Here is a 288,358-nt window from a genome sequence, read left to right as displayed (position 1 = left end):
CTGGCGCGTTTGCGGTCCGGCTCTATCGAAACGCTGCCTCAGCCGGCTGGATTGATCGCGTGTACTCTGGCGCAGCAGTCGAGTGCCCTTATCACAGAAGGGCCGAAGCTTCCTGTACTTTGTGTACTGCGAAATTCTTCGTCACCATCGCCTCATATTCACATTGTAAAAAAAATTGTAGGATGCTTAAGCTTCGCCTTTAAGAGTTGAATGCGACAGCGTGTTGCAGCCCTGCCAGGGAGTCCACGGAACGCCATCGTTCGTTCGGCGCGACGGCTGGCCCGTCAGACAAATCGCTCTGCTACGTACGGTGAAACGGACGCGCGGAGCGGCAAACCACGTAAATACGATGCCAGGGGCCTACTGAAACGTGCGGGACTCAAGTCGCAGTTTTAGTTCGTCGGCACATCGTTCTCGACAAACCCGATGTCACGAATGCCAGCTTAGCTTCCGCGCTGAACGAACGTTCACCAAGCCGCAAGCTTCGTGGTGAACGCGCCTCGGATGTGCGCTGCGTTTTTAGCCGCTTACCGCGTGATTCCTGCGTGCCCGCAGGGACCCACTGCGCCCAATTAGAGATATGTCATAAGCGTCACTTCCTTTCCTTAAAAATCAATTTACATTTCATTTTTCATTCCTTACGGCGAGGTTCGGGTGTCCACAGAGATATGTGATACAGGGCCTACTTCGTTTCATTATAACCAACTTTCATTTCATTTTTCTTCCCTTTCGGCGCAGTCCGGGTTGTCGACTGAAATATGTAAGAGGCGTCCCTTCCTTTCTGTGCGCTACCGTCGCTCTATCTGTTGGGGCAATGGCGTGCGAGGAGGAGGAGGAGAAGGAGGAATCTTTCGCTCACGGCAGACGCCGATGACACCGGCTTTTAAGTGGCGCGAACTCGTTAAGGCTGTCGCGTTGACTGTGTCTGCCCCTGACATCGTCACATTAACTTTCTGATCGTTAGACATGTGGATTGCTGCTTAATACCAGTTGAATTAAGGAGCAATAAACCTACAGCGAAAGACATCAACCGCTACGTGGGAGAAATAGCCCTAAGCTAATCGTGAGAATGTTGTATTCATTCCTTGAAAACTGCATTCTTGCAAATCCGTGAACCTGAACGTCCACAAAGCATGTAGCAAATCTAGGTGGTTCGCCACGAATGAAAGTAAAATTTCTTTATTTGCTAATTTTGATGCCGAGCACAAGACGCGAGATGCCATCTGCCCCTGCGTGACTTGTGTTCATCCAACAAAAATGGCTCGAAACTTAATTTCTTTAAAGGGAAGCTCTAACGGTTTCCAAATCGCATGAAACGCTGTGGTTGGGAAGAAATAACCTTGAAAATCATGTGTGTAAATTTTTCCCTGACTGTCCGCAAACAGAGCAGCAATCGCTTCTTAAAAACCCGCCACCGGCAAGCCCTCGTCGCTTCCGGAAGCGCCGGGTGGGGGGACGGCAGAGAGGGAGAACTGGCGGAATTGACGCCATTCACGGAGAGTCGGCCGGCCGTCCGGCTGCGCTTGCTTCGCTGCGGCCCGCGCTTTGGCGAACCACAGATCAACATAATCTTCTGCCAGTGCCGTTTGCTTTCTCTCGTTCGGGCGTTCCGTGTAATGCTTGAAGCCTGTATTTAAACCAGTTTAAGCATGGCACTTCTTTCCAACAGTGAGTTGAGTTGAGGTGTTCAATGCTGCAGGTGGGGTTAGCCTTGCTTTATCTGCCGGCAATTGCTCCACCGTAGCGTCCCTTCTATATTTATAATGTCCTAAAGCCTATCGCATCTACCCCGCTATGCGCACAGTCTCTTATAATAGCACACAATATATTATTATAATATATTATATTATTATATTATTATAATAGCACAGTCTCTTATATTAACACACATAATAATATTATTATTATATTTATTATAATAGCACGTATGTGTGCTGAGCGCATAATAGCGCTCAGCACACAGCTTGGTAGAATCCGTCGGTTTTTCTCCCCAGCCTCTTCCACGTTATCCAAGGCAATATTGTGGTATGCAGCATGCCGAAATTGCGTGCACAAATTATGTGCAGCAATATTTCTCTTTTCGTTATATTACTTTCTTACGTGTCTGTAAACTCTTTGCCTTTTCCAGCTGGTCCCCATCCATGCTGAGCTAAGGCCACTTTAAGCACTGTCTTTAAGGCACACAGTCTTGAACTCATTTGAGCTCGTTATGCACTGTGTGCCTTTTTGCTTTTTCCTGATTGCTTGCACCTCATGGCAGCACAAGCAATCCTCTTAATCTTTCATCAGCGCACAGCAAACGCAGCTGCACCTAACTGAACAAAAAAGCGATTATATAAGCCTAGTATACTTGATCAAAGCAAACATTTGCATTCATGAGCGCTTGGTCGTGGCTGGCGATCGACAATGGCACCAGAATTCACGCAAATTTGTCCTTGAGTCAGAACGGCAAAGTTGTCGAGCTGCGTTACGCATACATGTATGTCACCCACAAGTAATTCTGGTTATCTCGATACGCAACAGCAGGCACTATATCTCACAGCACACAGCACACTCTATTTGATGAACAGCACTGTGAGCTCCGAAACGCCGCCATATTTATTCTTCAAAAGCGTATTCAGCATGCAAAAAAAAAAACAATGTACGGGGGTAAGTGCAGAAGTTTCATGTTTGAACTGTAGCCCGAACACGCGAAAGAATGAAAGCGCAGACAGGAGCTTCCTCCCGGTGGCCTCGTCTCTTCGCGCTCCATTACAGCAGTGCACCCACTCCAACTCATCCAGTTTGGCATTCTTTTGTAGTTCTAAAAGGCACTCGGGAGTAATTAGGCGAGTAATTCAAAATAAATGAACAAACAAATGCTTTACCTCGCGCGACTGGTTTAAGCGTGGCGATGATCTGAATCAGACCATGTTTACAGGCGTTACAAGAAGTTCGTAAAGAGAAAAAAAAACAGCGAAAAAAAGACGCAGGAGCAGAAGATACACAAACTGTCGCCGGAAAGAAGTTGGTGGCCAGGCTTTTATGCAGCAGCGGTACACAACAACGTTTTGGTGCAATCTCCTTTCTTTTAATTGGCACTTGCACATCCACCCACACAAATGATATGCACCTACGTAAAACATATGTATCATAATTAATAATTGGTTTTTTTGGGGAAAGGAAATGGCGCAGTATCTGTCTCATATATCGTTGGACACCTGAACCCCGCCGTAAGGGAAGGGATAAAGGAGGGAGTCAAAGAAGAAAGGAAGAATAGGTGCCGTAGTGGAGGGCTCCGGAATAATTTCGACCACCTGGGGATTTTTAACGTGCACTGACATCGCACAGCACACGGGCGCCTTAGCGTTTTTCCTCCAAAAAAACGCAGCCGCCGCGGTCGGGTTAGAAACCGGGAACTCCGGATCAGTAGTCGAGCGCTGATCCGGAGTTCCCGGGTTCGAACCCGACCGCGGCGGCTGCGTCGAGATTTCGTTTTCATGTTACCCTGGTAGGGCGTGAAAGACCCATACTGGGTTAACGAAATTTCCGGCTTGCAGGCGCCGCCATGCCGTCGCTTCTCTATTACTTAGCTTCTTATCCGGCGGTGGCACCAGTTGTTTGTTTAGTCTGTAGTTCTCGACGATTTCGGAATAGGTTTGCGCGCGCTCGTCCAGTTTCCAACAGTCCGGCGGATCCACGGTTAGGCGGAAGCAAAGAATATGGGAATGCGCTGACTACCTTGGTGTCGACGAAGATATTGGTAGCAGAGAAAGCTGGGGACCGCTGCTGCGCAGCGAAGAACCCGCTCGGCAGAAACAAGCCAATTCGCCTGGCGGCTGAGGCCGCGAAGAGATAAAATCTTTGTTAGGCTTTAGACACAGAGGCTCCGGCCCCCGCCCTTCAGGCCTGCCAGCCGGGGTCGGTGAGTAGTAAGGGGTCTCCATTTCCGGTACAAATAAAAGCTGTCATCCATCCATCCATCCAGTCGAGATTTCCAACACGGGAAAATGTCGCGAATTGACTTTCGCTGCCGGCGTACTTCGCGGTGTCGTTTGTACCGCCGTTTTGTGAAGCTGCTGATGGCTCGAATATGCATGGTGAAAGTCCAAACTGTTCAACACTGTTTGAATTATCCATTATTTCCAAAACGTAGTCTTCAAAAGCCAGCTGAAGCAACGCGCTACGCAGCAACGCCGTCGGTGCCGGCTGGAGATCCCCGTGGATGACGTCACGACGGTCCCGGCCAATCGCGGGCAAGAGCAGGGTTGGCTCGGCGCCCAGGGCCGATGCGGCGCGTTTTCTTACAAAAAACGGCTTTTTTTGCGTTTATTTCCGCTGTTCTTGAATGAGATATTCTTTTTCAGCTGAATGAAAGCTAAAAAATGACGTAGAGAACAATTTTTTTTTTTCGAAAAGTGCTTCAGCTTCCCTTTAAGCATGAGAATATCAATGGTTTAGAGTCTGATTTCAGCTCTTTGGAGTGTTACTCCCCTGAGGCTGGCATTTAGGCGATTCTAGAAATTACAGCTAAGACAATGCACCTTATTCACTCTTCAGGCTTCATAAATCAGTCTGATCTCGCCACAATAGGAATGCGATAAGAAAAAAATGCGCATTTGCTGCCGGACTTTCAGACGAGAAGAAGCATTGAACAAAGTGCAAACAAAGGAAATAAAGATGCACATTCCGATCGATAACTTCACATGGACGTCCGGCGTGAGTGGCGCAGGCAGCTTTCGAGGAGCTGCCGAAGGTGTCCCATCATTACCCGAGCGTTTAAGTACAGGAAAATGTTGGAGTTATTCCACATGTGAATCAAATCATTCTTTAACCGGGTTCTTTAACTGAACTGAAGGAGTAAATCACGCCGAATCGTAAAACCATCGAACACCATTCCGTCCGTAATAATGCTGTGGGTTTTGGCGCTGGCAGTCATCAGCATCAGCTTTTCTTTGTTAAAAAATTCACTGCAACGCCTCCCGTGCATTAAGCACTGCGAAATTAGCGCTGAGTGCAAAAAAACTCTGCCGGCAATACAGGAGTTCAAGTTGGATTTCCTATACCACAGACAGCGGGATAAGTTGAGCAAAAGAATTTCTCGATACCAGAGCAGCAAAGCTTGCATCAGCGAAAATACCATGATAATGCAAAGTGTTCCCTAAGGTAACTGTTGAAAAGTTTCAGGAATCTTAGAATTTCGTTGACAAACGAAGGTGGCTGGCATTCCTAACGGCGAGTGGCTGTGGCCCATATTTACATCTTGAACCAGTTAATAAAGGTATACGCAGAATATAAGCAACCCCGACATTGTCCTGCATGTAGTAGGAGAAAACGTTTCACTTATATGGATCCGCAGCAGTTCATTGGGCATCGCCTTTCCAGTGTTTAGACGATGAATGTGCAAAGTTGCTGATAAATACAACTATAGCAGCCTTATAGGCACAATATACATCCGTAAGGAAAGTGATAATATCCAAGATGGAAAGGATGTCAGTCTAGGATGACAATATCTAATCAGTACTATTCCCCCCGCGTTAAATTTATGCATTCAGGACTGTGGACTCAGAAGAGTTAGCGGTAAAAGCTGATCGGGAAAAGCCTGGAAATTCGCGATTCGCTGATCACACTGCCTTGATAAGAACCTTAGGAGACTAATAGCAAAGCAAAATCGAGTACCCAGACAGGCAATTTATAAAGATGGCCCTTCAAAATATCTCAAATATGTATAAAGATTTAAGAGCGTTAGCTCTTATTCATGACGTTTATCGATTTCGTGTGGTCTGCTACCAACTCCATTCAGCGTGAAACCAAGGTATTGAAGATGGCGGCCACCCGGAGAACGCGGACACCAGGGGAGCCCATAAACCTTGCGTGGGCTTTTCACTCAGCTCGCTGGTGGGGCGCCAAAGTAAATATAGCCACGCGCGGCGTTGATTTCGCGAGAATGTCGGAGCAGTTTCTGCTCGTTGTCTACGGAGAGGGCGTGACCTTGGCCGCACTAAAGTGGTACCCTCTCCCCTTCGCTCTCGCGCCGGCGTCTTCGCTTGCGAGATAGAACCAGAAATTTCTGGAAGGCGGTTTCTGCGCTCGACCAATGGGGTCGCGCGCCCGACGCGAGAAGGAGAAGGAGGTTGTGCAGTTGATACTGCGTGCATGTGCGCGCCTGCCTTAGCGCGAAGAGCAAACAGACGCGGGCTGCGCCTAGAAATGAGGGGCTGCAACCGCTGTCTGTTAGCCCGAGCCGCCGTTTAAGCTTCCGAGAAGAGCACCCGCTCGACTCCCGGGAGAACACCATTCGCCCAGCCCGGACCAGCGAGGCAACGTGCGCCAGCCTGCGGATCGGCCCCGTCGTGCTCCTCAGGTCGTCGGACTGTCGCAGTGCCGGATGAACAAATTGTGTTTGTCTCTCTCTGCGTTAGCGCGCTTTAGGTGCAAAGGTTCTGTTAAATTGTAATCTCTCTCTACTGTTACTTTCCACGAGTGCATTGTATTTGTAAATTACTTTGTGTGTGCAAGTGCGAGTGATTGTAATATCCTCTGTATCGTCTCTTAGCTGGATAAACTATTTTGTTTTGTGAACCTTTGACTCCGACCCATTTTCTGGCTTGCGACCGGCGAAAGCCGGGCACCAAACGACCGACCCTCTTGTCACTTGGTAGCTGCTCTCTGGCTGAGCTTGCCACGCTGAGTCGAGGGCATCTCCTCTGTGACCGAGACAGCTACCCCCACACGCTCTAAGGGTGTCTGGGAGCGCACGCAAAAGTGCGCGAAGTGGTGACACAGAGACGTGCCGCTCTTCTGTGCGAGGTAGCAGCGGACCCTCGAATCCTCCTCGCCCATTCCCACGAGTGCTTCGGCGTGCTATGTGCTGTGTAATTCTATCGATCAGTGCCACGTGTTGAATTGGCCGCCGACTTGTGGAGGGGCGGAGCCTTGGGATATTTAACAGGCGACCTGAGTGCGAACGATTGCTCTGGGCCCTGACGACAAGGCTTGTCCAGTCGCTCGACGCTATGGACTTTTAACATTTGACTGCTTGCTCTTTAATAAATTATGTAAATTATGTAATTATCTAAAAGTTTCTTCCAAGTGCCAGTAAACCCGCTTCTTTTTCGTTTTCCCAAACTTCAAGTTCCATATTGTCGCCGACAAACGTAGGGCGGCACGAAAAAAAGGGCTTTTGTTAATCCGAAGGCCAGAAAACCCAGCCGCGCGCGTTCGAACGGGAACGTCCTCTTCTTCGCTCCCACACGAGCCCAGTCATGCCGCTCGGCCGCATGGCGGCGCTCACAGTGTGGCATTGCCCCCCTCCTTTCAAGAGGCATCGCCTCGATGCCTCCGGCAAGGGGGATAAAGAGTGTGGAGACACCGAAAGTGCGATGGCGTGTGGCGGCAGCACTGAATGTGAACTCCGGGAGGGGCTAACGGGCGTAATACGGTTTCATGCGGGACACGTGGACGACTTCAGACTTGGGCGGGCGAGAAGACCGGACAACTCCTTGCGGGTACACTTCATAGTTCACATCGCTGAGTTGACGTAGCACCTCGTAGGGACCAAAGTAGCGCCGCAGAAGCTTTTCAGAGCGACCGCGCACACGTATAGGGCTCCATACCCAGACGTGCTCGCCGGGTTGGTAAATCACCTCCCTGTGGCGGAGGTTGTAACGCCGGGCGTCAGTTGTCTGCTGGTGGCGAATGCGTTGTCGAGCAAGGTGGCGAGCGGCTTCTGCATCGCGAACGAATTGGTCAGCGCCTGGGGCAGACGAGGGGGTACAATCCGGGAGCAGCATGGCGTCAAGCATGGTCAGGGCATCTCGGCCATACACCAAACGGAAGGGGGTGAAGCGCGTCGTTTCTTGGAGGGCGGTGTTGTACGCAAACGTGATGTAGGGAAGTATTTCGTCCCAGTTGCGATGGTCAGCGTCGACATACATAGACATCATATCTTTGATGGTCTTGTTCAGCCTCTCAGTAAGTCCATTCGTTTGAGGATGGTAAGCAGTAGTTTTTCTATGACTGGTGCCACTAAGACGGAGGACCTCGTGTGTAAGAGCCGACGTAAACGCGGTTCCCCGGTCAGTTAATACAACCACGGGGGCGCCGTGGCGAAGCACGATGTGGTGAACAAAGAACTGTGCAATTTCAGCCGCGGTGCCACGGGGAAGAGCCTTGGTTTCACAATAGCGGCTTAGGTAGTCCGTGGCAACAACAATATACCGGTTTCCCATGGAGGACACCGGGAATGGGCCCAGTAAGTCCATGCCGACTTGTTGGAATGGGATTTGCGGTGGATCAATTGGCTTCAGAAGGCCGGCCGGTTTTGTCGGTGGTACCTTCCGTCGTTGACACTGACGGCAGGTTCGAACGTAGCGTTGGACGACCGCAGCAAGCCGTGGCCAGTAGTACTTGTGGCGGAGGCGTCCCAATGTTCTGGAAAAACCGAGGTGGCCAGAAGTAATGTCGTCGTGGCATGCAGCGAGAACTTCCTGACGAAGTGCGGTTGGGACACCGAGGAGATACGCAGTTTCGGTCGGGCCGTAGTTTTTCTTGTAGAGGACTCCATCTATTAGGCAATACGACGAAAGTCCGCGAGAGAAGAGTCTGGGCGGAGACGGAGCGGTTCCTTCGAGGTACTCGATTAGAGGCAGCAGTTCGCAGTCGGCCCTCTGGTGGTGGGCAAGGTCGGATGTGGTGACAGCGCCGAGGAAAGCAGAATCGTCGTCGGACTCATCTGGTGGGCACGAAAGAGGAGCTCGGGAGAGACAGTCTGCATCGCTATGTTGCCGACCCGACTTATACACGATGGTGACGTCGAACTCTTGCAACCGAAGGCTCCACCGTGCAAGTCGCCCCGATGGATCTTTGAGGTTCGCAAGCCAGCACAAGGAGTGATGATCGCTGACGACTCGAAACGGGCGGCCGTACAGGTATGGGCGAAATTTTGTGATTGCCCACACAACAGCGAGACACTCCTTTTCCGTTGTGGAATAATTCACTTCGGAACGGGACAAAGTGCGACTTGCGTATGCGATCACGCGTTCCACACCGTCTTGCCACTGCACAATCACCGCACCGAGGCCCACATTGCTGGCATCTGTGTGCAGTTCCGTGTCGGCCTGCTCGTCGAAGTGGGCAAAGATAGGCGTAGATTGGAGGTGGGCCTTAAGCTCTATGAAAGCTTTTTCCTGATCTTGGCCCCAGAAAAAGGGTTCAGAGTCTTTTGTCAGGCGAGTCAGCGGCTCTGCGAGCTTGGAGAAGTTTTGAACGAACCTCCGATAATAGGCGCAAAGCCCCAGGAAACGCCGCAAGCTTCGTTTATCTGTTGGCTGGGGAAATGCAGCAACGGCGGCGGTCTTTTCTGGATCGGGGCTAACGCCCTGAGCGCTCACAATGTGGCCAAGAAACTTGAGCTCCCGAAATGCGAAGTGGCACTTTTCAGGCTTGAGAGACAGACCCGCAGAACGAATTGCTTCGAAGACGGCACGCAAACGTTTCAGGTGCTCCTCGAACGTGTCGGAGAAAATCACGACGTCGTCGAGATAGACAAGGCAGGACTGCCACTTCAGGTCAGTTAATACAGTGTCCATCATACGTTGGAACGTCGCAGGGGCTGAACACAAGCCGAAAGGAAGCACCTTAAATTCGTACAGTCCGTCAGGAGTAACGAAGGCGGTCTTTTCTCGGTCACGTTCGTCGACCTCGATTTGCCAATAACCGCTACGAAGGTCGAGTGACGAAAAGTAGGTAGCATGGCGGAGGCGGTCTAATGAGTCATCAATGCGCGGCAGTGGATAGACATCTTTTTTGGTAACGTTATTGAGGCGTCTATAATCTACACAGAACCGTAGGCTGCCGTCCTTCTTTGCGACGAGGACAACAGGTGACGCCCAGGGGCTCGTCGATGGTTGTATGACGTCATCGTGGAGCATTTCGGCAACTTGGCGGCAGATAGCATCGCTCTCCTTCGACGAAACACGATAACGACGCTGACAGAGCGGTCTCTGGTCACTGTCGACGATAATACGGTGCTTAGTTATTGGCGTCTGGCGAACCTTGGATGTTGATGCAAAACAGTCGCGGAAAGAGTCAATAAGGCTTTCCACGCGGCGTTTCTGATTGGTCAGAAGGTCAGGGTTCACGTCGGTCCTAATGGCTGTTGCAGTGTCCTGTTCGGCTATTTCGGGAGCCGTTGTTGATAAGGCACATTGGCCGGCATGTTCGCCAAGTTCTTCAAAATGGGCAATCACCGTGTTTTTCGTCAAATCTTGGGGTTCACAACTAAAGTTGGTCACTAAGAGCGTGGTACGCGCGTGAACAAGGTCGACAAGGGCGCGAGCAACACAAACTTGCCGAGACAGTAGCAGCGACATATTCGCTTCGGCAATGCCCCGAGTACCGGAGCTGGTATCACACTGGACTGTGACAAACTTGCTTGCTCTCGGCGGTATCGTTGTGTGGTCATCAGAGATGCGTAATGGTGCTCTGTGCGGCTCGGGGTCGGTATCAACGGCTCGCTGTGTCGAAAACGATACCAATTGCTCATGCAGGTTGATGACCGCCCCATACTCTTTAAGGAAGTCCATGCCGAGAATCACTTCTTTAGAGCACTCTCGTAGCACGGCGAAGGAGCCTGTGAAAGTTGCACCGCGGATCATTATACGGCTGGTGCAGACGCCAACCGGCGTTACCACATGGCAACCAGCTGTGCGTATCTGCGGCCCATGCCAAGGTGTTAGAACCTTTCTGAGGGTTGCGGCTAGGTTACTACTCATGACAGAAAAGTCGGCTCCGGGATCGACGTGTGCAGATACGTCATAGCCATCGGCGGCAACAAGAATTTCGGCGGCGGAAACAATTGTTTGACAATTTGTCGGCGAGGTTTTTGGTGCCGTCGTCGATGGGGTCGTCGCTGAGGTTGTCGGTGAGGTCGGCGGTGGGATCGTCTTTAAGGTCGGCGGGTGGGGTCGTCGCATAAAATCGTCGGATGGAGGCTGTTCACTGTCTGCGGCAGCGGCGGTCCTACCCCCAGAGGACGCCGTCTTCAGTTTTCCCGGCGTGGGGACGTACGTCTGAACTGGCCAGAGGATGACGGGCGGCCGGGCGAAGAGAACCGCCTTGGGGATGGCGATCGGGACTGGCGTCGCTGCGAGGTCGAAGATTGCACGTTTTCAGCCAAGTACTGTTCGATATCCCGTGGTCTTTCACCGTAGCGTGGTCGAGGTGAGTCAGGTGAAAACCCCCTTAAACCCATCCTGCGGTAGGGGCAGTGGCGAAGGATATGGCCAGGCTCTCTGCAGTGGTAACAGAGCGGCCGATTGTTTGGCGTACGCCAAACGTGCGCTTTGCTCACGGGGGGCCTGAACTCCTGCCGCACGGAGGGTGCTGTTGCGATTGGCTCCTGCAGGTATTGCACAGGAGCGATGGGGGAAAAGGCTCGCATCGCTGGCCCGGGACTTCGTAGCGCCTCGCTGTACGTCATAACGGAGGGCGCCGGGTGTGGAGCTGGGGGTGGCTGCACAACTCGTCGGATTTCTTCGCGGACCACGTCCGTAATGGCAGCGACGCTGACCTGTGGAGCTTCAAAGCGAAGTTTCGCCAGTTCCTCGCGCACCAGGCTTCTTACAAGTTCCCGAAGGTCCTCGGCGGGCAGCGACGTAGGCGTGTACTGGGACTGGGAAGAGGCGGCTACAGTAGCCTGACGTCCGAAGTGGGCGCCCCGTTCCTGTAAAGAGCGCTCGATACCCATTGCCTCCTTGGTGAAGTCGGACACTGTTCGTGGCGGGTAACGGACCAGTCCGGCAAACAGCTGCTCTTTTACGCCACGCATTAAGTGTCGTACCTTCTGGGCTTCGGGCATAGCAGGGTCGGCCCGGTTGAACAGTTGCGTCATGTCCTCGATGAACATCGTGACGCCCTCGTTCGGCTGCTGTGATCTCGAGCGCAGGGCGATTTCCGTTTTCTCTTTTCTTTCGCTGCTGGTAAATGTAGCTAGCAGCTCTCGACGAAAAGCCTCCCAGGTGGTAAAGGAAGCTTCGTGGTTCTCAAACCACGTTTTGGCCGAGTCCTGCAGCGCAAAGTAGACGTTGCGCAGCTTGCGCTCGCCGTCCCACTCATTGAAACTCGCCACTCGGTCAAAGCTGGCCAACCAGTCTTCGACGTCCTCGAACCTGTCCCCGTGGAACGGTGGCGGCGATCGAGGTGCGTGAAGGACAAATGGCGGGGCACTCCCGGAGTGCTGACTTGTCTGGCTAGCCGCGGTGGATGTCATGGCCCTTACCGGCGCTGCCAGTTGGCCGAACTCGGGTTGTAGGCCTCGCAGGCGGCGGCTCGCTTTATGGACGGGTGTTGTGTCCAAGCGTCGCTGATCAGCGTCAGAGTTGCCCTCGGGGTGAGCGTTCATGGAACGATACCCAGCACCTCCACCAAAATGTCGCCGACAAACGTAGGGCAGCACGAAAAAAAGGGCTTTTGTTAATCCGAAGGCCAGAAAACCCAGCCGCGCGCGTTCGAACGGGAACGTCCTCTTCTTCGCTCCCACACGAGCCCAGTCATGCCGCTCGGCCGCATGGCGGCGCTCGCAGTGTGGCAATATTTACTCAGCCCGAAGACTCGGACACGCTGCCCGAAAGCGCCCAGGCTCGAGTGAGCTCCTGCACCACTAAAACTGGTCACCAGCCGGTAGATCGGAACATACAATCGGCAACAACGGTCAACCAACAAGAGAGCAGCTGTCTCAGGACATGATCACATGTGTGGGTGAGTGCTTGGCTTTCCTCTGATATGGACCAGATTCTAAATGATGGTTAAAATATAGAGCTGGTAGAGACCTGTGCTTAAATCATCGAGGCCTAGTATTTTTGCATAGTTGTTTTGGAAATAGCCTAGACTCAAAACTATAGTGGACCAACAGAAGCTGCCGAAGCCGGACCTGTTGCTGTTGTATGAGGAATTGGGTATCGATACAAAAGGGTTTTGCACGAAAACCCATGATTATTCAGGCAATCACTGATTTTGGGGCAGATGAAGACGAGCTCAGTGAGGCGTGGAACATCATTGAACAAAAAACGGAAGAGCAGCTCAGACAGCAGAAAAGGCGTGAGCGTGAATGAGATAATGAATCAATAAAACAGGAACGGGCAATTGAGCTCCGTAAGTCAGAAGTAGAGTTGAGCAAGAGGTCTGGCAATTGTCCCCAGCAAGCGGTACCTCTTCTCAACGAGGAGGCAGAGTTCAAGATGTCTTGGAACATGCAGCCATATGTGGTGTCAGGGGATATCTGTCTGTATCCAGCAAATTTTGGACGAACGTGCGACAAGCTGTCCTTCAGTTGATAGACTTGCTATCAAAGGCTACTCACTGTTCTGCCCTGCGAGGCATCGGAGGTGGTCGCGCGGCTCAGCAAGGAGGGCGCGGACAACTACGAGAAGGTCAAGGCTTGCCTTCTACGAAAGAAGACTTAGCGCAGAAGCTTTCACGCAGTGATTTCGGAGGGCTAAGAATTCGAGGGACAAGGGCCATCCCGATTGTTTGTACAAGCTGCAAGTTAACTTGGTCGAATGGTTTAAGGGCACCGGTTACTATAGTAACCGGGACGCTCTTGTGGAGAGAATGTTGTTGCAACAGTTTTACAACTGCCTCCCTGAAGAGGAAAGAAATTGGCTACAGGACCGCGACAATGTAACGTCTGCGACAAAAGCTGCCGAACTCATTGAGGAGTGCGCTTCGTGCCAGCTGTTTAACAGCACTAGAGTTGTTATGCCCTGTATTTTCGGGAGAAGTGCAAATTACCGTCATGAGAGGCACTTTCGGAACTCTAAAGTCGAGAAAGACGAAAGAAAAGTTTCTTCCGATAAACCTCGAAGAAAGGAAGACAATGAGAACGGTGCAAAAGTGGCCATAGCGCATAAAGAAAAAGTGACGTTTCAGGCTAGGAGGCCGCTCACTAACTACAGATGCAATGAGCTGGGTCACATAGCAGTGAAGTGTCAAAAAGAAAAGGTTGCGCTCCCGTATGTCAGTAACTGCGATGAAAACATGAAGCTGTTGCAACCTCACGCGCATAGCCTGGTAGTGAACGGGAAGCAACTCCGATGCAACGAAGGATGTTGTCCATTTGTTGCAACTCCGATGCAACGAAGGATGTTGTCCATTTGTCGCATGTGTCACCATCCGATTACACAGGCCTATGTGTATGGATCCGACAGGTAGTGAGAGAACAAAACGTGTGCTTGCCTATCGCGACAGTGGTAATTGAGGTACGCTTACAACCCAAGCCGCAGTTTCAGGAAAACTACCTAAATGCCACAAGGATATCCGTGGAGCGGAGCGCGACCAATTAGTCGTTCCCCAGAAGTACCGACAAGACTTACTACGACTTTCCCATCGCAATTCGTGGTCATGCCACCTGGAAATCAGTAAAACAAAGCAGAGGCTTTTACGAGAATATATTGGTCTGAATGTTTTAAGGACATGGAGCGTTTTGTAAGGTCGTGCAACACATGTCAGCGGGTCAGAAAGGCGCGTGATAAGTGGAAAGCGCCGATGGTTTTAGTACCGATCATTACTGAACCATTTCACCGCTGGTGATAGATATAGTTGGGCTACTTCCCTTGACAGAGTCAAGGTGTCATTATATCCTCACCATGCCAGTCACAAAGTTTCCAGAGGCTGTTGCGCTGCACGAGGTGGCATCACAGAGTGTTGTGAATTCACTGTTATCAGTCTTTGCCCGAGTTGTATTTCCTTCCGAGATCCAAAGTGATTAGGGTAGTGTGTTCACAAGAGTCATCACCACCTCATTTCTAGAGCGGTGCGGCATTAAAAAAGTGCACAGCTCAATCCATCACCCGCAGAGCATCAGCTAGAAAGGAGGCATTCTGTTTTAAAGCGCGTGCTTAGGGGATTGTGCTATGAAAAGCGCGACTGGGCGCATGCCTACATGCGGCACTTTTCGCTTTGCGGTCCGTGCCGCATGAATCCACTGGATTCAGCCCCGCCGAGTTGGTGTAAGGAAGGTCACTGCGCTCACCTCTACGAATGGTACGCAAAGCCTGGGAAGGGCGCGGAGAGGACTCAACAGTAGTGGAGTTCGTGTTGAGTCTACATAAAAGATCTCGTGGAGGACAGCATGAAGTCCGCCCAGGTTCGTTTTAAGGTCTACTATGATCGGACAGCCCGCCAGGGGACGTTTTGTGCCGGTGACAAGGTAATGTTTCTGAGAACTTCAAGGCAGTATAGGCTCGAAGTACAGTGGGAAGGGTCTGCTGAAGTAACTGCCAAGCTCTCTTACATCAACTACGTGGATAAAACCTGGGGAAAGCGTAAAGAAGTGCGCATTTACGATTGCAGCCTAATGAACACAAGTTCATTACGCACATTCTGCACGTAAGGCTAATGAAGCCTTACGTGCAGAAGACGCCGCGATAAATCTAACGATGAACCTTCTTGAGGAAATGGAAGGGAAAATTATATGTCTAAGCAAAGAGGAAAGCAGCACGCAGGAACTCCTCACGAGGACTGAGCGGAGAGGAGATCAGTTGTCTGATCTCAGCGAACTGATAGCAGTTTGATGACTGCTTCGCAGACAGGCCAGGCAGAACTGATATGATTGAGCATGATATTGAGCTAACTATCGAGGAGCCAGTCCGTTCAAGGTGCTATCGACTCTCTCCAAGGCAGAGATATATCCTTGATATGGAGGTAAAACGCATGCTGAAATTAGGATTAATCAAGCACTCTGAAAGCGAACAAACGTCGCCTATGATCTTGGCGGAAGCTCCGGGTAAAGAGCCAAGGCCTGTAGTAGATTACTGGAAGTTAAATGCTGTCACCGAGGATAAGTGTATCCTATCCTCAATATCTAGGTGGGAGTGGAACAGGTCAGTCGAGCAGCCTATGTACCTACAGTAGACCTTACTGGAGGGCACTGAGAAGTACCGTATCCTGAAAACGCCAGTAGATATGCAGCTTTTCTTACACCAACGGGAAGCTATCAACCAAGAATGGTGAGCTTCGGCTGAGAAATGCTCCATTTTCCTACTTCCTTCTTTCTACAGCGAAGGACGTTCAGGCATTCTTAGATCTTACAGGATATTACAATCACTATATTCGTGATTATTCCGCTTTGGCAAGTCCCCTGACCGATGTTCTCCGTAGGACAGAGCCAACAAATGTAGTCTGAGATGAAAAGAAGTAAGCGTCCTTCTTAAACCAGAATGCAGTACTGATTAGCCGCCCGGTTTGGCGAGCTCCAGATTACGAACAAGAATTCACGGTCCAGTGTGATGCAAGTGATCGAGGACTAGGTGCCGTTCTCTGCCAGAGGTATGACGCCGGCAAAAAACATTCCGTTCTCTGCCTGAGCCGAAAACTGAGCTCTCGAGAGATGGTGTACTGCGTGTTGGAAGAAAGAGTGCATTTGCATTGTTTGGGCTATCCAGAAACTACAATGCTATCTCGGAGGCACCACATTGGCTGTAGAAACCGACTATTCTCCCCTTTCTGGCCGCATACAGTGACATCAGCGAACAACCGCCTTCTCAGGTGGAGCTTTATTCTGCATCAGTATCATTTCGACATAAATTACAAGGGCAACTTAAATGGAAACGCGGACGCACTTAGCCATTCTTTCTAAACGCTCCGGGGTGCTCTTCATGTATATCAAATTGCACTTAAGTTTTTATTTCGTGCGTTTATGCGTGTGAATGTGTGTAGTAGCATGTTTGGTTTTCTCAACAGACGTGGGTCCTGAGAGATTTTAGTGTGGGCTTTTCTCCAACAGCTATAGTAACCACATTGTAGTAATCGTTCATTGAACTGGCTTTCTTAGAGCAGAGCTGAGTGCTGGCTTGAGCATGTGGTTGAAGTTTCAGCGAAGCCTCGAAGAATCTGTTCAACGTCTAAGAAGACAATGTTACGGGCGACGGAGAAAAGTTGGTTCTTCTGCAAGCAATTAAGTCGTCCGTTCGGGGAGCAGCAGTGACTGCTACCCGCAGATCCTCGTTTGGCGGGGGAGGAAGTTGTTACAACCCTGCTGGGGACACGTCATTTCACTTCTCGTTGACACCGTGAAAAAAAAGAATGTCTCTGGAAACCTACCTGCGGAATCTTTCCCACGCTTTTAATGAGTGGGGAGATGGCCTTCTCTTTCTCTGGTTCCCGCGATGGACAAGACAATGGAGAGAAGAGCGGATTGTGCCTTGCAGTTATTAGCTGCGACTGACAGGAGCCGACCCATGGGAAGAGGACCCACCGCAGGAGAGACTGCGGCACCTAAACAAATCACATGTTTTCGATAGAGACATGCCGTTCTACTGTTCGAAGTAGCAGTGGACCTCCGAATCCTCCTCGCCGATTCCCACGTGTGCATCCGGGTGCTATGTGCTTCATTCCTTCAATCTGTACCACGTGTTGAATTGAACACCGTCTGATGAAGGGGCGGAACTTTGGGATAATTAACAGGAAACCTGACTGAGAACGATTGCTCTGGTCCCTAATAACAAGGCACATTGAGTCGCTCAGCGCTGTTAAACTTTAATATTTGAGTGTTTGCTCTTTCCTAAATTATGCAAATAAGTTACTCCAATGTGCCAGTAAACCCGTTGGTTTTTCATTTTCCCAAAATTCAAGTTCCATATTTCCTCACCACGAAAGGCTCGGACACGATACCTGAAGAAGCCCAGGTTTTATTGAGCCTCTGCCCAACGACTGCATGTATATATGCAAAAGTATTCCTTCCCAGTTTGTAACGTAAGAGCACATCTACTGATGCACATATATTTCGTGTAAAAAGCACTGTCGATTTATTTCAACGTATTGTAGGCTATAGCCCCATACAACTCAAGGAAAAAGCCACAAATCCTCTCAAAGGGATCCATTCCCCCGCTCCCCCCCCCTCCCCGCCAGTGGCATCAACAATTTGGGCGTGCCCAAAATCGCCAGGGGAGGAACAAGATACAGTAAGTAGAGACGCCTTGGAGACCTTGCTTAATAATAATAATAGGGTTTTGGGGAAGGAAATGGCGCAGTATCTGTCTCATATATCGCTGGACACCTGAGCCGCGCCATAAGGGAAAGGCTAAATGAGGAAGTGAACGAAGAAAGGAAGGAAGAGGTGCCGTAGTGGAGGGCTGCGGAATAATTTCGACCACCTGGGGATCTTTAACGTGCACTGATATCGCACAGCACACGGGCGCCTTAGCGTTTTGCCTCCATAAAAACGCAGCCGCCGCGGTCGGGTTTGAACCCGGGAACTCCGGATCAGTAGTCGAGCGGCCTAACCACTGAGCCACCGCGGTGGGTGCATCCTCCAAAACGACGATGACGGTTTAGCAACAGGTACACCCGGTGACAAGGAGCACTCGCCAGATTAGTGAAAGCTCCTATAGATCCCTTCCCCGTAGGGCAAGGAAGACACCTCGCCTTCTGCGGTGTCTGTTGTTGCGGCTGAAGGAATAATATAAACGAAAGTTCCGGCCCTGCGTGCTCTCACTCTAGTGGTTTGGGGGTGTCTAGGCGGTGAGCTCTGGCCTTTAATCAGCAACAGCGAATTACATGTTAGTCACGTGACGCAGATTCTATGAGCGAGAGGTCTGAACCGCGGTCAGCGCAGCTGCGGAACGAGCGGTACCAGTGCGAGAAGTTTCGTTTTAGGACGTCTCAGCCACACGTGCGGCGAACCAGAGGTCAAATCCATGCGTCATTTGACCTCCAACTTTGCATTCGAAAAGTGGAGCTTTTCGCTCCGAAAAGTTAGCTGTGGTTGAACCCGGCTGAACCTAGCAAGACAGGTGAAAGCTCAGTTGAAGTAATCACACGAAGGTAAGCACACGCCACACGTTTTTATATAGCGAATGGAGCGTCACGGGATTTCCGGCAGTTGCGAGAGGGCCGTCGGCTCCGCAAAGCAGCGTCACGTGATTAGATAGTTGCGAGGGGCGCGAGTGCTGTCGGCTCAACGCGTGCAGCTGCGGCAAGGCGTGGATAGTCGCGTGGCATAACGTCCCACAGAGCATTTTAAGGCGGAAGCATTTCTTGGCTCATGAGTGGCGTGGACGAAGGTTGTAGACGGAAGTTGTCCGCACGAACTATCAATCATAAGTGTTGCGGTAATTAAAACAAAAACGTAAAAATTGATTAAGCCGCTGTTCTCCAGCAACGTGTGATTAAGTAATGAAAAATACCAGAAATTAGAAAATAAGACGAAAAGGAAAAATAAATAAAATAAAGAAACGAAAAAATGAAAAGAAAATAAAGATATGAAGCGAATAAAATTAAAACCAGGAAAAAATACAGAAAAAGCAGAAGTGAAAAATTAAGGTAGAATCAGGACAGGGAAAGGATTTCGCATTTGCGCTCTGAAGCGGGCTTATTTTTTTCTTGCGGGAGAGTCACGAGCGCCTGAACCAAGCAGCGACTGCGTCGTTTTTCCGCACCTCAGGGGAAAATAAGCATTGATCCATTCTGTTCGGGGAAGCATCCATGAGAGCAATGGCGTGCTTACTTTCGCATGTCAAGATGAAACAAGCGGTTTATGTTATTTACCCATATGTGAAACGAGGATTACCCCCGCAGATGTTAGACGCTTTTACCATAACGCGCATCGTGCTGTATACCATTAGCCGAGTATCGTGAGTCAGCGCGTCGCCAGTGCGCATGCGCAGATCGCTTATAGGGCGCCAGATGGCGCCAGGTAACATGCAGCTGCGTGCGCTCCTGCTACCGCATCGGGACCAATCGGGACGAATCAATGGTGTCCAATATTTTGCGAGTTCGACTCTTGCTGGAGCCGCTGCGGAGACGTCGAGTACCCCTATTGCGCCCATAGCGCTAGGAGGACAAAATGCCGAGGATTTGTCAGTCTGGCTTGCGCTTGCTGATGTGGTTCTTAAAAGGACTCTTTGTAGGGCAGACTTTCGGCCACAGATACCTGAACAACCAGACGGTATAGATAGCAACAGATGTGTTGGGCGGACCACGAAGGACAGGATTTCGGCTTCTCCCGACCGCGGTGACCTAAATGTTGCCAAGAAACTCCGATTGAGCCTCAAAGGTAACTGCGCAATCTCGAGCAATGAAAGTCTTTGAATGTAGCTGCAGTCATTCTAGATAAAGCTAGCCATTTCTCGCAGCAGAAAATGTCACAGCCGCGCACAGGTCGCTTTGAGCAAGAAAAAAGATTAGCAGCCTTCGCGGCATTCTCTGTACTGCCTAAGATTCGATCACATACTTATCAACGAAAAAGAGGCCGACAGAAAAATTCGCCACGGACGCCTAATTAAGACTGTTTAAGAGTATGGATTACAAAAACCTCTATAGCCCCGCGAGTGAAGCATTTGATCGTTTGAGTGCAGAGGGGCCGTGCGGGGGCCCAAGCACCTGCGTGTCCTGAACTCCCAATAAAGCTTTCACCACCACCACCTACCTGAGCCTCCTGTTCGCTCCTCTGCCGCATTTCTTCCGCTTCACGTTTCCGCAACTCGACGTTGGCCGCACGCTACTGTCGCTTCATCTCCGCTTCTCGATGGGTATTTCAACGCCTCTTCGACCGGTTGATACTAGCTTCCCGGGCTCTTACTGTAGCGGTGATCGTCGATGTTGCGGCCCGCCTCTGCAGCCGTCGTACAGGATTTATCGGCTCTCGTAATTTGGAGCCGGTAGAGTACCTTTGTGAGCGCTCTCGTCTCCCTGCTCACGTAGACGCGGTTGGCTCGCAGGCCACAGGCATTGATGTCACCGCCATACCATCACACAGCATCCAGTATTGTAGGCGTTGCGAAAAAATTACTAAATACGTTACTCTTTACGCTAAAAAATAAGGAACGCGTTACTGCCCTACCTTAGCTACAAAAATATTGTAACGCCTTATCGTTACCGTTACCCCAAAAAAGTACCACTCGATACTTTTTCATTATTGCATGGCCATAAATTTTAATCAGTGCGTCTTCGATGCAAGAAGTCACAATAACAATTTTATAAAGCTTATATTTCATATAAAACTTCTAGCCAAAACAGCGAATTCACCCGAAATCCTGACTTAACGAGAATAATTTACACAAATGTGCAGGAGCTTAGCTATGTTATAGTGGCCTCAATAGTCCTGCAGAGTTACATGTGATGGCTTCAGACACTGTGGCACATGATGAAGTCGTCTTCTGAACATTACATTACACACGAAGTGACACCTCATCATCAATCCTAACTTTCCAAAGAAAACATCGCTGAACTCTCAGGAAATTTACAGTAATTCTGAACAATGTGATGTTACAAAATGCCAGGTATGCTTCCACTCTTTAGAGATCATTGTGTGCAGTGGCTTGGGAAGAGAAGTAGGCGAAGGCAAGTGCCTGAATGTGTGTTCGTGTACGCCTTTCGAGCTTTATGGGTATTCATTCTTTTTCTTTCAGTTGGGTGCGTCGTCAATGGCAGGTGTTTCTGGCATGCACGCGAGCCGCAACAAGGTTTGTCGAGAACGCCTGTACATGTTGTTCATCTGCAATATAACTTTAGGCACTCCGCGCTTTCTTTTAAAAAAAAAAGGAGTCGGAGAGGGGAGGTCTACAACAGGAATAAAAAGCAACTAGCAACGTGACAGCTCACGTTACCGAAAAACGTTAACGTAAGTACGTTACCATTTACAGTTGCGAAATGGTAACGGATACGTTACTAAGTTACCGAAAAATAAAGCGTTACCGGTAACGCCGTTACTTGAAAAGCGTTACCGCCAACACTTACTACATTGCACACGCACCATCGACAGGGCAGTCTGACGAGACAGTGACGCGCGCAGTCGCGAAACATTTCGCAAAGACACTTATGACTCCTGCTGCGTGAGCACTGGCGCGACTAAGTCATGCAGCAAGTGGTCTGATGCTGACACCTGCTGCCTCCGACGCTCCGCCCGCTTCCGCCACCTGAAGTCTTATATTCGACGGCGACGCCCTCTCCGGTAAAGCGTCCTCGCTCCGAAGATGATCCAGCCGCTTCCCTCTCCACTTCCTGCCAGGTGTATTATATACCCCCGGTTTGCCAAACCACTACCGAAGAAGCGGCTGCCTCGCCGACACGACGCGCGCCTTTCGCAGAAAGCCCGAGAACTGGATGATTTCTATCGTGCCGACGAACACACTACACTCATGGACGCGGCAAGACAGGGTGCAACCTGAGTGGTCCGTGCAAACCACCCAGAGACCTACCCTTATCTCCGCCGCCGTGGTTTGCGCCTCCTCCCCCGCCGCAGCAGAAGAGACAGCGATAGCGCTGGCTATCGCTCACCGCCGTATGCACACAGTCCTCGGTGACCCAAAACGAGCCATCCTAAACTACTCGGCAGGCTGCATCTGCATTGCCGGCGCATGCATCCTACGAGGCTGCACTCCCGACCGCAAAATTGACCTAATCTGGGTACCCGCCCATGGGGGCAACTGTGGAAACGAAGGGACATATATCAGGTTGGGGAACCTAAAGTTATTGACAAAATAATAAGCCCCTGCCTACACCACTGACTCATAAAAGGCTCGTAAGGAAGGGGCGGCCGGCTTGCCCGAAGATTAACAATCCCGGCGGCCGCCCCAAGGACCCTGGAGCCCTCGCTGTCCTCTAAACTTGCGCCGACATCACCAATGTTCATAACAAGACGTGATGCCCTTTCCCGCCTCCAAAACCCGGCCTCGACCGAACATAGCCCACCCTGCTCCGAAGAAATAACACGCTCTTATTTCTCAGCCCCTCATCACTACCACTGATCACCACTGGGAAATACGACCCCACATGCCCAGATTGCAACCACGGATCGGCCACCACTGAGGCGCACATTCTCTAGGCCTACGAAAATAACCCTCCCCCACTGGCCCTCCTGCCAACTCCCTCTGCGGAATGCTCGGACCAACTCCTCAACTAGGCAGATGAGACCACGCAACTTTCACTCATTTCATGGGCCCAGTACGTCGCCCCCACCTGGGGGCCGCACAGGACTCACCTGCCCTAGTTCGCGGCACCAGAGGGAAATAAAGTTGTCTCTTTCTTTATCTTTCTCTACTTCTTGCCATCTCCACGGCTCTCGGATCTTTTGTGCTCCGACGCCGACAACTAGCAGCTTTAAATCAATGGAACATAGAAAGATATCGCCTTGAAATAAAGTGCATGAGCACGAATGCATGGTTATATAAGCGCTCATAAAATCGCTTTTGACCCACGACACGCACTACTTCTCCCCGGGTTCGGCGTTGCTCGGATCTTGTCAATCCATCAAGAACTGCTTCAGGGTCCCGCTGACATAGCAGGCGAATCATCATCTACGACCCGCAGTAGCGGCGAAAGCGTTTTCACTGAGTCCATCATGCCAAATTGATGTCCAAACTCAGACTCGGTCAGCTGGCTTGTATTGTGCGTGGCGCCGACGAAGATTGTAATGTCAGCGGTCGGCGCGCTACTCGTCTTGAGTGCTCAACCAGGCATGACGTCGGGGTTCTTCTGCAGATAGATAGAGGAGGAGGGAAAGGCAGGGATGTTAAGCTGAAAGGGCTTCCTGTTGGCTGCCCTGCACTGGGGAAGTGGAATTAGGGGACCAAGAGAAGGAAGAGAGAAGGAGAAAAAGGCATAACATGCACACACGCACAACGATGTCACAATTTATCACTCAGACCAGTCGCTCTCAAGTAGGCAAAGAGTGCCTTGTACGCCTTGAGGGCAGTCCACTGCTGTGGCCACGGACTTAATATCTTTTGCTCTGTTAATGGGCAAAGATCGAGGCAGTCCAGGGCACAACACAGTGTATGTCTTGCACTCGCAAATGGAGGGCACTCACAGAGAATGTGAGCGATGGTCTCCTCACAACCACAGGCGGGGCTGTCGGCCATCCCCATCAGGTAAGCGTAGTGGTTGGTAAGAGCAACACCGATCCATAAACGGCATAACAATAATGCTTTGCGACGTGCTAAGTTACGTGGATGTCGATGGCGCAGTCCAGGGTCTAGTGCCTTGAGTTGGAGGTTGTAAAACTCTCCCGTGTTACACGCTGAAAGTGGGAGCTCCAGCGCCAAAGGGCGAAGCAGACACGCAGCGTCAGGTCTTGATATTGGGATCCTCACTGGAAGCCTGTCGTTGTGAGCCGAACGCGTAGCCGCATCGGCCTGGTGATTACCGGTAATACCACAGTGTCATTGCAGCCATCGAAAAATGACGTCATGACCTTTGGATACGGTGCCGCGGTACAGTAGACGGATCTCAGCAACAAGTTTTTCCTGCGACCCGCGGCGTAACGCAGCTTGCATGGCTTGAAGGGCTGCTTTAGGGTCCGTGAAAACCGTCCAGTCATGTGGAGGTTCTTGACTGATGAACTCTACCGCAGGGCGCAAGGCTGCGAGTTCCTCACCAGTTGAAGATTTTGGAGAGGTCGTCTTCACTTTCATGAAGATGGATGTGGCCGGTATCACCACCGAATCCGCAGAACTGATCGAGTGAACTGATCCATCTGGGTTAACATGTATGCGATGACTGTGGTAAGAATGCAGGTGATTCAATGTCAGTTGTTTGAGAGCGGGCAGTGATACACCAGCTTTCTTCGTAATGCCAGGAATATAGAGGTGAACTCGAGTTTCTTGACCACTCCATAAGGGTGAGCACGGTCTTGACGCAGGGGTGAACTCCGATGGAAGATGTGCGCGATGGGCTTCAATGACTGGCAAATGCAGCCCACGGTCCTAATTATTGGGAGTGTTGCGAGGTGATGACAGGGAACCCGTGTGAGGTGCCGAATATGTGTTCTCATGGTGTCAAAAGCAATATATGTAGTGACAGGATGTTCCCGGGCAAGAAGAACATTTGCTGCGGCTGATACACATATAGGCAGTCCAAGCAGATACGGAGAGCTTGCGCTTGCACACTTTGAAGAGTCTTGATATTTGTCTTTCTAATGGAACTGAATATCGGAAGACTACCGCATCTAGCCCATAAATAGGGAACGGTAGAGTTGTAGCATCGAGCGCACTGATGCGCCCCAGGACTTCCCCCGAGGAAGGAGAGGTCGTGGACAATCGCAATTAGTCTTTCTTATGTCGTAGATATGTGGACACCACGAGAGGTTCCTGTCGTTGACAACACCAAGGAAGCTGTGGCTTCTCTCATAGGAAATGGCTTCGCCATTGATGCGAACGGTGTAACGTGCCATTATTTTGCGTGTGAACGCCACAAGTGAACACTTTTCGGTTGAAATGTTCAGGCCCTGCAAGCGAAGATAAGATGTCAATATCGATGCCGCCGTTTGAAGTCTTGCACGAACTTGAGGACGGGTCACACCAGATGCCCAAATACAGATATCATCTGCATATATAGAGATCTGAACAGATTGTGGGTATACGTCGACCAGGCCGATGAAAGCAAGGTTGAAGAGAACTGGGCTTTCGGTGTAAGGACGTTGGTCCGTCTGCAGTCAAGACAAAAAAGGACCTTTCTGATAAATAGCTGCGTATCCAGCTGAATGTCCGGCCTCCGATCTCAGCAGCATCCATTGCGTCCAAAATGGTCTGATGCGTTTCGTTGTCGTACGCGCCCTTGATATCCAAAAGACAATGCCACGGTCAATCTTTTCAAACTTTTGCTATGTTGAACCGACGTTACAAGTTCAACCACGTTGTCGATAGAAGAGCGGCCCCGTCGGAAACCAGACATGAAGGTTGGATAAATCTGATATCGCTCCAAGTACCGTTCCACGCGTGTGAGCAGCATTCTTTCCATGACTTTGCCGACGCAGCTGGCGAGTGCAATTTAACGGTATGATGAAAGGTCGAGCGGTGATTTCCCCGGTTTAAGAAGTGGAACCAGACGACTGGTCTTCCAATCATGAGGAACTATGTCAGCAGTCCATGACTTGTTATAAGTGTCCAAAAGAGCCCGTCGAGCTTCTTGGCCAAGGTTGGCAAGTGCGGAATAAATCACACCATCGGGCCCTGGTGATGATGACCTTCTTCAAAAAGCCAGCGCAGCATCAAGTTCTTCCATGGAGAATAGTACATCCATCCGAGAAACTCGTGAGGATGGAACATTGTTGCAGTGCAGCGTCGCGCCTGGATTCGGAGGGCCTGTTATTCTAGCGCATAAATCTTCGGCTACCTGAACCACACTGCGCCTTTGGTGGAGCGCTACGGATTTGAACGAGTAGCGCTGTTGAGGGGACATGCGAATACCCCGAATTAGACTCCAAACGCGTGGCAAAGGCTTCCGTGGATCAAGTGTTGGGCAAAATGTCCTCCAGCGTTGTGTTTGCAGTGCTTGAATTCTGCGCTGAATCATCTTCTGTATGCGCCTAGCATCTCTTAGGTCTAGGCGCGACATCGTGCGTCGGTATCTGCGCTCTGCCTTGCGCCGTTGTGATCGCAGTCGATGCAATTCGAAGTAAAAATCGGTGTATTTAGCGATAGGGTTAAAGGGACAGGTGGCGTGTTCCATGGCTTCATTAATTTTTTGTTCAAGACCGGTAGAGAAGCCCTCTGTGCAAGCAGCCTCCATAAGTAATTTAAAATCTGTCTAGTCAATGCGCCGCCTATACGAGGCTGGGGAAAATGTGGAATAGCCGGTAATAATCAGACAGCTTGGGATATGGTCGCTGCCATGGGTTTCTACATCCGAAAACCACCGGACGCTGTTGGTAAAGCACTGTGAAACGAAAGTCAAGTCCAAGCAGCTGTTATAAGTCAACCCTCAATTATAGGTGGGGCTTCCGTCATTAAGGCACTGGAGGTCATGGTCAGAGGCGAAGGACACAAGTTGTCTTCCCCTAACGTCGATCCTAACGCCTCCCAACATTTTTTGATGAGAATTGAAGTCACCCATAATGACCCACAGAGCAGGTGTAGCTGCCATCAAACCACTCAACCTTCTGGCGTCGAAACGACTTGATGGCGCCAAGTACACCGCCAGTGGCGTAAACGTCAGGTCTCGGCTCTTCACTGTCAGGCAAACGTACTGATTGTCTTCGTTCGGGGGAACTGAATGTTGCTCATGTGTAAGATCACGTCGAATGTAGACGCTGCCTTTGCTGGATCTGTTGAGCGTGGGTGATGGAAATGCCTCGTAACCGGATATTCGCAAAATTGCCGGGATCTTCGGTTCACAAATAACAAGAATGGGGAAGTGATTCTCGTATACGTAGTGCCGTAAATCCGAAATCCAAGACTGCAGTCCACGACTATCCAACTGGAAAATGAAAGCTTGCTTTACTTTCCTTTGAAAAGACAGGTCCGAAGGAGCCATGATGCCTTCTACTGTGAGCCGCAAGAACTGGATGTAGCGCGTCCACCACTTGAAGTTCGCTATTTGCTACTGGCGTGTTTAGGCTGGAAAGCAGAGCACGCATGGAATTCATTAGTGACGTTAGCATTCCAAACATTTGCATATCTGGGCCATGCCCTTGATCGTTCCCGTTGGCTGGATTAGTCGTAGGCGCTGTGCATTGACCTGAGTGCGCCAACATCCCTGAAACAGTAGGCGTAGAAAGCTTTGGCAGTGGTGGCCAAGTTGCATCTGAGGCAGCAGGTCCAGCCTCAACAAGCGCCGGGCTCCCTTGATTTGGTACGGTTTATGGTGGAGGCGAACAAGCTGCAGTTGCGTTTGGCGCATTCTTCTCAAATGTGACTGCTTTCTTTGACGACCTTCGGCGACGCGAACGACGTCGCCGCTCCTTTGCGGCCGGTTCTTTGTGTGTAGAATGGTGTTGCACCATTTGCTTCAGTGCCGCGCGCTTGGTCTTTAGACGGGGGCAGTCTTTCGAGGAAGAGTCATGAGGGCCGTGGCAGTTGGCGCACTTCAAGGTAGTCGCGCGGCAAACGTCACCCCTGTGTGACTGGGAGCATCGCGGGCACACGATGGAGTTGATGCAGACGCCGCTCACGTGGCCGATCCTCATGCACTCCCTGCATTAAGTGGCTTAGGCACAAAAGGTCGAACTAGACGACGCAAAGGCCCAACCTTCACGTACAATGGTATGGAGTCGCCTTTGGAGGTCAGCTTGATGCATGTAGATCTTCCTAGGGCTGAACTTGAATGATGGAAATGCCGTTGGTTGCCGGCTTGATCAACATCGGTAAGTATGCGTCACAGATGGCGATGTTGACGTTGTAGATTACGATAGCCGTAGTGCCGCTGTCCTGAAGAATTAGTTGGCGTGCACTGATGTTGCCAAATTTGGTGATTGCGGTTAAACTCTATAGTGCACTTCGCTCCACCACATCAATGGCAATGACTTTTTTGAACGGGTTTATTCTGACATCTTTAATGCCTCCCGGTACGAGGCTCTCCAGATAAATTGAGGTGGCTTGCCTGTTCAGGAAGTTCAAGTCGTCCGTTGGGTTCAACGGCACAAACAAGGCTGTATGCGCCGAAGAACTTCGCGCCGTGATGATCGTTGGCGTGCTTGATGAGAACACCATTGACGTGCTCGATGAGGACGATTCGGCTTGTCTACGCAGTCTGCACTTGGCATTTTTGCCAACAACCGGTATGAAACCGTCGTCCGCGGCTACCATCTCCGCCCTGCGACTACACAGCCAGCAACACGTAACCTTCCTGGGCTCCTCCACCACTGCGGAACTGATTGGGATCCGCCTCGGGCTGGACCTGGTGCTCAAACTCGACACTCCGCCGCCCAGGAGGGCTCTGCTGTGCGACTCCCGCGCCGCCCTCAGTGGCCTGCAATCTAACGGCCGCGGTACCCCACTAGTGCGGAAAATTCGCTCGCGCATCGAGCGCCTCGCGCAGAGAGGATGTGCCGTGCGTGCACAGTGGGTGCCCGGTCACTGCGGCAACGCCGGCTACGAAGAAGCAGACGACCTCGCGACCGCTGCACCCCAACTAACTGCCCGCGATCTGCCCCTTGCGCTGGAGGACGTGCGTGCGGTCATCCACGACCATCTCCGAAAGCAGCACCCAGACCGACGCAACGCAGGAGGTGAGCGCATCGACAGTGTCACCGGCTGTCGCGCACATACACGGTCGCAACGTGTAATGATCCTCCTCGCGCGCGTTGTCTGCATGTGGTCTGGGGAACGACGGGAACGTCACGGAATCGCGAGGAGTGATGTGTGCGACGGATGCAGTGCAGTGGAAACATTAGAACACCTGCTCCTTCACTGTGCCGCTTTCGCCGATGCTCGTCGCGATATGCTTGCGGCCTATAGGGTGCAGGGCATACTACCAGATTCCATCAAGTCGCTATTGTGGCTGCTGGGCAGTGCGCACACTCGTGAGCGAACTTTGGTGAGCCTCTGTGCATTCCTGGAACACACGGGCTTGACGTACGGTCTGTTTTCCGTCATATAGTTACAAGCAGTGACCGAACGCTCCGCGAGTCCTACCTTCAACAATTAATAACTGGACGCCCTACTCCAGTTGTTGCCAACACAGTGCAGTGCGCGTTGTTACGTCTCGCCTTCGACGCGCGGTATAGCAGGCGCGGATGCAACGGACGCCGCGGCTTCGTTCATCGCGGCCGCAACGCCTCCCGCCAAGCGCGTCCAGGCAGGTTTCAGTGCCACGTGTCGTCGTGCGTGCGTGTGTGTGTGTGTGCATGTTTTGCCCACGCTTGTCAAAGCGCGGCAGCCGGGGAGAGGAGCTCTCCAACTGGGAGGCGAGGAGGTCTGACCGGCGCCGGCCTGGCGGACGCGCCCGTCACGCCTGAACATGTTCATGCGTCGCCGTCTTGTGCGACTCATCCCAAGCCGCTCCTTCTTGCCCTCGACTCCGAGGGTATATAAAGAGAGCTGCCCCGGACGCCAACGAGAGACTTCGATTTCGCCCTTCGAGTAACGTGGTCGCCCTGACCGGCTGCTCTTTTGAGACTTCGATTTCTTCCTTCGAGTAACGTGGTCGCCCTGACCGGCTGCTCTTATGCGATGCCAGAATAAACAAGTTGTTCTGTTGCCAGTCGACTCATCCTTTGCCGGGACCTTCGGATGTTTCCAGCTTTGCCCCAGGCCGCCAGGCCAACGCTACCCTTGGGGCTTGCAACCCTTTTGCAACAACTGGTTGCCAGCGGTGAGATCCCGACAACGGAGGCCAGCAGCGAAGATATGCGGTCAACTGTATGCTGAGCAGCACAACGACCATCCGGGAGCAGTGCAACGAGCCCTGTGTGATGACTGGTTGCCTGCAGCGGAACGACTGCGCTGAATTCGTGGCTGTGAGGTTTGGTGAGTGCGGGACTTTCTTCTTCTGAGTTTTGCCAGGCTTTTGTTAGTGTCAGAAACAGAGCTGGTAATTGTGGTTGTCGTTGCTGCCGGGTTAGTTTGCGGCAAGACAATAGTAGGCAGTAGAGAAAGCAGCATTCGGAGCAGCCATGGATTTGAAGTCGTTGCGCAAACCGAAATTGCTGGAGCTTGCAAGAGAGTTGGGTCTTGATGTCTCAGACAAACTCAGAAAACCAGAACTGCTAAGGGCGATTCTTGAGTTGGAGGCTGAGGATGACGAGCTGTCGGAATGCCTTGAGACCATTGAGGAGAGGGAACAAAAAGAAAAAGAGGAGCGCGAACGTAAAGAACAAAAAGAGAAAGAGGAGCGCGAACGTAAAGAGCAAAAAGATAAAGAGAAAGAAGAGCGCGACCGTCAACACGCTTTGGAAATGAAGCGTCTCGAGGTAGAGATGGAACGCGCTCGTAATGGAAGTCAGGCACACGGTGCAGGAGAACGGGTATCGTTCAAAATGACTGACCTGATGCGGCCGTTTAAGCTTGGAGAGGACATTGGTTTGTTCCTGGTTAACTTTGAGCGAACGTGCGAGAAGCAGGGGTTCTTTCGGGAAACGTGGCCACAGCGCTTGCTCACTTTGTTACCCGGCGAGGCGGCCGACGTAGTCGCTCGCTTGAAGAGAGAGGAGGCAGAGGATTTCGACCAAGTGAAATCGAGTCTGCTAAAAAAGTACAGGCTGTCAGCGGAGGCGTTCCGTCGGAAGTTTCGGGAAAATGAAAAAGGCAGAAATGAGTCATATACAGAGTTTGCCTACAGGCTTATGTCAAACATGCAGGAGTGGCTCAAAGAAGAGAAAGCGTTTGGTGACCACGAGAAAATTCTGCAGTGTTTCGGGCTGGAACAGTTTTATAGTCGGTTACCTGAGAACGTGCGGTACTGGGTCTTGGATAGGCCAGACGTTAGTACAGTGGCTAAAGCCGCCGAGCTAGCCGAGGAGTTTGTGACGCGTCGGGCTCGCGGAGCTAAGGACGGTCAAAAGGGTGAATTTGGCTCCAAGTCTGAGAGGCCGAAGTTCACACCCATGAGAGCAAGGGGGGACACGCGTAGTGCGGATGCGAGTGAAAGCAGTCCGACCGAACGTAAGGAGACGGCGGCAGCCGAAGCCGAACGCAGAAAGCGGTTCGAGGCACGGCAAGCGCGCGTGTGTTATACGTGCCAGAAGCCGGGTCACTTTTCGGCGCAGTGTCCAGAAACAAAAAGAGAAGTCGTGTGTTTGTCATTATGTAGCACTGACGAGAACATGAAGCTTCTCGAGCCTTACATGCGAGACTTCCTCGTGAACGGGAAAGAGTGCCGAGTGCTTCGTGATTCCGCAGCTACAATGGATGTAGTTCACCCCTCTTACGTAGAACCCGATATGTTCACGGGCGTGTGCGCATGGATCAAGCAAGCCGTGGAAGCTCACAGCGTGTGTCTGCCCGTAGCAAAAGTGCTCATTGAAGGACCTTTCGGAGCAATTGAGACGGAGGCAGCAGTGTCATCTAGGCTGCCCCCCCAGTACCCGTACCTATTTTCGAACAGGTCCGATCACCTCCTGCGCGAGAAGGGGCTTTTGTTTGGTGAGGCTAGCGTTCAGGCCTTAACCAGATCGAGTGTTCGGGAGCTCGCTGAAAAGGCGGTAGTTGCGGGGCCGACGTTGTCGAACAATGAGAAAGGGTCGGAGGCGCAGCAAGCTGATATTCCGAGCACGTCAGAACTGGATAAAATTGAGCCTGTAGCGTTGAAGGCACCAGGTACTGGAGAAGAAATGCCCGACACGGGCAAGTTAGAAGAGCTTCCGGTCGAGCTTCCGGGACTAGGCTCAGTGACGAACAGGGAAGACACTGATCAGGTCATTAGTGACTTACTCAGTAAAGCACCGCTGTCGGCTGAGCAGAAAACCAAACTACACCAACTCTTGCAAGAGTTTCAAGGTCAGTTCTCTGAGAGGCCTGGTAGGACTTCTGTCCTTACTCATGATATAGAACTTACCTCCCCAGAGCCAGTACGATCCAAGGCGTACCGGGTGTCACCCCGCCAGCGCGATATTATGGAGGCTGAGGTAAAGAAAATGCTACAGCTCGGTGTTATTGAGGCGGGTGAGAGTGATTATACCTCCCCCTTGATTTTAGTTGAGGTACCGGGCAAGGAACCTCGTCCTTGCGTCGACTACCGCAGGCTTAATTCCATCACTAAGGATCAAATTTATCCGATCCCTAACATCGAGGAGCGCCTTGAGAAAGTTAGTAGCGCTCAGTTTATTTCCACCCTAGATCTTGTCAGGGGTTATTGGCAGGTTCCACTTACAGAAGAGGCTAGTAGGTATGCGGCGTTCATTTCACCAATGGGAACATTCCGTCCTAAAGTTTTGAGTTTTGGTTTGAAGAACGCGCCATACTGCTTTTCAAGCCTCATGGACAAAGTGTTGCGAGGACAGGAAGAATTCGCTTTACCGTATTTAGACGACGTAGCGATATTCTCTGCATCCTGGTCTGAGCATATGGCACACTTGCGGGCAGTGCTAACCCGCCTGCGCGAAGCGGGCTTGACAATCAAGGCTCCCAAGTGCCAATTAGCACAGGCCGAGGTTGTCTACCTCGGTCACGTGATTGGACAGGGTCGTCGCCGCCCCTCTGAAATAAAGGTGGCCGCTGTGCGAGACTTCCCGCAACCGCGCACGAAGACCGATATTCGGTCGTTCTTAGGTGTCGCCGGCTACTATCAGAGGTACATCCCCAGGTACTCCGATATCGCGGCTCCCCTGACGGATGCTCTAAGAAAAACAGAGCCCCAAACAGTCGTCTGGGGCGAGACCAAGGAAAGAGCTTTCAGCGCCCTAAAGAGCGCCCTAACAAGCCAGCCTGTGCTACGATCGCCAGACTACACAAAAGGGTTCGTTGTTCGGTGCGATGCTAGTGAGCGAGGCATGGGCGTTGTACTGTGCCAAAGGGACAATGGAGAAGTGGAACACCCCGTCCTGTATGCTAGTCGTAAGCTGACCTGTCGTGAGCAGGCGTACAGCGCCACCGAGAAAGAGTGTGCGTGTCTCGTGTGGGCCGTTCAGAAATTGTCATGCTACCTAGCCGGCTCGAGGTTTATCATTGAGACGGATCACTGCCCTCTCCAATGGCTGCAGAACATCTCTCCCAAAAATGGCCGCCTCCTGCGCTGGAGCCTCGCTTTGCAACAATATTCCTTTGAGGTGCGTTACAAAAAGGGGAGTCTCAACGGTAACGCCGATGGCTTAAGTCGAAGCCCCTAACGTAGGAATCCGCCTCAAAGTTGTTGGTTACTGATGTTTTCTTCCTGAGGCAGGATTTTTAACATATTGCTTTTGTTTAGTGTTTCAAAGTGATTATGTGCTTTCTAGTGCAATTTTCCAATTTGTGGACGCGTTCTGAGTGCTGCTTGACTACTGTAAGGAACTAGGCAGTAGTATAAAAGGGGAAAGAGCCTGGCAGAGCTTAGTGAGGGTTGTCTCGTGCTTGCTGACTGAGCGGTTGCGTTTCGGCGTAGTTCTAACGCTTGCTGGGAACGAGCACAAAAATGGCAACTCTCCTGAAGTGACTTTGCAGTGCCCTGTGTGATCCTGAACCTGAGAACGAGGCCTTCTCTGTGCGCTGCGCTCAAGCAACGTCGAGGGACGACCGGTTTCGTTTACGAGCATCATCGAGCGACATCCCTCTGGACCGCGGATGCAGTCCTCTGACCATCGGGATCTCCTTCTCCCGGCGGGGCGGTCTGTTACGTCTCGCCTTCGACGCGCGGTATAGCCGGCGCGGATGCAACGGACGCCGCGGCTTCGTTCATCGCGGCCGCAACGCCTCCCGCCAAGCGCGTCCAGGCAGGTTTCAGTGCCACGTGTCGTCGTGCGTGCGTGTGTGTGTGTGTGCATGTTTTGCCCACGCTTGTCAAAGCGCGGCAGCCGGGGAGAGGAGCTCTCCAACTGGGAGGCGAGGAGGTCTGACCGGCGCCGGCCTGGCGGACGCGCCCGTCACGCCTGAACATGTTCATGCGTCGCCGTCTTGTGCGACTCATCCCAAGCCGCTCCTTCTTGCCCTCGACTCCGAGGGTATATAAAGAGAGCTGCCCCGGACGCCAACGAGAGACTTCGATTTCGCCCTTCGAGTAACGTGGTCGCCCTGACCGGCTGCTCTTTTGAGACTTCGATTTCTTCCTTCGAGTAACGTGGTCGCCCTGACCGGCTGCTCTTATGCGATGCCAGAATAAACAAGTTGTTCTGTTGCCAGTCGACTCATCCTTTGCCGGGACCTTCGGATGTTTCCAGCTTTGCCCCAGGCCGCCAGGCCAACGCTACCCTTGGGGCTTGCAACCCAAATGCAACAGCGTGTGTTTGAATTTCTTTAAAATGAACTAATCACGCGCACATCCTGGACACACTTCTTATTGTATAAATAGTTTGTATATATTACTTCTCCCCCTATCCTCTCTTCCTGTCCCACACCTCTTTCATTTAATTTCTCCATTCTGCCTGCTATCCTTTAATTCCGCTGCCAAAGCTCAGGTGCTTCAGTATCGATAGCAGATGTTGCGGCTAGCAAAAACCTATTCCTTCCTTTTTACTATTATTTTAATAAAATCCACTACCACTACCACAACTTCGTCGTATTCGTCTTCTGCAGACTGCGTATATAAACATAAAGGTGATGAATTGAAGTCGGGTGTCCTGTAGCACACTTCCTTTATAAAAGAGATTTTTCTAGAGAGCAGCTCCGTCATCATCCTGGATAAACCCACTGCAGAGCAAAGGCCTCTGCCATGCCTCTTCAATTAACCCTCTCCTTTCCCAGCTGGGCCAACCCTATGCCTGAGAGCCTCATAATCTCCTCCTGCCACCTAACTTTCTCCTTCCCTCTGCAACGCTTTCCTTCCATTCGAATCCACTTCGTTGCCCTTATGATCCAGCGGTTATGTTGCCTTCGCATTAAATGCCCTGCACACTTCTTCCTCCTGATATCGACTAGGATGTCATTAACCCGCGTTTGTTCCCTCACCCACTCTGCCGGCTTCCGGTCTCTTTATATTACGCCTATCCTTTTTCTTTCCATGGCTCGCTGCGACGACCTTAACTAAAGCTGAACTGATTTTATTAGCCTCCACGTTTCTCCCCCTTAATAGAGTACCGGTAAGATACAGCTGTTTACACTTTCCTCTTGAGAGATATTGGTAATCTGCTATTCATGATCTGAGAGAACCTGCCATATGCGCTGCACCCCATTCTTGCCCATCTAGTTATTTCCCTTTCATGATCCGGATCAGCTGTCACTACCTGCAATTAGTAGATGTATTCCTTTACCACTTCCTCCACCACGCTGCGAATTGTGAACTGCGGTTCGCTTGCTATAATGTTGAACATTGCTTTGGTTTTCTGCATGTTTATTTTCAGACCCACCTTTCTGTCCTGCGTAGCTCATTGATCATGATTTGCAGTTCACCTGAGTGACTCAGCAAGGCAATGTCATTAGCGAATCGCAGATTATTTACGTATTCTCTATTAACTCTTATGCCGAACTGTTCCCAATTCAGGCCTCGGAGTACCAACTGTAAGCAGGCAGTGAATAGCATCGGCGAGATCGTGATTCCTTGTTGTTTGACGCCCTTCCATTTTAGAATTTAATAGCTCACTGCATGGAGGACTATGGTAGCTGTGCAGTTGCTCAATATATCTTCCAGGATTTTGACATAAGGCTTTTATACACCCTGATTACGAAATGCCTTTATGACTGCTGAGGTTTCCACTTTGTCAAACGTTTTCCCGTAGTCAGTGAAGGATATATATATATATATATATATATATATATATATATATATATATATATATATATATTTAAGGGTTGGTTATATTCTGTGCATTTCTCTATTACCTTATTTACACTGTGAATATGATCTATTGTTGAATATCCTTTATGAAAGCCTGCCTGATCATTTGGTTGATTAAAGGCTAAGGTTTTCATGACTACTGGTGATCATCTTTGCAAATACCTTTTTGGCATCGGACAATAAGCTGATCGGTCTGTAATTTTTCAAGTCCTTGGCGTCTCTTCCCTTATGAATTAAGATAATATTTGCACTCTTCAGAGCTTGTGCTATGGTCGAGGTCTTAAGGCATTGCGTCTACAGGGGGGCTAGTTTTTGCAGCATAATCTGGCGGGCAGACGCAATGGTGTGTGCTACTGTCTTTATCATTAACGTTCTGATTACATTGGCTACTGTATAGATTAGTGTAGAACTCTTCGGCTACATTAACGATCTTATCCATATTGCTAATGGCATTGCCCTCCTTGTCTCTTAACAGACACATCTGGTTTTTACCTGCGCCAAGTTTCCTAGGAAGAATACTGTCCTTCTTACTCTCATATACGCGTATTCGGGCTTAGGGTGGAGTGCAGGTATGCGGCGACGTTGAGGTGGTCCTCAAACGTCTTCACCAATGAGGATGTTTGGTCAGGAGGTGGTGGTGGTGGTAGTGGTTTTATTAAAATAATAGTAAAAGGGAAGGAAAAGATTTTTGCTAGCCCCGGCATCTGCTATCGATACCGAAGCACCTGAGCTAGGGCAGCGGAAATAAAGGACAGCAGGCAGAGTGGAGAAATGAAATGAAAGAGGTGAGGGGACAGGAATAGAGGACAGGGGGAGAAGTAATCAGGAGGATAAACAGAGGATTTGTACAAGCATGTCGCAAAGCATCGTGCGCAAATGACATTAAAGGAAAACATAGTGTTAAGGGCCACTAATTAGAGGCTCGGATTACGTGCGATGACGTGCAATACAGAAGGATGAGGTGTCACGTGAACAGCTGCCAATATCTCCGTAATGGTGCGCCAAGAAATCCCCACGAGCCCACACGGGCACTTCAAAACTGTCGCGGCATATTTGCAAGGTGAATTTAAATAAAGAATGAAGTTTATGAATACGGGCTGGCTAGCCCTAGTTACAACGGTTATCAAATACAAAAAGGGAAGTTTGACAGCCAGACCAGCAATCAATGTGTACAAACAAGGGTACTTGGAAGCACATAACATACCTGGCCGAGACAATTACTTAAAAAAACCAAGCGGTGCGGGACATCATCATGAGCAAGACCGTGTCCGGAATGACAGCGAAGGTCCACCGCAAATGGAGCCGGTGCTAACTTGATTCGGTACCGCTAGCTAATGTATTCAGCGCACAAAAATTCAGTCGTCCAGTAAGATGCTTCTGCTCAACAAATTCAAAGTATTTGTGGAACCCTTGCTTGCTTTCAACGCATATTGTGTACTGGTGGCTTTGCATTGAAGTTTTAATCAATGTGTCAAATTAGAATCTGAGGTTTAAGCGAAACGAGCAAAATATTGTTACTCTTCATTTTGCTTTGCCCTGTTGTCGACGCACAGCAGAAAAATAAACAGCCGTGTGCTGTACAATGAAAATTGGCCTTTGAAAAATTGCTTTTATGGAGGCAAAACGCCAAGGCCCCCGTGTGCTCTGCGATGTCAGTGCGCGTTAAAGATCCCCAGGTGGTCGAAATTATTCCTGAGCCCTCCACTAAGGCACCTCTAATTTTTCCTTTCTTCTTCACTACCTCCCTTAACCCTTCCATTAGGGCGCGGTTTAGGTCGCCAACGATATATGAGAGGAATAATGCGCCATTTCCTTTCCCCAAATCCAATTATTATTAATATTAATAAAAATAGATTGTTTCAGGAAATGAAACAGTGCAAAATATGTCTAATCTCGCCGGACACTGCAACCGCAATAGAGTTGCCGTAGTGGCGGGCTCCTGCATAATTTAGACCACCTGTGGATCTTTAATCGCACAGAACATGAGCGCCATGTCTTTCCTATAAACTATCATTTTCATTATACTACATGAACACGCAAAAATGAAAACAAAAATTGGTCAGTGCACGTTAAAGATCCCCAGGTGGTGGAAATTATTCCAGAGAATCTACTACGACACCTCTTTCTTCCTTTCTTCTGTCAGTTCCTCCTTTATCCCTTCCCTTACAGCAGCGTTTTAGGTGTCCGCCGAGATATACGATACCGCGCCATTTTCTTTCCCCAAAAACCAATTTACAATTTACATTTTTGAAGAAAGGAAATGACGCAGTAACTTCCTCCCATGTCTGGGTAGACACCCGAACGGCGCCGTAAGGGAAGGGATAAACGAGGAACTAAGAAAGGAACACACAGGTGCCATAGTGGAGGGCTCCAGAATAATTTCGACCATATGGGGGTCTATAATGTCCACTGACATCGCACAGCACACTGGCGCGTTTGCGCTTAGGCTCTATCGAAACACTGCCTCAGCCAACTAGATTGATCGCATTTCCTCGGGCGCAGCAGTCGAGTGCCCTTATAACTGAAGGGTCGAAGCTTCGCAGACTTGGTGTACTGCGAAATTCGTCACCGTCGCCTCATATTCACACGGCAAAAAAAAATTGTAGGACGCTTAAGCTTCGCCTTCAAGAGTGAAACGCGACAGCGTGTTCCAGCACTGCCAGGGAATCCATGATACGCAAATCGCCCGTTCGGCGCGACGCCTTGCCCGTTAGACAAACCGCTCTGCTACATACGGTGAAACAGACGCGCGGAACGGACGCGCGGAGCGGCAAACCACGTAAATACGATGCCAGAAGCCTTGCTGAAACGCGCGGGACTCAAGCTGCAGTTTTAGTTCGTCGGCACATCGTTCTCGACAAACCCGATGCCACGAACGCCAGCATAGCTTCCTCGCTGAACGAACGGGCAGCAAGCCGCAAGCCGCAAGCAGCAAGCTTCGTGGTGAACGTGCTTGGGATGTGTGTTCGTTTTTTGCCGCTCAGCGCGTGACTCCTTCGTGCCCGCGTTGACCCACTGCGCCCAAACTAGAGAAATGCCAGACGCGTCCCATTTCCCCTATCCTCTCTTCCTGTCCCCTCACCTCTTTCATTTCATTTCTCCATTCTGCCTGCTATCCTTTATTTCCGCTGCCTCATCTCAGGTGCTTCAGTATCGATGGCAGATGCCGGGGCTAGCAAAATCTTTTCCTTCCTTTTCGCTATTATTTTTTGTAAAACCACTACCACCACCACCACGCGTCCCTTCCTTTACTGAAAAATGAATTTTCATTTTTTGACCCGCCGCGGTGGCTCAGTGGTTAGGGCGCTCGACTACTGAGCCGGAGTTCCCGGGTTCGAACCCGACCGCGGCGGCTGCGTTTTTATGGAGGAAAAACGCTAAGGCGCCCGTGTGCTGTGCGATGTCAGTGCACGTTAAAGATCCCCAGGTGGTCGAAATTATTCCGGAGCCCTCCACTACGGCACCTATTTCTTCCTTGCTTCTTTCACTCCCTCCCTTATCCCTTCCCATACGGCGCGGTTCAGGTGTCCAACGATATATGAGACAGATACTGCGCCATTTCCTTTCCCCCAAAAAACGAATTATTATTATTTCATTTACCTTTCCTTACGGCGAGGTTCGGGTGTCCACAGAGATATCTGATACAGGGCGCACTTCTTTTCCATAAAACCAATTTTCATTTCATTTTGCTTCCCGTACAGCGAAGTCCGGGTTGTCGACCGAAATATGGTACAGGCGTCCCTTGCTTACCTTTCGCTGTCGTCGCGCGCTATCTGTTGGGGCAATGGCGTACATTGCGAGTGGGAGTTGGAGGAGGAAAGATTTTTCCCTCACGGCCGACGCCAATGACACCGGCTTTTCAGCGCCGCGAGCTCCTTAACGCTGTCGCGTTGACATTGTGTCCGCCTCTTACATCCTCACATTAACTTCCAGTTGTTTAGACATGTGGATTGCTGCTTAATACCAGTTGAGTAAAGGAGCAATAAACCTATAGCGAAGTCAACAACCGCTACGTGAGAGAAATAATCCCGAGCTCATCATACGAAGGTTGTATTCATTCCTTGAAAACTGCATTCTTGCAAATCCGTGAACCTGAACGTCAAATATGCATGTAGCGAAGCTAGGTGGTCCGCCACGAATGAAAATAAAATTCCTTTAATTGCAAATTTTGCTTCCGAGCACAAGACGCGAGATGCCATCTGCCCTTGCATGGCGTGTGTTCATCCAAAAAAATGTCTCTAAATTTAATTTCTTTAAGCATGGCAAATTCAACGGTTTAGTGTCTGTATTCAGCTGTTTGGAGTGTTACTCGGCCCCGGCTGGCGGTTAGGCGATTCTAGAAATTACAGTGAAGACAATGCACCTCATTCACTCTTCAGGCTTCAGAAATCAGACTGATCTGAAGAAAAAAAATGCGGTGATTCTTCGGCGGGCGCCCGAAGCGAGCGGACCTGTTTTTTAGCTCTCTCCTCCTTCGGACTCTGGGCCTACGGCTTCGCGGCGCTGCGGGGTTTCCCCATGGAGGCCACGGACTCCGTGAATGAGCGACGGCCTGTGTTCGGCGGTGACAATGAGCAATGCAGGGCAGGTTGCTCACGCTCACGATCACGGAGATGAACGCCATCCACAGCAAGGTCGTCCAGCGCCATTCGGCGAATAAAAATAATAATTGGTTTTTGGAGGAAAGGAAATGGCGCAGTATCTGTCTCATATATCGTTGGACACCTTAACCGCGCCGTAAGGGAAGGAATAAAGGAGGGAGTGAAAGAAGAAAGGAAGAAGAGGTGCCGTAGTGGAGGGCTCCGGAATAATTTCGACCACCTGGGGATCTTTAACGTGCACTGACATCGCACAGCACACGGGCGCCTTAGCGTTTTTCCTCCATAAAAACGCAGCCGCCGCGATCGGGGTCGAACCCGGGAACTCCGGATCAGTAGTCGAGCGCCCTAACCACTGAGCCACCGCTGCGGGGCATTCGGCGAATGCAGGCAGAGATCGCTGATCTGCGGGACACTGGCGCAGATTTCAAATCTCGTCCGAAGCGCGCTCCCAAGGAGCAGAGGTCAGAGCAGGGCAGCCCACACCTGATATGAAGCTGCTCAATCTGCGCGAGAAAAGAGATCGCGCAGAGCGACGGGCGCGACAGACTGACAGAGCCGCCGACTGGACTGTCTACAACCGCTTGGACGTGGCAGCGCGCCGCCACGCCAAGCTATACCGCCGGCAGTGGGCTTCACTATGCCAAATCATGGAGGAAGATGTCAGCTCGCGGAGGCTATTTGACACCCTGCGGAGCATCACCGAACCACAGGCATACCGTCAACCGCTGGCCGGCCTCCAACTCTCCAGCGGGCTCTGCTTTGAATAGTTCGGAGAGCGGTTTGCCGATCGGTTCGCGCCGCCCATCCTCGCAAACGCAGCTAACATAGCTGCGTCTGCGAGCCAGAGAAGCGACGCCAGTCCCTTGCCCGTCGCCTCGGAAAGTCCATGTGATGCGCCGTTCACCGCGGCGGAACTGAACAATGCGCTGCAGCGCTGCCGCCGCCGCTCGGCGCCCGGACCGGACGGGGTGACATACCAGATGCTGCGAAACCTGGGTGCGCAGAAACGACAGATCCTCCTGCAGCAGATCAACATGGTGTGGGATCGCGGGGAACTACCGGAGGATTGGCGAACCGCGGTCGTTTGTCCCATATCCGAAAGGCAGGGCGCCCACCTACGGAGCTGAGCTGATACCGGCCAGTGGCATTAACATCGGCGGCAGGTAAGCTAATGAAGCATATGTCGTCTGAACGAGCGGGCTGCGGAGGCTGATTTGTTTGACGAGCGGCAGACGGGTTTCCGTGGGGTGCGGTGCACGGCTGATTCTATATCGGACGTTGTTACAGTGCTGGAGCATGCCAGGGCGGCAGGCCAGGTTGCGCTGCTACTACCACTGCACGTCTGTGGTGCTTTTGACAACGTTCACCGCGCACCAATTCTCGCGGTGCTTGAGGGGGCTGGTGTGAGCGGGCGCCTTTTACGATACGTTCATGGCCTCCTGAGCGGGCGCACCATGCGCGTACGAGTAGGGGGTAAGCTCTCCAAGCCTCGCCCGGTGGAGATGGCCGTGCCGCAGAGCTCTGTCTTATCACCATTTCTGTTTAATGTGGCCTTGTCGGTGGTGCCGGCCTCCCTCTCCCCGAGTGGCCGACACCATGTGTGCATGTCCATATATAAGCAGACAACATAGCTATGTGGTGCCGGGGACCACCGGGCGAGGCGTTCCGCCTGTGGGGGTGCCTTCAGGGAGCCCTGACCGCTATAGATGCCAGCTTGCGCCGCCTTGGTCTATCGCTGAGCGCGGCAAAATCGGTGGCCATGGAATGCATTTCGCGCTCGCGCGCGCACCTTGCGCCACTGTCACTGGACGGGACTCCGATTCCTTGGCGTAAATCGGTGCGGTACCTTGACCTGGACATCGACTGGCGCCTTTTCTTCCGCCCCGAGGCGGCCAAGGCATGTCTGCCGATGAAGAGGATCACCGCCGCCATGCAGAAGCTCACCGGTCGAGGCCAGGGCATCTCCCAGCAAGACGCGCTGCGGCTATACAATGCCGCAGCTTTGGGGCGGTGCTCCATGCGCTGGCGCTCGTCACGGTGCGCAAGCCGTGCTGGAAGAAACTCGAGCTCCAGCACCGCAAGTCCCTGCGCGTGTGCCTAGGCCTGCCCAAAAACTCGCAGTGCGCCGCAACGTTGGCCGAGGCAGGAGCGTGGCCACTTGAGCTCCAAGCAGCGCGCAGGGCACTGAACCACATCGACCGGCTTCACTGCGCACCGGACAGCGGCTCGCTGCTGCAGCGTGTGCGCTCGCAACCGCGCTCACGAATGTTCGCGGTGCTGCTCGAGTATGAGCAATTGACATAATGCCCACCCACCTACGGCTCCTGCGCCCCCTGGTCAGCTGCCTCGGAGCGACAGCGAGAGATCGTCCGCATTGCGGGAAAGCGGAGCACACTCCTCTGTGCTTTGCAGATGCTGGCCAAAGCAGTCATACAAAAGGAGCTCCAGGACCATCTCCTCGTGTACACCGACGGCTCAGTGGCCCGCGACAGCTGCTCCCTTGCAGCGGCTACCATCCCCGCCCTGCGTCTCCACATCCAGCCCCACGCAACCTTCCTGGGCTCCTCCACCACGGCGGAGTTGATGGGGATCCGGCTCGGGCTGGACCTGCTGCTCACCCTCGGTCCTCCGCCGCCAGGAGTGCTCTGCTGTGCGACTCCCGCGCCGCCCTCGGCCGCCTGTAATCTAACGGCCGCGGTACGCCACCAGTGCGGGAAATTCGCTCGCGCATTGAACGCCTCGCGCAGAGAGGATGTGCCGTGCGTGCACAGTGGGTGCCCGGTCACTGCGGCATCGCCGGCAACGAAGAAGCTGACGACCTCGCGACCGTTGCACACCAACTACCGGCCAGCCATCTGCCCCTTGCGTTGGAGGACGTGCGTGCGGCCGTCCACGACCATCGACGAAAGCAGCACGACGACACAGGCATCACAGGAGGCGAGCGCATCGACAGTATCGCCGGCTGTCGCCTACTTACACGGTCACAATGTGCAATGATCCTCCGCGCGCGCAGTGGCTGCATGCGTGTGGCCCGGGGAACGACGGGTGCGTCACGGAATCGCGACAAGTGATGTGCGTGACGGATGCGGTGCAGTGGAAACACTAGAACACCTGCTCCTTCACCGTGCCGCGTTCGCCGATGCTCGTCGAGATATGTTCGCGGCCTATAGGGTGCAGGGCATACTACCAAATTCCATCAAGACGCTATTGTGGCCGCAGGGAAGTGCACGCACTCGTGAGCGAACTTTGGTGAGCCTCTGTGCATTCCTAGAACACACAGGCATGACGTCCCCTCTGTTCCTCGTCAGGAAGCCTCACGCAGCGACCGAACGCTCCGCGAGTTCTACCTTGAACGATTAATGACTGGGCTCCAGTTGTAGCCAACACAGTGTTGTGGGCGTTTGTTTTAATTCCTCTAAAGTGAACTAATCACGCGCGGAACCTGGACACATTTCATATTGTGTAAATGGTTTGTACATATTACTTCTCCCCCTATCCTCTCTTCCTGTCCTCTCACCTTTTTCATTTCAATTCTCCATTCTGCCTGCTATCCTTTATTTGCGCTGCCCCAGCTCAGGTGCTCCAGTATCGATAGCAGATGTCGAGGCTAGCAAAAATCTTTTCCTTCCTTTTTACTATTATTTTAATAAAAAAACCACTACCACCAAAAAAATGCGTATTTAATACCGGAATTTGTGCCGAGCAGAAGCACTGAACAAAGTGAAGACAAAGGAAATAAAGATGCTCATTCCGAGACTTCTCACGAACGTCCGGCGTGAGTGGCGCGGGCAGCTTTCGAGCAGCTGCCGAAGGTGTCCCATCATTATCCGAGCGTTTAAGTATAGGCAAATGTTCGATTTTTTTCCACATGTAAATCTAGCCATTTTCTAACCGGGTTGTGGTTCTACTCAACTGAAGGAGTAAACCATGCCGAATCTTAAAACAATTCCGACTAAGACGAGGGTACGAACACGATTCCGTCCGTAATCATGCTCTGTGTTTTGGCGGTGGCAGTCATCATGCTTTTTTTTGTTGAACAATTCAATACAACGCCTCCCGTAAATTAAGCACCGCCAAAATACCGCTGGGTGCTGAAAAAACTCTACCGTAAATAAAGAGTTCAAGTTGGATTTCCTACAGCACAGACAGCGGGATAAGCTGAGCAAAAGAATTTGTCAATAACAGAGTAGCACAGCTTGACACAGAAAACATACCATGATTATGCCAGGTGTTCCCTAAGGTAATCGTTGAAAATTTTGAGGAATCTTAGACTTTCGTTGATCAACAAAGGTGGCCGGTCTACCTAACGGCGAGTGGCTGTGGCCCTTATTTACACCTTGAACAAGGTGATAAAGATATACGAAGAATATAAGCAACCCCTATATTGTCCTGCGTATAGTAGGCGAAAACGTTTCACTTATTTGAATCCACAGCAGTTCAGTGGGCATTGTCTTTCCAGGGTTTAAGAGATAAATATGCAACGCTGCTGAAAAATACAACTAAAGCGGCCTTATAGGTACAATTTACATCCGTAAGGAATGTGATAATATCCAAGTCGGAAGGACGTCAGTCCAGGGCGACAACATCTATTCAGTACTATTCACCGCGAGTTAAAATTATGTATTCAGGACCGTGGACTGAGAAGATTTAGCGGTAAAAGCTGATCGGCAACAGCCTGGCAATTCGCGATTCGCTGATCACACTGCCTTGATAAGTACATTAGCAGACAAATATAGCAAACCAAATTGAGTACCCAGGCAGGCAAAGCATAAAGATGCCCCTTCAAAATATTTCAAACTTGTATAAAGTTTAAAGAGCGTTAGGTGTTATTCAGGACGTTTTTCGATTTCGTGGATCCTGCTGCCACCTCCATTAGCCGTGAAACCGAGAAATTGAAGATGGCGGCCGCCCATAGTAAATCGATATAGCAACCCAGTTGGTGATTGATTGGTGACATCGTTAGTATATCGAATAGATGAATGATTGGTGAGGTCACTGATTTTGTGACGCCAAATTATCTAGTGACGTGACTATGATTGCTCGCATATACTAAGTAATAATGAGGCCATCCTAAACAACATTAGATATTTGGACTCGACAATATCAGTAGAACACGTTAGACACCAAAATGAACTAATGAAGTTAACAATTAGTTATAGTTAAGGTTAAATTCATTGGTTTTAAATATATAACCGATGACGTCATAAGATCACTATTGGCATTTCGTAACGGGCTCGATTAGTACAACATGTAAGACACCAGTATTGCCTAATTAGGCTAATATTTATTCATGGTCAGGATTAAAATGGCGGCCGTGACGTCAGCACTCGGTAGCTCGCAACTTGGTACCTCATGGCGAATTGTGGTGACGGGCGCCTTTCGTCACATAATTTGGGAATACGCAGATTCCCCTGGCGCCGGCATAAACATCAACAGTACTGAAGCCTAACAAGTTTCGCTGTGGAGCGAGGACCCCGGCATTCAGCACCAAGCCACCCGCCTAGCGACGGAGGCCGCAAAAAAAGCAAAGCAGCTCACTTGGCCTTAGTCTGCGGAAGATTCCCTACCCGCGTCCCAGGTCTGCGTGCTTGGACCGCGGATTTGGGGGCTCCTTCTCGGTGTACAACAAACTTTTCATTCATTAATTCATTCATTCAGGGCACCTACCGCCTTGACGTAAAGAAAAATGGCCCTCCAGAGTCGAAAAACTTTTTCGGCCCAGATTGGTCAAAAAATATCGGACCTCAAGGCGGAAGGCGCCCGCTCGCCGTGATGTATAGAAAAGTAGCTTAATTACCTTGAAATACATCCCATGGACAATACATCGCGCTACCAAGCAGCTAACGCTCCTTACTCCAACGTCTTCCAGACGGTGGGGACACTTTTTTTTCACCTGTCTCGGAAGGGCAGAGTATATTACTATTGTATGCGAAACATGAATGCATCTACTAAGGGCAGATAGACGCTCATTATAACGACGCAATGAAAATAACCAGGAAAATAAAAAATTGTAATTTTGTGTCGTGTATTTAGCAGAAACTCTCAGGTCATGAATAGCTGATTTCCAGCATCCTCCACGACGAAAGCATTAAACATTTTTATCTTGCCCGCGCTTGCATATGAAGCAGAAACATTGCCTATACTTACGGAAAGCCTTGTAATTAGGTTGCGGGCAGCACAGCGGACTATAGAAATAACAGGATAGATGCACGTTACGACACAGGAAGAGAGGAGAATTGGCCAGTGAACACACTCGGCTACATCTTAGCCAATATGAAATCAAGAACAAACGGCCATTGCGAACACATGTGATGTCAAGGCAGATAACCGATCGTCATAAGTTGTAGGATCGTAGGAGGAAGCAAGGGAAGCAGGCGGCAGAATATCAGATGGGCAGATGAGATTAAGTAGTTTCCGGGGATAAGGTGGACGAACCTGTCAAAGGACACGATTTGTTTGAAGGATATGAGAGAAGCTGTTCTCCTGAACCGGGATTAGTCAGGCTGATTTACATGAGGGTGATGATTAGAGAGATAATATAGCGCACGCGGACTCATACGGGAATCAACGAGAAGCTTGTCCCATTCACGAAAACTACAAAGGTTACAAGGCCTGTTGGAATGCATTCGGCGTCATAACACACAATAATTCGACCTTTTAAAGACACAGCAGCGCCGAATTCACGTTGGCTACACTCACATGCTGTTCTCTTACAAATCTGTCTCCGGCGAACGACGAGTAATCATCTGCATATGTGAAATGAGAAGTAACGGAATAGTCTTGGAATATCTTACCGATTCGTTGTACACAACCATGAATTAAACCAAAGGTACATTAGCGTAAGCCTCTGACCCGCCGCGGTGGCTCAGTGGTTAGGGCGCTCGACTACTGATCCGGAGCTCCCGGGTTCGAACCCGACCGCGGCGGCTGCGTTTTTATGGAGGAAAAACGCTAAGGCGCCCTTGTGCTTTGCGATGTCAGTGCACGTTAAAGATCCCCAGGTGGTCGAAACTATTCCGGAGCCCTCCACTACGGACCTATTTGTTCCTCTCTTCTTTCACTCCCTCCTTTATCCCTTCCCTTACCGCGCGGTTCAGGTGTCCAACGATATATGAGACAGATACTGCGCCATTTCCTTTCCACCAAAAACCAATTATTATTATTATTAAGCCTCTGATAACTGTACGGTACAACGCTCACTGTTGCTATGCTTTTAAAAAATGACGACTTATAAATCGCCATGTTTCGGCAATATCGAATATACAGGTTGTCCCACATAACAAGAGCCAAGGTTTCTAACATGAAAGCAACTTCGGACGCGAAAGTAAACGAGTGCAGAATATTGGCACTAGCCTAGTGTCACTCAGGCTATTTTGAAGCGAGAAGCTTCACTACGCTAGTCCCCACCGCACTTCCCGCGAGCCGGCGCAAGTCGGAGCACGAGTGACGCCACGCACACCGCAGTTCTCTCTCTCGCTCCCTAGTCACTACTGCGCATGCGCCAGTAGTAGCACCGAGCCACAGGTGTTCCGCCGCAGCGCAGCGCAGCGCCTTTCCTCGCCATCCAACTTTCCAATTTCAGTTCTCTCTTTCTTCTTTCCCTCCCTCCTTTATCCCTTTTTTTACGCCGCGGTTTGGGTGTCCTCCGAGATATGTGAGACTGTTACTGTGCCATTTCCTTTCCTCAAGAACTAAACAAAACAAGCTAGCCTACGGTCATACGTTTGCAAAGGCCAATATTTTCATGAAAAGAAAAGCGCACAAATGACTACGTGGGTCAGTGGAAACCTCAATCCCGCTTTTATGTACGTGGTGTTGGTGTCCAACTGCAAAACCCTGCTTTACTGCGTTCTGCACAATGCATAGGCAGCGGGCCCTCCCTGCCACCCTGGCAGATGGAAATGCAGTTAATGGTTGATCGCTAGAGATTGAGCACCAAATGAACGGTGCGGCCTAGCTATTGCTGGAGTGCCGCATGTCAGCCACAACGCTGTCTGCGCTAATATATTCAGGCCACATCTCTCTCTCACCACCGCCACATGTATCGAAGCACGAATGAGGCCTTCTCATATCTAGGGGGCCAGTTATGCGCCCTTGCTTTGCTGAAAGCCATCGCCACCTAGAACGTCGTCAACGCCAACGCCAATGAGCACAGTGAACGCCGGTATCTTTCGCTTTGAATATCCTGGATTAGCTGAGACAATCCACATTAATTTTTTTTATTCTTCTCGTAACTAATTCATTATCTTCTTTTAATTCATTATCTTTTTAAGTATTCGTTGCAGATCCCAAGTGTGATACGCAAAGTTCTAGACCACCTTCAGAAACCTCTAAAAAATAGTTTCCTACACGATACGTCTCACGTGGTCTTTTTTTTCGCGTTCCAATGAGAAACCGCGAAATATGAAAGATACCACGTGACAGGGCGCTTGCGCTGAAGTCTGAATTGTGCACAGACGTGCGCAATTCAGACCTTTGGAGAGAGCAATGGAGGCCACAGTGGCAAGCATAACGGTCCGCCATGGTCGCCGCCTCCTGCAGGTTGGCCTCAATGTCTCCGAGGGAGCCCTGTTTGACCCACATTTTGATGTCATTAGCATACAGAGCTTGCTGCACACTGGCGACAACGCCCAGATGGGCCGGTAGGTGTAGCATAGCAAATTAGAATAACAGTTAAGAGAGCACCGCGCTCTTTGGTGTACCCCTGGCTCCTAAATGAAAAGGACCATGTTCTTTATCCTGGATTCGAATTTAAGATTGTCTGCGGGTCAGAAATAGCCGCATGTATTGAAATTGATTTTTGGGGCGAAATGAAACAGCACATATCGGCGGACACCGGAACCGCGCCGTAAGGGAAGAGATAAAGAAGGGACGGACAGAAGAAAGGAAGAAAGAGGTGCCGTAGTGGAGGGCCCCGGACTAATTTCGAGCACCTTGCACTGACATCGCACAGCCAAGGGCACCTAAGCGTTTCGCCCCAATCGAAACGCTACAGCCGCAGTCGGGTTCGAACCCGGGGAACTCCGGATCAGTAGCCGAGCACTCTATCAACTGAGTCACCGCACCGCGGTTACATTGAAAAAGGTGGGTGAGAATTATATTGTGGGTAACTTTGTCGAATGCTCTCTTTAAAGGGACACTGAGGAGAAATTGAAGTTGGCTTGTATCGATAGAATACCAGCTCTTGATCACAAAAACGCCGCTCTTACTGAAAGCAAGGCTCCTGTAAGGTATAAAATAGCAAGAACCAAAATACAGGTATCGCCGCCACAGGTCAATCTCGCAAGTACAAGGGTGGCGACGTCATAGGACAAGAGACGCCACCTCTGGGAAATTTCCTTCCTACAAGTCTCGCGAATCTCTGAGGCTGTCAAGGGAAGGTTGCGCGGTTCAATATTGAAGTAAGTTTTGTTTTAAAACCGATAGTGCACTTTTATCACACAAGGAAGGCAGACTAAAGACAACCTGAATGTTGGAAGCAAAGAAAACCGATGCTTGGCGGCGCCACAGGCGGCCAGGAGACTTTCGATTTATTATGGCGCTTGGCGTCTATGAGCTTTGCGTGCCCCGTGGTTTTGTTTTTAACGCGCCTCGATATACAAGCGCCGAACAGCAGAGAAACTCCAAGTGCCGCTTCAAGTGCTGGTTAAACTTTGAAGGAGCCTGTTAAGGCTGGTCAGATGATCGCCACGGTCGATGAAAAACTGTGATGGCACGATGGTCGGTGATCGTACAAGGCAGTTCGTATTTGTGTCTACGCACGCTCGCCCGGCGAAACATTCCCGGCTGTGTCAGTCAACTTCAAACTACTTAACGGAAATCGTTTATTAGGGACGGGAGACAAGGTACAAGGCAGTTAAGAAAAAGTGCGGATGGCCTAGCTATGATAGGCCAGCAGATATGTAGCGAAAGGGCGGCGATTACTGCATCGGAAGCGTGCATTCACTAGATGCACCTTTATTGGCAGTTACACATTGAGCCGTCGTGGCGGAGTGGCAGCGTCTCCACCTGAAACGTCGAAGACCGTGGTTCGATTCCGAGCCTCGTCACAGGATTTTATTTTTATTCAGTGAGTGGGATGGGGGTTTCAGTGGCTCTCATAGATGCCGCCACCGAATACGTTGGTTAGCGGTTAAGCGCAGGCTCTGATAAGGCGCGTTTATGCTCCGGCGTTACGCGCACGCGCTGCACGGCGACGTCACGTAGGCATAAGCGCCAACTGCGCTTTAACGCCGACGCGCTCGGTGGCCTCTGCGCACTCTGACCGCACTGGCGGGGACTTGGAGCATGTCTCTGAGTGCGCCAGCCGCCGCCGGCCCGGCCAGACTGATTCGGCTCCGCGGCGAGCTGCGCGTTGTGTCGTAATTCAATAGCTTCGGCAGTTGGGCGGAGCTGTTCTTTTCAAGCTCTCGGCTAATTCAATACTTTCACAGTAAACATCTGAAGCTACATGCAAGAGCGCGAGAGAGCCCGATCCAGTGGACCCGTTTGGATCTAGCGGAAGCCGTTGAAGCGTCGTGCGTCGGCTTTAGGTTCAAGCCGCCAACTGTAAACAAGACCGCCCTTGAGCACCCATTCGTTTTTTGTGGGAGATAAATAAATAATTTGGCCCTTGCAACCGTGAGTTACCTCGACGCCGCCTGCTGCACCGTGCAACCGCGCCGTTCCAGGAATCACAATCCGTTGGCCTCAAAGCCCCGGCCAGCCTCCAATGGGCGCAAGGCACTGACCTTGACCCGGCACCTCGCGACTCCCCGGACCGGGGTTATGTTATTTAGTTCAGAACGGCGGCCCACGGCGGAAGAGGGGAAACGACCCGCCGGCGCCTAACCTAACCTGCTCCCTCAAAAGCATCGCACGCTCTCTGAGGTCGCTGAAATGCAGGCCGGGGTTTTTGCGAGAACTTCGTCGTCGGGTTCGGAAACAGGGTCCATCGTAACGCTGGCAAGACGCCGGTGCAAACGTGAACGAAGCGACGGTAGCGACCCCCGATAGATGCCTTCAATGTGCGGAGGCGGTAGCTTTCATGTCGACAGCTGCTAGACCGCACCGCTAGCGGCCAGAAATCACGTCACGTTTTACGTCACTCCGTCCTGTGACGTCATAAGAGTTCTCCCTCACGTCATAAGAGTTCTCGAGTTTGAATCGGAGCGGCGGGAAAAACTTTTTCAACTTCGAACCCAAATTTCTTTGAAATAAATGCATCTTTCGCTCCCGGACAAGCGGCAACAAAGCCATGAATTGCCGAACTATCAGATTTTGCTAACAAAAAAAAATTGATAGCGTTCTCCTCATTGTCTCTTTAAATCCAAGGCGAGTACGACCTTGTCATTGAGGGGGCATTTCACGGGGTCGAGGACAGCCCCAATGAGTTGTAGCAGGACATCCTGTGCAGATCTGTGTGGGGAAACCCGAACATGGTGTTGGGATTGCATAAACTCGGACAACCTGTCGGATACCATCGTCTTCATGAGTTTACCCTCACAGGATGTGGGTCGGAGGTTTTCCGTGTCGATCACCTTCTGCGGCGCTGTTTCCATGCAAAGAATGTACCAACTAGCCCGGCTTACTGCTTTGTTGGATTTAAGAATTAGGGTGACCTGGGTGGTCCTCCAGTCGATGGAGAGTGGCACTTTCTTAAGCCAGACTCAGGATATGCAATCCAAAACAATAGGTATGGTCTATCCAGTGTGCGGAACGCAATTATTTCTGCAGTTGGACACAAACACAGCGTATACACATGAAAGCGAGATTGAGGTCTCCACTGACCCAGGGTGCCATTCCCCTCCAACATTGAAGCGACCAGAGGGAGCCAGTTGTGTGCTTTTCCATTGGGGAAAATGAACGGCCCCTAGAACGCAGTCAACGCCAATGAACGCCGGCGGCTTACTTGTTTTGTTTGGCCACTGAGGAAAGGAAATGGCGCAGTAACAGTCTCAAATATCTCGGTAGCCAGTCGAAACGCGCCGAAAAGGAAGGGATAGGAGAGAGGGAAAGGTTTAATAATAATAATTTGTTTTTGGGGAAAGGAAATGGCGCAATATCTGTCTCATATATCGTTGGACACCTGAACCGCGCCGTAAGGGAAAGGATAAAGGAGGGAGTGAAGGAAGAAAGGAAGAAGAGGTGCCGTAGTGGAGGGCTCCGGAATAATTTCGACCACCTGGGGATCTTTAACGTGCACTGACATCGCACAGCACACGGGCGCCTTAGCGTTTTTCCTCCATAAAAACGCAGCCGCCGCGGTCGGGTTCGAACCCGGAAACTCCGGATCAGTAGTCGAGCGCCCTAACCACTGAGCCACCGCGGCGGGTGGTTCCTCCAAAACGACGACGATGGTTTAGCAACAGATACACCCGGTGAAAAGGAGCACTCGCCCGATTGGTGAGAGCTCCAATAGATCCCTTTCCCGTAGGGCAGGGAAGCCACCTCGCCTTCTGCGGTGTCTGTTGTTGTCAGTGAAGGAATATTATAATCGAAAATGCTGGCCTTACGGACTCTCACTAATGTGGTTTAGTGCGGGGGGGGGGGGGGGGGGGTCGTCTAGGCGGTGAGCTCTGGCCTTTAATCAGCAAGAGGGAATTACGTGGTTCGTCACGTGACAAACATTTTGAGAGCGAGCGGTCTGAACCGCGGTCAGCGGTACCAGTGCGACAAGTGGCGTGTTATGACGTCTCAGCCACACGTGCGGCGAGCCAAAGGTCAAATCCATGCGTCGTTAGACCTTCATCTTTGCATTCCAGAAGTACAGCTTTACGCCCCAAAAAGTTACCTGTGGTTCCACCCGGCTGAACCTAGCAAGACAGGTAAAAGCTCAGTTGAAATAAACACACGAAGGTAAGCACACGCCACACTTTTTATATAGCGAATACAGCGTCACGCGATTTCCGCAGTTGCGAGAGGGCCGTCGGCTCCGCAACGCCACGTCACGTGATCAGATATTTGCGAGAGGAGCGGGTGGCGTCGGCTCAACGCGCGCAGCTGTGGCAAGGCATCGATACTCGCGCGGCATAATGACCCAGAGATAACTTTAAGGCGAAAGCCTTTCTTGGCTCATGAGTGGCGTGGACGAAACTTGCAGCCGAAAGTTGACCGCACGAACTATCAAACATAAGTTGTGTGGTGATTAAAACAAAAACGTGAAATTTGATTAAGCCGAAGTTCTCATGCAACGTATAAGTAATGAAAGATACCAGAAATTGAAAATTAAGACTAAAAGTGAAAATGAATAAAAATAAAAAAATGAAATAAAATAGAGATAAGAAGTGAATAAAAATAAAACCAGGAAAAAAATTACGCTGAATGCAGAAGAAAAATTAAGGTAGAAAAAAAGTTAAGGTATAATGAGGAGAGGGAAAGGCTTTCGCATTTGCGCCCTTAACAAGATTTATTTTTTTCTTGCGGGACAGTCACGAGCGCCTGAACCAACAATCGAATGCGTCCTTTTTCCGCACCTTAGGGGAAGATGAGCATTGCTCCATTTTGTTTGGAGAAGTATCCATGAGAGCAATGGCGTCCTTTCTTTCGCATGTCAGGATGAAACAAGCGGGTTACGTTATTTACCCATATCGGAAACGATGACCATCCGCGCAGATGTTAGACGCTTTTACCATAATGCGTACCGTGCTGTATAACATTACCCACGTACCACGAGTCCGCGCGTCGCCAGTGCGCATACGCAGATTGCTTTTAGGGCGTCAGATGGCGCCAGTTAACATGCAGCTGCGTGCGGACTTGCCGCCTCATCGGGACCAATCGGGACGAATCAATGTTGTCCAATAGTTTGCGAGTTGCGACTCTTGCTCGAGCCGCTGCGGAGATGTCGAGTACCCCTATTGCGCCCATAGCGCGAGGAGGACAAAATGCCTAGGATTTGTCTGCCTAGTTTGCGTTTGCAGAAGTGGTTCTTAAAAGGACTCTTTATAGGGCTCACTTTCGGCCACAGATACCTGAACAAGCTGGCGGTACAGATAGCAAGAGATCTGTTGGGCGGACCAAGAAAGACAAGATTTCCGCTTCTCTCGGAAGCAGTGAATTTAAAGTTGGCCAAGAAACTCCGATTGAGCCTCAAAGGTAACTGCGCGCTCTCGGGCAATGAAATTCTTTGAACGTGGCTGCGGTCATTCTAGATAAAACAAGCCATCTCTCGCAGCAGGAAATATTGAAGCCGCGAACCGGCGGCTTTGAGCAAAAAGCGAGATTAAGAGCCTTCGCGGCATTGTCTGTACTGGCGAAGATTCGATCACATACTTATCAACGAAAACGAGGCCGGCAGGAAAATTCGCCACGGACACTTAAGACTGGTTACGAGTATGAATTAGAAAGCTCTATAGCCCCGCGAGTGAAACGTTTGAACGTTTCAGTGAAGTGGGGCCGTGTGGATGCCCAAGCACCTGCGTGTCCTGAACTCCCCTGAGTCCATTAAAGTTTTCCACACCACCACCTACCTGAGCCTCCTATTCGCGCCTCTGCCCCAGTGCTTCCGTTTCACGTTTCCGCAACTCGACGTTGGCCGCACGCTTCTGTCGCTTCATGTCCGCTTCTCGTTGCGTACTTCAACGCCTCTTCAACCGGTTCAGACTAGCTTCCCGCGCTCTTACCGTAGCGGTGATCGTAGATGTTGCAGCCCGCATCTGCAGCCTTCGTATAGGATATATCGGCTCTCGTGCTTTGGAGCCGGTAGCGTAAATTTGTGGGCGCCCTCGTCTCCCTGTTCACGTAGACGCGGTAGCCTCGCAGGCCACAGACATTGATGTCGTCGCCGTTCCATCACACTACATCCAGTGTTGCAGGCGTTACCGAAGAAATTACTAAATACATTACTCTTTACGCTAAAAAAGGAAATTCATTACTTCCCTGCCTTAGCTACAAAATAAATTGTAACGCCTTGCCGTTACGAAAAAAATGTACCACTCGTTAATTTTCATTACTGCATGGCCATAAATTTTAATCAGTGCATGTTCGCTGCAAGAACATACGAACACAATTTTATTAAAGTTATATTTCATATAAGGCATCTAGCCAAAAGAGCAATTTTACCCGAAATTTTGAATTAAGGACAATAATGTACACAAATGTTCAGGAGCTCAGCTACGCTAGAGTGGTCTCAAGAGTCTTGCTGAGTTATACATGTTGGCTTCAGACACTGTGGCACATGGTGAAGTCATTTTCTGAACATGATATTAAGCACAAAATGACACTTCATCGTCAAATCTAACTTTCCAATGAAAACCGCTGAACTCTCAGAAAATTTACAGTAATTTTGATCAATGTGATGTTCCAAAATGCCGGGAACGCTTCCACTAGCTATTTAGAGATTTGTGTGTGCAATGGTTTGTGAAGGGTGGTGAGTGAAGGCAAGTGTGTGAATGCGTGTTCGTACACATGTTTCGTGTTTATGGGTACTGAGTCTTTTTCATTCAGTTGGGTGCGTCGTCAATGCCAGGTGTTTTGGGCACGCACGCGAGCCGCAACAAGGGTTGTCGAGAACACCAGTACATTTTGTTTATCTGCAACATCACTTTAGATACTCCGCACTTTCTTTCTTTAAAAAAAAGGAGGCGGAGGGGGTGGGGGTCTGACAAAATGAATAAAAAGTAACTAGTAACCTGACACCTCACGTTACCGAAAAATGTTAACGCAAGTACGTTGCCCTTTACAGTTTCGAAATGGTAACGGGTACATTACTAATTTACCGAAAAATAAAGCGTTACCTGTAACGCCGTTTCATGTAACGCGTTACCGACAACACTGAGTGCATTGCACACACCCCGCCGGCAGGGGACTCTGAAAAGACAGTGACGCGCCAGCCGCGAAACCCCTCGCAAAGACACTTATCACTCCTAATGTGTGAGCAGTGGCGCGACTAAGTCATGAACCAAGTGGTCCTAAGCTGGCACCTGCTGCCTCCGACACTCCGCCGCCTTCCGCCATCTGAAGTCCTATTTGGACTGCGACGCCCTCTCCAGTAATGCGTACTCGCTCCGAAGCTGCTCCAGTCGCTTCCCTCTCCACTTCTCCCCAGGTGTATTACATACCCGACTTTATGGCAAACCACTACCGAAGAAGCAGCTGCCTCGCCGACACGACGCGCGTTTAGCACAAAGCCCAAGAACTGGATGATTTCTATCGTGCCGACGAGCACACTACACACAAGGACGCGGCAAGGCAAGGTGCAATCTACGTGGTCCGTGCAACTATGCCGCGATCTAAACCTATCTCCGCCGAAGCGCTGTGCGCCCCCTCCCCCGCCGCAGCTGAAGAGACAGCCATAGCGCTGGCTATCGCTGACCGCCGTACGCGCACAGTCCTCGGTGACACAAACGAGCATTCCTAAACTACTCGGCAGGCTGCATCTGCATTGCCGCCGCACGCATCCTGCGCGGCTGCACTACCGATCGCAAAATTACCCTAGTCTGGGTACACGCCCATGAGGGCAACTGTGGTACAGAAGGAACATATATCAGGTCAGGGACCCTAAAAAGATTGAAAAATAAAAAGCCCCTGCCTGCACCACTGACGCCTAACAGGCTGGTAAGGAAGGGGCCGGCCGACTGGCACGAGGATTAACGATCCCGGCGGTCACGGCCAGGATCCTGGAGCCCTTGGTGACCTCTAGACTTGCGCAGACATCACCAATGTTGATAAAAAGACGTGACACTCTTTCGCGCCTCTACATCTGACATCGAAAGAGCATAAGCCACCCTGCTCCGATGATTGTAGACGCTCTTAATTCTCGGCCACTCAAAGTTATCACTGATCACCAACAGGGAATACGACCCCACATGCCCAAATTTTAGCCACGGATCATCCGGCACTCAGGCGCACATCCTCTGGAAATGCGAAAATAACCCTCCCCCTCGGGTCCTCCTGCCAGCTCCCACTGCGGAATGCTGGGACCAACTCCTCAACCAGCCGCATAAGACCACGCAAATTTCACTCATTTTATGGCCCAGTACGTCACCCCCCCCCCCCTCTGAGGGCCGCACTGGACCCACCTGCTCTAGTTCGCGGCACCTGGGGGAAATAAAGTTGACTCTTTCTCTATCTTTCTCTACTTCTCGCTATCTCCATGGCTCTCCGATCATTTGTGCTCCGACGTCGACAACTAGCAGCTTTGAATCAATGGAACATGTAAAGCTTACGCCTTGAAATAAAGTTCACGAGCACTAACACATCGTTATATTAGCGCTCATAAAATGGCTTTCGACCCACGACATGCACTATTTCTCCTCGGGGTCGGCGTTGCTCGGATTTTGCCAATCCATCAAGAACAACTTCAGAGTCCCGCTAACATAACAGGTGAATAATCTTCTACGGCCCGCAGCAGCAGCGAAAACGTCTCACTAGCCAAATTGCTCACCTACTCACTAGAGCTCAATAAACGTTTTCCTTCCTTCCTTCTCACTGAGTCCATCGGGACCAATGGATGTCCAAACTCAAACTCGGTCAGCTGCCTTGCATTCTGCCTGACGCCGACGAAGATTGAAACGTCAACGGCCGGCGCGCTACTCGTCTTGAGTGCGCAACCAGACATGACGTCGGGGTTCTTCTGCGGACTGCACACCATAAACATAACGGTGCTGAAATGTAGTAGGGTGTCCTCCAGTACACTCCCTTTATAAAATGAAGTGTTCTAGAGGGCAGCTTCGTCATCATCCTGACTACGCCCACTGCGGGGCAAAGGCCTCTGCCATGTCTCTCCAATAAAGCCTCTCATTTCCCAGCTGCGCCCACCCCATGCCTGCAAGCCCCATGATCTAATCCTGCAACCTGACTTTCTGCCTTCCTCTGCTACGCTTGCCTTCTCTTGGAATCCACTTCGTTGCCCTTAAGGACCAGCGGTTATATTGCCTTCGCATTAAATGCCCAGCCTTGGCATTAAATGCCAGCCCATTCCTTCCTCCTGATTTCCACTAGGATGTCATTCACCAACCTGTGTTCCCTCACCCACTCTTCCCGCTTCCGGTCTTTTAACACCTATCCTTTTTCTTTCCATGGCTCGCTGCGTCCTCCTTAACTAAAGCTGAACCATTTTCATTAGCCTCCAAGTTGCTGCCCCGTAGGAGTGTTGCGATAAGGTACAGCTGCTGTACACTTTTCTCTTGAGGGATATTGGTAAACTCGTATTCACTAACTGAGAGATCCGGCCTTATGCGCTGCACCTAATTTTTACCCTTTCAGTTATTTCCCTCTCATAATCATGATCCATTAACTCTTATCTCCAACTGTTTCCTATTCAGGCCTCGGAATACCAACTGTAAACAGGCGGTGGATTGCATCGGCGAGATCGTGTCACCTTGCCTGACGCTCTTCCTTATAGGAATCTAATTGCTCACTTTATGGAGGGCTATGGCAGCTGTGCAGTTCTTCTATATATCTTCCAGTATTCTTACATAAGACTCTTATACACGCTGATTACGCAATGCCTGTATGGCAGCTGTGGTTTCAACGTTTTCAAATGCTTTCTCGTATTCAATGACGGATATGTAGAGGTTGGTTATACTCTGTGCACTTCTCTATCGAAATATTTATAGTGTGAATATGATCTATTTTTGAATATTCTTTACGAAAGCCGGCCTTATGATTTGGTTGATTCAAGTCTAAGGTTACCCTCATTCTATTAGCGATTACCTTAAAAATACCTTGTAGGCAACGGACAATAAGGTTATCGGTCTGTAATATTTTTCAAGTCCTTGGCGTCTCCTTTCTTATGAATTAAGGTAATGTTCGCATTCTTCCAAGTTTGTGGTACAATCGAGGTCGTAAGGCATTGCGTATACAGGGTGGCTAGATTTTGTAGTAGAATTTGCCCTCCGTCTTTCAACAGACCTACTGTTACCTGATCCTAGCAAGCTGCCTTTCCCCTTTGCACTGTTGCTAATGCTTTCTTGACCTCATTTTTCTTTACTGGTCGGATGCCGCAATGGTATGCGCTACTGCCTTTATCATTAACGTTCTAATTGCACTGACTGCTGTACAGATTTGTGTAGAACTCTTCGGATACTTAAATTATCCACATTGCTAATGGCATTGCCCTCCTTGACTCTTAACGCACACATCTGGTTTTTACCTATGGCTAGTTCCCTCGGAAGCATACACCCATTCTTACTTATTTCTTTCTTACTCCCTTTCTTATTATTGGTGTATTCTTGCTTAGAAAGGAGTGCAAGTAGGCGGCGACGTTGATGTGATACTCATTGGTGACGTCCTGCAACACTGCATCGAGCGTTGTCCCGGCCTCCCTGCCATTTACGAGGTGGGGGTCCACGGGGTTGCCTCCTTAACTGTGGTTTGTAGGCGAAGGAAACTAAGAGCAAGATCGCGTCCACTGATCTGTGTTCGGAGTGAACGGAAACGGAGTGTACTTATATGAAGTTATTTCCCACTTCCCTTCTTTTACGGTGTCATTGAGATGTCTACGGCAAGCGAGAGGTACAGCCGTCTGACTCTGTTTTATAGTCAGCGTATGTTATCTGACAAAGTGGATTGCAAGCAGAGCTAGTTGTTACTGCTAGTAAGCAGCATTTAGAAAAGGAACGAAATGCATTTACGTTTGTCAACTGCCATGAATTATGACTGATATCAATCTTTCTTGATTATAGATGACATCAAGGCGCTTACTAACAACGCATTACCCCTTAAAGCAAGAGCTTTAATGGTCCCGCTCGCAGGAAAAACCCGGAATGGGCGCCACTGGGTAGTTCAAATTCGTGAAAAGGGTTTAGTGACGTAGAAAAACAGGTTCGCTGCAAAGAAAAAAATGGCTGCGGCTTAGCTCAGCTAACAATAGCTATGCAAGCGAAAGCAAGGATTACATGTGAGGTCAATTTCAAAGGTTCTTGGGGCCAAAGCACAGTCACACAGGCAGAAGGACCAAGTGTGTGATTGCGGGTTCCGCAACGCGAAAACTCGCTTCCAGAGTCTCGCCAGTCTCCACCGCGGCTGCTAACAAGGCTCGTCGCTGTCTTCATTCGGCATCTTTCGCTCGCCGTCGAGCCAGGTGAAGCTCCCGCCCTCCCATGCTTTCGGCTGGCCGTTTAGCGCGTACACGCTCTCTATCGATTGCTAAATCCCTCGACCAGCTTGCAAATTCGACCGGGAGATGAGACTCGGTCCGACGTCTACGAGTGCCCACTCTGGATGACGTCGGCTCCGGCTGACTTGCTTCGTCCATAGCGAGACGGTGGATAGGCAGCGCGCAGCCGCCCGACGACGGCGGAGCGCGCGACTGCAGCTGGTGCGAGTCACGTGGAACGTCACGTGGTTGCCTATAAAGCTCCGCTCCTCCTGTTCAAGGTCATTCGTACAGACGCTGCGCAATCACAACCCCGTGGATAGTAAAGCCACAGCTGCTCAATAGCACCAAGTACGTTGCAATTGAGCGGCCGTGGTGAAGCTTTCGCTTTAAAAGGTTGTCAAGCAGAAGTGAACCGGAGTCCCTTCGGTCGGGAGCCGGGCACAAGCTCTTCACCAAAGAGGATGTTCGTTCAGGAGGATAAACAGATGATTTGTACAAGCACGTCGCACAGCAACGTGCGCAAATGACATTAAGAGAAAAACTTAGTTTTAAGGGCCACTAATTAGCGGTTCGGAACACGTGCGATAACGTGTAATAGAATGGGATGTGATGCCATGTGAACAGCTGCCGATATCTGCGTAATGGTGCGCCAAGAAATCCCAAAGCGACCGCACGGACACTTTAAAACTATCGCGCCATATTTGCAAGGTGAATTTAAGTAAGGAATGAAGTTTATGAAGACGGGCTGGCTAGCCATAGCTACATACGCTCATTAAATACGAAAATAGGATTTTGACCGCCAGACCAGCAATCAAGGTGTACAAACAAGGGCACTTGGGAGCGCATAATATACCTGGCCGAGACATTTAGTTAGAGCCGCACATTAACATGAGCAAGCTCGTGGCTGTGAAACGAACACTGTACCGCCAATGGAGCCGGTGATTGCTTGTTTAGGTACCGCTAACTAATGCATTCAGCGCACTAAAAATCAGTGGCCCAGTAAGAGGCTTCTGCTCAACAAATTCAAAGTCTAAGAGGAATCCTTGCTTGCTTTCAACGCCGATTGTGCACTGGTGGCGTTGCATCGAAGTTTTATTCAATGTAAAATTAGAATTTGAATTTTAAGCGAAGCTGAGATATTATGGTTACTCTTCATTTTGCTTTGCCCTGTTGTCGACGCACAGCAAAAAATAAACGGCCGTGTGCTGTAGAATAAAAATTTCGCTTAGAAAAGTATGTTTTATTTGGCAAAAACGCTAAGGCACCCGTGTGCTGTGCGATATCAGTGCACGTTAAAGATCCCCAGGTGGTCGAAATTATTCCGCAGCCATCCACTACGGTACCTCTAATTCTTCCTTTCTTCTTTCACTCCCTCCTTTATCCCTTCCCTTCTGGAGCAGTTCAGGTGTCCGCAGATATATGAGATGGATACTGCGCCATTTTCTTTCCTCAAAAACCACTTATTATTATTAAAATAGGTTGCTTCAGGAAACGAAACGGTGCAAAAATTGTCTAATCTCGGCGGACACCCCAACCGCTCCATAAAAGAAAGGAGGAAAGCTGTAGTTGAAGAACACGGCAAAAATGACAACAAAAATTCGTCAGTGCGCGTTAAAGATCCCCAGATTCTAGAAATTATTCCGGAACCCTCCACCACGGCACCTCTTTCTTCCTTTCATCAGTCAGTTCCTCCTTAATACCTTCGCCTACGGCGCGGTTTAGGTGTCCGTCGAGAAACGAGATACTGCGCCGTTTCCTCTCCCCAATAATAATAATAATAATTGGTTTTGGGGGAAAGGAAATGGCACAGTATCTGTCTCATATATCGTTCGACACCTGAACCGCGCCGTAGACCCGCCGCGGTGGCTCAGTGGTTAGGGCGCTCCACTACTGAGCCGAAGTTTCCGGGTTCGAACCCAACCGCGGCGGCTGCGTTTTTATGGAGGAAACACGCTAAGGCGCCCGTGTGCTGTGCGAGGTCAGTGCACGTTAAAGATCCCCAGGCGGTCGAAATAATTCCGGAGCCCTCCACTACGGCACCTATTTCTTCCTTTCTTCTTTCGATCCCTCCCTTATCCCTTTCCATACGGCGCGGTTCAGGTGTCCAACGTTATATGACACACATACTGCGCCATTTACTTTCCCCAAAAACCGATTGTATTATATAACCGCGCCGTATGACAAGGAATAAAGGAGAAATTGAAAGAAGAAAGGAAGAAAGAGGTGCCTTAGTGGAGGGCTTCGGAATAATTTCGCCCACCTGGTGATCTTTAACGAGCACTGACATCGCACAGCACACGGGCGCCTTAGCGTTTTTCCGCAAAAAAAACAACGCTGCCGCAGAGGTCGGTTTCGAACACGGGAACTCCGGATCTGTAGCCGAGCGGAGTTGCCAAGAGCCAATTTAAAATTTACGTTTTTGAAGAAAGGAAATGACGCAGTAACTGCCTCACATGTCTGAGTAGTGCCCCGAACTGCGCCGTAAGGGAAGGGATATAGGAGGAACTAAGAAAGGAAGAAAGAGGTAGGTGCCTTAGTGCTGGGCTGAGAAATAATTTCGACCCGTGTGCATTTTAATTCCTCCAACATGAACTAATCACGCGCACAACATGGACACATTTCTTATTGTGTAAACAGTTTGTATATATTACTTCTCCCCTATCCTCTCTTCCTGTACCCTCACCTCTTTCACTTGATTTCTCCATTCTGCCGGCTATCCTTTGTTTCCGCTGCCCCACCTCAGGTGCTTCAGTATCGATGGCAGATTCCAGGGCTAGCAAAAATGTTTTCCTTTCTTCTTGCTATTATTTTGATAAAAACCACTACCACCACCACCACCACCACCATCATCTGGGGGTCTATAATGTCGACTGACAGCACAGCACACTGGCGCGTTTGCGGTTCGGCTCTATCGAAACGCTGCCTCAGCCGACTGGATTGATCGCGTGTACTGTGGCGCAGCAGCCGAGTGCCCTTATCACTGATTGGCCCAAGCTTCGTGAACTTGGTGTACAGCGAAATTCTTCGTCACCATCGCCTCATATTCACATTGTAAAAAAAATTGTAGGACGCCTAAGGTTCGCCTTTAAGAGCAGAACGCGACAGCGTGGTGCAGCATTGCCAGGGAGCCCACAGAACGCCATCGGCCGTTCGGCGCGACGCCTTCCCCGTTAGACAAATCGCTCTGCTAAGTGCGGTGAAACGGACGCGCGGAACGGACGTGCGGAGCGGCAAACCACGTAGATTCGCTGCCAGGCTCCTTGCAGAAACGCGCGGGACTCAAGTTGCAGTCTTAGTTCGTCGGGACATAGTTCTCGACAAACCCGATGTCACGAACGCCAGCATAGCTTCAGCGCAGAACAAACGGGCAGCAAGCCGCAAGCTTCGTGGTGGTGGTGGTAGTGGTCTTATTAAAAATAATTGTAAAAAGGAAGGAAAAGATTTTTGCTAGCCCCAGCATCTGCCATCGATACTGAAGCACCTGAGCTGGGGCAGCGGAAATAAAGGATAGCAGGCAGAATGGAGAAATGAAATGAAAGAGGTGAGGGGACAGGAAGAGAGGATAGGGGGAGAAGTAATATGTACAAACTATTTACACAATAAGAAATGTGTCCAGGTTGTGCGCGTGATTAGTTCATTTTAGAGGAATTAAATCACACACGCGCACAGCACTGTGTTGGTTACAACTGGAGTGGGGCGTCCAGTTATTAATCGTTCTAGGTAGAACTCGCGGAGCGTTCGGTCACTGCGTGTAACTACCTGACGGAGAAAAGACGGGACGTCAAGCTCGTGTGTTCGAGGAATGCACAGAGGCTCACCAAAGTTAGCTCATGAGTGCGCGCACTGCCCTGCGGCCACAATAGCGCCTTGATGGAGTCTGGTAGTATGCCCTGCGCTCTATAGGCCGCGAGCATATCGCGACGAGCATCGGCGAACGCGGTACAGCGAAGGAGCAGGTGTTCTAGTGTTTCCAATGCACCGCATCCGTCGCACACATCACTCGTTGCGATTCCGTGACGCACCCGTCGTTGCCCTGGCCACACGCAGCCAAAGCGCGCGCGGAGGATCATTGCACGTTGTGACCGTGTAAGTGCGCGACAGCCGGTGACACTGTCGATGCGTTCACCTCACGCGATGTGTGGGTCGGGGTGCTGCTTTCGGAGATGGTCGTGGATGGCCGCACGCACGTCCTCCAGCGCAAGGGGCAGATCGCTGGCAGGTAGTTCGTGTGCAGCGGTCGCGAGGTCGTCAGCTTCTTCGTGGAGAACGCGCTTAGGATGTGTGTTGCGTTTTTAGCCGCTCACCGCGTCATTGCTCCGTGCCCGCAGGGACACATTGCTCCCGAACTAGAGATATGTCAGACGCGTCACTTCCTTTCCTTAAAAATCAATTTACATTTCATTTTCCTTTCCTTACGGAGAGGTTCGGGTGTCCACAGATATATGTGATACAGGGCCCACTTATTTTCCTTAAAACAAATTTTCGTTTCATTTTTGCTACCCGCCGCTGTGTCTCAGTGGTTAAGGCGCTCGACTACTGATCTGGAGTTCCCGGGTTCGAACCTGATCGCGGCGGCTGCGTTTCGATGGAGGAAAATCGCCAAGGCGCCCGTGTGCTGTGCGATGTCAGAGATCCCCAGGTAGTCGAAATTATTCCGAAGCCCTCCACTACGGCACCTCTCTCTTCCTTTTTTCTTTCACTCCCTCCTTTATCTCTTCCCTTACGGCACGGTTCAGGTGTCCAAAGATATATGAGACAGATACTGCGTCATTTCCTTTCCCCAAAAGACAGATTATTATATATTATCATTATCATTTCATTTTCCTTCCCTCGCGGCGCGGTCCGGGTTGTCGACCGAAATGTGTAACAGGCGTCCTTTCCTTTCCTTGCGCTACCGTCGCGCACTATCTGTTGGGGCAATGGCGTGCATTGCGAGCCGGAGGAGGAGGAGGGATTTTTCGCTCACGGCGGACGCCAACGACACCGGCCTTTCTTCGGCACGAGCTCCTTAACGCTGTCGCGCTAACATTAGACAGTTTTAGCTGTGCGTAGGCAAGGAGTTTGCGGGGACGGTAGTGCGCATGCGCAGAACGCAAGCGCTATCCCTGCGTCTTGCGTGCGTACGATAGCCAGCGGACTTTGCGTTGCGGGGCTTGCGTGGCTTGCGTACGTTAACGTTGACAAGTTGGCGGCATGTCAGTCAGATGTCAGATGGCCGCATGTCAGTGGTATCTTAAAAACGATGCCTTCGGTACAATCAACATACTGAAGGCATCGCTTATAAGATACCACTGACATGGGGCCGTTTTTACGTCGGTCGGAGTGGGCGATGCGTGAACGACCGTATTCGAGAACAACTGTGAAACAAACTCGGGAAAAAGGCAATTCACTGCCATGAATCTGGGTATGAGGGTGGCGACCATTGTGCTCCGGACTTCCCACAATCTGCAATTATCGACCGGCATCCTTCGCAAATCACAAGGGAGATGGGTTGCGTGAGCACGCCATCAATCGGCATTGCTGCTTAATACAAGTTGAATTAAGGAGCAATAAACCTACCGCAAAAATCATCAATCACTACGTGAGTGAAATAATCCTGAGCTCATCATGCGAAGGTTCCATTCATTCCTTGAAACCTGCATTCTTGCCAATAGGTGAATATGAACGTCTACAGTGCATGTAGCGAAGCTAGGTGGTTCGCCACGAATGAAAATAAAAATTCTTTAATTGCAAATTTTGCCGCCGAGCACAAGACGCGAGATGCCATCTTCTCTGTGTGGCTTGTGTTCATCCAAGAGAAATGGCTCTCAAAATTTCTTTAAGCATAGCAAATTCAATAGTTTAGTGTCTGTATTCAGCTGTTTGGAGTGTTACTCCGCTGAGGCTGGCAGTTGGGCGATTCTAGAAATTACAGTGAAGAAAATGCACCTCATTCAGTCTTCAGGCTTCAAAAATCAGTCTGATCTTGCCACAATAGGAATGCGATAAGAAAAAAAATGCGTATTTGTTGCCGGACTATACACCGAGCAGAAGCACTGAACAAAGTGCAGACAAAGGAAATAAATAAAGATGAACACGGAACACGCTATGAGATTTTCGTGAACATTCCGAGCGATAACTTGTCATGGACGTCCGTCATGGGTGGCGCGGGCAGCTTTCGAGGGGCTGCCGAAGGTGTCCCACATTATCCGAGCGTTTAAGTATAGGCAAATGTTCGAATTATTCCACATGTGAATCAAATTATTTTTTAACCGGGTTGTGGTTCTACTCAACTGAAGGACTAAGCTATGCTTAATCGTAAAACAATTCCGACTAAGACGAGGGTACGAACACAATTCCGTTCGTAATAATGCTCTTGGTTTTGGCGCTGGCAGTCATCATCATCAGTTTTTTTTTTGTTAAAAAATTCACTGCAACGCCTGAAGTGCATTATACACCGCGAAATTAGCACTGGGTGCTGAAAATACTCTACAGGTAATAAAAGGGTTCAAGATGAAATTCTGATACCACAGACAGCGGGATAAGCGGAGCAAAAGAATTTCTCGATACCAGACGAGCACAGCTTGCATCAGCAAACACACCATGATAATTCAAAGTGTTCTCTTAGGTAATCGTTGAAAAGTTTGAGGAATCTTAGACTTTCGTTAACCAACGATGGTGGCTGGCCTTCCTAACGGCAAGTGGCTATGGCTGATATTTAAAACTTGATCAAGGTGATAAAGATTTACGCATATTTTAAGCAGCCCCGATATTGTCCTGCGTGTACTAGGAGAAAACGTTTCACTTATGTGAATCCACAGCAGTTCAGTGGGCATTGCCTTTCCAGTGTTTAGAAGATAGATATGCAAAGCTGCTGAAAAATACACCTATAGCGGCCTGATAGGTCCAATATACATCCGTAAGGAAAGTGATAATATCCAAGTCGGAAAGGACATCAGTAAAGGCCGACAAATATCAATACAGTACTATTCCGCCCGAGTTAAATTTATGTATTTTGGACCGTGTATTGAGAAGAGTTTGCCTAAAAGCTGATCGGCAATAATATGGAACATGGTACCAGGGCAAGAAACAAGGACGAAGGGAGAAGAAAGACAACGCGAACGCCGGACGCAAAACTTTTGACCGCAGCTTAACACAGCTTTCACGTTTTCAGGCACATCACCCTCACCTAAACAGGTCACTTGATTTGGCGTAGTGTGCTGACGTCGCGCATGCACTTTCTTCAAGGACCTCAAATTTCGGACACTCAAATTCCACAGAAAGTCGGCATTGTTTGCAGCCAGACGAGTAAGTGTTCGAAGAAGAGGTTCACGTTTTTATCCTGGGTATACCGAAGAGCATAGAAGCGTAGGTGGTTCTGCAGGCGTCGAATCTGTTGCCACAGCTCGGAGCGCCAGACTTTCTTCATTCTTCTGGCGTGCCGCGCAGAAGGGAAGCACGGTGAAAACAGTCCAAAAACACCAGAGAGGACAAGGCGATGATCGAGTGAAAACATGAGTTCCTTTTCCCGGCATGTGGTAACAGCTAAGAGGTTGACAAGGGTCATGGAACGTTTAACACACAAAATAAGGAATAACGGGGCCCAGTGTAGTATAAAGTATGTCACTAAGGGCAGAGAGCTGTTCTAGTTGATTTGCATTATTATGGAACATGGTACCAGTGTTCTTCTCTCTTCGTCCTTGTTTCTTGCGCCGGTACCATGTTCCATAATAATGCAGACCAACTAGCCCAGCTGTCTACCCATAGATCGGCAATAGCCTGGCAATTTGCGATTCGCTGATCACACTGCCTTGATAAGTACCTCAGGAGACTAATAGCAAAGAAAAATTGGGTACCGGGACAGGGAAAGTATAAAGATGGCAATCAGAATGTTTTGAAGATGTATAAAGTTTTAAGAGCGTGAGCTCTTGTTCTTGATGTTTCTCGATTTTGTGGGGTCTGCTACCTCCTCCATTCAGCGTGAAACCGAGGAATTGAAGATGGCGGCCACCCATAGTAAATCGATATAGCAACCCAGTTGGTGATTGATTGGTGACGTCATTAGTATACCGAATAGGTGAATGATGGGTGAGGTCACTGATTTTGTGAGGTCAAAAATAGCTAGTCATGTGGCTATGATTACTGGCTTTTACTAAGTAATAATGAGGACATCCTAAAACCAAATTATATATTTGGATTCGACTATATGAGCAGAACTCGTTAGACACCAAAATTAACTAAGGAAGTTATTATTTAGTTAAATTTAAGCTTAAATTCCTTGCTTATAATTATTCAACCGATGACATCAAAACCTCACTAATGACATTTCTTAACGGGCTCGATGACTAGGACATGTAAGACGCCAGCATCGCCTAATTAGTCTAATATTTATTTATGGTCAGGCTTAAAATGGCGGCAGTGACGTCAGCACTCGGTAGCTCGCAACTTCGTACCTCATGGCGAAGTGTGGTGACAGGGGCACCTTTCGTCGCATAATTTGGGAATGCGCCGATTCCCCGGGCGGCGGCTTAAACGTGAACAGTACAGAAGCCTGACAAGTTTCGCTGTGGAGCGAGGACCCCGGCATTCAGCAGCAAGCCACCCGCATAGCGGTTGAGGCCGCAAAAAATCAATTCATCTTCACTTGTCTGCGGAGGATTCCCTATCCGCGTCCCAGGTCTGCGTGCCGGTACCGCGGATTTGGGGGCTCCTTCTCGGTGGACAATAAAGTTTTCATTCATTCATTCATTCATTCATTCATTCGGGGCACCTACCGTCTTAAGGTACGGAAAAATAGCCCTCAAAAGAGTCGAAAAACTTTTTCGACCCAAATTGGTCAAAAAATATCCGACCTCAAGGCGGAAGGCGCCCGCTCGCCGTGATGTATGGAAAAGTAGCCTAATCACTTGGCAATACATCGCATGGACAATTGATCGCGCTACAAAGCAGCTAACGCTCCTTACTCCAACGTCTTCCAGACGGTGGGGACACATTTTTTTCACCTGTCTCGGAAGGGCAGAGTATATTACTATTCTATGCGAAACATGAATGCATCTACTAAGGGCAGATAGACGCTCATTATAACGACGCAATGAAAATAACCAAGAAAATAAAATATTTTAATTTTCTGTCGTGTATTTAGCAGCAACTCTCAGGTCATGAATAGCTTGTTTCCAGTATCCTTCGCGACGAAAGCATTAAACATTTTTATCTTGCCCGCGCTTACATATGAAGCGGAAACATTGCCTATACCAACGGAAAGCCTTGTAATTAGGTTGCGGGCAGCACAGCGGACTATAAAAATCAACATGGTAGATGCACGTTACGACACAGGAAGAGAGGAGAATTGGCCAGTGAACACACTCGGCTACATCTTAGAGTATTTGAAATCAAGAACAAACGGCCATTGCGAACACATGTGATGTGAAGGCAGGTAACCGATGGTCATAAGTGGAAGAATCGTAGGAGGAAGCAAGCGAAACAGGCGATAGAATATCAGATGGGCAGGCCAGATTAAGTACTTTCTAGGGATAAGCTGGCCGAACCTGTCAAGGGGCACGGTTAGTTTGAAGGATATGGGAGAAGCCATTCTCCTGAACTGGTATTAGTCAGGCTGATTTACATGATGGTGATGACTAGAGAGATAATATAGCGCACGCGCCCTCATAGGGGACTCAACGAGAAGCTTGTCCCAGTCGCGAACACTGCGAAGGTCAGAAGGCCTGTTGGAATCCATTCGTTGTTACAACACGCAATAATTCGACATTTTAAAGACAACAGCGTCAAAATGACGTTGGCTACTCTTCAATGCTGTTCTCTTACAAATCGGTCTCCGGCGAACGACGAGTAGTCGTCTGCATATGTGTGCTGCGAAGCAACGAAATAGTCTTGGAATATCTTACCAATTTCTTATACACAACCATGAATTAAACCAAAGGGACATTAGCGTAAGCCTCCAATAACTTTACGGAACAACGTCAACTGTTGCCATGCATTGAAAAAATGACGAATTATAAATCTCCATGTTTCGGTAATATCGAATATACAAGTTCTCCCACATAACTTGATCCAAGGTTTTGAAAATGAGAGCAACTTTGGGCGCGAATTGGACCGAGAGCATACTATTGTCACTAGCCTAGAATCACTCAGGCTATATTGAAGAGAAAAGCTTCACTACGCTAGTCCACACCGCACTTCGCGTGAGCCGGCGTACGTCGGAGCCCGAGTGACGTCACACACGGCGCATTTCTCTCTCTCGCTCCCTAGTCAATACTGCGCATGCCCCACTAGTAGTACCGAGCCACAGGAGTTCCGCCGCTGCGCAGCACCGCGCCTTTCCTCGCCATCCAACTTTCCATTTTCAGTTCTCTCTTCCTTTTTTCTCTCCCTCCTGTATCCCTTCTTTTACGCCGTGGTTTCGGTGTCCACCGAGATATGTGAGACGGTTACTGTGCCATTTGCTTTCCTCAAAAACCAAACAAAACAAATTAGCCGACGGCCTTCATAGAGTGCTTTGGCGTTGAACCCTTTGCAAAGTGAAATCTAGAAGAGTGCGGTGAGGGGCTAGTTGGTACGACATTATGGAAAATATGAATAAGTGCGCAAAAAGTACGGGACAAGAGAGAAGAAGCACAGAAACGCACGAGACAAGCGCAGACTAACAACTAGTTTATTGCACCAACGCCTCCTTCCTTCGACAACAAAGCGCATGCGCGCCAACAGCAAAGACAAAAGCCATAATCATCACCCCAAAACAAGAATCTCCAACTCCTTGCGGTACAGGTGTATGGAAGTCTCGCTAACACATTCGTCAGGCCGTAATCTCGCGATTTCCAAGGCTTCAATAACTTCTCGTTCTTTCTTATCCCTCACGCGTCCGATAATCTTAGTGCTGCCGAATCTTAGTGCTGTATCGAACGATCTGGTGCTGTGTCTTTCCAGAATGCGTGTGGTATTTCTGTGGATGGTTTCTTTAGAATTGCTTAAGGTCTATCTTTCTTCAACGATTGTGAGTTTTCAGGATAAATTTTACGTGCAGAAACGTGGCATTTGTATTGGTTTGTGTGTAGCTCCCGTTCCTGCTGAGATCTTTTTAGCTGAAATTGACCGCTCGCTATCGCGGGTACTTTCTGACGACCGCATCGTTCGGGTGTTCCGATACGTCGATGACACAGGTAGCAATGAACGTTTCAGAATCCTTTAAGTCTGATTTTGCCAGTTTTAATTTTACCATTGAACTTCCTGAAAATTCTTGTTTGCAATTCTTAGACTTGAAATTATTATTTAACAATCCTGACCATTTATGCATGGCGCACAAGTCTAGGTCAAAAAGGCACTCTTGCCCTTCAACTCGTCCCATTCGAAGCTGGTCACGAGGGGTATTTCGTCAGCTTGCCTCAGGGCTTCGTTAACCAAGTTCTGCCCTCACAAGGTTAAGGCTAGCTTTGATGTACAGGTGGATCGCCTTCGGTCCGCCGGTTTTCCGCTGGCCCTCCTTCGGGGTGTTGCCGAGTCACTGGTGAAGTCCTTCCGCCCAAACTCAAAGCCTCGTGGGGAGGATGCCCAAGATAGGCGCAAGTATGAAGTAATTCCCTATGTTCACAGAGTCTCGCACGGCCTGAAGAGGGTCGGCGCTAAATTCAGCGTAGAGGTCCTTTTATCGCCGCCTTGCAAGCTGTCGAGTTTGTGCAATTTCGTGATAACAGATAGGCAAAAGAAGATTGAGTCTAGCACCAACCACAGGAACAAGTTTGTGCAATGCAGAGCGAATGTAATCTATAAGATTCCGCTGAGCAGTGGCAAAGTGTACGTAGGGCAAACTGGCCGATGCATCAACATTAGATTATTAGAGCATGCAAATTCCATAGCTGATTCTAGAGGGCAGCATCTGCCTAGCCATTGCAAGATCTGCAAGAATGACGATAAAGATTGCACTCCACTTTTCGGCAGCACTAAGATTATCGGACGCGGGAGGGATAAGCAAGAACGTGAAGTTATTGAAGCCTTGGAAATCGCGAGATTAGGGCCTGACCAATGTGTTAGCGAGGCTTCCATACACCTGTACCGCAAGGAGTAGGAGTTTCTTGGTTTGGCGTGATGATTATGGCCTTTGTCTTTGCTGTTGGTGCGCATTCGCTTTGTTGTCGAAGGAAGGAAGGAGGTGTTTGTGCAATAAACCAGTTGTTAGTCTGCGCTTGTCTCGTGTGTTTCTGTGCTTCTTCTCTCTTGGCCTGTCCTTTTTGCGCAGTAATTCATATTTTCCTTTGCAAAGGCCGTTAATTTTCATGAAAGAAAAGGCGCACAACCGGCTACGTGGGTCAGTGGAAACCTCAATCTCGCTTTTATGGGCGTGGTGTTGGTGCCCAACTGCAAAAGCCTGCTTTGACTACGTTCCGCACACTGGATAGGCAGCGAGCCCTCCTTGCCAGCCTGGCAGATGGAATGCAGTTAATGATTGATCGCCAGAGATTGATCACCAAATGAACGCCGTGGCCTAGCCATTTATGCAGTGCAGCATGCCTGCCACAATGCTGTCAGCGCTAATTCAGTCTTGCCACATCTCTCTCTCACCACTGCCTCAAGTAACAAAGCTCGAATGAGGCCTCCGCATATCCAGGGAGCCAGTTATGCGCACTTGCTTTGCTGTAAGCCATCGCCATCTAGAACGTTGTCAACGCCAACGCCAATCAACACAGTGAACGCCCACATCTTTCGCTTTGTATATCCTGGATTAGGTTAGCCAATCCACGTTATTTTTTATTTTTCCTTAACTAATTCATTAGCTTCATTTAATTCATCAACTTTTTTAATTCCTCGCTGCAGATCCCAAGTGTGATACGCAAATTTCTAGAACACCCTAATAAACTTCTAAAAAAATTGTTTCCTGCACGATATGTCTCACGCGGTCCTTTTTCCGGCGTTCCAAAGAGAGACCGTGAAATATGAAAGATACCACGTGAAAGGGCGTTTGCGCTGAAGTCTGAATTGTGCACAGACGTGCACACTTCAGACTTTTGGAGAGAGCAATGGAGGCCACAGTGGCAAGCATAACGGTCCGCTACGGTCGCCGCCTCCTGCAGGTTAGCCTCAATGTCTTCGAGGGAGCCCTGCTTGGCCCACATTTTGATGTCATCGGCATACAGAGGATACTGCAACACTGGCGACAGCGCATAGCTGGGCAGGTAGGTGCATCATAGCCAAATAGAATAACAGGTAAGAGAGCACCGCGCCCTGTGGTGTACCCCTGGCTCCTAGTTGAAAAGGACTATGCTCGTTATCCTGGATTCGAATGTGAGATTGTCTGCGGGTCAAAAATAGTCGCATGTTTTGCTTTTTTTTTGTGGGGGGAAGGAAACGGCACATATCGGCGGACACCTGAACTGCGCCGTAAGGGAAGAGATAAAGAAGGGTGTGAGAGAAGAAAGGAAGAAAGAGGTGCCGTTGTGAAGGGCTCCGCACTAATTTCAAGCATCGTGCACTGACATCGCGCAGCACACGGGCACATAAGCGTTTCGCCCCCATCGAAACGCTTCCGCCACCGTCGGGTTTGAACCCGGGGAACTCTGGACCAGCAGCCGAGCTTCCTATCCACTGAGCCACCGCGCCACAGTTAGCTTGAAAGAGGTGGGTGAGAATGATATTGTGGGTAACGTTGTCGAATGCTCCCTTCAAATCCAAGTCGAGTACGACCTTGTCATTGAGGGAGTATCTGATTGGGTCGAGGACAGCCCGACAGAGTTGTGTAGCAGTACATCCTCTGCAGATCAGTGTGGGAAAACGCGAACATGATGTCTGCAAAAATTTGTGGAGATTGAATGAACTCGGACTACCTGTCGGATACCGTCGTCTTCATAAGTTTGCCCACACAGGAGATGGGACGGAGGCTGTCCGTGTTGATGACCGTCTGCTGCGCTCTTTTCATGCAAAGAATGCACCAACTAGCCCGGCTTACTTCTTTGTTGGATTTAACAATGAAGGTTCCGTGGGAGGTCTTCAAGTCGGTGGAGAGTGGAACTTCCTCAAGCCAGACTCAGTTTATGTAATCCATAAACATTGGATAGGCCATAGGTATAACTAAACACTGGGTAGACCATAGGCATGGTCTATCCAGTGTGCGCAACGCAATAAAAGCAGGTTTATACAGTTAGACACCAACGCCACGTATGTACATGAAAGCGAGATTGAGGTCTCCACTTACCCAGGGATCCATTCCCCTCCAACATTGAAGCGAGCAGAGGCAGCCAGTTTTGCGCCTCTCCATTGGTGAAAATGAACGGCCCCTAGAACGCTGTCAACGCCAATGAATGCTGGCGGCTAACTTGGTTTGTTTGGTTATTGAGGAAAGGAAATGGCGCAGTAACTGTCTCAAATATCTCAGTGGCTATACGAAACGCGCCGAAAAGGAAGGGATAGGAGAGAAGGAAAGGTTTAATTAGGTTTATGGGGGTTAATGTCCCAAAGCGACTGCGGCTATGAGAGATCCGTAGTGAAGGGATCCGGAAATTTAGACCACGTGGCATTCTTTAACGTGCACTGACATCGCACAGAACACAAACCACTAGAATTTCGCCTCCATGGAAATTCGACCGCCACAGCCGGGATCTAACCCGCGTCTTTCGGGCCAGCAGCCGAGCGCCATATACACTCGGCAATCGCGGCGGCTAGGAGAGCGGGGAAGAAGAAAAGAAGAAGAGGACTGAAAACTGAATTTTGAGGAAAGGCGCAGCGCGGCACCGCGGAGGGAACACTTGCGGCTCGGTGCAGCTAGTGGCGAATTCTCAGTACACTAGTGAAACTTAACTGGAATTCTCCGTTGGCCATCCTAGTGTAGCTTTCGCTACAGAAGTTTGTTTACACACTTGCAGTTCAATACAGCAACGCGATATATGAACATTCACACTATAGGACAGCGGAATAGAAAACAAATTCAGGGTGGAACGAAGAACATGATCCAGCACCGACGCCAACGACGACGAAGCGCTTGCGCCCTCTTTCACTGAGATACAAAAGAAGTCCGTCGGATGCTCGTGCTGGAACGCTGCCGCTTGTGTCCCAATGTCTCGCATCGCTAGATCCTAGATTACGTTGGCTATTTTCTTCGTCACCGCCGTTTCCAAGTGCTACAAAACTGCTCTACATTTGGTGGAGGTTATAATAAGAACAATAATTGGTTTTGGGGGAAAAGAAATGGCGCAGTATCTGTCTCATATATCGTTAAACACCTGAACCGCACCGCAAGGGAAAGGATAAAGGAGGGAGTGAAAGAAGAAAAGAAGAGAGAGGTGCCGTAGTAGAGGGTTCCGGAATAATTTTGACCACCTGGGGATCTTTAACGTGCACTGATCTCGCACAGCACACGGGCGCCTTAGCGTTTTGCCTCCATACAAACGCAGCCGCCGCGGTCGGGTTCGAACCCGGGAACTCCGGATCAGTAGCCGAGCGCCCTAATCGCTGAGCCACCGCGACGTGTGGTGGAGGTTGCTGCGTTCCTTTTTTTCCCGTCACCGTGGACCTTCGCTGCTGACAAAATCAAGCACATCTTGAAGGGTATCGACGAAGATGCTTTTCAGGTGTTGTTGGCGAAGAGTCCCACCTTCGTTGTCTCGGCGTATACCCTGTGCCAAATTTTAGGAACGACTTTTCAAAAGCCTGCGTTTCATGGTGGCTGTCAAGTAGCCCTGATAAAGAGAAACCAGTCACGACACACAACCAAGCCCCCGTAGCACATTTTCAACTATACCCTCATGATATAGCTTTAAAGTAAGTGTTAAGCAATACAAATACAAATCCCTTGATTTCCTTCATGATTTATCACTGGTGTATACATTCAAAGATAACCGTACAAGATGTGGAGTGCATGGTACAGAGAGAGTAGGCAGATGGTTTCTTGACACTAAAAAAGTGAACAAGGGAAGGAAAAATCTCAGGGTGCTTGCCGTTTCGACAAGACAACTTGTTTTCGTCTGGGGTCAACATATACAAAGGAAATTTAGAATCAAATACAGGGTTGTCCACTCTTAGTGCGAACACGTGAGCACATGGCTGTGCTCTTTGGGCCACTGTGTCTGACATTGCCACACATCGAAGTGTAACATGACGCGAAGCACCACATCCAGGTGCATCTCCTCTTGCGCCATTTTGCAGCGATGAGTGGCTGCGCCGCACACAGTGGACCTCTAAAGAGTGCGGCTATGCGCTCACATGTTTGCACTAAATGTGGCCAGCTCTGTACATTCCGGAATTGGCATAATTATTTGAAAAGGCCTTGCACATGGTCAGAGGTTTCCCAACTCACATTTTCCCCCTCCTTTCCTGCTTTCTTTAATTTATCGTTATACTTTAACCTTACGCCCTGCACCTCCTGACATCACTTCTCGGAACCTTGGCTGCCACACTCCTCCCCCTCTCTTTCTTTTTGCCTTTTCTCCGAACCTGCCCTCATTTTCTCTTTTTACTTCAAATTATTTTGCCCCCCCACCCCCCCTGGAATTTTATTCTGCCATGCTCCTTAATTCCTTTATCCTAGTTTTTCAGGAAAAGGCAGCCAGCCATACCAAGCCACCTGTTGTGGCTGGACATAAAGCCATTCAAGCCCACTATCCACACTCCATACCCCGAGATTCGTTTCTACAGAATTGGGCTTTTTTGTTTTCACAGTTTTGCACGTCAACCGGTTAATCTTCTTTAGCAGCTATCATGCCTGGTCAAGGTTCATGCTCCCCATCGTAACGCCCTTCCCATATCGCACCCTCGTCCCACACAAGAGGCCTTTCGCCTCGAAGTGAAAACCTTATTTAAACCCCACCAATGATGAACACTTTGCCAGACAAAGACAAGTCCTCTTGTCGAAACGTCGGCAAGCACCCTGAGGCTTTTCCCTTCCTTATTCAGTTTGTGAGATACCAGGGACAGGTGTTCAAGCAGCCATACCACACTAATACCCCTGTCACACGGGCACCGCAACGGCCTTTGAGAATCATATCCAAAGGTGTAAGGAGTGCAGCTACCCGGTACAAATGTTGCGCCTTTGTCGCTAAGGGCCTTGGAGGTGAAGGCGCTCAACCGAGACCTTCGGAGCCCGAAGACGCGGCATTCGAGAAGCTGTGATCGCAGTACCATCCAAAGTCAAAAAGTAAAAGCAATAAAAAAAATACATAAGCTAATAATGTTTGAAAACATTTTTTTCAAATACGAAAGGTGTGTCTGGCTTTGGTTTTTGTACGGGTGTTTATGTTTTATGTTCAAATTTCAAGACAGTGAAAGTGTTGCGGCAACACCGAGCGCCCATGGAGGCCAAGGCAATACACGTACAAAACCTGCTCCTGCTGATGAGAGTAGCTGTTGCAGTGCTTTTAAGGAAGCAATCAGAATAAAAAATTGTCAAAGCTCAACGAATGAACAGAATACACCACTTTAATTTTAGAACACTCACTTCAGCCACCTCGAGTATAGCAGCGGGTGCTAAGCCTGAACGACTTTCACCTTTGGGCTGCACCGTGTAGCTGCATCGCTGCTCCTTTAAGCTTTCGCTCCTTTGGTGAAAAATGGTGCCTTTGCTGGAAAGGCCTTCGAGGAATGCCATGTGACAGGGGTATAAAGCACATTTTTTACTGACACGAAAGACTCAGTGCCTTTAGTTCTGACAACATTCTGAATCATGCTTTGGTGGCTTAGCATATCAGAATACTGGACATGACAAAATCAGCTAATTAGTGAGGGCTATTATTTGCTATAGGTAAAATTATAACATTCTCCTAAAATAATGAAAAGAAACCACCAGCACTGACATCAATGTACAATTTGGCTGTAACAGACTGACATGACAATCTAGTTAAACGTAAATTCTCTTTTCGCAGTTCAAAACTGCATGCATTATTTCTAGAAAGCGCGAAAACAGAAGCTCATACAAAGTGCCAAAGAAAAGAGTGCATAATAGTACCACTTATGAGGTGTTTATCGGCAACTGCAATGAGCAAGGCTATGTTAATGGCAATCCAGAGTTATTATGTGTCTTACGAGCGCATGCACTTTGGAGGTGATAGCAGCTGTGGACGCTGCTGTCCATCGCAGTTTTCAGTCTGTCGAGATAACACATGGGGTAAGGTATTCCCTGTTTTGCTGCCGAAGGCAAAACCGTCAGTGAGTGGAGTTGCCTTGCTATTCACTGTCAATATCTACTGCTCAATGTAAAGGAAACTAGGGCATAAAACATGCAGCATTTCATATTATGCTTTGGCCAAATGCAGTGAGAATGAAACAGACTAGAGACTTGTCTTATGACGTTTGCACTCTTTACTTTGCACCAGAGGAAAATAAATTTATGTACAGTTGACCTACTGCTTGTCACAGTCCTAGAAGAAATGAATCCAGGTCTCAGAAATTCTACCGAGAGAATACTGATGCTGCATGTGCATTTCTCTGAACTGTTCTGAAATATGCAGAAGTTACCAATTTTTTTACTACCTGATTACATACTGTAATCTTTGCAAGGAATATGAGGTTAACGGACTGGGAAAAAATGTCAGGAATGGTACCTTTGGTACTGGGCACTTGGACAAACAAATGACCCACTGGGTGTCCCCAGGAGCTCTGCTACCAGGCACCCCTGGCAACAGTAGTCAATTTTCCAGATCCAAAGGAGCCATGCGAATGATTGCCGAAAAGTCAAGTTTAAGGACAGCAGATGCATGAACACAAAACAGTTTTCCAACTTTGTTTCAGTGTGATAAATGGTTTCAAATGTCTAGACTATATCTGGTAGTACACAAATTATCAGAACACCATCTCCCGCTCAGAATCATCTCAAAACACATTCGACACGCAGTACCAACATGGACAGTGCGTGCTTAATTGAATCCAAAAGTTTACGCTGATCGACCAATATTACTCTAAATAGAGACAGAAAGCACATGCACGTTGTACTGATGTTATCGTGAACATAACATGCGACGAGACGCAGGGTTACAATACAAACAAAAAACAGCTTTCAAAATTTGAGAACAAAAGGCTCACCTTCTCACAAGTTCGCCAAACCGGAGACGTTGCCGAGTGGCTGCCGCCAAAGTCACTCGCAATGCACAGAAACAATAAAAATGCAGTGCCGCTGACTTTCCTTGAGCAATTCCAGTCGACTGAACTTCCAACTGTTCGCACCGACTACCTCTGCAAGCATGTCTAAAAATTAGCGGCGCAGCCGCGCCATTTGCAATTTACGGAGCAACACGGGAAATTCATAGCGCCATTCGCGTATTCGCGCTCAAGCTCACGTCGCTGATGTCGCAAAGGCGCACAACGGTAAAAACATGTAAGATGTATTTAATTTTACGGTAGCTTTTTTAGCTGACAACCTGAATCGTTCGATTTATTCTTTTTTCTTTTCGTTGCATGAACGTTATTACCACCAGCGGCAGCGCAGCTTGGCCATGGCTAGCCATGGCGAAGTCGAAGCGCTAGCCGAGCCCGCAGTCGGAAACATGTGCGCAGTTAGCGCAGTGTGGAGTTGAATGAACAGGCGCTATGGAATGGGTTTTTGTTCTTCCGTGTTCGCTGCGTGCGTCCTGCGCGTTGCGTGTCTTTAGTATGTGTGTGTGTGTGTATGTGTGTGGCCGGAACGCTGCATTGGAGTGTACATACAACAGCTCGCTGTCCCGTGCGGCATCGGTGCGTAGTAAAACGATCATGCAGAATGTGCGTTACAATGCCAGTGGCCCTGCACGAAAGAGGAGACTTGAAGCCGACGGAAAAGCTGCTCTCCCTCGTGGGACTGCAAGAATCTGGCGAGTAACAGTCGACGCGCGTTTCGGTGGATGATTCCGTTTACCACGCCAAAAAATTCAGCACTGGCCAACAGCAATGATGAACTGCTGCTGCATCATCACCTGTGTGATGTTTGTGACAAGCTTGTTGGATGTGAACGTGGCCATGAATGGTATTCGCCGAGCAGTGGCCCTCAGGGCGTGGCACCAGTGGATACCTGAAGACGATTACTGTTTGCCCGCGCCCTGGCGCCTCGCATTCAACCGAATGCTTTGGCGTTAATTATCTATATCTGAATTTCACACGTAGTTGGACTCGCAAATATTACAGCGTACAAACGTACCGTCGGAAGAGCACCATTTTTCATTTGTTTAGGGAGGGGGTAGGGGAATTACCGTCTGCTCAAATTTAATGTCACTAATATTTTGAGCTTATTTTCTAAACAGGTGCCGTGGTGGCACTGTAAGCAATGCATTTACTGGGCAGAAGTTTATTTTATGATGTGTTGGCACAAGGTTAATGATTGTCATTGTACTGTGGTGCCATGTTCAAACAAAACACATAATTGTACACTCTCTTTGAAGAATGTCTAATGAGGTAATGAATTACTGAGCAGCGAGTATGCACTGTGGTAAATGCGACGAACGTTACTGAATTACTTCACACTTGTCATGTTCTGTTGTTGTTAGTGATTACGTATGCCTTGGTGTCTGCTGCTTTCCAGTGTAGGGGTCGAGAGGCATGTCGAGCTCCACTTAGCAGCTTTTTTTCCTTCCACTCTCTACTGGCCAACGTGGTAAAATGAACTCAACATAATGCGTGATTGCTCAGACCTAGATTAGACTACCATTTCACTTATTTACTCTCAGGGCCAATTGGCATCGAAGAGAGGAGAGCAACTAACATAAATAAATGTGTAGGCAGATTAATTAAAATGATTATACACAGCAGACTTGAAGACATTGGATGCAGTGGTGGACATGACGAAGGCAGAGAAGATGTGACAGCTGGAAATGTATAAGAGTGGAGATCTGCGTGAGTTTGTACGTGACTTAAGGTGAACGCTAGCAAAAAATTAAGAAGGCACAGAAGACTGAGGCCAGAGTTAAAACTGTAGTTTAACAGAGGAAAGCACCTCCCAGCAAGCCCAAATGTGCACATGCAAGCAGTTTTGTGTACACAGAACATAGAAAATGAAACTCCTTTTTGGACAGAAGGAAAGCTAAGGCACATTGCTTATTGTGATATTGCTTAAAAAGTTGGTGTCTAGTTGTTGCCCTTCATATCTGGTCCTTCCACACCCAGCAACTGAAATGCCATCAAAAAGGAGCATCTCCAATTACTCTAATTACATGGGAGGTACACATCGCCAGATGTCAGAGGCTTGGCGTCTCATCTTGCAGACTAGCTAGTTTGGCAGATTTAAACTTTACCGCATGTAAGAGGCATGCGGTAGCCTTGAAGGGGAGTATTTCATAAGTGTTACAGCATATTGTACAGTGCTGGCATGCTTCATTATTTACATCACAGTAATATGCTAGCACAGGCTGGAAAGTTTCTAAGTGAACAGAAAAAAACAATGTTCATGCCATATCTTAGCCACATTCTTAGTATTGTATAAAAAGTGCAAATAAGGACTTCCTCATTTTTTTGTCAGCTTTTTCTTTCTGTGCATTGATTTTTTGCAAGTTAGCAAGGTTCTACAGTCTTGTGTGCCTATCGGCTGGCCCCTTGTTTGTCAAAGGTACCGAGTACACAATGGGTCGTGTCAGTGCAAGCTAAGTAAACGATGGATAGAAAATTCGTGCTTTCAGAGTATTTCCAGAAAAAACTGCTATTATTTCCTACTCAGGATGGGGGAACAGCATCGATGGTGCACATCCTCCTTGTCACTGCAGCAATTATGACTGCTCGCTGTTTTTTGGTGGCGTTTCATTTATCTGCAGGAAGAGCAGGCATGAATGGGCGGCAATAGGTACCTACTAAATTAAACATTGCATTGAGCAATATGTTGTTGTGTCGGTGCTTTCGTTATCCATGAAGGAGTTGGTGTTTTTGATTAATGGTTGTGTAGCAAAGATGTAACTGCTACATTGCACTGCATTCACAGATTTGTTTGCCCATGCTTTTGGTTTACTCAGTTGTTTATTTCCTTACCAAATGGCAGATGGAAATTCGGCTTTCAAATTGTGCACTTTCATCATGTTTGCAATGTACTTTCAGCTGGTGTTCAGTTTCACTTTGGAGAAGTTGTCCAACCATTGTCGTGTCTAAATGTTTTCTAACAGTTGACCTCATTACGCAGCATTTCTCACAGGAAGCAAATGTTGCAGTAACATTTTTATTAAATGTTACTCTATCATGTGGACTTGGTGGCACCGGACGAGCAGGGATGCTCATTCATTTCTTCTTCGTTGCCCAGATCGCACTGCTGCCGGCCAGGACCATCGATGGACGCACTGCGCATGCTGGCCGAGAGGCAGGCGCGTTGAATCCCCTGGATCGCTCGTTTGATAGCCGTATCAACGACAGGACACTACCGCCATCGTTCCGGTCCCTTCCGCGCGTGGTCCGCCCACATCAGCTGACCCAGGCGATGACGTCAACAGAAGCGCGTCAACGCAGCTATATATTCAAGAGCCCCACCGACCAACACTTCAGTGGACTTGGTGGCACCGGACGAGCAGGGATGCTCATTCATTTCTTCTTCGTTGCCCAGGTTGGTGATAAATACACAGTTTATTCTATCCGGGATGATTCCCGTGCCTTGATGGTGCTACCAAGTCCACAGTTTCTTGTTTCCACATTGGTGGAATGTGTTGATGTAATTAGTCTGCTGCTACTAACATCCGGTGACGTGGAATTAAACCCGGGACCGAGCTCTGACTCGGACTCAGAGTCTAGCTCTAACAGTGAAATGTTGAAAAGAAGTCTTAAAGAACAGACGAAAACCAACAAAGTTTTGAGGCAGCTAACATCGAATCTGAAGCAAGTAGAATCAACAGTCAGTAGTATTCAAGACAGGATTACGGTAATCGAGACGGAAATGAGCCGATTGAAGCAGTGTGAAAAGAAAATAGCAGAATGCGAGGTAGTCTGTACGAATGCCAATATACAGGTGTTGGACATGGCAGCCAAGCTAGATGATCTAGAAAACAGGAGCAGACGTAATAACCTTCTCATATACGGGGTAAAAGAGGAGCCGGAGGAAGACGCAAAAGTACTCGAGGGTAAAGTCAAGCAAGGAATTTTTAAAGACATCCTTGAAGTAGAAGTATCCTCAATAGAAAGAATACATCGAATCGGAAACTCCAACAGCAAACGCTGCCGACCGATCATGTTGAGATTTTTTGACTTTTCTGAAAAAGCTAAGATTCTGTCTAGTTGTTTTAAACTGAAAGGATCAGACTTCTCTATAAGTGAGGACTTTTCGAAGAGAGTGAGAGACATACGAGCAAACCTTTGGCGTTCTGCAGCGGAAGAAAAAGCGAATGGAGCGAAAGTGTCACTGGTATTCGATAAGCTGAAAGTGGACGGAAAGGTGTACATTTGGAATTCACAACAGAATTGTAGAATGGAGGCACCTCGCTTAGGTGCTTCTGCACTTCACAAACCAAATGTCTGCAGAATGGAGGCAACTAGCTCAGACGCCTCTGCACCTGAGAAAAAGAAAGCCCGAGGCAAAAAATGACAAACAAGCCATAAAGTTCTCAGAGTCGTATCCCTCAACGCTCGAAGTATACTTAACAAACTCAGTCTTCTTGAAGGCATAATACTGTCTTATCAGCCACATATTCTGGTCATCAGCGAAACGTGGTTGCACGCTGAAGTGCGCGACTCGGACATAATCCCGCCTTCGTACAAACTTATCCGCAAAGACCGAGGCGCAAGAGGTGGAGGAGTCGCGATAGCAATTAAAAACAACATTAAATTTTCCCGCCTGTAGGACATTGATGGTCATGAAAGCATATGGTGTATTATAGAATACGCGGGCAAACGCATACTCCTCGGAGGCGTGTACCGACCACCCAATGCTCCCCCCGAGTATCTCGAAGTAATGCACGACTACCTCATGCAATGTACCAACTCACGATCCAAAATAATCATTACAGGAGACTTTAACTTGCCTGGAATCAATTGGTCAGACATGTCACACGACAACAAGGAAGTGAAAAGCGCTGAAATGTTGTTACTAAGTACCTTTAGTTTTTCATTAAAACAATTAGTAACTTCTGATACTCGTACTGTCGGGTGTTGCTCTTCTCTACTCGACCTTATGCTTGTTAGCAATTCACTTCAAGATTGTTCCGTAAATGTAGCTCATGGAATCTCAGATCATAAGATGTTAATCCTAGCATGTCCGTTGCATGTTTCAACTAAGACTGTGAAACCATCTGTCACTTTTGTTAAAGATTACGAGCGGGCAGATGACACTTCTGTTTTTGCTCGCCTGGAATCTTGTAACCCAGCATTTGAAGCACTCAATGACGTATGTGAAATGTGGTCCTATTTCAAAAAAACTGTTCACTTCTGCGAAAAGCAGTACATTCCTTTGAGGAAAAAACGTGTGAACCGAGAATATCCGTGCATAACGCGAGAAATTATCCATCTGAAAAGAAAGATTAAGCGGCGGCGCAAGCGTTGCCTATCAAACAACCTTGCATGCCTTGTCAGTACACTCAAAGGTAAAATTCGAGCTGCGAAAACACGTTTCTTCTCGGAGACGTTACCGTCATTTATGAAGCATGACCCGGCAAAGTTTTGGCGCTACTTAGCATGCGAGCAATCCACAGTTTCTGAAATAAAAACGTCCAGTGAAACTATAACCAACACTGCCGCTATTGCTACCAAATTTAACTCGTTCTTTCAGTCTGTTTTCTCACGCTCGGTTTCAGGTGCTTCCCTTGATTCTTACTCCATCACTCATCCCATGTCAGAAATAAACATTAGTGAAGACGGCATTTTCTGCCTGCTGCGCAATCTAGACGTAAAGAGATCTCCGGGGCCTGATGACATCTCAAATAATTTCCTGAACAGATACGCCTTCTGGGTTTCCAAATATTTGTTCCGAATTTTCACTCTGTCGTTGCAAACCCTAACAGTCCCGGATGACTGGCTCAGGGCTAAAGTAGTTCCAATTCATAAAGGCGGTCCCAAAAATGAACTAAACAACTACAGACTGGTCTCGCTAACAAGCTCTACTTGTAAAATACTCGAACATATTATTTACAAAGCAATTATTAACCACTTAGAGGTTAACAACCTCCTCTACAGTAGGCAACATGGCTTTAGGTCGAAATTATCAACAACCACACAGTTGGCAGAGATAACGCACGATATCGCAAGCGCCCTTAATGTAAGGAGTCAGTTAGACGCCATTTTTTTAGACTTCTCTAAGGCATTTGATTTAGTTCCTCACCTAGATTTAATAACAAAACTGCAGGCTATAGGGATCGAAAACACTATCATTTCATGGGTTGAGTGCTTTTTGAAAAATCGTAAACAGTGCGTCAAACTGAAAAGTTCCGAATCTGATAATTTGGATGTCTACTCAGGTGTACCACAGGGTTCAGTCCTCGCCCCCTTATTGTTTTTAATATATATCAATGATATTTATCTATGCGTTGACCCTGAGGTACAAATTCGGCTCTTTGCGGACGACTGCGTGGTATATAAGGAAATAGACACCATTAATGATCAAATTAAACTGAATGAATCTCTATCGTCTATTCAGTCTTGGTGCACTAGGTGGGGAATGAGACTTAATGCCACCAAAACAAAGAGCATAACTTTCAGTAAGAAAAAAAAGCCACTAGATTTTTTATACACTATAACTAATGTTCCTGTCGAGAGAACTAATAACATTAAATACCTACGAGTGACACTATCCAGCAATCTATGCTGGGAACAGCACATTAAAAACATATATCATAAGGCCCAAGGTAAGCTGTATTTCCTAAGAAGAAGATTACGCAACGCACCTCCTAACGTGAAACTTAATGCGTATAAAACACTCGTAAGACCGACCTTAGAATACGCGGATCTTATTTGGAGCCCACACCAAAAATATTTGATAGGCAAGCTGGAACGTATTCAAAACCTAGCAGTACGCTTCATATACTCAAATTTTTCTAGACATTCTAGCGTATCTAACCTACTTCACAAAGCAGATCTTCACACCTTAGCACAGCGCAGAATAACATCAAGGCTTAAATTTCTGTACTTACTTTATTACGGTTATTTGAACATCTCAAGAGAAACATACCTCCAGGAACCATTCCGTCACTCTTCAAGAAATAACCATGAAAAAGCACTTCATCAACCCATAAGCCACATTAATGCTCATAAATATTCTTTATTCCCATCGGCTATTTTTTGCTGGAATAAACTACCACCGGCTGCTGTAAACTGCAACTCAATCGAATCATTCATAGAGCATGTTAACAGAGTTGAATCACTGTCAGTACCACCGTGATGAACCTATGTCGCCCGATTTCCATTTGTATTTTCTTTGCAATTACATGTGTTTCCTTTTCAACCCGCTAGTTTCTTCTCCTGGCTTTGACGTCATTAGTACCCTGTGCCACTATAGCGATGAAATGTTATTTTTGTACCCTTGTACTTTACGTATTCCCTTTGTTTTATATTCCCTCCTTGTAACCACTCCTGCATGGGCCCGAGAAGGGCCTGCAGTATCTGTAAATAAATAAAAAAAATGTAGCGAAAAATATTTTCATCAAGTCAGCTTTTAACATTATAGCAAATTAAGGCCTTTGTTATTTAACGTTGCTCACAATTTGTACCAATCACTCAACCTTGAAGCAACGTAATGCGTTATCACCCTTCCTCGGCTCTTCATTGTGTTAATCACATTAGACATGCTCACGGTCGTTCGCCATGCTAGTTTGCGGACATTGTTGGCTAAGAGTAAACCAGACAAATAAAAAATCGGATGTCATGTGATGCCTATAGTCCGCGGGCCAGCAGTTCATCGTGTAAAAGTGGCGTCACATCATAAGCATCTTCTGTTTATGCAGCCTTTAAGCAAGTTATTAGTGCATTTGGTGTAACACATAGTCGATGGGGTCAACCGTCCTGTCGTGTTAAGTTTTGATTCCTTAAATTGAATGTTTAGTATTTTTTCCTGCAACGACTACAGAGGAACACGGACGTTTCCTTCAATACTGGACTGAATATACGGTCATTCCCTACGTTTCATTGAAAGCAGAAGTGGTTCTGTATTTAAAACGTACATAGTCTACGTTATAGGTACGGAATTTTTTTACAGTGTACATTATCGAACCAGTGACACCTTCTTCGGACGATCGTCGCCGTGGCCGCGACGTCGTTCATGTCAGCCTCTTGAAGACTTATTACAGCCCCCTCGTCGTCTCCTCGCCGTGAGTCGCCAGGATGGCTCCCTTTTTCCGCCGGTGCAGTTGGAATGAAGAACATAATACAGCACCGACGCCAACGATGAAGAAGCGCTTGCGCCCTCGTTCACTGAGATATAGAAGAAGAAGAAGCCCGTCTGATGCTCATGATGGAACTCTGCCGCTTGTGTCCCAGTCTCTCGCCTCGCTGGATCGTAGATTATGTGTGCTAAGGTCTTCGTCGCCGGCGCTTCCAACGTGAGAATAAATCGCTCTACAACGGGGCTACTTTTCTGACCTAAAGTGCGTTTAGGCGAGAGCCTTTAGCGCTTTGTTGCTGCTTCTGTCTTTGATGTGTGGTTAAGATGTTAAGTACACAGTTGTTTGGGAATCTTAAATCCTGGAGACACTTGAGGTCGTTTGGAAGGCACCCGTCTGATTCTACGCCTTCCCGCACTCTCCAGCGTCCTCGGATAGAACTACGCATGCGTTAGCAGGAAATAAATTGGAGCCGCCTGCACGCGACAGCTTCTCAATTATTTAGGCCAACATGTAGCGGGGGTTCCAGTCTACGTCCCAACTTATAATGGTCGATTGTTTCCCCTCAGTTTCTATGGCGCTCGTCTTATACCCAGTGTGTGTGTGTGTGGGAAGGGGGTGCCCGACGGCTTCCCGGAAGTTAGCTTGCGATAGCTCGTGAGCCGCCTCGTTACCAGTGAATGCAGCATGCGCCGGCGTTCAAATTAACTGAATTTTCTTATTCAGCGTTCTTTAGGTGAGGATTTTGGCCCCTTCCAGTGACATCCTTCCTTTTGCAAAATCTTAGACGGTGGTTTTGCTGTCGCTAATTTTAACCTTGACATCCGTTCCTACAGAAGCGCGCGCTATCGCAACTTACTCCGCGGTATCTATGTTGCGGCCTTGGATGGTCTGGTCGTTTCCCGTGCTGCCATAGCTTAGGCATAACGATGAGCGCATACATACACTCTGGGGCGAGATTGACAATCGGCCACAAAATTTCGGCGTGCCCAGAATCCCCAAGGGTGGGACAATACAGAAAGTTTGGTTAGGTTTATGGGGGTTTAACGTCCCAAAGCGACTCAGGCTATGAGAGACGCCGTAGTGAAGAGCTTCGGAAATTTCGAAAACCTGGGGTTCTTTTACGCACCCTGACATCGCACAGTACACGGGCGTCTAGAATTTCGCCTCCATCGAAATTCGACCACCGCGGCCGGGATCGAACCCGCGTCTTTCAGGCCAGCAGCCGAGCGCCATAACCACTCAGCCACCGCGGCGGCAAAAATACACTAAGTAGAGAAGCCTCGGAGACCTTGCCTAATAATAACATTAATTGGTTTTTGGCGAAAAGAAATGGCGCAGTATCTGTCTCATTTATCGTTGGACACCTGATCCGCGCCGTAAGGGAAAGGATAAATGAGCGAGTGAACGAAGAAAGGAAGAAATAGGTGCCGTAGTGGAGGGCTCCGGAAAAATTTTGACCACCTGGGGATCTTTAACGTGCATTGACATTGCACAGTACACTGACGCCTTAGCGTTTTGCCTCCTTAAAAACGCAGCTGCCGCGGCTCCGGATCAGTAGTCGAGCGGCCTAACCACTGAGTCACAGCGGCGGGTGCATCCTCCAAAACGACGACGACGGTTTAGCAGCAGATACACCCGGTGACAAGGAGCACTCGCCAGATTGGTGAGAGCTCCTATAGATTCCATTCTTGTAGGGCCGGGAAGCCACCTCGCCTTCTGTAGTGTCTATTGTTGCGACTGAAGGAATATTATAAACGAAAGTGTTTGCCTTACGGACTCTCACACATGTGGTTTGGGGGTGTCTAGGCGGTGAGCTCTTGCCGTTAATCAGCAAGAGCGAATTACGTGGTTAGTCACGTGACGCAAATTCTGAGAGCGAGCGGTCTGAACCGCGGTGAGCGCAGCTGCGGAATGAGCGGTACCAGTGCGAGAAGTTTCGTTTTATGACGTCTCAGACACACGTGCGGCGAACCAGAGGTCAAATCCATGCTTCATTTGACCTCCAGCTTTGCATTCGAAAAGTGGAGCTTTTCGCTCCAAAAAGTTAGCTGTGGTTCAACCCGGCTGAACCTAGCAAGACAGTTAAGGTAATCACAGTTAAGGTAATCACAGGGAAGTAAGCACACGCCACACTTTTTTATATAGCGAATGCGCGTCAAGCGATTTCCGCTGTTGCGAGAGGGCCGTCGGCTCCGCAAAGCAGCGTCACGTGATTAGATAGTTGCGAGAGGAGCGAGTGCCGTCGGCTCAACGCGCGCTGCTGCGGCAATGCGTGGATAGCCGCGCTGCATAACGTCCCAGAGAGCAATCTAAGGCGGAAGCATTTCTTTGCTCATGAGTAGCGTGAACGAAAGTTGTAGCCGAAAGTTGTCCGCACGAACTATCAATCATAAGTTGTGTGGTAATTAAAACAAAAAGGTAAAATTTGATTAAGCCGCCGTTCTCAAGCAACGTACAACTAATGAAAAATACCAGAAATTGGAAAATAAGACGAATACTGAAAATAACTAAAGATAAAAGGAAACAATGAAAAAGAAATTTATGGAAAATTTTAAGAAAATTTATATTTATGAAGAGAAAATTATGCGCCTGCCGCTGCATCGGGACCAATCGGTAATAATGAATGGTGTCCAATAGTTTCCGAGTTCGACTTTTGCTTGAGCCGCTGCGGAGACGTCGAGTACCCTTATTGCGCCCATAGCGGGAGGAGGACAAAATGCCTAGAATTTCTCAGTCTAGTTTGCGTTTGCTGAACTGGTTTTTAAAAAGCGTTTTCCCTCCATAAAAACGCAGCCGTCGAACCCGACCGCGGCTTTTGCGTTTTTATGGAGGAAAAACGCTAAGGCGTCCGTGTGCTGTGCGATGTCAGTGCACGTTAAAGATCCCCAGGTGGTCGAAATTATTCCGGAGCCCTCCACTACGGCACATCTTCCTTCCTTTCTGCTTTCACTCCCTCCTTGATCCCTTACCTTAAGGCGCGGTTGAGGAGTCCAACGATATATGAGACAGATGCTGCGCCATTTCCTTTCCCCCCAAAACCAATAATTATTATTATTCAAGGACTCTTTATAGGGCTTAATTTCGGCCCCAGATGCCTGAAGAAGCAGACGGCATAGACAGCAAGGGATGTTTTGGCCGGACCACGAAAGACAAGGTTTCCGCTTTTCTAGGCCGCTGTGAATTTAAACTTGGCCAGGAAACTCCCATTGAGCCTGAAAGGTAACTGCGCAATCTCGAGCAATGGAAGTCTTTGAACGTGGCTGGAGTCATTCTAGACAAAACTAGCCATCTCTCGCAGAATAAAATGTTAAAGCCGCGATCCGGTGGCTTTGAGCAAGAACAAAGGTTAAGAGCCTTCGCGGCATTGCCTGTATTGCAGGAGAATCCACCACATATTTATCAACGAAATACGGGCGGGCAGAAAAATTCCCCACAGACACTTAAGACTGGTTACGAGTATGGATTAGAAATCTCTATTGCCCGGCGAATGAAGCGTTTGAACGTTTCAGCGCAGTGGGGCCGTGAGGGGGCCCAAGGACCTGCGTGTCCTAAACACCCCTGAGTTCAAAGTTTTCACCACCACCACCTACCTGAGCCTCCTGTTCGCGCCTCTGCCTCATTGCTTCCGCTTGACGTTTCCGCAACCCGACGTTGGCCGCACGCTTCTGTCGCTTCATGTCCGCTTCTCGCTGCGCACTTCAACGCCTCTTCAACCGCTTGAGACTACATTTCCGCGCTCTTACCGTAGCGGTGATCGTCGATGTTGCAGCCCGCCTCTGCAGCCGTCGTATAGGATTTATCGGTTCTCGTGCCTTGGGGCCGGTAGCGTACCTTTGTGGGCGCTCTCCTCTCCCTGTTCACGTAGACGTGGTCGCCTCGCAGGCCACGGACATTGATGTCGTCGCCATTCCATCACACTGCATCCAGTGTTGTAGCCGTTACCAAAAAAATTACTAAATACGTTACTCTTTACGCTACAAAAAAGAAACGCGTTACTGTCCTACCTTAGCTACAAAAAAAATGTAACGCCTTGCCGTTACCGAAAAAAAGTACCACTCGTTACTTTTTCGTTACTGCATGGCCATAAATTTTAATCAGTGCCTCTTCGATGCAAGAACTCCTGATAACAATTTTATGAAGGTTATATTTCATATAAAACTTATAGGCAAAAGAGCGATTTTACCCGAAATTCTTCCTGATTTAACGAGAAAAATTTACAAAAATGTTCAGGAGGCCAGCTGTGTTAGAGTGGCCTCAAGAGTCCTGCAGAGTTATATGTGATGGCTTCAGACACTGTGTCACATAGTGAAGCCATTTTCTGAATATTACATTAAACAAAAAGTGACACCTCATTATCAGTTCTAACTTTACAAAGAAAACAGCGCTGAACTCTCAGCGAATTTACAGTAATTTTGAACAAAGTGATGTTGCAAAATGCCGGGCATGCTTGCACTCTGGAGATTTGTGTGTGCAGTGGTTTGGGAAGGGACGTAGGTGAAGGCAAGTGTGTGAATGCGTGTTCGTGCACGTGTTTTGTGCTTTATGGGTATTCAGTCTTTTTCTTTCAGTTGGGTGCGTCGTCAAGGGCAGGTGTTTCTGGCATGCACGCGAGCCGCAACAAGGGTTGTCGAGAACACCGGTACATTTTATTTATCTGCAACATCACTTCAGGCCCTCCGCGCTTTCTTTTTAAAAAAAGAAGGGAGGCGGAGGGGGGGGGGGTCGACAACTGGAATAAAGAGTAACTAGTAGCAAGAAGAAGAACTGTCCCTGCTAAGGTAATTGCACAACACTCCTGTGAAAAAATCTCGCCATCCGCAGAAATACGTTCCTTATATCAAGAGAACTGACTTCGCACCATATGAGGAAGCTCCCGAAGCTCATGCACCGTGTGACTGGGGGGCAGTAAGCAAGTCTTAAAAATGAATTACTCTTAAAACTGGATTCTAAGAAGTCACCTGGTCGTGATAACATACCTATCGAATTTTTGAAGCGTTACTGCGAATGGGTTTCATATTTTTTAGAGATAATATTTATAGCATCATTACGTGACAGCTCTGTACCGGGTGACCGGCTGTTAGCAAGAGTTGTGCCAGTTTTTAAATCTGGTGATAAATTTGATGTTCCAAAATACCGTCCTATATCTATCTATCTCATGTTCTGTGTGCAAAATGTTAGGGCATATAATATCTAAATACCTTGTAGAACACATTGAAAGCAATCACCTTTTTTATAGCAAACAGCATGGCTTCTGTAGCCGTCTTTCGACAATAAAACAAATCTGAAATTACTCATGCTTTTGGTACAGCCATAAACTCAAAAGAGCAAATTGATGTCATTGTGATAGATCTCTCCAAAGCATTCGACGGAGTGTGTCATGGCAAGCTTTTACACAAGTTGCATGAGATGGGTATTGATGTACAAATAAATAATTGGATTCAGGCTTACTCAAATAACAGAGAACAATTTGTACAAATAGATGAAAAACGCTCGTCGACTTTAGCAATATCATCTGGTGTTCCGCAAGCGTCCGTTCTGGGTCTGATATTGTTTTTATTATATATTAATGATATTGCGAAAGTCGTACACCCTGTCGTCGAAGCGCGCTTGTTTCCTGATGACATTTTGTTATTTTGTCGCATAAAATGCCTGCAAGACCAGGTTCTCTTGAATGACTCTTTGAAGCTTGTGTATGATTGGTGTGTAAAGTGGGACATGAAAATTAATTACCAAAAGTCAACTTCTATGATTGTGTCGAACAAGAACAAGCCATTAGCGTCACTGTACATAATTAATGACAGAGCACTAAAGCGTACTAATAAATTAGAATATTTAGGTATCACGATTAGTCATGACTTAAACTGGAGCGATCACGTACAAAAAAAATTTGTGGACAAGCTCAGCGGAAACTTGGATTACTAAAGCAGAAGCTAAAAGGTGCACCATCGGATGTCAAACTACAAGCCTATAAAACAATGGTAAGACCAACTCTGGAAAACGCAAGTATAATTTGGGATCCCAATCAGCAATATCTTGTAGGCAAAATTGAACGTGTTCAAAGATTGGCAGTAAGGTTTATATTTTCGTCTTACCAAAGAACGCAGTCCGTATCTGAACATCTTTTATGAGCGTTGTGGCCATCCTTGGCTATTCGCAGAGAAATTGCTAGGCTAAAGTTTTTTATCAGCTTTATCACAAAATGTTCAATCTGGATTCGAGCTTGTACTTGCGGCCACCCGGAAGATTGTCATGGCTTATTAACCATCCTTTTGCAGTAATGCCGTACATGCCGAGCGTTGATGTGTATAAGTTTTCGTTTTACCTAAAACATGTATAGAATGGGATAACCTTGACCTACGCGTATTTGGCAAAACATATTCACTTCAAAATTTTGTAAAACATCTGGAACTGTGTTGTATTCACTGATTTTCCCATTTCTACCTTGTAAAAACCCGCAAGGGCTAACAAAAATTGTCAATAAATAAAGAAATAAAATATCATTCAGTCATCCCGGCTGCTGGACTGGGCTCCGAGGCTAGGCCTAGAGCCACCGGTGACGCGCTGGCAGAGGCGGCTTCGCCGGCGTCGGTCACCGCGGCTTCAGCAACACCTCTTTTGATAACTGAGCCTGGGTTCCAGCTCTTGGTACCTGCTCCCGGTCCATCAGCAGCAGCGCACACCCCGCCATCTCCAAATGCACCTCAGCCCGTGAGCGATCTGCCCTCTGTGCGGAACTCGGCAATGGCTGCCCAGCCTCCACTGCTGGATGGGGCTTCAACCGTGCAGCGTGAGGAAGAGAGCTCTTCAATGGGCAGCACCTCCATCCGTGCCACCGGCTTCCCGCTGTTCATAAAAGCGCTCATCAGAGAACACTGCACAGGATTCGTCTTCTGCCAACTCCAGTTCATAAGGCAAGCATTCTTCCCAGCGTATGCCAACCAGGTGGCTGTGCCGACATCGGGATCGGTATCGTATAAAGTGGCCATTAAAGCTCTGGTAGCCAAAAGCCTGACCGACATTCCGAACAGGATTCTTCAGGCGAACCTGGACGAGTGCCTTCGGACCAAAGGTTTCCGTGGCTTCACGTCTTGAACGGAATCTAATACCATCGCTGCGTGGCTCCCGACTTTGGCTTCGGTCGAGCGTCTGCAAACGCTGAAGTGCATATCGATTACAAGCGAGATCTCGGTGCCGGTCCAGGTGTGCCTAGTAGAAGGTTCGGACCTACAACGCTGTGTTGTTTACAACGTCGACGTTGCCGAAGTCCAGACGACCCTCCAGCGTGAGCTGCACTTTCCAACCAACCGTGTCATCCAAGCGCGGTATATGGGAATGGGGCGCTCGTGCATCGTCACAGTACAAGGCCCGCCAACTCTCCCAGAACGACTTTACTGCTATGGCTGTATTCTGTAGTCTCGCCCTTACAAACCGAGTGCTGTCTAGTGCTACAGCTGTTTCAGACCTGGCCACATGCGCCGATCATGCCCTTTTGCAAATCAAGATGAGGCTCGGCCACAAGGTGCAGATTTTGCAATAGTGACGACCACGAGATCGCCTCTCGACTTGCCCAACAACACCGAAGGCAACAAAGTAGGTTCGGCGTGGGATCGGTAAGGATGTGCGTCCGAATGAAAACAGAGCCCCGATACAGACATGCAACAGGTTCGCGGCTCTTCAGTGGGATGACGACGACTGGCCGGAGCTTTCTGAGCCCAATCCACCTGCAGTCCCTGACCAACAGTCGTACAGTGATGAAGTGCGCAAGGATCGCTGTCGCCTTCAAACTACCCAAAAGCACAGCATACCAGAACATCTGCGTGAGGACATGGCAGCAGTTGACGACCAAATTGTACGCCTTTTTGCCGAGGTCTATAAGCTACGGCAACGCCGCGAACTGCTTGCTCGCCGTAGACAACCATCGAATTCCCACTCCACGCCAATCAATGCTGCAGCGCCTTCGACTACGTGCAGCCCGCATGGATTTTTCGCAGAATCTATCAGGTCTTCTGCAGCACTGCAGGATAACTCCACAACATCCCTCCACTAATTTAAGGTAAACCAGTTATCTAACCTGACATCACTTCTATTACAACGCGTGGAAGCCTAATCGAAAATGGCGAGTACACGTTGTTCTGGTGGGCTCCAATAGAACTGCAGATACCTCTCCACAAAGCTGGGAGAGCTCAAATCTCGACTTCGCATGAACAAGCTCCAGTTTTGCGCCCTGCTACTGCATGAGACCAATGCCTTTCCATCAATTCCGAGCATTAATGGATACATGTCTCCAATGAACGACCGTCGTGTGCACACTGCTGCCCCTCCGTGAAAGGCGGCGGTGTACGTTGCTTCGCATTTTCCTCAATTTCGCCTCTCTCTAGAAAACTCATGCACCTCATATCAAGGGGTAGTCGCGGTGGCTGTGAAGCTTCCCAAGAAAACTGTTGTGGTCTTGGCATACTATGTAAGACCCGCCGCTGGAGCTCCCTCCCGCATTAATCTGGGGTGGTTATTAACTCCATGAAGAAAGCCCCCAGGGTGGCCTGTTTTAGTCGGTGGTGACATTAACGCTCCTTATCCGGACTGGGGTACCCCACTTCTAGCCACTGTGGTAGGCGTGTGCGGGACGCATTCGAGGATCCACTTTTTGTTTTACTCAACCATCCAGAATCAGCAACGCGGACTGTGCGCCATGCTCGCAGTCCAACATATGCTCCGGACATTACGTGGTGGTCAGGACCCGAAACTCCATCGTGGCACCTGGAGCCAGACTGCTGGTGTATGACCACCATCCTATCATCATCGGTCTCCATCCATCAAGTGCCCGCCGATTACTCTGTAGGTGTTCTGTGGTCAATTGGGACACGTTTCGCACCACCGTCGAATATCTCTCCCTGCAATCATCTACCTGTGGACCGCATACAAGCTGCGCTGAATAAGGCTACGGCTGTCACCGGGACGGACGTGAATCGCCCGACGCCGGATGTTGGTCTGCTTAACTTGTGGTCTGCTCGCCGACAAGCGGAGATGGCAGCTTCCCGAGGCCCGACTTCTGCGCAAGCATGGACATGGCAGAATTTCCTTACTGCCAAGGCTCGCAGATATGAACGCGATCTCTTGCGACGGCAGTGGCATGCGTGGTGTGAGAGTTCTCGACAAAGTCATCGAATGCTGCTCTCTGGGGAACGTTTCGTGCAATGGAACATGGTTCCCATCGTCCTGACGCAGCGGCCAGAGCATGCTTCGCAGCTAACTTAGCTCCGGATGATTTCGCCAGAGACGCAGTGCGGAAGTTTTTTCGTAAGTATAATGTGTTGCCTCCAAGGGTCATAGGAGCCCCTTGGCTGCCATTCCACCATATATCAATAACCTCCCATCTACAGCCGAAGCCGAGGGAACTGCAAGCCCATTTTCAATGCTCGAGTTGCTTGCAGCAATAGACGAGGCCCGTCGGAAGACAGCGCCCGGTCCGGACTCCATTCCGTACGAGGTTTACAAGAAATTAAGTTCCGCAGTACTGCCTCAACTCCTCGCGACCATTAACAAGGTATGGATAGAAGGTGTCGTGAGAGAAACGTTGAAATCGGCTATTGTGATCCCCATAACAAAGCCGCGGAAGCCGCCGACAGACCTCAAAAATTTCCGGCCTATGTCGCTAATGCCAACATTATGCAAACTTACCGAAAAAATGCTTGCCACACAGCACTCGTGGTGGCTTGAGCAGCATGGTTTCTACCATCTGGCACAAATTGGCTTTCGTGCGTCCATAGGTACAGAAGATGGACTGGCAGTCTTGGCGTCAGCAGTTCTGGCCTCAACTCGCAGCCACAGTGTACGTACTGTACTGGCCATGGACGTTGAAAAGGTGTACGATAATATCAGTCATGATGCCATCCTGGAATTGCTTGGCATGCTGCATTTCCTCGCGATAGTGCGCAATTTTCTTAAATCCTTCCTTGAAGGCCGTCACTTTGTCAAACGCCTCATTGGGGATGCCGTCGGATCATTTGTGCCTCTTAGCGGCGTTCTCCAGGGATCGGCGTTATCGCTAACATTATTTAATATTGCTTCTATCCCTCTTGCTTGGCGCTTACATGATGTCTCTGAATTAAGATCTTATTGTATGCTGATGACATAACTGTGTGGACCACTCACAACGACCTGATTACTCAAGCAGCAGGCCTACAATCAGCCATAGATATTACGTCGACGTTTGCTTTTTCAATTGGGCTGCAGCTTTCAGCGAGGAAAACCACCTTCGTGTCAGTCGCCAACCGCTGGGGCGCCGTAAACTGGCTGCAACACTAATTCGTCTACATCTATCCGGAACTCCAATTCAAAAGAGTTCAACCGTAAAAATCTTGGGCTTGACAATACACGAGTCAGGAACAGGTACTGGTTGGTTTTCTAGAGCTAAAAAGCACGCAATTCAGGCGTTGGGTCTGATTAGACGCATTTCTCATAAAACAGGCGGAGCCCACTCTCATGTTGCACGATAGTTAGTGCGGGCACTTGCGCAACCGCACCTCGTTTACCAAGCCCGTTTCCAGCATTTGACGACGGCTCAATGGGATCGTCTAGAAGCTGTTAATCGAGGGGCAATGAGGGTCATCATTTGCCTTACCCGCATTACCCCGATCCAAGAACATGCGCAGCTGAATACACTAGATGAGCTGGTGCAGCAACGACGCGATGCTCGCCGCCTAAAGTCATGCCTTACACAACTTCTGTACTCAGGGCATATGCATCATCGCACTCCATTCTACAGCCGCCTCCGCCAGTTCTTCCTCCCTGGCGTTTTGTGGAGCTTAGAGACAACAAGCCAACTGACCTACGTCGGCCACCATCTACCCGCGCGGCACCGTCGTTTCGCAACCGAATTACAGAGCAAAGCGCCAATCTGCCGCATGGCTCCATCGTTATGTACGTTGACGCAAGCATCGAGGTCTGCGAAACAACAACGGACTTTTACTGTCCTTGCAAGCCTGCTCTGAACACAACGTCAAGGTTTAGCCTCTCAGAACCTCCTTCCTCCTTCTGTGCGGAGATGCTTGCGGTTCAAGAGGCACTTTGCTCTGTGGCCGCAGTTCACATGCTACCCACGGCCCGCATTCTCCTTCGCACCTACGCCGTTCACGTCACACGCCTACTACGACGTGTCGTCGCACCCCAGAAATCTTCCAAGCCACCCTTCGTCTAGCGGCACGCATCCCGCAGCAAATCCGTATTCAGTGGGTCCCGCGTGACCTCCTGGACGCAGAAAGCCACGCAGATTCTGCGACCCGCCTTTCGACCCCAACCACGTCTTTGCCTCGAGTCCTGACTCTGGATGACCGCACCCTCCTTTTTTTATAAAAAGGAACACCTCTGGCGCCACAGACGTGCTCTAATCCCTCCGTGTGCGGTAACCCTCCACCGTGGTCTTAGCCATGCAGAGTGGGTTGCGCTTCGGAGGATACGGCTCGGGGTTGCCCTAACTTCAGCTCTGACACGCCAGTGGCCGCATTTCAAAGATTTATAACCCAGCCCCGCGTGTTCAGTCTGGAAGATCAGAGACTGTGAGGCGAATATCCACCACCTGTTGTGGGACTGCCCGGCGCTGAAGCCGATGAGAATTCAGCAGGTGGCGGCAGTGGGTCTCTCACCGGACAATCCGGACTCCTATATCTTCTGGACACAGGGTCCATATAATCGTTCGCTTCTTGATTTCATCAGATCATCCCACTTTTTTTCATTTATTTAAGCATCTTACTCGTGTGTGACTTCATGGTTTTTATGCCCTGAGCCAATAAACATCGCTTCAAATGAAAAGTAACTAGTAGCGTGACACCTCACGTTACAGAAAAATGTTAACGTAAGTGCGTTACCCTTAACGGTTTCGAAATGGTAACGGGCATGTTACTAAATTACCGAAAAAATAAAGCGTTAGCGGTAACGCGATTACTTGGAACGCGTTACCGCCAACATTGTATTGCACACACACCGTCGGCAGGGGAGTCTGAAGAGACAGTGACGCGCGCAGCCGCGAAACCCTCAGCAACGACACTTATGACTCCTACTGCGTGAGCACTGGCGCGAATAAGTCATGCAGCAAGTGGACGGATGCTGGCACCTGCTGCCTCCGACGCTCCGCCGCCTTCCGCCATCTGAAGTCCTATATTCGATTGCGACGCCTTCTCTGGTAATAGGCCCTCGCTCCGAAGCTGCTCCAGTTGCTTACCTCTCCACTTCTTTCCAGGTGTATTACATACCCGCCGTTTTGTCAAACCGCTACCGAAGAAGCGGCGGCCTCGCCGACACGACGCACGCCTTTAGCACAAAGCCCGAGGACTGGATGATTTCTATCGTGCCGACGAACACACTACACTCATGGACGCGGCAAGGCAAGGTGCAACCTACGTGGTCGGTGCAACCAGGACGCGATCTACCCGTATCTCTGCCGCCGCGGTATGCGCCCCATCCGTCGCCGCAGCAGAAGAGACAGCCATAGCTGTGGCTATCGCAGACCGCCGTATGCGCACTGTCCTCGGTGACTCAAAACGAGCAATCCTAAACTACTCGGCAGGCTGCATCTTCATTGCCGCCGCCGGCATCCTGCGCGGCTACACTCCCGACCGCAAAATTAACCTAATCTGGGTACCCGCCCATGAGGTCAACTGTAATAACGAAGGGACATATATCAGGTTAGGGCAATCTAACAAGATTCAAAAATAATAAGACCCTGCCTAAACCACTGACGCATAACAGGCTGGTAAGCAAGGGGCCGGCCGATTTGCCCGAGGAATAACAATCCTGGCGGCCGCGCCATGGATCCTGGAGCACTCGATGAAGCCCCCTGACTTGTGCTGACATCACTAATATTCGTAAAAAGACGTGACGCCCTTTCCAGTCTCTTTAACCCGACCTCGACAAAGCATAAGCCACCCTGCTGAGAAGATTGCAGACGCACTTAAGTCTCAGCCACTCAAGGCTACCACTGATCACAAATGGAGAATACCACCCCACATTCCCAAATTGCAACCACGTATCGTCCGCCACTCAGGCGCACATTTTCTGGGGATGCGAAAACAACCCTCCTCCAGAAGCCCTCCTGCCAGCACCCTCTGCGGAATGCTAGGACAAACTCCTCAACCAGCCAGATAAGACCACGCAACTTTACCAGGACCCGCCTGCCCTAGTTCGCAGCACCTGTGGGAATTAAAGTTGTCTCTTTCTCTATCTTTCTTTACTTCTTACCATCTCCATAGCTCTCCGATCTTTTAGGCTCCGACGCCGACAACTAGCAGCTTTGAATCAATGGAACATATAAAGCTTTCTCCTTGAAATAAAGTGCATGAGCACGAACATACGGTTATATTAGCGCTCATAAAATGGCTTTCGACCCACAACACGCAATAGTTTTCCTTAGGTGCGGCGTCGCTCTGATCATGTCACTCTATCAAGAACAACTTCAGAGTCCTGCTGACATAGCAGGCGAATCATATTGTGCGGCCCGCAGTAGCTGCGAAAACCTTTCACCGAGTCCATCGCGACAAATGGATGTCCAAAGTCGGACTCGGTCAGCTAGTTTGTATTCTGCGAGGCGCCGACGAAGGTTGTAATTTCAACGGTCGGCGCGCTACTCGTCTTGAGTCCGCAACCAGATATGACGTCGGGGTTTTTCTGCGGACTGCATGATATCAAAATAACGGTACTGAAATGTAATCGGGTGTCCTCTAGCACACTCCCTTTATAAAAGGGAGTGTCCTAGAGGCCAGCTTCGTCATCATCCTGACTGCACCCACTGCGGGGCAAAGGTCTCTCCCATGTCTCTCCAATTAACACTCTGCTTTCCCAGTTGCGCCCACCCCATGTCTGCAAGCCTCAATATCTCAACCTGCCACCTAAATTTCTGCCTCCCTCTGCTACGCTTGCCTTCTCTTTGAATCCACTTTGTTAATCTTAAGGACCAGCGGTTATCTTGCCTTCGCATTAAATGCCCAGCCCATTTCTTCCTCCTGATTTCAACTAGGATGTCATTAACCCGCGTTTCTTCCCTCGCCCACTCTGCCCGCTTCCGGTCTCTTAAAGTTACACCTATCCTTTTTCTTTCAATGGCTAACTGCGCCGTCCTTAATTAAAGCTTAACCATTTTAATAAGCCTCGACGTTTGTGCCCCGTAGGAGAGTACTGGTAAGATACAGCTGTTGAACACTTTTCGCTTGAAGGATATTGGTAATCTGCTATTAATGATCAGAGAGAACCTGCCATATGCGCTACACCCCGTCTTACCCTTCCAGTTATTTCCCTGTCATGATCCGGATCAGCTGCCACTACCTGCCCTAAGCAGGTCTTTACCACTTCCTGCACCTCGCAGCCAATTTTGAACTGCTGTTCTCTTGCTAGACTGTTGAACATTACTTTGGTTTTCTGCATTTTTATTTTTAGACCCACCGTTCTTCCCTGCGTAACTCATTGATCATGATTTTCAGTTCACCTCATGAGTGACTCAGCAAGGCATTGTCATTAGCAAATCGCAGATTATTTACTTATTCTCCATTAACTCTTATCCCCAACTGTTCCCTATTCAGGCCTCGGAATACCAACTGTAAACAGGCGGTGGACAGCTTTGGCGATATCGTGACTGCTTGCCTGACGCCCTTCCTTATAGGAATTTAATTGATCACTTTATGGAGGACTATGGTTGCTGTGGAGTTCCTGTAAATATCTTCCAGTATTTTGGCATAAGGCTCTTATACAGCCTGATCACGCAATTCCTGTATGACAGCTGAGGTTTCCACTTTATCAAATGCTTTCTCGCAATCAATGAAGGATACATACAGGGGTCGGTTATATTCTGTGCATTTCTCTGTCCCCTTATGTATGCTGTGAATATGATCTATTATTAAATATCCCTTACCAAAGCCTGCCTGATCATTTGGTTGATTAAAGTCAAACGTTGTAATGACTCTATTAGTGATTACCTTAGTAAATACCTTGTAGGCAACGGACAGTAAGCTGATCGGTCTGTAATTTTGTCAGCTCCTTTGGCGTCTGCTTTCTTATCAGTTAAGATAACGTTTGCACTCTTCCAAACTTGCGGGACGATCGAGGTCGTAAAGCATTGCGTCTAAAAGGTGGCTAGCTTTTGTAGCAGAATCTGCTCTCCGTCTTTCAACAGATCTGCTGTTACCTGACTCTAGCCAGATGCATTTCCCCTTTGCACATTTCCAAATGCTTTCTTTACTTCCTATTTCGTTACTGGCGGGATGTCTCAATGCTGTTTGCTACTGTCTTTATCATCGAAGTTCTGATTACATTGGCTACTGTATAGATTTGTGTACACCTCTGCGGCTACATTAATGATCGTATCCATATTGCTATTGGCATTGCCCTCCTTGTCTCTTAACGCACACATCTGGTTTTTACCTATGCCTAGTTTCCTAGGAAGCATGCTCCCTTTCTTATTCTCAAATAGGCGTACTCGTGCTTAGAGTGGAGTGCAGGTAGGCGGCGACGTCGAGGTGGTCCTCACTGGTGACGTCCTGCAACATTGCGTCGGGCGTTGTCACGGCCTCCTTCCCATTTACGAGGTAAGGGTTCCACGGGGTTGCCTCCTTAACTGTGCTTTCTAGGCGAACGAAACTTAGAGCAACATCGCGTTCAGTGATCTGTGTTCGGTGTCAACGGAGACGGAGTGAACTTACATGCAGTTCTTTTCCCCTTTATCTCCTTCACGGTGCCATTGAGATGTCTACGGCAAGCGAGAGGCACAGCCGTCTAACTGCGTTTTATAGAGTAAGCGTAAGTTATATCACGAAGTGGATTGCAGGCAGAGCTACTTGTTACTGCTAGTAAGCAGCAGTAAGAAAATAAACCAAATACATTTACGCCTGTCAACCGATATGGAATATGACCGATATCAATTCTTGATCTTAGAAGACATCAAGGCGCAGACAAACAACGCATTACCCCTTAAGGCAAAAGCGTTAATGGTGCCGTTTGGAAAAAAACCCGGCATCGGTGCGACTGGGAAATTCAAATGCGTGGAATGGGTGCAACGACGTGGAAAGACAGGCTCGCTGCAAAAAAAAATGGGTCGGCTTAGCTGAGCTAACCCTAGCTATGCAAGCGAAAGCACAGATTACATGTGAGGTCACTTTCTAAGTTTCTTGGGACAGAAGCACAGTCTGATAGGCAGACGGACCGCGTGGGTTGTTGCGGGTTCCGCACTGTGAGAACTCGCTTCCAGTGTCTCGCCAGTCTCCACCGTGGCTGCTAACAGGAATCGTCGCAGTCTTCATTCGGCATTTTTCGCTCGCCGTCGAGCCAGGCGAAGCTCCCGCCCTCCATTCCTTTTGGCTGGTCGTATAGCGCGTTTACGCTCCCTATCGGTTGCTAAATCGCTCGACCATTTGGCAATGTCGACCGCGTGATCAGACTCGGTCCGACGTCTGCGGTACCCACTCTCGAGGACATCGGCTCCGGCTGACTTGCTTCGTCCACAGCGAGACGGTGGATAGGAGGCACGCAGTCGCCGCGATGACGCGGGAGCGCGTGACTGCAGCTGCTGCGGGTCACGTGGTATGTCACGTGGTTGCTTACGCAGATGCGCTCCTACTCTTCAAGTCCATTTGCAGAGACGCAGAAAATCGGAGCCGCTTGTATAGTAAAGCCACGGCCGCTCAATGGCACCAAGTGCGTTGCAAATGAGCGGCCGTGGTAAAAAAGCTTTAGCTTTAAAAGGTTGTCAAGCGTGAGTGAACCGGAGTCCCTTCGGTCGGGATCCGGGCACAACTTGTTCACCAATGAGGGAGTTCGTTCAGGAGGATAAACAGAGGATTTGTACCAGCATGTCGCAAAGCATCGTGCGCAAAAGACATTAAAGAAAAAACATAGTTTTAAGGGCCACTAATTAGCGGCTCGGATTACGTGCGATGACGTGCAATACAGCAGGATGTGGTGTCACTTGAACAGCTGCCGATATCTCCGTAATGGTGCGCCAAGAAATACCCATGCGACCACACGGACACTTAAAAACTGTCGCGGCATATTTGCAAGGTGAATTTAAAAAAAGAATGAAGTTTATGAAGACCCGCTGGCTATCCATAGCTACATACGCTTATTAAATACAAAAAGGGAAGTTTGACCGCCAGACCAGCCATCAATGCGTACTAACAAAGGTACTTGGAAGCACACAATTTACCTGGCCGAGACATTTACTTAAAAAAAACCAAGCGGTGCCGCACATTACCATGAGCAAGCCCGTGGACGAGAGGCGGAGTACCATATTATCGCAAATGGAGCCGGTGGTTACTTGATTCGGTACCGCTAGCTAAGGTATTCAGCGCACAAAAATTCAGTCGTCCAGTAAGAGGCTTCTCCTCATCAAATTCAAAGTATTAGTGGAACCCTTGCTTGCTTTCAACGCGTGTTGTGTACTGGTGGCATTGCATTGAATTTTTAATCAATGTGTCAAATTACAATCTGAGGTTTAAGCGAAGCGAACATGATATTGTTACTCTTCATTTCGCTTTGCTCTGTTGTCGACGCACAGCAAAAAAATAAACAGCCGTGTGCTGTACAATGAAAAGTGGCCCTTGAAATTAGGTTTTATGGAGGCAAAACACTAAGGCGCCCGTGTGCTGTGCGATGTCAGTGCGCGTTAAATATCCCCATGTGGTCGAAATTATTCCGGAGCACTCCACTACGGTACCTCTAATTTTTCCTTTCTTCTTTCACTCCCTCCCTTAACCCTTCCTTTACGGCGCGGTTTAGGTCGCCAACAATATATGAGACGGATAACGCGCCATTTCCTTTCCCCAAAAACCAATTATTATTAATATCAATAAAAGTAGATTGTTTCAGGAAAGGAAACGGTGCAAGAATTGTCTAATCTCGCCGGACACTGCAACCGCATCGTAGGAGAAAGGAGGAAAGTTGTAGTGAAAGAATAAATAGAGTTGCTGTAGTGGCGGGCTCCGAATAATTTAGACCATCTGTGGATCTTTAATCGCACAGAACACGAGCGCCATGTCTTTGCTATAAGCTATCATTTTATTATACTACATGAACACGGCAAAAATGAAAACAAATATTGCCCAGTTTACATTAAAGATCTCCAGATGCACGAAATTATTCCAGAGCCCTCCACTACGGCACCTTTTTCTTCCTTCCTTCTGTCAGTTCCTCGTTTATCCCTTCCCTTATGGCGCGGCTTAGGTGTCCGCCGGGATATGCGATACCGCGCATTTCCTTTCCCCCAAAACCAAATTACAATTTACATTTTTCAAGAAAGGAAATGACGCAGTAACTTCCTCACATGTCTGGGTAGACACCCGAACTGCACCGCAAGAGAAGGGATAAAGGAGGAATAATAATTGGTTTTTTGGGGAAAGGAAATGGCGCAGTATCTGTCTCATATATCGTTGGACACCTGAACCGCGCCGTAAGGGAAGGGATAAGAGAGGGAGTGAAAGAAGAAAGGAAGAATTAGGTGCCGTAGTGGAGGGCTCCGGAATAATTTCGACCACCTTGGGATCTTTAACGTGCACTGACATCGCACAGCACACGGGCGCCTTAGCGTTTTTCCTCCATAAAAACGCAGCCGCCGAGGAACTAAGAAAGGAAGAAAGAGGTGCCATAGTGGAGGGCTCCAGAATAATTTCGACCATAAAAGAGTCTATAATGTCCAATGACATCGCACAGCACACTGGCGCGTTTGCGGTTAGGCTCTATTGAAACGCTGCCCCAGCCGACTGGATTGATCGCATTTGCTCGGGAGCAGCAGTCGAGTGCCCTTAACACTGAAGGGCCGAAGCTTCGCAGACTTGGTGTACTGCGAAATTCGTCACCGTCGCCTCATATTCACACGGCAAAAAAAATTGTAGTGCGCTTATGCTTCGCCTTCAAGGGTGGAACGCGACAGCGTGTTGCAGCACTGCCAGGGAATCCATGATACGCAATCGCCCGTTCGGCGCGACGCCTTGCCCGTTAGACAAACCGCTCTGCTGCATACGGTGAAACGGACGCGCGGAACGGACGCGCGGAGCGGGAAACCACGTAAATACGATGCCAGAAGCCTTGCTGAAACGCGCGGGACTCAAGCTGCAGTCTTAGTTCGTAGGCACATCGTTCTCGACAAACCCGATGCCATGAACGCCAGCATAGCTCCCGCGCTGAACGAACGGGCAGCAAGCCGCAAGCTTCGTGGTGAACGCGCTTCGTATGTGTGTTGCGCTTTTAGCCGCTCACCGCGTTATTCCTTCGTGCCCGCAGGGACCCACTGCGCCCAAACTAGAGATATGTCAGACGCGTCCCTTCCTTAAAGCCTGTTTCACATGGTGCGACGGAAACGAAAAATTACGGTCCGGTCGCACTGTCGTTGCAATGGTAATCGCAGCCGCCGTTTCACATGCCAACGATTTCTGTCGGTGCCGTCGACACCCTAGCGTCGGTGTGGCCTTTCAGTGGTCTAAAACTCTTCGGCTGCAATAAATATCAAACATCGTGGCAGGCGTTGATTTCGTAATCATGAGTAAGAATACTGAGCTGTGATGTATTATTAAGTTCAATAAGACGTTTTCGAGATTTTCCTGTCATGTCGCTCAACTCCTGTTGGCTGACTACTGTGGCCATCGCTGCGACCTCACCGACACTGCGACAATGCGACCAACTTGTTGAAAGTCTGTCGCAGTGGCCCTGTGACGAGAACGACGCGCATTTCTGTCGCACAGCGGCAGAAATCGCACTGCGCTGCGGCAACAATCGCATCATGTGAAACGACCTTTACTTAAAAATGAATTTTAATTTCATTTTTCTTTCCTTACGGCGAGGTTCGGGTGTCCACAGAGATATGTGATACAGGGTCCACTTGTTTTCCTTAAAACCAATTTTCATTTCATTTTCCTTCCCTTGCGGCGCGGTCCTGGTCGACAGAAATATGTAACAGGTGTCCCATGCTTACCTTGCGCTGTCGTCGCGCGCTATCTGTTGGGGCAATGGCGTACATTGCGAGTAGGATTTGGAGGAGGAGAGATTTTTCACTCACGGCCGACGCTGCCGACAGCGGCTTTTCAGTGGCACGAACTCCTTAACGCTGTTGCTTTGACATTGTGTCTGCCTCTGACATCCTCACATTAACTTCCTGTTGTTTAGAGATGTGGATTGCTGCTTAATACCAGTTGAATTAAGGAGCAATAAACCTAGAGCGATTTTCAACGACCGCTACATAAGAGAAATAATTCTGAGCTCATCATACGTAGGTTGTATTCATTCCTTGAAAACTGCATTCTTGCAAATCCGTGAACCTCAACGTCAAATATGCATGTAGCGAAGCTAGGTGGTTCGCCACGAATAAAAATGAAATTTCTTTAATTGCAAATTTTGCTGCCGAGCACAAGACGCGAGATGCCATCTGCCCTTGCGTGGCGTGGGTTCATCCAAAAAAATGGCTCTAAACTTAATTTCTTTAAGCGTGGCAAATTCAATGGTTTAGTGTGTTTTCAGCTGTTTGGAGTGTTACTCAGCCGAGGCTGGCAGTTAGACGATTCTAGAAATGACAGTGAAGACAATGCACCTCATTCACTTTTCAGGCTTCAGAAATCAGACTGATCTTGCGACGATAGAAATGCGACAAGAAAAAAATGCGGGGATTCTTCGGTGGGCGCTCGAAGCGAGCGGACGTGTTTTTTAGCTCTCTGCTCTTTCGCATGCTGGGCGTAAGGCTTCGCGGCGCTGCGGGGTCTCCCCATGGACGCCATGGACACCGTGAACGAGCGAAGGCCTGTGTTCGGCGGTGACAATGAGCAACGAAGGGCAATCTGCTCACGCTCACGATCACAGAGATGAACGCCATCCACAGCAAGGCCGTCCAGCGCCAGTCGGCGAATGCAGGCAGCGATCGCTGATCTGCGGGACACTGGCGCAGATTTCTTTTCAAGTCTAGCCAGATGCACTCTCGCAGCCACCCAACGAGCAGAGGTCAGGGCAGGGCAGCGCACACCCGATATGAAGCTGCTCAATCTGCGCGAGTAAAGAGATCGCGCAGAGCAACGGGCGCGACGGACTGTCAGAGCCGCCGACTGGACTGTCTATACAACCGCTTGGACGTGGCAGCGCGCCGCCACGCCAAGCTATACCGCCGGCAGTGGGCTTCACTATGTCAACTCATGGAGGAGGACGTCAGCTCACGGAGGCTGTTTGACACCCTGCGGCGCATCACCGATCCACAGGCAAACCGTCAACCGCTCGCCGCCCTCGCAATTTCCAACGGGCTCAGCTTGAAGAGTTTTCATAGCTGTTTGCCGATAGATTCGCGCCGCCCAGCCCCGCAAACGCATCTATCATAGGTGCTCCTGAGAGCCCCAGAAGCGACGCCAGTCCCTCTCCCGTCGCCTAGGAAGGTCCACGTGATGCGCCGTTCACTGCGGCGGAACTGAACATTGCGCTGCAGCGCTGCCGCCGCCGCTCGGCGCCCGCACCGGACGGGGTGACATACCAGATGCTGCGAAAACTGGATGCGCAGCAACGACAGATCCTCCTGCAGCAGATCAACCTGGTGTGGGAACGCGCGGAGCTACCGGATAATTGGCGAACCGTGGTCGTTTGTCCCATCTGAAAGGCAGGGCGCCAACCTACGGAGCTGAGCGGATACCGGCCAGTGGCATTAACATCGGCGGCAGGTAAGCTCATGGAGCATATGGCGTTGCAGCGTCTGAACGAGCGGGCTGCGGAAGCTGATTTGTTTGACGAGCGGCACACGGGTTTCCGTGGGATGCGGTGCACGCCTGATTCTATATCGGACGTTGTTACAGCGCTGGAGCATGCCAGGGCGGCAGTTCACCGAGGACTAATTCTCGCGGTGCTTGAGGGGGCTGGTGTGAGCGGGCTCCTTTTGCGATACGTTCATGGCTTCCTCAGCGGGCGCACTTTTCACGTACGAGCAGGGGTAAGCTCTCCAAGCCTCGCCCGGTGGACATGGGCGTGCTGCAGGGCTCTGTCCTATCACCATTTCTATTTAATGCGGCCATGCCGGTGGTGCCAGCCTCCCTCCCCACGAGCGGCCGACACCATGTGTACATGTCCATATATGAAGACGACATAGATCTGTGGTGCCGGGGACCACAGGGCGAGGCCTTCCGCGTGGGGGGTGCTTTCAGGGAGCCCTGACCGCAATCGATGCCGGCTTGCGCGGCCTTGGTCTGTCGCTGAGCGCGGACAAATCGGTGGCCATGGCCTACGTTTCGCGCTCGCGCGCCCACCTTGTGCCACTGTCACAGGACGGGACTCCGATTCCTTGGCATAAATCGGTGCGGTACCTTGGCCTGGACATCGACTGGCGGCTTTCCTTCCGCCCCGCGGCGACCAAGGTCTGTCTGCAGATGAAGAGGATCACCGCCACCTTGCACAAGATCACCGCTCGAGGCCGGGGCATCTCCCAGCAAGCCGCGCTGCGGCTATACAATGCCGCAGCTCTGGGGACGGTGCTCTATGCGCTGCCGCTCATCACGGTGCCCAAGCCGTGCTGGAAACCACTCGAGTTCCAGCACCGCAAGTTCCTGCACGTGTGCCTAGGCCTGCCCAAAAATTTGAAGTGCGCCGCAACGTCGGCCGAGGCAGGAGCGTGCCCACCTTAGCTCCAAGCAGCGCGCAGGGCACTGAATCACATCGACCGGCTTCACCACGCACCGGACGGCGGATCGCTGCTGCAGCGTATGCGCTCGCACCCGCGCTCACGAATGTTCGCGGTGCTGCTCCAGTATGAGCAATTGACACAATGCCTACCAACCTGCGTCTCCTGCTCACCCTGGTCTGCTGCCTCGGAGGGACAGCGAGAGATCGTCGGCATTGCGGCAAAGCGGAGCACACCCCTCTGTGCTGTGCAGGTGCTGGCCAGAGCCGTCATACAAAAGGATCTCCGGGACCATCTCCTCGTGTACACCGACGGCTCAGTGGCCCACGACAGCTGCTCCCTTGCACTGGCTACCACCCCTGCCCTGGGACTGCACAGCCAGCAACACGCAACCTTCCGGGGCTCCCTCACCACGGCGGAGTTGATGGGGATCCGGCTCAGTCTGGACCTGCTGCTCACCCTCGGCCCTCCGCCGCCAGGAGTGCTCTGCTGTGCGACTCCCGCGCCGCCGTCAGTCGCCTGTAATCTAACGGCTGCGGTACCCCACTAGTGCGGGAAATTCGCTCGCGCATCGAGCGCCTCGCGCAGAGAGGATGTGCCGTGCGTGCACAGTGGGTGCCCGGTCACTGCGGCATCGCCGGCGACGAAGGAGCTGACGACCTCGCGACCGCTGCACACCAACTACCAGCCAGTGATCTGCCCCTTGCGCTGGAGGACTTGCGTGGGGCCATCCACGACCATCTCCGAAAGCAGCAACCCGACTCAGGCATCACAGGAGGTGAGCGCATCGACAGTATCACCGGCTGCCGCCCACTTACAGGGGCACAACGTTCGATGATCCTCTGCGCGTTCATTGGCTGCGTCTGGCCCGGGGAACAACGGGTGCGTCACGGAATCGCGACGAGTGATGTGTGTGACGGATGCGGTGCGGTGGAAACACGAACACCTTCTCCTTCACTGTGCCGCGTTCGCAGATTCTCGTCGCGATATGCCCGCGGCCAATAATGCGCAGGGCATACTACGAAATTCCATCAAGGCCCTATTGTGACCGCAGGGCAGTGCGCGCACTCGTGAGCGAACTTTGGTGAGCCTCTGTGCATTGCTCGAACACACGGGCTTGACGTCCCGTCTGTTCTCCGTCAGGTATTGTCACGCAACGACCGAACGCTCTGCGAGTTCTAACTTGAACGAAAAATAACTGGACGCCCCACTCCAGTTGTAGCCATCACAGTGCTGTGCGCGTGTGTTTTAATTCCTCTAAAGTGAACTAATCACGCGCACAACCTGGACACATTTCATATTCTGTAAATGGTTCGCACATATTACTTCTTCCCCTATCTTTTCTTACTGTCCCCGCACCTCTTTCATTTCATTTCTCCATTCTGCCTACTATCCTTTATTTGCGCTGCCCCAGCTCAGGTGCTTCTTTATCGATGGCAGATGTCCAGGCTATCAAAAATCTTTTCCTTCCATTTTACTATTATTTTAATTAAAAAACCACTACCACCACAAAAATGCGTATTTGTTGCCGGAATTTCTGCCGAGCAGAAGCACTGAACAAAGTGCAGACAAAGGAATTAAAGATGCTCATTCCGAGCGATAACATCTCATGAACGTCCGGCGTGAGCGGTGCGGGCACCTTTCGAGCAGCTGCCGAAGGTGTCCCATCATTATCCGAGCGTTTAAGTATAGGCAAATGTTCGCATTATTCGACATGTGAATCAAATCATTATTTAACCGGGTTGTGGTTCTACTCAACTGAAGGAGTAAACCAAGCCGAATCTTAAAACAATTCCGACTAAGACGAGGGTACGAACGCGATTCCGTCCGTAATATTGCTCTGAGTTTTGGCGGTGGCAGTCATCATGCTTTTTTTTGTTAAACAATTAAATACAACGCCTCCCGTGCATTACGCACCGCGAAATTAGCGCTGGGTGCTTAAAAAACTCTACCGTAAATAAAGAGTGCAAGTTGGATTTCCTATACCACAGACAGCGGGATAAGCTGAGCAAAAGAATTTGTCAATACCAGAGTAGCACAACTTGCATCAGAAAACATACCATGATCATGCCAGGTGTTCCCTAAGGTAATGTTGAAAATTGTGAGGAATCATAGACTTTCGTTGACCAACGAAGGTGGCTGTCCTTTCTAACGGCGAGGGCTGTTCCCCTTATTTACACCTTGAACAAGGTCATAAAGATATACGCAGAATATAAGCAACCGCTATATTGTCCTGCGTATACAGTAGGAGAAAACGTTTCACTTATATGAATCCACAGCAGTTCAGTTGGCATTGCCGTTCCAGTGCTTTTGAGATAAATATGCAACGCTGCTGAAGATAACAACTATAGTGGCCTTTTATGTACAATATACATCCGTAAGGAATGTAATAATATCCAAGTCGGAAAGGACGTCAGTCCAGGTGCACAATATCTATTCAGTACTATTCACCGCGCGTTAAAATTATGTATTCAGGACCCTGGACTAAGAAGAGTTAGCGGTAAAAGCTGATCGGGAATAGCCAGCCAATTCGCGATTCGCTGATCACACTGCTTTGATAAGTACCTTAGCAGACAAATATATCAAAGCAAAATTGAGTGCCTAGGCAGGCAAAGTATAAAGATGCCCCTTCAAAATATTTCAAAGATGTATAAAGTTTCAAGAGCGTTAGTTCTTATTCATGACGTTTCTCGATTTCGTGGGGTCTGCTACTACCTCCATTCGGCGTGACACCGGGGATTTGAAGATGGCGGCCACCCATAGTAAATCGATATAGCAACCCAGTTGGTGATTGATTGGTGACATCGTTAGTATACCGAATGGGTGAATGATTGGTGAAGTCACTGATTTTCTTACGCCAAATTATCTAGTGACGTGACTATGATCGTTCGCATATACTAAGTAATATTGATGCCATCGTAAACGAAATTAGATATTTGGACTCGACTATATCAGTAGAACACGTTGGACACCAATATTAACTAATGAAGTTATCAATTAGTTATAGTTAAGATAAATTCATTGCTTTTAATTGTATAACCGATGGCGTCATAACCTCAGTAATGGCATTTCGTAACGGCCTCGATTAGTACAACATGTAAGACACCAGTATCGCCTAATTAGGGTAATACTTATTTATGGTCAGGCTTAAAATTGCGGCCGTGACGTCAGTACTCGGTAGCTCGCAACTTCGTACCTCATGGTGAATTGTGGTGACAGGGGCGCCTTTAGTCACATAATTTGGGAATGCACAGATTCCCCGGGTGCCGAGTTACACATTAAGAGTGCAGAAGCCTGACACGTTTCGCTGCGGAGCGAGGACCCCGGCATCCAGCAGCAAGCCTCCCGCCTAGCGGCAGAGGCCGCAAAAAAGCAATGCATCTTACCTTGTCTGCGGAGGATTCCCTACCCGCGTCCCAGGCCTGCGTGCCGGGACCGCAGATTTGGGGGCTCCTTGTCGGTGGACAACAAAGTTTTCATTCATTCATTCATTCATTCATTCATTCAGGGCACCTACCGCCTTGAGGTAACGAAAAATGGCCCTCCAGAGTCGAAGAACTTTTTCAGCCCAAATTCGTCAAAAAATATCCGAACTCTAAGCGGAATCCGCCCGCTCGCCGTCATGCATAGAAAAGTAGCCTAATCACGTGGAAATACATCGCATGGACAACAGATCGCGCTACCAAGCAGCTAACGCTCCTTACTCCAACGTCTTCCAGACATTGGCGGCACATTTTTTTTTCACTTGTCTCGGAAGGGCAGAGTATTTTACTTTTGTATGCGAAACCTGAATGCATCTACTAAGGGCAGATAGAGGCTCATTATGACGACGCGATGGAAATAACCTGGAAAATAAAATATTTCAATTTTGTGTCGCGTATTTCGCAGCAACTCTCAGGTCATGAATAGCTGATTTCCAGTATCCTTCACGACGAAAGCATTCAACATTTTTATCTTGCTCGCGCTTACATATGAATCGGAAACATTTACAATAATTACGGAAAGCCTTGTAATTAGGTTGCGGGCAGCACTGCGGACTATAGAAATCAAAATGGTAGATGCACGTTACGACACAGGGAGAGGAGAATTGGCCACTGAAGACCCGGCTACATCTTAGCGTATTTTAAATCAAGAACAACCGGCCATTGCGAACACATGTGATGTGAAGGCAGATAACCGATCGTCATAAGTGGTAGGATCGTGGGAGGAAGCAAGCGAAACAGGCGGCAGAATATCAGATGGGCAGATAAAATTAAGTGGTTTCCGGCCGATAAGGTGGGCGAACCTGTCAAAGGACACGATTTGTTTGAAGGATATGGGAGAAGCCATTGTCCTGCCCTGGGATTAGTCAGGCTGATATACATGAAGGTGATGATTAGAGATAATAGAGCGCACGTGGCCTCTTAGGGGACTCAACGAGAAGATTGTGCCATTCACGAAAACTGCAATGGTTAGAAGGCCTGTTGGAATGCATTCCGTGTCAAAACATGCAATAATTACGACATTTTAAAAAGACGACAGCGTCAAAATTACGTTGGCTAAACTTCCATGCTGTTCTCAACAAATCCGTCTCCGGTGAACTGCGAAGCACCGAAATAGTCTTGGAATATCTTACCGATTCGTTATACACAACCATGAAGTAAACAAAAGGGGTATTAGCCTCTGATAACCTCTGATAAGCCTCTGATAACTGAACGGAAAAACGTTCACTTTTGTCATGCAAAGAAAAAATGACGAATTATAAATCACCATGTTTAGGCAATATCGAATACACAGGATGTCCCTCATAACATGGGCCAAGGTCTTAAAAATGAAAGCAACTTCGGACGCGAATAGAATCGAGTGCATAATTTTGGCACTAGCCTAGAGTCACGCGGAATATTTTGAAGCGAAAAACTTCACTACGCTAGTCAACACCGCGCTTCGCGCGAGCCGGCGTATGTAGGAGAGCGATTGACGTCACGCACGGCGCATTTCTTTCGCTCTCTCGCCCCCTGGTCACTACTGTGCATGCGCCACTAGTAGCACCGAGCCACAGGTGTTCCTCCGCTGCGCAGCTCCGCGCCTTTCCTCAACATCAAACTTTCCATTTTCAGCTCTCTTAAAACCTCCTTAAACCTCCTTAAAAATTCAAGGGAAAAAGTTTGCCGCATGATAACCAGAGTATCATCCAGAAGATACGGCATGAAGGAGTGCGACACGCTGACTCTAGTGAACAGCCTAGTCATCAGCAGAATAATCTACTCACTACCATACCACAACATGCTCAAAAGCGAGGAAAATCAGACGGAGGTTCTAGTCAAAGCATCCTACAAAACAGCTCTGAACTTACCAAGAAACACATCAAACGAGAAGCTGGCAGAACTTGGGCTGCACAACACTTTTGATGAGCTTAGTAAGGCACAATTCATGTCGCAAATACAAAGGCTAAGGAACTCGACAACAGGAAGGGCCCTCTTAAGAAGCCTGAACTATAAAGAAGCCTTGTACATCGAGGACAGGTCGGAAAACATCCCAGATGAAATACGTCGAACCTTCCATGTTAGTCCCATACCCAAGAATATGGATCCAAACCTCCACGCAGCAAGAAGACAGGCAAGGGCTAAATATGTAGAAACGAAGATAGCCACACAAGATCGAGTAGTGTACACTGACGCCACACTGTATCCATGGAATCGCAGCCAAAGCATCAAGAAAACAGTTTCGGTTGTAACAACGAAGGAAGGTGACCTCATCAGCGGTGCATCCACGAGAGGTGGAACGATAGCTGAGGCAGAGGAGATAGCCGTAGCCCTAGCGGCAGCAGAGGGCTATCGCACCATCAAATCTCTCACAATCTTAACTGACTCCCAGGAAGCATGCAGACGCTACATGGCAGGAAGAATCAATAAGAATGCACTAAAGATACTCTTGAAAACGAAGCGAACAAATGAAAATATCCAACATAGGATCTACTGGGTACCAGGAAACGCCGGAATCAAAGGCAATCTGAAGGCAGACAAGCTAGCTCGCGAGCTCACTACCCGAGCTGGTGCGTCAAATGCCTCGGACGGCCCGGGGAGGACGGTGGAGCTCACGTACGCAGCTATCTTCAACCTCATTAAAGGCAGAAGGCGCAAATACCCCCAGCCACACCCTCAGCTAACACAATACGAGGCGACATGCTGGAGAAGATTCCAAACAGGGACCTTCTACAACCTTCATGGCCTACATAAGATGTATCCAGAGCAGTATAGGGATACATGTCCGTGGTTCGGGGCAACCCCCACTTTATATCATATCACATGGGTATGTACACACAATGTAGCGTTCCGAAATAATAAAGACCGAAATGCGGAGCAGTGGGAGGACCGGCTAACCAGCAGCCAGCTTAAGGTCCAAAGGAACCTAGTGAGCCACGCATGCCGGATGGCCAGGGACAGTGGTGCCTTGGACTAGGGGCGCCAACCACGCTCAGCCTGGAAGACATCGGCAGTCTCCGGGCACGCAACCAAACCTCTCAATTGGAACAATAAAGTTTACTCTCTCTCTCTCCTCCGCTTCGCAGCGCCGCGCCTTTCCTCAACATCCGACTTTCCCTGTTCAGCTCTCTCTTTCTTCTTTCCCTCCATCCTTTATCTCTTCCTTTACGTCGCGGTTCGGGTGTCCGCCGAGATATGTGAGGTGGTGGTGTAAACCTTATTACATACAGTGGAGTTTAGGACGCACAGGTCCTTGGGCCCCCGCACGGCCCCACTGCACGTTCATGTCCCGGAGTCTCATGATGCTGGCAGCCCGGCCTGTGGCGATGGCTTGCTTGGCCGGGTCCTCGGAGCGCAGTAGGGTCTCCCAAGCCTCCCAAGTGGTAGGGTGCTCCAGGCCCCGCGGGGGAGGATCCGCCGGGCAGAGGAAAAGGATGTGATTGAGAGTGGCTTTGGGGTGGGGCAGAGGGTACAGGAGGGGTTTGTGTGGACTTGGTGATAGCGCGAGCGTATATAAGGGGCGGGTAAGGTTCGTGTTTCGAGCCGCCTCCAAAGTGTCTGATGATAATTGTCGAGGGATGGATGGGGTAGGGGGTACAGCGGACGCTCGGCTTTGCAGGTCTGCGTCAGTTCACTGAAGAAGTGGGCAGGCACCCATATAAGCTCCATGGGGCGGGGCGGGTTTGCGGCGAGGGAGTTCAATATGCGAAATGCAGGGACGTGTACACTCCCGCGGGCGAAATTTATTATAGCAGTTTCAGAGTCCGTTAGTATATACCGGGCTTCAGTGCGCGTGATGGCTAGGGCAATAGCGGCCTCGTCAGCCTCCTCCGAAGTGGCAGTGGGGGATATATGAAGGGTAGCAATCGGTTTTAGTGAGGGGTTTGTGATGGCGACAACCGCGTCCTCGTCTGTGCATGCGGCATCCACCCAAACGGCATCCGGTTTCATGCCATAGTTTTTGTGTAGCGCCCGTGCGCGAGCTCTGCGGCGGGGTTCGTGGAAGGTGGGATGCATGTTTTTAGGGAGAGTTATAATAAGTAGTTCGCGGTGAATGGGTAGGGGGACCGAGAGCTGTGTGAGATCCGTGGCTGGTATCCTGATGCCGAAGGTGTGTAGGATGTGTCTGCCGGTGGTGGTTCTCGCGAGACGTATGTATTGTGTCTGTCGGTGGGCCTCGATAAGCTCACCTATCGTGTTGTGTAGGCCTAGCTGGAGGAGTTTTTCGGTTGAGGTATTGAGGGATGGGTGTAGTGCAGTCTTAAATTCTGTTCGGCTCATGGCATCCAGGGTGGAGATTTCTGTGGCCTGGAGTTTCAGGTAAGGGAGCGTGAAGAGAAAGCGGCTGAGGACGAAGGCATGAATGAGACGACATAGGTCATGCTCCTTCATGACCCGGTGGTGTCCAGAAACTCGGCGGATTAGGTCGGATATCGACACCGCCGTCTGCTTGAGTTTCTGGCTGGTGAGAGTGTTTTTCCCATTGTTCTGGATGTGAAATCCCAGCACCCAGAGAGTGTTACCTCCGGGATCTACCAGTTTTCCAGTTTCGCGGTTATGGGGGCTGTGGGCCACTTTCGGGTTGTGGGGCGGAGTATGAGGAGCTCCGACTTCTCCGGAGAGCACGAGAGTCCGATACTCCGCGCCTGTGTTTGGGTGAGGTTAGCTGCCGACTGCAGAGTATTCTCTATGTCTCCATCACTGCCATGGGTGGTTCATAGAGTGATATCAGCATAGAGTGTATGCCGAAGATGAGGGATAGTTTGTAGTTTGCTGGGAAGGGGTATGAGTGTGACATTGAAGAGGAAAGGGGAGAGGACAGATCCCTGGGGGTGCCAACCCCACTAAGGGTGTATGGATGTGATGTGTGGGGACCGAAGTGAATTTCGGCCGTGCGGTTAGTAAGGAATGCTTAAATGTACATGCGTTCCCCTATGTTCAAGGGGTAGAACGCCGCCATGATCGCTTTATGGTCTAGGCGATCAAAAGCCTTGGAGAGATCCAAGGCGAGTACAGCTTTTGTGTGGCCCGGTATGAGCGGGTCAAACTTATCCTGTGTGAGCTGGAGCATGGCGTCCTGGGCTGACAGGTGGGGACGGAAGCCCACCATGCTGTGCGGATAGGGGTCTTTCTCCGTCATGTGTTGTGTGAATCAGGCGAGTGCAACATGCTCCAAAGGTTGCCCAGATATGATGTTAGTGAGATGGGATGAAGATTTACAGGTCTAAGGGGTTTGTGGGGCTCGGGTATTAATAAGGTTTTGGCGTGACGCCAGGATTGCAGAAGGGTGCCATCCTGCCAGCTTATGTTGAAGTACCCGTGAGCTGGGCAATCGACTGATCGTCCCAATTACGGAGCATGCTATATGAGATATAGTAAGCTCGTGGAGTGGAGTTAGACCGGAGAGTCAGGAGGGCCGATCTGGCTTCTGCTTCCGTAATCTCCGTGTCGAGATAGGCATTCGGTGTGCCGGCATAGGGGGGCAGGAGGTTTGAGGTACCAGGAGTTGTATGTGTGTTCCTAAGTATGTCGATGAGTGTGTCGGGAGAAAGGTCGGTCCTGTGTATAAGGCGTGTGACGTGGTGTTGTGTGGCTGTTTTGGATGGCGTGGGGTCAATTAAGTGACGGAGGAGTTGCCGACTGCGTTTAGAGGACAGATTGCCGGCCATACTATCGCAAATCTGTCCCCAGTTGGATCGGCATAGCTCCTCAGAGTGCACAGTAATTTGTGTTTGCAGTTCGGCTAGCCGCTTTTTAAGGGTCCGATTGAGCTTTTGCCCTTTCTAGCGCTCTAGGATGCTATGGTGGGCCTCCAATAGGTGAGCCAGGCGAGTGTCAAGGGTGGGCGTATCTGGTGTGGTGTCAAGAGTTCGAGTATGTGCGGAGACATCGTTCCTGAGTAATGCCAACCACTGGTCGATGTCTGTAATGGGGGCGTCAGGAAGGACCGCCCGTGCGGCGCGGACCGCATCCCAGTTGGTGAGTTTGTGTGTTAGGTGAAGGGTCGTTCTTTGTTTATACGGTAATGTAACGAAGAGGATGTAATGATCACTCCATAATGTGTGATGTGCTGTGTTCCACGTAATACCTGCAAGGTTGCGGCTCAGCGTCAAGTCCGGGCTGGTTTCCGCACTGACACTGTTGCCAATTCTCGTGGGAGTGTTAAAATTGTGTATTGTGAGGCGGAGAAGTTGTACCAAGGACCAGAGTCACCTTCCTCGTCCCGTGGTGGTGCGTTAGCCTAAGACAGTATGTTGACTGTTGAAATCCCCTCCGATAATCAGTGGATTCTTGCCTGCAATACGATGGAGATCGCGCAGTAGAGTTTCCAATGAAGCCATTGGATGAGACGGTGTGTAAAATATATTTGCAATAAAAATAGATGTTGTGGAGTTTGCATCTGGTATGATTTCTGTGATTACGCAGGGCGTCCCGGAGATGATCTGATGCGTTTGGTGTGTAATGGAGCGATGTATGAGTGTGGAAGCCCTAGGTGTATTCGTTGCGTCCGAGTGAGCGGATGTGTAGTTGGGAGTGTTGCAGGGACATGTGTGTCCTGAAGGAGGAGGATGTGGGGCGTGAGAAGTGTGGGGAAGAGGAGTTGGAGGGGTGCGCGTTTGCCCCGGAAGCGGTGGCAGTTCCATTGCAGAATTGATAGGGAATTAGGTGGTCACCTCGCATGCTGTAGCTTGGGTGGTGTGAGGGTAGGTGGGTTGGGTAGGGGGTTCTGAGGGGTAGGTGGGCGGGATTGATATGGGAGATTGGGTAGGTGCAGCGAGGGAAGGACCTGCTCTATTGTTTGGAGGCGGGTGTCGCGCCGTGCCAGGCTCATCTCAAGGGTATGCACCGTGCGCGTAAATACCGCTTCAATTTGTTCGATGCGTTGGGACAGTTGGTCGACGAGGTGATTAAATTTTGCCTCTAGACGCGCGCTCATTTCGGCGAGTTTAGCGTCCATGCGGACCCTCCCTTTTTCTTTCTTCCTTTGCACCGCCATTCGGGTGTCCACCGAGATATGTGCGACGTTTACTGTGCCATTTCATTTCCTAAAAAACCAAACAAAACAATTGAGCCGACGGCCTTCATAGAGTGCATTGGCATTAAACCCTTTGCAAAGGCCGTTTTTTCACGAAAAGAAAGGCGCACAACCGGCTTCGTACGTGAGTGGAGACCTCAATCTCGCATTTATGTGGGTGGTGTTGGTGTCCAACTGCAAAAGCTTGATTTGACTGCGTTCAGCAAACTGGATAGGTAGCGGGCCCTCCCTGCCACCCTGGGAGGTCGCATGCAGCTAATGGTTGATACCGAGAGATTGATCACAAAATGAACGCTGCGGCCTAGGTGTTGCTGCAGTGCCGCATGTCAGCCACAACTCTGTCAGCGCTAATGCACTCAGGCCACATCTCTCTCTCACCACCGCTGCATGTATCGAAACTCGAATGAGGCCTCATATCTGGGGAGAAAGTTATGCGCCCTAGCTTTGCTCAGACCTATCGCCATCTAAAACGTTGTCAACGCTAACGCCAATGAACACTGTGAACGCTGGCATCTTTCGCTTTGTATATCCTGGATTAGCTAAGCTAATCCACGTTAACTTTGTTTAATTTTTCCTTAACTAATTCATTAGCTTTGTTTAATTCATCAAGTTTATAAGTATTCGCTGCAGATCCCGAGTGTGAAAAGCAAAGTTCTAGAGCAACTTCAGAAACCTGTTAAAATATTGTTTCACGATATCTCCCATTATATGTCTTCACGATATGTCTCACGTGGTCTTTTCGCGTTCCAAAGAGAGACCGCGCAAATATGAAAGATACCACGTGACAGGGCGCTTGCGCTGAAGTCTGAATTGTGAAATAACGTGCACAATTCCCTTTTGGAGAGAGCAATGGAGGCCACAGCGGCAAGCATAACGGTCCGCTATGGACGCGCCTCCTGCAGGTTAGCCTCAATGTCTCCGAGGGAGCCCTGCGTGGCCAACATTTTGATGTCATCAGCATGCAGAGCATGCTGCACACTGGCGAGACGCCCAACTGGGCAGGTAGGTGCAGCATAGCAAATTAGAATAACAGTTAAGAGAGCACCGCGCCCTTTGGTGTACCCCCGACTCCTAAATGAAAAGGACCATGTTCTTTATTCCGGATTCGAATGTAAGATTCTCTGCGGCTCAAAAATAGCCGCATGTATTGAAATTGTTTTTTTTGGGGCGGGGGGGGGGAAGGAAATGGCACATATCGGCGGACACCTGACCCGCGCTGTAAGGGAAGAGATAAAGAAGGGAGTGACAGAAGGAAGAAAGAGTCGCCGTTGTGGAGGGCTCCGGACTAATTTCGAGCACCGTGCACCGACATCGCAAAGCCAAGGTAACCTAAGCGTTTCGCCTTAATCGAAACGCTACCGCCGCAGTCTGGTTCGAACCCGGGGAACTCCGGATCAGTAGCCGAGCGCACTATCCACTGAGTCACCGCACCGCGGTTACTGTGAAATAGGTGGGTGAGAATTATATTGTGGTTAACGTTGTCGAATGCTCTCTTTAAATCCAAGGCGTGCACGACCGTGTCATTGAGGGGCATTTCACGGGGTCGATGACAGCCCCAATGAGTTGTAGCAGGACATCCTGTGCAGATCTGTGTGGGGAACCTGAACTTGGTGTTGGGATTGCATATATTCGGACAACCTGTCGGATACCGTCGTCTTCATGAGTTTACCCACACAGGATATGGGTCAGGGGTTTTCCGTGTCGATCACCTTCGGCTTTGCTGTTTCCATGCAAAGAATGTACCAACTAGCCAGGCTTACTGCTTTGTTGGATATAAGAATTAAGGTGACCTGGGCGGTCCTCCAGTCGATGGGGAGTGGCACTTCCTTAAGACAGACTCAAGACATGCAATCTAAAACAATAGGTGCGGTCTATCCAGTGTGCGGAACGTAATTAAAGGAGCTTTCTGCAGTTGGACACCAACCCCACGTATGTACATGAAAGCGATATTGAGGTCTCAACAGACCTAGGGAGCCATTCCCCTCCAACAATGAAGCGACCAGAGGGAGCCAGTTGTGCGCCTTTCCATTGGTGAAAACGAACGGCCGCTAGAACGCTGTCAACGCCAATGAACGCCGGCGGCTCACTTGTTTTGTTCGGTTATTGAGGAAAGGAAATGGCGCAGTAACTGTCTCAAATATGTGGTGGCCACTCGAAACGCGCCGAAAAGGAAGGGATAGGAGAGGGCGAAAGGTTTAGTGATTTATGGGGGTTTAACGTCCCAATGCGACTCCGGCTATGAGAGACGCCGTTGTGAAGGGCACCGGAAATTTAGACCACCTGTGGTTCTTTAACGTGCGCTGAAATCACACAGCACACGGGCGTCTACAATTTCGCCTCCATGGAAATTCGACCTCCGCGGCCGGGATCGAAGCCGCGTCTTTCGGGCCAGCAGCCGAGCGCCATAACCACACAGCCACCGCGGCGGCAAGGAGAGAAAGAAAGAAGAAAGGACTGACAACCAGATTTTTAGGAAAGGCGCAGCGCGGAACATCGGGGGAAGACTTGTGCCACGGTGCAAATAGTGGCGAATGCTCAGTACACTAGTGACACTTAACTGAAGAGCGATTTCGCCACAAGTGTAGCTTTCGCTACAAACTTTTATTTACACACCCGCAATTCAAACAGCAACGCGATGCATGAACAACGTTCACACTATAGGACAGCAGATTAGCATAAAATTTCTGGGAGCCACTTCGCTGACCTAATGTACGGTTAGGGGACAGCCTTTAGCGCGTTGTTGCTGCTTATGTCGTTGATGTGTGGTTAAGATATTAAGTGCACATATGTTTGGGAATCTTAAATCCTGGAGACACTGGAGGCCGTTTGGAAGGCATCCGTCTGATTAGACACCTTCCCGCACTCTCCAGCGTCCTAGGCTAGAACTACGTATGCGTTGGCAGGAAATATATTTGAGCCGCCTCCACGCGACAGCTTCTCTATTATTTAGGTCAACATATAGTGGGGATGCCAGTCGGCGTTCCAATTTATAGTGGTCGATTGTTTCCCCAGAGTTATTCTGGCCCTCGTCGTATGCCCAGTGTGCGGGAGGAAAGGGCCGACGGCTTCCCAGAAGTTAGCTACTGATATCTCGTGAGCGTCCTCGTTACCAGTGAAGGCAGCGTGCGCGGGCGTCCAAATTAGCTGTATTTTATGCGAAGCATAATAGGGACACTACTTAGCTCAACCATAGCCCAGCCTGGCGCGGCCGCGACTACCAGGGCTAACTCCCGCTCCTCCCGCTAGGGGCGCTGCAGGCGAGCACGTGGTCTGACGTCACGCCAGCTGAGGAGAGACGGGGCTCAACTCGCGCGGTCGCCGCGTGGCCGCGACCACCAAGGCTAACTCCCGCTCCTCCCGCTAGAGGCTCTGCAGCCGAGCACGTGGTCTGACGTCACGCCAGCTGTGGAGAAACGGGGCTCAACTCGCGCGGTCGCCGCGTGGCCGCGACCACCAAGGGTAACTCCCGCTCCTCCAGGAGATTGCTAAACAACGAAGAGACGACGCGGAACAACCGGCTCCTGCATCGACGTTGCCTTCGCATCCAGAGGCATCGAGGCGCCATGGCGCCGATCACCATCTCTCTGGGGCTCGGATCATTACTCCATCCTAATTGAACCCACAGCGATGGAGGCGCGCCCCAAACGTGCCTACTCCATTACAAACTGGAGTGCGTTCAGGCTGGCGGTCGACGAGGCGGCGGCCACTGGCGCAGATTTCTTTTCAAGTCTAGTCCGAAGAGCTCTCGCAGCCACCCAACGAGCAGAGGTAAGGGCAGGGCAGCCCACGCCTGATATGAAGCTGCTCAATCTGCGCGAGAAGAGAGATCGCGCAGAGCGACGGGCGCGACGGACTGACAGAGCCGCCGACTGGACGGTCTACAACCGCTTGGACGCAGCAGCGCGCCGCCACGCCAACAAGCTATACCGCCGGCAGTGGGCTTCACTATGCCAAAGGATGGAGGAAGATGTCAGCTCGCGGAGGCGTTTTGACACCCCGCGGCGCATCACCGAACCACAGGCAAACCGTCAACCGCTGGCCGCCCTCGCAATCTCCAGCGGACTCAGCTTGGTAGAATTGGCAGAGCGGTTTGCCGATCGGTTCGCGCCGCCCAGCCACGCAAACGCCGCTAACATAACTGCTCCTGGGAGCCCCAGAAGCGACGCCAGTCCCTCGCCCGTCGCCTCGGAAGGTCCATCTGATGCGCCGTTCACCGCGGCGGAATTGAACAATGCGCTGCAGCGCTGCCGCCGCCGCTCGGCGCCCGGACCGTACGGGATGACATACCAAATGCTGCGAAACCTGGATGCGCAGCAACCACAGATCCTTCTGCAGCACATCAACCTGGTGTGGGAACGCGGGGAGCTACCGAAGGATTGGCGAACCGCGGTCTTTTGTCCCATCCGAAAGGCAGGGCGCCCACCTACGAAGTTGAGTGGATACCGGCCATTGGCATTAACATCGGCGGCAGGTAAGCTCATGGAGCATATGGCGTTGCAGCGTCTGAACGAGAGGGCTGCGGAGGCTGATTTGTTTGACGAGCGGCAGACGGGTTTCCGTGGGATGCGGTGCACGGCTGATTCTATATCGGACATTGTTACAGCGCTGGAGCATTGCAGGGCAGCAGGCCAGTTTGCGCTGCTGCTGCTACTGGACGTGTCGGGCGCTTTTGACAACGTTCACTGCGCACCAATTCTCGCGGTGCTTGAGGGGGCTGGCGTGAGCGGGCGTTTTTTGCGATACGTTCATTGCTTCCTGAGCGGGCGCACCATGCACGTACGAGTAGGGGGTAAGCTCTCCAAGCCTCGCCCGGTCGACATGGGCGTGCCGCAGGGCGCTGTCCTATCACCATTTCTGTTTAATGTGGCCATGTCGGTGGTGCCGGCCTCCCTCTCCACGAGCGGGCGACACCATGTGTACATGTCCATATATGCAGACGACATGGTGCCGGGGACCACCGGGCGAGGCGTTCCGCGTGCGGGGGTGCCTTCAGGGAGCCCTGACCGCAATCGATGCCAGCTTGCGCGGCCTTGGTATGTCTCTGAGCGCGACAAATCGGTGGCCATGGCTGGCGTTTCGCGCTCGCGCGCGCACCTTGCGCCACTGTCACTGGACGGCACTCCGATTCCTTGGCGTAAATCGGTGCGGTACCTTCGCCTGGACATCGACTGGCGCCTTTCCTTCCGCCCCGCGGCGACCAAGGCCTGTCTGCAGATGAAGAGGATCACCGCCGCCGTGCACAAGCTCACCGCTCGAGGCCAGGGCATCTCCCAGCAAGCCGCGCTGCGTCTATACAATGCCGTAGCTTTGGGGACGGTGCTCTATGCGCTGCCGCTCGTCACGGTGCGCAAGCCGTGCTGGAAGAAGCTCGAGCTTCAGCACCGCAAGTCCCTGCGCGTGTGCCTAGGCCTGCCCAAATACCTGCAGTGCGCCGCAACGTTGGCCGAGGCAGGAGCGTGGCCCCTTGAGCTCCAAGCAGCGCGCAGGGCACTGAATCACATCGACCGGCTTCACCGCGCACCGGACGGCGGCTCGCTGCTGCAGCGTATGTGCTCGCACCCGCGCTCACGAATGGGCGCCGCGCTGCTCGAGTAAGAGCAATTGACCCAAGGCCCACCCCCCTACGGCTCCTGTGCGCCCTGGCCTGCTGCCTCGGAGGTACAGCGAGAGATCGTCGGCATCGCGGGAAAGCGGAGCACACCCCTCTGTGCTGTGCAGCAGCCGGCCAGAGCCGTCATACACGAGGAGCTCCAGGACCATCTCCTCTTGTACACCGACGGCTCAGTGGCCCGCGACAGCTGCTCCCTTGCTGCGGCGGCCACCATCCCCGCCCTGCGACTGCACAGCCAGCAACACGCAGCCTTCCTGGGCTCTTCCACCACGGCGGAGTTGATGGGGATCCGGCTCGGGCTGGACCTGCTGCTCACCCTCGGCCCTCCGCCGCACAGGAGTGCTCTCCTGTGCGACTCCCGCGCCGCCCTCAGCCGCCTGCAATCTAACGGCCGCGGTACCCCACTAGTGCGGGAAATTCGCTCGCGCATCGAGCGCCTCGCGCAGAGAGGCTGTGCCGTTAGTTAGATGTTACAGACTTTTACCATAACGCGTACCGTGCTGTATACCATTACCCGCGTACCGCGACTCCGCGCATCACCAGTGCGCATGCGCAGATTGCTTTTATTGCGCCAGATGGCGCCAGTTAACATGCAGCTACGGGCGCGCCTTCCGCCGCATCGGGACCAATCGGGACGAATCAATGGTGTCCAATAGTTCGAGAGTTCAACCCTTGCTCGAGCCGCTGCGGAGACGCCGAGTACCCATACTGCGCCCATAGCGCGAGGAGGAAAACAGGCCTAGGATTTGCCAGTCTAGTTTGCATTTGCTGAAGTGGTTCTTAAGAGGACTCGTTATAGGGCGGACTTTCGGCCGCAGACACCTGAACAAGCAGGCGGTATAGATAGCAACAGATATGTTCGACGGACACGAAAGACGGCCACGGTGAATTCAAAGTTGGCCAAGAAACTCCGATTGAGCCTCAAAGGTAACTGCGCACTCTCGGGCAATGAAAGTCTTTGAACGTGGCTGCGGTCATTCTAGATAAAACAAGCCATCTCTCGCAGCAAAAAATATTGAAGCCGTGAACCGGCGGCTTTGGGCAAGAAGAGAGATTAAGAGCCTTCGCGGCATTGCCTGTATTGCAGAAGAATCGGTCACTTGCTTATAAACGAGAAAGAGGCGGGCATAAAAATTCGCCACAGACACTTAAGACTGGTTACGAGTATGAATTAGAAAGCTCTATAGCCCCGCGAGTGAAACGTTTGAACGTTTCAGTGAAGTGGGGCCGTGCGGAGGCCCAAGCACCTGCGTGTCCTAAACTCCTTCAACCAGTTGAGACTAGCTTTCCGCGCTGTTACCGTAGCGCTGATCGTCGATGTTGAAGCCCACCTCTGCAGCCGTCGTATAGGATTTATCGGCTCTCGAGTCTTGGAGCCGGTAGAGTACCTTTGTGGACGATCTCGTCTCCCTGTTCACGTAGACGCGGTTGCCTCGCATGCCACAGACATTGATGTCGTCGCCATTCCATCACACTGCATCCAGTGTTGTAGGCGTTATCGAAAAAATGACTAAATACATTACTCTTTACGCTAAAAAAAGGAATTCATTACTGACCTGACTTAGCTACAAAAAAATGTAACGCCTTGCCATTACCGAAAAAATGTACCACTCCTTAATTTTCATTACTGCATGGCCATAAAATTTAATCAGTACATCTTCTCTGCAAGAACACACGAACACAAATTTATTAAAGTTATATTTCATATAAGGCTTCTAGCCAAAATAGCCATTTTAGCCGAAATCTTGATTAAATGCGAATAATTTACAAAAACGTTCAGGAGGCCAGCTATGTTACAGTGGAATCAAGAGTCCTGCAGAGATATAAGTGATGGCTTCAGACACTGTGGCACATGGTGCAGTCCTTTTCTGAACATGACATTAAGCACAAAATGACACTTCATCATCAATTCTAACTTTCCAAAGAAAACCGCTGAACTCTCAAAAATGAACAATTTTTGAACAATGTGTTGTTCCAAAATACCGGGCATGCTTCCACTCTTAAGTGATTTGTTTGTGCAGTGGTTTGGGTAGGGAAGTAGGTGAAGGCAAGTGTGTGAATGCGTGTTCGTGCACATTTTTCGTGCTTTATGGGTACTGAGTCTTTTTCTTTCAGTTGGGTGCGTCGTCAATGGCAGGTGTTTTGGGCACGCACGCGAGCCGCAACAAGGATTGTCAAGAACACCTGTACGTTTTGTTTATCTGCAACATCACTTTAGATACTCCGCGCTTTCGTTCTTTAAAAAAAAGGAAGCGGAGAGGGTGGGGGGGGGCTGAAAAAATGAATAAAAAGTAACTAGTAACCTGGCACCTCACGTTACCGAAAAATGTTACGGGTAACGGGTACATTACTGATTTACCGAAAAATAAAGCGTTACCTGTAACGCCGTTTCTTGTAACGCGTTACTGACAACACTGACTGCATTGCACACACCCCGTCGGCAGGGAGTCTGAAAAGACAGTGACGCGCCAGCCGCGAAACAACTCGCAAAGACACTTATCACTCCTAATGTGTGAGCAGTGGCGCGACTAAGTCATGCATCAAGTGATCCTAAGCTGGCACCTGCTGCCTCCGACACTCCGCCGCCTTCCGCCATCTGAAGTCCTATTTGACTGCGACGCCCTCTCCGGTAATGCCTCCTCGCTCCGAAGCTGCTCCAGTCGCTTCCCTCTCTACTTTTTGCCAGGTGTATTACCTTCCCGCACTTTTGTCAATCCGCTACCGAAGAAGCAGCTGCCTCACCGACACGACGCACGTTTAGCATAAAGCCAAAGAACTGGATGATTTCTGTCATGCCGACCAACACACTGCACTCATGGACGCGGCAAGGCAAGGTGCAACCTACGTGGTCTGTGCAAGCACGCCGCGATCTGCGCTTATCTCCGCCGCCGCGGTGTGCGCCCCCTCCCCCGCCGCAGCAATAGAGACAGCCATAGCGCTGGCTATCGCTGACCGCCATACGCGCACAGTCATCGGTGACTCAAATCGAGCAATCCTAAACTACTCAGCAGGCTGCATCTACATTGCCGCCGCACGCATCCTGCGCGGCTGCTTTACCGATCGCAAAATTAACCTATTCTTGGTACCCGCCCATGAGGTCAACTGTGGTAACGAAGGGACATATATCAGGTTGGGGCAACATGAAAACATTGAAAAATAATAAGCCCCTGCCTGCAACACTGACGCCTAACAGGCTGATAAGGAAGGGGCCGTCAGACTTGCACGAGGATTAACAATCCCGGCGGCCGCGGCATAAATCCTGCAGCCCTCGCTGATCTCTTGGCTGGTGCAGACATCACCAATGTTCATAAAAAGACGTCACACCCTTTCCCGCCCCTCCAACCTGACATCGAAAGAGCACAAGCCACCCTGCTCCGAAGATTGCAGACCCTCTTAATTCTCGGCCACTCCGATCATTTGTGCTCCGACGCCGACAACTAGCAGCTTTGAATCAATGGAACATGTAAAGCTCACGCCTTGAAATAAAGTTCACGAGCACGAACACATGGTTATATTAGCGCTCATAAAATGGCTTTCGACCCGCGATATGCACTACTTCTCCTCGGGTTCGGCATCGCACGGATTTTGTCACTCCATCAAGAACAACTTCAGAGTCCCGCTAACATAGCAGGCGAATCATGCCCGCAGCACCAGCGAAAACGTGCTCACTGAGTCCATCGGGGCAAATGGATGTCCCAACTCAGACTCGGTCAGCTGGCTTCTATTCTGCCTGGCACCGACGTAGATTGAAACGTCAACGGTCGGCGCGCTACTCATCTTGAGTGCGCAACCAGGCATGACGTCGGGGTTCTTCTGCGGACTGCACACCATAAACATAACGGTGCTGAAATGTAGTCGGGTGTCCTCTAGCACACTCCATTTATAAAATGGAGTCCTCTAGAAGGAAGCTTAGTCATCTTTCTGAGTACACCCACTGCAGGGCAAAGGCCTCTCCCATGTCTCTCCCATTAACCCTCTCATTTCCCAGCTGTGCCCACCCCATGCCTGCAAGCTTTAAGATCTCATCCTGCAACCTAACTTTCTTCCTCCCTCTGCTACGCTTGCCTTCTCTTCGAATCCACTTCGTTGCCCTTAAAGACCAGCGGTTATCTTGCCCTCGCATTAAATGCCCAGCCCATTTCTTCCTCCTGATTTCCACTAGGATGTCATTCACCAGCCTGTGTTCCCTCACCCACTCCTCCCGCTTCCGGTCTTTTAACACCTAACCTTTTTCTTTCCATGGCTCGCTGCGTGGTCCTTAACTAAAGCTGAACCATTTTCTTTAGCGTCCACGTTTCTGCCCCGTAGGAGAGTTCCGATAAGGTAGAGGTGCTGTACACTTTTCTCTTGAGGGATATTGGTAATCTGCTATTCACGAACTGAGAGAACCTGCCATATGCGCTCCCCCATTTTTACCCTTTTAGTTATTTCCCTCTCATTATCATGATCCATACCTTTTATCTCCAACTGTTCCCTATTCAGGCCTCGGATTACCAACTGTAAACACGCGGTGGATTGCATAGGCGAGATCGTGTCTCCTTGCCTGACGCCCTTCCTTATCGGAATTTAATTGCTCAGTTTATGGAGGGCTATGGCAGCTGTGCAGTTCTTGTATATATCTTCCAGTATTCTTACATAAGGCTCTTATACACCCTGATTACTCAATGCCTGTATCACAGCTGTGGTTTCCACATTTTCAAATGCTTTCTCGTATTCAAGGACGGATTTATAGAGGTTGGTTATACTCTGTGCATTTCTCTATATCCTTATTTAGAGTGTGAATATGATCTATTTTTGAATATCCTTTACGCAAGCCGGACTGATCATTTGGTTGATTAAAGTCTAAGGTTACCCTCATTCTATTAGTGATTACCTTAATAAATAACTTGTAGGCAACGGACAATAAGGTGATCGGTCTGTAATTTTTTTTCTAGTCCTTGGCGTCTCCTTTCTTATGAATAAAGATAATGTTCGCATTCTTCCAAGCTTGTGGTACGGTCGAGGTCGTAAGGCATTGCGTATACAGGGTGGCTAGATTTTGTAGCATAATTTGCCCTCCGTCTTTCAACAGATCTACTGTTACCTGATCCTAGCCAGCTGCCTTTCCCCTTTGCACTGTTGCTGATGCTGTCTTGACTTCTTTTTTCTTTGCTGGCGGGATGCCGCAATGGTGTGCGCTACTGCTTTTATCATTAACGTCCTGATTTCACTGGCTGCTGTACAGATTTGTGTAGAACTCTTCGGCTACTTTACCTAACTTATCCACATTGCTAATAGCATTGCCGTCCTTGACTCTTAACGCACACATCTGGTTTTTATCTATGGCTAGTTCCCTCGGAAGCATACTCCCTTTCTCACATATAGGGGTATTCGTGCTTAGAGTGGAGTGCAGGTAGCGGCGACGTCGAGGTGATACTCATTGATGACCTCCTGCAACATTGCGTAGAGCGTTGTCACGGCCTCCCTGCCATTTACGAGGTGAGGGTTCCACGGGGTTATCTCCTTAACTGTGGTTTGTTGGCGAAGGAAACTTAGAGCAAGATCGCGTCCTGTGATCTGTGTTCGGTGTGAACAGAAACGGAGTGTACACACATGAATTTATTTCCCACTTCCCTTTTTCACGGTGTCATTGATATGTCTACGGCAAGCAAGAGGTACAGCCGTCTGACTGGGTTTCATAGAGTCAGCGTAAGCTATATCACAAAGTCGATTGCAAGCAGAGCTGGTTGTTACTGCTAGTAAGCAGCATTAAGAAAATAAACGAAATACATTGCTGCATGCTGTCAACTCCAATCAAATATGACCGATATCAATCCTTCTTGATTTTAGAAGACATCAAGGCGCTGACTAACAACGCATTACTCCATAAAGCAGAATATAGTCCCGTCCTGAGGAAAACCCGGCATCGGCGCGATAATAATAATTATAATAATTGGTTTTGGGGGAAAGGAAATGGCGCAGTATCTGTCTCATATATCGTTGGACACCTGAACCGCGCCGTAAGGGAAGGAATAAAGGAGGGACTGAAAGCAGAAAGGAAGGAAGAGGTGCCGTAGTGGAGGGTTCCGGAGTAATTTCGACCACCTGGGGATCTTTAACGTGCACTGACATCGCACAGCACACGGGCGCTTTAGCGTTTTTCCTCCATAAAAACGCAGCCGCCGCGGTCGGGTTCGAACCCGGGAACTCCGGATCAGTAGTCGAGCGCCCTAACCACTGAGCCACCGCGGCGGGGCCCGGCGCGATTTGGAAATTCAAATTCGTGGAATGAGTGTAGTGACGTAGAAAAACAGGCTCGCTGCAAAAAAAAGAAATGGGTCGGATTAGCTCAGCTAACCCTAGCTATGCAAGCGAAAGCACGGATTACATCTGAGGTCACTTTCAAAGGTTCTTGGGGCCGAAGCACAATCTGACAGACAGACGGACCATGTTGGTCGTTGCGGGTTCCGGACTGCGAGAACTCGCTTCCAGTGCCTCGCCACTCTCCGCCGCGGCTGCTAACAAGGCTCGCCGCTGTCTTCATTCGGCATCTTTCGCCCGCCGTCGAGCCAGGCGAAGCTCCCGCCCTCCTTTCCTTTCGGCTGGCCATTTAGCGTGTTTACGCTCCCTATCGATTGCTAAATCCCTCGACCAGTTGGCAATGTCGACCGGGTGATCAGACTCGATCCGACGTATGCGAGTAGCCACTCTCGCGGACGTCGGCTCCGGCTGACTTGCTTCGTCCATAGCGAGACAGCGGATAGGCAGCGCGAGCCGCCCGACGACGGTAGAGCGCGTGACTGCAGCTGGTGCGAGTGACGTGGAACGTCACGTGGTTGCCTACAAAGCTCCGCTCCTCCTGTTCAGGGTCATTTGTGCAGACGCAGCGAAATCGGAGCCGCGTAGATAGTAAAGCCACCGCCGCTCAATGGCACCAAGTGCGTTGCAATTGAGCGGCCGTGGTGAAGCTTTCGCTTTAAAAGGTTGGTAAGCGGAAGTGAACCGGAGTGCCTTCGACCGGGAGCCGGGCACAAGTTATTCACTAATGAGGATGTTGGTTCAGGAGGATAAAAAGAGGATTTGTACAAGCACGCCGCACAGCAATCTGCGCAGATGACAATAAAGGAAAACTTAGTTTTAAGGTCCGCTAATCAGCGGCTCGGATTACGTGCACTGACGTGCAATACAGTAGGATATGATGTCACGTGGAAAGGTGCCGATAGCTGCGTAATGGCACGCCAGGAAATCCCCAAGCGACCGCACGGACACTTTAAAACTACCGCCCCATAATTGCAATATGAGTTTAAATAAACAATGAAGTTTATGAAGAAGGGCTGGCTAGGCATAGCTACATACGTTTATTAAATACTAAAGGGAAGTTTGACCGCCAGACCAGCAATCGATGTGTACCAAAAAGGGTACTTGGGAGCGCATTAAACCCTGGCCGAGACAAGTAGTTACAAAACTATGTGGTGCCGGACATCAACATGAGCAAGCTCGTGTCCGAAATAGGAGCGCCAGTGAACCGCAAAGGGTACCGGTGCTTACCTAATTATGTACCGCTAGCTAATGCATCAGCACACAAAAAAATCAACGGTTCAGTTAGAGGCTTCCGCTCAACAAATTCAAAGTATAAGTGGAAGCCTTGCTTGCTTTCAACGCTGATTTTGTACTGGCGGCGTCGCATCGAACTTTTAATCAATGTCAAATTAGAATGTGAGATTTGAGCGATGCGGATATATTATTTTTACTATTCATTTTGCTTTGCCCTGTCGTCGACGCACACCAAAAAAATAAACAGCCGTGTGCTGCACAATGAAAACTGGCCTTTTCCGGGTTCGAACCCGACCGCGGCGGCTGCGTTTTTATGGAGGAAAAACGCTAAGGCGCCCGTGTGCTGTGCGATGTCAGTGCACGTTAAAGATCCCCAGGTGGTCGAAAGTATTCCGGAGCCCTCCACTACAGCACCTCCTCCTCCTTTCTTTTTTCACTCCCTCTTTTATCCCTTCCCTTAGGCGCGGTTCCGGTGTCCAACGATATATGAGACAGATACTGCACCTTTTCCTTTCCCCAAAAACCAATTATTATTATTATTAACATAGCTTTTATGGCGGCAATACGCTAAGGCACCAGTGTGCTGTGCGACGTCTGTGCACGTTAAGGATCCCCAAGTGGTCGAAATTATTCCGGAGCCCTCCAATACGGCAAATCTAATTCTTCATTTCAACTTTACCCGCCGCGGCCGCTCAGCGGTTAGGGCGCTCGACTACTGGTCCGGAGTTCCCGGGTTCGAACGCGATCGCCGCCCTGACCAAAATGAGGAGAGGCACTGCGCCTGGACGGGACAAGGTCACGGTTAAACTGCTGGCCAATCTCCCTGACCAGGCGTATGGGGCCCTTCTGAAATACATCAACACTATATGGAAGGGCGAGAACCCGCTCCCCCTTGATTGGAAAACAGCCCTAGTAACCTTGATCCCCAAGGCGGGAAAGGAAATCAACACAGACAACTTGAGGCCTATCTCGCTCACCTCGTGTGTGGGCAAGCTGATGGAAACCATGGTGCGGGATAGGCTCTCCGAATACTTGGAGCAACGAAACACATTTCCAGATACTATGTTCGGCTTTCGCCCACATAAGGCGGCACAGGACATACTGCTCCAGCTCAACAGAGACATAATACAACCAGTCGAACACCCACACAATCACAAGGTCGTTCTGGCCTTGGGCTTGAATGAAACCAACTCAATGAAACCAACTGTGACCGCAACACATTCAACTATATCAAAGACTTCCTGACCGATCGAGCCGCACTAATCAGAATTCAAGAGGAAGAATTTGGTCCGTATTAAATGGATACGCGGAGGACATCACAAGGCGCGGTGCTATCCCCCTACTCTTTAATTTGGCGAAGCTCGATCTCCCAGACAAGTTGAATGGTATCTAAGGCATACGGCATGCGCTGTATGCCGATGATATCACGATCTGGGCCAAAGAGGGAAACTTAGGGCGCATGGAGGAATGCCTCCAAACAGCCGCTCACGTAGTGGATCGCTACGCAGGGTACTGTGGTCTCCAATGCGCACCCAACAAGTCTGAATTTGTGCACCTTAGGGCATCCCCTAAGGACACTACCCAAATACATCTCTTCTTAACACGTGGCTCCATACACGAGGCCTGAGATTCGAATACTCGGACTCTTCATCCATAACCAAAGAAGACTAGACACAACATTGCACAAACTCCGCAAAGCTGGAGTCCAAGTAGGCCGTATGGTCCGTCGCGTCTCTAACAAGAGAGGGGGTTTGCGAAGCAGGGATGCCGTGCGGCTGGCCCATGCTTTCGTTATCAGCCGAATCCTCTATTCGGTTCCTTATCTACCCTTGCGGAAACACCACGAAGACAAAGTTGTGGTAATACTCCGCAAAATGATGAAGAGTGCACTTGACCTTCCTGTGTCCACCTCCAATGCGAGACTTCTTGCATTGGGAGTGGTGAACACTTTTCAGGAACTCAAGGAAGCCCATCTCACAAATAAATACACGAGGCTAGCCCAAACGAAGTCGGGTCGGCACTTGCTAGCCCGCCTACACATCCAACATGATTTTCACATTCAGGAGCGGGTCCGAGTGCCCGAACTCAAGAGACGCGCCATCAGAGTTCGACCCCTCCCCACTAAGATGGACAACGAGAATCATAGTGGTCGTCGTCAGGCTAGGGCGGAAGCCTTAGCGCACCACTATGGCAACAAACATGGTGTCTTTTATGTAGATGAAGCTGGGCCTACCCACGGGGGGTGGTACACGGCCACGGTCATACATCAAGAAATACAGGTGGATGGGCTTTCCTTTCGAGCCCCAGGCACAGCACAAGCTGAAGAGGTTGCCATCGCCCTGGCTGCTTCTGATTCAAAATCCAAACGCATAATAACAGACTCGCGTTCGGCATGTCGCAATTATGAGGCTGGCTGGATAACTCCACTAGCTGAACGAATACTAAGGAACTGCAGCCGGGATACCGATCCTACACCCCGCTGCCTGGTTTGGACTCCGGGCCATCAGGGCCTAGCAGGAAACGAAGCTGCAGACGCGGCGGCCCGAGCACTCATTCACCGGGCGTTCCCATTGGCTCCTGAGCACCTGGAACCTGAAGGTGGCTACTTACTCTCCTTCAAAGCTATCACATCCTATTATAAGGATAGGCATCGCCTCTAACCGGCCCCTGCAAAGGGACTGGGGAAAGCAAACGAACGCGTTCTACTCGGATTATTCACGAACACAATGCTGTGCCCGGCAGTACTAAAACACTTCGATCCCGCGTTCACTGGCAGGTGCAAACACTGTGGGGAAGAAGCTGACACCTACCACATGGTTTGGGCTTGCCAGCGCAACTCAGCTCTTTCCCTCCACCCCAACCCTACCAGAGAGGAATGTGAGGTGGCCCTGCTTGGCTGTTCGGTCCTTCAGTCCCAACAGGCTTTGGTCAAGAGGACTAAGCTGCCGGCTTCGACCAATGGGGTCCCGGAATAAGGACTCCACCTATTGCGGGGCACTTAAAAGGCTTTTCACCACCACCACTGGCTGCGTTTTTATGGAGGAAAAACGCTAAGGCGTCCGTGTTCTATGCGATGTCAGTGCACGTTATAGATCCCCAGGAGGTCGAAATTATGCCGGAGCGCACCACTACGACACCCCTCTCTTCCTGTCTTCTTTCACTCCCTCCTTTATCCCTTCCCTTACGACCCAGTTCAGGCGTCCAACGATATATGGGACAGATACTGCGCAATTTCCTTTCCCCAAAAATCAAATGTTTCATTTCTTCCTTCACTCGCTCCTTTATACCTTTCATTAGGGCGCAGTTCTGGTGTCCGCCGATATATGAGACAGATACTGCGTCATTTCCTTTCCCCAAAAACCAATTATTATTATTAAAAATAGTTTATTTCAGAAAGGAAACGGTGCAAGAACTGTCTAATCACGGCGGACACCCGAACCGCTCCGTAAGAGAAAGGAGGAAAAGTTTATTGAAAGAAGAAATAAAGAGTTGTCGTAGTAGAGGGCTCTTGAATAATTTAGACCACCTGTGGATCTTTAATTGCACAGAACATGGGCGCCATGTCTTTCCCATAAACTATCATTTTCATTATACTACAAGAACACGGCAAAATTGAAAACAGAAGTTGGTCAGTGCGCGTCAAAGATCCCCAGGTGCTCGAAATTATTCCGGAGCCCTCCGGACAGCACATCTTTCTTCTTTTCTTCACTCAGTTCCTCCTTTATCTCTTCCCTTACGGCGCGTATTAGGTGTCTGCCGAGATAAGAGAGACTGCGCCATTTCTTTTTCCCCAGAACCAATTTAAAATTTACATTTTTGAAGGAAAGATATGACTCAGTAACTTCCTCACATGTCTGGGTAGACACCAGAAAAGCGCCGTAGGGGAAGGGATAAACGGGGAACTAAGAAAGGAAGAAAGAGTTACGTAGTGGAGGGCTCCGGAATAATTTCGACCATCTGGGGGTCTACAATGTCCACTGACCGCACAGCACACTGGCGCGTTTGCGGTTCGGCTCTATCAAAACGCTCCCTCAGCCGACTAGATTGATCGAATGTACTCTGGAGCAGCAGTCGAGTGCCCTTATCACTGAAGGGCCGAAGCTTCGTGGACTTGGTGTTTTGAGAAATTCGTCGTCACCATCGCCTCATATTCACATTGTAAAAAACATTTTGACGCTTAAACTTCACCTTTAAGAGTAGAACGTGGCCGCGTGTTGCAGCACTGCCAGGGAGTCCATGATACGCAATCGCCCGTTTGGCGGGACGCCTTGCCCGTTAGACAAATCGCTCTGCTACGTTCAGTGAAACGGACGCGAGGAACGGACGCGCGGAGCGACAAACCACGTAGATGCGCTGCCAGGCGCCTTGCCGAAACGCTCGGGGCTCAAGTTGCAGTCTTAGTTCGTCGGCAGATCGTTCTCGAAAAACCCGATGCCAAGAACGCCAGCATAGCTTCCGTGCTGACACAACGGGCAGGAAGCCGCAAGTTTCGTGGTGAACGCGCTTCGGATGTGCGCTGCGTTGGTAGCCGCTCAACGCGGGATTTCTGCGTACCCGCAGGGCCCCACTGCGGCCAAGCAAGAGATATGTCAGACACGTCGCTTCCTTTCCTTAAAAATCAATTTGCATGTCATTATCCTTTCCTTACGGCGGGGCTCTGATGTCGACAGAGATATGTGATACAGGGCCCACTTCTTTTCCTTAAAACCAATTTTCATTTCATTTTCCGTCCCTTGCGGCGCGGTCCGGGTTGTCGACCGAAGTATGGAACAGGCGTCCCATGCTTTCCTTACGCTGCCGTCGCGCGCTATCTGATGGGGCAATGGCGTACATTGCGCGGAGGAGGAGGAATTTTTCGCTCACGGCCGACGCCGACGACACCGGCTTTTCAGTGGCATGAGCTCCTTAACGCTTTCGCGTTGACATTGTGTCTGCCTCTGACATCCTCACATTAACTTTCTGTTCTTAGGCATGTGGATTGCTGCTTAATACCAGTTGAATTGAAAAGCAATAAGCTTATCGCGAAAATCATCAACAGCTACGTGAGTGAAATAATCCTGAGCTCTTCATGCGAAGGTTGCATTCATTCCTTGAAACCTGCATTCTCGCGAATCTGTGAACCTGAACGTCTAGAATGCATGTAACGAAGCTAGGTGGTTCGTCAATAATGAAAATAAAATTTCTTTCATTGCAAATTTTGCTGCCGAGCACAAGGCGCGAGATTTCATCATATCCTGCGTGGCTTGTGTTCATCCAACAAAAATGGTTCGAAACTTAATTTCTTCATGCAGTGGCAAATTCAATGGTTTCGTGTCTGTATTCAGCTGTTAGGAGTGTTACTCCGCTGAGGCTGGCAGTTGGGCGATGCTAGAAATTACAGTGAAGACAAAGCACCTCATTCCCTCTTGAGACTGTAGAAATCAGTCTGATCTTGCCATGATGGGAATGCGATAAGAAAACAAATGCGTACTTGTTGCCGGACTTTCAGCCGAGCAGAAAGACTGAACAAAGTGGAGACAAAGGAAATAAAGATGCACACGGCACACGAAATGAAATTGTCGTGAACATTTCGAGCGATAACTTTTTCATGGACGTCTGGCGTGAGTGGCGCGGGCAGCTGTCGAGGAGCTGCCGAAGGTGTCCCACATTACCCGAGCGTTTAAGTATAGGCAAATCTTCGAATTATTCCACATGTGAATAAAAATAATTTTTCACCGGGTTGTGGTTCTACTCAACTGAAGGAGTAAACCATGGCCAATCGTAAAACAATTCCGACTAAGACGAGGGTACGAGCACCATTCCGTCCGTAAAAATGCTCTGGGTTTTGGCGCTGGCAGTCATCATCATCAGTTTGTTTTTTGTTAAAAAATTCACTGCAACGCCTCCCGTGCATTAAGCACCGCGAAAATAGCGCTGAGTTCTGAAAATACTCTACAGGTATTAAAAGAGGTCAAGATGGATCTCCGATACCATACACAGCGGGATAAGCTGAGCAAAAGAAATTCTCGATACCAGAGTAGCTCAGCTTGCATCATCAAACATACCATGATCCTGCAGTGTTCCCTAAGGTGATCGTTGAAAAGTTTGAGGGATATTAGACTTTCGTTGACCAACGAAGGTGGCTGGCCTTCCTAACGGCGAGTAGCTATGGCCCATATTTACACCTTGAACCAAGTGAAAAAGTTATGCGCAAAATATAAGCAAACCCAATATTGTACTGCGTATAGTAGGAGAAAATGTTTCGCTTACAAGAATCCACAGCAGTTCGGGGGGCACTGCCTTTCCAGAGTTTAGAAGATAAATATGCAAAGCTGCTGAAAAATACAACTTACAGCGGCCTTATATGTACAATACACATCCGTAAGGAAAGCGGTAATATCCAAGTCGGAAAGAACGTCAGTCCAGGGCGACAATATCCACTCAGTACTATTCATCCCGCGTTAAAATTAGGTATTCAGGACCTTGGAATGAGAAAAGTTAGCGGTAAAAGCTGATCGGCAAAATCCTGGCAAATCGCCATTCGCTGGTAACACTTCCTTGATAAGTACCTTAGGAGACTAATAGCAAAGCAAAATAGAGTACCGAGACAGGCAAAGTGTAAAGATGGCCCATCAAAATATTTCAAACATCTATAATGTTTTAAGAGGGTTAGCTACAACTGTACAACTTATAGCCGCCTAATAGGTACAATATACATCCGTAAGGAAAGTGAAAATGTCCAAGCGTTAGCTCTTATTCATGACGTTTCTCGATTTTGTGCAGTCTGCTACCACATCCATTCAGCGTGAAACCAAGGAATTGAAGATAGAGGCCACCCTTAGTAAATCGATATAGAAACCCAGTTGGTGATTTATTGGTGACGTCGTTAGTATATCGAATACGAGAATGATTGGTGAGGACACTGATTTTCTGATGTCAAAATTAGCTAGTCACGTGACTATGATTACTCGCTTATACTAAGTAATAATGAGGCCATCCTAAAACAAATTAGATATTTTGACTCGCCTAGATGAGTATAACTCGTTAGACACCAAATTAACTAACGAAGGTAATATTTAGTTATAGTTAAGTTTAAATTTATTGCTTATAATTATTTAACCGATGACGTCCTAATCTCACTAATGGTATTTCGTAACGGGCTCGATGAGTACAAGATGTATCGCCTAATTAGGTTGATATTTATTTATGGTCAGGATTAAAATGGCGGCCGTGACGTCACTACTCGGTAGCGCACAATTTCGTACCTCATGGCGAATTGTGGTGACAGGGGCACTTTTCGTCACATAATTTGGGAATGCGCTGATTCCCAGGGGGCCGGCTTGAACATCAAGAGTACAGGAGCCTGACAAGTTTCGCTCCGGAGCGAGCACCCCGCCATCCAGCAGCAAGCCACCCGCCTAGCGGCTGAGGCTAAAAAAAGCAATGCATCTTCCCTCATCTTCACTTGTATCCTTAATCTGCGGAGGATTCCCTACCCGCGTCCCAGGTCTGGGTGCCGGGATCGCGGATTTGGGGGCTCCTTCTGGGTGGACAATAAAGTTTTCATTCATTCATTCATTTGGGGCACCTACCGCCTTGAGGTAAGAAAATATGGCCATCCAAAGAGTCGAAAAACTTTTTCGGCCCAAATTGGTCAAAAAATATCCGACCTCAAGGCGGAAGGCGCCCGCTCGCCGTGATGGATGGAAAAGTAGCCTAATCACGTGGAAATACATCGCATGGACAATACATCGCGCTGCCAAGCAGCTAACGCTCCTTACTGCAACTTCTTCCAGACTGTGGCGGCACATTTCTTTTTTCACCTCTCTCAGAAGGGCAGAGTATTTTACTTTTGTATGCGAAACATGAATGCATCTAAAAATGCAGATAGACGCTCATTGTGACGACGAGATGGAAATAACCAGGAAAATAAAAATAATTAATTTTGTGTCGTGTATTTAGCAGCAGCTCTCAGGTCACGAATAGCTGATTTCCAGTATTGTTCGCGACGAAAGCATTAAACATTTTTATCTTGCCCGCACTTACATATGAAGCGGAAACATTGCCTATACTTACAGAAATCCTTGTTATTAGGTTGCGGGCAGCACAGCGGACTAAAGAAATCTACATAATAGATGCACGTTACGACACAGGAAGAGAGGAGAATTGGCCAGTGAACACACTCGGCTACATCTTAGCGTATTTGAAATCAAGAACAAACGGCCAGTGCGAGCACATGTGATGTGAAGGCAGATAACCGATCGTCATAAGTGGTAGGATCATAGGAGGAAGCAAGCGAAACAGGTGGCAGAATATCATATGGGCAAATGAGATTAAGTAGTTTCCGGCGATAAGGTGGCCGAACCTGTCAAAGGACACGACTTGTTTGAAGGATATGGGAGAAGCCATTGTCCTGAACCGGGATTCGTCAGACTGATTTACATGAGGGTGATGATTAGAGAGATAATATAGCACATGCAGGCTCATAGGGGACTCAACGAGAAGCTTGTGTCATTCACGAAAACTGCAAAGGTTAGAAGGCCTGTGTTGGAATGCATTCGGTGTCACAACACACAATAATTGCGACATTTTAAAAAGACAACAGCGTCAAAATAACGTTGGCTACACTTCCATGTTCTTCTCAACAAATTCGTCTCCAGCGAAGGACGAGTAGTCATCTGCATATATGAACTACGAATTAACGAAATAGTCTTGGAATGTCTTACCTAATCATTATACACAACCATGCATTAAACCAATGGAACATTAGCCTCCGATAACTGAACATAACAACCTTCACTGTTGCCATGCATTGAAAAAATGACGAATTATATATCGCCATGTTTCGGCAATATCGAATATACAGGTTTTCCCACAAAACTTGAGCGAAGTTTTTAAAAATGAAAGCAACATAGGACGCGAATAGAACCGAGTGCACAATATTGGCACTAGCCTAGAGTCAGCCGCCGCGGTGGCTGAATGGTTATGACGCTCGGCTGCTCGCCTGAAAGACGCAAGTTCGATCCCGGCCGCGGCGGTCGAATTTCGATGTTGGCGAAATTCTTGAGTCCCGTGTACTGCGCGATGTCAGTGCACGTTAATGAACCCCAGGTGGTCGAAATTCCCGGAGCTTTTCACTACGGCGTCTCTCATAGCCTGAGTCGCTTTGGGACGTTAAGCCCTCATAACCCATAAACCAAACTAGCCTAGAGTCACTCAGTATACTTAGAAGCGAAAAGCTTCACTACGCTAGTCAACACCGCGCTTCGCGCGAGCCGGCGTATGTCGGAGCACGAGTAACGTCACGCACGGCGCATTTCTTTCTCTCTCGCTCCGTAGTCACTACTGCGCATGCGTCACTAGTAGCACCAATCCACAGGTGTTCCGCCGGTGAGCAGCGCCGCCTTTTTTCAACATCCAACTTTCCATTTTCAGTTCACTCTTTATTCTTTCCCTCCCTCCTTTATCCCTTTCTTTACGCCCCCGTTCGGGTGTCTACCGAGATATGTGAGACGGTTACTGTGCCATTTCCTTTCCTCAAAAAACAAACAAAACAAGTGAGTCGACGGCCTTCATAGAGTGCATTGGCGTTGAGCCCTTTGCAAAGGCCGTTAATTTTCACAAAGGAAAGGCGCACAACCGGCTCCATGGGTCAGTGGTGACCTCAATCTCGCTTTTATGTGCGTGGTGTTGGTGTCCAACTGCAAAAGCCTGATTTGACTGCGTTCCGCACACTGGATAGACAGCGGGCCCTAACTGCTATCCATGGAGGTGGGATGCAGTTAATGGTTGATCGCGAGAGATGGATCACCAAATGAAACCTGCGGCCTAGCTATTGCTGCAGTGCAGCATGCCAGCCACAACGCTGTCAGCGCTAATGCATTCAGGACACATCTTTCTCTCACCATCGCCACATGTATAAAAGCGCGCATGAGGCCTCCTCATATCCAGGGAGCCAGTTATGCGCCCTCGCTTTGCTGAAAGCCATCGCCATCTAGAACGTTGTCAACGCCAACGCCAATGAACACAGTGAACGCCACCATCTTTCGCTTTGTATATCATGGAATAGCTGAGCTAATCCACAGTAATTGTTTTTATTTTTTAAGTAATATTTGTTGCCCGAGAGCATAAATGATGGGTGAAGGTGTGATGAATGATGTACTAGAGGTTAAATGAATGGAAAAAGGTTAGCTGATTTGATGAAGTCCTGTAGAGAACGATGGTACGGTCCTTGCGTCAAGGCAATGTATGAAGCAGGGTTGCGTGGTGAAAGACCCGCTACCATCAGGTGCCGGATCCTTGTAGGCTTGAGAGCTGGGCTGTACCACAGTAAGAGATGAATGTCGGCCTCAATGTCCTCGTGTTTACATGTTCGACACCCTGGGCGAGGAAACAATTCTCGGTACTGAGGCCACATACGAGTGAAGACTGGTGTGAGGGCAACACCGACCCGGATCCTCCTAAGCGCAACCTCCTCTGCACGGGTAAGACCGCGGGGGGGGGGGGGGGTTAACGCACACGGAGGGATGAGAGCACGTGTGCGGCGCCGGAGGATTTCCTTTCTTGATGAAACGAGGGTAAAATTGTCCAAATGAAGGAGCCTAGACAGTGATGAGTTTGTATTCGCAAGGCGGGTCGCTAAATCTGCCTGGCTTTGATAGGTCAGGAGATCCCGTGGGACCCTTTCAATACGTACTGACGGCGGGATGCGTGCAGTGAGCCGGTGGATGTCATGACATATCGTTGGACAGCGGCTAACACGTCGTAGAAACCGGACAACTTGAAGGACGTCAGCGCGGATGGCAACGCGGGCCGCAGGGAGCATAGTTATGTCGGCCACGGAGCAGAGTGCTTCTTGAACTGCCACGAGCTCAGCACAAAAGGACGAAGGGGGTTCCGTAAGCTGAAACCAAGAGGTTTGATTCAGGGCAGGTCTGCACGGGCAGTAGATAGCTGTTTTTGATTTGCAGTCTTGTATGCTTGTGTCTACGTAGACAACAATGGATCCTTCAGGCAGGTAATCATCTTCTTCCTCATATTTCTGGAAAAGCAACGAGGCCGAATGAGCAGATGTTGGCCGGCGATTATCTGTTGGCTTGTTGTCGCTGAGCTGTACAAACTTCCATGGGGGAAGAACTGGCGTTAGCGGCTGCAGAATGGAGTGTGACGTTGTATAAGTCCTCAGGGCATGCGAGGAGTGCGACAGACTGGACTGAAGGCTGCGCGCCTCACGCAGCCTTAAGGTCAGTCTATCACTTATTTGATTTTATTTTTCCCATAAATAATTCATAAGCTTTGTTTAATTCACCAACTGTTTAAGTATTTGCGGCAGATCCCAAGTGTGATACGCAAAGTTCTACAGCACCTTCAGAAAGCTCTAAAAGAATTGTTTCCTACACGATATGTCTCACGTGGTACATTTTTCAGCGTTCCAAAAAGAGACCGCGAAATATGAAAGATACCACGTTACAGGGCGCTTGCGCTGAAGCCTGACTTGTGCACAAACGTGCGAAATTCAGACTTTTGGAGAGACCAATGGATGCCACATCGGCAAGCATAACGGTCCGCTATTGTCGCCGCGTCCTGCAGGTTGGCCTCACTGTCTCCAAGATAACCCTGCGTGGCCCACATTGAGATGTCATCGGCATACAGAGCATGCTGCACACTGGCGACAGCGCGCAAATGGGCCGGTAGGTGCGTCATAACCAAATAGAATAACAGGTAAGAAAGCTACGCGCCCTGTGGTGTACGCCTGACTCCTAAATTAAAAGGACCATGTTCGTTATTCTGGATTCGAATGTAAGATTGTCTGCGGGTGAAAAATAGCCGCATGTATTGAAATTGTTTTTTACGGGGGGAGGGAAATGGCACATATTGGTGGACACCTGAACCGCGCCGTAAGGGAAGAGATAAAGCAGGGAGTGACTGAAGAAAGAGGTGCCGTCGTGAAGGGCTTCGGACTAATTTCGAGCACCTGCGGATGTTTAATGTGCACTGACATCGCACAGCACACGGGCGCCTTAGCGTTTTGCCTCCATAAAGACGCAGCCGGTGCGGTCGGGTTCGAGCCCGGGAACTCCGGATCCGTTGTCGAGCACACTAACCCCTGAGCCACCGCGGTGGGTCGTACATCTAGAATTTGAGACTCCCGGACGTCATTTACTGTAATGTTGAGGGTTTGGAAACACCCGGTTTGCAATTTCCTCCACATGATTTCCTTTTTTCTGCTGGGCTGTTTATCTGCTGCTCGATAGGCCTTACGACGATCAAGCTTATAATACAACCCAAGTAGCACAAAGTGGGCTCCGAATTTGAGCCCCTTGTCGGCCCCAAGTGGGCAGCTCATATGGGCCCTATGTGGGATTTGCAATTCGTTCCTACTTGGGTTGCCCTAAAGGAGCCAGAAGAGAACAAGCTTGGGCAGCCCATTTAGCTTGCGCCTGAAAAACCAGATCTGGCCCAACGTGGGCAGCCCATTTCAATGCCCTGGTGGGGCCCTTGTTGGGCCCGAGTTGGCAGCCCACTTTCAATGCCCTGGTGGGGCCCTTGTTGGGCCCGAGTGGGCAGCTCATTTTCAAAGCCCTGGTGGGGCCCTTGTTGGGCCCGAGTGGGCAGTCGTCCTTGGTTGCCCAGATGAAGCCCAGTCTGGGCACAAGTAGGCTGCCCAATTTGGCCTAGACTTGGCCTATTTGGACTAGATTTGGCCTAGAATTTGGCCCAATTTGGCCTATAAGGGCAACCAAACTGTGCTGCCCTGATGAAGTCCAGTTTGGGCCAAGTGGGCAACTCATTTCAGCTCTGCAAAATACTGGCTGCATACACAGGTAATTAAAAACTGTGAAAAACATGAATGTGCAAAACATGAATTCTCAGCTATGTGGTCAAACCTTGTAATAACATAGAGAAGACTGCAGCAAAAACACAATAAGTGTATCAGGTGCCGACCACCTGTTAGCCGTGACTACCCTGAGAGTGAATAAGATATTAGCGCTGATGAAGCAGGTGACATCCCTCATCGTGGAAGCTCTTCGGCCTCGTCATAGATAGCGCATCATCATCGGTGGTGGTGCAGTGGAACTGTCGAGCATTCGCTAATAAGCCCATGAAGTGAACATCCGCCTTCGCGACGGAAAGTTGAAGGCATGGGCGATCCTACTGCAAGAGCGTAATGCACTCCCACGCCTTTTAGGTTTCTGCGCATACCATTCACCCTCTATCCCTGATCGCCGTTGCACCGCCTCATACGTCAGCTCAGGTAAATCTGCAATTTATATTCACAGTTCAGTTCCGCACACACCGCTCTACATTTCACGGTGATGCAACACACGTCAAGAGGTTGTCGCCCTTCTCGTAAAACCTGCACGCACACCTCTTGTTCGAGTTTCTTTATATAGTCGTCCTGGCTCCGCATCTCCCAATCTGGGATGGGTTCGTTTTCTACGTTCTACCAACTCGGGTATCCCTATACTAGTTGGTGGTGACTTCAACGGCGCACACACTGCGTGGGGTTACCCATCGGATTTCTCAAGGGGTGCACACATGCAAGGGAGCTTTTTGGATAATTTCTTTCAATTTTTAAACCACCCGAATACTTCTACCCGCCCACGAAGTGGCCCATATTCACCTGATTTGACTTGGTGGTTATGCCCCGGTAACCCTCGTTGGGCTGTTGATTCTGATACTTGAGGTAGCGATCACAGCCCTATTTTTATCTCCCTCACGCCTACGCGTCTACGGAAAATACACCGCACTGTACGAATAACATCATGGGACTCTGTACGCGCAGACAATCATTTATCTACATTCAACCCCTCTTCAGCACTGTCTACTCTCTCAGCTGTTCTGCTACTCACACCATTACCACTACAGTAAATGAAGACGATCCAATCCCGGACATATATCTCTTGAATCTGTGGGCTCTTCGTCGCCAGGAGGATCTTTACGCTACTCGTCGCCCCGATGACCCATCGGCTCTTCCTACTCTTCATCGCGCTACCGCACGGGCGCGGCGCTATGCAAAGCGGCTAGGCAGGCAACGCTGGGCTGCATGGTGTGCCCGCCTGTCCTCTACGCAGGGCAATCGACATCTTTGGAGAGTGTTTCACGCCATGGAGCGCCCTTCTCAGATTGCAGATTACACAGAGAGCATTCGCCTCGCGCTAGATGAGGACACAATTGCACAACAAGCGGCCCGTCCATTTTTTTCAAACCATGGCTGCACCACTACGTCTCCACCTGACTTATCGGTTACGGAGCCTTCCGATGGGTTACTTCTGCCCTCACCATGGCAGAGCTGCTGGCCTCCATTGAATGTTTAAAAACTACTACTACTCCTGGGCACGACGGCATACCTAACTCCTGATTCCGTAACTTGGAAGGGAGGGCTTTACAAACCCTACTTGATACTTTTAACGAACTGTGGCTTTCTGGCGTCATGCCGGTAGATTGGAAGCATTCTATTGTGGTTCCAATACCCAAGTCAGGTCAGCCTCCAGTATCTCTCTCGGCCCTTCGTCCAATTTCCCTTACGCCTAACATCTGCAAGCTTTATGAAAACATTCTAGCCGCACGCTTGTCGTGGTGGCTGGAATCCCATGATTGTTACCCAGATTCCCAATTGGTTTCCGCCCACAAATTGAAACGGAGGACGGCCTTTCTACTTTGGCTGCTGACGGGCTTGACCACTCTCCGCAGAGTCACTTTGTACGAACCGTAATCGCTACAGACATAACAAAGGTATATGATAACATCCTTCACTCTGCCATTCTTGCCTCCCTTCAAACTCTTGGTCTCCCTTACCGGTTCCTCCTCTCCATTCACGCCTTTTTAGCAAATCGAACCTTCAGCGTGCGTGTCCACAGAAAGCCATTTGGTAACTTCACTTCAAATAGACCAGTGCCGCAGGGCTCCGTTCTCGCCCCCACATTATTTAATGTGGCTCTAATTCCCATTGTTCGAGCCCTAGAGACCATCCCTTCTATCCGCGTGCTTGCGTATGCCGCAGACATAACCTTGTGGTGGTGTCATCCAGATGCGTCTATTCATCAGTCGGTCCTTCAACATGCGCTGGATGTATTGACATCACGCCTCCCACCTCTGGGTCTAACACTCTCTCCTACTAAATCATGTTTCATTCGAATTGGAAATAAAGCCAGCTTACGGAAAACTCCCCCTTTAAATTTTATGGTACTTAATTCTCTGATTCCTCAGGTAGAAACTGTTCGTATTCTTGGTCTTCTCCTCCATACATCTGGCACTGGCACCCCGTGGCTGACAGCCACCCGTAAATCGGCTCACGCTACTCTAGGTCTGATTCGTCGCATAGCTATGCGCTCTGGTGGCGCACGTGCTCATGTGGCCCGCCAGCTTGTGCGCTCTATCCTTCAGCCACGGATAGTATATCAGGCACAATTCCAACGTCTCACCCGCAGACAGTGGGACTCCCTTGAAGCTATCAATCGTGAGGCTATGTGCGTTATGACATATCTGCCTCGTTTAACACCCATACCTGTGCTACAGGAGTTCGCCAAACTTAATACACTCAGTGAAATCATCAACCAACGGGTGGCAAATAGAGCTCGAAAACAGTCTCTCAAACTTCATCGTTTAAAGACACTTCCACCGTGGTCCTATTTCCAGCGCACTGACAATCGCCCCACTGTTTCCCCGTCAGTATCAGCAGCGTATTGGCCTGAAGGGTGCACATTATACACGGATGCATCACATTCTGCAGAGAGGGGAGTTCCTGCTGTGTATAGTTCATCTCATCCGCATCTCAACTCTCGTGCGACGTATTCTGCGGATACGTGCACTCCTCTGGCATTGGATCTTCAAGCCAATTATAATGTCTTTGCTTCCCTTCCGATCGTTGCAACATTAAATACAGTTCATATTTACACAGAATTCCGTGCCGCCCTTAAATAGCTTAAGGCTGTTCGATGGACGCTCCAGATTTCACAATCAACTCATGTGCTCTGCGCAAAGTATCCATGTCCTGTGCGCATACACTGGATTCGCGGCCATGCCCAGGATCCACATAACATTCAAGCGGATGCTATGACTCATCTTCATACATTAGACGATCCGCCGCCTTCCCCTCTTCCCCCAGATCCGTTCCTGTCCCATGTTACCGATTCCGAAGTTCTGCGCCAGCGAACACGCGCTCTAATTCCTCAGTGTTCGCACCCTCTCCCCCGTAGTCTTACTCGCCAGGAGGAGGTATCAGTGCGCCGGATTCTGGCAGGGGCGGCTCTGACACCACCTGTCCGTCATCGGTGGCGTGCCAAAGATCTTCCAGCACCTGACAGGTGCCCTTACTGTAGCGCTGCACCGGAAATTTGTGATGTGCGGCACTTGTTGTGAACGTGCCCAGCGACGGCTGCTATCAGAAAACGGCTCCTCAGGGAGGTGGGCCTGCTGTGGAACCACGAAAGTGACTACGTGAAGTGGACTATGGACAACCGTTTTATTAGCAACCTCTGCGACTACCTCAACGCAACGGTTCTTCACTTCTTCTTTTAACTTTCAATCCCATGCATTCCTTCCCCGCCTTCCTTTTTTCAACTTATGCCTCATGGCACACTTCTCGAATAAAAAAAGTGTATTTGCATTAACCACAAAAGTAGGCACGAAATTTGTGAAAATCTGTAAAGATGTGGAAGCTGTACAAACCAAATTGAAGAGCACAGTGTTGCTTGCGACTCACAAAATAGACTGTTTTCTGAGAAACCAAAAGAAAATGAAAAAACTACAGCATGCTCTATTCAAAATAATGGCAAATTAATTGCACTACACTTTTTCGCTAAGTATACCGAATAAAACACATTTGACCAGCTATTTGTAGTTCCCCAATTATTGGCACATCTTTGTAATCATGACAATAAATTTCAGCAAACGCTGATAAACAATGAGCAGAAATTAGTGAATAAAATTTGCTGCTCACAAATGTGTACTTTTATGTTATAACCAGTGTATCATACCTTTTATTTCGAACAAGAATATTCTGCTAGAGTCGCATATCATCTATATTATATGTATCTGTTCTACTAAGCCTGTGAAAGAATGTAATTCCAATTTCCTGCAATGGTTTCACTTTACCTAGAGAAAACTACTGTTAGCCTGCTTGCTAATGCATGCTAATCCCAAAAAAATTCATCCCACTGGAAACAGCTTTTGTAAGCTAAAAATGGCCATAAATAAAAATACAGGTACCACTGCTGCTCACTAATTACAGAGCTGAAAGCAGTACTAACCAATTTTTTAGCACATATTCCACATGCTGTATTATACTGCAACTTGAAGATGGTGACCATGGGATCTTTTTTATTGTAAACATCACAAATTTGGATCAGGAGGTGGAAAAACGTTAAATTTATATTCGATATTTTCTCCATTCAATGTATTTTTCGATCTGACAGGCAGCAGCATACCAAAGAGTCCCGCAAGGTTTTTTACTGTTAACAAAAAAAGAACAATGTCCTTAATGGGTCTACTTTTGGTCGCCAATATAATGCAGGATTATATACTACAGTAATTACTAATACAAGGTGAGGCTCAATGAATGTGCCATTCTAGGATCTCAAGCGGCTGCTCATCACGCATCCACAAGACTATTCACCCATACGACATCTTGGAACTAGACAACGTTATAAGTACTTTGCTATTAGCAGTTTCCACAGACCCAATGCCATACTGTGGCAGTGCACTGGCGATCAGTGAGTCTTGAACATTTCGTCTGATGAATAAGTAGTTAGCAGCCCATTCGTACAATGTCAGGATTTCAAGGTGGAACTAAATATGGGAAGGGGTACCTTTCACATCTACATTAGGCAAGCAAGTGACAAGTTGAGTACCGCTGCAGAATTTGCCTGGTTCCAGCATGGCATAGCACGGAAATTTCTAGGAGGTAGTGTAACACTGACAGGGTTTTCATTGATAATGTGGTCTGCCACAGATCAGCTAAATCTACGGTACTTACTCGAATGTAACGTGAGTTTTTTTACCGAAAGTAGAAGGGAAATGTCACCCTCCGCGTTACCATCGAATACTATGTTTAAAAACGCTATGAAGAGCACCAAACACACACTATTAAAATCATTTAGGGTGTCAAACGTGTGCGTTGATCGTACTGGTAATTCGAAATCACGCACTCCAACTCGCCGGTGAACCAGTACACGAACCACAGGTCACAACTACTAGGACAAAGCGGCAACCTCATCTCAAGCGGAAAAAATGACGCCAGTGAGAACAAGCCAACAAGAGTCGACGCCAGCTAGTCACTGGCGCGATGAGAGGGCGTCACCTCTTGACGAATGCTCGCAACCTGTAGCGAGGTTGTGTGGCCTCTGTGACCGCAAAATTAAAAGAGCCATCTCGGAGGCACAGAGCGCTCGCAATCGCCGCCAAGGTGCCAGCAAAGGAGCGAGCGATTCCACCGCCATCTGTCTGTTAATCCTTGGAACTGATGCAAAATCGTGGCCACATGACTAGCAGGCAGCAGGGCATGGAGCAGCGCGCTTTGTTCGCTCTTTCTCGTGTTTGGTGCAAGTGCTTGTAGATGTGCGTTCCGTGCTTCGAGTCTTAGGCCTATCCCTATCAAACGGTCGAGTTGTCTTCAAGCAGAATGGCGTGCTCACGCGCTCAGCATACAGTTAGCTTCAAGCGCAACGCTAATCTGCTTGCTGAGAAAGTGGAAAATTCAGCGGCTGCAAGACGTCTGGACTTCAACGAATCTACGAGCAGGGGATGGAGGAAACATCGCGAGGAATTTTTTAACTGCAACAGCCTGTGAAAAAACTTTTGGGGCACCAAGAAACGCCGCTTCCCGGAGTTGTAGAGGCGCCTTGCAGAGTTCATTAGCGAGAAACGTTCCCGACAACTTGGAGTAAGCATTGAAATGCTTCAGTGCAAAGCACAGGAGCTTGCGCGGGACACGGGTTTTACCCAAAACCACTTTAAGGCATCACGAGGCTGGGCGCAGAAGTTTATGCAAAGGGTCGGGTTCTGCCTTCGACGCACGACTTCTATTTGCCAGAAGCTGACCGAGGACTTCGAACCAAAACTTCGAGAGTTCCAGAGGCACGCCATCGATCTTCGTCGCTCTACCAACATGCCACTTGGCAATGCCAACCAGACCACCGTGTATCTGGACATGCCTATGTCCAGAACAGTGCACAAGTCTGGTGAGCATGAAGTTCGCCTTAGAAGCACAGGCAACGAAAAAAATCGGATTACCGTTATGCTGGCATGATTGGCTGACGGCCGTAAGCTCCCACCATTCATTATTTTTCGTTGGAAGACGATTCCGAAGGAAACTTTCCCGAAAGACGTTATCGTGCGCTTTCACGAAAAAGGTTGGATGGACTCGAATCTTGTCATAGATTGGATTCAAAGCATGTGGGACCGAAGGCCAGGCGCATTGCTGCATCTGAAAGCAATATTGGTTCTGGACTCTTTCCGAGGTCACCTGACAACCGGCGTCAAAAAAAAACCTGCAGCGTGACCGAACGCATCTCGTTGTTATGCCGTGGCGCATGACCTCCATTCTCCAGCCTCTGTACGTTTGCATGAACAAGCCCTTCAAGGATCGCTTGCGACATTTATACTGGGCGTGGATTGAAAGCGGATCAACAACAAAACTTGCCGGTAGCAAAGCTATTACCGGGCCCAATTTCTTGATCATGATGCGAAGGAATGCGCTAAAAGCGGCACAAGAAGAGAACACAACACGCACACACACGTGTGTGTGCTGTGTTCTCTTCTTGTGCCGCTTTTACACACACGTGTGTGTGTGTGTGTGTTGTGTTCTCTTGTGCCGCTTTTAGCGCATTCCTTCGCATAACACCTGCAGGTAGGCTGAAATGCCCAACCGCGTCTGCCGTTGCCCACTGGGTTTCAGCAGCCTGGTACGGGCTGCCTCATGATTTGGAATACCGAGCATTTAAGAAATGCTCAATTTCAAATGCTCTAGACAGAAGCGAGGACAACCTTCTGTGGGAGGCAGCTAGTGACAAAGAAGATTCAAGCTGTGATCATGACAGTGACGGTGACAACTGCCGTGAGGATGAGGGTGTGAGGAATGCCTGCTTGGCTTGTATTTCAATAAAGTCGTCTTTGACCCTCAGAACTGTGCGATATCGGTTCCTCGCGTCGCATTCGGGTTCTTTCGGTTTTTCTGTCGCACACCCGAAGTCTACCCTCACGTTACAATCATAGTTTTTTTTCCCTTTTCACACCCGAAAAGTCGACCCTCGCGTTACATTTGAGTAAATACGGTAGAATGCTGCTTTGTCCAATGGTTTACTCCTAATCAGGTTCATTATTGTCATCACGCTAAGAGGAACCTTTGTTTTTCACACGACATCTGACAGGCTTACCTCTAGCAGAATAGGAAGGAGGAAACAACTGAAACGTTATAAGAAACTTTCAAAGCCAATAAATAGAGGTAGCTGTACCAATACATGGCCTGATCCTAAAACTGGCCCAGCTAGAAGAAGGCTGGGCAAATGCTAGACAATATTAGGTAACAAATGTCAGTGTCAAAATTCTTGTGTGTGACTCTCTCAACTGCTGTTTGCATTTTGCAGGTTTTTTGCCAATTTAATTTTCTGGCCTGTAACTTAAGGGCGTCCATTTAGAATCGAAGGTGGCCTAGATGTGAGTAACGGTGCATATTAAAGAGCCCAAACTTTGCTAAAAAGTCGCAAAAGGGGGTTGAGAAAGCGGGAATCAAATATGTGCATTATTTAGTGGAAATGCCACTGAGCGTGCTTGTCACGCACAAGTCCTCGAGAGCAAGCTGGTAACTTGCAAGACATTTCCGAAAATTTGCGCTCTTGCGCCGCAACCCACGTGACCAGGCGTTCGCCCGAAACTGCGCGCATTGCATTGGCTAGCGCAAATGACGTCATGGTGCAGAGTGCTATCACTGGTTCGCGAGCAATACAGAGAAAAAGGACAAGTGCTTGCCCGCCCCGAAGGTGACTGCAGCACCTCCCCCTTTGTATTCCCTCCTGTCTGTAGCTGTGGCGGCTGGTGTACGAGTTGAGAGGTAAATCATAGAGGCAGTTTTTAATTGCCAATATATCTGCTTTACATTAGCTACACAGAAAATTTTTGCAGGAGGCTGATAGGCAATTCAATATCTACCAGTTTCATCAGCTTTTTTTACTCTCATTGCCCCCCCCCCCCTTTCAGTGCCTTTTTAAGGCTCGAACAACAATGCGACAATTTGTGGTTTGGTTTCGTTCACATGATAACCATTTCCTAATAAGGAAACCAGCTTGTAAATGCAACAGATCATTAAGCTATGATAATTAGGATTTAGTGTTTTAAAGCAATTCTCAAGAAAAACAGACTAAAAATTAAAATCGAGTAATAATCGAATTGATACAGGCTAAGCGGCGACCGCGATGCAAACTGTGTGCGGCCACGTGCGGCTAAAGGTAATCAAGAGACCTTACGTGCGGCTGCTGTTGACATCAGCAGCGGTGCCGCGTTGTGGCTCCGGAAGTTGCGTCCCCCTTCTGCCTCCTGCGCTTCCACTCTAAAAACTCGCAGACCATTCGGCTTGACTAGTCTCGCTATGCGCTCAGAGCAAGAGCGGCTCCCACTCTGCCAGATCCTAACCGGATCGAGGGAGCGACCAGGCGAAGACACCATTGCTGAAGTCCATAACTTAACTTTTTTCTAAAGTTCTGTGACTAGGGAAGAAAAAAACTGAAAAAGAATGTTCTGAGTTTCTCGAAAGCTCATCTCTTTTCTTCCCTGCATATCCCAACACCCTACAAGGGCATCGCTGCCAGTCCAGTAGTGGCTCTACCCTTTTCCTCGCCATCTGCTCAATAGCAGACTGTAGTGCCTTGAGGTGGCCACAAGCACCTTTGTCTTGACTTCGTCAGCCAGCTAGTCGGCACTGCACCGACTGAATCCATTTCTTTCGTGAACGCTACCACGCAGAAAAGGTACTGCGGCTTTGGCCTCTTCCTTTTTCTGAAACGCAATTATGAAAGGTAAAGCCACAAATATGTATAGCAAGCTAATGCTTGAATCATTCCACACTGCTTTTGTCGACACTCGTAAAAATTTTACACCCGTCAGGCGTATTCACACTCGCTAAAAAATTTACGTTTCCGACAGGAATACTACGGTCCAGCATGACTATTCGCCTTAAAAATACCAGTTATGGGGGCTTAACGTCCCAAAGCGACTCAGGCTATGAGGGACGCCGTAGTGAAGGGTTCCGGAAATTTCGACCACGTGGGGTTCTTTAACATGCACTGACATCGCACAGTACTCGGGCCTCTAGAATATCGGCTCCATCGAAATTGAGCCGCGACGGCCGGGATCGAACCCACGTCTTTCGGGTCAGCAGCGGAGCGCCATAACCAATGAGCCACCGCGGCGGGTTTCTCAGTAAGAAAAACGCAGAAGCCATACTGCCAATATGAAAACATTCCTTGCATTACTAGCAAACCATGGAAGACGCCTAAGTAGCCGCTTAACATTTTAAGTGGACCCCACAGCGATCCTGGACCAACGTCGTGAATGTCGTTCCAAAGACTTCCAACTGCTCAGACGTCAGTTATCGTTGCTGTCGACAAATCTAGAAAACGGCCAATCGCTTGAAGCAAAACGCGGCACTACGGTTGAAATATACCGCGTTGTCAGAGCCCGCGGTTGACAGCAAGGCGGTGGTCACATGTTAGGATTGTCAGCATGCAAACAACGCTAGTCATAAAGCACCTGAGAAGTCCAAGAGAGATTTATGTATAACTACAAATTGCACACAAGCTGATAGTTTAACCACGTGAGCCAGGCACCCGAGCGCAGCGGTGCGGCTCCATTGCAGCCTTTGCATACATACATATGCGTGTTGTCCAATTTCCATGAGTAGGATCCAAAGTGGCTACTGAAAACCAGCGCTAGTACTGACAAAAATTGACTTACCTATCTTGGAGAGCAGTCTTCGACAAAACGGATGATAAATCTGACAAAGCTGGTGCTTCACGCTGGACTGCACGCACAGCACGCACCTATACAAGCTCCAACACGGGCACGGCGAGCACACGGGGAAGAAATTTCAAATACGAGCTGTGTTTTTACGTGTCACTGCGCTTGGTAGTCCGGGCCGGAAGTTCCTGTTTGGTTCCTTACCGCTGGACACTGAAGACCAAACGGTTGTCAGCACAATTCCTTGAGCATGTACAGTTTTTCACCAGTGTTTTAATTTATCGGCATAAAGCGACGCAAAATGTTCTGTACGAATTTCTCAGCTAGGTATTTATCCCCGTCATTATTCGGATTATATTCTACCACGGAATGACATTGCGCTTCGGTCTTCCAACCTTGTAGATGTAGATAGGTGATATGTTTGCTTTTTTTAAAACAGAGCAGTCGCTGGCCCCACCATGACTACACTGTACCATGAACATTCTCTGAAATCATTTTTAATGCTTTCTTTCTTAATCTGGATAACCATTCTCATGAAACACTATAATGATATTAGTTATTTGCTGGCGTCTAAGATTTTTAGACCTGGTAGTGGTGGCTTATCAAAGCAACACCAAATAGAATGAAATAATGTGGCTGGCTACGGCATTGAGTGCAGACTCCAAATTTTGGCTGCATATTTTCTTCTTGTTAGTGATGCGCAAGACATTTTAGCGATGTAGTAAATCACAACAACGAAGGCGTGTTTACACCGCAATCTTTTCATTCCTAGCATCACCAGTACTGAACTTGGACGATGTACACTTTTTTTCACCACTCCGCGGTTAAAACCGAAACATATGAATGGCTAAGGCCAAATGGTGATCAGTGTATCGTAATTTGCTTTACGCATCATTTAAAAGAATAAAACACGCAATTAAAAGCTATCTATCTATTATCACCATCAGCCTGACTACACCTACTGCAAAGGCCTCTCCCGTGCCTCTCCAATTAACCCGGTCCTTTTGCGGCTGCGCCCACCCTATTCTTGCAAATTTCTTAACCTCATCCGTCCACCTAACCTTCTGCCGCCCCCTGTTACGCTTACGTTCTCTTGGAATCCAGTCCGTTACCCTTAAAGACCAGCGGTTATCTTCCCTGCGCAATACATGCCCTGCCCAAGCCCATTTCTTCCTCTCGAAGTCGACTAGGATATCATTAACCTGCGTTTGTTCCCTCGCCTACTCTGCCGCTTCCGGTCTCATAACGTTAGACCTATCATTTTTGCATATTTGGAACAAAGATAACCAGCAGAAGGACGCAGACAGACACACAACACGACGCTGGGTCGGCCCTTGCGCCTCTCTCTGTGCGATTTTTTTATCTTGCCTTTAATAAACGCTCGCTATATATTCCTTTAAACACACAAGCTACTGCCTATAGTGTACTACCATGGTCAGGGAAAGAGCGAGAAATAGACCAGTGATACGAAAACTGCTTTTTTCATGAAAGGAAAGCGCAGTATCTGTCTCAATTCTACGTGGACACTTCAACCGTGATGAAAGGGAAGAGAGGAAGGTGGGAGTGAGAGAGCCGCCGTAGTGGAGGGCTCTGGAATAATTTCGACCACCTGCGGACGTTCATCATGCACTGAAGCCGTTTTGTGTTTCGCCTTCATCGAAACTCAACCGCCGCGGTCGGGCTGGATGGAACCTGGGTACTCTGGTCAGTAGCCCACAGCGTCAGCCACCGCGGCGGTGCAAGTATAGACCCAGACCGGCGGTGCAAGAACACCAGACCCTATAGTGATACTGATCTTGCTGGCATCGACATTCAAAGCGTCTCAATAGAATATATGTTCAGTCATATCTATCTAAGTATATTTTTTTTCATATATCTGCGTGCTCAGAAGGTACCTTAGTTCCAATCAAACAATAAGTACTGACTTTCAAATCGTGATCTCTTGCTATAGGTTCGCGACCGTGGAGCCGAGCACAACCTACGGTAGTCGGCTGCATATATGCATAAAAAGGCGACACCATGCCCCTAAGAGTTCGCGCCTAAGGCCATGTTGCAGATATTGCAAGTTGCACAAAAGTGACCACAAAGTGTATTCGGTCTTTTGAAAGAAGAATAAAAGACAGTGAATTAGCTGTATATAGCCAACCATTCTTATGCTATAAATGTTCAACAATATATGACAGTCGAGGTTCAGTGCATGCATTCGTAGGATGAACGAATATTGTGCACAAAACTGCATTAACGTGGGAGAAACCCAGATAATCACAAAACACAGACCTGTGTGTAAACTCTCGTCTTGTTGTTTTGAGTTAAAAAATTTCGTAACAGTCGAGGTGGAAATGCAAAAAATATTTTCGTGTGTATGTTAATTGTCTGTACACATTAATCTTGAGAAGACGTTCAGTAATCACCAAGCGCCGTGTAGAAAAGCGAGAATAGACGGTTTCCAGCGTCCAAATACCGACTGTCCATCCACATTTAAGGATCTTCCGACCTCATGTCGGGGATGGGCCAATGAAATTCAAGTTGTCCAAGTTGGCAGCAGCAACATAGATATATTGTGACGCATCAAAGGAGACAGGCAGCCGTTCCCCAAAACGCTCCCCCTTTAATCACCTCGTCTTCGTCGGCTTGCTTCGCTCCTGCATGTCGATCCTCTTTCTCTCCTTTGCGGCTCCTTTACGAAAATTCAGGGCGAGCTTAAGTGCGCGAGGCGAAAGCCATTCTGCGCCCACTTTGTCTAATTATTGACTAATTGCTAATTAATGAGTGCTTGTTGGGCAGCACGGCTACAAATTCAGAAACCCTAAGGGGGACGTTAACGATCGTTTCTTTTAATATTTTTCATTTGTTGTTTTTATTTTTAATTCTTTTAACTTTTTTATTTCTTGGTTTTTGTTCAAGTTCTTTGTTTATGTGTATTTTTAACTTTTATTTTTAATCAGTTACTAATTAATACCTAGTTAAGAATTAGGCTGATCACTAATTGATGGCTAATTTCTAACCGCCCATTACTTAGTAATTGCAAAGGAGTATGAATTATAGCAATTATGCTATTGATAACGTCATAGTGTGACAGAATTCGCGGACGGAGGGACGGACAGACAACGATGAGTTATTAAAGGCTTTCGCCTTTAAAAAATTACAGGAATGCACCTCAGTATGTTTAAGAGCGGAAATGTGAAGGCCTTTCCTTTCTCTCCCTGAATTTTTTATTTTTTAATTTGTTTTCTTTATTATTAGAAATTTTGTCGGTTTTAGTTTTATTTATTTCTATTACTTTTCCTGTTCATTGTTTTTATTTTATTTTTATTATGTTCATTTTCTTTTTATGCTTGATAAGCCTCTTCACGCGTTTACATCGTTTTTGATCCAAGCAGTCATAGAAAACATGCTTCAAACACAAAACTTAAATACCTAAAGAGCAGCGCTCAAACTTAGCATTGCCGAGTACCGTAATCGTCGGTCAGTTCCTGGTCACCAGAAAACGTCATGAAGGGGCTTTAAGCCCATGTATGACTGAAGAACTTTAGGTAGCCTACAATTTGCGATCTACGTATTGAGCCTGATCTGAATTTTGCTCATTAATTGTGAGCATAAACAATGCACGTCTCGTCTGGCGCCCAGCACTGTGGATATTTGCCAGCTTGCTCGTCTAGTAACTCAGTTACAGTCGTGGTGGAAGAAAATAATTTAGTAGAAGTAGCTCCAATAAATTAATGAAAGTGATCACTCAAATCCTCTGATGAGAGGTCATCATGTTTGACGAAAACATTCCAAAAGCTGAATTTGTTTCCCGCTTTAACTTCGCTTCCCAGGTGCCTCAGTCCACCCGCACGTACTTCCGCCACTTCCGCTTCTACCACTTTTCTTTTTTTGCGCAAGCCGATGACCGCTGAGCCGGCTGAGCAGAACAGCCGATCGACTCACCTACGTTCGAAGAGCTCCATCTCGTTGCGCACTCCGGTTGAGTCTTCTCGATCGCACTCGTTCTCATTTGGAATGGCCAGTAAGTGGCAGAAATACCAGCGGCTGAACAGGGAGGTCAGCGAATTTTTACCGCGACATTTCCTCCCCCGCCGAGGGCGACCTTGGGCCTTCCACGACGGCACGCGAAGACAGTGAAATCGATGCCGACAATGCGGACACACGCAGAAGGCCCGAAGAATGCTCTGAAGCATCCGCAGGACGAATTGCGTTTCTGAATGCTCTCACTTGCCAGCCGATTCTGATGAAAGTGCCAAATATTTGTGTACGTCTGAGGAGAATCCGTCTACCGCGCAAGAAAGCACAGAAGCAAGAACTTCAACGACAGAAGCTGCACGAGAGCTAGCGGACATAGCTCGGAAGCATTCACTCACCCATTCGGCAGTCAATGACCTCTGTCTGCTTTTGCGTCGCCTTGTCCCTCCGCTACCTCGTGACGCTCGCAAGTTACTGACGACTGAGCGAAAAGCTGATCTCACCGAAAAACAGCGCGCTTACACGGGACACGAGAAAGGAGACACGCACACACACAGCGCTGATTTACAACTGCAGGTTTTATTGCATTGCTCACAATAAATGGTAGAAAGAAAAAAAAACAGTGGAAGGCGAGCAAGAACTCCTTCAGTCGCATCAAGTCGTCATAGTTATTCAAGATATTGAATCTCTTTTCTTGTGAATGCCATCGATGGTGTGCTAACGCATGACGCGGCTTTCCTATCTATGATGAAAGCTTCATACAGCTCGCGCTTGTGCTGGTGATTATATCGCCTCAAAATCTGGCTTCCTCCAAAGTTAGGTGTGCAGTGACAGCCAGACGCGTGTTTTGCCAGCGTGCTGCCGTATCCCGTGCAGATGTTAGTGGCGTGCTCTCGTAAACGGTCGTTTATGCAACGTCCACTTTGACCCACATAAGATGCACCGCATGACAGCGGGATCTCGTAATTTACCTCCGTGTCACAGGTGGTGAACATTTGTTCATGCTTCTTACTGCACCGCGCTGGTGTTGGGGCATCTTCGTTCACCAATCTGCAAAGCAAATTGAGCTTTCTGGGTGCAGTTAGAATCAGACCCACTCCAGCACGCCCTACTATCTTCGTCAACGAGTGGCTGATCCCGTGTAGATACGGCATAACAGCCCTCTTCTCTTTTTCATTCCGTGGCTTCTTCGGGTGGCCAGATTGGAGGAGATCTTTCAGGAGCTTGAATCCGATCCCTGAAATGAGGGCATCCGGGAAGCCCGCTTCGCGTAGACGTTTCAGCTGGGACTCTGTGCTGCTTGCTGACGATGATGGCACGGTCTTTTGAGGGCATTCTTCAAGTCGCCCAAGGCTATTGCTCGTTTGACGAGCTTCGTATGCGAGGACGATTGTGGTAAAAGGCTTTTCTTTGACCTCGGAGCATAGCACCAGCACAGATAGTCCTCACTTGGAAACAACCTCAGGTCTAGGTACTGAAGTTGACCTTCATCAAGAAGTTCATTTGTCAATTAAAATTCTCCTACGTTTTCAGAAAATACCTTGAAAAGTGCCTCCATGTCCTTGCCTGGGTCCTAATCAGACGTTTTATAGACCATGTGAAATTCGTTGAAAAAACGAAAAACCCTTATTACGTTGCTGTTGAGCAACAATTCTTTTAGCCGACGATCCGCCTTTGCAAGCAGGAGATCGCTGAGTAGAGGTGCGACATAGGAGCCGATGCACACGCCTTGCCTCTGTACGAACAGTTCATTATTGAAGCTGATAAATGACGACCTTAGGTAAAAGGCCATAGCTTCGAGGAACTTCTCTGCTGATTCCGAAGGCGTTCTGAAACCGTACGGTACCTGTTGTAGCGGCGGGTGCCGCCCAAGTGCACGAACTGCTAGCTACCAAAGCCATCCCGGTTTATTGCCACATACAGTGATATATATACACATAGCGACACTGGTGCCTCTGGCGGCTGGTGATCCCCAAACCGAAACCGGAACCACATATACAACATATTCCCTTCCTTATAAAAAAAGACAGGTACATGGGTTAGTGATTTAGTAGTGGTAGTACGTTAGTGCTCTTTTACAGAATTATATTTACAGTAACAACAATGTGCTTGTCTTATGCACTTAATACAAAAATATAAAACAAAAGGGGAAAACAAGATACAACTCCATTTATGTCCATATTTCACAACGTCAGCAAACTCAACACTCGTGCAGATTGTGACACGTTCATGTTCACTGCAAAACATGTCTTTCTGTACTTAGTGTCCATAGCGGTCTGGAGGTCGTCTATTCCTTGATGGCTGTACCCTACGCTGAGGTCCCGATGCTTCTGAGAAACCACTGGCGGCAGGCGAAGTCTCTTCCGGCTCACAGCCGGTCACTGGTGACATAGGCGGCTGCTTCGCAGCAGCCACAGCTGAAGTTCCGGTTGGCGCTTCTGAAACGGGTCTCTCCAAGGTAGGCGGTGAGCTGCTTTTCCAACCGGTGTCATTTGTCTCTTCCGGCTCACAGCCGGTCACTGGTGACATAGGCGGCTGCTTCGCAACAGCCAGAGCTGAAGTTCCGGTTGGCGCTTCTGAAACGGGTCTCTCCAAGGTAGGCGGTGAGCTGCTTTCCCTAGCGGTGTCATTTGTATCACTCCTTTCCCCCCACCCACAGATAGATGCAGAAGCTCGTGGCATCCTTGAGAACTTTGAAGCGTTCCACGTTTTTCCATCATCAAGTTGGAAGGACGATTGCCCCTGCTCTCTTATCACTTTTCTTGGGCGGCTAAAAGCCAGGTCACCTTTAAAAGCAGTTTGTGTGCGTACTCGTACAAGTATTGCTAATGTTTGCTAATGCTTCAATGTTTTCTCTAACCGCATCAAACAGAGAGGGGTGCAGTAGTGAGTTGTAAAGACCCTTTAAATCCATGGAAAAAACACTCACACCTTTTGGGCATGAGCCATGAAGGAAACCAGAGACTTCTTCAGGCTTCTTAACCTGGAACGGATCTTCCACGGCTAACAAAGTCAGTGAGTCTTGTAGAAACGTGCCCATGGAGTGCTGCCTGGTGCCTTTTCCCGCCACGATCACCCTGAAAGGCCACTTTTCCTTATGTATCTTCACCGTGAAGAATGCACTTAGGCACAGTCCTTTGTTTTTTCTCACTGCTGTACCCAGCTTTGTCAGGTTGAAGACATCACAGAGATGCTGGGCTTCTTTCTTCACAGCTTGCGGCTTGACCTTATTGAGCTTACGGAAGTTCTTCATAACGGCTTCACTTGCCTTCTCGCCAAACGTCCACGAAGGCAAAACTGCAAATCCTCCTTCTTTGTCCGCTACCAGAAGTCGAAGGTTCGCCTCTCGCAAGGACAATGCCACCTCATCAAACCGTACCGATGTTCCCTTCTTTGGTGCCTTTTTTAACACATCGACGCCCTCACTGATGCAGCTGCCCGCCTCTTCAGCGTGCGCTTTGACCGCACTCCTAACAAAGGAGAGAAGCTCGACTTTGTCAAGCCGAGGTTCGATGCAGAACTTTGGTCCTAACTCAAGGACACGAGAAGCTTGAAACGGTACTTGCGTGTTGCCAAAGGCGTGAACTGTCTGCCGAGGACGGCCTTGGCTATCTTTCTTGGGAATCGAGCCTAGAACCTTCTTCCAAAAGAAGTCCGCCAACTGTGACGCATTTCGAAAGGCTTGTTGATGGCGTGTCTCAGTTCCTCCCGGTGGGGCTTCGCGAAGTCAGGCTAGTCTTAGGCACTCCTTGAAGTACTCCAATTGGTGACAGGCTTCGGCGCGAAGAAGACGGCATAATCTGTCACCATGCTTCCCTGACGGAGGTAAGGGACCCACTATGCAGCGAACTTCGTGCTGGACAAAGTGGCGTTTGATAGAAACTGAGTAGAGGCGCACCTTGCATGTTGCTGCTACGACGAGAGAAATGCAGACAGAAGACTCAAGGAGAAACCACTTAAAAGAGGCGCCCGATGTATAAGAAATTAACTGCATTAAGGACAGTTGCCGGGCCAGTTGGTACATGATCTCACCGAAAAACAGCGCGCTCACACGGGACACGAGAAATGAGACACGCACACACACACAGCGCTGACTTACAACTGCAGGTTTTATTGCATTGATCACAATAAATACTAGAAAGGAAAAAACAAAAACAGTGGAAGGCGAGGAAGAATTCCTTCTGTCGCATCATGTCGTCATAGTTATTCAAGATATTAGAGAGTTTTAGTTTCACGTACCTAGAGGCCTCACGTACGTAGAGCTCTTACGGGTGACCAGTGCGCATCCGCAGAAAGCAAAGGGTATGCGCGAGTCTCACTTACGTACGTGAGATTCGGTTTTTTACGTTGCGGTCTTTGCGTTGCTTGCGTACGTAGCGTTGACAAACATGGCGGCGCCCTGCCCGCCGCTTCACAGCGATAACAGCTTCGTCGCTAATCCCTCGAGGCGATATCGTGTTCTAAACTGTTGTATTCGCCTTCGATTTGCCCATTCTTACCCTCGCAAAAGGTTTCAAGCGACAAAAAGCTTTCGTTTTTCCTACAGAAGGGCGATTTTTCAGCTGTTAAGCCTGACGAAGTAGCGTTGGTCGTCGTCATAGCAACCGTCTCGCTATGAATGGCTTGGCTTAAAGACTTGTCTTGGATGATTTAGGCTACAACCAGTGTCTGTGTTTCTTAGTAGATGGCGCTAGGCGTAACGCGCTGCGTGTTTCGCGTACGTGTAACTATAATGGTTTCAAACGACCTGCGTGCAGGCTACGCAGACTTCTCACGTTTGCGTACGTGAACCCTATACGTACGTGAAACTAAAACACTCTATTGAATCTTTTTTCTTGTCAATGCCATCGATGGTGTGCTAACGGATGACGCGGCTTTCCAATCTGTAATGAAATCTCCATACAGCTCGCGCTTGTGCTGGTGATTATATCGCCTCAAAATCTGGCTTCATCCAAAGTTAGGTGTGCAGTGACAGCCAGACACGTGTTTTGCCAGCATGCTGGCGTATCCCGTGCAGATATTAGTGGCGTGCACTCGTAAACGGTTGTTTATGCAACGTCCACTTTGACCCACATAAGATGCACCGCATGACAGCGGGATCTCGTAATTTACCTCCGTGTCACAGGTGGTGAACATTTGTTCATGCTTCTTACTGCACCGCGCTGGTGTTGGGGCATCTTCGTTCACCAATCTGCAAAGCAAATTGAGTTTTCTGTGTGCAGTTAGAATCAAATTCACTCCAGCACGCCCTACTATCTGCTTCAACGAGTGGCTGATCCCGTGTAGATACGGCATAACAGCCCTCTTCTCTTTTTCATTTCGTGGCTTCTTCGGGTGCCCAGATTGGCAGAGGTCTTTCAGGAGCTTGAATCCGATCCCTGAAATGAGGGCATCCGGGAAGCCCGCTTCGCGTAGACGTTTCAGCTGGGGCTTTGTGCTAGCTTACAGACGGTATGGCACGGTCTTTTGAGGGCATTCTTCAAGGCGCCCAAGGTTATTGCTCGTTTGACGAGCTTCGTATGCGAGGAAGAGTATCGCAAAAGGCTTTTCTTTGACCTCGGAGCATAGCACCAGCACAGATGGTCCTCAGTTGGAAACAACCACAAGTCAAGGTACTGAAGTTGGCCTTCATCAGGCAGTTCTTTTGTCGATTCAAATTCTCTTAAGTTTTCAGAAAATACCTTGAAAAGTGCCTCCACGTCCTTGCCTGGGTCCTGATCAGACGTTTTGTAGAGGATGAGGAAGTCGACAAAACGAAAAACCCTTATTACGTTGGTGTTGAGCAACGCTTCTTTCAGCCGACGATCCGCCTTTGCAAGCAGAACATCGCTGAGTAGAGGTGCGACACAGGAGCCGATACACACGCCTTGCCTCTGTGCGAACAGTTCATTATTGAAGCTGATAAACGTCGACCTTAGGTAAAAGGCCATAGCTTCGAGGAACTTCTCTGTGCTGATTCCGCAGGCGTTCTGAAACCGTACGGTACCCATTCTTCAATGTCTTCTCTAACCGCATCAAACAGAGAGGGGTGGGAGGGTGAGTAGTAAAGATCCTTTACATCGATGGAAAAAACACTCAAACGATTTGGGCATGAGCCATTAAGAATAGCAGAAATTTCTTCAGGCTTCTTTTCCTGGAACGGATCTTCCACGGCTAACAAAGACAGTGAGTCTTGTAGAAACTTGCCCATGGAGTGCTGCCAGGTGCCTTTTTCCGACATGATCACCCTGAAAGGCCAATTGTCCTTATGTGTCTTCACCGTGAAGAACGCACATAGGCACAGTCCTTTGCCTTTTCTCACTGCTGTACCCAGCTTTGTCAGGTTGAAGCCATCACAAAGATGCTGGGCTTCTTCACAGCTTGCGGCTTAACCTTATTAAGCTTATTGAGAACCTTATTGAGAAAAATATTGCGCCAAAGCACGCCTTTTCACTTCCCCAAGTTGCCTCAGCAGTCTCTCTGTCGTGATCTCATCTCGTGGCGTGTTGTTGGTGGTGCTGTGGTAGTCTGCCAACTGTACTTCTGCATGGTTCTCATCTCCGTTCATATCGCAAATATTGCGTAGCGCACAGCAGGCGACAATTAATTTTGGGGCCCTCTCCATGCCATGAAACTCGAGGTGCAGCAACTGCCGAAATCTGCATCTCAGAATGCCGAAAGTGTTCTCGATCCATGCTCGCGTTTGGCTCAATTTGAAGTTCAATCTCCTTTCTAGTGAAGTCATGTGTCCGTGGTCGCGGAACGGCTTCATTATATACTTGCGAAGAGGGTACGCTGCATCTCCGAGAACGTGGAAGCGGCCCGCTTCACATGCTGCAGGCAACTTCTCACTCAAGAAAGAGTAACTGTATACGTTGGCGTCGTGGAACCGTCCCGTGGCACCACAAAACACGTCTGTAATCATTCTTCTCTTGTTGCAAACACCTTGGAGGGCATAGGTAGGCATGTCATGCCTGTCGACGAAACTGGCCTTGATTCTGTTGTCAGGACACCGTGTAGGAATGTGGGTGCCGTCAATAGCTGGCAGCACGTCTGGAAATCCAGCGATAAAAAAAAAAGAAAACAACGGGACAGGCACCGCTATATCACAATGCGCTGATGATTATGAGAGGCGCGCGATGATCGATCCTTCAACTAAATAATCACGTGAATGTACGCGTGGTTAAATCTATGCAGCGCGGTCCCAATCTTTCTATAAAAGGACGCATGCGATAAACGATCCGTGCCACTTCATTGTGCTTGCAGTTGATTTACCATTCATTCGGTCTCGTACGTGCGAAGGCATGACCTATAGTTGCAGCTAAAACACAACCACGAATACGAACTAATAAACAGTGAAAGCTAGGATATAAACAGTCATCTTTTTAATTATCAGCTAGCATATACACGCCATTCAAAAATTGTAAATGTCCCTGCAATAGCGCAATAACTGTACCAGAAAAAAAGCACAAATTTTCTAAAGGTTCTGCAGGAAAGCAAACTTGCCGCTTTGAAGTCAGAGCTCGTCTGGAGCTTCTCTGCCTCTATTCCGGGCATCCTCATGTACAATAGAGCAACGTCCTCCAAAAAGCCCGCAACTCTGTCCACCACAATATGCAGTGTGCTCTCTGCCATTCCAAACAGCTGTGCTACAGATCTAAAGGCGGCTTTGTTACCAGCATACCTGCAAAAACGAGTCAAGCATTCGAGTGACTGGGAACGCCTGTGAACATACATACGAAAAGGAATCGTGCAAACGCATATATGTTTTGAGCTGTGAACGATAATTCTTTACGCGGTAATTTACCACAGAAAGGACAAAACGTGTTCTTCGGCTGTCTTCTGAGGTATTCCGCCATGCCAATAATTTTTTGGAAACCAGCTTGAGTCTTCAAACTGCGTCGTCAACAAATTGCGAGTCGTTCTGGTCAGGCAAAAAATGCCTCCGGAACTGAAAATAGACACATGAAAGAAATGAAAATGAACAAAAAGAACAAACAGCGGGGCACAACAGATAGACGCAACGAACTGCCGTTATTAAACGTACCTCTTCATCGCTGTATTGCGGCACTACGCTGGTCACGAAGTTCTCCACTTTCGGCCGCTGGTACAGGCGACCATGCTCATGAATAGCGGCGACTAGCTCATCTTTACTTTCCGATGAACTACTGGGCTCCAAAAATGCAAGAAGAAAGCCAGCGCGAAATTTATTGTCCATTTGCTCTCTCCGCTGCATTTGTAATGCGTAGTGAAGCTGCAGGAGACATTCGCCGAGTCGTCTGCTGCCGGCTCTCCCGGCGCCTGCTAGCGCGCGCTGCATGACGGGATTGCACCGCGCTCCATTGTCAGTCTCCATGGTGGCGCGGTGGCGCGAAATCGTGTTGTGCTCGTCCCAGCCGAACGTATGGCACCGCACGAGTGACAGCCAGTCGAACGTGCGGCACCGCACGAGTGCGCAGAAAACGCCACGAGTGCCGTCAGCCGAAGACACCTTATATTATGCCAAAAAGGAAGCCTACAAATATTGCAAAGCTTTTGCGACCATCTCTATTAGAAATGAAAAGTATGGGAGCTTCTGGTGTCATCATCAAAGGTGTATGTCACAGTGTTTCACTTGCTGCAGTAATCTGTGATGCGCCAGCCTGTTCGTATGTCAAATGCACCAACTGGTACTGATTATTACGGTTGTGACCGCTGCACCCAGAATGGAGGAAGAATTGATCACAGGCAAACATACCCCATGTGTGCTGCTTTCAGGAATCGAATCGCAGATATGATTCTTTCCGCACAATGGCCGACGCTGGCCACTACCACGCTGCAAGTCCACTTATAGAGTTGCATGTGGACGTGGTAAAACACTTTCCGGTGGATTTTATGAACATGGTGTGCTTGGGAGTGGTCCGTAAGTTGCTGCAGACGTTGACATTGGATTATTGCCGCATTGTCTCGGCGCACAGCAGCAGAGCATTATGAGTGCCAAGACTGCACCAAACAAGTCTCCTGTCAGAATTCGCTTGGCAGCCCAGAGGCCTTGATGAATTGGACCGATGGAAGGCAGTGGAGTTTAGGTCCTTCCTTCTCTACACTGGCCCTATGGTGCTACGCGGTGTACTGGACGACAACCAATACAAACACTTCCTGTGCCTTCATGTGACGATGTGCATTCTGCTCAATGATGTTCTTGCGACAGAGGTGAACAAGTTTGCCTCAGATCTCCTGAAGTATTTTTCACAGCAGTGTGGGGTTCTTTATGGAGCTGAGTTTCTGATCTACAATGTAAGCATGCTGTGTCACATTGCGGATGACGCCTTAATTTATGGTCCGCTGGACAATGTTAGTGCCTTCCCACTTAACTGTTTGGGGTGAGTTAAACGGTTGTTGTGCACCAGCAGAAAGCCACTTGGACAGGTGAGCCGCAGATTGTCTGAGTTGGCTTATTCACCGAGAGAGCTCTCACCGACTATGCGCTAGACAGATGTATCATCCTTGAAAGGAGGTGTAGAGAAGGACTCGTGTTGCTTACTAAGCAATGACAGCACTGTCAGTCTGACAGAGGTGTCTCCGAAGTTTCTTCATGCAAGGAACTTCTTCTATGCTCTGCTTCCATCAGAACAGCTCAAGATTCCCGCACAGAGAATGCATCACATGAGATAAGGATGTGGCCTGTGGGTTCATTCCGCTTGAAATGTGTGAAAGTTGTGTAGAAGACTGGGTTTATTTTGTTTCCTCTCCATCATAATGAATAGCTAAGACTATATTACAGTTTATCTTGAGCATTGTGTTCCATCTTCATAGCCAGCAGAAGTCTATCATGGTAGAAGTGTATTCTCAGTGTTGTTTTTCCGCTCCATTATCATATTTAGCAGAAGCATATCTTGGCTTAGTGTATCATAGGAAGTAGCTGTTATATCATAGCTGTATTATCTGAGTGTTTTGATTAACTGAGTGTTGGGGGTGGCAGGCAGTAAAAATAGCATTTATTGTTCTGTTCAAACACAACAGCTACTTTTGTCTATCTTCTTCATGGGTTGTAGTGACAACGGTGGAGTACACATGTTACCTATGCTCTTTCGGTTGCAGACACATGCTTCATGTCTCTCTAATGTCTGCTGAACTGAGGACGTCTTCTGGTTAGTGTTCACAGATATGCTATCTCGGTCTGGCCTACATAGGTGTGGTTGAGGTGAACACACTGATGGTTATAGAGGAAAAAGCGCAACTTCAGGCAGGACGTAAGACCACTTCTCAGTGTTGCGTCCTGTCTGAAGTTGCGGTTTCTTTTTCCTCTACATCATTTCTTACCAAGTGGCCCAAAACTTCCCCTTGTAAAAAATGGGTCAGCTACATAGCAAACTGAGAGGCGACACGCTGTGTAATTTGGGCTGTCTGCTTAGTGTAACCACGGTTGCAGGTCGATGCGCATGGCACGTTGCTTCGCTTGAATTGCAGCACAGCCGATGCATTGTTGGTGTAGCTGGGACTATCTATGAAGGTTTCTCGTCCCATAAATAAAAGACCTCCTCTCTTAGGGTTGTTATCTCTATCTCCAGAGCTTCGGTTAGCACAGCCCTTATATGTCTTGCTTCTGCTATTTTTTTACAGTATCAGTTTGCACAAAATCGGTGTTCAATACCCCTTGCCTAGATTGCCAGTGTCTCTTGTGTTACTACTTTACTGTGATAGTGCCTTCTTATCTAGTGCAAGGGATGCTGCATGATTTCCCCTCTTTCACTTAATGTGCTATGTGAATAAGTGTTTTGGTGGTGCACGTTGCCGCTTTTGGTATTCGGTGCTTTTGTGCTTATTGCAGGCTCTGTGTTCCCTGCCTGTGCGCTGTGTCAGGGTCGTCACTGTGTCATTCGCCACTTAACTTTGTTGGTGGAGGAGCCGGGTGTATGATTGCGCCATGAAGCTTGAAGTAGTCAGACCGGCACAGAGTCACATAGGATGGCTAGCGCTCCTTTCGTAGTCATGGTGTCACCCCGATACCCCGGAATGTTTGGAATTGACGACACGGATGTCGCTGACTCGCTCTGCTCATACATGCCAGTCATCATCTATAACATGTGGGACCCTACTCTGGTACCGGCGAATGTCATCTTTTACATCGCCGGCACTGCCAGGGCGTAATATGAAACACATGAGAATTAGCTCATGAGCCCGGCCACCTGCGAGGAAAAAATACGCATATTATTTGCAAGACCTGATGCATGGAAGGTAACCTCGAAACAACAGATTTCGTCGCGCGCCCAGTCCGCAACAGAGGGCTACATACCCATATTCCGGATGTCCTGGCGTTTCGCCACAAAGTGCACGTTGCTTTGACTGAATCAGACAACGTGGGCTGCAACGGCATTGTGGATGATGCTTTTCATTTGCTTGTCTGCAAGGACTGCCCTATCATTGACACCATCAAGGAATGCCATCGCTTCGAGCAAATTGAAAGCTGCTGTATTCCGCAGCTGTTTTCTCGGCTTCTTAACACAGTAGCAACCTCTTCCTCTGAGGACCAGCAGCTACCACCACGTCCACTCTTTGAAATGCCTGCCCTCGCAGACGCAGTCACAAGGATTGTGTGACTAGAATTAAAGGCCTTTGTGCATATCCCAGTCAAATGCCTCTGCCTATCGTGTTGCTTATCTAGGCATTCGTGTAGCAAGAAGTTGCCAACTGGAGCCTCAATCCGGCAGTGTGTGTGCTCTTGGTAGCCCAGCTGACACTGAGGTTCCAACAACCAGTATCCACGCGCACTGTTTCTCCGGAATCCCGCAGACAACCGACCAAACCGCTTTCACTACTCTCACATAGGCTACATTGCTCGGCACTGCTGCAGCCCCTAGTCGCATCCTTACGGCAACTCCACTAGTCCCTCTCCATGCTTTTCACCTCCCCACAGTGCCTTCACCTCTAGCTCCCGCCCAGACTTTTCCTGCCGCTTCTCATCACAAGCTCCACCACAGACCTCAGAGGCATGCTTCTCGCCGATTTTTCCTCTTGTTGTCGCTTCTAGGCTGTTGCTTTCAATCCCCACAGTCGCCCCATTTCGCTCCAATCTGGAAAACTAGCTCATGCAGCCCCCAGAAGTGACACTGCATATATGCTTTCATCGACACTGGTATGCATGAGTCTGTGATTAGCTCCAAATTTCACCCCTGTCATCGCAATGTTCTTATTTCTGCGACATCTTTTCTGTGCATTGTGGATACTGGCATTCTTGTTGCTGACGGCCAATGCAGCGCTCGTGTTGCTACTGTTGGCCACGGCACCCCAGCTTGTATGGCAGTTTGACACATGTGCGCCCATGATCTGATTCTCGGTTTAGATTTCCTCTCGTAACATTCACTTCTCATTGTCTGCTTATAGGAGGACCATCTTAAGGTCTCATTCTTCGATAACTGCCTTGTGGGTTTCCCACCTCTATTATTCTCTGAAGGTAATGTTTTCCTGCCATCTCAAACTGCATCCTTTGTGCCCTGTGCCCATTGTAGCCGGTCCCTGATGGTGACTATGTGGTTGCACCTATTCTCGATATACTGCTCATCTGCAACGTTGCGCTGCCCCTTACGTTTGCCCCTTAAGTTTTCTGCTGTCAAGGCCAACACACTGTCCCTACCAGTTCTGAATTTCAGCTTCCGCCCTTTAGTACTTCCATCCGGAATCTGTGTGACCATGCTTTCTCCCCTTTCTTGTTGCCAAGCCGCTGCATTAGATGCTACTCTAGTTCGCGGCACCGATGCCACCTGCCAGCATTTTCCTTTCTCAACAGACGTGTTCGCTACCATGTAAGCCACTGACCCCTCCCCTGCCTAATCTGCCCCGCTTCTCACACTTTTCTCGTCTTTTTTGGACATTTTTAATCTGCATAAAGCTGCCCTCGGTCAAGCTGTCACACATCACATAGGAACTGGTGGTGCCCCTCCTAACTGCTGGCACTCCTTCCGTATATCCCACCCCAAGCGCCAGGTTATCCGAAACGAGGTAGTAAAAATGCTTTCCAAGAACATTATTGAGCCTGCCCGCAGCCCTTGGGACTAACCAATCATCCTCTAAATAATATGGCTCTTGGCAGTTCTGCACGGATTACCGACACCTCAATAAGATAAACCAAAAACATGTCTAGCCATTGCCGCGAATCATTGACACCCTTCATTGCCTCTACGATGCCAAATTTTTCTTCTCCACTGGCCTGTGCTCAGCCTGTAGACAAATTGCCATGGATGAACAGGACCGTGAGAAGACGGCATTTGTTGTGCCTGCTGGGCTGTATGAATTTAATGTTACACCTTTCGGCTCATGCTATGCCCTTGCCACCTTCTAACACATGATAGGCACAAATAGCCCGACCTAGTGCCTTAGCAGCACTCTTACCATTATGCTCGCAATATACATTTCACCGGATCTTCAGGACGGGGATATTGCGTTCTCTTACGTTACATTTGCAAAGAACTCTTCCATTCATTGCACTTTGGTTGGTCCCTAGTCTATCTTTTGTGCAGCTAAGAGCCCCCGTTACCTGTGGGCATTGCTTCCTACCTTTACTGGTCTACTTTCTGAATATCCCCACGACGTGATTGCCTGTTCCGACCAAGCCCACCATCTAGCATACTCCCGACTACTCGCCTCACATAAATCACCGCAGGGCTATTACAACCGCCTTCACTACATGGTTTCTTTCGCCCCTAGCTACCTTGTCCTGCTTTGGTCACTATCTCGCTGCATCAGGCTCTCTGTGCGGTGCTAGGTCACTGCCGTCACCTATGAGATCACTCCGGCCTTCTTGGAGACTACCTTCGACCTACCTCAATCTGATATTACGCACCTCTTGTGCCTCAGACCCTACCAATCGCTGTGCCCTGAAGTGCCCCAATCTGACTACACTGCGACTATGCTTTGTGCCCGGAGGGCCATGCTGCGGATAATCAGTGACATCTAAGTGACCGAAGCGCTTCAGTGGTCCATGTTTCTGCTCTAAGTTCTCGCTGCTTTTGTGCTCAGTGCGGGTTCTTTGTTCATTGCCTGTGCACCATGTCCAAATCATCACTTCATCTTTCGACACGTACCGTGTTTACTGTTGTAAGTCAACTTGAATGTAAGTCGGCCTCCCCGCCGCGAAATATAATGTCCGAAACAAAACAAAAAGCACGTTGCACAACAAAAATTTATTATCCAGAATCTCCACACTTGTGTCGTTGTTCGCACTGATGGTGCTGTTGTCATCACTGCTGCGGCCCACAACACATTCGTCATTGAGTGAAATTCCACAGTTTGCAAACAACTGCATCATGACATCACGTGGAACAGCCGCCATGCCGAGAGTATCCACCCGCACACAGCCGCCCGAGAGGGTGTATTCACGCACCCTGTTGGCGTAGGTTCCCTGCCTTCCAAAAATCGTCCAGATTTTGTAACACGGATATCTCTTCGCTTGGCATCACAGTTGAAAATTTTAAGCCACTGCCGTCGCCACTCCCACGCACCACCCATTCAGAAACGTTGAACTGGTGGCCACTCGTGTAGTTTTTGTTTCTTCGACAAGAATAATGCGCGGCCTGCAGTGAATAAACACCAAATGCTTTTTGGACCGGAGATCTTATGATGATTGACGAAGCACGTGGCTGGCACTCAAGTCAAACGTGCCAAAACCAAGAACTGAAGAACAAACCTAACGCTTGAAAAACGCGTATTCAGGACAGAGCTTAAATCATGGACTCCGAGAGCACAGCACAGGCATTGCATCATTAATATTGTGCGGATTTTTGGCAATAAATTGCAGGCATTATGAGTTTGAGCCGCCCAACGGTGCTACACATCTGCTTGGTACGGGAGCCGCCTAGTTACAATGTGAAATCTGTAAAACATTCCACATTATAGGTAATGTGAAAATTGTTTAGCAAGTGATATATTACTCTGTCACGAAAGGAGTTGGGATATGTAAGTGGCAGTCTGCCTTATGTGTTTAGAAAGCAATATCTTTTGTATTTTTTCTGTTTTTCAATTAATTCCAGTGCAGTGTACACATATTCTATATAACTCTAATTGTGGGTCTTTCATCAAGGTAATAACTTCAGTTATCTTTTTACTGCACCTCCTGTCTGTATTTCTTCGTCCCCATCTGAAGCGGTAATCTTTCATTATAGAATGGTATCTATGCTATTCACATATATGTAATACGGGCAGCTTTGCTAGTCCAAAAATAATGCTTAGTCTATGATGGATACTGTAGTAAAGGGTTCCAGATAAGACCAACTGGAGCCCTATAACATGCATCAAAATTGCATGGCAAATGGTTGCTATAGGATTTTGCCTCAATTAAAATGCTGCTACCATATCTGGACTCCATCCCACGATCTTAAGCTTTTCTACTACATGACATACACGGGCAACATTAAGCGCTGAGGATAGTAGTAAGGCAAGACGACTGCGCATATGAACTAGCCTGTGCTCTTTCTACCTTCTTTCGATCCATCTTTTCTTTCCGAGAAGTATTTACTCATGAAAGAGATGACTATAATCTATAATTTGCAAACTGACCAGCACATGTTCATCGCAATTGCACCCTTGAGTTAATTTTAATCTGTGACCTGGATTGGCTCCGCTGCACAGCAAATTTAGCGAATTATAGACAAATTTTTAGAGGACTAAACTTTTTCATGTATTTTGCCACATTAATATGAAAATTTGCAGTGTAGACCATGGCAAAGTGAAAATTCACAGATCCTTTTGGTGTTAATATATTCTCGCCATGTCACTAAAGTCAATGATCAAGACAAAACCTCATTTTCCCCATCCATGTTTCCATTCCTGTACTTTGAAATTTTAATGAAAGTATGTATAAATGCGAAGATGATGCCTTCATTTTATCTTTTGTGCTTTCCAATGCGATAGTGCTCCGTCGATGCGCCTTACCATTTCTTACATTGTATGAATGACTGTGAAGGAGACCTATTATGCAGAATTTACCATATCGAAAGCTACCTTCAGCACGTATTGGTCGACTGAGTACAAATATGTAGTACCAGCTATCTTACAGTACATTAGCATTCATACTAGAAAATACATATGTTACGTCATGAGATGTCATTGTGCATCTTATAACCCAGTCAGCACTTCAGAAAGCATCAAATTATGATAAATAAAATGACCGTCTGGGTGACACAGTTGGGCATTCCAAAATTTTAACAAATTACATCTTCACTGCAATATACTCTGCACTGAAACGACCTGAACATTTTTTGAGAGCATATTTATTGTTTTTTTCCTCACAATAATTTATTGCAGACAACTTGCTTTATGAACAGTTTTACTGAGGAACCTAGTGTTCATATTAACAAGCCACAACTGTTTATAATATTTATTTTGCATGCAGTAGAAACAGTTCATTGTTTCGCTGCTGTCTTTATAACTTTTCCTTTATTTTTCTGTTCACAAGTATGACATTGCTTCGCAATGCCATTACCTTGATATGCCATTGCCAGCCTTATTCGAATATTCTTGATGGTTTGAAGCAGACTGCACATTGCAAATCTAGAAACTCACTGAAACACCCAGGTTAGGAAAGTAAATACTTAGGTATAATATATAGTTTGGCGCCAGCAGCTCTCGAGAAATATGGCTAGATGTCTTGCGATCTATGACAGTGTAGCGGCACTAAATTGCCATCATGAGTGTTGCGCCGTACCGGCTTGCAACACGCGCTGGCACCGCCTGCGCGGAGCCACGCGCTAAGAAAAATAAGAGCAGTTTCACACCTGGTTCTGAGCTTGTTTTCTTCGTCCGCGTCGCACTCGTCTAATTTGTAGGGGACTCTACAGTCTCCGCCGCCCTAAACTATATAGGGATGGACCCTCCAGCACACCTGTCACAGTGGTTCTCTTGGATAAACTTTAACATATAATATGATTCACATTTCGGTTTTCTATACTGTGTACATCACTGAGTACATCATCTGCGCCACCCTAAGTGGCATCCTATCCATCTCTGTTCATCTGCTGTTTTTGTTCAGTTCCTGGGCTATCATTGCGGCATCTTTAACTCACAGATTTTGTCAGCTCTGATTGCTCAATAAAATTTTTAGTAGAGTACACGTCTTGTTGACAAGAAAGAAAGACTAAAGAATCACAGCTGAATTGAGATCATGCTACAGATTTCTGAAATATCACTCTGTGCATTGACTTAGTGGCTTACCGTGTAAACTGTTGACGAAGATATGACCGTTATCTAACATATTTGCGGAGAGTTAGTGCATGATCCTGCAAACTGCCGGAATTCTGCAAATAGCATGCAAAATGAATTCGTTGCCCTATACAAAGCAGTGCACAGTTAACAAAGTTGGCACGTTGGCTTTTGAGCGAGGGGCTTGGCATAAATTGGTGTTTCAGTCAAGCATGCTAAATGATCGTAGGCAAGCCGAACTTGGGCGGCCCATGTAATACCCCAGCGGATGCCACATGGGTTCTGCATGGGCTATACAAGCTGGACTGGAGCCCTGTAATACCCGTATAGGGTTTAGGCGAAGTAGCTGGGCTGCCTTCAGAAAGAACGTGGGCAGGCCCAACTTGGATGGCCCACATAATACCCTAGCGGGTCGCACATGGGTCTTGGAGGGGCAAACCGGTACATGTGTCCATGTAATACATATACATAGCGCTTTGGTAGGTATATGCGTGGGCTAACTTGGTGTAGACCAGCGCTATGGGATGATAGGCGGGCTGTCCAAGTTGGGCTAGCCCCTAGTTTTCCTGCACTTAGCCCAACTCGTTTTCAAGTTTTAATTGTTGCTGGCAAGGGACATATGCGGGCTGAACTTGGCAGCATGGGCTCACATTTCCCCATAATTACCAATATAAGGCCCTAATTGGCTTGTCATGGGCCAGTCCAAATTGTCTTTGCCCACAAGATGCCCACAAGGGTCCAAGCTGGGCCCAAGAGGGGCTGTCGAAATTAGGGCTGCCCGTCATGTTTCTGTGTATAGCCCAGTTTAGAATCAAATCAGCCCTATCACTGCCCACTAAGGCCCCATTCGGGTTTTTTGGGGATGAAAACTAGTTTAGCCCCTTTGGAGCCCATGTTGGACCAATTGGGGTGATAGGCGTGCTGCCAAAGTTGGGCTTGCCCCTAGTTTTCTTGCACTGAGCCCAACTCGTTTTCAAGTTTGCCCTAATGTTGCCGGCAAGGGACCTGTGCGGGCTGAACTTGGCAGCATGGGCTCACATTGCCCCAAAATTACCAATATGGGGCCCTAATTGGCTTAGCATGGGCCAACCCAAATTGTATTTGCCCACATGATGCCCGCAACGGTCCAACCTGGGTTAAAAAGAGGTTTACCAATCCCACGTTGCCCACATGGGGCCCAGATTGGCCCTAAACGCTGTGCTACTTGGGCACTCCTAGCTCTTGGCGGCTGAACTCCCGCAGTGCCTCAGCGGTTAAGGAACCCATAAACTGAGCCGGAGGACACGTTTCGACCGCGAGGACGCGTTTCGTTGAATAATAATTGGTTTTTGGTGGGAAAGGAAATGACGCAGTAACTGTCTCATATATCGTTGGACACCTGAACCGCGCCGTAAGGGATGGTTAAAGGAGGGAGTGAAAGAAGAAAGGAAGGGAGAGGTGCCGTAGTGGAGGGCTCCGGAATAATTTCGACCACCTGGGGATCTTTAACGTGCACTGACATCGCACAGCACACGGCCGCCTTAGCGTTTTTCCTCCATAAAAACGCAGCCGCCGCGGTCGGGTTCGAACCCGGGAACTCCGGATCAGTAGTCGAAAGGCGAAACGCAAAAGGCGCCCGTGCGCTGTGCGATGTCAGCGCACGTTAAAAATCCCGAGGTGGTCCATATTATTCTGGAGGCCTCCATTATAGTACGTTTTTCTTCCTTTTTTCTTTCACTCACTTCTTTATCTCTTTCCTTACGGCGCAGTTCGGGTTTCCTCCGGGAAAAGTGAGATAGTTACTATGCCATTTCCTTTCCTCAAATCCGGTTTTATTGCCCACCGATATATGTGAGACAGTCGCTGCGCCACTCCCTTTCTTAAAAAAAAATTTGAAAAACCCACCTCAGTCGTGCTTTAAGCAACGTGGCGGTAGAGAGAGATACGCACTGCATGCGTTGGCATTCATAGCGTTGTATCAGGAACGCGGCACTGAAGCTGTAGACCACCCGCGTTCTTTGTGTTCACTGACGTTAGCGTTGACAACGCTCTAGACTCCGATGATTTTGAGGAAAGGAAGGCGCATAGCTGGCTTTCTGGGGCAGTGCACACCTCCATCGCGCTACGACGTACGTGTAGGTGGAATTCCTGATGTAGGCTGCATTCGCTAGCGCTGACAACTTTCTGGCAGACATGCGCCACTGCAGCATGTCTGCAGTTACAACGTTACAGCACGTGGGCGCGTTGCCTATCCAGTGTGCGGAACGCACTCAAATTTAGAGGTCAAGCCGCATTTATATTTGCCCGAGACATCACAGCATTCGCGCTCTAACCAGGTTGAGCAGAAGTTGAACCGCCGCTATTTTTTTCATTTACCTGCCAGCGGGAACAGGATCGGCGCGCTGATCTCACTCGGGTTGTTCTGATCTGCATAGCATCCTTAGTAATTTCAAACCGGCTTCATTATCCCTCTATTTGTAACGCACTTTTTTTACGTGAAACCGACCGCGTTACTCCATCCGCAAGGGGCGACAACAGGCGCCGTCGCCAGAAATATCACACAATGAAAGCTGTATACACGAACACAATTAATGATTCTATATTTGAACGTTACAAATGCTGGCCGAAGATCTTTCAGGCCACAATATCAGGTCATCGTCCTGTCTCAAAGCATGGGTAGCGCTACTATGCGTATTGCACAGGTCTTTCATTTGCGGCAAGCACATTGGCCGCAATCGTCTTGTCACTGGACAGTATGTGACTACGCACATCTGCGTTCCGCTCCAGCTTCCCGTGGTTGGTGGGCTAATATATCAGCATACACGCACAACACCCTCGGATGGAAATGCCCATCTCGGAACTCCACCACATGAAGACCCGTCCTGGTACTAAGCTTCGCTGGTCCACCAGCGTCTGCAGCTCGGCGTCCATGACGCTCCCCTTCCCGACGCCAACATCCTCAGCGTGCAGCTCGAGCATGCCGTGGTCGGTGGGCGAGTAGGTTAGCATACACACACAGCCAACGATGGAAACTCCCAGCACGACGGCGATCATGTGAAGGCGGGTCCGCTTGCTCAGCAACGCTGGAAGGCTCACCAGCGTCTGCAGCTGGGCGTCCGAACGCCGGCGAGACTGAGCCTGCCGCCCGGTGGTACGGATGTGTCGAATGAGAGCCGCGGTGAAGACCGCGACCGTCGCCATCATGGAAGCTTGTTCTACTTCGTCGTCTTCTGCTCCTGCTTTGGATCTATATGGCAGCTGAGAGAGACACTGACGTAAGCGGTGACCGTCTTGCGCAGCGTGAATGCTTTCTTGGCGAAACCCGCACGACCAGCGCCTCCTCTATTTTAAAGCGACAGCTTTATTGGCCGCAAACTCGCGATTTCGACCGGGCGGTACTCAATCGACGCACGTGACGTTACAACGCTCGCCTCGCTGCGGAATGTTACAGTGCTTTGCGCGCTCGCCGCGCCATCTGGCATGACGTCACATCGCGCCACTCGCCGCCGCCGCCGTCGTTTGGTCGGACGTGACACCGCGTTCCTCGTCGTTGCGCTCGCCTCCGCTCGCTTCGACAGCTGCGCCGCATGCGTGATAAGACGTCACAGGATTGAAAAGGAGAGCTGGCGCGCGCCGCAACCACGGTTGAGGCGACAGTATGGACGGCGAAAATTCTGAGAAGGTGGAGGGGCTTGGAATCGACTGCGGAACGAGATGAACAGGAAACGAATCGTCCAGGAAACAGACGAACAGCACACAAAACGACTGGCTAAATGGCGCCGTGAATATGCCGCCGCGAGACAGGCGCTTCCAGCGTCCGATGTCTCGACCGCTAGCAGCAGCGACAGCAGCCGGAGGAGAGACCAGTCAAACCTGTCTTTTGGTCAAACCGCTACCGAAGAAACGGCGGCCTCGCCGACACGAGTCGCGCCTTTAGCACAACGCCCGAGAACTTGATGATTTCTATCATGCCAACGAACAGACTACACACATGGACGCGGCAAGGCAAGGTGCAACCTACGTCGTCCGTGCAACCACGCCGCGATCTTCCCTGATCTCCGCCGCCGCGGTGTGCGCCCCCCTCCCCGCCGCAGCAGTAGAGAGCGATAGCGCTGGCTATCGCAGACCGCCGTACGCGCACAGTCTTCGGTGACTCAAAACGAGCAATCCTAAACTGCTCGGCAGGCTGCATCTTCATTGAAGCCGCACGCATCCTGACCGGCTGCACTCCCGACCGCAAAATTAACCTAATCTCGGCACACGCCCATGAGGGCAACTGTGGTAACAAAATGCGACCTAAAAAGATTGAAAATTAATAAGCCCCTGCCTAAACCACTGAGGCATAACGGGCTGCTAAGGAAGGGGCCGGCCGACTTAATAATAATAATAATGGTTTTTTTGGGGGGGGGAGGAAATGCGCAGTATCTGTCTCATATATCGCAGGGATAAAGGATAAAGGAGGGATAAAGGAGGGGGTGAAAGAAGAAACGAAGAAAGAGATGTCGTAGTGGAGAGCTCCGGAATAATTTCGACCACCTGGGGATCTTTATGTGCACTGACATCGCACATCCCACAAAGTCAAAGTCAAAGTCATTTTATTCAGGCAGCAGTAATAGGTGCCTAGGAGGCAGACATAAAGGCAAATTAATGCCTGACTCTGTGTCGGCCCCCTTCCCCCCTTCCCAAACACATCACTCAACAGCAGGTACAGTCACATCGTTGAACAAAGTTTTGATCAACATAAAAGGAACACATTAATACAGCATAGCATACAGGGCTAAGTCATACTGCGAGGAAACAAACAGCCAATATAAATCGCATGCAGTAATAGGCAGAGAAAATAAACAAGCGGGAACAATAAAACATTCACAACAAAAACCATCTGGTGTCTACTTGGAACCCAGAAAGAAAAAAAAGGAAATAGTCAAAATTGTGTGCTTAAAAAAAATGTGTTAATGTTTCTGTTAAAGGCTAGAGCTGAAGAACTGTCAGTAATAATATTCATAACCATGGCGTGCTTATTCAAGAAGTCAGGAATCTGATATGTTAACTTTTGTGTACCGTAGTTTGTACGAATCCTGTCTCTGTTATAAATGGTATGCCGGAGATTGTACATGTGTTCTTTATGAAGATATTTCTCTGTGAACGATGATGCATTCTGTTTGATTTGAGTGTATATAGCTACTGCTAGGTTTTTACATAGGATGTTTGTGATAGTCAGGATTCGGTGTTTTTGGAATAACGGTGCTCTATGAGTTCGGCGTGGGACATTTTCTATTTGGCGCAAAAAATGTTTTTGTAGTACATGTAGGTTTTCTAAATTTGTTTTTGTGGTCGTACCCCATACAAGAAGACAGTAGTGCAGACGGGAGTGTATTAGAGCATAATACAATTGCTTTTTAACCATGGTGGTAGCAAATCCTTTAGTTTATAGGTGAGCCCAATCGTTCTTGAGATATCTGTTCGAACTTTTGCGACATGTGCAGACCAGTTTAGGTGTTCCTGAAAGATTACACCTAGAAATTTATGTGATGCAACGCGTTCGATCTGTTCATTGCCGAAGCGAAGAAGAATGTCTGACATACATTTATTTTTTGGTCGAAATACAATATATTTTGTTTTGTTCGTGTTTAGGGCTAGTTTATTTACGTCGAGCCATACAGATATGTTACACAGCCAGACATTCGCCTGCCTCTCAATATCTACAATATTCGCACCAGAAAAAAAGGCGTTAGTGTCATCAGCATACAGGATAATTTGCGGGATTAGTGGAATATTTACAATATTATTGATATATAACAGAAACAATAATGGACCAAGTATAGACCCTTGTGGTATCCCATATGCGATAACACCAATATCTGACTGCGCTTTGCCTACCGCTGTGTACTAAAATCTGTTTGACAGGTAACTCCTAATTAAGTCGAGAGCAACGCCTCTAATTCCGTAGTTGGGTAACTTTTGCAGTAAGATTTCATGTTTGATAGAGTCGAATGCTTTTTTGAAATCAAGAAACAAACCTACTGTGTACAATTTATGCTCAAAGTTATCTATTATTTGTTCTTTAATATATAGAAGGGCCGTCTCCGTTGACTTACATTTTTGGAACCCATACTGTTGTTCTACTATGACGTCGTTTTGCTGGAAGTAGTTTAGAAGGCGTGTATTTATAACTTGTTCTATTATTTTAGAAAAGATTGGCAAGACAGAGATAGGTCTGTAGTTATTAAGGCTACATTTATCACCTCCTTTATGAACAACGGATACTCTTGCGATTTTCAGTTTATCAGGAAAGACACCCGAACTTAGGATCAAATTGCATATATGCGACAAAGGGCAGCTAAATAGATGTGCAACTGATTTTATTGGTTGCGCTTTCAAGTTATCCACTCTGCAAGCACTACTGTTATTTAGCTTTTTTAGTAGCGTAAATATTTCTGCCTCTGTAGTAGGAGTCAAATAGATTGAACCCGCAACAGCCGAACCCATATATGATTTGCAGTCAAGGTTAGAGCTATCCGCGTTGTTCGTATTAAATGCTCCTGCGTTTAGGAAGTGTTTGTTGAATTTATTTGCTAGCGAGGTTCCCGTATAAGTTGTGCCTTCAATATTCAATTCCTTGAATTCTTTCTTCTGAGTATTTGACATGAGATGGTTTGCGGTTTGCCACATTTTTCTTGGGTTGTTGATGACACCTGCGTTCTGCCTCCATAAAAACGCACCCGCCGCTGGTCGGGGCCGATTTGCCCGCAAGGATTGTTAATCCTCGGCCGACTTGTCCGAGGATTAACAATCCCGGAAGCCGCGCCGTGGATCCTGGAGCCCTTGCTGAAGCCCCCCAGACTTGTGCCAACATCACCAATGTTCGTAAAAAGACGTGACCCCTTTCCCGCCTCTCCAACCCGACCTCGACAGAGCATAAGCCACCCTGCTTCGAAGAAATCAGACGCTCTTATTTCTCAGCCACTCAAGGCAATCACTGACCACCAATGGCGAATACCACCCCACATGCCAAAATTGCAACCACGAATCATCCGCCAGTAAGGCGCACATCCTCTGGGGATGCGAAAATAACCCTCCTCCCCGCGCCCTCCTGCCAACTCCCTCTGCGGAATGCTAGGACCAACTCCTCAACCAGGCACATAAGACCACGCAACTTTAACAGGACCCACCTGCCATGTTCGCGGCACCTGTGGGAAATAAAGTTGTCTCTTTATCTATTTTCTCTATTTCTTACCATCTCCATGGCTCTCCGATCTTTTGTGCTCCGACGGCGACAACATACTGCTTTGAATCAAAGAAACAAAGTTTTTGCCTTGAAATAAAGTGCATGAGCACGAACACATGATTATATTAGCGCTCATAAAATGGCTTTCGACCAACGACATGCATTACTTGTCCTCGGGTTCGGCGTTGCTCGGATTTTGTCACTCCATCAAGAACAACTTCAGAGTCTCGCTAACATAGCAGGCGAATCATCTTCTACGGCCCGCAGTAGCGGCGAAAAAGTTTTCACTGAGTCCACCGTGACAAATAGATGTCCAAACTCAGACTCGGTCAGCTGGCTTGTATTCTGCGTGGCGCCGACGAAGGTTGTAATGTCAACGGTCGGCGCGCTGCACGTCTTGAGTGCGCAACCAGGCATGACGTAGGGGTTCTTCTGCGGAATACACGATATAAACATAACGGTGTTGAAATGTAGTCGGGTGTCCTCTAGCACACTCCCTTTATAAAAGGGCGTGCTCTAGAGAGCAGCTTCGTCATCATCCTGACTACACCCACTGCAGGGCAAAGATCGCTCCCATGTCTCTCCAATTAACCCTCTCCCTTTCCAGCTGTGCCCATCCAATGCATGCAAGCCTCATAATCTCCTCCTGCCACCTAGCTTTCTGCCTCCCTATGCTACGCTTGCCTTCTCTGGGAACCCACTTCGTTACCCTTAAGAACCAGCGGTTATCTTGCCTTGGCATTAAAAGCCCTGACCATTTGTTCCTCCTGATTTCGACTAGGATGCCTTTAACCCGCGTTTCTTTCCTCACCCACTCTGCCGCTTTCGGTCCCTTAACGTTACACCTATACTTTTTCTTGCCATGGGTCGCTGCGTCGCCCTCAACTAAAGCTGAACCATTTTAATTAGCCTCACCGTTTCTCCCCGTAGGAGAGTACCGGTAAGATACAGCTGTTGTACACTTTTCTCTTGAGGGATATTGGTAATCTGCAATTAATGATCGGAGAGAACCTGCCATATGCGCTGCAGCCCTTCTTACCCTTCCAGCTATTTCCCTGCCATGATCCGGATCAGCTGCCACTACCTGCCCAAAGTAGGTCTTTACCAATTCCTGAAACCTCGCTTCCAATTGTGAACTGCTGTTCCCTTGCTATACTGTTCAACATTACTTTGGTTTTCCGCATGTTAATTTTTAGACCCACCGCCCTGCTCTGTGTAACTCATTGATCATGATTTGCAGTTCATCTCCCGAGTAACTCAGCAAGACAATGTCTTTAGCGAATCTCAGTTATTTAGGTATTCTCCATTAACTCTCATCCCCAACTGTTCCCCATTCAGGGCTCGGAATAGCAATTGTAAACAGGCGGTTAATAGCATCGGCGAGATCGTATCTCCTTGCCTGACGCCCTTCCTTTTTGGAATTTAATTGCTCACTTTATGGAGGACTATGGTAGCTGTGCAGTTCATGCATATATCTTCCAGCATTTAGACATAAGGCCTTTTATGCACCTTTATTACGCAATGCCAGGAGTTTCCCAGTTAGCAGGCGGTCGATTATTATCAGGCGTGCCCCAGGAGGTTCGCAGATGAGCAGGCGGCGAAATAAAAGCAGCGGGCTCTCGAACGGGACCAGGAGGCGGAGCATAGGTAGGTGGACGAGGTCGCGCAACAACATCCGCATATGTCAGCGGGGCCTCAAGAGGTGTGGGCTGAGGGGCTTGCGGGAGAGCTTCAGCGACCTGTTCTTGAATGATGTGCCGGAAATTCGGAGTTATCTGCGGTGATGGCTCTTGATGGCGGGAAATAAGCGAGAGCTGGCGAGCAACTTCTCGGATGAAGCTCTTGAAGTGCGGTAGGAGCGACGACTGGTCTCTTGCATCGTTCAGTCCAGCAAGCGAGTCGACGCTCGGGGTGTGTTCGCATGTCAGGGTCCTCTGCTTGCGTAGTTCGTCGAAGCTCTGACACAGGGTGACGACTTCCGCAAAGGGGCGCAGGTCTCGCGCCAACAACATCTGAAAGGTGTCGTCATAAATGCCCCTGAGAATATGCCTGATCTTGTCAGCTTCGGGCATCTGAGCGTTCACCCTCTTCTTGCACAGATCGACGACATCCTCGATGTAACTCGTGAAGTTCTCGCCAACCTGCTGTGACCGCGCACGCAAGCGCTGTTCGGCACGAAGTTTTCTGACTTCCGGGCGGCCGAATACCTCTGAGAACACAGATTCGCAACGCCCGTAAGATAGAAAATCACATTGTTCAGTTTTGTTTCCGCGTCCCACTTGTTGTATGCGCTCACCCGCTCGTACGATGCGAGGCAATCCTCATTATCTTGGTCATCCGTGCCACTAAAGATAGCGGGGTCTCGCTGGCGAAGATAACCAGCACAGACAACGGCGGCCGGGCTCACTTGGACGGCTTTTTCGTTAGGCATCGCGGTAAGGGGTAGCGTTCGGTTGCGTAGTTCCAGGGCGAGAAAACGATACCCAGCACCACCACCAAATGTAAGGTGGGGTTTATTCTGAGAAGCTTCCTAACGGGAGCAGAGCCAACACCGGGTCAGCTAGACCAGCCGAGAGTGTGTGCCAGGCGATGACTATGCAGCTCGCGCATATGCTCGTCGTCTTCTTTACAATGGAGCCAGGAGCATGCACCAGGCGATGACCATGCGGCTGGCGCATATGCTCCTCGTCTTCTTTAAAATATATATATATATATATATATATATATATATATATATATATATATATATATATATATATATATATATATATATATATATATATAGTGGTTCGTTATATTTTGTGCATTTCTCTAACCCCTTATTTATAGTGTGAATATAATCTATTGTTGAATATCCTTTACGAAAGGATGCCTCATAATTTAGTTGATTAAACTCTAAGGTTGTCCTGACTCAATTAGTGATTACCTTAATAAATACCATGTAGGCAACGGACAGTAAGCAGATCGGTCTGTAATTTTTTCTTGTCCTTGGTGTCTGCCTTCTTATGAATTAAGATAATGTTTGCATTCTTCCAAGCTTGTGATACGGACGAGGTCGTCAGGCATTGCGCATACAGGGTGGCTAGTTTTTGTAGCAGAATCTGCCCTCAATCTTTGAACAGATCTGCTGTTACCTGATCCTAGCCAGCCGTTCTTTCCCTTTGAACTGTTTCTAATGCTTTCTTTGCTTTCTCTTCCGTTACTGGCGGAATACCGCAATGGTGTGCGCTACTGTATTTATCATTAACGTTCTGATTACATTGGCTACTGTATAGATTTGCGTACAACTCTTCGGCTACATTTACTATCTTATCCACATTGCTAATGGCATTGTGCTCCTTGTCTCTTAACCCACATATCTGGTTTTTAAATACGCCTAGTTTCGTAAGAAGCATACTCCCTTTCTTACTCTCATATAGGCGTATTCGTGCTTAGGGTGGAGTGCAGGTAGGCGGCGGCGTCGAGATGGTCCTTTTTGGTGACGTCCTGCAACATTGCGTCGTGCGTTGTCACGGCCTCCCTGCTATTTATGAGGCAAGGGCTCTGCCGGTTGCCTCCTTAATTGTATTTTGTAGGCGAAGGAAACGTAGAGCAAGATCGCGTCCACTGATCTGTGTTCGGTGTCAACGGAGACGGAGTGTACTTACATGCAGTTCTTTTCCACTTTACCCCCTTCACGGTGCCATTGAGATGTCTACGGAAAGCGAGAGGCACAGCCATCCAACTGGGTTTTTAGAGTCAGCGTAAGTTATTTCACAAAGTGGATTGCAAGCAGAGCTAGTTGTTACTACTAGTAAGCAGCACTAAGTAAATAAAAGAAATACATTTACGCCTGTCAACTGCAATGAAATATGGCTGATGTCAATCCTCCTTGATTTTAGAAGACATCAAGGCACTGACAAACAACGCATTACCGCTTAAAGCAAAAGCGTTATTGGTCCCGATCGGATGAAAACCCGGCATCGGCGCGACTGGGAAATTCAAATTCGTGGAATGGGTGCAGTGACGTAGAAAAACATGTTCGCTGCAAAGAAAAAAAATGGGTCGGCTTAGCTCAGCTAACCCTAGCTATGCAACCGGAAGCACGGATCACATGTGAGCTCACTTTATAAGGTTCTTGGGGCCGAAGCACAGTCTGACAGGCAGACGGACCACGTGGATCGTTTCGGGTTCCTCACTGCCAGAACTCGCTTCCAGCGGCTGGCTCGTCATTCACCCCCGCGGGTGCTAACAAGGCTCGTCGCTTTCTTCATTCGGCAATTCGGCATCTTTAGCTCGCCGTAGAGCCAGGCGAAGCTCCCGCCCTCCCATGCTTTCGGCTGGCCGTTTAGCGCGTTTACGTTCCCTATCGATCGCTAAATCCCTCGACCAGTTGGCAATGGCGACCGGGTGATCAGGCTCGGTCCAACGTCTACAAGTACCCACTCTCGAGGACGTCGGCTCCGGCTGACATGCTTCGTCCACAGCGAGAGGGTTAATAGGCAGCGCGCAGCCGCCGCGACGACGGCGGAGCGCGTGGCTGCAGCTTCTGCGAGTCACGTGGCACGTCACGTGGTTACTTACGCAGCTCCGCTCCTCCTCTTCAACGTCATTCGTACAGACGCAGCGAAATCGGAGCCGCGTGGATAGTAAACCCACGGCCGCTCAATGGCACCAAGTGCGTTGCAGTTGAGCATCCGTGGTGAAGCTTTCGCTTTAAAAGGTTGTCAAGCGGAAGTGAACCGGTGTCCCTTCGGTCGGGATCCGTGCACAACTTCTTCACCAATGAGGATGTTCGTTCAGGAGGATAAACAGAAGATTGTACAAGCACGTCGAACAGCAACGTGCGAATAATCTATAAAGGAAAGCTTAGTTTTAAGGGCCACAAGTTAGCGGCTCGGATTACGTGCGCTGACGTGCAATACAGCAGCATCTGATGTCACGTGAAAAGCTTCCGATATCGGCGTAATGGTGCGACAAGTAATCCCCAAGCGACCGCACGGACACTAATTAAAAACTATCGCTCCATAATTGCAACACGAATTTAAATATACAATGAAGTTTATGAAGACGGGCTGGCTAGCCATAGCTACATACGCTTATCAAATACAAAAAGGGAAGTTTGACCGCCAGTCAAGCAATCAGTGTGTAAAATCAAGGATACATGGGAGCAAATAATATATCTGGCCGAGACAACCAAGTGGTGCCGAACATTTACATGAGCAAAATCTTATCGCACCAGTGAACCGCAAATGGAGCCGGTGCTTACTTGATTAGGTACCGCTAGCTAATGCAATCAGCGCACAAAAAATCAGTGGTCCAGTAAGAGGCTTCCGCTCAACAAATTCAAAATATAAGTGGAACCATTTGTCGCTTTCAACGCTGATTGTGTACTGGAGGCATTGCATCGAAGTTTTAATCAATGTCAATTTATATTCTGAAATTTAAGCGAAGCGGAGATATTATTGTTACTCTTTACTATGCTTTGCCCTGTAGTCGACGCAGAGCAAAAAAACAAGCAGCTGTGTGCTGTACAATGATGGCAGTAGTGGTTTTATTAAAAATAATAGTAAAAAGGAAGGAAAAGATTTTTGCTAGCCCCGGCGTGGTGGTGGTAGTGGTTTTATTAAAAATAATAGTAAAAAGGAAGTAAAAAATTTTTGCTAGCCCCGGCATCTGCCATCGATACTGAAGCACCTGAGCTGGGGCAGCGGAAATAAAGGACAGCAGGCAGAATGGAGAAATGAAATGAAAGAGGTGAGGGGACAGGAATAGAGGACAGGGGGAGAAGTAATATGTACAAACTATTTACACAATAAGAAATGTGTCCAGGTTGTGCGCGTGATTAGTTCATTTTAGAGGAATTAAATCACACACGCGCACAGCACTGTGTAGGTTACAACTTGAGTGGGGCGTCCAGTTATTAATCGTTCAAGGTTGAACTCGCGGAGCGTTCGGTCACTGCGTGTAACTACCTGACGGAGAACAGACGGGACGTCAAGCCCGTGTGTTCGTGGAATGCACAGAGGCTCACCAAAGTTCGCTCACGAGTACGCGCACTGCCCTGCGGCCACAATAGCGTCTTGATGGAGTCTGGTAGTATGCCCTGCGCCCTATAGGCCGCGAGCATATCGCGACGAGCAGCGGCGAACGCGGAACAGCGAAGGAGCAGGTGTTCTAGCGTTTCCACTGCTCGCAGACGTAAGGAAAGGATAATGAAATGAACATTGATTTTTAAGGAAACGAGGTGACTGGTTTGGGCGGAGTGGGGCCCTGCGGGCACGCAGGAGTCCTTGCGTTGAGCGGCTAACAGCGCAGCGCACATCCGAAGCGCGTTCACCACGGAACTTGAGGGTTGCTGCCCGTTCGTTCAGCGCGGAAATCATCAATCGCTACATGATTGAAGCAATCCAGAGCTCGTCGTGCGAAGGTTGCATTCATTCCTTGAAACCTGCATTCTTGCAAATCCATGAACCTGAACCTCTCAAATGCATGTAGCGAGGCTAGGTGGTTCGCCACGAATGAAAATAAAATTTCTTTAATTGCAAAATTTGTTGCGAGCACAGGACGTGAGATGCTACCTGCCCCTGCGTGCCTTGTGTTCATCCAAGAAAAATGGCTCGAAACTTAATTTCTTTAAGCATACGAAATTCAATGGCTTAGTGTCTGTATTCAGCTGTGTGGAGTGTTACTCCCCTGAGGCTGGCAGTTGGGCGGTTCTAGAAATTACAGTGAAGACAATGCACCTCATTCACTCATCAGGCTTCAGAAATCAGTCTGATCTTCCCACCATAGGAATGCGATAAGAAACAAATGCGTATTTGTTGCCGGACTTTCAGCCCAGCAAAAGCACTGAACAAAGTGCAGACAAAGGAAATAAAGATCCACACGGCACACGAATTTTCGTGAACATTCAGAGCGATAACTTCTAATGGACGTCCGGCGTAACTAGCGCGGATAGCTTTCGAGCAGCTGCCGAAGATGTCCCATCATGATCCGAGCGTTTAAGTATAGCCAAATATTCGAATTACTCCACATGTGAATCAAAATATTTTTAAACTGGGTTGTGGTTCTACTCGAAGGAGTAAACCATGCCGAGTCGTAAAACAATTCCGAATAAGACGACGGTACGGACACCATTCCGTCCGTAATAATGCTCCGGGTTTTGGCACTGGCAGTCATCATCAACATTTTTTGTTAAACATTTCACTGCAACGCCTCCCGTGCATTAGCCCTGAGTGCTGAATATACTCCACAGGTAATAAAAGAGTTCAAGATGGATTTCCTCTACCACAGACAGCGGGACAAGCTGAGCAAAAGAATTTCTCAATACCAGAGTAGCACAGCATGCATCAGCAAACATACCATGATCGTGCAAGGTGTTCTCTTGGGTAATCGTTGAAACGTTTGACGAATCTTAGACTTTCGTTGACCAAAAAAGGTGGCTGGCGTTCCCAACGGCGAGTGGCTGTGGCCCATATTTACACGTTATCCAGGTGATAAAGATATACGCAAAATATAAGCAACCCTGATATTGTCCTGAGCATTGTAGGAGAACACGTTTCACTGATTTGCATCCACAGCAGTTCAGTGGGCATTGCCTTTCCAGGGTTTAGAAGATAAATTTGCAAAGCTGCTGATAAATACAACTACAGCGGCCTTATAGGTACAATATACATCCGCAAGGAAAGTGATAATATCCAAGACGGAAAGGACATCAGTGCAGGTCGACAATATCTATTCAGTACTATACCCCTGTGTTAAAATTAGGTATTCAGGACCGTGGACTGAGGAGAGTTAGCGGTAAAAGCTGATCGGCAGAAGCCTGGCAATTCGCGATTCGTTGATCACACTTCCATGATAAGTACCTTAGGAGAGTAATAAGAAAGCAAAATCGAGTGTGCAGAAAGGCGAAGTATAATAACCTTAAGAATATTTCAAATATGTATAAATTTTTAAGAGCGTTAGCTCTTATTCATGACGCTTCTATATTTGGTGGAGTCTGCTACTACCTCCATTCATCGTGAAACCGCGGAATTGAAGATGGCGGCCACCCATAGTAGACCGATATAGCAACCCAGTTTGCGATTTATTGGTGACGTTGTTAGTATATCGAATAGGTGAATGATTGGTGACGTCACTGATTTTGTGACGTCACAATAAGCTAGTCACGTGACTGTTATTATTGGCTTAGACTAAGTAATAATGAGGCAATCCGAAAACAAATTAGATATTTGGACTCGAATAGTTGAGTAGAACTAGTTAGACAACAAAATATGCTAATGAAGTTAATATTTAGTTATAGTTAAGCTTAAACAGCCTCGATGAGTACATGTAAGACACCAGTATCGCCTTATTAGGCTAATATTTATTTATGGTCAGGCTTCAAATGACGGCTATAACGTCAGAACTCGGTAGCTCACAACTTCGTACCACATGGCGAATTGTAGTGACAGGAGCACCTTTCGTCACATAATTTGGGAATGCGCCGATCCCCCGGGCACCGGCTTAAACATCAACAGTATAGAAGCCCGACAAGTTTCGCTGTGGAGCGAGGAACCCGGCATTCAGCAGCAAGCCACCCGCCTAGAGGCTGAGGACGCAAAAAAGCAGTGCATCTTCACTTGTCTGCGGAGGATTCCCTACCCGCATCCCAGGTCTGCGTGCAGGGACCGCGGATTTAGAGCTCCTTCTCGGTGGAAAATAAAGTTTTCATTCATTCATTCATTCATTCATTCATTCTTTAAATTATTCAGTCATTCATTCGGGGCACCTACCGCCTTGACGTAAGGAAAAATGGCCCTCCAAAGAGTCGGAAAACTTTTCAAGCCCAAATTGGCCAAAAATATCCAACCTCAAGGCGGAAGGCGCCCGCTCGCCGTAATGTATGGAAATGTAGCTTAATCAAGTGGCAATACATCGCATCGACAATAGATCGCGCTACCAAGCAGCTAACGGTCCTTACTCCAACGTCTTCCAGACGGTGGCGACACATTTTTTTCACTCATCTCGGAAGGATAGAGTATTTTACTTTTGTATGCGAAACATGAATGCATCTACTAAGGGCAGATAGACGCTCATTATGACGACGCGATGGAAATCACCAGGAAAATAAAAAAATGTAATTTTGTGTCGTTTATTTAGCAGCAACTCTCAGGTCATGAATAGCTGATTTCAAGTATCATTCACGACGAGAGCATTAGACTTTTTTTATCTTGCCCGAGCTTACATATGAAGCTGAAACATTGCCTATACTTACGGATAGCCTTGTAATTACGTTGAGGGCAGTACAGCGCACTGTAGAAATCAACATGGTAGATGCACGTTACAACGCAGGAAGAGAGGATAATTGGCCAGTGAACACACTCCGCTACATCTTAGTGTATTTGAAATCAAAAACAGACGGCCATTGCGAACACATGTGATGTGAAGGCAGATAACTGATGGTCTTAAGTGGTAGGATCGTGAAGGGAAGCAAGCGAAACACGCGGCAGAATATCAGATGGGCAGATAAGATTAAGTTGGGCGAACCTGTCAAAGGACACGATTTGTTTGAAGGATATGGGAGAAGCCATTGTCCTGAACCGGGATTAGTCAGGCTGATTTACATGAAGGTGATGATTAGAGATAATATAGCGCATGCGGCCTCATAGGGGACTCAACGAGAAGCTTGTGCCATTCACAAAAACTTCCAAGGTTAGAAGGCCTGTTGGAATGCATTCGGTGTCAAAACATGAAATAATTGCGACATTTTAAAAAGACGACAGCATCCAAACGATGTTGGCTACACTTCCTTGCTGTTCTCAGCAAATCCGTCTCAGGTGAAGGACGTGTAGTCATCTGCATATGTGAACTGCGAAGCACCGAAATAGTCTTGTAATATCTTACCGATTCGTTATACTACGCTAGTCAACATCGCGCTTCACGCGAGCCGGCATATGTAGTAGCATGAGTGACGTCACGCACGGCGCATTTTTCTCTCTCTCGCTCCCTAGTCACTACTGCGCATGCGCCACTAGTAGCACCGAGCCACAGGTGTTCCGCCGCTGCGCACCGCCGCGCCTTTCCTCAACATCCTACTTTCCATTTTCAGTTCTCTCTTCTTATCCCTCCCTCCTTTATCCCTTCCTTTAAGCTGTGGTTGGGTGTCAACCGAGATATCTGAGACGGTTACTGTGTCGTTTTCTTTCCTCAAAAACCAAACAAAACAAGTTAGCCGACGGCCTTCATTGAGGGCATTGGCGTTGAACCCTTTGCAAAGGCCATTAATTTTCACGAGAGAAAAGGCGCGCAACCGGCTCCGTGGGTCAGTGGAGACTTCAATCTCGCATTCATGTGCGTGGTGTTGGTGTCCAACTACAAAGGCTTGCTTTGACTGCGTTCCGCAAACTGGATAGGCTTCGAGCCCTCCCTGCCACCCTGGGAGGTGCCATGCAGTTATTGGTTGATCCCAAGCGATTGATCACCAAATGAACGCTGCGGCCTAGCTGTTGCTGCAGTGCCGCATGTCAGCCACAACGCTGTCAGCGCTAATGCATTCAGGCCGCATCTCTCTCTCACCTCCGCCACATGTATCGAAGCACGAATGAGGCCTCCTCATATCCAGGGAGCCAGTTATGCGCCCTTGCTTTGCTGAAAGCCATCGCCATCTAGAAGGTTGTCAACGCCAACGCCAATGAACACAGTGAACGCCGGCATCTTTCGCTTTGTATATCCTGGATTAGCTAAGGTAATCCACATTATTTTTTTTCTCTTAACTAATTCATTAGCTTTGTTTAATTCATCAGCTTTTTAAACATTCGCAGCAGATCCCAAGTGTGATAATGAATGTTCTAGAGCAGCTTCACAAACCTTGAAAAAAATTGTTTCATGATATGTCTCACTATATGTCTACACGATATGTCTCACGTGGTCTTTTTCCCGCGTTCCAAAGAGAGACCGCGAAATATGAAAGATACCACGTGACAGGGCGCTTGCGCTGAAGTCTGAATTGTGCTCACATGTGCACAATTTAGACTTTTGGACATAGCAACGGAGGCTACAGCGGCAAGCATAACGGTCCGCTATGGTCGCCGCCTACTGCAGGTTGGCCTCATTGCCTCCGAGGGAGCCCTGCGTAGCCCACATTGCGATGTCATCGGCATACAGAGCATCCTGCACACTGGCGACAGCGCCCAGCTGGGCCGGTAGGTGCATCATAGCCAAATAGAATCACAGGTAAGAGAGCACCGCGCCCTGTGGTGTATCCCTGGCTTCTAAATGAAAAGGTCCATGTTCGTTATCCTGGATTCGAACGTAAGATTGTCTGCGGGTAAAGAATATCCGCATGTATTGCAATTGTTTTATTTTTGGAAAGGAAATGGCACATATCGGCGGACACCTGAACCGTGCCGTAATGGAAGAGATGAAGAATAGAGGGACATAAGAAAGGAAGAAAGAGGTGCGTACTGAAGGGATCCGTACTAATTTCGAGCACTGTTCACTGACATCGCAGAGCACACCGGCACCTAAGAGTTTCGCCCCCATCGAAGCGCTTCCGCCACAGTCGGGTTCGAACCCGCTGATCTCCGGATCAGTAGCCGAGCGCTCTAACCGCTGAACCACCGCGCACTGGTTAGTTTGAAAGGGGTGGGTGAGAATTATATTGTGGGTAACGTTTTCGAATGCTCCCTTTAAATCCAAGGCGAGTACGAACCTATCATTGAGGGGGCATTTTACGGGGTCGAGGACAGCCCCAATGAGTTGTAGCAAGACATCCTGTGCGGATCTGTGTGGGGAAACCCGAACATGGTGTCTGCAAAAAGGTGTTGCGAATGCATAAACTCGGACAACCTGTCGGATACCATCGTCTTCAAGAGTTTGCACACACAGGAGATGGGACGGAGGTTTTCCGTGTCGATCACCTTTTGCTGCGCTGTTTCCATGCAAAGAATGCACCAACTAGCCCGGCTTACTGCTTTGTTGGAATTAACAATGAAGGTGGCCTGGGCGGTCCTCCAGTCGACGGAAAGTGGCACTTCATTAAGCCAGACTCAGTTTATGTAATCCAAAATAATAGGTATGGTCTATCCAGTGTGCGGAATGCAATAAAAGCAGGTTTATACAGTTGTACACCAACGCCAAGTAAGTACATGAAAGCGAGATTGAGGTCTCCACTGAACCAGAAAGCCATTTCCCTCCAACATTGAAGCGACCAGAGGGAACCAGTTTTGCGCCTTTTCATTGTTGAAAATGAACGGTCCCTAGAACAATGTGAACGCCAATGAACGCCGGCGGCTCACTTGTTTTGTTTGGTTATTGAGGAATGGAAAGGGCGCAATAACTGGCTCAAATATCTCGATGGCCACTCCAAACGCGCCGAAAATGAGGGATAGGAGAGAGGGAAAGGTTTACTTTGGTTTATGGGACTTTAACGTCCCAAAGCGACTGTGGCTGTGAGAAACGCCGTAGTAAACGGCTCTGGAAATTTAGACCACCTGGCATTCTTTAACGTGCACTGACATCGCACAGAACACGGGCCACGAGAATTTCGCCTACATAGAAATTCGACCGCCGCGGCCGGGATCTAACCCGCGTCTTTCGGGCCAACAGCCGAGCTCCATAACCACACAGCCACCGCGGCGGCTAGGAGAGCAGGAAAGAAGAAAGGAAGAAAGAGGACTGAAAACTGGATTTCGAGGAAAGGCTCAGCGGGGCACCGCGGGGGGAACACTTGTGGCTCAGTGCAACTAGTGGCGAATGCTTGGTACACTAGTGAAACTTAACTTAAATTCGCCGCTGGCTATCCTAGTGTAGCTTTCGCTACAAACGTTTATTTGCACACGTAAAATTCAAACAGCAACGCGATACATGAACGTTCACACTACAGGACAGCGGATTAGCATAAAAGTTCAGGAGGCCACTTTGCTGACATAAAGTGCGGTTAGGCGAGAGCCTTTAGCGCGTTGTTGCGGCTTCTGTCGTTGATGTGCGGTTAAGATGTTAAGTACACAATTGTTTGGGAATCTTAAATGCTGGAGACACTGGAAGGCGTTTGGAAGGCATCCGTCTCATTCGACGCCTTCCCGCTCTCTCCAGCGTCCTAGGCTTGAACTACGTATGCGTTGGCAGGAAATATATCGGAGCCGCCTCCACGCGACAGCTTCTCTATTATTTAGGCCAATATGTGGCGGGGGTACCAGTCTACGTCCGAATTTATGATGGTCGGTTGTTTCCCCGCAATTTTTCTGGCGCTCGTCGTATGCCCAGTGGGCGGGCAGGGGGGGGGGGGGCGATGGCTACCCGGAGGTTAGCTAGCGATAGCTCGTGAGCCACCTCGTTACCAGTGAAGGCAGCGTGCGCGGGCGTCCAAATTAACTGAATTTTCATATTCAGCGTTCGTTGGGTGAGGATTTTGGCCGCTTCCAGTGACATCCGCCCTTTTCCAAAATTTTAGACGGTGGTTTTGCTGTCGCTAATTTTAACCTTGGCATCCGTTCCTACACAAGCGAGCGATATCGAAACTTACCCCGCAATCTCTTGTTGCGGCCTTGGGTGATCTGGGAGTTTTACGCGCTACTATAGCTTAGTGATAACGATCAGTGCAACACTGTGGGGCGAGATGGACCTTCGACCACACAATTTGGGCGTGCTCACAATCACCAGGGGTGGGAAAAAAAACTGTAAGTAGAGAACCCTTGGAGACCTTGCTTAATAATAATTGTTTTTTTTCGGGAAAGGAAATGGCGTAGTAACTGTTTCATATATCTAGGGACACCTGAAGTGCGCCGTAAGGGAAAGGTAAATGAGGCAGTGAAAGAAGAATGGGAGAAACAGGTTTCGTAGTTGAGGGCTCCGGAATAATTTCGACCTTCTGGAGATATTTAACGTGCACTGATATCGCACAGCACACGGGCATCTTAGCGTTTTGCCTGCATAAAAGCGCTGCCGACGCGGTCGGGTTCGAACACAGGAACTCCGGATCTGTAGTCGAGCGGCCTAACCACTGAGTCACCGCGGCGGGTGCGTCTTCCAAAACTACGACGACGGTTTAGCAACAGATACACCCTGTGACAAGGAGCACTCGCCAGATAGGTGAGAGCTCTTACATATCCTATTCCTGTAGGGCCGGGAAGCCACCTCGCCTTCTGCGGTGTCTGTTGTTGCGACTGATGTAATATCATAAACGAGAGTGCTGGCCTTACGGGCTCTCACACAAGTGGTTTGGGGGTGTCTGGAAGTGAGCCCTGGCCTTTAATCAGCAGGAGCGAATTACGTGGTTAGTCACGTGGCGCGAATTCTGAGAACGAGCGGTTTGAACCGCAGTCAGCGCAGCTGCGGAACGAGCGGTACCAGTGCGACAAGTGGCATGTTATGACGTCTCAGCCGCACGTGCGGCGAGCCAGAGGTCACATCCATGCGTCGTTTGACCTTCAGCTTTGCATTCCAGAAGTGCAGCTTTTCGCCCCAAAAAGTTACCTGTGGTTGAACCTCGCTGATCCTAGCAAGACAGGTAAAAGCTCAGTTTAAGTAAACACACGAAGGTAAGCACACGCCACACTTTTTTATATAGCTAATGGCGCTTCACGCGATTTAGAGCAGTTGCGAGAGGGCCGTCGGCTCCGCAACGCAGCGTCACGTGATTAGATAGCTGCGAGGGGAGCGAGTGCCGTGGGCTCAACGCTCGCAGCTGCGGCAAGGCGTGGATAGTCGCGCGGCATAACGTCCCAGAGAACATTTTAAGTCAAAATTATTCCGGAGCCCTCCACTACGGCACCTCTTCCTTTGTTCTTTCACTACCTCATTTATCCCTTCCCTTTATCCCTTGCGGCGCGGTTCAGGTGTCCAACGATATAAAAGACAGATACTGCGCCATTTTCTTTCCCCCAAAACCAATTTTTTTTTAAGTCAAAAGCATTTCTTGGCTCATGGGTGCAATGGACGAAAGTTGTAGACGGAAGTCGTCCGCACGAACTATCAATCATAAGTTGTGCGGTAATCAAAGCAAAAACGTAAAAGTTGATTAGGCCGCAGTTCTCCAGCAAATATACCAGAAATTGGAAAATAAGACAAAAAATGAAAATAAATAAAAATAAAAATTAAAATATATAGAAAAAAGAAGTGACTAAAAATAAAACAGGAAAAATATTACAGGAAAAGCAGATGAAAAATTAACGCCGAATGAGGACAGGGAAAGGTTTCGCATTTGCGCTCTCAAGCAGACATTTTTTCTTGCGGGAGAGTCACAGACACCTGAACCAACCAGCGACTGCCTCCATTTTTCCGAACCTCACGGGAAAATAAACATTGGTCCATTTTATTTGGGTAAGCATCCATGAGAGCAATGGCGTGCTTTCTTTCGCATGACAGGATGAAACAAGCGGTTTATGTTATTTACCCATATGAGAAACGATGACCATCCGCACAGATGTTAGACGCTTTTACCATAACGTGTACCGTGCTGTATACCATTACCCGAGTACCGTGAGTCCGAGCGTCGCCAGTGCGCATGCGCAGGTTGCTTTTAGGGCGCCAGATGGCGCCAGTTATCCTACAGCTGCGTGCGCACCTGCCGCCGCATCGGGACCAAACGGGACGTATCAATGGTGTCCAATAGTTTGCGAGTTCGACTCTTGCTCGAGCCGCCGCTGCTGAGACGTCGAGTACCCCTATTGCGCCCATAGTGGGAGGAGGGCAAAATGCCTAGATTTGTCAGTCTAGTTTTCGTTTGCTGAAGTGGTTCTTAAAAGGACTCTTTATATGGCGGACTTTCGGCCACAGATACCTGAACAAGCAGGCGGTACAGATAGCAAGAGATGTGTTGGACGGACCACAAAAGAAAGGATTTCGGCTTCTCTCGGCTGCGGGGAATTTAAAGTTGGCCAAGAAACTCCCATTGAGCCTGAAAGGTAACTGCGCAATCTCGAGAAATGAAAGTCTTTGAAAGTGGCTGCGGTCGTTCTAAATAAAACTAGACATCTCTCGCAGAAGGAAATATTGAAGCCGCGAACCATCGGCTTTGGGCAAGAAGAGAGATTAAGAGCGTACGCGGCATTGCCTGTATTGCAGAAGAATCGATCACATGCTTATCAACTAAAAAAAAAGCGGGCAGAAAAATTCCCCACAGACACTTAAGACTGGTTTCGAGTTTGAATCAGAAAGCTCTATATTCCCGCGAGTGAAACGTTTGAACGTTTCAGTGCCTTGGGGCCGTGAGGAGGCCCAAGGACTTGCGTGTCCTAAACTCCCCTTAGTCCATTAAAGTTTTCACCACCACCACCTACCTGAGCCTCCTGTTCGCGCCTCTGCCGCATTGCTTCCGCTTCAAGTTTCCGCAACTCGACGTTGGCCGCACGCTTCTGTCGCTTCATGTCCGCTTCTCGTTGGGTACTTCAACGCCTCTTCAACCGGCTGAGGCTAGCTTCCCGCGCTCTTACCGTAGCGGTGATCGTCGATGTTGCAGCCCGCCTCTGCTCCGTCGTATAGGAGTTATCGGCTCTCGTGCCTTGGAGCCAGTAGCGCGCATTTGTGGGCGCTCTCCTCTCCCTGTTCATGTAGACGCGGTCACCTCGCAGGCCACAGACATTCATGTCGTTGCCATTCCATCACACTGCGTCCAGTGTTTTTAGGCGTTACCGAAAAAATTACTAAATACATTACTCTTTACGCTTAAAAAAAGAAACGCGCTACTGTCCTACCTAAGCTACTAAAAATATAACGCCTTACCGTTACCGAAAAAAAAGTACCACTCGCTACTTTTTCGTTACTGCATGGCCATAAATTTTAATCAGTGCTTCTTCGCTGTAAGAACTCACAGTAACTATTTTATAAAGGTTATATTACATATAAAACTTTTAGCCAAAACAGCGATTTTACCCGAAATCCTGATTTTATGAGAATAATTTAAGCAAACGTGCTGGAGTTCAGCTGCGTTAGAGTGGCCTCAATAGTCCTGCAGAGTTACATGTGATGGCTTCAGACACTGTGGCACATAGTGAAGCCATTTTCTGAACATGACATTGAACAAAAAATGACACTTCATCATCAATTCTAGCTTTCTAAAGAAAACATCGCTGAACTCTCAGCAAATTTACAGTAATTTTGAACAACGTGATGTTGCAAAATGCCGGGCATGCTTGCACTCTGGAGATTTGTGTGTGCAGTGGTTTGGGAAGAGAAGTAGGCGAAGGCAAGTGTGTGAATGCGTGTTCGTGCACGTGTTTCGTGCCTAATGGTTATTCAGTCGTTTTCTTTCTGTTGGGCGCGTCGTCAAGGGCAAGTGTATCTGGCATGCACGCGAGCCGCAGCAAGGGTTGTCGAGAACAGCTGTACATTTTGTTTAGCGGCCTCAGCTCCAGGCCCTGACGGTATTCCCATCAACTTTTATGCGAGGTTTTACACCGTTCTGGAGGAACACCTTCTTCAGATGGTGAGCTCCTTCGTCAGGGACGGCGAGAGGCGGGAGTCCTTCAGAGAGAGCCGCATTGTGCTTATCCTTAAAGGGAAGCTGAAGCACTTTTCGAAAAAATTGAGTTCCATGCAGCATTTTATAATTTTTAGTCCGCTGAAAAAGAATATCGCATTCGAAATGGGCGGAAATAAACGCAAAAAGCTGTTTCTTTGGAAGATAACGGGCACCAGCATCTCAGAGCACCGAGCGAACGCCGCGAACCCCCGGTATCGTCGTGACGTCATCTACGGTAATCTCCGGAGACAGAAGAAATAGAGCTTGGCAACAGAGGTACACCACAGGGATTGGTCCTATCCCCGCTCCTCTTCAGCCTAGCCATGAGAGCTGGGAGGAATCGAGAACTTACACTTTAGCATGTATGCGGACGACATAAATGTCTGGATAAACAAAGGCAGCAATGCAGATATAGAAAACAAACTTCAAACAGCGGCAGGCACAGTAGTGGAGTACGCCGGAGAAAAGGGGCTAGCCTGCTCGCCAGAGAAGTCAGAACTCTTAATAAACAACCCGAAATCTTTAAGATTAAAAGGGGATAGCAATCTTAGCATTATGGTAGGAGGCAAACCGGTGCCTAGGGTTGAGAAGATAAGAATTTTAAGCCTTTTTATTCAGGAAAATGGATACAATGATGAAAGAATAAAGAAACTGGAAGGTTATGCAGCGCAAGTAACTGGAATATTCAGAAGAATAGCGCTCAACGGGAGAGGACTCAAAGAAAGGAGCCTAATAAAATTGGTGCAAGCATACATAATCAGTCGACTCAGCTACGCTACACCATACCTTAACATCCGGGCCCCAGAAAGAGATAAGTTGGACTTAATAATGAGGAGGTGCTACAAATGAGCGTCAGGAATACCCATAAGCACCTCAACGGAAAGACCCCTAGCTATGGGGATACACAACACTTGGAAGGAAACGGCCGAGGCGGTCAGAACAGCTCAGCAGGAAAGACATACAGACATATACAGGCAGAGCCATTTTAGGCATGGTAGGATTGCAGGAAGACAGAGGCATGCAGCAAAAACAAGACATCCCGAAGAAGGTCAGGGAACATCTCAGAATACACCCACTTCCGAGAAACATGCACCCCACCTTCAACAGTGAGTGGAGGGAAAAGAGAGCTGAAGCCCTCATGAGATGCTTCAACGAACTGAATAAGGAGACGGTAGCATACACGGATGCAGCGAGCGATAGACTGGGAGAAGCTGTAGCCTCAGTTGTGGATGGCAAGGGTACAGCAATATCAGCAGCTACGATACGCAGCCGCAATTCGGAAGTAGCAGAAGAGGTAGCAATACCGCTTGCTTGCGTGGGAACAGAGGCCAACTATATAATAAGTGACAGTAAAACAGCCATCTACAATTATGGAAGAGGTAGAGTCGCATCAGAAGCGGTGCGGATTCTAACGGGGAAAAATATGAATAGAAAAATTAGCCTAATAAGGGCACCAGCTCGTACGTCAGTACCAGGCAATGAAGCGGCACACCTTCTAGCTCGAGATCTCTACCTCCGAGCAGAAGCGGAACCGTCAGATTGCAAGCAACTGGACGAGAAACTACAAACATACACAGAAATCATAGAGAATTACAGACTGCAGAGAAGAACTGTCCCTCCTCCGGACAAGGAGCTCCGGAACAGAGAGGCCGTAACCTGGAGAAGGCTACAGGCCGGAAATTTCATAAACCCGGTATGGGCGTCACACGTCCTACACGACGATGACATAGACGATAAATGTAAAAAATTTGGAGAGCGGGGACCCTCGACGATATAATTTGGCAGTGTGTACACTCCTCAGGGGTGAGGGAAGGAATAGATAGTAGAGAAGCCTGGGAAACCCTTCTGCAAAGCGCGGACCCCGCGACCCAGAAGAAAGCCATCCATATGGCGGCAGAGGCCGCGAAGAGCTAACAACTCTTTGCCTCCATCTAGTCGCGGAGGCCCTGGCCTCTGCCCCTAGGCCGGAGCGCCAGGGGTAGGGAATAGAAGGCCTCCATTTCTGATGGAAATAAAAGTTTTGGAACTGGAACTGGAACTCCGGCCAGCACCGACTGTGTTGCTGCGTAGGGCGTTGCTTCAGGTGGCTTGAGAATTGCATTTTGCAAATTGGATCCGTCGTTCACCAAAACGCGGGCCGAAAAGCAGCAAGCAAAGCAGGACGGCCGGCAGACTACCCGTGTATGGCGTCACTTCCGCCAGTTCCCCCCCCCCCCCGCCCTTCGGCGCTTCCGGAAGCGAAGAGGGCATGTCGGCGGCGCGTTTTTAACAAGCGATTGCGGCTCATTTTGAGAACAGAATCAAGAAACAATTTACACACATGATTTTCAAAGTCCTTTCTTCCCAACCACAGCGTTTCATGCAATTTGAAAACCATTTCAGCTTCCCTTCAAGCCTGGCGGGTGCCCTACTGACCCGCAGGCGCGGCGCCCGATCACACTGCTTAATGCAGGTTACAAGATTGTGGCGTCACTGCTGGCTAAAAGGTTGAGTACGGTTTTAGCGGGCTCTGCACAGACCTACAGTGTGCCCGGACGATCGGTGTTCTCGTCTCCCGAACTAACGCGTGACTTATCCACGTTAACCTCGAGAACGCGAATACCGGGTTGTTTCGGCTCACTTGATCAGGCTAAAGCCTTCGACCGAGTGTAGCACCGCTACCTTTTTGGAGTTCTCGGGCCTTTCGGCTTTCGGCCCGCGTTTGTGGCGCGGTTAGAGCGGCTGTATTCCGGCCTTACAGCTCGGTTGCTTTTAATGGCTCGTTGAGCGACCGCTTCAATATCGAGCGCGGAGTACGACAGGCTTGTCCCATGTCACCTATCCTATTCGTGTTATGTTTGGACCCACTCCTGCGCCGCGTAGCGGAGTGTCCATCGGTGCGCGGGTTTCCTTTGCCTGGCCAAGGTCAGGTGAAGGTGTCCGCGTACGCTGACGACGTCTCCCTGTTTTGCGGAACGAGGACAGCTACGCAGCGTTCTTACGGCTTTTTGTGAGTTACAGCGAGCTGTCCCGCGCCTGCTTAACAGGGGCAAGAGCAAAGCTCTGCGCTTTGGCGCTTTTGCGCCAGACCTGCTGGGCGAGGTAGAGTGGGTCTCGGCGGTTAAGGTTCTTGGCGTCGTGTTCCTCTCCTCAGGAGAGGTATCTCGCGAGTCGTGGTCGCAGTTAAGATCGACCGCAGAGCGACGTCTCGAAGTGGCAGCGCGTTTTCGCTTGTCGCTGTCTGAGCGCGCTTTTATTAGATCATCTGTGTGCGCGTCACTATTCTACGCAGCTCGCGTCGCCTGTCCGCCGCGCACAATCACGCGTCGTTTGGCCACACTTTGTGGCGCTTTTTTCTGGGCAGGAAAGACGGAGACAGTCGCGAGCGCGCTCCTCCGCCTTCCCACGCGCATGGGCGGGTTCATCTTGCCCGATTTGAGCACAATGTGCAGTGTTCTGGCTGTCCGAGGCGTCCGCGACCTGGTCAACGCCACCGACTACCCGGGGAGGGGACTTCTCGCCTACCCTCTTGGGACGTCGCGGTGCCTCTTTTTTGGTCAAGTAACAAGTCTTTTAGCCGAACAGCAGCCGAGGTTCTTTAGGTATGTCTATCGGGCGGCCGAGTCTCTCACAGCCGCTCTGTCCGAGGTCAACGTCACTAAGACACAGGCCTCCCGCGTTTGCGAGCTCCTCGCTATCAAGGAGGCTGCACCAGAACAACTCGAACGGAGCAGGCGGGTGCGGTGGCGAGATTTGACGTCTAGCACTCTTCCACCAGACGTTCGTGACTTCGGCTGGCTGCGAGGCTGGAGGGTCTTGCCCACGGAAGTCCGTGTCGCAGCGTGGGCCTCGCCCCTTCTTCGCGGCGTCCTCAGTGTGGCAACACTGAAACCCTACAGCATGCCATGTTTGAGTGCGTGGTTGCTAGAACGTTTTGGCGGCTCATGTCGCGTAAGTTTTTTGTCATCTTGAACTACCGCACCAGGCCATGTGAGTCGTTTGTGCGGCTTCTGCTGTGTGTGGGTGCCTTTGTTTTGTGGCGGCAGAGAGGCGTGGCTTCCTTGCAGGGTCGACCCCAGCGGGCGATGTTCCCACTGTTTCTGAGGGTGAGAGCGCGCCTGTTCGAACAGGCGTACTTATACTGGGTCACCCTCGATTAGGAAGAATTCCTGTGCCGATGGAGCACCCGGTTCATCAACACAAGCAGGGGCCGCGTCACCGTGCAGCTCCTGCCATACTGAGTGTGCCGTGCGATCTTTGTGTGCGGCGATTGTGAGCGGTGTATTGTGCGTGAATGCCCCGCGTGCTTCCCCCCGCGCGTATGGACCATCTTTTGAACTATTTTGGATATTCATGGATTATGTATTTGTGCATTTTATACCCACGTGCATTTTCTGCGTAGGTTGGGTGACGCTAGTCGCCATAGTATGTCTTTAGTTTAGGTTGAGGGATATTTGTCTGCGTTCTGTGTCTTTATTTTTACGAAGGATACCAGGCCCGTGGTAAATAAACTTCTCTTCAATCTGCAACATCACTTTAGGCCCTTCACGCTTTCTTTTTTTTTAAAGTGAGGCGGAGGGGAGGTGGGTCAGAACTGGAATATAAAAGTAACTAGTAACGTGACACCTCACGTTACCGAAACATTTTAACGCAAGTACGTTAACCTTTACAGTTTCAAAAAGGCAACGGGTACTTTACTAAGTTACCGAAAAAATAAAGCGTTACCGCCAACACTGACTGCATTTCACACACACCGTCGGCGTTGGAGTCTGAAGACACAGTGACGCCAGCGCAGCCACGAAACCCTTCGCAAAGACACTTATGACTCCTGCTGCGTGAGCACTGGCCCGACTAAGTCAGGCAGCACGAGGTCTGATGCTGGCACCTGCTGCCTCCGACGCTCCGCCCCCTTCCGCCATCTGAAGTCCTATTTCGACAGCGACGCCCTCTCCGGTAATGCGTCCTCGCTCCGAAGCTGCTCCAGTCGCTTCCCTGTCCTCTTCTTGCCACGTGTATTACATACCCGCTTTTTTGTCAAACCGCTAACTAGGAAGCGGCTGCCTCACCGACACGACGCGCGCCTTTAGCACAAAGCCCGAGAACTGGATGATTTCTATCGTGCCGACGAACACACTACACTCATGGACGCGGCAAGGAGAGGTGCAACCTACGTGGTCCGTGCAACCACGCCGAGACCTGCTCTTATCTACGCCGCCGCGGTGTGCGGCCCCTCCCCCGCCGCAGCAGAGGAGACAGCGATGGCGCTGGCTATCGCAGACCGCCGTACGCGCACAGGCCTTGGTGACTCAAAACGAGCAATCCTAAACTACTTAGCAGGCTGCATCTGCATTGCCGCCGCACGCTTCCTGCGCGGCTGCACTCCCGACCGCACATTTAACCCAATCTGGGTACCCGCCTATGAGGGCAACTGTGGAAACGAAGGGACATATATCTGGTTGGGGAACATAAAAATATTGACAAAATAATAAGCCCCTCCCTAAACCACTGACGCATAACAGGCTAGTAAGGAAGGGGCCGGTAGACTTGCCCGAAGGTAAACAATCACGGCGGCCGCGCAACGGATCCTGGGGCACTCGCTGAAGCCCCCAAGACTTGTGCCGATATAACCTATGTTCATAAAAAGACGTGACGCCCTTTCCCGCCTCTCCAACCCGACATCGACAGAGCGTAAACCACCCTGCTCCGAATATTGCACACGCTCTTAATTCTCAGCCACTCAAAGCTATCACTGATCAACAACAGGGAATACGACCCCACAAGACCGAATTGCAACCACGAATCGTCCGCCCGCCACTCAGGCGCACATCCTCTGGGGATGCGAAAATAACCCTCCCCACCGGGCCTTCCTGCCAGCTACCTCTACGGAATGCTGGGACCAACTCCTCAACCAGACAGATAAGACCACGCAACTGTCACTCATTTCATGGGCCCAGTACGTCGCCCCCACCTGGGAGCCGCACATGACACACCTGCCCTAGTTCGCGGCACCTGTGGGAAATTAAGTTGTCTCGTTTTCTATCACAATAGCCAAACGGGCGAGTTGGTGGTACATATTGGTGGCAAACAGCGCAACGAGAGTTTTCTATCTTTCTCTACTTCTCGCCATCTCCATGGCTCTCGGATCTTTCGTGCTCCGACGCCGACAACTAGCAGCTTTGAATCAATGGAACATACAAAGCTTTCGCCTTGAAATAAAGTGCATCAGCACGAATGCATGGTTATATAAGCGCTCATAAAATCGATTTCGACCCACGACACGCACTACTTCTCCTTGGGCTCGACGGTTCGGCGTTGCTCGGATCTTGTCAACCCATGAAGAACTGCTTCAGGGTCCCGCTGACATAGCAGGCGAATCATCTTTTACGGCCCGCAGTAGCGGCGAAAACGTTTTCACTGAGTCCACCGTGACAAATGGATGTCCAAACTAAGACTCGGTCAGCTGGCTTGTATTGTGCGTGGCGCCGACAAAGATTGTAATGTCAACGGTCGGCGCACTACTCGTCTTGAGTGCGCAACCAGGCATGACGTCGGGGTTCTTCTGCGGACGGCAGGATATAAATATAACGGTGCTGAAATGTAGTCGGCTGTCCTCTAGCACACTCTCTATAGAAAAGGGAGTGTTCTAAAGGACACCTTCGTCATCATCCTGGCTACACCCACTGCGGGGCAAAGGCCTCTTCCATGTCTCTCCAATTAACTCTCCTTTCCTAGCTGCGCCCACCCTATGCCTGCAAGCCTCATAACCTTATCCTGCCACCTAACTTTCTGCCTCCTTCTGCTACGCTTGCCTTCTCTTGGAATCCAGTTCGTTACCTCTAAGGACCAGCGGTTGTATTGCCTTCGCATTAAATGCCCAGCCCATTTCTTCCTCCTGATTTTGACTAGGATGTCATTAACCCGGGTTGGTTCCCTCACCGACACTGCCCGCTTCCGGTCTCTTAACGTTACTCGTATTCTTTTTCTTTCCATGGCTCGCTGCGTAGTCCTTTACTATGCTGAACCCTTTTCGTTAGCCTCCACGTTTCTGCGCTGTGGGAGAGTACCGGCAAGATACAGCTGTTGTTCACATTTCTCTTCAAGGATATTGGTAATCTGCTATTCATGAACTGAGAGAACCTGCCATATGCGCTGCATCCCATTCTTACCCTTCTACTTATTTCCCTCTCATGATCCCGATCAGCTGCCCCTACCTGCCCTAAGTAGATGTATTCCTTTACCACTTCCTGCACCTCGCTGCCAATTGTGAACTGCTGTTCCCTTGCTAGACTGTTGAACACTACTTTGGTTTTCTGCATGTTTAAATTTAGACCCACCGCTCAGCTCTGTGTAACTCATTGATCATGATTTGCCATTCATCTCCTGACTGAGCAACGAAAAGTCATTAGAGAATAGCAGATTATTTAGGTAATCTCCATTAACTCTTATCCACAACTGTTCACTATTCAGGCCTCGGAATACCAACTGTAAACAGGCGCTGAATAGCATCGCGAAGATCGTGTCTCCTTGCGTGACGCCCTTCCTTATCGGCATTTAATAGCTCACTTTATGGAGGACTATGGTAGCTGTGCAGTTTCTGTATATATCTTCCAGTATTTTGACATAAGGCTCTAATATATCCTGATTACGCAATGGTTGTAGGAAAGCTCAGCTTTCCACTTTATCAAATGCTTTCTCGTAATCAATGAAGGATATACTTAGGCGTCGTTTATATTCTGTGCATTTCTCTATCCCCTTATGTATATTGTGAATATGATCTATTGTTGAATATCGTTTACGAAAGTCCCCCTGATAATTTGGTTGATTGAAGTCTAAGGTTGTCCTGACGCTATTCGTTATTGCCTTAGTAAATACCTTGTAAGTAGTGGGCAGTAAGCTGATCGGTCTAACTTTTTCAAGTCCTGCGTCTACTTTTTTATGAATTTAAAAATGTTTGCATTCTTCCAAGCTTGTTGTGCGGTCGAGGTCGTAAGGCATAGCGTATATAGGGTAGGTAGTTTTTGTAGCAGAATCTGCCCACCGTCTTTCAATAATAATAATAATAATAATTGGTTTTTGGGGGAAAGGAAATGGCGCAGTATCTGTCTCATATATCGTTGGACACCTGAACCACGTCGCAAGGGAAGGGATAAAGGGGGGAGTGAAAGAAGAAAGGAAGAATAGGTGCCGTACTGGAGGGCTCCGGAATAATTTCGACCACCTGGGGATATTTAACGCGCACTGACATCGCACAGCACACGGGCGCCTTAGCGTTTTTCCTCCATAAAAACGCAGCCGCCGCGGTCGGGTTCGAGCCCGGGAACTCCGGATCAGTAGTCGAGCGCTCTAACCACTAAGCCAACGCGGCGGCGCCGTCTTTCAAGAGATCTGCTTTTACCTGATCCTAGCCAGCTGCTTTTCCCCTTTGTAATGTTGCTAATGCTTTCTTCACTTCGTTTTTCTTTACCGGCGGGATGCCGCAATGGTTTGCGCTACTGACTTTATCATTAACGTTCTGATTACATTGGCTACTGTATAGATATGCGTAGAACTCTTCGGCTACATTAACGATCTTATCCATATTGCTAATAGCATTGCCCTACTTGTCTCTTAACGCACAAATCTGTTTTTTACATATGCCTAGTTTCCTAGGAAGCATGCTCCCTTTCTTATTCTGAAATAGGCGTACTCGTGCTTAGAGTGGAGTGCAGGTAGGCGGCGACGTCAGGTAGTCCTCACTGGTGACGTCCTGAAACTTTGCGTCGAGGTAAGGATTCCGCGGGGTTGCCTCCTTAACTGTAATTTGTAGGCGAAGGAAACGTAGAGCAAGATCGCGTCCACTGATCTGTGTTCGGTGCCAACGGAGACGGAGTGTACTTGCTTGCAGTTATTTCCCACTTTACCTCCTTCAGGGTGCCATTGAGATGTCTACGGCAAACGAGGGGTACAGCCGTCTAACTCGGTAATATAGAGTTACCGTAGGTTCTCTCGCAATGTGGATTGCAAGTAGAGGTAGTTGTTACTACTAGTAAACAGCATTAAGAAAATTAACGAAATGCATTTACGCCTGTCAACTGTCACGAAATATGACCGATATCAATTCTTGATTTTAGAAGACATCAAGGCGCAGACAAACAACGCATTACCTTTTAGGGCAAGAGCATTAATGGTCCCGTTTGGAGGAAAACCCGGCACCGGTGCGACTGGGAACATCAAATTCGTGGAATGGTGTACTGACGTAGAAAAACAGGTTCGCTGCAAAGAAAAAAAATGGGTCAGCTTAGCTCAGCTAACCCTAGCTATGCAAGTGAAAGCACGGATTACATGTGAGGTCACTTTCTAATTTCTTGGGACCGAAGCACAGTCGGACAGGCTGACGCACCACGTGGGTCGTTGCGGGTTCCGCACTGCGAGAACTCGCTTCCGGAGTCTCGCCAGTCTCCGCTGCGGCTGCTAACAGGGCTCCTCGCTGTCATGAAGAGCAAAACCGCAAAACAGGCAGGCGACAACACTCGCTGTCTTCATTCGGCATCTTTCGCTCGCCGTCGAGCCAGGCGAAGCTCCTGTCCTCCATTCCTTTCGGCTGGCCGTTTAGCGCGTTTACGCTCCCTATCGATTGCTAAATCCCTCGACCAGTTTGCAATGCCGACCGGGTGATCAGAATCGGTCCAACGTTTGCGCGTACCCACTCTCGATGACGTCGGCTTCTGCTGACTTGCTTCGTCCATAGCGAGACGGTGGATAGGCAGCGCGCAGCCACCGCGTCGACGGCGGAGCGTGTGACTGCAGCTGCTGCAAGTCACGTGGAACGTCACGTGGTTACTTACGCAGCTCCGCTCCTCCTGTTCAGGGTCATTCGTACAGACACAGTGAAATCGTAGCCGCGTGGAGAGTAAAGCCACGGCCGCTAAATGGCACCAAGTGCGTTGCAATTCACAGGCGGTGGTGAAGCTTTCGCTTTAAAAGGTTGTCAAGCAGAAGTCAACCGGAGTGCCTTGGGTCGGGAGCCAGGCACAACTTCACCAATGAGGATTTTCGTTCAGGAACATAAACAGTGGATTTGTACAAGCACGTCGCACAGCAACGTGCACAATGACGCTAAAGGAAAACTTAGTTTTAAGGGCCACTAATTAGCGGCTCAGATTACGTGCGATGACGTGTAATACAGCAGGGTGTGATGCCACGTGAAAACCTGCCGATATCTGCGTATGGTGCGCCAAGAAATCCCCAAGCGACCGCACGGACACTTTAAGACTATCTCGCCGAATTTGCAAGGTGAATTTAAATATAGAATAAAGTTTATGAATACGGGTTGGCTAGCCCTAGCCCTAGCTACATACGCTTATTGAATACAAAAAGAGAACCTTCACCGCCAGACCAGCAATCAATGTGTACAAACAAGGTTACATGGGAGCACATGACATGCCTGGCCGAGACAATTAGTTAGAATAAGATTGGATAGGAAAACTTTTAATATCCAACAGAAAGAGGGTAGCCAGAGGGCTACCCGCCTAGACGACGGCCGAAAGGTCTTGACTCTCGGCGGCGGCTTCGGCCAGTCGGACGAGTTGTAACTGAGTCGCCGGGTCGGAGCTCAGTAGTAAGGTCTCCCATTGATCTTTTGTGTTAATACCTCGTCCCTCCCGGGGAGCATGAGGACATTCCCATAGTATGTGGTCCAAGGTGGCCCTAAGTTCGCAGTTCGCGCATTTTTCTGAAAATTGCCCTGGGTACATAAGACTCCAGAGGGCCGGGTTTGGAAATGTGTAAGTTCGTAACCGGCGCCAGTTGATGGCTTGGTATCTGGACAAGGATCTATCCGCTGGAGGAAATCTAGCTCGTTGCAAACGATAGTGTTGTGTAATTTCTCTGTAGGTCACCATGCGATCCCTGTCTGTAAAGACCACCTCGCTCGGGTCCGCCCGGAAAGAAAAGCCTCGGGCGAACTCGTGGGCCGTCTCATTACCAGGCAGGGATGCATGTGCTGGTGTCCAGACTAGCGTAATTTTCCGGTCTATTACATGACGGCTTAGAATTGTATTCGTTAGAGGGGAGACCCGGCCCCTGCTGAAATTTAGTATGGCAACTTTGGCGTCACTGATGATGTATCTCGCTTTTGTGCCTACACAAGCCAGTGCTATGGCAGCTTCCTCTGCAGTCTCTGGGTTACCCGAGAGTATGGAGGCACTTATTTTGAGGAGTTGTTTATTATTGACGACCGCGACGGTCATCGGGTTCTTACCATATTCAGCGGCATCCACGTAGACCACGTCCTCGTCTTTGTAGGAGCGGAAGCGTTTCTCTAGCGCCTCTGCCCGCTTGGCCCGGCGCACTGAGTGATGAATAGGATGCATATTCCTGGGTAATGGGGGTACAACTATATTGTCTCGAATTTTTCCGAGCATGTCAACTTTGGCGGTTGTTCTGTTATCTCGGCTAAGATTGAGTTTTTCTAGAATGGCCCTGCCGGTTGTGGTCCCGGCTAAGCGTTCGATTTGGGACGTTCTCACTGCTTCCGTAATTTCTTCCAGGGTATTATGCATTCCCAGCTCTAGGAGGCGGTGAGTGGATGTACGGATGGGCAATCCCAGAGCTTGTTTCGTGCATCGCCTGATAATTCCATTTATCTTTTCCTTTTCTGAAACTTTAAGATCAAGGAAGGGGGCAGCATACGTGATACGGCTTACTACGAACGCCTGTGCCAGCCGTAGGAGATTCTGCTCTTTCATGCCGTGTCTTCTGTTGGCAATCCGCTGTATGAGCCGCATAGTTTGTTGCGCGCAGTTTTCCATCTTAGTTATTGCATCACCGTTATACCCGTTGCTTTGTATAATCATTCCTAAAATTCTGATTTTTTCAACATGAGGAATCTCCGCCCCTTGAGTTTGTAATTTGATGTTAGGGATGGTTCTAGTTTGTTTTTGATGCAGAGGTCTATAAAAAAGAAGTTCAGACTTCTGCGGCGAGCATTGCAAGCCCCTACGGCTGACATAGTTTTCGACCTCATTTATGGCCTTCTGTAGCGTACTTTCGATGTGCGCGTCGTGGCCACGGGTCATCCACATGGTGATATCGTCCGCATACATGCAGAAATTCAAGCCATCTATCCCCTCCAGTCTCTTCGGGAGCCGTATCATGGCCACGTTGAAGAGAATAGGGGAAAGTACCGAACCCTGAGGGGTGCCTATGCTGCCCAAGTGTATGTCTAGAGACTGACTTTCACCAAAGTGGATGCGCGCTATCCTGTCCGAAAGGAAATTGGCAATGTAGTTGTATGTGCGCTCCCCGACGTTTAAAAGAGCCAGGTTTTCTAGTATTGCCTCGTGTTTTACATTATCGAAAGCTTTAGTGAGATCACGTCCCACTATTACTTTCGCATCCAGCGACTTAGTGTCTAATATGTCATGTGTGAGCTGTATCATGACATCTTGCGTGGACAAATGCGATCTAAAACCTATCATCGAATGGGGGTATAAGTCGTTGTCTTCCATGAAATTGGTTAGTCGCGTTTGTATGACATGTTCCATCAGTTTTCCAACGCAAGAGGTGAGGGATATAGGCCTTAGATTTTCTAGATTGAGCGGTTTGCCTGGCTTAGGTATGAAAATTACCTTAACGGTTTTCCATTGTTGGGGAATTTCACCCTTCTCCCAGCATTCTTGCGTGAAATTGTTCAGCGCCATTATAGATTTGTCATCTAGGTTTCTAAGCATTTTGTTGGTTACGCCCTCGGGTCCGGGGGCTGATTTGGTTTTCAGTTTTAGTATTTCTGCTCGAACGTCGAATTCGTGAATAGGGGCGTCTAGTTCGCTGTTGGATTTACCCTCATAGCGCGGTAAGGTAGTTTTGGTGGCGGAGCCTATATATCGACAACGAATTGCATCGAGGAGTTCCTGCTCCGAACCTTCAAATTTATAACCTAATTTCTGTAAATTTTGTCGCTGTGTTAATTTGCTACCTTCTGGATCGAGAAGGTGCCGAAGGAGGTTCCATGTTTTGGCGAGGCCGATATTGCCCTCAAGCTGGTCGCACATTGTTTCCCAGTTCTGATCGCAGAGTCAAGTCAAGTCAAGTCAGTTTTATTTACATCATTATGATGTGGGCAGGCTCAGGCAAAAAGCGAACGATTTTCGCTTGAGGGAGCCCGAGCCCCCCTACTTGGCGTACAGCAAGGGCAAAAATTTTTTTTTTTTAAAGTACAAAATCCACACACGCTGCCTAACAGAATATAATACAGGAATTTCAGAACAATCGATATAAACTCTTGGTACATGTTCATTAGTACGCAATACATTGGTGTTAACATAGATGCAAAAGTCATTCGTGTCACACTTTTCACACAAAGGGAATACAGTGGCTTACAAAAAATGATTTCTTAGAGTTTGTGTACTAGATGTTTCAAGAGAAAAACGTTCAAAGATGAATTTGTTTAGTAACCTTGGAACTGCATGACGCATCATCTGTCGACCATGTTCTGTACGGCAAAAGGGAATGGTCCAACGTTCGTGTTTTCGAAACGAGTATGGCGTTGAGTTTGTTTCGAGGGATGACAATGCTGTCAAGAAATTGTCACCGTGAGAAATGGATTTTTTATATCTTATGGCTAAGAAAAATTCGTATAGCTTATGAGCGGGTATGATTTTGAATCTCTTAGACAGTTCTTCGGTATGTGCGAGGTAGTCAACATTTGCTATATAACGTACTGCTTTCTTTTGCAGCATGTATATCTTGTGCAGGTTAGTTTGAGTAGTAGAGCCCCAGACAAGGAAACAGTAGTTAACATACGACATGAATAATGTGTTGTATATTATTAATTTAATCGATACGGGTAGATAGGAGCGAAATTTCGCGAGAATTCCGACGCACTTTGATAAATTGGTTAAAGAGAAGCTAATGTGAGGGTCCCTGCTCATGTTCTTGTTAAAGAAAATTCCTAGTGTTTTTACTGTGTCAACCACCTCTATAATAGAGTTGTCTATTTTTAGCCTAAGATCTGATGTAACGGCACTCTGCCGGTAATGAAAAAGTACCGCTTTTGTTTTTTTACTATTTATTATCAAGGAATTTGCTGCGCTCCACGATTTCAACTTTTCTAACACACTGTTTGTGTTTGAAATGAGCAATGGAATATTATTGCCACTAAATAAGAGACTGGTATCGTCTGCATACAGAACATATTTTGGAAGGTTACTGATATTTGTTATGTCGTTTATGTATACAATAAACAGTAGCGGTCCTAAAATGCTTCCTTGTGGAACTCCAGTGGTTATAGGTTGAAGAGTTGAAACATGCTGATCTATTGTTACACATTGATATCGATGCTGTAGGTAGGACTTTAGTAGACAAGCTGCAGTACCACGGATTCCATATTTTTCTAGCTTGTTGAGTAGTATTTGATGGTTTAGACGATCAAAAGCCTTCGAGAAATCCACAAAAACACCTATGCACATCTCCCTTTTTTCAAGTGCCTCCAGGATTATCTCTTTTTGCATTAGTAAGGCTGTTTCAGTAGACCTGTTTGGGCGGAAACCATGCTGTGACGGATTAATGAGGTTAAGTTTATTGCAAAAGTTCATGAGTCTTTTATGAATTACTCTTTCTAGGCCCTTAGAAAAAATCGGCAGAATAGAAATCGGTCGATAGTTGGACATATCGTTTTTATCGCCACTCTTGAAAAGTACAATCACTCTGGAGATCTGCATTAATTTGGGAAAGCAACCTGTTGATAACGCCAGATTATATATATAAGTCATTAGGGGGGCAATTACGTTCAGCACATATTTAACTGGAATAATTTGTATGCCATCAATATCACGTGATTTGCTATTTTGCAACGAGTTGTATATATTACATACCTCGCATTCATCTGTCGGATCAAAATAAATGCTGCGGCTATTCCTAGGAATTGTGCTGCTCAGAGATTGAGGGTTTTGAGAACTGCTGACAACATCTTTAAAAAATTTGTTAAATTCTTCGGCAAGTTCTCTACCATGTATGCGGCGGCCCTGAAAAACGAGATCTTTGATAGCTGGCGACGATGGTGTTCTGTTTAGCAACTTGTTTAGTTTTTTCCATACGTCTGCACTATCTTTACAGGATTCCTGTTGGAACTGATGCTGCAAGAAACGCCTCTTTTCATTTCTCAGGAAGGAATTCAGCTTATTTCTATATTGCTTAAATATTTTTAAATCTAAAAGTGACCTCGTTTTGACAAACTTTTTATATAATGTAGCCTTCTTTTTTATTCGTCTTAAACATTCACGGCTGATCCAGGGCTTTCGGTTGTTATGATGTGGCTTTAAAATAATTTCTTTAAAATGTTCACAGTAAATTCGCTTAAAAATGCATATGAATGTTTCATACGCCTCATCTGCAGTGTCACAGTGGAATACAACATCCCAGTTTTCATTCACAAGACTCGAGTAGAAAGATTCCAAGGTTACAGGGGTGATGTTCTGGACAATTACTGTCGTCGAAGTTTGCGCATGCGTTCTTTTATCTTCACATTCAACAAAAAGGTATATGGGAAAGTGGTCGCTCATGTCGTTACATACAACTCCTGATATTACTTTTTTTGCATCAATGTTAGTGATAGAAAGGTCTATCAAAGTTTCTGTGTACATTGTAACACGTGTTGCAGTTTTAGTAAAGATAGCATGACCATTTGCTTCTACTGTCAAAAGAAAGGTCTCCTGCGCAGGGCAAGATTTTAGCACATCAACGTTGAAATCACCCGCAAGTAATAATTCCAAATCATTTACATTCACGTAGTTGAATAGCAATTCAATGTGGGAAATGAAATTATTGAAATGACCGTTTGGTGGTCGGTAGATCACGCAGTAAATGTAGTTTCTCGATTTCAAGCATAGGCATTCAAAATCTTCAGTCAACAGAGACAGTTCAGGAATTATTTCACATTCTAGATTATTTTTGCTAAGGATTTCAATCCCCCCCACCTTGTTTATTAGGTCTGTTTAGGAAGAAACTATTATATCCATCACGCCTGTAAACCTCTGTATCCGTTGAATACCATGTTTCTGTCAACATTATTACGTCGAAGTCAAAAACAAATTCATTTAGAAGGATAGTAAGCTCATCTTCTTTATGCCTTGCTGATCTAATGTTCAGATGAAAGGAACTCAAGCCAATTTTTCTCGATGTATTAAACGTGGTGTTTATGTCGAATGGAGACTCTGCCATTTTACAGGCGAGATGCCAAATGTAAACAAGTGAAGACGCTTAAACCATTTTTTCCACGTCCTGAGCATTGCGAAGGTACAGAATCGATGACGACTCTTCCTTCCTAGCAAGAACCCTACCATTGCTTGTCCAGACAAATTTCCACCCGTTTGCTTTCTTTTGTTCAATAGCCATGCCAAGTACTCGCTTTAGCGCTGGACAAAGATGCTCGTTGATGAAAAGGGGCGAGCTCGGTGAAAAACCCAGGTCCTTAGTTGACAAGCGCATTTTACGTGCTTTTTGGAGCACAGCGTCTCGCTTGGGACGGCTTTTGAACTGCACAACGATATTCGGTACAGTGTGGGGTTTTTTTGTAGGAACGCGATGACAAATTTCAATGTCGCCTTTCGCAATAGGCTCCTTTAAAACCTCCCCTATTTTATCAAGAGCATCAGGAAGGTTTTCATCTTCAGAGAAAGGTATCCCTTTAATCTCAAGGTTCCGATTCCTTGAATACTGCTCCGAGAAAGTCACTCGATCCTCGAGCTGTAAAACTTGCGTTTTGAGCGCTTCGCAGTCTTTTAATAGCTTTTCATTAGCCGCTTGGAGCTCTTTGTTTACTTTTGTGAGCTCATCACGTTCTTTCTTGCTGTCCTCGAATTCTTTGTTGAAAAATTCGAGACTTGCTTTTACTTCCCTTAGCTCTTTTCTTAGATCCCGTTCAAGTTTTGCTTGAAATTCGCGCATTTCCTTCCTAAGTTCAGTACATTCACCCATCTCAAATGCAACAAAACAGTGCACACAAGCAACGGCGTTGGCAGCAGTTTGGGCAGAAAGGACAGAAATGGAATTTCACTGTATGCAAAACGTTCTAACCTGTAATGATAGCGGACAAGATTTAGATGGTCTTGTCGGGCTGCCCTTGCTGCTGCCAAGTGATTCCTCGGTGGAAACGCGACCCTTTTTGTAGCAGGCGCCTCCCTGGTGGACGTGACGTCACCGGCGTATTGTTGTCGTCACGCTGGCTGCCTTCCTTGCCGACGCTTGCTTCCAACACCGATGAAATACTGGCCACGCTCTTGATGCTGTAATGATAGCGGACAAGATTTAGATGGTCTTGTCGGGCTGCCCTTGCTGCTGCCAAGTGATTCCTCGGTGGAAACGCGACCCTTATTGTAGCAGGCGCCTCCCTGGTGGACGTGACGTCACCGGCGTATTGTTGTCGTCACGCTGGCTGCCTTCTTTGCCGACGCTTGCTTACAACACCGATGAAATACTGGCCACGCTCTTGATGCTGTAATGATAGCGGACAAGATTTAGATGGTCTTGTCGGGCTGCCCTTGCTGCTGCCAAGTGATTCCTCGGTGGAAACGCGACCCTTTTTGTAGCAGGCGCCTCCCTGGTGGATGTGACGTCACCGGCAAGTGCATATGCCTCAATCTCTTTGTTGTGGCACGCTAGGCGTCTTCTGAGATTGCGATTCCACTTTTGTCTCTGTATCTGTAATCGCTTTTCCATACTAGCTTTGGCCTACCACATATGAAGAAGGCGGCTGTCTAGTACTTCAACTTCCGCGTTGTCGTCGAGCGTTTTAGTCGCATTCATGGCGTCCCTGCGGAGTTCCTCCGCCCATTGTTCTATGTTTGTGATTTCTGCCTTTCTCCCGTCCTGGTTACGAGCGTCGCGGAAAGCGTCCCATTTGATAATATGTGGGGAGCGCGTTTGGCGCTTGGCAGGGCAACGTCAGTTTCCGTGACAAGTATGTAATGGTCACTGCCTAGGTTTAGCAAGGAGTTGGACCAATTAGCTGTACCCGCATTATTCACCAGGGTGAGGTCTGGGGACGTGTCAGCACACACGCTGCTACCCATTCTTGTGGGGGTAAAAGGATCCGTGAGCAGGGTGAAGCCCATTTGCTGTATGTCTAGCCATAGCTCTCTCCCCTTCGTACAGGGCTGCGGGTAGCCCCACGCAGGGTGGTGGGCATTGAAGTCACCTAGAATAACCAGTGCGTGCTTGTTGCCGATACGCATCACTTTCCTGAAGAGGGAGTCGAATTTAACTTTCTTTTGACTTGGAGTGCTATAAATATTCAGAATGAAAAGACTGCGTTGAGTCTTTGTGGCCGGAATAAGTTCGATGAGAACGTGCTCTATGTGGCGGATGCCCGTGTCATGTTCAATGGCTGTAATGTTCCTTCTAACGAATGTGGTAACATTATGTTTGTCGCCTGTGGCGTTAAAAGCTTGATAACCAATTAATTTTGACGCGCCTCCAGTCTCCTGGAGGGCGATAACCTCTGGGTGGATCTTCAGAGACGCAAGGAGCTGCTGGAGGATCGGCCTTTTTCGCCGATACCCCCGGAAGTTCCATTGCCACAGCAAGTAGTTGTTATTCTTTGTGCATATTGCCATGTTGAATTTGCTGAATGGTATGCTCCACAGTTTGCTGCCATATATTTATGGCTAAGAGCTCATTCCTGTGTCCTTGTGTTACGTCTGTGAGTCCCTGTATTGCGGAGAGAATCGACTGAATTTGGTTTTGCATGTTAGTTTCCAATGACTGAAATTGCGCTTGTATTTTGGTATCCAGGGCCTGAATCTGGGTCTGAATGTTGGTCTCCAGTTTATGGCAGACTTCCTCCAGCGTAAGTTCGGGTTGTGCGCCCTCCAATGATTTTCTCTTGCTGGGTGATGGTAGGGATTTCTCCACCACCATCGTACTCTCCTGGGTATTATGTGGAGGTTTTTCGGCTTCCTGTCGTTTCCTATCTGTCTGGATCTTAAGCGGCAGCTGCTTCCTAAGTTCCGCGTTTTCATTTTGAAGGGCCGTAACCGCCCCGGTTAATTTTTCCACCATGCGTTTAAGTTGTAAGATGTCCTCAGACCCACCGGGTGGATGAGTATGGGAGACCTTATCTACAAAGCGCACCCTCTTGTGGTCATCCGGCACGTTGGTCTTGTCCGTGGGCGGCGTTGACCCTTGCTGATGACACTAAGAGCGTCCCTCGATTTTGGGCCGGGCTCCGATGTTCCATTTGTTGCCAGTGTTGTCCCGCCCCCTGGAAGCGGAGCGCTTGCGAGATCTGGAGTGGCCCCTGGAGCTGGAACGACGCCGGGAGCCGGAACGACCCCGGGAACTGGAACGACCCTGGGAGCTGGAAGGGCCCTTGCAGCTGAGGCGGTCCCGGGAACCCGAGCGACCTCGGGAGTTGGAGCGTCCTGTGTACTGGCCGTGACCACCAGAGCCTGTCCCCGACACCAGGCGCGGGAAGGAGTCCTATCGCATGTGAAATCCCCCTTCTGCCCTGGTTCTTGGTCTGCTCTGTCGTCCAGATGCGTTGTTCTCGCTGTCTGTTGTTGCCTTGCTCTCACTGTCTTGCGTTCGTTGCTTCCACTGTCACTTCTTAATTATGTGCGGGGTTCTGTACAGTTCCCGGCACTTCCTGTCTCCGATTATGTGCCCTTTCCCACATAGGGTACACGTTGGGTCACAAGTATGTTCCCGAGGGGGGTTGCTCATACCACATCCTCGGCACTTAATGTTGTCTGGGTTCGGGCATACGTCGGCTCGATGTCCGAGTTGGCCACATGTCACACAGACCTCATATTTTTTCTTGTAGAGATGGCAGCGTAGCGGCATACCTCCATAGTAAATCCAGTGCGGCACTGTCTCATCTTCAAAGAGTAACAACACGCTGCGAGACACGCCCAAGTCTCCTGACTCCCATCACCTCCGGGTTACGCGAGCACTTCAACATATCTTGAATTCCACGGTGTGCGAGACCGGAATTCCATGTATAACTCCTTTCCCACAGCCGTCCGGAGTAGCCAGGTAGACGAACGCGTCAACGCGTCCCTTTGCCGTTGGAATGGAGCCGATTTTCAGGTACTTTTGCATCCTCTGCTGGCTGTCAGTGCCTATGAGAATCGAGTTTTGCTTGTGGTTGACGAGCACAATATCTTCCTTAACTTCCGCCGGTTTAAAACCTGCCGCTATCTTCACCGCGTACGCCACTGTTGCGTCAGTGCGTTCCATGATCAGTTTGAGACCCCCTTTCGGTCTGAGCACTATTTTATGAAGCTCGGGGGAGAGGCGCGTCGGCTGCGTGCCAACAGATTGCCTCGCCAGCTTCCTTCCCTCTCTCTTTATCGCCATTATGTGCGCTGAAGCTTTGTCTTGCCTCCCATCTCGGGTCGGGTCGCCAGCTTTCTCTCCCTCCCCTGTCTTCGAGAGGGCCTTGACTTTGGAATAATTAACCTTAAACCAACCTATTTGAGAGTGGAGCTCTTCAGGCTGGATACTCTCTCCTTCCACAGTTACTTCCATGCGAGACATGGCGCAGCTGACTTACACCGCGACAAGCCAGCCTGTGCGTCCGCTCGGCGGGCGGCTCGAAGAGCCGCTCACCAGGTTAGGCTTAGCAGCCTGGCCGGGTGGCGTGAGTCCAAAAGTCTGTAGAAATTGCAAAAGAGGGCTGCACTTGCCGAAAGAGTGGTATCCCGGTGGTCACGAAGACTTCCGGCGTTGAAATAGCTCAGTAGTTTGCGAGCACAAACGACAAAACCGACGAAAACATCGAAAATTTGCGGAGCGCACGTAGGATGCGTCCACTCTCCTCGACGCCGGCGTCCGCTCTCAATTAGTTACAAAACCAAGTGGTGGTGAACATCAACATGACCAAGCTCGAGTCCGTAAAACCGAGAATTGCACCGCAAATTTAGCCGGTGCGTACTTGATTAGGTACTGTTACTAATGCATTCAGCGCACAAAAAATCCGTGGACCAGTAAGAGGCTTCTGCTCAATAAATTCAGTCAAAGTAGAACCCTTGCTTGCTTTCAACGCTGACAGTGTACTGCCGGTGTTGCATCGAAGTTTTAATCAATGTCAATTAGAATCTGAGATTTAAGCGAAGCGGGAATATTATTGTTACTCTTAATTCTGCTTTGCCCTGTTGAAGACGCACAGAAAAAAACAAAAAAATAAACAGCCGTGTGCTGTACAATGAAAATTGGCCTTTGAAAGATAGGTTGTTTCAAGAAAGGAAACGACGCAAGAATTAACTAAGCTCGGTGGACACCCCAACCGCACATTAAGAAAAAAGAGGAAAGTGGTAGTGAAAGCAGAAATAAAGAGCTGACGTAGTGGGGGACTCCTGAATAATTTCGACCACCTGTGGATCTTGAATCGCAGAAAACTCGGATGCCATGACTTCCCTGTAAACTATCATTTTTATTATATGGAGCCGGCTGTACGCCTTTCCTTTTCTGAAAATGAACGGCCATTGCAAAGTTGTCAACGCCTATGAACTCTATGAACGCCGTCGTCTCACTTGTTTTGTTTGGATATTGAGGAAAGTGAATGGCACAGTAACCGTCTCACATATCTCGGTGGACACCATGGAGCGAGAGAGAGAGAGAGAAACAGGCCCTTTATCCAGACATGCCTGTCGTACTTCTGGCGTTTCAGACTCGGCTTTCCTGCGTTGTTTAGAGAGACGTTCTTTTCGTTGTTCGGTTGTCTCGGACGCTCGTTGAGCTTTCAGCCTTTCATTTCTTCGCTGCTTTTCAGCCAACTCCCGTGGTAGCACTTCTGTATCGGTAGTATCATTCTTCTCCTTCCATGTTGAATGCGCACGCCTATTTTCTGGCAAGCGGTTATACAGTCGGCCTCAGAGATAAACACGCGCTTGCGGCGAACGTCAAACGAGGACGCGTAGCGCGCGGCAGTGGGCACCTGTGCCGCGTGAGGTCACTCGTGCTCCGACATACGGCGACTCACGCGAAGCACGTTGTTGACTAGCGTAGCGATGCTTTTCGGTTCTAAAAATTGGTGAGTGCACGTTGAAGATCCCCAGGTATTCGAAATCTTTTCGGAGCCCTCCACTACGACACCTCTTGCTTTCTTCGGTCAGTTCCTCTTTTATCCCTTCCCTCTCGGTGGGGTTAAGGTGTCCGCCGATATGTGAGATACTGCGCCATTTCCTTTCCCCAAAACCAATTGACAATTTACCTTTTTGACGACAGGGAATGTCGCAGTAACTGCCTCACATGTCTGGGTGGACACCAGAACCGCGCCGTGAGGGAAGGGATAAAGGAGGGAGCGAAAAAAGAAAGGAAGAAAGAGGTGCCGTAGTGGAGAGCTCCGAAATAATTTCGACCATCTGCGAGTCTATAATCTCCACTGACATCGCACAGCACACTGGCGCGTTTGCGGTTAGTCTCTATCGAAGCGCTGCCTCAGCCGACTGGATTGATCGCGTGTACACTGGCGCAGCAGTCGAGAGTCCTTATCACTGAAAGGCCGAAGCATCGTGGACTTGGTGGACTGCAAAACTCTTCGTCACCGTCGCCTCATATTCACATTGTAAAAAAATTGTAGGACCCTTAAACTTCGCCTTTCAGGGTGGAACGTGGCAGCGTGTTGCAGCACTTCCAGGGAGTCCACGGAACGCAATCGGCCGTTCGACGTGACGCCTTGCCCTTTAGACAAATCGCTCTGCTACGGACAGTGAAACGGACGCGCGGAACGGACGCGAGGAGCGACAAACCACGTAGAAGCGGTGCCAGGCGCCTTGCCGAAACGCGCAGGACTCAAGTCGCAGTCTTAAGTCGTCGGCACATCGTTCTCGACAAACTCGATGCCACGAACGCCAGCATAGCTTCCGCGCTGAACGAACAGGCAGCAAGCCGCATGTTTCGTGGTGAACCGCTTCGGACGTGCGCTACGTTCTTTTCTTACGGCGAGGCTCCGGTGTCCACAGTGGTATGTGATACAGGGCCCACTTCTTTTCCTTAAAACCAATTTTCATTTCATTTTCCTTCCCTTGCGGCGCGGTACTAGTTGTCGACCGAAATATGTGACAGGCGTCCCTTCCTTTCTGCGCGCTGCCGTCGCGCGCTATCTTTTGGGTCAGTTGCGTACATTGCAAAGAGGAGGAGAAGAAATTTTTCGGTCACGGCCGACGCTGCCGACAGCGGCTTTTCTGCGGCACGAGCTCCTTAACGCTGTCGCGTTGACATTGTTTCTGCCTCTCACATCCTCACATTAACTTTCAGTTCTTCAGACTTGTGGATTGCTGCTTAATACCACTTGAATTAAGAAGCCATAAACCTATAGCGAAAATCGTCAACCGCTACGTGAGTGAAATAATATTGAGCTCATCATGCGAAGGTTGCATTCATTCCTTGAAATCTGCATTCTTGCAAATCCGTGAACCTCAACGTCTACAATGCATGTAGCCGAGCTAGGTGGTTCGCCACGAATGAAAATAAAATTTCTTTAATTGCAAATTTTGCTGCCGAGCTCACGACGCGAGATGTCATCTGCTCTGCGTGGCTTATATTCATTGAACAAAAATGGGTTGAAAGTTTATTTCTTTAATCATGGCAAAATCAATGGATTAGTGTCTGTATTCGGCTGTTTGGAGCGCTACTTGGCTGAGGCTGGCAGTTGCGCGTTTCTAGAAATTACATTTAAAACAATGCACCTCATTCACTCTTCATGCTTCAGAAATCAATCGGATCTTGCCACGATAGTAATGCGAAAAGAAATAAGATGCGTATTTGTTGCGTGATATTCAGCCCAGCAAAATCACTGAACACACTGCAGACAAAGGAAGTAAAGATGCACACGGCAAACGAAATGAAATTTTCGTAACAATTTCGAGCGTTAACTTCTCATGGAAGTCCGGCGTGACTGGCGCGGGCAGCTTTCGAGCAGCTGCCGATGGTGTCCCATGATTATCCGAACGTTTAATTATAGGTATATTTTGGACTTATTCCACATGTAAATCAAGTTATTTTTTCACCAGGTTCTGGTTCTACTCAACTGAAGGAGTAAATCATGCCGAATCGTAAAACGATTCCGACTAAGACGACGGTACAAACACCATTCCTGCCTTAATAATGATCTGGGTTTTGGCGCTGGCAGTCATCATCATAAGTTTTTTTTGGTAAACAATTCACTGCAACGCCTCCCGTGAATTAAGCACCGCGAAAATGGCGCTCATTGCTGAAAATACTTTAAAGGTAATAAAGTTCAAGATGGATTTTCGACGCCGCAGACAGCGGGATAAGCTGAGCAAAAGAATTTCTCGATACCAGAGTAGCACAGCTTGCATCAGCAAACATACCATGACCATGCAAGGTTTTCCCTAAGGTAATCATTGAAAAGTTCTAAGGATCATAGTCTTTTGTTGACCTACGAAGGTGGCTGTCCTTCCTAACGGCGAGTGGCTGTGGCCCATATTTACATCTTGAGCAAGGTGATAAAGATATACGCAGATTACAAGCAACCCCGATATTTGCCTGCTTGTAGTAGGAGAAAACGTTTCACTTATATGAATCCACAGCAGTTCAGTGGGCATTGCCTTTCCAGTGTTCAGAAGATAAATATGCAAAGCTGCTGAGAAATACAACTATAGCGGCCTTATAGTTACAATATCCATCCGTAAGGAAAGTGATAATATCGAAGTTGGAAAGGACGTCAGTCCAGGGCGACAATATCTATTCAGTACTATTCACCGCGCGTTAAAATTATGTATTCAGGACCGTGGACTGAGAAGAGTTAGTGGTAAAATCTGATCGGCAATAGTCTGGCAATTCGCGATTCGCTGATCACACTGCCTTTATAAGTGCCTTAGGAGACTAATAGCAAAGCGAAATCGAGTGCAGATAGAGGCAAAGTATAAAGATCTCCCTTCAAAATATTTCAAACGTGTATAAAGTTCATACATACATGTATATACGTACATGTTTATAATGTTTATACATACATACGCATACATACATGTTTATACATGCATGTATGTACATGCATGTATAAGCATGTATATGCTTGTATATGCATGTATAAACATGTATATAAATAGGAAATAAATAAAAATATTTCCAGGAAAAAATTACAGGAAAAGCAGATGAAAAATTAAGGTGGAATGAGGACAGGGAAAGGCTTTCGCATTTGCGCTCTTAGGCAGACTTATTATTTCTGGCGGGAGCGTCACTGACGCCTGAACCAACGAACGAGTGCGTCCTTTCTGCGCACCTCGCGGGGAAAAAAAATTGCTCCATTTTGTTCGGGGAAGCATCCATGAGAGCAATGGCGTGCTTTCTTTCGCATGTCAGGATGAAACAAGCGGTTCGCGTTATTTAGCTATATGAGAAACGAGGACCATCCCTGCAGATGTTAGACGCTTCTAGCATAACACGTACCATGCTGTATACCATTACCCGAGAATCGGGAGTCCGCGCGTCGTCAGTGCGCATGCACAGATTGCTTTCATGGCGCCAGATGGCGCCGGTTAACCTTCTGCTGCGTGCGCGCCTGCCGCCGCATCGGGACCAATCGGGACGAATCAATGGTGTCCAATAGTTTGCGAGTTCGATTCTTGCTCGAGCCGCCGCGGAGATGTCGAGTAGCGCTATTGCGCCCATAGCGCGAGGAGGACAACATGCCTAGGATTTGTCAGTCTAGTTTGCGTTTGCTGTAGTGGTTCTTAAAAGGACTCTTTATAGGGCTGACTTTCGGCCACAAATACCTGAACAAGCAGGCTGCATAGACAGCAAGGGATGTTTTGGGCGGACCACGAAAGACAGGATTTCCGCTTCTCTCGGCTGCGGGGAACTTAATGTTGGCCAAGAAACTGCCATTGAGCCTGAAAGGTAACTGCGCAATCTCGAGCAATGAAAGTCTTTGAAACGTGGCTGCAGTCATTCTAGATTAAACTAATCATTTCTCGCGGCAGAAAATGTTAAAGCCGCGCACCGGCGTCTGTGAGCAAGAACAAAGATTAAGAGCCTTCGCGGCATTGCCTGTATTGCAGAAGAATCGATCACATGCTTATCAACGAAAAAAAGGCGGGCAGAAAAATTCGCCACAGACACTTAAGACTGGTTTCGAGTTTGAAACAGAAAGCTCTATGTTCCCGCGAGTGAAACATCTGAACCTTTCAGTGCAGTAGGGCCGTGAGGAGGCCCAAGGACTGGCGTGTCCTAAACTCCCCTGAGTCCAATAAAGTTTTCACCACCACCACCAACCTGAGCCTCCTGTTCGCGCCTCTGCCGCATTGCTTTCGCTTCACGTCTCCGCAACTCGACGTTGGCCGCAAGCTTCTGTCGCTTCATGTCCGCTTCTCGTTGGGTACTTCAACGCCTCTTCAACCGGTTGAGACTAGCTTCCTGCGCTCTTACCGTAGCGGTGATCGTCGATGTTGCAGCCCGCCTCTGCAGCCGTCGTATAGGATTTATCGGCTCTCGTGCCTTGGAGCCGGTAGCGCGCATTTGTGTGCGCTCTCGTCTCCCTGTTCACGTAGACGCGGTCGCCTCGCAGGTCACAGACATTCATGTCGTTGCCATGCCATCACACTGCGTCCAGTGCTTTTTGGCGTTACCGAAAAAATGACTAAATATGTTACTCTTTACGCCAAAAAAAGAAACGCGTTACTGCCCTACCTTAGCTACAAAAAATATAACGCCTTACTGTTACCGAGAAAAAAAGTACCGCTCGTTACTGTTTCTTTACTACATGGCCATAAATTTTAATCAGTGCGTCTTCGCTGTAAGAACTCACAGTAACTATTTTATAAAGGTTATATTACATATAAAACTTTTAGCCAAAACAGCGATTTTACCCGAAATCCTGATTTAATGAGAATAATTTACGCAAATGTGCTGGAGTTCAGCTACGTTAGAGTGTCCTCAATAGTCGTGCAGAGTTACATGTGATGGTTTCAGGCACTGTGGCACATAGTGAAGCCATTTTCTGAGCATGACATTGAACAAAAAATGACACTTCATCATCAAATCTAGCTTTCCAAAGATAATATCGCTGAACACTCAGGAAATTCACATTAATTTTGACAATGTGATGTTACAAAATGCCGGGCACGCTTCCACTCTTTGGAGATTTGTGTGTGCAGTGGTTTGGGAAGGGAGGTAGGTGAAGGAAAGTTTTGTGTGAACGCGTGTTCGTGCACGTGTTTCGTGCTTTATGGGTATTCAGCCTTTTTCTTTCAGTTGGGTGCGTCGTCAAGGACAGGTGTTTCTGGCATGCACGCGAGCCGCATCAATGGTTGTCGAGAACACCTGTACATTTTGTTTATCTGCAAAATCACTTTAGGCACTCCGCGCTTTCGTTTTGAAACAAAGGGATGCGGAGGGGGGGGGGGAGGTCGACAATTGTAATAAAAAGTAACCAGTGGGAAGGAGACGAACTGTCCCTACAAAGGTTTAAGCCTGTTATACTTAGTGGCACAGGCAGGGGCATATTGGTTTACATTGTTTTTCTGGCTGCCCCACCATACTTTTTGTCCCTACAAAGGTGGCTACACATCGTTCCAGTGAAAACTCTCGCCATAAGCATAAATACGTTCGTTATATCAAGAGACTGACTTCGCACCATCTAAGGAAGCTCCCGAAGCTCATGCGCCGTCTTTCTGGGTGGCAGTAAGAATATGTCCTTCAGTCATCCCGGCAGCTGGACTGGGCTCACAGGCTAGGCCTAAAGCCATCGGTTACGCGCTGGCAGAAGTCCATGGCTTCGCCGGCGTCGGTAACCACGGCTTCCACAACACCTCTTTTGACAACTGTGTCTAGGTCACAGCTCTTGGATCCTGCTCCCGGTCCATCAGCGCAGCGCACATCCCGCTTTCTCCGAATGCACCTCTGCCTGTGAGCGATCTGCCCTCTGGGCGGAACACGGAAATGGCTGCCCAGCCTCCACTGCTGGACGGGGCTTCAACCGTGCAGCATGAGGATGAGAGCTCTCCAATGGACCTGTCGTCAGCACCTCCATCCGTGCCGCTAGGCTTCCCGCAGTTCTCAAGAGCGCCCATCAGGGGACACTGCACAGGATTCGTCTTCTGCCAACTGCAGCTCACAAGGCAAGCGTTCTTCCCAGCGTATGCCAACCAGGTGGCTGTGCCGACATCGAGATCGGTATCGTATAAAGGGGCCATTAAAGCTCTGGCAGCCAAAAGCCTGACAGACATTCCGAACAGGATTCTTCAGGCGAACCTGGACGAGTGTCTTGGGACCAGAGGTTTTCGTGGCTTCACGTCTAGAACGAAATCTAATACCATCGCTGTGTGGCTCCCAACTTTGGCTTCTGTCGAGCATCTGCAAACGCTGAAGTGCGTATCGATTACAAGCGAGATCTTGGTGCCGGTCCAGGTGTACCTAGTAGAAGGTTCGGAAGTACAACGCTGTGCTGTTTACAACGTCGACGTTGCCGAAGACCAGACGACCCTCCATCGTGAGCTGTACTGTCCAACCCACCGTGTCATCTAACCGCGGTATATGGGAATAGGGCGCTCGTGCATCGTCACAGTATACAAGGCCCGCCAACTCTCCCAGAACGACTTTACTATTATGGCTGTATTCTGCAGCCTCGCCCTTACAAACAGAGTGCCGTCTATTGCTACAGTTGTTTCAGACCTGGCCACATGCGCCGATCATGCCCTTTAGCAAAGCAAGATGAGGCTAGGCCCCAAGGCACATCGTCTTACAGGTGCAGACTTCGCAAGACTGACGACCACGAGATCGCCTCTCCAACTATCCCAATAAAACAGAAGGCAACAGAGAAGGTTCGGCGTGGGATCCGTAAGGAAGTGCGTCCGAATGAAAACAGAGCCCCGTTGCAGGCATCCAACAGGTTTGCGGCTCTTCAGTAGGATTAAGACGACTGGCCGGAGCTTTCTGAGCCGAATCCACCTGCAGCCCCTGCCCAACAGTCATATAGTGATCAAGTGCGCAAGGATCGCCGTCGCCTTCAAACTACCCAAAAGCATAGCATACTGGAACCTCTGCGTGAAAACATGGCAGCAGTTGACGACCAAATTACACGCATTTTAGCCGAGGTCTCTATGCTATGGCAACGCCGTGAACTACTTGCTCGCCGTATACAACCATCGGAATCCCACTCCACGCCAATCAATGCTGCAGCGCCTTCGACTACGTCCAGCCCTCATGTGTTTTTCGCAGACTCTACCAGGTCTTCTGCAGCACTGCAGGATACCTCAACAAAATCCCTCCTCCGATTTATGGTAAACCAGTTATCTAACCTGATATCATATCTATTACAACGCTTGGAAGCCTAATCGAAAATGGCGAGTACACGTTGTTCTGGTGAGCTCCAATGGAACTGCAGAGGCCTCTCCACAAAGCAGGGAGAGCCCAAATCTCGACTTCGCATGAACAAGCTTCAGGTGTGGGCCCTGCTACTGCATGAAACCAATGCCTTGCCATCCATTCCGGGCTTTAATAGATACATGTCTCTTTCAATGAACGACCGCCGTGTGCACACTGCAACCCCTCCGGGAAAGGCGGCGGTGTACGTTGATGCGCGTTTACCTCAAGTTCGCTTCTCTCTAGAAAACTGATGCACCTCATACCAAAAGGTAGTCGCCGTGGCTGTGAAGCTTTCCAAGGCAACTGTTGTGGTTGTGTCATACAATGTAAGACCCGCCGTTGGAGCTCCCTCCCGCATTAATGTGGGGTGGTTATTAACTCTACGACGACAGCACCCAGGGTGGCCTGTTTTAGTCGGTGGTGACTTTAACGCTCCTTATCCGGACTCGGAGTACCCCACTTCAAGCCCCTGTGGTAGGCGTGTGTGGGACGCATTCGCGGATGCGCTCTTTGTTTTACTCAACCATTCAGATTCAGCAACGCGGGCTGTGCGCCTTGCTTCCAGTCCAACATATGCTCCGGACCTTACGTGGTGGTCAGGACACGGGACTCCATCGTGGCACCTGGAGCCAGACTGTTGGGGTAGTGACCACCATCCTATCATCATTGGTCTGCATCCATCAAGTGCCCGCCAATTACGCTGTAGGTGTTCTGTGGTCAATTGGGTCACGTTTCGCACCACCGTAGAAGATCTCTTTCTGCAATCATCTACCCTACTTGTGGACCGCATAAAATTGCGCTGAATAAGGCTACTGCTGTCACCATTACGGACGTGAATCGCCCGGCGCCGGATGTGGGTCTGCTTAACCTGTAGGCTGCTCGCCGACAAGCGGAGGTGGCCGCTTCCCGAGACCCGTCTTCTGCGCAAGCACGGGCAAGGCTGAATTACCTTGCTGCCAAGGCTCGCACATATGAACGCGATTTCTCGCGATGGCAGTGGCATGCGTGATGTGAGAGTTCTCGACAAAGTCATCGAATGCTGCTCTCTGGCGAACGTTTCGTGGAATGAAACATGGCTCCCGCCGTCTTGACGCAGCGGCCACAACGTGCTTCGCAGCTAACTTAGCTCCGGATTATTTCGCCAAAGAGGCAGCGCCGAAGGTTTTCCGCAAGTATAATGTGTTCCTCCAAGGGTCACAGGAGTTCCCTTGGCTGCCATTCCAGCATATGTCGATAAGCTCCCATCTTCAGCCGACGCCAAGGGAATTGCAAACCTATTTTCAATGCTCGAGTTGCTTGCAGCAATAGGCGAGGCCCGTCGGAAGACTACTCCCGGTCCGGACTCCATTCCGTACGAGGTTCACAATAAAATAAGTTCCGCTGTACTGCCTCAACTCCTCGCCACCATTAACAAGGCGTCGTACCAGAAACGTGGAAATCGGCTGTTGTGAATCCCATACCAAAGCCGGGGAAGCCGCCGACAGACCTCGGAAATTTCCGGCCTATATCGCTTACGCCAACAATATGCAAGCTTACCGAAAATATGCTTGCCACACGGCTGTCGTGGTGGCTTGAGCAGCATGGTTTCTACCATCCCAACCAAACTGGATTTCGTACGTCCATAGGTACAGAAGATGGACTGGCTGTCTTGGGGTCAGCAGTTCTGGCCTCAACTCGCAGCCACAGTTTACGTAATGTACTGGCCATGGACGTTGAAAAGGCGTGCGATAATATCAGTCATGCTGCCATCCTGAAATCGCTTGACATGCTGCATTTCCCCCTTAGAGTGCGCGATTTTGTTCAATCCTTCCTTGAAGGCCGACACTTTGCCATACGCCTCAGTGGTGATGCCGTCGGATCATTTGTGCCTCTTCGCGGCATTCCCCAGGGATCGGTTTTATCGCCAACATTATTTGATATTGCTTTTATCCCCCTTGTTTGGCGCTTACATGATGTCTGTGAGGTTAAGTTCTTATTGTATGCTGATGACGTAACGGTGTGGACCACTCACAACGACCTGATGACTCAAGGAGCAGGCCTACAATCAGCCATAGATATTACGTCGACTTTTGCTTTTTGAATTGGTCTGCAGCTTTCAGTGAGGAAAACCACGTTCGTGTCAGTCGCCAACCGCTGGGGCGCCGTAAACTGGCTGCAACACCAATTCGTCTCCATCTATCCAGAACTCCAATTCAAGAAAGTTCAACCGTAAAAATCTTGGGCTTGACAATACACGAGTCAGGAACAGGTACTGCTTGGCTTTCTCGGGCTAAAAAGCAAGCAATTCAGGCGTTGGGTCTGATTAGACGCATTTCTCCTAAAACAGGCGGATCGCGCTCTGATGTTGCACGACAGTTGGTGCGGGCAGTTGAGCAACCGCGCCTCGTTTACCACGCCCGTTTCTAGCATTTGACGACGGCTCACTGGGATCGTCTAGAAGCTGTTAATCGAGACGCAATGAGGGTCATCACTTGCCTTCCCCTGATTACCTCGATCATGGCACAAAAGTAACATGCGCAGGTGAATACACTAGATGAGCTGGTGCAGCTACGACGCGATGCTCGCCGCCTAAAGTCATGCCTTACACACACAACTTTTTCTCTCAGGCATATGCTTCATCGCACTTCATTTTACAGCCGCCTCCGCCATTTTTTCCTCCCTGGCGTTTTGTGCAGCTAAGAGACAACAAGCCAACTGACCAACGTCGGCCATCATCTACCCGCGCGGCATCGCTGTTTCGCGACCGAATTACAGAGCAAGGCGCCAATCTGCCGCATGGCTCCATCGTTATGTATGTTGACGCAAGCATCCAGGCCTTCGAAACAACAAAGGACGTTTACTGTTCTTGCAAGCCTGCACTGAACAAAACGTCAAGGTTTAGCCTCTCAGAACCTCCTTCCATCTTATGTGCGGAGATGCTTGCGGTTCAAGAGGCACTTTGCTTTGTGGCCGCCGTTCCCATTCGTTCCACGTTCCCGTGGCCGCCGTTCCGTCATTCGCACCGCCGCCCTTCACGTCGCACGGCTACTACGACGCGTCAGTCACACCCTAGAAATCTTCCAATACATCCATCGTCTAGCGGCACGCATCCCGCAGCAAATCCGTATTTAGCGGGTACCGCGTGACCTCCTGGACGCACAAAGACACGCAGATTATGCGACCCGCCTTTCGACCCCAGCCTCGTCTTTGCATCGATTCCTCACTCTGGATGACGCCACCCTCCTTTTAACAAGAAAGGAACACCCCCCGCGCCGCACACGTGCGCTAATCCCTCCGCTAGCGGTAACCCTCCTTCGTCGTCTTACCATGAAGAGTAGGTTGCGCTTCGGAGGATACGGGTCGGGGTTGCCCTAACTTCAGCTCTGACATGGAAATTGCCACAGTTCAAAGATTTATATCCAAGCCCCGGGTGTTCAGTCTGGAAGATCAGAGACTGTGAGGCGGATATCCACCATCTGTTGTGGGACTTCCAGGCGCTGAAGCCGACGAGAATTCGGCAGCTAGCGGCAGTGGGCCTCTCACCGGAGGAGGAGGAGGAAAAACACAAAAACTGGGTGGGTTCAGTACGAGAACCCATTGGTCGCCATCATAATCCGGCCCCTCTCAACCAGCAATCTCTGGTCGAGTGGGCTGTGGCTATGAAGGGTTGCCTCCCAGCGCTCATGAGTCGGATCGGGATTGCTGTCCAAGTCTGGGTTTTCTTGACATTCCCAAACCGCGTGAAAGAGTGTGCCAACTGCTCCACAGAAGGGGCAGGACGAATTGTAGGTTTCTGGGTACCATTTACTCATTAGGTAAGGATTGGGCAGAGTATTAGTTTGTAGTCGCCTGATTATGTGCTCTTCATATTTACTTAGGGTTTTGTGAGGAAGAGGATATTCCCTTCTTGTGATCTTATAGTACTCCGTAATTTCTGCGTAGCTTAGTAAGGGTGAGGGGTTGTCAACTATGTCAGAGAGAGGCTGCGTGCCAGATGCTCGGAGGAGGAGAGCTCGAGCAGCTGTGTTGGCCGCCTCATTGCCCGTCGTTGAGAGGTGCCCTGGCGTCCAGAAGATCTGGATGTTGGAAGGATTAGACCTTTCCGAAATTTCCCAACACGGAGCGCCAACGCGGCCTCTGAGGTAATTGCGTACCGCTGCTTGTGAGTCGGACATAACCGTTGCCTCGCTGTTCTTTGATATCGCTAGTGCGATAGCTGCTTCTTCAGCCGATGTGGTATCCACCGCTTGGATAAGGCTGCTTGCAATGATATCTCCCCGGGGTGAAACTGCTGCAATTGCCGCGACTCCGTTAGCGGGTCCAGCCGCATCGACGTAGATCGTGTCCTTGTTTCCATCCCAGCGCTTAGAGAGGTGTCTAGCTCTGGCTAGTCTCCGTCCTCTGTTATATTCCTCATCCATGCGTTTTGGTATGGGGTGAGTCGTAATGTGTGATCTCATCTGCATGGGCATGTCGATCTTGTCAGCGACTTCCCGGGGTGGACTGATTCTCAGCTTCTGTAATATTTTCCTGCCAGGCTTAGATGTTGAGAGCATGACAATTTGATTTACACGGTGGGCCTCTATTAGTTCGTCGATGGTGTTATGGATCCCCAGCTGTAGTAAGCGCTTAGTGGATGTGCATAAAGGGAGTCCCAGCGCCGTCTTAACTGCCTTTCGAATAATAACATCTAGTTGGTCTTTTTCCTTTTTGCTAAGCCGTAAGTACGGGGTGGCGTATGTTAGTTTAGAGAGAATGAAAGCCTGAACTAATTTTAGGGCCTCCTTCTCTCTTAGCCCATTTCTTTTCTTGATTACCCGGCGTAGCATTCTAGAGACTTGTTCGGAATAGGCTTGGAGCTGTCTGATTGTAGTGGTGTTAGTGTTGCCGCTGGGTATGATGGCTCCCAGGATCTTGATCTCTTTCTTGATCGGAATGCTCATACCCTGGACCGTAATGGCGACAGAGGGAGTGGACGGCAAAAGCCCCGTATTCTGCCTCTTGCCACGGTCGATCAGGAGTAACTCTGATTTCTCGGGAGAGCACGTTAACCCATACCTCGCCGCATGCTGGCACACGGCATTCGCTGCTTCCTGAAGCCGGCCTTGAATTTCCCCTTCATTACCGCTGCAACACCAGATCGTAATGTCGTCGGCGTATATAGCGTGCTCAATGCCTTGGATGCGGTCTAGCTTCTCTGGTAGCCCACGCATGGCCAGGTTGAAGAGAAGCGGAGACAAGACCGCTACCTGCGGAGTGCCCTTGGAACCTAGATTGAACGAAGAGGAGGTCCGATCACCAATACTTATTGACGCTTTTCTATTGGAGAGAAAGTCCCTCATGTAATTATATGTGCGGTCACCACAGTTGACGCTGTTAAGCTCATCCAGTATTCCCTGGTGATTGACATTGTCAAATGCCCCTTTTAAATCGAGCGCAAGGATGGCCTTGACCTGACATCTACCGGGGTTGTCCAGAATATCCTCTCTGATACGGAGGAGAATATCCTGTGTAGACAGCTTTTCTCTAAACCCGTACAGCGTGTCAGGGAGGATATCAGTCTTCCTCAGGAGTCGCTTCAGTCGGGCATTCACGACCCTCTCGAACAGTTTACCCAGACACGACGTCAGGGAGATCGGTCGTAAATGATCAATATCGCATGGCTTATTGGGCTTGGGAATAAATCGCACTAAAGCCAATTTCCAGGAGTCGGGGATCTGGCCCTTGTGCCAGCACTGCGTGTTGAAGTATTTCACTAATTTTCTTAAAGAGATGTCATCAATATTAAAGAGCATCTTGGTGTTTATCTGGTCCGGTCCAGGAGCGGTGTTCTTGCGCATGACGTCAAGCTCCGCCCTCAGTTCCTCAACCGTTACGTCTTGGTCCATCTCTTCATTGGGTGCACCGGTGTACGCAGTGAGAGGGTACGAGGATCCCAGATCGAGGAATTTCCGTGCAAGTTCTGCAATGAGGGCTTCGTTGTCCCCTTTATAGCTGTGCAAGGCGTTACAGAGCGTGTCTGTTTGCTCTTTCCGGTTTGAGTTCGGCTCGATAAGGGATCTGAGGAGTCCCCATGCTTTAGCCGTGCCCATTTTACCGTTGAGCTCATCACACAGCTTGAGCCAGTTTTGGTTAGCGAGGTTATGTGCGTAGTCATCCGCTTCTTTGGTGAGTTCTGCAATCTTGGTCTTCAGCTAGCGATTTAACTTTTGCCTTTTCCACCTCCTTGTCAGAGATCTCCTGGCTTCCCACAGGTGTAACAGGTGCGGGTCAACTGCCGGAGTTTCCTCCGTGGTGTTCACTGTCGCAGAATGCCTGGCGACGGTTTTCATCTGCAGCGCTGTCCAGCCTCAATATCTGTGATATCTTCGTCCGGGAGACGTGCGAGTTCCTCTCTCCACTTGTCCCAGTTCACAATCTTAGCCTTGCCAAATGGTTTCCGACATTTAACTCCCTGAACAGTGCAGGATATGATGAAGTGATCACTGCCCAGGGACTCGCCAGTGTTAGACCAGGTGGACTGCAGGCAGTTTTTCACAAGCGTGAGATCAGGACAGGTGTCTCTGCTGACGGTATTACCCGCTCTGGTGGGATGCAGGGGATCCGTTAAGATTGTGAGCCCTTCTCTGTTAGCGATCTCAAGGATGCTCCTGCCTTTCGGGCTGTTAAAGTGATATCCCCATGCTTGGTGGGGCGCATTGAAATCACCGGCTATGACGAGGGGGTCCTTACCTGCCCTCTTGATAAAATTATTAAATAGCGTGGCTATCTGACGACTTGAGTCCCTGGGCGACTGTACACGTTCAGTATGTGCAAGCTGCGTTTTCCCCTGTGTTTGGGAAGAATTTCAATGTAAGCATGTTCGATATTTTCGGTTAGCGGTTCTTGCAGCGTTGCGGTAAACTCCTTGTGAACAAGTATTCCTAGGCTATGCTCGTCTTGGAAAGTTTTGCACCCCTTCATGCTGATGACCGTATTTCCTTCTTGAAGCACTATTACAGCAGGTGGCGCCTCCGACGTGTCGATGAAAAATTGAAGGCTTGCTTTTTTCTTTTTAAATCCCCGACAATTTCATTGCCAAATAATTGTTTCCTGTCCCCTATGTGCCATGGTCCTTATTCGTCCTCTTCTGGAAGGGGGTGCCTGTCGGCATATTTGGATTTCCTATTTCTGAAGTTGCACTTGTTGAGTTTCGATTTGAATTCGTCTCGGACTGTGGCAATGGCAGTTTATGTATTTCCTAGTGTTGGCGGACTCGTTTGCGAGCTCGTTTTTGACCATCTGAATAACTTGTAGGAACTTTTTATTCTGCTCCTCTCTGTCAGCCCTCAGCTCTGCAATGACGCGCTCATAAACTGACTGTGAGTTTGGCCGGGCTTCGGGTGTTTTGTCGTGAGTTGTTTGTGACTGCAGCCTGACCAATTTAAGTTCAGCTCGCAACGCCTCGTTCTGTTTTTTTAGCTGAATAATTTCTGCTTTCAGGTCGTTAAACTCCTTAGATATCGCGTTTCCGGGGAGGGATGGAGGCAACCCAGCATAGCCCACCTTTACGATGTGTCTTGAGTCTTCTTGCTTCTCAGAAGACGGTTCTTGTTCTCGGGTGCGTGGCGTCTCCTGTGCCGGTGTATCCGCCTTAGGTGCAAAGGAGACCGACCTGGTGGTCCCCTGCTCTTTATGATGTCTTGACTCTTCCGTTCCGGATCGGCCTGACGAGTTGCGACGTTGACTAGACTTAGATCTTGACCTGGACCTGGACGTAGAATTGGAGGCCGCTCTTCTGGATTCCTTCTTGTCGAACTGCTCTTTTCGGCTGGTGCGTACAGCTGCCGCGTAGCTCTTGCTGGTGCCACTGGTTGTCGGTTTCTCTTCCTGATCATCGAAATGTTGATGTTTCCTAGGCTTATTGATGGGATCCAGAAACTTTGCTTTGCATTCCCTTGAGTAGGTGTGGTGATTCCCCTGGCATGCCGCACAAGTTGGGGTGCAATCGTGAGCTTCCCCGGGATTCAGCTTGCCGCACGAGTCACATTTCGATTCAGCTGGGCTGGGGCAGACGTCCGGTCTATGTCCTTCCCTGCCGCACAGCACGCAAAACGGTCTAGTTTTCCTATAAAGAAAACATTTTCGCTCGATCCACCCGTACGTAACAAAGAAAGGGACTTTGTATCCACTGAACAGTATCACCGCTGAGTTGGATCTGCCGAGCCTTCGGACGCCTAATATTTCGTGGGTTTCTGAGGAAAAGTCTTTCTCTAGGTCTCTGTCTGATGCGTTGGGGTCAATCCCGTGCACCACCCCTTTGCATGAGTCTTGCGGTGTTCTCACGTAGGCATTGAAGTGGTACTTTTTCCCGTCTAGGTTGATGTGATCGATCTTCGCAAGTACTGTGGCGTCTTCGACATGGGAAGTTGCCGCGATGATGATGTTTTGCTCTTTGATAACTCTGATGTAAGGTTTGGCGCGTAGCGTCTTGCCACGTAACGCGTTTTCGAATGCGACGTTAAGTGGGTGTACACTCCCACCCCACATTTTTAGGTCCAAACGGTCTTTCGGCTTGATAATCACTTTAAATTCATACTTGTCGAGGTCAGGCAGTCTCGGGGGCCTTTTGCGGCTCGTGGGATCCGCTGCTGGTGACTTCGGGTCGTCATCGTATGTCTTCGGAGCCCAGTGCCCTTGTGCACGCTGTCCTGCCCTGAGGTATATCGTCTTCCATCCAGGTTCTGGCTGTGAATTATCAAAGTTCCCCTCGCCTTGTTTGCTGCTGCTCGGAACACTTCCGAATCCTCCAGACTCGGGGTCGTAGCCATGGGTGTGGTCCACATCCATCGTCGAAGCCGTAGCAGAGTAGCTGCTCGCTGGTCAGGCCGAACGCGGCAACGGACGCCGGGCCCGGTGCCGAAGTGCTTGCGAGGCTTAGCGATCCCTCGTTTTCGCTTGGGCTTTAAAGTCCCGCATAATGCCAAGAAAGTCACTTCTTGGGATCAAAGCGTATCCACGAGTAGTCCTCGACGTTATACGTCTGATCCGTACAAAAATGTGGAACTGCGAATGGATCTTGCGCGCACAGGACGAGAAATCCACGGAGCGCAGACAAGCTGCGTCCGCTCAATCCTATCTCCAGCGTTCTCCTCCCTCTCACCGGACAATCAGGACTCCTATATCTCCTGGACACAGGGTCCACATCATCGTTCACATCTTGATTTCATCAGATCAGCCCACCTATTTTAATTTATTTAAGCATCTTACTCGTGCCTCACTTCATAGTTTTTATGGCCTGAGACAATAAACATCGCGTCAAATGCAAAATAACTAGTAACGTGACACTTCACGTTACCGAAAAATGGTAACGTAAGAGCGTCAGCCCTTACGGTTTCGAAAAGGTAACGGGTACGTTACTAAGTTACCGAAAAAATTAAAGCGTTAGCGGTAACGGTGTTACTTGGAACGCGTTACCGCCAACATTGACTGCATTGCACACACACCGTCGGCAGGGGAGTCTGAAGAGACAGTGACGCGCGCAGCCGCGAAACCCTCAGCAACGACATTTAGGACTCCTACTGCGTGAGCACTGCCGCGACTAAGTCATGCAGCAAGTGGTCTGATGCTGGCACCTGCTGCCTCCGAAGCTACGCCGCCTTCCGCCATCTGAAGTCCTATTTCGACTGCGACACCCTCTCCGGTAATGCGTCCTCCCTCCGAAACTGCTCCTGTTGCTTCTCTCTCCCCTTCTTGCCAGGTGTATCATATACCCGACCATTTGTCAAACCGCTACCGAAGAATCGGCTGCCTCACCGACACGACTCGTGCCTTTAGCACAAGGCCCGAGGACTGGATGATTTCTATCGTGCCGACGAACACACTACACACATGCACGCGGCAAGGCAATGTGCAACGTACGCGGTCTGTGCAACCATGCCGCGATCTACCCTTATCTCCGCCGCCGCGGTGTGCGCCCCCTTCCTCGCCGCAGCAGAAGAAACAGCCATAGCGCTGTCTATCGCTGACCGCCGTACCCGCACAGTCATCCGTGACTCAAAACGAGCAATCCTAAACCACTCGGCAGGCTGCATCTTCATTGCCGCCGCGCGCATCCTGCGCGGCTCCACTCCCGACAGCAAAATAACCTAATCTGGGCACCCGCCCATGAGGTCAACTGTGGTAACAAAGGGACATATATCAGGTTCTGGCAACCTAAAAAGATTGAAAAATAATAAGCCCTTGCCTACACCACTGACGCATAACTTGCTGATAAGGAAGGGGCCGGCCGAGTTGCCAGAGGATAAACAATCCTGGCGGCCGCGCCACAGATTCTAGAGTCCTCACTGAAGCCCCCCGGCGTGTGCTGACATCACCAATGTTCATAAAAAGACGATACACTCTTAGCAGCCTCTTCAACCCGACCTCCAGAGAGCAAAAGCCACCCTGCTCTGAAGATTATAGACGCACTAAATCCTCAGCCACTGAAGGCTATCACTGATCACCAATGGAGAATACCACCCTGCATGGCCAAATTGCAACCACGTGTCGTCCACAACTCAGGCGCACATCCTCTGGGGATGCGAAAATAACCCTCCTCTAGAAACCCTCCTGCCAGCTCCCTCTTCGGAATGCTGGACCAACTCCTCAACCAGACACGAAACTTTCCCTCATTTCATGGGCAAAGTATCTGGCCCCCACATGAGGCCACACAGGACCCACCGGCCCTTGTTCGCGGCACCAGCTGTGGCAAAAAAGTTCTCTCTTTCTCTACTTCTTGCCATCTCCATGGCTCTCCGATCTTTCGTGCTCCGACGCCGACATCTAGCAGCTTTGATTTAATGGAACATACAAAGCTTTCTCCTTGAAATAAAGTGCATGAGCACGAACGCATGGTTATATTAGCGCTCTTAAATAGCTTTCGACCCACGACACGCATTACTTCTCCTCGGGTTCGGCATTGCTCGGATCATGTCACTACATCAAGAACAACTTCAGAGTCCCGCTAACATAGCAGGCGAATCATCTTGTACGGCCGCAGTTGTTGCTAAAACGTTTTGACCGAGTACACCGTGACAAATGAATGTCCAATGTCAGACTCGGTCAGCTGGCTTGTATTCTGCATGGCACCGACGAAGACTTTAATGTCAATGGTAAGCGCGCTTATGGTCTTCAGTGCGCAACCAGGCATGACGTCGGGGTTCTTCTGCGGGCTGCACGATATAAACATAACGGTGTTAAAATGTAGTCGGGTGCGCTCTAGCACACTCCCTTTATAAAAGGGAGGGCTGTAGAGGGCAGCTTAGTCATCATCCTGACTACACCCATTGCAGGGCGAAGGCGTCTCCTGTGTCTCTTCAATTAGACCTCTCCTTTCTCAGCTGCGCCCACCCTATGCCTGAGAGTCTCATAATCTCATCCTCCCACCTAACCTTCTGCCGCCCCCTGCTACGCTTGCCTTCTCTTCGAATCCAATTCGTTACCCTTAAGGACTAGCGCTTATCTTGCCTTCGCATTAAATGTCCTGCCCATTTCTTTCTCCTGATTTCGACTAAAATATCATTAAACCGCCTTTGTTCCCTCACCCACTCTGCCCGCTTCAGGTCTCTTAACGTTACACCTATCCTTTTTCTTTGCATGGCTCGCTGCGTCCTCCTTAATTAAAGCTGAACCATTTTAATTAGCCTCAACGTTTCTGCCCCGTAGGAGAGTACTGGTAAGGTACAGCTGTTGTGCACTTTTCTCTTGAGGGATATTGGTAATCTGCTATTATTGATCCGAGAGAACCTGCCATATGCGCTACACCCCGTCTTACCCTTCCAGTTATTTCCCTGTCGTGATCCGGATCAGCAGCCACTACCTGCCCTAAACAGATCTTTACCACTTCCTGCACCTAGCTGCCAATTGTAAACTGCTGTTCCCTTGCTAGACTGTTCAACATTACTTTGGTTTTCCGCATGGTAATTTTTAGACCCACCGTTCTGTCCTGCGTAACTCATTGATCATGATTTGCAGTTCACCTCCTGAGTGACTCAGCAAGGCAATGTCATTAGTGAATCGCAGATTATTTACGTTTTCTCCATTAACTCTTATCCCCAACTGTTCCCTGTACAGGCCTCAGAATACTAATTGTAAACAGGTGGTGAATAGCATCGGCGAGATCGTGACTCCTTGCCTGACGGCCTTCCTTATTGGAATTTAATTGCTCACTTTATGGAGGACTATGGTAGCTGTGTAGTTCCTGTATATATGTTCCAGTATTTTGACATAAGGCTCTTATGCACCGTGATTACGCAATGGCTGTATGAGCGCTGAGGTTTCCTATTTATCAAATGCCTTCTCGTAATCAATGAAGGATATATTTAGGGGTCGGTTATATTCTGTGCATTTCTCTATCCCCTTATGTATATTGTGAATATGATCTATTGTTGAATATCCTTTACGAAAGCCTACCTGATAATTTAGTTGATTAAACTCTAAGGTTGTCCTGACTCTATTGGTGATTACATTAATAAATACCTTGTATGCAGCGGACAGTAAGCTGATCGGTCTGTAATTTTTTTCAAGTCCTTGGCGTCGAATTTCTTAAGAATTAAGATGATGTTTGCATTCTTCCAAGCTTTTGGTACGGTCCAGGTCGTAAGGCATTGCGTATACAGGGTGGTAGTTTTTGCAGCAGAATCTGTCCTCCATCTTTCAACAGATCTCCTGTTACCTGATCCTAGTCAGATGATTTTCCCCTTTGCACTGTTCCTAATGCTTTCTTTATTTCCTCTTTCGTTACAGGCGGGATGACGCCATGGTGTGTGCTACTGTCTTTATCGTTAACGTTCTGATTATATTGCCTACTGTATAGATTTCTGTAAAACTCTTTGGCTATATTAACTATCTTATAAATATTGCTAATGGCATTGCCCTCCTTGACTCTTAACGCACAAATCTGGTTTTTACCTATGCCTAAATTCCTAGGAAGCATACTCCGTTTCTTACTCTCATATAGGCGTAATAAAGCTAGAGTGGAGTGCAGGTATGCGGCGACGTTGAGGTGGTCCTCACTGGTGACGTCCTGCAACATTGCGTCGAGCGTTGTCACGGCCTCCCTTCCATTTACGAGGTAAGGGTTCCACGGGGTTGCCTCCTTAACTGTGGTTTGTAGGCGAAGGAAACGTAGAGCAAGATCGCGTACACTTATCGGTGTTCGGTGCAGCGGAGACGGAGTGTACTTACATGCAGTTCTTTTCCAATTTGTCCCCTCACGGTGTCATTGAGATGTCTACGGCAAGCGAGAGGTACAGCCGTCTAACTGGGTTCTTAGAGTCAGCATAATTTATCTCACAATGCGGATTGCAAGAAGAGCAAGTTGTTACTGCTAGTAAGCAGCAGTAAGAAAATAAACGAAATGCATTTACGCCTGTCAACTGCCATGAAATATGACCGATATCAATTCTTCTTGATTTTAGAAGACATCAAGGCACAGACAGACAACGCATTACCCATTAAAGCAAAGCGTTAATAGTCCCGTTTGGAGGAAAACCCCTCATCGGCGCGACTGCGAAATTCAAATTCGTGGAATTGGTGTAACGACGTAGAAAAACAGGCTCGCTGCAAAGAAAAAAAATGGGTCGGCTTAGCTCAGCTAACCCTAGCTATGCAAACGAAAGCACCGATTACATGTGAGGTCACTTTTTAAGGTTCTTGGGGCCGAAGCATAGTCTGACAGGCAGACGGACCACGTGGGTAGTTGCGTGTTCCGCACTGCGAGAACTCGCTTCCAGTGTCTCGCCAGTCTCCCCGCGGGTGCTAACAAGGCTCGCCGTTGTCTTCATTCGGCATCTTTAGCTCGCCGCAGAGCCAGGCGAAGCTCCCGCCTTCCCAAGCTTTCGGCTGGCCGTTTAGCCCGTTTACGCTCCCTATCGATTGCTAAATCCCTCGACCAGTTGGCAATGTCGACCGGGGGATCAGACTCGGCCCGACGTCTGCGAGTACCTACTCTCGAGGAAGTCGGCTCCGGCTGACTTGCTTCGTACACAGCGTGGCGGTGGATAGGAGCGCGCAGCCGCCGCAACGACGGCAGAGCGCGTGACTGCAGCTGCTGAGTGTCATGTGGTACGTAACGTGGTAACTTATGCAGCTCCGCTCCTCCAGTTCAGGGTCATTGGTACAGACGCAGCGAAATCGGAGCCGCGTGGATAGTAAAGCCACCGCCGCTAAATGGCGCCAAGTGCGTTGCAATTGAGCGGCCGTGGTAAAGCTTTTAATGGTTGTCAGGTGGAAGTGAACCGGAGTCCCTTCGGTCGGGAGCCGGGCACAACTTCTCTGCCAATGAGGATGTTGGTTCAGGAGGATAAACAGAGGAATTGTACAAGCACGTCGCGCAGCAACGTGCACGAATGACATTAAAGGAAGACTTAGTTGTAAGGTCCAGTAATTAGTGGCTCGGATTTTGTGCGCTGACGTGCAATACAGCAGGTTATGATGTCACGTGAAAAGCTGCCGATATCTGCATAATTGCGCGCCAAGAAATCCCCAAGCGCCCGCACGGACACTTTTAAACCATCGCCCCATAATTGCAAGGTGAATTTAAATAAAGATTGAAGTTTATGAAGACGGACTGGCTTGCCATAGCTACATACGCTTATTAAATACAAAAAGGGAAGTTCGACCGCCTGACCAGCAATCAATGTCTACAAAAAAGGGTACTTGTGAGCACATAATATACCTGGCCGAGACAATTAGTTACAAAACTATGTGGTGCCGGACATCCACATAAGCAAGCTCGTGTCCGGGAACGGAGGGCGTTTTGACCGCAAATGGAGCCGGTGCTTACTTCATTAGGTACCGCTAGCTAATGCATTCAGCGCACAAAAAATCAGTGGTGCAGTAAGAGGCTACCGCTCAACACATTCAAAGTATAAGTGGAACCCTTGCTTGCTTTCAACTCTCATTGTGTACTAGTGGGGTTGCATCGAAGTTTTAATCAATGTCAAATTACAATCTGAGATTTAAGTGAAGCGGAGATGTTATTGTTACTCTTCATTTTGCTTTGCCCTGTTGTCGACGCACAGCAAAAAAAAAATAAACAGCCGTGTGCTGTAGAATGAAAACTGGCCTTTGAACATTTGCTTTCCCCAAAAACCAATTATTATTATTAAAAATAGGTTTTATGGCGGCAAAACGCTAAGGCGCCCGTGTGCTGTACGACGTCAGTCCATGTTAAAGATCCCCAGGTGGTCAAAATTATTCCGGATCCCTCCACTACGGCGCCTATTTCTTCATTTCTTCTTTCAATCCCTACTTTATTCGTTCCCTTACGGCACGGTTCAGGTGTGCAACGATATATGGGACAGATACTGCGCCATTTCCTTTCCCTAAACCCGTAGAGTATCTGTTATGGGTCCAAGTTGAACTTATTTTTGGAAATGTGGGGGAGATTTTGAAGGATGCTTCACTCCCGCCACCGGTTGGCCCGGTATTGAACTATCTCCGGGATCGTCCATGTCTTTAGCGCGTCTTTACTATCCTGTCTTTCAATCCCATCTTTCAACTCTCCTTCTATCTGTACGTGGTAGCGATTGTGGCTCGGCTTGAGCCAGTGAGCAGGCCTGTGCACTTTCTTTCTTCCTGGCAGCGACAGACAGTCTCTTCCTTTCCCCCAAAACCAATTATTTCATTTCTTCTTTCACTCCCTCCTTTATCCCTTTTCTTAGTGCGCGGTTCAGGTGTCCGCCGATATATCAGACAGATACTGCGCAATTTCCTTTCCCAAAAAATTAAATATTATTATTAAAAATACGTTGTTTCAGGAAAGGAAATGGTGCAAGAGTTGACTAATCTCGGCGGACACGCTAACCGCACCGTAGGAGAAAGGAGGTCCTAAGGAGGAAACATTTAGTGAAAGTTGAAATAAAGAGACGTTGTAGTAGAGGGCTCCTGAATAATTTAGACCACATGTGGATCTTTCATCGCACAGAACATGGGCGCCACGTCTTTCCTATAAACTAGCATTTTCATTATAATACAAGAACACGGCAAAAATGAAAACAAAATATTGTCAGTGCGCGTTAAAGATACCCAGGTGCTCGAAATTATTCCGGAGACCTCCGGACGGCACCTCTTCCTTCCTTTCTTCAGTCAGTTCCTCCTTTATTCCTACCCTTACCGCGCGGTTTAGGTGTCCGACGAGATATCAGATACTGCGCCATTTCTTTTCCCCCAAAACCAATTAATATAATAATATTAATTGGTTTTTCGTGGGAAGGAAATTGCGCAGTATCTGTCTCATATATCGTTGGACACCTGAACCGCGCCGTCAGGGAAGAGATAAAGGAGGGAGTGAAAGAATAAAGAGAGCAATAGGTGCCGTTGTGGAGGGCTCCGGAATAGTTTCGACCACCTGGGGGCCTTTAACGTGCACTGACATCGCGCAGCGCAGGGCGCCTAAGCGTTTTTCCTCCATAAACACGCAGCCGCCGCGGTCGGGATCGAACCCGGGAGCTCCGGATCAGTAGTTTAATAATCATAATAATAATAATAATTGGTTTTGGGGGAAAGGAAATGGCGCAGTATAATAATAATAATTGGTTTTTGGGGGAAAGGAAATGGCGCAGTATCTGTCTCATATATCGTTGGACACCTGAACCGCGCCGTAATGGAAGGGTAAAGGAGGGAGTGAAAGAAGAAAGGAAGAGAGAGGTGCCGTAGTGGAGGGCTCCGGAATAATTTCGACCACCTGGGGATCTTTAACGTGCACTGACATCGCACAGCACACGGGCGCCTGAGCGTTTTTCCTCCATAAAAACGCAGCCGCCGCGGTCGGGTTCGAACCCGGGGACTCCAGATCAGTAGTCGAGCGTCCTAACCACTGAGCCACCGCGGCGGGGCCGTATCTGTCTCATATATCGTTGGACACCTGAACCGCGCCGTAAGAGAAGGGATAAAGGAGGGAGTCAAAGAAGAAAGAAAGGAGAGGTACCGTAGTGGAGGGCTCCGGAATAACTTCGACCACCTGGGGATCTTTAACGTGCACTGACATCGCACAGCACACGGGCGCCTTAGCGTCTTTCCTCCATAAAAAAATGGCCTGGCTTAGCTTATGGTTAAGCCTAGGATGCGAAGCATACCTTGCTTGGCAAGCCGTACTTCTCGTTCTTCTCCCTTTCCGTGGCACTTTGTAACTTGCGCTTTGTGGTCTGGCGAGCCGCCCTCTCCCTGTCCGACATCTCGCTGCTCAACTGATTCAACGAGTGCGTCGCCTTTTATACAATTGCGTGCCGTCAGTATCTCCTAGCGGTAGGAGCGGGAGTTAGGCCGCCGGCGGAGGCTGCGCGTCCGCAAGCGAGCGCACGAGTTGAGCCCCAGCTTTCACAGCTGTTGTGACGTCATATCACGTGGTGCGCCGATGTAGGTCAAGTGCTAGCTACGCGGCCGCGCGCGGCGCAGCAAAGAAGAGCTCGGTTGTGCGGCTAGTATGCTTCGCATAAAACGCAGCCGAAGCGGTCGGGTTCGAACCCGGGAACTCCGGATCAGTAGTCGAGCGCTCTAACCACTGAGCCACCGCGGCGGGTGATCAGTAGTTTACAATTTACTTTTTTAAATAAAGGAAATGACGCAGTACATTCCTCACATGTCTGGGAGACACCCGAACTGCGCCGTAAGGGAAGGGATAAAGGAGGAACTAACAAAGAAAGAAAGAGGTGCCCTAGTGGAGGGCTCCGGAATAATTTCGACCATCTGGGGGTCTACAATGTCACTGACGGCACAGCACACTGGCGCCTTTGCGGTTCGGCTCCATCGAAACGCTGCCTCAGCCGCATTTGTGTCCTTTTACCTATGATTTTTCGAAGCTAGTGTTTTATCGCGCGTTAAACACGACAGCTCTGAGCCTGCGTATTCTTACACACGGCGACATGAGTTTGTCGTTAAATGCTGGCCTAATTGCCTCCTATCCGGAGACTTTTACGGTCGTGTTTGCGGCGAAGTTGTGTCAATGCTGCTGTAATTTTTTTTCATTTCATTTTATTACCTTAAAGGCCCCAAAAGAGGGGTGTCACATAAGGGGTGGCAAGAATTAAAAACACAGATTCACAATAACAGGAAAGTTTTTACATTTTCAGCGAAAAGACTTGGGCAAGTGATGATGGAGAGGAAAGAAGGAATTAGAAACGAGGAAAGAAGGAATTAGAAAAAGTGAAGGTGCGTGAGCGTGGACGGGCAACTTGTAGTTGATGGCTGGTGCGATGAGATATGCCTTCTGGGGGGATGAATATAAGGTGCGATGTGCATAGGGCTGTGGAAGAATTTGTGAAATAAAGACAGGCTGGCAATGTGATGGTGGAGCGATAAGGGTGATAATCCGGATACTGTTTTTAAGGAGGAAACGCTGATGTCATAAGAGTAGGATGAATGAATGAAGCGAGCAGCGCGATTTTGAACAGATTCGAGGGCATTGATGAGGTAAGCTTGATGAGGATTCCAAATGGGCGATGCAAATTCAAGTTTGGAACGGACGAATGATTTGCAAGCTAATAACTTGACATGTTTTGGAGCATGTTGAAGATGGCGCTTGAGGAAACCTAGCGTCTTGTTTGCTGACGATATTATGTTTTTTAACATGCAAGCTCCAAGAAAGATCGCTAGAAATTGTTATGCCTAGGTACTTGTATGACTGAACTAGTTGTACGGGAACTTCTGATATTTCGTAAGAGAAAATTAGAGGATTACCGCGGCGGCTGATGGACAAAAGATTGCATTTACGTGGGTTAAGTTCCATTACCCACTTATTACACCACTTCTGAACAGCATTGAGATCATTTTGAAGAGAAGATTGGTCAGCAGTGGAGAGAATCGTCAGCGAACATGCGTATGTTAGATCTTACGTTTGAAGGCAGGTCATTAATGTACACGAGAAACAGTAGTGGGCCAAGCACAGATCCCTGTGGAACGCCCGAAGTTACTAGGAGTGAGTTAGAGTTCTTATTGTTAACGGAGACAAACTGCGTACGATTAGTTAAAAACTCTTCAATCCACTTCAAAATATGGGGGTGCAAAGTTAGTTGGGAAAGTTTTATCAGGAGGCGTTTATAGGGTACTTTATCAAAGGCTTTTGCAAAATCTAAAAATACGATGTCAGTCTGTAGATTACAATCAAGATTAGCATGCAGATCGTGAATGAACGTAGCAAGTTGGGTCTCGCAGGAATAACCCCGACGAAACCCGTGCTGAGCAGGTTGAAAAAAGTTGTTCGAATCAAGGAATGTCATGATATGGGTATAGATGACATGTTCCATGATTTTGCAGGGAATACTAGTTAGAGAGATGGGACGGTAATTAAGTGGCGAGTTCTTGTTACCTGATTTGTAGACTGGAACGACCTTCCCAGTTTTCCAGTCTATGGGCAGTTGACCTGTGGAGAGTGACTGAACGAATAATAAGCACAACAGAGATGAACATATATCTTTGGTATTAATCAGTATTTTAGCGTTGATATTGTCAGTTCCTGCAGAGGATGAAAGTTTAATGTTTTCAATTAGTGACGAAATTCCTGCTGAAGAAAATGTAAGAGAAGGCATAGTATCTTTATTTAACGGGGCGTTTGGAGGAAATGCCGGATCTGTTTCATTAGTAAACACGGAAGAAAAGGCTGCGTTGAACATATTGGCGCATTCTGTTTCGCATACAGTTTCACCCGAACCATCGGTGAGGGAAATAGTCCGTGTGTGCTGGGGGTTAATTACTTGCCAGAACCTACGGGGGTTAGTTGACAACATTTTAGGCAGATTGGAGTTGAAAAAGATGCGCTTGGCTTCTCGAATACTTGATAAGTACGTTTTTTCGGCTGCGTAATATTTGTTCCAAGCGTTCTGCATAGGAAGCAACTTGGCCGATCGGAAGAGACGCTTCTTTTTATTTTTAAGGCGTCTGAGTGTATTTGTAAACCATGGGTTTTGAGGGTTAGTTCGTATATTTATGATCGAAATAAACCTGTCGACCAAATCGTCGATTTTCCTCTTAAACAAGGACCAGTTATCATGAATGGATCTTTGATTAAAGTTAGATTTAAATGCTGGCAAAAATGCGCAAATTTCATTATTTATTGCTGAATAGTTTCCTCTATCGTATAATCGGATATTTCTTTTAGTTGTTGCGCGTAAGCATGGTTTAATCGTGAAGCCAGCATGTATGACGTGATGATCGCTTACGCCTGGTAGATACGTGATAGAATGAACGCATTCAGGGTTATTCGTTAATAATAGATCTAGAATATTTGCGCAGTCTTCGGTTACACGAGTTGGCTCGAATAAAGTTTGAATGAGATTAAAATTAGGACAAACGTCTAGAATTTCATTAGCATCCTTATTACCTGTAGCGGTTAGATTATTCCAGTCGATATTCAGAAAATTGAAGTCTCCGAATAGGAGAGTGCATTTGTTAGGGTGTTTAGGTCTAATTTCATTCAATGCGTTAAGTTTTCGCGGGAAACCTGGACTGTTAGGAGGCCTGTAGCAAACGCCTATCACAACTGATTTAGGTGAAGCGTGGCATAAAACCCCATATTATTTCTATATCTGGTAAAAATTTAATGGCTGAGCATGATAGGTCTCGAGCGGTGGCAATCAGTACCCCTCCTCCTCTTCGATCTGGGCGATATTTGTGAAAAACACAGAAATTTGGCAAGTCAGCAAGCACTTCAATATAGGAAATATCGCTGTTAAGCCACGTTTCTCTCAGGACTAGTATGTTACTGGCAGATGAAGTGACGATATGGGAAACAATGTCGCGCTTTGAAATGAAACTTCGCACGTTAGTAAAGATTGCCGACAATGAAAGGACTTCTTGGTGTACATGCCCAGAACGATCTGTCGACAGGGGCTGAGATGGTTGCTATTTTACCTCTTTGACTGTTTGTGATGATTAATCGAATATGTAGCGTTTAGGACCAATGTATAATGTTTTGAAGCGCAAAGAGAACTTAACGGATACCGATTTGGCAAAGGCTACAAGACGTTTGTGGGCGTTACGGACGGGAAGGGAGAAGTCTTCGTCAATACTGTAGTTGGTGCCTTTCAGCTTATTGCCTAAGGAAATTATGCTTTCTTTAGTTTTAAATGACGTAAATTTAACGATGATATGCCTGATGCGATCAGTAGAGCGGCGTCCGAAGCGGTGAGCACGCTCGATTAGATTGGGCTCGATGGCAAAACCTAGTTGAGTGGAGCAATGGCGAATGACTGTTTCTTCCGAGTCTGCATACGATTCAGTGGGGTTAGTGTCAGGAATATTGTAAAAAATGAGATTGTTACGGCGAGACCGATTTTCTGCATCGTCCATACGTGCTTCCAGTTTGTCGACCTTGAAGGTAAGTTCAGTGTTTAAAGTTTTCAGGGCGTCGATTTCAGAATGGAGAGTAGAAAGTGTGGCGTAGTGTGATTCTAGAGTGTCCATGCGCTTGTTTAAGTTGGCCAAGGTTGTTTCGGTAGTTTTCAGTGTGTGTTTAATGTCCTGCAGATCTAAAATTATGTAGCTTGTCCGGTAGTTAGTTTCTCGAGCTCGGAAAGTATGCTGTCGTAACGGTTGGGGCCTGGGTTAGTTTCAACATGGCCTGACAATAGTAAAAGAAAACGAAGAACATGTGAACACTAGGCATCAATACTACAGCAGCACTGAGGGATCAGCAGCTGCATTAATAAGTAGTTACCGGTTATTTTAGCAAATTGGGAAAACTCATTACTAACCTGCATTGTGGAAAGTATCGGATTAGTAGCCTGCGCTGACGCACAGCTACCGAGCCCACAGAGCGGCTGCGATGACCGCAGGGGCTTTATATGGCTGATAGAATTATCAGATGATGTTCTTGGTGATGAGACTGGCCACTGATGGTCCAAGATGACGTCCTCGGGTGGCAATGAGGGTAGGCGATGGGGCAGCATCGGAGATAGGGCAGGTGGATGAAAAAGGCCTTTTTCAAGGAACTTCTGGGCGGCGGTCAAAACTGATGAAAAAGAGGCAGATGGTAGAGCGGCACTTGAGGAGAAGAAGAAGAAGCGGCAAAAAGCAGTTGCACAGCGAAGGCAAGCACCTGCATTGTGAAAAGTATCGGATGAGTAGCCTGAGCTCATGCACAGCTACCGAGCCAGCTACCGAATGAAATCATGTTTTGCCGTGGTTTTTCTTCAAAGCTTTGCACTTTCTACTGGGATTTTGGCGCCCTCCTCACAAACCTTTACTACAACTCAACCGTGGAGGCTGCTATAGGCTTATATGAAAGTGACGCTAGTCTCCAGTACACTTTTGAGGCGGAGCAATCTTTACGCGCAAAGGTAAGCGTTTACGAAGCTTTGGGAGCAGTAGGAAAGTCTGGATAGAGCGATAACGTCGAAGTCCCAAGTTTAAAAAATCGCCGCATAGAATGACATAAAGAATATTATAATGCACACGCATGCGTTATTACATAACATCCACATATTTCGCTTCCTTTTATTCAGTTTAGATTGACACAAGTGATCCTCGCCCACGGACAAAACTTTCTGCTGGTAAGATCTTTGTTCGCTGCTGTACGCCAATGGCCTCCAAAGGATTTTCATGTAGGCTTATTTCGCCGTTGTGTTTTGTTCCCTGCGGAATAATAACCTAATATAGGAATTTAAACAAACGAAAGGAGACAAGTTCATGTTTTAGTCACAGATTCTAACAAAAACTTGACAGTTCTGGTCTACTGTGAAGAATGGTTTTAAGTCCGTGCAAAGTCTAAACGTGCTGAACACAAATCTTTGAAACCGGGGCGCGTCGGTTCCCTACGCGCTCGGTTTTACTGCGGCCGCCTTTATGGGAATATCTCTTTGCTGATCGGAGCAGCCTTAGTTTTGTATGAAACAAGCATCGTTTCCCGAGGGTCTCCAGTAAAATGTTCTTCTCGCCCACACATTGTTAGAAAGGCTTGTGACGCAAGTCAATATTTCCTTCACAGCCACTGTATGTCGGACCCCGCGCTGTCATTTTGTCTTCTCGCCCTCACACAAGAAGAGCAAAAATGGGTTCGAGTGCGCTTTGCAGATGCTGTCAGTTTATAGCAGACGTTGTCAGTTTATAGCTGCCTCATATTATTCAATAGAATACAATACCCACGCGTCCCACATGTGCTGTTACGTGTGTGACGCAAACATGAGGCCCAAACGAGCACATCTAATAACTACACTAAGTAAAACGCGGCAAGCGATGCAAAGGAAACTGATAAAGTCAACCCCCAGAGATCGGCAGAAAACCGTGGATTTAGAAAGCAGATTGCCCGAAATCAAGAGGAGGAATTCAGCTAATTCAGGGCAGGCAACAACAGAGAACAGCAATATCACATCGAAAGGCGGGGCAGCGTAGCTGGCAGCTGTCAAATCGAACTCGGTCTTAAGACTTTCCATTACAATGAACAGTCAATGCGCACATCGCGGCGTTTGAATTTGTATAGTTTTGTGACAATATTAAAACACTGCGTCTCTGGACGCAATGTGAAGTCGTTAGTGCAAAATACTTTGAGAATTAACTGGCCGGTGCTTTTATTTCAGCAAAAGCTATCTAATTTGCGTTCATAGCGAATGTTATAGCAACGCTCTCAGAGAAATACGATGTGCTGTCCAACGTTTAGGGGAATCCCTCAAGGCAGAAAAGAACAGGTTAGAAAACTGGTAGAGCTACCGCCCCGGTGAGGTAGTGGACTCGGGTTAGAACCTCGGATCAGAACGAATTATCTGCGGAGTTTCTGCGAAATATCTCCTTCATAGCTGTATGGCTGCACTTGGGTGGATGATAATGGGAAATTGCTGCTTTATTATGCCCGACGTGAAGCCTGGCCCACATGCAGTGTTTTTCGCGGGGCGAAAACGCACAAAGTGTCAAACGCACGTGGTTAGACCGCCAAACATGCACTATCACTGGGCGCTTTTCGCGCCTCCTTCTTGCGCCCATGGTGGTGCAAGTTCGGAGGAGCCGCCGTGCGCATGCGCATAACACGCGGCAGGTTTTGGCGTGCATAAAACGCTCCATGCGGACCAGGCTTAACGCTTTCTGTGGCGGTGGTAGCGGACCCTTCTAAAATTTGTCTATAGACTGTCTATAGGCTTTTTATAGACTCCATCGCCTTCCTGTAGATTTCTTTTTGTGTAGTCATAGTCTACAGACTGTCTGTAGACAGTGTATTCATAGTCTACAGACACTCTCTAGACGAAAGTGTACTAAAACTGTATGACCATAAATCTATAGATCGTATATACACTTCCTATAGATTTTTATTGCCATAGACTGTTCTGTAGGGTTTGTCTATAGAGAGTTTATAGACGTTATAGGCAGAAATCTAAGGACAGTCTATAGACTGCCTAAAAATTTTTATAAGGGGAACTCCTAACCTGCGAAAGCTTTGTGCCATTCTTTCTTTAGAGCCGAATGTCATGCGAAGATGTTTTTTTTCCCAACGCAGATGTGCGCTTTTCAAGAAGCGAATCCATGGATGAAGTTTGGTGTGGCAATCTACGACACCGAGTCAGACGGCAGGATTGAAAATGAGTCCTGCCTGCAGCAAGATTGTAAGTAGCATCGATGGGATTTGTTGCGTTTATATCTATAGGCTTTATTTTTAAGGCTCAAAGATCAAATGTTATGCGACAATTTGACCAAGATATCTAAAAACCTGCCTTCTCCAAATATCCGGTCAGCGGTAGCGCTCACCTTCAAAAATAGACTACAAACAGACATTAACTGCTTTACGCTTATTCATAAGAAAAATTGAAAGCAGCTACACGAAAGAAATTTCAATTCAGAAAAGCAAGATAGATAACGCGAACCAGGCGGTATTTTCTCGGCTCGAGAGTCTTGGGGCTTTGAACTTGCAGCTCGGAAAAGAATCAAAGGGCGGTAGCCTTAGCGCGCATGCGCAGATGAGCATTGCGGTGCCTTGCCGCAGAAGCAGCAGGGTTCTCGCCATGTGGTGGCAACAAATATTTGTGCTTCAGCGCCGGGTAATAACGGCGACGGCGACAAGTTCTGCTCCGGACCCTAGGTACATTGTGTCTACAGTTTGTAGACATTTCATGCTTACAGCTGTTGAACCAGCGAATCTCCGTACAGAGAGGCGGGCAAGTTTTCGTTTGTACATACCAACAAAACAAATTTTTTATTACGGTTGTGTTAGTCAAAATTATCTTGCAAGGCGTTCTCTTGTATCCGGCTTCCCGAATTTCAACAAGATGTATTAGTCGCTTTCTATTCCTGGCACCGCCGGTGTTGCTTATGGTGGAGGGCCTGCGCATGTGGATCAATGAATTTCACAGTTCACCCATTTAAGTGATCTGGAGAACTACAACCGAAGTCGGAAAGCTGCCAGCCCCAATTGCATTAGGCAAAGGTGACCATCTGGAAACATCCCTAGAGTTTGCCAGTGATTTGAGCATCCGCTTCGCATGCGGGAGGTTCGAGCTTCGACCACAACTGCCGACGAGTATCCACCGGTGATGCAATGGGCAAGCGTTCCCGTTTCCTGGTGCTCAGCCTAACTTTGGTTAAAATCTCGAGAAATGAGTATCTGGCTAAAACTACTGTGTGCGAAGGTGGTCTTCGGCGAAGGCTGTGCTTGCACTGTTAAAACCCATAAAAATCATCATCATCAGCCGTCTGCAGACATCGTATAACGAGAGAAGTACGGTGTGGCAGCTGTTTACGCTTGAGGCCTGTGAAGATAGATAGCAGTTGGTGAGGAGCACTGAATTATCTGTAAAAATATTCAGCCGCATTTCTTTTGAAAACCCAGAGAACCTCAACGACGGATTGCAGCGAGTGTACATGCTGCAGCAGATCGTGGAAACACTGCATTTTCCCGCGCCGACATGGACGAAGGAAAACGGCGCGAACTGCAGCTCATTCGCCATCAACAAAATTCGGGAAGGGTACACCGTTTAGGGTCTAGGAAGTATGCGCGACTTTTCTGGTGTCTGGGCTCCAGAAGTTGTTGGACGATCCTTCCGCCACTGTTTCCTGAAGAGCACGAACAGTCCACGTGGATTCGATCAAACTTCACCCTGTCTGTCCATTTAAACGTATGAAAATCTTTTTAAAAAAAACGAAGAAATGAAAGTAGAGATTTCTACCTCGGCACCAGGAATGCGTCACTACCCTTTGGTTTCGTGATGGTGTTACTGGAGACGATTGTGAAACGACCGTTGGCTTTTTCCTGCACATTGCCGGCAAAAAACGAATGATTTACAGCTCGTGTGCCTCTTTTTAGAACTGGTGTTTTTTACTTCGCTCGGCAAGTCCGACTCACGGTGGCGTGCACCTATAGAATAAAAACATCGCCTATCGTTATGTCAAACACACCCCTGTGCTGAGGGGTGCACTGTAGCTACGTCCGCTGGACTAACGTCAGTCTCGTCGTGCTCGAGTGCTATATGCTACGCCTTTGAACAGCAATCTACCGAAATTGTTTCAAATTCGTCACCGTTGTATAAAATCTCTTCAGCTCCCGAATATATGCAAGTCGCCAATGGAGCGAGCACAGCCTAATATTACGCGCTTTTATTGTCATCCCAAACTAGCATTTTTTCATTTCGATAACAAAAGTACTCCGCTTGAGATATTACGTTCGCTTGCAATTCAAAGTTGATCGGATTCAGTTGAGATAGGTTCATTCACTTAATAATGGCACTGTCATGCTAATAGCTTTCTCAGTAAAATATATGATGTTATTGCGTTCGAATGATATTTGAAGGGGTTTTTAAAATTAATTCGAATTCAATTCGAAGTGAGTGATTCCTCTTCTCTCCCTATCAGCAATCGAAACAAAGAACTAACTATAAAAAATGACAGACGATTTAGCGTTGTTGGGCCAAGTGCGAATTTGGTGCACTAGCACTTTGGTTGTCACTTCGGTTTCTGTTTCGATAAGAGGCTTGGTTTTCAAGGTCAGGCAGACTTCAGACAACGATCGCCAAAATAACACTTACGTGTTTAATGAGATATCGTTAACGGGGTAGTGCCCTTATACATGAAATTGGCCATTCTATACTTTAAGCTCATAGATCTCTGGGAGTCCTCTAATCCTTGTGGTATGTACATCTTCTGTGATTGATTTGAGTGTATTATTTTGCAAATGCTGCCTATTTGGTGATCTTACGAAACCTACGTAGCTTGTAAAATAAACTAGTTATATTTTGTTTGTATGCTGCCTCGTTGTTTTTTTCTTCTGTTTTCTTGCTTGTGCTTTATTGTGATTGTTCTTAAAGAATTGTCATCCGCATTGCTACTTCTGCCGACAAGCGGTTTTCAAAACTTGTCAAGCTGCCTCCGCCGCTTTTTTCCTCCAACCTCTTCGTTCTGAACATGTGTATTGCTAACAGAAAATAAAGCACTTAATTGTTTTCTTACTTAATCGGTGTAGGGGAAAGGAAATGGAACAGTATCTGTCTCACATAACGGCGGGCATCTGAGCCGCGCCGTAAGGGAAGGGCAGGATAAAGGAGAGACCGAGAGAAGAAACGAAGAAAGAGGTGGCGTAGTGAAGGCCTCCGGAATAATTTCCGCCACCTGGGGATCTTTAACATGCACAGATATCGCACAGTAGACGGGTGCCTTTGCGTTTCGCCTCCACGGAAACGCGGCCGCTGCGATAGGGTTCGAGCTCGGGTACTCCGGATCAGTAGGCGAGCGCCCTAGCCACTGTGCCACCGTGGCCTGTTTTCATATTTGGAATCCCCTAGCTCAGTAAAATACGTTAGATGCCAAAATGAACTAATTGAGTTCATAGTCAGGCTGATATTTAATTGCTTATAATTATTTAACGGATAATATCATGATTTAACTAATGGCATATTCGTAACGGGCTCGGTGAGTACATGTTAGACACCAACATTGCCTATTTAGGTTAATATTTAGTGATGGTTAGGCTTAACATGGCGGCCGTGACGTCAGCACTCGGCAGCTTAATCACATGGCAATCGCATGGACAATTGATAGCGCTACCAAACAGTTAACGCTCGTTACTTCAGCGACTTCCAGACGGTTGCACCATTTTTTTCCTTTCTTCTTTTAGTCCCTCTTTCATCCCTTCCCTTACGGCGCGGTTCAGGTGTCTGCCGATATGCGCGACATACTGCGTCATTTCCTTTCCCCAAAGAAATTTTTTAAGGAAGAGATAAAGGATGCAGTGAAAGAGGAAAGGAAGAGGCGCCGTAGTGGAGGGCTCCGGAATAATTTGGAACACCTGGGGATAGTTAACGTGCACCGGCATCGCACACCACACGGGAGCCTGTTGCATTCAGCCTTCATCGAAACGCGGTCGCCGCGGCCGGGTTCGGGCCAGGGAACTCCGGCTCAGTGGCCGAGCACCCTAACCACTCAGCCACTCCGGCGGGTAGGAGCTGTGTCCTCTGCAAATTTCAAGGCGAAAGCCTTTAATGCCTCATACTCCCGTCAACGACCCTGTCCGTCCGTCCGTTACGTTTCTGCGCCATTGGTGGTTCAGTGCGCATGCGCGAGGGGGCGCCACCGGCGCGCGTGCCGACCCCGCGCCGGACGCCCCGCAGCTGTCGACCGAGTTGGGTGCCGCGCAACCTCCCTCCTAGCGCTCGCTTAAATGGAGTCTCAGAATGCGGGCAAACACAAGCGTACTACTTCCCCTGCTACACAGCGACAAAAGACGAATGAGCCGGCATCGCCTTCATCTTCGTCCGTCCATTCGCGAAAACTGTCACACTGTAGCTGTCAAAGGACGTCAACTCGATAAAAAAAATCCTTGCGCACGGCGCAATTCGAGCCAACATCCTTCAGTTCCGCAGCGGAGCGTTCTAACGACTAGGCTGCTTCTGCAAACACATATGTTGTAACAATTGAGTACTTAACTTGTTAACCACACATCAGTGACACAAGCAGCAACACCGCGCTAAAGGCTTTGGCCTCGCCGCACTATGGGTCAACAAACTGCCCCCCCCCCCCTTGAATTTTTTTCGACAGCGTATGCACCTCGTTCGGTCGAAAAGCCGTCGGCGTTGTATAGTAGTAGTCGGCACCGCGGGTTGTAAAAAATGAGTAAATAAATGGTTTGGGGGGGAAGAAACTGGTGCAGTATCTGTCTCATATATCGGCGGACACCTGAACCGCGCTGTAAGGGAAGAGATAAATGAGGGAGTGAAGGAATAAAGGAAGAAAGAGGTGCCGCAGTGGAGGTCTCCGGAATAATTTTGTCCACCTGGGGATCTTTAACGTGCACTGGCATCGCACAGCACATGGGCGCATTTGCGTTTCGCCTCCATATAAACGCAAAGACTCCGTGTAGAACCCGGGTACTCCGGCTCAGTCAACGTAATTTCTCGATGGCCTTACCTGTGAAGGCGAGGCCTGTGTGTAAACCCAAAGAGAGAACCGTAAGAGAGAACGGGTGCGTTACTAAGTTACTGAAAAAATAAAGCGTTACCGCCAACACTGACTGCATTGCACGCACATCATCGGAATTGGAGTCTGAAGACACAGTGACGCCCCCGCAGCCACGAAACCCTTCGCAAAGACACTTATAACTCATACTGCGTGAGCACTGGTGCGACTAACTCTTGCAGCAAGTGGTCGGATGCTGGCACCTGCTGCCTCCGACGCTCCGCCGCCTTCTGCCATCTGAAGTCCTATTTCGATTGCGACGCCCTTTCCGGTAATACGTCCTCGCTCCGAAGCTGCTCCAGTCGCTTCCCTCTCCACTTCTTGCCAGGTGTATTACATACACGCCTTTTGTCAAACCGCTACCGAAGAAGCGGCTGCCTCCGAAGAAGCGGCAGCACAAAGCCCGAGAAATGGATGATTTCTATCGTGCTGACGAACACACTACACTCATGGACGCGGCAAGCCAAGGTGCAACCTACGTGGTCTGTGCAACCACGCCGCGATCTACCCTTATCTCCACCGCCGCGGTGTGCGCCCCATCCCCCGCCGCAGCAGAAGATACAGCGATCGCTGACCGCCGTCCGCGCACTGTCCTCGGTGACACAGAACGAGCAATCCTAAACTACTCGGCAGGCTGCATCTGCATTGCCGTCGCACGCATTCTGCGCGGCTGCACTACCGATCGCAAAATTAATCTAGTCGTTGTATCCGCCCATGAGGGCAACTGTGGTAATGAAGGGACATATATCAGGTTGGGGCAACCTAAAAAGATTGAAAAATAATAAGTCCCTGCATACACCACTGACGACTAACAGGCTTCTAAGGATGGGGCGGCCGACATGCTCGAGAATTAACGATCCCGGCGGCCGCTCCACGGATCCTGGAGCCATCCCTGAAGACCCCCACACTTGTGCCGACATCACCAAAGTTCATAAAAAGACATGACGCCCTTTCCCGCCTCTCAAACCCGACCTCGACAGAACATAAGCCATCCTGCGCCGAAGAAATCAGGTGCTCTTAATTCTCAGCCACTCAAAGCTATCACTCATCACCAACAGAGAATACGACCCCATGTGACCAGATTGCAACCACGCATCATCTGAAACTCAGGTGCACATCCTCAGGGGATTCGAAAATAACCCTCCCTCACGGGTCCTCCTGCCAACTCCCTCTGCGGAATGCTGGAACAAACTCGTCAACCAGCCAAATAAGACCACTCAACGCTCACTCATTTTATGGGCCCTGTACGTCGCCCCCACCTGGGGGCCGCACAGGGCCCACCTGCCCTAGTTCACGGCACCTGTGGGAAATAAAAGATGTCCCTTTCTCTATCTTTCTTTACTTCTTGCCATCTCCATAGCTGAGCGATATTTTGTGCTCCGACGCCGACAACTAGCAGCTTTGAATCAATGAAACATAAAGTTTTCGCCTAAAAATAAAGTGCATAAGCACGAACACGTGCTTATGTTAGCGCTCATAAAATGGCTTTCGACCCACGACGCGCACTACTTCTCCTAGGGTTCGGCGTCGCTCGGATCATGACAATCCATCAAGAACAACTTCAGAGACCCGCTAACATAGCAAGCGAATCATCTTGTGCTGCCCGCCGTAGCGGCGAAAACGTTTTCACGGAGTCTACCGTGACAAATGGATGTCCAAACTCAGAAACGGTCAGCTGGCTTGTGTTCTGCGTGGCGCCGACGAAGGTTGTAATGTCAACGGTCGGCGCGCTACTCGTCTTGAGTGCGCAGCCAGGCATGACGTCGGGGTTCTTCTGCGGACTGCACGAAATAAACCTAACGGCGCTGAAATGTATTCGGGCAGCATCGTCATCATCCTGACTACACCGACTGCAGGGCAAAGGCCTCTCCCATGTCTTTCCAATTAACCCTGTCCTTTCCAAGCTGTGCCCAACCTATGCCTGCAAGCCTCGTAATTTTATCCTGCCACCTTACTTTCTGCCTCCATCTGCTACGCTTGCCTTCTCTTGGAATCCACTTCGCTACCCCTAGGACCAGCGGTTGTCTTGCCTTCGCATTAAATGCCCAGCCCATTTCTTCCTCCTGATTTCGACTAGTATGTCATTAACCCGGGTTGGTTCCCTCACCGACTCTGCCCGCTTTCGGTCTCTTAACGTTACACCTATCCTGTTTCTTTCCATGGCTCGCTGCGTCGTCCTTTCCTATGCTGAACCCTTTTCGTTAGCCTCCACGTTTCTGCCCCGTGGGAGAGTACCGGCAAGATACAGCTGTTGTACACTTTTCTCTTCAGAGATATTGGTAATCAGGTAATCATGATCTGAGAGAACCTGGTATATGCGCTGAACCCCATTCTTTCGCTTATAGTTATTTCCCTTTCATGATCCCGACCACCTGCCATTACCTGCCCTAAGCAGATCTTTACCCCTGCCTGCAGCTCGCTGCCAATCTTGAACTGCTGTTCCCTTGCTAGACTGTTGAACATTACTTGGTTTTCTGCATGTTAATTTTTAGACTCACCGCTCTGCCGTGCGTAACTCATTGATCCTGATTTTCAGTTCACCTCCTGAATGACTCAGCAAGGCAACGTCATAAGCTAACCGCAGATTATTTACGTATTCTCCATTAACTCTTATCCCCAACTGTTCCCTATTCAGGCATCGGAATAGCAATGGTAAACAGGGGGTGAATAGCATCGGCGAGATCGTGACTCCTTGCCTGACGCCCTTCCTTATTGGAATTTAATAGCTCACTTTATGGAGGACTATGGTAGCTGTGCAGTTCCTGTATATATGTTCCAGTATTATGACATAAGGCTCTTATGCACCCTCATTACGCAATGGCTGTATGAGTGCTGAAATTTCCACTTTATCAAATGCTTTCTCGTAATCAATGAAGGATATATATAGGGGTCGGTTATATTCTGTGCATTTCTCTATCCCCTTATGTATATTGTGAATATGATCTATTGTTGAATATCCTTTACGAAAGCCTGCCTGATCATTTTGTTGATTAAAGTCAAAGGTTGTCCTGACTCTATTGTTGATTACCTTAGTAAATACCTTGTAGGCAGCGGACAGTAAGCTGATTGGTTTGTAATTTTTTCTATTTCTTGGCGTCCGCTTTCTTATGAATTAAGAAAATGTTTGCATTCTTCCAAGCTTGTTGTACGGTCGAGGTGGTAAGGCATTGCGTATACAGGGTTGCTTTTTTTTTGTAGCAGAATCTGTCCTATGTCTTTCAACAGATCTGCTGTTACCTGATCCCAGTCAGATGCTTTTCCCCTTTGTGCTGTTCCTAATGCTTTCTTTACTTCCTTTTTCTTCACCGGCGGGATGCCGCAATGGTGTGCCCTACTGTCTTTATCATTAACGTTCCGATTACATTGGCTACTGTATAGATTTGCGTAGAACTCTTCGGCTACATTAACTAACTTATCCACATTGCTAATGTCATTGTCCTCCTTGTCTCTTCACCCACATATCTGGTTTTTACCTACGCCTAGTTTCCTAAGAAGCATACTACCTTTCTTACTCTCATATAGGCGTATTCGTGCTTAGAATGGAGTGCAGGTAGGCAGCAACGTCGAGGTGGTCCTCACTGGCGACGTCCTGCAACCTTGCGTCGAGCGTTGTCACAGCCTCCCTTTCATTTACGAGGTAAGGGTTCCACGGGGTTGCCTCCTTAACTGTGGTTTGTAGGCGAAGGAAACGTAGAGCAAGATCGCGTCCACTGAACTGTGTTCGGTGTGAACTTACATGCAGTTCTTTTCCACTCAACCCCCTTCACTATTCCCTTGAGGTGTCTACAGCAAGCGAGAGGTACAGCCGTCTAACTGGGTTTTATAGAGTCAGCGTAGGTTATCTCACAAAGTGGATTGCAAGCAGAGCTAGTTGTTAATACTAGTAAACAGCATCACGAAAATAAACAAAATACATTTACGCCTGTCAAATGCCATGAATTCTGACCGGCATCAATCCTTCTTGATTTTATAAGACATCAAGGCGCTGACAAGCAACGCATTACCCCTTAAAGAAAAAGCGCTAATGGTCCCGTTCGGAGGAAAATCCGGTATCGGCGCGACTCGGAAATTCAAATTCGTGGAATGGGTGTAGTGACGTAGAAAAACAGGTTCGCTGCAAAGAAAAAAAATAAAGGTCGGCTTAGCTCAGCTAACCCTAGCTATGCAAGCAAAGCACGGATTACATGTGAGGTTACTTTATAAGGTTCTTGGGGCCGAAGCACAGTCTGACAGGCAGACAGACCACGTGGGTTGTTGCGGGTTCCGCACTGCCAGAAATCGATTCCAGAGTCTCGCCAGTCTCCACTGCGCCTGCTAACAAGGCTCGTCGCTGTCTTCATTCGGCAGCTTTCGCTCACCGTCGAGCCAGGCGAAGCTCCCGCCCTCCCATGCTTTCAGCTGGCCGTTTGGCGGGTTTACGCTCCCTATCGATTGCTAAATCCCTCGACCAGTTTGCAATGTCGACCGGGTGATCAGCCTCTGTCCGACGTCTGCGAGTACCCACTCTCGAGGACGTCGGCTCCGGCTGACTTGCTCGTCCATAGCGAGACGGTGGTTAGGCAGCGCGCAGCCGCCGCGACGACGCGGGAGCGCGTGACGGCAGCTGGTGCGAGTCACGTGGTACGTCACGTGGTTGCTTACAAAGCTCCGCTCCTCCTGTTCAAGGTCATTCGTACAGACGCAGCGAAATCGGAGCCGCGTGTATAGTAAAGCCACGGCCGCTCAATGGCAGCAAGTGCGTTGCAATTGAGCGGCCGTGGTAAAGATTTCGCTTTAAAAGGTTTGTAAAGCGGAAGTAAACCGGAGTCCCTTCGGTCGGGAGCCAGGCACAACTTCATCACCAATGACGATGTTCGTTCAGGAAGATAAACAGTGGATTTGTACAAGCACGTCGCACAACAACGTGCGCAAATCACATTAAAGGAAAACTTAAGGGCCACTAATTAGCGACTCGGATTACGTGCGATGACGTGTAATACAGCAGGATGTGATGCCACGTGAAAACCTGCCGATATCTGCGTAATGGTGCGCCAAGAAATCCCCAAGCGACCACACGGACACTCCAAAACTATCTGGCCGATTTTGCAACGTGAATTTAAATATAGAATAAAGTTTATGAATACGGGTTGGCTAGGCCTAGCTACATACGCTTATCAAATACAAAAAGAGAACCTTGACAGCCAGACCAGCAATCAATGTGTACAAACAAGGGTACATGGGAGCACATGATATGCCTGGCCGAGACAATTAGTTAAAAACCAAGTGGTGGTGAACATCAACATGAGCGAGCTCTAGTACGTGAACGCAGGCACTGCACCGCAAATGGAACCGGTGCGTACTTAATAAGGTACTATTACTAATGCATTCAGCGCACAAAAAAGCAGTGGACCAGTAAGAGGCTTCTGCTCAATAAATTCAAAGTGTAAGTAGAACCCTTGCTTGCTTTCAATGCTGATAGTGTACTGGCGACGTTCCATCATAGTTTTAATCAATATCAATTAGAATCTGAGAGTTAAGCGAAGCGGGAATATTATTGTTACTCTTAATTATGCTTTGCCCTGTTGAAGACGCACAGAAAAAAACAATAAACAGCCGTGTGGTGTACAATAATAATAATTGGTTTTTGGTGGAAAGGAAATGGCGCAGTATCTGTCTCATATATCGTTGGACACCTGAACCGCGCCGTAAGGGAAGGGATAAAGGAGGGAGTGAAAGAAGAGAGGAACAAATAGGTCCGTAGTGGAGGGCTCCGGAATAATTTCGACCACCTGGGGATCTTTAACGTGCACGTACATCGCGCAGCACACGGGCGCCTTAGCGTTTTTCCTCCATAAAAACGCAGCCGCCGCGGTCGGGTTCGAACCCGGGAACTCCGGAACAATAAAAATTGGCCTTTGAAAAATAGGTTGTTTCAAGAAAGGAAACAGCGCCTAAATTGTCTAAGCTCGGTGGACACCCCAACCGCACCGTAAGAGAAAAGAGGAAAGGGGTAGTGAAAGAAGAAATAAAGAGTAGCTGTAGTGGAGGACTCCTGAATAATTTAGACCACCTGTGGATCTTGAATCGCACAGAACTCGGGCGCCATGTCTTTCCTATAAGCTATCATTTTCATTATATGGAGCCGGTTGTGCGGAACGGCCGTTGCAAAGTTGTCAACGCCAATAAACTCTATGAACGCCGTCGTCTCACTTGTTTTGTTTGGATATTGAGGAAAGTGAATGGCACAGTAACCGTCTCACATATCTCGGTGGACACCACGGAGCGAGAGAGAGAGAGAGAAACAGGCCATTTATCCAGACGTGCCTGTCATACTTCTCGCGTTTCAGACTCGGCTTTCCTGCGTTGTTTAGCGAGACGTTCTTTTCGCTGTTCGGGTGTCTCGGACGCTCGTTGGGCTTTCAGCCTTTCATTTCATCGTTGTTTTTCAGCCAACTCTAGTGGTAGCATTTCTGTATCGGTAGTATCATTCTTCTCCTTCCATGTTGAATGCGCACGCCTATTTTCTGGCAAGCGGTTATACAGTCGGCCTCAGCGATAAACACGCGTTTAATAATAATAATTGGTTTTGGGGGAAAGGAAATGGCGCAGTATCTGTCTCATATATCGTTGGACACCTGAACCGTGCCGTAAGGGAAGAAATAAGAGAGGGAGTGAAAGAGCGGCGAACGTCAAACGATGACGCATAGCGCGCGGCAGTGGCCACCTGCGACGCGCGTGACGTCACTCGTCCTCCGACATACGGCGGCTCGCGCGAAGCGCGGTGTTGACTAGCATAGTGAAGCATTTCGCTTCAAAAATTGGTGAGTGCACGTTGAAGATCCCCAGGTACTCGAAATTATTTCGGAGCTTTCTACTACGGCAACTCTTTCTTCCTTTCTTCGGTCAGTTCCTCTTTTATCCCTTCCCTTAAGGTGCGGTTTAGGTGTCCGCCGAGATGTGAGATACTGCGCCATTTCCTTTCCCCAAAACCAATTTACAATTTGCATTTTTGAGGACAGGGAATGTCGCAGTAACTTCCTCACAGGTCTGGGTGGACACCAGAACCGCGCCGTGAGGGAAGGCATAAAGGAGGTAGCGAAAGAAGAAAGGAAGAAAGAGGTGCCGTAGTGGAGGGCTCCGGAATAATTTCGACCATCTGGGAGTCTATAATCTCCACTGGCATCGCACAGCACACTGGCGCGTTTGCGGTTAGTTTCTATCGAAGCGCTGCCTCAGCCGACTGGATTGGTCGCGTGTACTCTGGCGCAGCAGTCAAGCGCCCTTATGTCAATGCTGCTTTAATAACAATGAAACCATGTTTTGCTGTGGTTTTTCTTCAAAGGCTTGCACTTTCTACAAGGATTTTGGCAACCTCCTCAGAAATCTTTACTACAACTCTACCGTGGAGGCTGCTATAGGCTTATATAAAAGTGACGCTAGACTCCTGTACACTTTTTAGGCGCAGCAATCTTTACGCGCAAAGGTAAGCGTTTATGAAGCTTTAGGAGCAATAAGAAAGTCTGGATAGCGCGATAACGTCGAAGTCCCAAGTTTAGAAAATCGCCGCATAGAATGACATAAAGAATATTAAAAAGCACACGCATGCGTTGTTACGTAACCTCGTCATATTTCGCTTCCTTTTATTCAGATTATTTTGACGCTAGTGATCCTCGCCAACGGGCAAATCTTTCTGCTGGTAAGGTCTTTGTTGGCTGCTGTACGCCAACGGAGTCCAAAGTATTTTCATGTATGCTTTTTGCGCCGTTGCGTTTGGTGCCCTGCGGAATAACAATCTAATGTAGGAATTTAAATAAACGAAAGGAAACAAGTTCATGTTTTATTCACAGATTCTAACAAAAACTTGACAGTTCTGGTTCGCTGTGAAGAATGGTTTAAAGTCCGTGCAAAGTCTAAACGTGCCGGACACAAATCTTTGAAACCGGGGCGCGTCGGTTCCCCAGGCGCTCGGTTTCACTGCGGCGGCCTTTATGGGAATATCTCGCTGTTGATCGGAGCGGCCTTTGTTTTGTATAAAACAAGCATAATTTCCCGAAGGTCTCCAGTAAAATATTCTTCTCGCCCACACATTGTAAGAAAGGCTTGTGACGCAAGTCAATATTTCCTTCACTGCCACTGTATGTCGGACTCCGCGCTGTCATTTTGTCTTCTCGCCCTCTCAGGAGAAGAGCAAAAATGGGTTCGAGTGCGCTTTGCAGATGCTGTCAGTTTATAGCTGCCTCATATTCTCCAATAGAATACAATACCCACGCATCGCACATGTGCTGTTACGTGTGTGACGCAAACATGAGGCCCAAACGAGCAAATCTAATAACTACACTAAGTAAAACGCGGCAAGCGATGCAAAGGAAACTGATAACGTCAACCCCCAGAGATCGGCAGAGAAGCGCGGATTTAGAAAGACGATTGCCCCAAATCAAGAGGACGAATCCAGCTAATTCAGGGCAGGCAACAACAGACAACAGCTATATCACATCGAAAGGCGAGGCAGCGTAGCTGGCAGCTGTAAAATTGAACTCGGTCCTAAGACTTTCCATTACAATGAACTGTCAATGCGCACATCGCGGTATTTGAATTTGTATAGTTTTATGACAAGATTAAAACACTGCGTCTGTGGACGCAATGTGAAGTCCTTAGTGCAAACTACTTTGAGAATTAACTGGCGGGTGCTTTTATGTCAGCAAAAGCTATTCAATTTGCGTTCGTAGCGAATGTTATAGCACCGCTCTCATAGAAATACGATGTGCTGTCCAACGTTCAGGGGAATCCCTCAAGGCAGAAAAGAACAGGTTAGCAAATTGGTAGAGCTACCGCCCCGGTGAGGTCGTGGACCCGTGTTCGAACCTCGGACCAGAACGAAATATCTGCGGAGTTTCTGCGAAATATTTCCTTCATAGCTGTATGGCTGCACTTGGGTGGATGATAATAGGAAATTGCTGCTTTATTATGCTCGACGTGAAGCCTGGCCCGCATGCAGTGTTTTTCGCGGGCGAAAACGCACAAAGTGTCAAACGCACGTGGTTAGACCGCTGAACTTGCACTATCACTGGGCGCTTTTCGCGCCTCCTTCTTGCGCCCATGATGGTGAAAGTTCGGAGGAGCCGCCGTGCGCATGCGCATAACACGCGGCAGGTTTTGGCGTGCATAAAACGCTCCATGCGGGCCAGGCTTAACGCTTTCTGCGGCGGCGGTAACGAACCCTTCTTAAAGTGGTCTACAGACTGTCTGTAGGCTTTTTATAGACTCCATTGCATTCCTGTACATTTTTCCTTTTGTGTAGTCATAGTCTACAGACTGTCTGTAGACTGTGTATTCAAAGTTTACAGACTGTCTGTAGACGAAAGTGTACTAAAACTCTATGGCCGTAAATCTATCGATCTTGTATACACTTCCTATAGGATTTTTATTGCTATAGACTGTTCTCTAGGGTTTGTCTATAGAGAGTTTATAGATGTTATAGGCAGAAGTCTATGGACCGACTATAGACTGTCTAAAACATTTTTGTAAGGGGAGCTCCTAACCTGCGAAAGCTTTGCGCCATTCTTTCGTTAGAGCCGAATGTCGTACCAAGATGTAGTCTTTTTTCTCAACGCAGATGTGCGCTTTCAAAGAAGCGTATCCATGGATGAAGTTTGGTGTGGCAATCTACGACACCGAGTTAGACGGCAGGATTGAAAATGAGAGTCCTGCCTTCAGCAACATTGTAAGTAGCATCGATGAGATTTGTTGCGTTTATATCTATAGGCTTTATTTTTAAGGCTCGGAGATCAAATATTATGCGACAATTTGACCAAGATATCAAAAAACCTGCCTTCTCCAAATACCCAGTGCGTGTTAGCGCTCCACCTTCAAAAAGAGACTACAAGCAGACGGCCTTAACTGGTTTATGCTTATTCATAAGAAAAATTGAAAGCAGCTACACGAATGAAATTTCGGTTCTGGAAAGCAAGATAGATAACGCTCACAAGGCGGCATTTTCGCGGCTCGAGAGTTTTGGGGCTTTGAACTTGCAGCGCGGAAAAGAATCAAAGTGCGGTAGCCTTAGCGCGCATGCGCAGATGAGCATTGCGGTGGCTTGCCGCAGAAGCAGCAGTGTTCTCGCCATGTGGTGGCAACAAATATTTGTGCTTCAGCGCCGGGTATTAACGGCGACGGCGACAAGTTCCGTTCCGGACCCTAGGTACATTGTGCCTACAGTTTGTTAGTAGACATTCCATGCTTACAGCTGTTAAACCAGCGAATCTCAGTACAGAGAGACGGGCCAAGTTTTCGTTTTTACATACCAACAAAACGAATTTTTAATTACGCTTGTGTTAGTCAAAATTATCTTGCAAGGCGTTCTCTTGTAGCCGGCTTTCCGTATTACAACAAGATGTATTAGTCGCTTTCTTTTCCAGGCACCGCCGGTGTTGCTTATGGTGGAGGGCCTGCCCATGTAGATCAATGAATTTCACAGTTCGACTACCACTGCCTGCGAGTATCCACCGGTGATGCAATGGGCAAGCGCTGCCTTGGCCTGGTGCTCAGCTTACCTTTGGTTGAAAGCCCGAGAAATGAGTCTGTGGCTGAAAATACTGTGTGCGAAGGTGGTCTTCGGAGAAGGCTGTGCTTGCGCTTTTAAAACACGTCATCATCAGGATCATTAGCCATCTGGAGACATCGTATAACGAGCGAGGTACGGTGTGGCAGCTGTTTACACTTGAGGCCTGTGAAGATGGATAACAGTTGGTGAACGGCGCTGATTTATTTGTAAAAATATTCAGACGCATTTCTTTTCAAATTCCAGATGAACCTCAACGAGGGATTCCAGCGAGTGTACATGCTTCAGCAGATCCAGGAAACCCTGCATTTTCCCGCGCTGACATGGACGAAGGAAAACAGCGCGAATTGCAGCTCATTCCCCATCAACAAAATTCGGAAAGGGTACACCGTTTAGGGTCTAGGAAGTGTATGCGAGTTTTCTGGCGTCTGCGCTCAAGAAATTGTTGGACGATCCTTCCGCCACTGTTTCCTCAAGAGCACGAAGAGTCCATGTGGATTCGATCAAACGTCACCCTGTCTGTCCATTTAAACGAATGAAAATCTTTTTTAAAAACCAAGAAATGAAAGTAGAGATTTCTACCTCGGCACCAGAAATGCGTCACTACCCTCTGGTATCTTGATGGCGTAACTGGAGACGATTGTGAAACAACCGTTGGTTTTTTCCGTTGGCTTTTTCTTTTTAGAACTGGCGTTTTTAACTTCGCTCGGGAAGTCCGAGGCACGGTGGCGTGCACCTATAGATTAAAAATATCGCATATCGCTGTGTCAAACAGACCCCTGTGCTGAGGGGTGCACTGTAGTTACGTCCGCTGGACTAACGTCAGTCTCGTCGTGCACGAGTGCTATATGCTACACCTTTGAACAGCAATCTACCGAAATACACCTTTGAACAGCAATCTACCGATATTGTTTCAAATTCATCACGGAATATATATTCGTCACCATATATTCGTCCCGAATATATGCCAGTCACCAATGGAGGGAGCACAGCCTAATATTACCCGCTTTTATTGTCATCCCAAACTACCATTTTTTCATTTCGATAAAAAAAAAGCACTCCGCTTGAGATATTACGGTCGCCTGCAATTCAAGGTTGATCGCATTCAGTTGAGATAGGTTCATTCACTTAATAATGGCACTGTCATGCTAATGGCTTTCACACTAAAATATATGATGTGATTGCGTTCGAATGACATTTGAAGGGGTTTTTAAAATTATTTCGAATTCAATTGGAAGTGAGTGATTTCTCTTCTCTCACTATCAGCAACCGAAACAAGGAACTAACTATAAAAAATGACAGACGATTTAGCGTTGTTAGGCTAAATGCGAATTTGGTGCCCTAGCATTTTGGTTGTCACTTCGGTTTCTGTTTCGATTAGAGGCTTGGTTTTCAAGGTCAGGCAGACTTCAGGCAACGATCGCCAAAATAACACTTAAGGGCTTAATGCGGTATCGTTAACGGTTTGTGCCCATATGCATGGAATTGGCCATCCTATACTTTAAGCTCATAGATCTCTGGGAGTCCTCTAATAATTGTGGTATGTACATCTTCTGTGATTGATTTGAGTGTATTATTTTGTCAATGCTGCCTATTTTGTGATCTTACTATACCTACGTAGATTGTAAAATTAACTAGTTATATTTTGTTTGTTTGTTTGCTGCATCGTTGTTTTTTCTTTTTTCTTGCGTGCGCTTTATTGTGACTGTTCTTAAAGAATTGTTATCCGCATTGTTACTGCTGCCGATAAGCGGTTTTCAAAACTTGTCAAGCGGCCTCCTCCGCTTTTTTCCTCCAACCTGTTCGTTCTGAACATGTGTATTGCTAACAGAAAATAAAGCACTTACTTATTTACTTATTTATTGGTGTAGGAGAAAGGAAATGGAACAGTATCTGTCTCACATAACTGCGGGCATCTGAGCCGCGCCGTAAGGGAAGGGCCGGATAAAGGAGAGACCGAGAGGAGAAAGGAAGAAAGAGGTGCCGTAGTGAAGGCCTAAGGAATAATTTTCGCCACCTGGAGATCTTTAACATGCACAGATATCGCACAGCAGACGGGTGCCTTCGCGTTTCGGCTCCACCGAAACGCGGCCGCTGCGGTCGGGTTCGAGCTCGGGTACTCCGGATCAGTAGGCGAGCGCCCTAGCCACTGAGCCACCGTGGCCTGTTTTCATATTTGGAATCCCCTAGCTCAGTAAAATACGTTAGATGCCAAAATGAACTAATTAGGTTGATAGTTAGGCTGATATTTAATTGCTTATAATTATTTAACCGATAATATCATGATTTAACTAATGGCATATTCGTAACGGGCTCGGTGAGTACATGTTAGACACCAATATTGCCTATACTGTAGAAGCTTGGGCAAGTTGGTTGACATGGTTTTTCAGCAGCGCAGGGGACAAAGGACGTGACAACTGCATAGACACGGCGCAGAACTTACAACTGGTTTATTGAGGTGATTATCACTACTTAAATACAGTGGCAACCAATCTCAAATGAAAAGACAGATACACAAAACAGATTGTCCGGTCCACACCTACGGTGAAGTGTCCTTGCCGGAACAAGTACAAGACGTCCTTAGACGAGGACCAAAGTTCTCCGTGGAACCCAGGCGATCAGCACCGGAACTTCTTGCGATGGTGAGACAAGTTTCCAGCCTAGCAGCGGCTCCTGAAGTGGACCGATGTGTTTCAGATGGAGTGGACATTTTGACAAAATGTAAACCTACCAGGTGTAGAATTCCAATCAAATTCACCGTTTCGATTTTAAAGAACAACTCGCTGACCCTATTACAGGCTGATAAAGAGGGAGGTTCTGCTGTGATGCCAAAAGCGCTCTACTTATCGGAAGCAGAAAATGCTATCAGTTAAACTTTCCGGCAGAGAAGCGAAGTCGCTCTAAGTAAAGTGAAAGCCCGAGCACGGAAAATGTGTGCACAAATGAATTTGGAATCCTAGCCAAGTGTATAGAGAAAAGCAAGGGGTCCTGCTTAAAGATATTCTTCACAGCCAAAACTCACAAGCTGGACTGCCCACTTCGAGCAATAGTCACCGAGGATGGCACATGGCAAAAGTCTGTCGCGTTATTTTTGCAAGGCAAGCTGAAACTCTTAACCATTGACAACCCTTTTCAGGTGAAGAGTTCTAACCAAGTAATCGCTTTCTTGCAAGAAAACCCAAGGAAAGGCTTTTCGGCCTGCTCTATCGATATAAAAGATTTATATTATTTCCTTCCGCAAAAGAAACTGCTGGCAAGCGTTGAAGAATGCATTGATTCCTTTGGTGTGGTAGCTTTCCAGAATTCTGCAGGCATCAGCAATAGCAACTTCTTGGAACTCCTTACTTTTTACCTTAACTCGACATTTTCCACCTGGAATGAATCTGTTTACCTCCCGAGCAATGGCGTCTGCATTTGTTCATGCATAGCTCCGATACTGAGCGACATTTATCTCGCGTACCATGATAGGCTCCTTGATAGTCAACCAGACGAAAGCGTGGCTCGTGTTTTTAGGTTTGTAGATGATTTTTTTAGTTCTTATGACATGTGCAGTTACTGACGCAGAGGCCTCGGTCTCGAAAGTATTATCAATTTTTCACGCCTGTCTTAACCCTCTTGTTTTGACGTATGAAACGCCTTCTGAAGGAATGTTACGTTTTTTAGATCTTGCCATGTGCCTCAACAATAGCCAGGTGTGCTGGCGTTACGAGCCACGATGCCAGAAGCCCCTCACGCCTTTCGCTTCTGCACATTCTAAGCTTGTAAAGCGCGGCATCGCAAAGTTGTGTTTAAGAAATGCCCTAGAAAAATCATGCCATCATGCGATGCAAGACAGCTATCAAAATCAGGTGGTACGCTTACAAGCACCAGGATACCCTTCCGACCTTCTGATTGCAATATCAGAGAGCCTGTTAAGAGAAATCATTAATTCAGGCCGCAGAGATTCCAATGAAAGGCCCAAGGAAGAAAAAAGAAAGTATGCGGTTATTCTTTATCTACACCGCATTTCACATAATCTGAAAAGGGTGGGAGCGCGTGCCGATGTAAGCGTTGTTTTTTCCGCGCCCGATAAGCTCTCCAAACTCTGCCATATTGTAAACAGCAGCAATGAAAGGATGGTTGGCTGCGATAAGAAACACCAAAAATGTTTTGTACCGTGTAGCAGCAATGTTGTGTACAGGTTTCCGCTTACATGTGGCAAGCACTACACGGGGCAAACTGGTCGTTGTCTCAACGACCGGTTGCGGGAACACAACAATGTGAGCGGCACCGCTTCCCGTCAGCTTGGCATTCATTGCAGAGACTGCACAGAGGAAAGAAAAAGAACAAAGAACTGCCATGTTATCCTGTTTCACTCAGTGTCGAGTGCTGTCAGATAATAGAACAAAAATCAATCGTGAAATCATTGAAGCTCATGAAATCCATAAATTCAAAGATGAATGCGTAAGCGTTGCCTCAATAGCTCTGTCTGAAAAAGAACTATCGTTTCCTTGATGAGAATAGAAAAACGTGCGCAGCTGGTCTTGTGCCACTGTAGACCTGTGCTCAGGAATTATCATTTTCGTCAATCTGTTTTGTGTGTCTGTCTTTTCATTTGAGATTGGTTGCCACTGTATTTAAGTAGTGATAATCACCTCAATAAACCAGTTGTAAGTTCAGCGCCGTGTCTGTGCACTTGTCACGTCCTTTGTCCACTGCGCTGCTGAAAAACAATATTGCCTATTTAGGTTAATATTTAGTCATGGTTAGGCTTAACATGGCGGCCGTGACGTCTGCACTCGGCAGCTCAATCACATGGTAATCGCATGGACAATTGATAGCGGTACCAAACATCTAACGCTCGTTAGTTCAGCGCCTTCCAGACGCTTGCACCATTTTTTTCCTTTCTTCTTTTAGTCCCTTTTTTATCCCTTCCCTTAGGGCACGGTTCAGGTGTCCGCCGATATGTGCGATATACCGCGACATTTCATTTCCCCAAAGAGATTTTTTTTAAAGGATGGGATATAGGATGGAGTGAAAAAAAGGAAGAGGCGCCGTAGTGGAGGGCTCCGGACTAATTTGGAACACCTGGGGATCGTTAACGTGCACCGGCATCGCGCAGCACACGCGAGCCTGTTGCATTCCGCCTTCATCGAAACGCGGCCACCGCGGCCGGGTTTGAGCCCGAGAACTCCGGCTCAGTGGCCGAGCGCTCTAACCACTCAGCCACTCCGGTGGGTAGTTGTGTCCTCTCCAAATTTTAAGGCGAAAGCCTTTAATGCCTCATACTCGCGTCAACGACCCTGTCCGTCCATCCGTTACGCTTCTGCACCATTGGTGGTTCAGTGCGCATGCGCGAGGGGGCGCCACCGGCGCGCGTGCAGACCCCGCGCCGGACGCCTCGCAGCTGTCGACCGAGTCGGGTGCCGCGCAACCTCCCTATTAGCGCTCGCTTCAATGGAGTCTCAGAATGCGGGCAAACGCAAGCATACTACTTCCCCCGCTTCACAGTTACAATAGACCAATGAGCGAATGCGCCGGAATCGGCTTCATCTTCGTCCGTTCAATCGCGAAAACTGTCACACTGTAGCTGTCAACGAAAGGACGTCAACTCGATAAGAAAAAAATACTTGCGCGCATCGCAATTCGAGCCACCATCCTTCAGTTCCGCAGCCGAGCGTGCTAACGACTAGCCTGCTTCTGCCAACGTATATGTAGTAACAATTGTGTACTTAACTTCCTTCTTAACTACACATCAGTGACACAAGCATCAACACCGCGCTAAAGGCTTTCGCCACGCCGCACTATAGGTCAACAAACTGCCCCCCCCCCCTAAATTTTTACGCGACAGCGTATGCACCTCGTTCGGTCGACAAGCCATCGGCGTTGCAGTAGTAGTAGTCGTCGGCACCGCGGGTTGGAAGTAAAGAATAAATAAATGGTTTTTGGTGGAAAAAATGCCGCAGTATCTGTCTCATATATCGGCGGACATCTGAACCGCGCCGTAAGGGAAGAGATAAACGAGGGAGTGAAAGAAGACAGGAATAAAGAGGTGCCGTTGTGGAGGGCTCCGGAATAATTTCGACCACCTGGGGACCTTTAACGTGCACTGACATCGCACAGCACACGGCCACCTTAGCGTTTCGCCTCCATAAAAACGCAGCCGCCGCGGTGGGGTACGAACCCGGGCACTCTGAATCAGTAGCCGAGCGCCCCTAACCAATGAGCCACCGCGTGTGTGAGACAGCGTCATTTCCTTTCCTAAAGACCAAATTCGATTTAATTTTCCTTCCCTTACGGCGCAACCCGCCACGGTGGCCCAGTGTTTAGGGCGCTCGGCTAGTGATCCGGAGTTCCCGGGCTCGAACCCGACCGCGGTGGCTGCATTGTTATGGAGGCAAAACGGTAAGGCCCCTGTTTGCTGTGCGATGTCGGTGCACGTTAAAGATACACAGGCGGTCGAAATTTTTCCGGAGCCCTCCACTACGGCACCTCTTTCTTCCTTTCTTCTTTCACTCCCTCTTTATCCCCTCCCTTACGACGCGGTTCAGGTGTCCAAAGATATGTGAGACAGATACTGCGCCATTTCCTTTCCCCAAAAACCAATTACTATTATTATTTCCTTACGGCGCGGTTCGGGTGCCCACTGGCATACATATGAGACATTTCCTTACCCTACAACCAATTTTCATTTCACTTTTCGTCCCTTACGTACGGCGCGGCTTGGGTGTTTATCCAGATATGTGAGAGAGGTGTGATTTCCTTTCCTTAAATTGTCCAGCGTGCAAGGCGTTGCACCGAGCGGGCTATGACGTTCCTTCGCAACGCTGCAACACGCGGTCGCGTCCCACTCTTGAAGGTTAAGCGACCCCTAATTTTTTAACCCGACAGCGTTAAGAAGCTCTTGTCACAGAAAACCTGTGTCGTCGGCGTCGGCGTCTTTGGCCGTGAGCGAAAAATGGCGCATCACGGTGGACACGTCAACCGCGCCGTAAGAGAAGGAATTTTAACGCGATAGCGTTAAGGGTTGATTGATGAATTCATTTATCAATTGCTTGATCGTTGATTGATCGATCGATTTTTCAATTGTTCGATCGATTTATTGGTCTATCGATTGTTTAATTGATTGACCGGTAGGTTGATCGATCAATCGATCGATTTTTCCTTCCCTTACCGCGCGATCCGGATGTCCAGAGAGAAATGTGAGACAGGCGCAATTTCCTTTCCTTAAAAGCAATGAAATTTAATTTTCCTTCCCTTACAGCACGGCTCGGGTAACTGCCGAGGTATGTGAAACAGGCGTCCTTTAATTAAATTGTCCAACCGGCCACGCGTCGCGCTGAACGGGCGATGGCGTTCCGTGTACTCCTCGACAACGCTGCGACGCGCTGTTACGTCACTCTTAAAAACGAATCTCAAGTGTCCTCTAAATTTTGTCCCAACGCCTTTCACACTTGTCCTGTAATGATTCTGTGAGCCTCAGTAACAGCGCCTGTTCCAGTTTTCCTCTAAAGTCGAGCTCATCTCCCCCTCAAGCTCTTAACAACTAACACAGAGAAGTACGAGCTGTTCGCGGTTAAAAACAGCGCCTTTAGATAAGGTATTCGATGCTTGCAAACTTTGGTGCCTTGGAGCAGCAGAGTTGACCTAATTTTTCCTCTCCTAAGTGAGATTGCTTGCACATTCGGGGAATGGAACTGGTTCATTACAATAGGATGAGGGGTTAAAGGTCTCCATCTAGAGGCCGTAGGATTGACTATTGTGTATTTTGTAATGCCAGAGCTTGCATACAATAAATAACGGCATCTGATTGAAATTGATTGCATGTGATTGAAAATTTATTTTGTGGGAAAGGAAATGGCGCAGCATGTCTCACATCTCGGCGGACACCTGAACCGCGCCGTAAGGGAAGGTATAAAGCAGCGACTGGGAGAAGAAAGGAAGAAAGAGGTGCCGAAGTGGAGGTCTCCGGAATAATTTTGACCACCTGGGGGTCTTTAACGTGCACTGGCATCGCACAGCACACGGGCGCATTTGCGTTTCGCCTCCATCGAAACGCAAAGACTCCGTGTCGAACCCGGGTACTCCGGCTCAGTCGACGTAATTTTTGGATGGCCTTACCTGTGAAGGCGAGGCCTGTGTGTGAACCCAAAGAGGCAACCGTACAAGGATTTGCCTTAGGCAATGCAAACCCACAAATACTAGCAATGTCGTGGGTGCGTTTGCCGGCTCTCGCTCATGCTCGTAGTACGCGAGTTTGTACTCTTCATGTGTGAGAGCTTTTTGTGTTTCGTGGTCTCGTGGTGTGCATTAAACGTGTGTGCTTGTGCCGATGGTGGCGTCCACGTTATTTTATTCACTATTACTAACGCAACAAAGTACTCCCGCCGAGACGTGGGGGACTAGAAATTTGTTTTAAGGAGACATGACGCAAGCGCTTTGTCACCGTAAGGGAAGAAATAAAGGAGGGAGTGAAAGAAGGAACAAATAGGTCCGTAGTGGAGGGCTCCGGAATAATTTCGACCACCTGGGGATCTTTAACGTGCATTGACATCGCACAGCACACGGGCGTCTTAGCGTTTTTCCTCCATAAAAACGCAGCCGCCGCGGTCGGGTTCGAACCCGGGAGATAAAGGATGCCGTGAAAGAAGAAAGGAAGAGGCGCCGTAGTGGAGGGCTCCGGAATAATTTGGAACACCTGGGGACAGTTAACGTGCACCGGCATCGCACACCACACGAAAGCCTGTTGATGTCAGCCTTCATCGAGGAGGAGGAGGAGGAAAAACATTTATTCAGAGCACAAAAACTGGGTGGGTTCAGTACGAGAACCCATTGGTCGTCATCATAATCCGGCTCCTCTCAACCAGCAATTTCTGGTCGAGTGGGCTGTGGCTATGAAGGGTTGCCTCCCAGCGCTCATGAGTCGGATCGGGATTGCTGTCATAATAATAATTGGTTTTTTGGGGGAAAGGAAATGGCGCAGTATCTGTCTCATATATCGTTGGACACCTGAACCGCGCCGTAAGGGAAGGGATGAAGGAGGGACTGAGAAGAAAGGAATAGGTGCCGTAGTGGAGGGCTCCGGAATAATTTCGACCACCTGGGGATCTTTAACGTGCACTGACATCGCACAGCACACGGGCGCCTTAGCGTTTTGCCTCCATAAAAACGCAGCCGCCGCGGTCGGGTTCGAACCCGGGAGGGATTGCTGTCCAAGTCTGGGTTTTCTTGACATTCCCAAACGCGGCCGCCGCGGCCGGGTTCGAGCTAGGGACCTCCGGCTCAGTGGCCGAGCGCCCTAACCACTCAGCCACTCCGGCGGGTAGTTGTGTCCTCTCCAAATTTTAAGGCGAAAGCCTTTAATGCCTCATTCTTCCGTCAACGACCCTGTCCGTCCGTCCGCTACGTTTCTACGCCATTGGTGGTTCAGTGCGCATGCGCGAGGGGCGCCACCGGCGCGCGTGCCGACCCCGCGCCGGACGCCTCGCAGCTGTCGACCGAGTCGGGTGCCGCGCAACCTCCCTCCTAGCGCTCGCCTAAATGGTGTCTCAGAATGCGGGCAAACACAAGCGTACTACTTCCCCCGCTACACAGCGACAAAAGACGAATGAGCGAATGCGCCGGCATCGGCTTCATCTTCGTCCGTCCATTCGCGAAAGGTGTCACACTGTAGCTGTCAAAGGATGTCAACTCGATAAAAAAAAAATCCTTGCGCACCGCACGGCGCAATTCGAGCCACCATCCTTCAGTTCCGCAGCGGAGCGTGCTAACGACTAGGCTGCTTCTGCGAACATATATGTTGTAACAATTGAGTACTTAACTTGGTAACCACACATCAGTGACACAAGCAGCAACACCGCGCTAAAGGCTTTGGCCTCGCCGCACTATGGGTCAACAAACTGCCCCCCCCACCCTGAATTTTTACGCGACAGCATATGCACCTCGTTCGGTCGACAAGCCATCGGCGTTGTAGTAGTAGTAGTCGGCACCGCGGGTTGGAAGTAAAGAATAAATAAATGGTTTTTGGTGGAAAAAATGGCGCAGTATGTGTCTTATATATCGGCGGACATCTGAACCGCGCCGTAAGGGAAGAGATAAAGGAGGGAGTGAAAGAAGACAGGAATAAAGAGGTGCCGTTGTGGAGGGCTCCGGATTAATGTCGACCACCTGAAGATCTTTAACGTGCACTGATATCGCACAGCACATGGCCACCTTAGCGTTTCGCCTCCATAAAAACGCAGCCACCGCGGTCGGGTACAAACCCAGGAACTACGAATCAATAGCCGAGCGCCTCTAGCCAATGAGCCACCGCGTGTGTGAGACAGCGTTATTTCCTTTCCCTAAGACCAATTTCGATTTAATTTTCCTTCCCTTACGGCGCAACCCGCCGCTTTGGCTCAGTGGTTAGCGCGCTCGGCTACTGATCCGGAGTTCCCGGGCTCGAACCCGACCGCGGTGGCTGCGTTGTTATGAAAGCAATAGGGTAAGGCGCCTGTGTTCTGTGCGATGTTGGTGCACGTAAAGTTATCCAGGTGGCCGAAATTATTCCGGAGCCCTCCACTACGGCACCTCTTTCTTCCTTTCTTCTTTCACTCCCTCCTTTATCCCCTCCCTTACGGCGCGGTTCAGGTGTCCAACGATATGTGAGACAGATACTGCGCCATTTCCTTTCCCCAAAGACCAATTACGATTATTATTTTCTTACAGCGCGGTTCGGGTGCCCGCTGGCAAAAATATGAGATATTTCCTTACCCTAAAACGAATTTTAATTTCACTTTTCTTCCCCTACGTGTGGCGCGGTCCGTGTGTCCACCGAGATATGTGAGAGTGGTGTCATTTCCTTTCCTTAAATTGTCCAACGGGCAAGGCGTCGCACCGAGCGGGCTATGACGTTCCTTAGCAACGCTGCAACACGCGGTCGCGTCCCACTCTTGAAGGTTAAGCGACCCCCAATTTTTTAACCCGACAGCGTTAAGAAGCTCGTGTCACAGAAAACCTGCGTCGTGGGCGTCGGTGTCTTTGGCCGTGAGCGAAAAATGGCGCAACACGGTGGACACCTGAACCGCGCCGTAAGAGAAGGAATTTTAACGCGATAGTGTTAACGGTTGATTGATGGATTGATGGATTCATTTATGAATTGATTGATCGTTGATCGATCGATCGATTTTTCGATTGTTCGATCGATTTATTGGTCTATCGATTGATTAACTGATTGATCGGTCGCTTGATCGATCAATCGATCAATTTTTCCTTCCCTTACGGCGCAATCCGGATGTCCAGAGAGAAATGTGAGACAGGCGTCAATTAATTTCCTTCAAAGCAATGAAATTTCATTTTCCTTCCCTTACAGCCAGGCTCGGGTGACTGCCGAGGTATGTGAAACAGGCGTCCTTTCCTTAAATTGTCCAACGGGCCAAGCGTCGCGCCGAACGGGCGATGGCGTTCCGTATACACCTCGGCAAATCTGCGACGTAAGTCACGTAATTCTTGAAGACAAATCTCAAATGTCCTCCAAATTTTGTCTCAACGCCTTTCACACTTGTCCTGTAATGATTCTATGAGCCTCAGTAGGAGCGCCTGCCCCATTTTCCCTCTAAAGTCGAGCTCATCGCCCCCTCAAGCTCCTAACTACTAACACAGAGAAGTACGAGCTGTTCGCGCTCAGAAACAGCGCCTTTATATAAAGTATTCGACGCTTGCAAACATTGGTGCATTGGAGCAGAAGAGTCGACCTAATTTTTTCTCTCCTAAGTGAGATTGTTTGCACATTCGAGGAATGGAACTGGTTCATTACAATAGGACGAGGGGTTAAAGGTCTCCATCTAGAGGCCGTAGAATTGACTATTGTGTATTTTGTAATGCCAGGGCTTGCATACAATAAATAACGGCATCTGATTGCAATTGATTGCATCTGATTGAAAATTTACTTTCTAGGAAAGGAAATGTCGCAGCATGTCTCACATCTCGGCGGACACCTGAACAGCGCCGTAAGGGAAGGTATAAACCAGCGACTGGGAGAAGAAAGGAAGAAAGAGGTGCCGCATTGGAGGTCTCCGGGATAATTTTGACCACCTGGGGATCGTGGACGTGCACTGGCATCGCACAGCGCAAGGGCGCATTTGCGTTTCGCTATCATCGAAACGCAAAGGCTCCGTGTCGAACCCGGGTACTCCAGCTAAGTCAACGTAATTTTTGGATGGCCTTACCTGTGAAAGCGAGGCCTGTGTGTGAACCCAAACAGATAACCGTACAAGTATTTGCCTCAGGCAATGCAAACCCACAAATACTAGTCTTGTCGTGGGTGCGTTTGCCGGCTCTCGCTCATGCTCGTAGTGCGCGAGTTTGTATTCCTCGTGTGTGAGAGATTTTTGTGTTTCGTGGTCTCGTGGTGTGCATTAAACGCGTGTGCTTGTTCCGACGATGGGGTTCTCGTTATTTTATTCACTATCACCGACCTCTCCTAGAACATTTGACTGCATTGGAAAAAATTACTAGCGGAACAAAGTACTCCCACCGAGACGCGGTGAACTGGAAATTTCTTTTAAGCAGACATGACGCAAGCGCTTGGTCACCGTTGTTGCCAGATGATTTCTCACCAACGCAACAAAACGAACGCATAAAAGGATGTTTCATCGCCATCTTGGTCGCAGTTCCTGCTATACAAGCGAATCTGACAAAACACGACAGAGAACGCAGTGCAGTAGGTTAATCCAGGGGTAGCAAGGATTAGACGGCGACATATTTTCTTGCGTAGAGCCCGCATTTATGCTGCATCAGCTGTCGACAAGATCTTTGTAGTAAGGACGCGGAAACGCGCCATTTGCAGCCCCGGCACAGTTCATGTGCGACCTACAGCGGTTGTGTGTGGGCAGCACCTATGGGTTTGACATAGAGCCTACGTTTACGTTGCAACTGTCCTTGAGTGCATTACAGGGGACCGGTGTGGAAATAGATGCAGGAAAGTGGTCTGCGTCAGCCCCAACAACGCTGATATGGGACCCACGTAGTATCAACAAGGCCTGCCCAATTTCCGCTTACCCATGCTGGTCCCACGGAGGCCCCACATCACGTGATATATAGGAATGTTCAGAAACCTTTCAGCCCGCCCTTCTTTTCCTTCACCGCCAGTGTCGTCCTCGAACGCGCGTTTCTTCGTTGCGTTGCGGAGGAACGCAGCCGCTTTTCAGGCTTCATTTGTGATGTAGCTCAGTGGTGAGGGCGCTCGGCTGCTGATCCGGAGTTCCAGGGTTCGCACCCGACCGCGGCGGCCGTATTTAAATTGAGGCGAAACGCTACTGCGCCCTTGTGCTGTGCGATGTCAGTGCACATTAAAGATCACCAGGTGGTGCAAATTTCTGGAGCCCTCCACTACGGCACTTCTCTGTCCCTGTCCTCTCAGCCCCTCCTGTATCTGTTTCCTTAAGGCGCGGCTCAGTTGAGGGAGTTAGTGCGTCATTTCATTTCCCCAAAAACATTTCTTTAATTTTTTTCCAGTCACCCCGGCCAGCACTAGCCTTGAGTCTAGGCTTTGGTGGGTGACGCCGGAGCGGTTCACGTAAAGCAACAACCTCTTCTGAATGAATTAATGAATGAATGAATGAATGAGCTGTTTATTTAGAATGGGAGGCTCAAACGTTTTCACACGCTGAAGCTTTGCAGCAGCGCATTGTACGGTTTTGTTTTGTTTTTTTGAGGCAGGATATTTGCACATTCAAGGAGTCGAAGCAGTCCGTTACGGTAGGAGGACGCGACAGGTGTCTCCATCGAGTGCGTGCGCGCGCGGCGCGCGTTTTTTTAGCTTTGTATAATTGCTGACAGCTAGCTGAGTGGTATTTTTTTTGGCTTTGCCCATGAGGGTGTTGCCTGTCTGCCAACGCAAAGAAAGAATCTGTAGCACGTTGTCCTTGGACCCCGCTAGCACAATTTCACCAAAGGTAAGCGGAAGTTGTGCTAGCAGTGTCCAGTAGAAAGGATTCTTTCTTTGCGGTGGCAGTCAGGCTTCACTCTTACTGGCAAAACCATCCATATATTCGATTCAGCTGTCCGAAACTACACAAGGCTAATAGGATAACTTTATTGAGCTCAAACGCAAGTGCTTCTATGCGGTTCAGATTGGTCCATCTCCGCAACGGTCGGTGGCCCCTAATCGAGGGCTCCGCTGTGTGCTGCCGTCAGCTAAGCTCGCCTTATCAGACCGATCTGGTCCTTGCGGCAGTCGCTGGAGAGCATACCCTCCCATTGCTCCGCACTTGGGTTTAGTATAATTGGAACGACGTCGACTTTTTGGCATACCCATAGCATGTGATGTAGTGTAGGTTTTTTATGGCACCACGGACAGTTGTTTCCGTAAAGTGTGGGCTGTGATTAGGTTTGGATATGACCCCATTTGTAGTTCTCCATGTGATAGCCTCTTCTTTGTTAAAGAATATGTGCGGTGGTGGGCACCGCATACTGCTGCCTTTGTTGTTGTTGAGTTTGGCCGAGTACTTCTAAGGTACTGGCTGGGATTCCTCAAGGTCGTTGACGTTGGTTGCTCCGACACTCCACCGCCTTCCGCCATCTGAAGTCCTATTTCGACTGCGACGCCCTCTCCGGTAATGCGTCCTCGCTTCGAAGCTGTTCCAGTCGCTTCCCTCTCCACTTCTTGCCAGGTGTACTACATACCCGCCTTTTTGTCAAACCGCTACCGAAGAAGCAGCTGCCTCGCCGACACGACGCGCGCCTTTAGCACAAAGCCCGAGAACTGGATGATTTCTAACGTGCCGACGAACACACCACACACATGCACGCGGCAAGGCAAGGTGCAACCTACGTGGTCCGTGCAACCACGCCGCGATCTACGCTTATCTAAACCGCCGCGGTGTGCGACCCCTTCCCCGCCGCAGCTGAAGAGACAGCGATAGCGCTGGCTCTCGCAGACCGCCGTACGCGCACAGTCCTCGGTGACACAAAACGAGCAATCCTAAACTACTCGGCAGGCTGCATCTTCATTGCCACCGCACGCATCCTGCCCGGCTGCACTACCGATCGCAAAATTAACCTAGTCTGTGTACCCGCCCATGAGGGCACCTGTGGTACCGAAGGGACATATATCAGGTTGGGGCAACATAAAAAGATTGAAAAATAATAAGCCCCTGCCTACAACACTGACGCCTAACAGGCTGGTAAGGAAGGGGCCGGCCGACTTGCACGAGGATTAACAATCCCGGCGGCCGCGGCATAAATACTGCAGCCCTCGCTGACCTCTAGACTTGTGTAGACATCACTAATGTTCATAAAAAGACGTGGCACCCTTTCCCGCCCCTCCAACCTGACATCGAAAGAGCACAAGCCACCCTGCTCCGAAGATTGCAGACCCTCTTAATTCTTGGCCACTCCGATCACTTGTGCTCCGACGCCGACAACTAGCAGCTTTGAATCAATGGAACATGTAAAGCTGACGCCTTGAAATAAAGTTCACGAGCACGAACACATGGTTATATTAGCGCTCATAAAATTGGTTCGACCCGCGACATGCACTACTTCTCCTCGGGTTCGGCGTCGCTCGGATTTTGTCACTCCATCAAGAACAACTTCAGAGTTCCGCTAACATAGCAGGCGAATCATCTACGGCCCGCAGCACCAGCGAAAACGTTCTCACTGAGTCCATCGGGACAAATGGATGTCCAAACTCAGACTCGGTCAGCTGGCTTCTATTCTGCCTGGCACCGACGAAGATTGAAACGTCAACGGTCGGCGCGCTACACATCTTGAGTGCGCAACCAGGCATGACGTCGGGGTTCCTCTGCGGACTGCACGCCATAAACATAACGGTGCTGAAATGTAGTCGGGTGTCCTCTAGCACATTCCCGTTATAAAAGGGAGTGCTCTAGAGGGCAGCTTAGTCGTCTTCCTGACTACAACCACTGCAGGGCAAAGGCCTCTGCCATGACTCTCCAATTAACCCTCTCATTTCCCAGCTGCGCCCACCCATGCTTGCAAGCCTCATGATGTCATCCTGCAACCTAACTTTCTGCCTCCCTCTGCTACGCTTGCCTTCTCTTGTAATCCACTTCGTTGCCCTTAAGGACCATCGGTTATCTTGCCTTCGCATTAAATGCCCAGCCTTCGCATTAAATGCCCAGCCCATTTCTTCCTCCTGATTTCCACTAGGACATCATTCACCAGCCTGTGTTCCCTCACCCACTCTTCCCGCTTCCGGTCTTTTAACACGTAACCTTTTTCTTTCCATGGCTCGCTGCGTCGTCCTTAACTGAAGCTGAACCATTTTCATTAGCCTCCACGTTTCTGCCCCGTAGGAGAGTTCTGATAAGGTAGAGCTGCTGTACACTTTTCTCTTGAGGGATATTGGTAATCTGCTATTCAAGCACTGAGAGAACCTGCCATATGCGCTCCCCCCATTTTTACCCTTTCAGTTATTTCTCTCTCATTATCATGATCCATACCTCTTATCTCCACTGTTCCCTATTCAGG

At 48.8% G+C, this 288,358-nt stretch overlaps 1 long non-coding RNA gene across 1 annotated transcript; it reads left to right on the top strand.

Moving 5' to 3' along the window:
* The first annotated feature begins 145,620 nt into the window (after positions 1-145,620).
* LOC144119029 (uncharacterized) lies at positions 145,621-273,689 on the top strand. The gene is made up of 4 exons (XR_013312236.1): positions 145,621-145,756; positions 270,962-271,069; positions 271,764-272,041; positions 272,153-273,689. It is a non-coding gene; the product is annotated as an uncharacterized LOC144119029 (long non-coding RNA).
* The last annotated feature ends 14,669 nt before the right edge of the window (positions 273,690-288,358 follow it).

Source organism: Amblyomma americanum, chromosome 2 (assembly GCF_052857255.1).
Source record: "Amblyomma americanum isolate KBUSLIRL-KWMA chromosome 2, ASM5285725v1, whole genome shotgun sequence".
NCBI lineage: Eukaryota > Metazoa > Arthropoda > Arachnida > Ixodida > Ixodidae > Amblyomma > Amblyomma americanum.
This window is presented reverse-complemented; position numbering and strand designations above follow the sequence as displayed.